Source organism: Mustela nivalis (assembly GCF_964662115.1).
Source record: "Mustela nivalis genome assembly, chromosome: 11".
Lineage (NCBI taxonomy): Eukaryota > Metazoa > Chordata > Mammalia > Carnivora > Mustelidae > Mustela > Mustela nivalis.
Genome location: NC_139030.1, coordinates 40,708,793 through 40,918,137, shown reverse-complemented (window position 1 = coordinate 40,918,137; position 209,345 = coordinate 40,708,793). Strand labels below are relative to the sequence as shown.

Sequence of the window (209,345 nt, the reverse complement as noted above, 5' to 3'; positions counted from 1 at the left end):
ATGATTAAATACCCACTAAGTGTCAGACACTATTCTAGATGCTAGGCACATGATAATACACAAAGGCCATTCACTGATGGAGTTTTCGTTCTGGTGGAGGGGACAAAACCAAGCAGGAAACAAAAAGTACACATATAATTATGTCAGAATATAGTAAGTGTTATGAAAAAAAATAAGGCAAGGTAAGAAGAGAACAGGGGAAGAGGAATACTATTTTACAGTGGCAATTATTTTGCAGGCAACACATTGTACACCTTAAGCTTATACAATGTCTCATGTCAATTATACCTCAGTAAGGCTGAAAATAATAAATAATTGAAATACTAATATTTCTAAGTGTAAAGTTTGTGTTACCTCAAAGTATCTTCAAATATCTCCACAAGAATTTAAGTATTTGAAAAACAACTTTTAAAAAAACCTAGCCTCCTCCCTCTTAGGCTCTTGCTCCAGTTAATATTACAACAGAGTTTAATACATGATATACCATGAGCAGAAAGAGGAAGTAATGGATTAGCAATTTCACAGATTAAACCACAGAATGTAGTAGCTTAAAGAAGGTTGGAAATCACTATATTAAAATATAAATTGAAGAAGTGGAAAGGTGAAGGTTAGAGGATTCAGATATTCAGGGAGTCAGTCAATGTTTAAAGATGGTCCTCTATGCCTCTACATTTTATCCCAATGTAGCAGGGTTCCTTCCCTGTCTACATTTCCTATGTCTTTTAACATAATCGGGTGTCCTAAGAGTCACCCTTCAGAACAGTGGATGGTTATATGAGAAGATAAGAGTCTTAGTCAACTTGATTTTGGAAAATTAGATTTCTTTTGTTTTTCCTAACTGTTGCTAAACTCTAGTTCAGGCTGAGAATTTCCAGCCCAGAGTAATCCCCAGGGAAGCCTAAAGAGCAGAAGTCCTTCCAGCTGCTTGGGAAGCCAGCACTGACACTGAGGGTGAGCTGTCACTTCTCTAAGCAGTAAGAATTTTTGCCAAGGAAGGAAAAATAATATAATGTAAAACCCAAGGACATGAAAATCAAATACCCTATACAGGATGGTATTATCCATGGATTCTAAGCAGGAAACATATAAAGAGCTAAAAAGAAAAAAAGTTTCTTTATAAAATATGAGGTTTTAGTAAGAAACATGAAAACATAAAGAAATGAATGTAAATAGTATATATCACACATTAATAACATGTATGTGTGCAGATATGTGCATTATATACAGTAAGACTCTTTCAAGTAGTATTATGATGGGCTTTTCTCAGTTATATGGGGTGATGTTTCGTAATTTACTGACAGTTTGTTGGCATTGGTTAATGACAAAGCCAGGTTTAACAAAATTCTACCGTAGGTTAAAAAAAAATATATATATATATATATATATATATATATATATATAAAACAAACAAACAAAAAAACTTAATGGAGTTTCTAAAAATTTATTGTATGAACTTTAAGATCTGCATCCTTGCTCCAAGTGAGAATGCCTCATACCAGTGTTCACACAGAAGCCCCTCGCTAGGAGAATCTTCATTTTTGTTAATACGTCACTCACCCAATCGAATCCAACATGAAAGGCAATGATTGCTGAGAATGTCCGGAAGGATAAAGAAGTTACCAACACCTGCAGGAAAAAAGATATTCATATACTCCAGCTTTTAGGAAAAACAGGAAACAAGATGAGAGAAACTCACAGAAACCTGGAAATCAAAAATGGAAACAAAAGTAGCAGCTCATTTGTGCCACACCCCACACAACTCATACCACCCTAAGCAAACCAGTTTCCTATCACAAATTCCCACACTCATAAAGGAAGGACTTCAAAAGCAAAGTCAATTTACTTTATGTAGAGTTTAGATTCTGCTTCTGGCTTGTCCCTGCCTTAAGCTCCTGCTTTCAGTGTGAGCTCATGGCCTCACCACAAATGTTTGCTGACCTGCTGCGCATAGGCCCTGATGTCCTTAATTAGCACCATCCTCATCAAATTCCTTTAGATTTGTAAAACGTGTAACCACTGGGCCTGGCTGGCCCCTCAGCAGCCTTGCACTTCTGTCAGAGTTGTTGAAGAACTGAGGCAAAAGAAGTTCAGTGTCTTATTCAAGTCTATGGACCAAGGGAGTCTACAACCTAGCCTCCTCCCTCTTAGGCTCTTGCTCCACCACCACAGAGAGTAAGGTCTTCTATCCTAATGTGAAGTCAAAAATTATTCAGATGTAAATATACACCCTTCACTCAGCTAGTTCAGACAGTTGAACGCTTCCTGGACAGAGCTCTGAGACAGAACCTCACATAAGCATTCTTAAAAGTCAATAACAGACATAAAAACCCCATCTCTGTTTCCAGTTTTCCTCATTAGAAAACTGAAGATAAAATACACATATGAATCACTTTGACAAGAAGGCTTTTATAACATAGAAAATACACCAAGCCTAATATCCTGGAAATGCCAAGAACCCTCTTAAAGAATTTCCCAAATCAGGGTGCCTAGATGGTTTAGTCTGTTACATATCGGACTCTTGATTTTGTCTCAAGTCAGATCTCAGGGTTGTGAGATCAAGTCTAGCGAGCCTGCTTGGGATTCTTTCTCTCCCTCTCACTCTGCCCCTCTCCTTCATCTCTGAAAAAAGAAAAAAATAAGAATTTCCCAAATCAATGTGAGCAATCACAATACGGAATAGTTTTATACATGGATGCAAATTAACAGCATCATAATAAAACTGCTTTAGGTTTGTGTCATAGTTCTTACTTTTTTTTGGTTGTTAAAATGAAATTACATTGTTAAGGAATTTATACATAGAAGAGTGGAAATCAATTCTTCTAGTAATACTATAGGATTGTTTAGTAATTTTATAGGCATTTGTATAAATTATGCATCTGCATAAACTATACATAATTATGCTTAATTTATATATATATATATAAATTATTTTCATTTTTCCTATACTTCAAATATGAAACAAAAACATCTGCTGGGGATGCCTGGGTGGCTCAATCAGTTAACTGTCTGCCTTCAGCTCAGGTCTTGATCCCAAAGTTCTGGGATCAAGGCCTGTATCAGGCTCCTTGCTTGGAGGGGAGCCAGCTTCTTCCTCTGCCTGCCATTCCCCCTGCCTGTGTTATCTTTCTTTGTCAAACAAATAATGCTTTAAAAAAAAAATCTGCTGGGGGCACCTGGGTGGCTCAGTGGGTTAAGCCTCTGCCTTCGGCTCAGGTCATGATCCCAGGGTCCTGGGATTGAGCCCCACATCGGGCTCTCTGCTCTGCAGGGAGCCTGCTTCCTCCTCTCTCTCTGCCTGCCTCTCTGCCTACTTGTGATCTCTGTCAGATAAATAAAGAAAAAATCTTAAAAAAAAAAAAATCTGCTGTACAAATGTCTGCTTAAAATATATTTTATGGACTTTTAACTTCTCAGGTTCCTAATTCTATTTTCCTAATTTCCCCATAATTTACACAGGTATGTTAAATATAAATATTCAAAATAAAATACACAACTTCCTTGGATTTTCATTTTTTTCCATGTACTTCACTGGTACTTAAGAAAAAAAAAATCCATGGAGAAAGGAAATAGCTATAATTAGCATTTGTTTTTAAATTTGCTGCTATGTTAAATATTCAATCTATATTTATCTATCTTGCATTTTATTGGATTTCTATTATTTATATATAATCATATATATTTATAAATATTTATATATAATATATTTATAGATATCTATATATTACATATTTTATATCAATTTCATTTATAATTTATATTTATTTATATTAATTGACATATATTTCAATATACATATATTTAATATAGATAAAATGTAGAGGCATAGAGGACCATGTTTAAACATTGACTGACTCCCTGAATATCTGAATCCACTAACCTTCACCTTTCCACTTTTTCAATTTATATTTTAATATAGTGATTTCCAACCTTCTTTAAGCTACTACATTCTGTGGCTTAATCTGTGAAATTGCTAATCCATTACTTCCCCTTTCTGCTCATGGTATATCATGTACTAAACTGTGTTGTAATATTAATTGGGTTTTTAAAGGTTTTTTTTTAAGTTGTTTTTCAAATACTTAAATTCTTGTGGAGATATTTGAAGATACTTTGAGGTAACACAAACTTTACACTTAGAAATATTAGTATTCCAATTATTTATTATTTTCAGCCTTACTGAGGTATAAGTGACATAAGACATTGTATAAGTTTAAGGTCTAAAATGTGTTGACTGCAAAATAATTACCACTGTAGCATTAGTTAGCACCTCCATCACACATATATAATATACATATATAAATATTAATAAATACATAGATACATTTTAAATATAAAATATATAATCATATATATGTATATATTTATATATACACACACTTTTTTTTTAGAGCAAGAAATTGGAGGTGAGGGACAGAAGGAGAGAGAGAGAGAGAATCCCAAGCAGGCTCCACATCCAGAGTCTGCGGCCAGGCTTGGTTTTACAACCCTGAGATCATGACCTGAGCCAAAAATCAAGAATTGGACGCTTAACCAACTGAACTAAGCAGGCACCCCTGTAGTGAGACTATTTAAGATGTACTCACTTAGCAACTTTCACATATATTATACAATACTGTTAACTATAATTAACCATGTTGTGCATTAAATCCTGAGAACTTACCTTCTAATTGGAAGTTGTACTCCAAATTAGTTTGGAAGTTTGACCAACATCTCCCCATTGCTCTGATCTTCCAGCGCCTGGTAACCACCATTCTATTCTGTTCCTGTGAGTTTGGCTTTTTTTTTTAGATTCCATACGTGAGTTCATACAGTATTTATCTTGCTTTGACTTATTTCACTTAGCATAATGTCCTTGAGGCCCAACCAGGTTCTCACAAGTGACAGGATTTCCTTCTTTTTCATGGATAAATGATATTCCTTTGTATTTATATCACTTCTTTATTCATTCCTTCCTTGACAGACACTTTGGTTTTTTTTCATAGCTTGGCTATTGAGAATACTGCTGTAATAAACATGGGAATGCAGACATCTCTTCAAGATTTTGTTTTCATTTCCTTTGGATATATACCCAGAAGTGGGAATCCTGGATCATATGGTGCCTCTATTTAAAATTTTTAAAGAAACCTCCATCTTCTTTTCCATAGTGGCTTCACCAATTTGCAATCCCACCAAGAGTGCACAGGGATTCTCTTTTCTCAACAACCTTGCCAACTCTTGTTATCTATTGTCTTTTTGACAACAGCCATTCTAATAGGTGTGAGGTGATATCTCATTGTTTTGATTTACTTCTCTCTTACAATAAGTAATGTTGAACATCTTTTCTGTTATCTATCTGTATATCTTCTTTGGAAAAATGTTCAGTTCCTCTGCCTATTTTTTAAATATTTTTTTTGTTTTGTTTTGTTTTGTTTTTTGCTATTGAGTTGTATGATTATGGGTTGGTTTTTTGTTTGTTTGTTTTGGCTATATACTTTGAATATTAACCACTTTTCAGGTAGATATATATTTTCTCCAATCTGTATGCTTTCTTTTCATTTTGTTGATTGTTTTTTGTTGCTGTTGTTGCTTTGTTGTGCAGAAGCTTTCTAAAAGTTTGATGTACTTCCACTTATTGGTTTTTTCTTTTGTTGCTTGTGCTTCTACTGCCATATCCAAAAGTTGTTGCTAAGACCAATGTCAAGGAGCTTTTTCCCCTATGCTTTCTTCTAGGAGTTTTATGGTTTCAAATCTCATGTTTAAGTCTACAGGCAACTGAGTTAATTTTTGTGCGTGGTTTAAGATAAGAGTCCAATTTCAGTTTTCTGCATCCAGTTATCCAGTTTTCCCAACACCATTTATTGAAAAGACTTATTCTTTCCCTGTTGAGTCTTTTCAGCTTCCTTGTTAAGTATTAGCTGATCATGCCGATGGTGTTTTACTTCTGGGTCTCAAATCTGTTCTATTGGTCTAGGTGTCTTATGACAGTTTCATACTATTTTAATTACTATAGCTTTGTAATATAGTTTGAAATCAGGAGGTATAATGCTTTTCTTCCTCAGGATTGTTTTGGCTATTTGAGGTTTGGGGGCGTTACATAAATTTTAATATTTTATGTTTTTGTGGAAAATGCCATTAGAATTTTGATAGGGATTATATTACACCTATAGATGACTTTGGGTAGTACGAACATTTTAACAATATTCTTCCAATTCATGAACATGGGATATCTCTCCACTTGCTTGTGTCTTCTTCATTGTTTTTCATCAAAGTCTTGTAGTTTTGAGAGTACAGATGTTTCACTTCCTTGGTTAAGATTGTTCCTGTTTGGGACGCCTGGGTGGCTCAGTTGGTTGGACGACTGCCTTCGGCTCAGGTCATGATCCTGGAGTCCCGGGATCAAGTCCTGCATTGGGCTCCCAGCTCCATGGGGAGTCTGCTTTTCCCTCTGACCTTCTCCTCGTTCATGCTCTCTCTCACTGTCTCTCTCTCAAGTAAATAAATAAAATCTAAAAAAAAAAAAAAAAAAGATTGTTCCTGTTTTATTGTTTTTGATGCCATTATGAATGGAGTTTTCTTTTTTAAATATTTTCTCACTAATGTTTAGAAACACACTGATTTCTGTATGTTGAGCTTACAGACTGCAACTTTACTGAATTCACTGATTAGTTCTTCTTTTCTGATTTGGATACCCTTTGTTTCTTTAAAAGAATTCTGTAGTACTATGTTGAATAAGAGTGGTGAAAGTGGGAACTTTGTTTTGTTCCTGATCTTAAAAGAAAAATCTTTCGACTCTTCACTGTTGCATATGTGAGTTTGTCCTGTATGGCCTTTATTATATTCAAGTATTTTCCTTCTCTACCCAATTAATTGAGAGTTTTTATCATGAAAGGATGCTGTATTTTTCCAAATGCCTTTTCTGCATCTATTGAGATGATATCATTTTTATCTTTCATTCTATTAATGCATGTATCACATGTATTGATTTGACATGTTAAGCCCTTCTTGATTCCCAAAAGATAAATCTCACTTGGTCACAATACTCAAAATATATGATCCTTCTAATGTGCTATTGAATTCAGTTTGAGAATATTCTGTTAAAAATTTTTGCATCAGTATTCATTAGGAATATTGGTCTATAGTTTTGTAATCTTTCATATCTGTCTGTGGTATTAGAGAGATGCCAGCCTTATAGAATGAGTTTGTAACTCTCTTTCCTCACCCTCAACATTTTGAAAGAGTTTAAGAAGGATTGGTGTAAATGATTCCTTAAAAGTTTGGTAGAATTTACCAGTGAAAGCATTTGCTCCTGGATTTTTCCTTGTTGGAGGTTTTTGATTACTGATTCAATCTGTTTACTTGTTATTGACTGTTCAGATTTTCTATTTCTTCATAATTCAGTCTTGGTACATTCTGTTTCCAGAAATTTATCCATTACTTCTAGATTAACCTATTTTTGTGTATCTAATTACTCAGAGTAGTCTCTATGATCTTTTGTATATCTGTGGTATCAGTAGTAATGTCTCTTCTTTCACTTGATTTTGAGTCTTCTTTTTTGCTTAATCTAGCCAAAGATTTGTCCGTTTTTTAAATCTTTTTTTTTTTTAAGAGCTCTCAGTTTTCTTGATCTTTTCTATTGTTTTCTGGCCTTTATTTCTGTTCTGATCTTTGCTATTTTCTTCTTTCTCTTAACTTTGGGTTTACTTTGTTCTTTTTTTAGTTCCTTAAGGTATAGAGCTTGGTTGTTTGAGATCTTTCCTTTCTCTTAATCTTGGCATTTATCACTATAAATGTCCTCTTAGAACTACTTTTGCAGCATTGTATAGATTTCAACATGTTGTGTTTCTGTTTTCATTCGCTTCAGGATATTTTTTCATTTCCTTTTTGATTTCTTCTTTGACTCATTTGGTGTTCAGAAGATTCTTCTTTGTACTTTTAAAATCACTTTTGTCTACCTTGGTTGATAGGTACATGGACAGAATGAGAGGTGATTTGACCAAATCATCAGTAACCAGTGGATTGTGAGTAGATAGGGCTAAGGATCCAAATAGGCCAGGTCAAATAGGTAGTAGAACAGGTAAACAAATAATACTCTTAAACAGGGAATCTGGGTTACTACTGCAATGTGATACCTCCCTCTCATAGTTGACATCCAGACTAGTTAAGCTTGTGGACATCTGGGTTGTGTAATATTTGGTTAGTTTTCTTAATTTTCTTCTTCATGGCTATCAAGAGGCTTGAGTAAGTAATGTGGCTGAAGCCAAGGTACATTTCCTTCAAAGCCAAGGATACATTAAAATTCATTTCTGAAAGGAAGCTCTTTGGTTTAGAATGTATGTTCCAGGATAAAGAGTAGCATGCATTTTATTTAGAATCTCTCCACAAAATTCTATCTCCTAACTACATTTGGACTTGCAAAATTTGCAGAATAAAACAGAAAGACCAGCTTATGGAGAATTACAAGGTAGAAGTCTGTTTTTGTGCCTTCACACTCTGTTTCCTCCTGGTCTCCTCTGCCAGAGCACACACCACCTGTCACGAGCCCCTTGCCTCAGAGCCAACCACACTTGTCCTTGCCTGGATGTTAACCAGTTCCTACCAGGGAGCTGTCTCTACCTAATATTTTAGTTGGTACTGACTTGAAGTGTGGCATCCTCTAGATGATGCTCCATTTAGGACTCTTAACAAGAAGAGATGTTTTTACATTTGGAGAGTAGACCTACAAAAAGCAAAATTATGGTCTTGTCTACTCTCTTCTCTCCTATCATAATACTTGTAATACTTGACGAAAAGCCCAAAAAGAAACAAATGGGTTAAAAACAGAACAGAAATTTGATGGTGATTAGATTCCATGTAAATATTTTTTTTTCAACAGGTATTATTGAGCATTTCTGATGTTTTGGGTATGGTTTTAGACACAAGGGAAACATCAGGGAATACACACAGGGTCTTTGTCTTCAAGGACCTTGCAGGCTAAGAAGCTCACAGAGGAAAAATGCAATATACAAAACTGATCATGTGCCAGTTACCCTCCTGAAGATTTGATAATCTCATAAAATTACCAGAAAAACACTCTGAGGTATTTACTATTAATTTCATTTGACCTAGATACAGTAGATCACTTATCCAGAATTACAAAGTTAATATGGCTCAACAATACCAACAGAACACCAAAAACAGGACTCTTCATCTCTAGCTCTAGAATGTAGAGCCAAAGCTTGTGTAATTCCAAACTTTTCTCTGCTTTCTATGTCATACTGCTTAAAGCAAATTGAATTATGAACAGATGTAGAATCATAAACAAATTTAGCAAACTGGAAAATTAAACATCTATTAACAATTTTAGGTATGTCTAAGTAGGCTCTACACTTGTGAATTCTCTTGATCATCAATCCAACTATGGAGAGAATTGGTTGTGATTTGCCACTCTGAGGAGCGAGGTTCCTGTCTCAGTCTGTTTCATCTGTCATTAATGTTGATAAATCATTCTGTTATTGTATGTCTTTGTTTATTCCATGACTTGGGCCTTGTGTGCTTGCATTTTATATGTAAATACACTATATACCTTACATATTTGCAGAAATACTATTGTAAAAAGCTCTGTGAATGTAATACTATTCATATCATTATTCTCTTCTAATAAATCGTCTTGTTGTTCCTCCATCCTCCTCTTCCTTTCCATTTTTTATTTATTTTCCTGTTTTGTTCTTTTCTTTTGTACTTTTTATTTTCTGCACTCTGCATAGTCTTGTTCTGTCTCTCCATGTTGGCTACTGTGCCCATTCAAGGAATATGCTCCACAGAAACTGCTTCTTCACCTACCCTTTCCCCTATTTTAACCATCTATAAGCATGTAACCCTTTTTTCTTTACTCCCCTAAAACTGCTGGCATCCATGCTCATCCATGGAGTTTTCTTTATTCACTTATGCTACAAACACACAAAAAAAATTATTTCAGTAGGAAAGAGCTCCTTCTACACAATACTACTATTTTTAAAAAATTTTGACTTCTCTTTATTTTAAAGGCAGTCCTAAAGGTACTGTGGTGGTGGCAAAAGAATAGACACATCAATCAACAGAATAGAATAGCTGGCCCAGAAGCAGACCTAAGAGACTCAAGAACTTAATATATTTTCAAGGAAGTATCAGAAATCAGTGGAGGGACAGATTATTCATTAAGTAATATTGAGAACATTTTGATATTTGAAAAAACTTATCAGATCACCACCTCACATAACACACTAAAAATGTTCCTGGATTAAAAGTTAACAAAAGGAAGAAGGAGCAAGATGGAAGAGGAGTAGGAAACCGAGATATGATCAGGTTCCAGGAATTCAGCTAGATACTTATCAGACCATTCTGAACACCTACTAACTCAACAGGACATAGAAGAGAAGAAGAACAGCAATACTAGGAAAAGAAAATTGACCACTTTCTGGAAGGTAGAATGTGTGGAGAAGTGAACCAAAGTGACAGGAAATTAGACTGTGGTGGGGAGGGGCCAGCTCCCGGCAAGTGAGAGAGCAGTGGAGCACAAAATTGGAACTTTCAGAAGTCTGCTCCACTTGGGACATCACTCCAGAGGCTAAGCGGGAGATGGAGTGCTCACAGGGACAGTGTGGTCTCAGGACCCAGGGGGACATAAAAAAGACCAAACGTGACTGAGTGTGGCAGAGCTCCCATATATCAGAATGGAGAAGCTGGCTACAGAGACAGAGCCAAGCAGTGGGCTCTCAGCTCAGGATTACCCTAAACCATGATCCAAGGCACAGTCAGACCACTGCTCTTTGAGCAGGGACCCAGCAAGTAGCAAATACGGGGAGAATCCCCTTCCTTCTCTGTGAGGAGTGGCATGGGAGCACACAGCAGGAATTTGCTGGGTTTAGAGACTCCAAATGGGCCCTCCACCAGAGATAGAAATGCTCAGTCACAGGCTGGTGAGCTAGGGTGTGGCCAGAGACCAGCGAGATGGGAGGGATTGAAGGCTTTTCTCTGAGGGCACACTGAAGAGTGGGGCCCTGAGCTCTGGGCTTCTACGGGGCCAGAGATAGGGAGGCTGCCATTTTCATTCTCGTCTTCCAAAGCTGTATGGAAAGCATTCACGGGAACAAAAGCTACCGAGAGTGAACCTGAGCAGATTGCCTAGCCTGGACCCTGCCAAAGGGGGTGCAATTGCCTTGGGCAACGACATTTGAGAATCACTGCAACAGGCCCTTCCCCCAGAAGATCAGCAAGAACAGGCAGCCAAGACCAAGTTCACTGATAAATGAGAACTGTGGAACTCCAGAGCTAGGGGAAAACAACACATAGAATTCATGGCTATTTCCCCATGATCCTTTAGTCTTTCAAAGTTAAATATTTTTTATTTTATTTTTTCTTATTCTATTTTTTAATTTTTCCTCTTTCCTATTTTAACATTTTTAAACTATTTTATCCTATCAATACTTCCTTAAAAATCTTTTTAAATTTTCACTGTTAAAGTCATATTTTATCCCTTCATTATATTTAACCTTATTTCTTATATACATATAGGGTTTTTTTCTTTAAAATTTTGGGATACAATTTCTTCTAATAGATCAAAATATACCCTAAATCTAGTGCATAGCTTTGTTCTACTCTCCAGCCAGATCACATTCTTCCCTCTTTTTTAAACTAACTTCTTATTAATTCCTTTTTAAGAATCTTTTTAAATTTTCATCATTACAGTTATACTCTATCCCTTCATCGTGTTTACCCTTATTATATATATATATATATATATATAATATATACATATATATATGTATATATATATATATATTTCTTTCTTTCTTTCTTTAAAATTTTGGGAGGCAGTTTCTTCTAACATACCAAAATACACCAAAACTCAAGTGTATGGTTCTGTTCTGTTTGCCAGTCTAATATATATATATATATGTTTTTTTTTTTTCTTCTCCTTCTTCTTCCTTCCTTCTTCTTCCTTCTTTTTTCTTCTTCTTCTTCTTCCTTCTTCCTTCTTCTTCTCCCCCCAGTTTTGGGTCTTTTCTGATTTCATTAGTGTATACTTTTCTGGGGTCATTGCTACCATTTTAGTATTGTTGTTCTTTCATTCATCTATTCTTACCTGGATAAAATGACAAGGTGGAAAAACTCACATACAAAAAAAGAACAAGAGGCAGTAGTGGTGGCTAGGGACCTAATCAATACAGACATTAGTAATATGTCAGAACTATAGTTCAAAATGACGATTATAAGATGCTGGCTGGGCTCAAAAAAAGTATGGAAGATATTAGAGAATCTTTCTGGAGAAATTAAATCCCTTTCTGGAGAAATAAAAGAACTAAAATCTAATAAAGGTGAAATAAAAAAGCTACTACTCAGGTACAATAAAAAATGGAGGCTCTTACTGCTAGGATAAATGAGGCAGAGAGAGAATTAGTGATATAGAAGACCAAATGATGGAGAATAAAGAAGCTGAGCAAAAGAGAGACAAACAAGTACTAGACCATGAGAGGAGAATTCAAGAGATAAGTGATATCATAAGAAGAAATAATATTAGAAAAAAGGGATTCCAGAAGAAGAACAAAAAAAGAGGGGGACAGAAGGTATATTGGAATAAATTATAGCAGAGAATTTCCCTAATTTGAAGGGAACAAGCATCAAAATCCAGGAGGTACAGAGAACCCTCCTCAAAATCAATAAAAACAGGTCCACACCCCATCATCTAATAGTAAAACTTACAAGACTTAGTGACAAAGAGAAAATCCTGAAAGCAGCTAGGGACAAGAGGTTTGTCACATACGATGATACAAATATTAGCAGCAGACCTATTCAGGGAGACCTGACAGGCCAGAAAGGACTAGCACAATATATTCAGAGCACTAAATGAGAAAAATATGCAGCCAAGAATACTATATCCTGCTAGGCTGCAATTGAGAATAGAAGGAGAGATAAAAAGCTTCTAGGACAGGTATTTTCATGGGGGGGGGTGGGGAACAAGATGGCGGGGAAGTAGGAGGAGGCGCCTTTTAAACCTGTACCCTAAAGTGAGCTGATTACCAACCAAAGAACTCTGATCACCCATGAAATCAGCCTGAGATCAGAATTATACACATCTGGATCTCTACAGGGGCAGAAGACGCCACTGGGCAGGTAAAGCAGAATGGGAACAGTGAACTGATATCAGAAGATAAACAAAAGGGGGAGGGAGCCACCAGAGGCGACCGGTTGGAAAGTAATACCCCAATACGAGCGAGAGTGCCCTGCATCTGGGGACCAGCATTAACTTGGAGACTGGTTGAAAGCACTTCAAAAAAGCAAAAGAACGTGGGAGGAAATTGTGGGAATCAGGGTGGCTAGGGACAGGGGTTTAAGTCCCCAGTCCCAGGACAGCCTCCCCTGGCAATGAGCCAGAGAGAGTGCGGTGGAGAAACCAGGTGTTGGTCCCTAAGCCACCACCGCACACGAGAATGCATGGGGACCGGCTCCTGTGAGGGGCTAGGTGCCTCACCAGAGGACAGAACACCCAAGCCCTGCTATACAGCCTGAGATGTGCGCGCCCCTCATTCTCCCCTGAAAGAGGTACACAAAGGCCGGGCAGGCGCTCTGTGACCCGCGCCATTGTTTCAGAGCCTAAGACGCACGCCCCAAATTCTCCCTTGAAAGAGGTGCTTGAAGTCCCATCCTGGTGCTTTTGGACCTGTCCCCCGTTCTCAGAGCCAGAAAAGCGTGCGCGACCCACAGTCTCCCCTGAAATTGGTGCGTGCAAGCCAGGCACTCTTAGACCCAGAAAGACCAAGCACTCCCAGCCCGGGCCAGCAGGAAAATCTCAGTGTTTGATCGCTGCTTGGAACCTCTCTGGCGGTCTGGAGCTGCCTAGACAGCCACTGCTGCCGCGGTTTTGGGTACAAGCAAAAGATCCTGCATCCCCAGGGACCACGACTTGGAACCTGCTCTGCCAGCGGCCAATTGGGAACTTATTTGGGCTCTGCAGCCAGACTGAGGCTTCTCTCTGAAAGGGAGGCCAGGATGCAGTTTGTTTTCCCCTAAAACTACAAAACCCATCAAAAGCAGTCAAGGTGAGAGAAAAAAAAAAGTGAACAAACATAAAAACTGCCAGAGAACAAAAACCTGAAAAAAACCAGTTTCCTTAGAGCCCACCCCCTTGAGGAGGGCGGGGGGTCTTAACTCAGGGAACCTCATTGACTGAAAACCCACGTGGCAGGCCCCTCCCCCAGAAAACAAACCAAGAAAGGAGAAAAAAAAAAAAAAAAAAAGAAGACTACAAGAGAACAACCACCACTACTTCATAGGACAACTTTTATTTTTAACTCGTTCCCACTATTCTGGTTCTTCTTTTTTTTTTTTAATAGATAAATTTTTAACCTATTTACCATCACAGTGAGATGTCCAGTACATCAAATTCCATAATAACCTTCTAACCTGAACTTTATGTACATACACCTGTGTTTTTCTTTTGCATTTCTATTTTTTGATTTTTTTAAATTTTAGTTTAGTCTAGTTTATTCCTTTTTATTTTTACTTTCTAATAGTCATATAGAGTTAAACTTCAAAGTAAACCCCTTGCCCCAATCAATACTACCCCTATAGGTAAACGAATTTTTAATCCCCCTTTATCTCAGAAAGTTGAGTCATTTAACAAAGATACCAAGATACATCCAGGAGGAATCAAAACAACCTTCCTCACCCACACTGAGAATTTATTACCACTCTCCCATCTTTTTCTTCCACCAGTGTTTCTGTGTTTTTGTGTTTGTCCTGATAGTATATAAATCTTATACTTGGGGTTCTTTTTGACGAGGTTCTTCCTTTATTTGCATATATATATATATATATATTTTTTTTTTTCCTCTTGTCATATATTTTTATCAGTCTTTGTGTTTGTCTGTCTTTGATTGTATACTTCATAAATCTTACCTTGGGGCCCATTGGCTGAACCTTCTCTTTGATCTTCCCTTTCTTTCATGTCTCTCTCTCTCTCTCTTTTTTTTTTCTTTTTTTCTTTTTCTTTTCTTTTGTCTCTCATATGGGTGGGGAATCCTGATTGCTCAGAAGTGTTCCAGGGTGCACCTTGACTGCACCATGGTTGATACATCCAGCTACATGTGTTCAGTCATCTCTCACCAAAATGACTAGGAGGAGAAATGCCCAACAGAAGAAAAATACAGAGGAGGGACCTTCAGCAACAGAGCTAATGGCTAACAACATAGACAATATGTCAGAAAGAGAATTCAGGCTAACAATTATTCAGGCAATAGCTAGGTTGGAAAAAGCCATGGACAACCAAACGGAATTGATTAGGGCCGAACTGAAAGTGACCAGACAGGATGTTCACAATGTTAGGGCTGAGCTGAAAGCTACCAGGGATGAACTTCACAATGCTCTCAATGAGTTCCAATCTAATCTAAACTCTCTCAAAGCTAGGGTAACTGAGACAGAAGATAGAATTAGTGATCTGGAGGACAAACAGATAAAAAGAAAGGATCAGGAGGAAGCCTGGAGCAAACAGCTTAGAAACCACGAAAACAGAATCAGGGAAATAAATGATGCCATGAAACGTTCCAACATCAGAATTATTGAAATCCCTGAAGGGGAGGAGAAAGAAAGAATTCTAGAAGATATAGTGGAACAAGTTCTTCATGAAAATTTTCCCAATCTCATGAATGGAACCAGCATTCATGTACTAGAGGCTGAAAGGACTCCACCCAAGATTATACATTCCAAAAAAACATCACGACACCTGATAGTCAAATTGAGGAATCATAATTGTAGGTATAATCTCTTGAAAGCCGCTAGGACAAAGAGGCTCCTTAGTTACAAAGTAAAACCCATCAGAATAACGTCAGACCTCTTCACAGACCCTGGCAAGCCAGAAAGGGCTAGCAAGATATATTCAGGGCATTAATGAGAAGAACATGCAGCCAAGAATACTTTATCCAGCAAGACTGACATTCAAAATGGATGGAGAGATAAAAAGTTTCCAAGACCGACAAGGCTTAAAAGACTATGCAACCACCAAGCCGACACTGCAGGAAATATTAAGGGGGGGTTCTATAAAAAAGGAAAAATCCTAAGAATAGCATTGAACAGAAATATAGAGACAATCTACAGAAAGAAAGACTTCAAAGGTAACATGATGTCAATAAAAATGTATCTATCAATAATCACTCTCAATGTGAATGGCCTAAATGCGCCCATAAAATGGCACAGGGTTGCAGACTGGATAAAACGACAGGACCCATCCATATGTTGTCTACAAGAGACCAATTTTGAACCTAAAGATACAACCAGACTGAAAGTGAAGGGATGGAGAAGCATCTTTCATGCCAATGGGCCTCAAAAGAAGGCTGGGGTAGTGATTCTCATTTCAGATAAATTAGATTTTAAATTAAAGACCATAGTCAGAGATATAGAAGGACACTACATCATTCTTAAAGGGACTATCTACCAAGATGATCTAACAATTGTAAATATCTATGCCCCCAATATGGGAGCAGCCAATTACATAAGAAAACTGTTAATCAAGATAAAGAATCATATCCATATGAATGCATTAATAGTAGGAGATCTTAACACTCCTCTCTCAGAAATAGACAGATCATCAAAGCAGAAAATTAATTAAGAAACAAGAGCATTGATTGACACATTGGACCAGATGGACCTCATAGATATATATACAGAACATTCCACCCTAAAACAACAGAATACTCATTCTTCTCAAGTGCACATGGAACCTTCTCATAAATAGACCACATACTGGGGCACAAATCAGGACTCAACCGATACCAAAAGACTAAGATTATTCCCTGCATATTCTCAGATCACAATACCTTGAAACTGGAGCTCAATCACAAGGAAAAGTTCCGAAGGAACTCAAACACCTGGAAGCTAAAGACCACCTTGTTTAAGAATGCTTGGATCAACCAGGAGATCAAAGAAGAACTGAAACAATTCATGGAAACCAATGAGAATGAAGACACTTCAGTTCAAAATCTATGGGATACAGCAAAAGCTGTCCTAAGGGGGAAATACATAGCCATCCAAGCCTCTCTCAAAAAAAAATTGAAAAATCCAGAACACAGCAGCTGTCTCTACACCTTAAAGAACTGGAGAATCAACAACAAATCAAACCAACTCCACACATAAGAAGGGAAATAATCAAGATTAGAGCTGAGATTAATGAGGTAGAAACCAGAAATACAGTAGAACATATCAATGAAACTAGAAGCTTGTTTTTTGAAAGAATCAATAAGATTGAAAAACCATTGGCCACACTAATCCAAAAGAAAAGAGAGAAAGCCCAAATTCACAAAATTATGAATGAAAAGGGAGAGATCACAACTAACACCAAGGAAGTAGAAACAATCATCAGAAGTTATTATCAAGTTATATGCCAATAAGCTAAGCAACCTAGATGAAATGGATGTATTCCTGGAAAACTATAAACTCCCAAAATTGAATCATGAAGAAATTGACAACCTGAATAGACCGATATCTAGTAACGAGATTGAAGCAGTGATCAAAAACCTCCCAAAAAACAAGAGCCCAGGACCTGACGGATTCCCTGGGGAATTCTACCAAACTTTCAAAGAAGAAATAACAACTATTCTCCTGAAATGTTTCAAAAAATTGAAGCAGAAGGAAAACTTCCAGACTCTTTCTATGAAGCCAGCATTACCCTGATCCCCAAACCAGGCAAAGACCCTACCAAAAAGGAGAATTTTAGACCAATATCATTGATGAATATGGATGCTAAGATTCTCAACAAGATCCTAGCAAACAGGATCCAACAGCACATTAAGAAGATTATCTACCATGACCAGGTGGGATTCATCCCTAGCCTCCAAGGATGGTTTAACATTCACAAATCAATCAATGTGATAGAACAAATTAATATGAGAAGAGAAAAGAACCACATGGTCCTCTCAATTGATGCAGAAAAAGCATTTGACAAAATCCAGCATCCATTCCTGATTAAAACACTTCAAAGTATAGGGATAGAGGGAACATTCCTGAAATTCATCAAAACTATCTATGAAAGACCCAAAGCAAATATCATCCTCAATGGGAAAAAGCTTGCAGCCTTCCCATTGAGATCAGGAACACGACAAGGATGCCCACTCTCACCACTCTTGTTCAACATAATATTAGAAGTCCTAGCAACAGCAATCAGACAACAAAGAGAAATAAAAGGTATCCAAATTGGCAGTGAAGAAGTCAAACTCTCTCTCTTCGCAGATGACATGATTCTTTATGTGGAAAACCCAAAAGACTCCACCCCCAAACTACTAGAACTCATACAGCAATTCAGCAACGTGGCAGAATACAAAGTGAATGTACAGAAATCAGTGGCCTTTTTATACACTAACAATGAAAATACAGAAAGGGAAATTAGAGAATCGATTCCATTTACTATAGCACCAAGAACCATAAGATACCTGGGAATAAACCTAACCAAAGAGGTAAAGGATCTGTATTCGAGGAACTACAGGACACTCATGAAAGAAATTGAAGAAGACACAAAAAGATGGAAGACCATTCCATGCTCTTGGATCGGAAGAATAAACATTGTTAAAATGTCTATACTGCCTAGAGCAATCTATACTTTTAATGCCATTCCGATAAAAATTCCACTGGTATTTTTCAAATAGCTGGAGCAAATAATCCAAAAATTTGTATGGAATCAGAAGAGACCCCGAATCGCTAAAGAAATATTTAAAAACAAAAATAAAACAGGGGGCATCACGCTGCCTGATTTCAAGCTTTACTACAAAGCTGTGATCACCAAGACAGCATGGTACTGGCATAAAAATAGACACATAGACCAGTGGAACAGAGTAGAGAGCCCAGATATGGACCCTCAACTCTATGGGCTAATAATCTTCGACAAAATGGGAAAAAATATACAGTGGAAAAAGGACAGTCTCTTCAATAAATGGTGCTGGGAAAACTGGACAGCTATATGTAGAAGAATGAAACTCAACCATTCTTTTACACCATACACAAAGATAAACTCAAAATGGATAAAAGACCTCAACGTGAGACAAGAATCCATCAGAATCCTAGAGGAGAACATAGGCAGTAATCTCTTTGATATCAGTCACAGCAACTTCTTTCAAGATATGTCGCCAAAGGCAAAGGAAACAAAAGCAAAAATAAACTTTTGGGACTTCATCAAAATCAAAAGCTTCTGCACAGCAAAGGAAACAGTCAAGAAAACAAAGAGGCAACCCACAGAATGGGAGAAGATATTTGCAAATGACAGTACAGAGAAAAGGTTGATATCCAGGACCTATAAAGAACTCCTCAAACTCAACACACACAAAACAGATAATCATATCAAAAAATGGGCAGAAGATTTGAACAGACACTTCTCCCATGAAGATATACAAATGGCTATCAGACACATGAAAAAATGTTCATCATCACTAGCCCTCAGGCAGATTCAAATTAAAACCACATTGAGATATCACCTTACACCAGTTAGAATGGCCAAAATTAGCAAGACAGGAAACAACATGTGTTGGAGGGGATGTGGAGAAAGGGGAACCCTCTAACACTGTTGGTGGGAATGCAAGTTGGTGCAGCCTCCTTGGAGAACAGTGTGGAGATTCCTCAAGAAATTAAAAATAGAGCTTCCCTATGACCCTGCAATTGCACTACTGGGTATTTACCCCAAGGATACAGATGTCGTGAAAAGAAGGGCCATCTGTACCCCAATGTTTATAGCAGCAATGGCCACGGTCGTTAAACTGTGGAAAGAACCAAGATGCCCTTCAACAGATGAATGGATAAGGAAGATGTGGTCCATATACACTATGGAGTATTATGCCTCCATCAGAAAGGACAAACACCCAACTTTTGTAGCAACATGGACGGGACTGGAAGAGATTATGCTGAGTGAAATAAGTCAAGCAGAGAGAGTCAATTATCATATGGTTTCACTTATTTGTGGAGCATAACAAATAGCATGGAGGACATGGGGAGTTAGGAGAAGGGAGTTGAGGGAAATTGGAAGGGGAGGTGAACCATGAGAGACTATGGACTCTGAAAAACAATCTGAAGGTTTTGAAGTGGTGGGGGGTGGGAGGTTGGGGTACCTGGTGGTGGGTATTACAGAGGGCATGGATTGCATGGAGCACTGGGTGTGGTGCAAAAATAATGAATACTGTTATGCTGGAAACAAAAAAAAAGCTTCTAGGACAAACAAAAACTAAATATTGAAAGCGGTCTTCTAAGCAAAGAGAGAGTCTAAAAGCAACAGACCAGAAAGGAAGAGAGGCAATATTCAGTAACAGGCACCTTACAGGCAATACAATGGCACTAAATTTATATCTTTCAATAGTTATCCTGAATGTAAATGGGCTAAATACCTCAATCAAAAGACACAGGTATCAAAATGGATTAAAAAAACAAGGCCCATCAATATGCTATCTACAAGAAACTCATTGTAGTCCCAAGGACACATCCAGATTTAAAGTGAGGGAGTGGAAAACAATTTACCATGCTAATGGACATCAAAAGAAAGCTGGGGTGGTAATCCTTACATCAGATAAATTAGATTTTAAGCCAACGACTATAATAAGATATGAGGAAGGACATTATATCATACTTAAAGGGTCTGTCTAACAAGAAGATCTAATCATTTTAAATATCTATGCCCGTAACATGTGAGCAGCCAACTATATAAACCAATTAATAACCAAAAAATCAAAGAAACAGATCACCAATAATACAATAATAGTAGGGGATTTTATCACCCCCTCACTGACATGGACAGATCATCTAAGCAAAAGATCAACAAAGAAATAAAGGCATTAATGACACACTGGACCAGATGGACGTCAAGATATATTTAGAACATTGCATCCCAAAACAAAGAATACACATTCTTCTCTAGTGCACATTTACGTTCTCCAGAACAGATCACATCCTGGGTCACAAATCAGGTCTCAACTAGTACCAAAAGATTGGGATCTTTCCCTGCATGTTTTCAGACCACCATGCTCTGAAACTAGAACTCAACCACAGGAGGAAAGTTGGAAAGAACTCAAATACATAGAGACTAAAGAGCATCCTACTAAAGAATGAATGAATCAATCAGGAAATTAAAGAATTAAGAAAATTCATGGAAATAAATGAAAATGAAAACACAACTGTTCAAAATCTTTGGAACACAACAAAGGCAGTCCTGAGAGGAAAGCATATAGCCATACAAGCCTAGCCTCAGCAACCAGACAACAAAAAGAAATAAAAGCATCTGAATTGGCAAAGAAGAAGTCAAACTTTCATTCTTTGCAGATGATCTGATACTTTACATGAAAAACCCCTAAGACTCCACTCCAAAACTGCTAGAACTCATACAGGAATATAAAATGTGTCAGGATATAAAAATCAATGCCCAGAAATCAGTTGTGTTTCTATGCACCAACAGCAAGACAGAAGAAAGAGAACTTATGGAGTCCATCGCACTTACAATTGCACCCCAAACCATAAGATACCTAGGAATAAACCTAACGAAAGAGTTTCTGTACTCAGAAACTATAAATACTCATGAAAGAAATGGACGAAAACACAAAGAAATGGGAAAATGTTCCATGCTTATGGATTGGAAGAAAAAACATTGTGAAAATGTCTATGCTACCTAAAGCAATCTACACATTTAATGCAATCCATATCAAAATACCATCAATTTTTTCAAAGAAATGGAACAAATAATCCTAAAATTTATATGGAACCAGAAAAGACCTCAAATAGCCAGAGGAATGTTGTAAAAGAAAGTCAAAGTTGGTGGCATCACAATTCCAGACTTCAAGCTCTATTACAAAGCTGTCATCATGAAGACAGCATGGCATTGGCATAAAAACAGGTACATAGATCAATGGAACAGAATAGAGAGCCCAGAAATAGAGCCTCAACTCTATGGTCAACTAATCTTCGACAAAGCAGGAAAGAATGTCCAATGGAAAAAAGGCAGTCTCTTCAAAAAATTGTGTTGGGAAAACTGGACATTCACATGCAGAAGAATAAAACTGGACCATTTCCTTACACCACACACAAAAATAAACTCAAAATGGATAAAAGATGTCAACGTGAGACAGGAATCCATCAAAATGCTTGAGGAGAACACAGGCAGCAACCTCTTTGACCTCACCCACAGCAACTTCTTCCTAGAAACATCGCCAAAGGCAAGGGAAGCAAGGGCAAAAATGAACTATTGGGACTTCGTCAAAATCTAAAGCTTTTGCACAGCAAAGGAAACATCAAAAAACCAAAAGACAACTGACAGGAATGGGAGAAGATATTTGCAAATGACCTATCAGATAAATGGCTAGTATCCAAAATCTATAAAGAACTTACCAAACTCAATGCCCAAAGAACAAATAATACAATCAAGAAATGAGCAGAGGACATGAACAGACATTTCTGTAAAGAAGACACCCAGATGGCCAACAGACATAAGTACTCAACATCACTGGCATCAGGGAAATACAAATCAAAGCCACATGAGATACCACTTCACACCAGTCAAAATAGCTAAAATTAACAAGTCAGGAAATGACAGATGTTGGCAAGGATGCAGAGAAAGGAGAGCCCTCCTACACTATTGGTGGGAATGTAAGCTGGTGCAGCCACTCTGGAGAAGAGTATGGAGGTTCCTCAAAAATTTGAAAATAGAGCTACCCTAGACGCAGCAAACACACTCCTGGGTATTTACCCTAAAGACGCAAATGTGGTGATCAAAATGGGCATGTGCACCTGAATGTTTATAGCAGCAATGTCCACAGTAGCCAATGATGTATGGAACGAAACTATATGTCCAACAGATGAATGGATAAAGAAAATGTGGTATACACACACACACACACACACACACACACACTGGAGCACTATGCAGTCATCAGAAAAACAAAATCTTGCCATTTACAATGACATGGATGGAACTAGAGGGTATCATGCTAAGTGAAATAAGTCAATCAGAGAAAGACAATTATCATATGATATGATAATGAGGAGTATAAGAGGCAGAGTGGGGGGTCGTGGAGGTAGAGGGGAAATATACCTAACCTTCTGGAAAGCAATTCAGTTATATCTATCAAAAGCCTTAAAATATGGAAAAATTCCAATCTAATATTTCCTACTTCAGCAATCAATCTTAAGAACAGATGCTTTCACAATTAAGTACAAAGATGTTCATATTAGCATTGCTTATCACAGCATTAGGAAAGACCAAAAAGAAGGAATTGAATGAAATGTTTTGCCTAATAGTTAAATTATGATATCTACATATTGAATATTAACACTAAAGTGGCTTACACTAAAGAAAAAATATTTAATAAAGGGAAAATTTTATGATACAATGACCATAAAAATCGGGAAATAAAGTTGAATATTAAGATAATCTTGTTAGGTAAAATACAAATGAAATGCATCAAATATTAACTATATTTTCTGTGTTGATGAATTATGGACAGTTTTTGCTTTATGTATTTTTCTCTATTTACTAGGGTACTTTTAAAAACAATAGCTGTACTTCTTTCTTAAGTTTAAAAAGAATTTTTTTTTTTTGAAAGAGGGAGAGAGAGAGAGAGGCAGAGGGAGAGGGAGAGAATCTTAAGAAGGCTCCACGTCCAGTATAGAATCTGACATTGGGCTCAGTCTCACAACCCTGGGATCATGAGCTGAGTCAAAATCAAGAATCAGATGTTTAAATGACTGAGCCTCCCAGAAACATAATTTTAAATAATAAAGCAAAAAGGCACAGTGGACCACAATCATCACTCAGTCATGAGATAGTGGAAATTTCAGTTCAGGCTTCACTGAGTTTACTAAACTTTAACCACATATGGAATGTGCTTATATTCCTGAACCTGTTAATTTTATAAATATATTTGGTTTCTGTGGCCCCTGAGGTATGTAACGTATTTCCCAAAATGCCATCACTGCATTATTTTATTTAAATTACAGAAATCAGATAATTTGAAAGATTATCAGACAATGACTTTGAAAGGTTCATATACTAAATTTTTTATAAAAGATATCTTAGAATCTTGCAATCCAAAGTGGTCTATAGACTGGTGTTAGCATCAACATCTGGAAACTTATTGGAAATGCAGAACCTCACTTCCTACCCAACTTACTGAATCAGAATTTGCATTTTAATAACATCTCCAGTTAATTTATGGGCATAGTCAGATTTAATAATTACTGATCTAGAACACATATTTTAGTTCAAACTACATGTCTACAACGTAACTATGTTCCTCCCTTGAAGTTAAATCTATGTTCATGTCCTAAGCACCAAAGAGATATCTCTGTGGTTTACCAGCTCTAAACATTTTTTTAGGACAAAAGCAGTCTCAGGGTGCCTGGGTGGCTCAGTTGGTTAAGTGCTGGACTTTTGATTTAAGCTCAGTTTATGATCTCATGGTCATGAGATTGAGCCCCATGTAAGGCTCTCTGCTTGGTGTGGAGTCTTGTCTCTGCTCTTCCCCTTGCTCTCTCTCTCTCTCTCAAATAAATAAATAAAATCTTAAAAACAAAAATAAAAACAAAAGCAGTTTCCAACTACTGAATGAAATATGTTCTAAAAATCTATTGGTAGGTAAGTCAATTGTTTACAACTTGCAACATACAGTAATATTATTAATACTAACTATATGTCTAGGTCACCCTACAGAGTAGCTTGCTTAACCCACAAGTAGCTAAAGTGGATCAAATTGCATTTTAATCATTGTTTTTGATGGGAAAATTTGTTCCCAGTCCTAGCAGAAGAGTCTAAGAAAGCCTGGTCCTGCCATCAATAACAGCACTTCCGCATAGCTGCAACTATGTAGACAACTGGTAGAGCTAATAGTCTAATTCAGAGAGTGTTGTAGATACAATAAATTGGATAGAAAGACAGAATGCTAGGTGTTGCTATTGACTCATTCACGTTGTCTCCCAGTCTTCATTTTTACTAAGAACAGACATTGGCAAGATTACTTATCTTCAGGGATTTGGAGGAACCCTCATCCTGGGACTGAGGGAATTAACCTTTCCAAACAGGCATGGCTTCATTAGCACCAACTGGTAACAAAGGATTTATAACTGAACTATCCATTAAGAGTATCTTCTTTGCTCGTCCACTCTTTTTTTTTTTTTTTTAAAAGATTTTATTTATTTATTTGACAGACAGAGATCACGAGTAGGCAGAGAGGCAGGCAGAGAGAGAGAGGAGGAAGCAGGATCCCTGCTGAGCAGAGAGCCCGATGCGGGACTCGATCCCAGGACCCTGAGATCATGACCTGAGCTGAAGGCAGAGGCTTAATCCACTGAGCCACCCAGGCGCCCCTGCTCGTCCACTCTTAAAGTGCAGTTTTGTCCTACACAAAATAATGTTTGAAATAGACCTGAAGAGAGGGATATTAGCAAATTTCAGTGCACATTGTTTTCATGAGGTATTTAAACCATGATGTTATAGTCTCCATATTTCAGACACTTATGACTTCAATTGAGATTTACTTTCTATAACAGTTTAAAAATAAAAAAGGTACATTGATTTATACTTTTAAAATTGTATTGCCCCAGATTTTCTTATATATTATTTCACCTTGAGAATTCTTGTTGCAACAGGTATTTCAGGATAAGAATATACTTGGTAGGCATTTTATACTTACAAGTGTTTTTAGAACACTGATTTTAATAGAAAATTTAGAAAATAAAATAAACATAAGAAAATTACAATGATCTATTAATTCTCTATCTCAAAGGTAACTTACTAAAGTTCTGCAAATAGCTATTTTTATCTTTAAAAATGGGTCATACTATTCCTATGGCTTTGAAAATGTTTTTTCACTCAACAATGTATCATGAATATCTTTTTAGTAGACTTCTACAAACTTCAATAAATAAAGTTCTATAACATTTTCAATGGTATAGTATTCTTACAGAATATGTTTTTAAAACATTTGGGTTATTTTCAAATTTTTGTTCTTATAAACATTGAAAACTAAATCTTTTCAAGACTAGACCCTTTTTGTTAAATAATCAAAGTAAAGTGGAAGGTAAACTCCCTATGATGTGTTGGTAGTGCAAGGCTATTTAATAAGGGAGTATGACTTGTTAACCACTACATTTTATTTAATAATGGTCACAAATGAGCTTTTATGCTTATTGTTCACTTCTTTTCCAGTTTTTCCACTTTTTTTTTTTTTGTTGTTGTTGTTAGATACCTTTTGACTCCTATATCAAGGTTAATTCTTTTCCTTCTGGACCTGGCAAAAACTGGGGTATTTCTTGTGCACATATTGATTTTCACATAAGAGTTTATGATTATGGGGGCACCTGGGCGGCTCAACTAGTTAAGCGTAGGGCTTCAGTTTGTGTCATGATCCCAGGTTTTGAGACTGAGCCCGGTATCAGGCTCACTGCATAGTGGAGAGCCTGTTTCTCCCTCTGCTACTCTCCCTGCTTGTTCTCCCGGTGTCAAATATATATATATATTTTCAAAAAAGGGTTTATGATTATCAGAATACTTTTGGGTAGACTTTAAACATTAGATGGAATAGCTTTGTGGATACACTAAGTCTCTAATGGGAAATCTAAAGATGTGGGTGAAAAGTGTAACTAGTAAAATGAAAATATCTATTAAAAATAAAGGTACATTCTTTTTTATATACATATTTTGATCATATGTTGAACTGTCACCCAAATGTACTTAACTTCATTGGACAAGATATAAGGCTCACCAATTTCCAAACTTTGGCAATTTCCAATTCTAAATTCCTGGCAGCCATTCTGGAGCTGATATTATTTATAGCATAGTATGATTAATTTTTTTAAATATAGATAAATTTGTTCCAATATGCTTTCCCCAGTCCAAATACATATTCACCTTTTAAGTCTTAATAATCAGCTTCTTGGCAGGGAAAAGAGGAATTTAACCACTACCTATTGTGGTAAGAACCTAACAATTTCACACAATGTAAGATTTAAAGAAAACCCTGAATTTCTGTGCCAAACCTGTGGGTGAGATGAGGGGCTGTTGACAGAGAATGAAAAGCACAAGGGAAGGGGTATTTAGCCTCTGTCTTCTATGACTCCAGATTTCAGAATAAAGAGGTCACATTTTGCTTTAATCATTTTAGAAAACAATGTTAGAATAAATTTAAAGCTTTAGAGAACATAATTCAAATAGATTCAAAGATACAGAACTCATCAGATTATGTTATAGAAACCAATATGACTGAATTCTCCCTAGATTTTATGAACGATCTTTATTAACAGAAACCAAAATTATTGTCCAAAGTGATAACATATCAAAGAAATACATATCAAAATATACTGCCATTATTAATAGTTTTTAACATCTTTATTGCATTTACATTATAGGGATTTACAATAGAGGCCAAATATCCCAGCCCTTAAAAATTGAATAGGAAAGATTGGATGAACCATACATAAGTATCTTTGAACATAAGCATTAGAAACATACATATGATCATAATTTCACAGGCTTATACAAGTAATTGCTGTATGTAATATAACAGGCAGGAAGGGTAAAACACAGTGAATAAGAAAGTCACTGGGGTGTGAAATAACTATAACTAGGTGGTACTAAACAAAAAGACAACACAGGAAATATGATTTGTAAAGGCTAAAATGTCCTGCAAAAACATAGCTATCCTCTATCACAACTGTGAGGTAGAATTCTTCCCACCCCGTTTTCTGGTTTCTTGACCACTAGTTAGGGGCCTTTCCCATCCAGATTGCGCTCTCTCACTTTGCTGTACTCAGGACAGACTAGTAGCACACATTTTTCACTACCCCTGCTACCTCAATTGAACAGAAGTAATCTTTTGTTTAATTGGTCTTACTTCACCTACTGAAAACGGGTGGCAAGTTAGTAAGATAAACCAGTGCTGTTTCTTCTAGCTAAGATATCACCATGCTTGGGAAATGCTTTAATCCTTCAAGAAGTGAAACTAATGCTAAAATTTCAGGTATAGGAACCTGTTGGGTGCTGTTTAGGGCAGACAGGTATTTCTTTCCTCAAAGAACACCAACTGCCAAGCGTTAATGCCATTTCTATCACAAACCCACTTCTAATATTTCAAATATGAATCATAAAAATAGTTTACACCTTTCTACACATCCAAAATATAGTGAAAATCCAGGACACAGTATAACCACATTGGGAAAAGTATAGCCGTTTCTTTTAAAACTACCCTATGACACAGAAACTCTAATCCTAGGTACTCACCCAAGAGAAACAAAAGCTTATCTTTACATAAGACTTACATTAAGAATAATCATAGCAGCTTTATTTATAACTACTAATGCTGGAAACAGCCCAGGTATTCATAAATAGAAAAATGGATAAATTGCAATATAGTCATACAATGGAATACTACTCGGCAATAAAAAGTAATGAACTACTGAAACAACTAACAATGTGGATATATTTTCAAACCATGGCAAGGGAAGAGGCTTCTAGAAAGAGTACATGCTGTGTGGCCCTATTTACATAAAGATCTAGAAGAGAGAAATTTGATTCGTGGTAGACAAAAGAACAGTGGTTGCCTTTGGGAGGGTGGAGTGGGGTCAAGGATTGACTAGAAAGGATCAGAGGGGAATTTTCTGATTATATATTTTTATAGCACTGTATACATTTTCCAAAACTAAGAGATGCGCACTTAAGATTTATGCACTTCATTGTATGCTAATTTTACATAAAAAAAAAGTGGTTAAGCACATACTGAGCTCTAGAGTTAATGATATGTATGCTGAAGTTATTAGTAGGAAGAGTGAAGATGCCTGCACTTGGATGAACTGTAGGATGGAGATGATAATGCAAGCATAGTTAATGCTAACTAGTGTCCGGGTGGCTGATACACTGTAAAATTTTAATTTTGTATGTTTGCAAGATTTCATAAAATGTTGGAAGAAAAATTCCACGGTGCAACACTTACCAAGTAATGCCACTGAGAATTACATTATCGATCTCATGGCAAGATAATCATCAAATTCTTCCAATCAGTGTTAACATAGAAATTTAAGAGCTTGTTTTAGATATTCCTGAGTGTGAGGGGGACAAGTCAGCTCTCAAATCTATACTGGCTCAAAACTATCAGTTACATTTTGAATATATATATATATATATATATGTCATTTATTCTCAATAAATTTGTTGGCTGTGTAGACTAATGTAAGAGTTAAGGTGAAGAAACATTCTTAAGAGAAAAATCAAGCTCAGAAATTTTTACCTGACTTCTAAACTAAAAAAGAACTATGGCAACTATAATAAAAGATGTGTAGACCCAAAACACAGTGTAAGGTTTGATCATACAGACAGGCCCCTATGTTTTGAGTGGAAGGACATCTGAATTATCCTGTCTCTCAAAGGAGGGACTCATTTGGGGATGCCCTGAAGTGATGGCATGTAACTTCAGGCGACACCTGAAATATTTATTTTCTAAGGCGACACCTTTAGAGTCACTAAGACTGGCTTCAGACTTCATTAGCCTTTTGTCAGAAGTAGTTTTCCACATGCCTGACTTAAAACCCATTAACAATACTGTGCTTATTATTTAGTGGCTGCTAGCTATCTTTAGGTGTTTGCTAAGAATTTCTATAGAACTGTATAAGGAATACACACACACACACACACACACACACACACACACACACACACACACACACAGCCTAAGGGTTCTCTAACAAAAATAACCAAATAATCTTGGTTCTCTAAGTGCTTCATGTTCTAGTACAGGCTCTGCTTTTCTTGAAGCACATGGACTAGTGCTGTCAAGCTTTCAAGTTTGCTTTAAAATACTGCAGTCATGTTATTCAGGATCATATCTACGAATCTTTTTAGTCTTAAAACCTTCCCCTGCATTTATGCTATTTCATGGAGCATCCCTAGTTCTAGCAGTCGATGACAGGACTAGTCTTTTTCATTAACATGGCTCAAATTTATCAAGATTGCTCTTTTCTAACCATAACAGTACTAATGGTGGTCTCAAGTCATGCTTGTTGATTATTAGGATACTTTTAACAGCTTTGTGCTTTTGTTGTTTCCACCGGCTGGTGCTGACTCTCTGAAATCCACTCTGAGTATGATTTTTACTTACTTATTTATTAATGCCACTGTGTCATGTCCTGTCACCCTCAAAGTAGATGATTCTCCTCACTTGTCTTCTATTTCGCTGGTCTATCATCCTGCCATAAAAGAGTTAAATCTGTCAGATTTAAAAGTCTTGTTTCTTACTGATGAGCTCATCGACTCCACCCTTAGTATTTCCAGTACGTAATTCTGAATGCAAGGGAAATGGAACTCAGAGAGGTGAGCATAGTGCCATTTCCCTCATGACCCCATGCTCGTCATCAGAGAAAAGAGCAACATTAAAGACGCTCTATTTTCTATTCTGAGAAGATAATTATATTAATAATTCCTTCCACTTTGGATAATATTGTAGTTTTCAACCTATTTTTTAATATGATTATATTTACAGACCCAGAGAAGTTTAGCCATTTTTACAAGGGTCAGTAACTGGCAAAGCCAGATTTTGAGCCAGATATTCAAACTCCAAACTCATTCCATATATATTCACTACAGTTCTTACTTTGGCTTTTTTATGATCTTTAATATGTTTGCCATTACTTATGCTTCTTAGCTAAACATAGATGTTTCCATAGCACATACGAAAGCTGTGTAATGTCAGATGTTAAATCAATACTTAATTTTGCCTTATCAAGGTATTTGTTGCCCTCCACAGCAGAAGTATAGTTCCACCTCTAACTGAAGATTTTTATTTTCAGAACCGAAAGTTAACAGTGCTAAGTCTACTAATTGGGTTAATTGGCTAGGTATGTTCCAGCCTATCTCCTTAATTGGGAATTCTTCCTTTGGGGGTTTAACCAAAGATACCTCAACCATATAACTCTTGTCACTGATGATACTTATGTTAGTTTCCCATGCCATTTTCAGTAAACTCAAGATGTGGAGGACTTTCACAACCAGAGCATGTTTAGTTCTTAGGAACCACAGGATAGGAAGAGTACACAGCAATATCCAATCTCTCTGGCAAAGAACATTACAATGCAGTAGAGAATTCTGAGTTCTCTGACTGTAGACTATACAGTGAGTTCCATTCAGCTAATCTCACAGTCGTGCTGTTGGTTACAACAGGTTTACAACAACAGAGAGTATGGTTAGCTCACCACTATCAGAATGTAATCGTCATGTTCACCTTAAGTGTATGCCACCAACAGTAACAACAAACTAAATAGCACACCCCATATTTCAACTGACAGGGTAATGAAACAACACATTAATACTAGTTAACACTCGGGAGCACTGGCCAATTTAAATGCCTACAAAGTGATAGTAGTATTCAATCTTCCACACAGTAATGAAGCCTAGACCTGCCATCAACATCCTGGCTGGGCAGGCTGAGCAGTTTCATCACCATCATCAATGAGTCACCTTAGCAGAATAAGTTCACCAATAAGGACTGGTAATGAAGTTAATTTTATCTGAAATAAAGTTACCATCTTTGCATCTTAGCTCTGCTGGGTGAGACGTGTGAAGAACAGATGTCAAAACTGTTATGTACTGAGCTTATAGAGGAGCAAATATATAGTAAGTAGGCAAGAGAAAAAAAAAAATCCCCCAAACCAGAACAAACAAAAAACAAAACAAAACTAGCCCAATTAACACTTCAAGAATTCCCTGAGATGAGCCAAAGTAATGTGGAAAGTTGCGGCATATACCAACAATGGCATATACAAATGATGGTTCTTTCTCCATTTGTGGGCCAACATTAATTCACGATGAACAAAGAACTCATGCTTTCAAACAGACTTCTGTCACTTCCTTCACATGTACTCTAAGTAACGCTATGAAAAAAAAAAACCACATTAGGACACTGTTGGGTTTTTAATCATCATTGTATGTATACATACAGATATACATATAGAAAGTAGCAGCAAATTTACAAATGAAGAGCAACAGTATTATGTCAAAAGCATATTCGGTTTCATCTGAAATCCTCAAATTACAAATAACATTTCCAGATGATGCCTCATTTTACTCTTGCTGTAGGCTGGATTGCTTAAGGCATATTAAAAATTAACTTACTGGACAGTAAGTAGTCGAGTTGATGATAAAACCAAGAGTCCCATTACTTATAGTGCAGTTCCTTTCTAGCAAAGTCTTAATAAAAACATTCTTACTACTCTGAAATTCAGTAGGATATTGAGTGTAACTAAATATCTATATTACTTAATACATAAGTATCTAAAATACCAAATGACTTCCTGATGAGTTGTTTAATTCATAAGTCAGTCATAATTTTAGGAAGTATATTTAAAACACACTTCAGACTGCAATATAGAGGGGATTATTACTAATGCCTACAACAGATCATTCACATACAGAGGAAGTGAGCAATTATTACATATGAGCAAAAGCCTGGGAAGAGGAGAATCCCACAAAATCCCTTCCCTCAACAGAGACTATGTCGTAGGAGGCAAAGGCATCAATAAACAATTATAGCATGTGGTTAGCACCATTATGAAGACTGAAATGAAGAATCACAAAAGTTTGTACTCAGAAGTTAAGTCCTAAAAGACTGAGAGGATATCAAATATAGAAGGAATTTCTAGAATGTTCTCAGAAGCAGTGGGAGCATAAGAAAAAAGGGAGCAATTAGGCATCGCTCCCAGATTTTCTGGCATGGCTGATTAGAAAAATTAACCAAATTGCTCAGAGAGAACAAAAGTGAAAAAACCGGATGACTTCTCTAGGCTGAAATGACAAGTAGGTAGTTGAAAGTATGGGTCTGAAATTTTGGACCAGATATGGAACACAAAACATGGATAACACAGAAATCTAAGGATGAGATCGTTCCAGAAGCCTTCTGAAGACAGAATCTGAGAGTGTATTTTAGTAGATACACTTTAAGTAGAAGTTATGTGACTGCACTCAAAGTTATGGCAGAGGATGACATCTTCAAGGGACACCATTTAGGAAAGGCTGCTCAATGGTGTAAATATTAGAGACAGAGAAGGATAAGTAATCCAGACTGAAAGAAACCACCATTCAATTCTGTAACTGAGAGTTACATGTCCACTGAGAACAGTTTCACTGAAGTGTATAAAATCAGACTGCAAGGTGTTGAACAGTGAGTGAGAAGGATGCAGAGGGAATGATATGGATTTCTCCAAGAGGTCTGGCAGTGAAGAAGGCTGGAGAAACCAACAGGCTGAGAGGGAGTTTTTTGCTTTGGAGGATACATGAACATTTTTATGGACATGAAAAAGGAACCAGCATACAATTCTTTGCATAATTCTGTATTAATCACAGCTAAAAAATTATTTTTAATCTTTTTCAAAAACATTTTCTGAAAAAAAAAATGAACACAAAAATATGTATTTTACCATTTAAACTTAATATAAACTTAAAAGCACTAACATTTTATAAATTTTATCTCTCTAAAAGATTTGTACAATTTTTATTATTAGACTGCTTCAGAATTTTGCTTCATCTATCATGAGAAATTAAACTTTATTAACAATTGCCATATTCAATCCAGAAAGATTCCTCTGATATACAGGATTATACTTAAGTAATTATGTATGCCTTCTTCCCCAGCCCTCCTCCCCAAAGACAAAAGTATCTTTAGGGTTGTTAATAATTTGGATATTTTCAACTTGAAGAGAAGAACAATTAGAAATAGTATTCCATTATTTTTAAGTTAAGATCTAAATTGCTCTTCACAATTATTTTTCAGTATTAAACATGCTTATTTATTATATACACATGCTTACATATGAATTTCCTGGCTAAAACACATGCAACCAACATGAAAGAACAAATATTAAACCATCCTCACAATCCTAAGAATGCCCTTTTAAATAAGGCACTCATGTTTGGAAACAGGATATAACCACCAAATTAAATAAGATGTTTAAAAGAAGCCTTTTATTAAGCACAAACAACTTTTAATACATTATCAATACAAATAGGAAAATGTCCTTTAATGAATATGATATATCAAAGATCTGAAAGTTTTCTTTATACTGACACAATAAAAATAATCAATTTTGAAGAAGAATTACAAAGTAAAATCTTTGAGTACACCACTGTCTACTAATAACAATTTAACTATAGTCTAAATTTACTACATCACCTGGGGAGGAAGGTCAACCATTTTTTATAGAGAGAATTCTTAAACTCTTATTAGCACCATTCAACGCTTATTATCAGTTGTTCACCTACAAATTGACAGGTCAGGTAAAGCTTTAAAGCAAGTGTTTTCAGTGCAATGTTTACAGTTCCTTCTTTTAAGATACTTGGAGTCTATGGTCTCAAAGCAAGTTAAGTAATGATGCCTTGTAGTTGCAAGGTGTTAACGTGTATAAAGAAATGTAAAATGGAAAAAAATGAGGCTTATCCTGGCTGTGAAATGTATCTTAATGTATTGCGGCTAATGCTGTAGTATGCCAACAACATGCGGGATTATGAACTGTAGATTTGTGGGAAGCTGGTAGCTATTAGCTCTCTGTGGTCATCATTTCGGGATGTCTCAGCTGCTGCCTTTTGAGACTAACCAGTTTCATCCTGTCTCTGATGTGTTCTGCAGTGGAAGCCATGTCACTTGGACTCCCAAAATATTGTTCAGTTCTAAAAAATCAAAACAAACAGAAAAACCGCAATCAGATTAATACAAATCCACGGACTACAGCAAATGCAAAAGGGAGCAAAGATTACCATAAATATTATACACGTGATAAGACAGTTCACTTGCAGACCATACTGTTTACCTTTGAATAGTAATTCAGTGGGAAAAACATTTTTAAATGGCATTAAATATATTAAGACATGTTGAGAGAAAAAGCCTAGTGGCATTAAATGTTGTAGCATATGTACTTATAATAATCTCAATAAATCAAACAATGCAACCAAACAATGAAACAATAAAGGAAACAATGCAACATTGGAGATATTCTACTTTTCAGTTTTGGGTGCATATGCATATACAAATATAAAATCTGTATGTGTTCTTCAAGGATAAGGGCTATGTATACCAAATGTGTGTCTAATATATGTCTAATATAGCTGGCAAGCGAAATACCTGTTTAATGTTAAGGGATCATTTGAGACTTTAAAAGATAAAAATCACTTAATTTTATCCTACTTGAAAAGGTACTGTATTCAGAGTCACAGAATCTTTTAGAGCTAGAAGAGTTCTTAGAAATTATTTGGTTAAGGTTTGTATTTTTTAAGATCAGAAAACTAAGGCCTAGAAAATTAAATGATTTAACTAGGATCACACAGTGGGAAAACCAACATTTGAACTGGAGTCTTCAAGCAGTGAATCCAGACAGATCATCTAATTTCTTTTATTTTTTCCAGGACACTGTTACAAAAAAATACATCTGAATATGCTTGCTGTCAAACAAACTATACAGTATCAACAAGTTATCAATTTTTATGACAAAATAACAATTTGAAATATTAAAGGTGGTGGTTGTGAAATGTGAATACAAAGTATTAACTTATTCCTCAATCTTAAAAACATGAGGAAATGCTATGGACTATTTGTAGAACACAGTAGTAGACCAAGCAAAAATCCTAGTTATAAAGGCTCCCAGGCTGACCTCAGTAGAAGAGAGATAGTGTTAACAACTGGTTGTGAAGCACAGAAATGGGGATGGGGACTCCCTGGAATGGAATAACCAGAAGGCATCCCTCCAGTACTGTTGCAAGCTAAATTTATAAATTTTTAGATTTTATTCTTTTACACTGCATTGCAGATACCTAATACGAATTTAGGCTACTTCTGATGGTTTAATTTTGCCTATGACCAAAGATTATCTAAATATAGACTATGAATTATATGCTTTCAAGGGAATAAAATTGTATCTTCCCAAAATCAATTTCAAATAATCACTTGAAGTTCATGACACAGTAGTAGTGGCACTTACTATGTGTCAGATTTGGGGTTTTTTTTTCTTTTTTCTTTCTTTTTTTTTTTTTTTTTTTTTAAGATTTTACTTATTATAGAGAGAGCACGCAAGCAGGGGAAGGGAGAGTTGGGGAGAGAATATCTCAAGCTGTATGCCCAGCACAGACTCTGGGCTGGATCCCACAATCCCTGAAATCATGACCTGGCTGAAATGAAGAGTAAGACACTCAGTTGAATAAGCCATCCAGGAGCCCCTGTGCCAGATTCATTGTAAGTAATTTATATACATTTAGCTCATGTAATTCCCTTGCCCCTATAACCTGAAAAGGTATGAATAATATATCCCTAATTTTTAGATGATGGAATTGAGACACAGAAAGGCTGAGTGGCTTCCCCAAGGTGTTACAGCTAGTAAGTGGTGGAGCTGAAATTTAAACCCACAAAATCTGATTCCAGAGTTTACAATCCTATCAATTACACTATACTACAGAGTAAAGATAAATACATTCAATGATGTGGTTGCTCTGTCATTTGAAGTAAATATCCTCTGGATTACCTCTAAATTATTTTCACTGAGGTCGAGAACCTGAGGGATGAAGCTCCTTCAGATTCATTTAATGGCCCATTTATTTGCATGAGATCACTTCTTTCTTTTATTAACTTTCAAAATGCAAATCAATGTGGGAAGCAGGACCCCATCATTTTACAAGTGAAGAAATTCAGATTCCATATAGCATAGAGAAAAAAGAATGTGTTCAGAGTTGGACCAACATGAGACTGTATTCCAATTCTACTTAGAAGCTGTGAAATCCTGAGCACCTCACTTAATTTTTCTAAGCTTCAGATTTCTACATCTGTAAATCAGGATTAACCATATTGGTCTAGTACTGTTTGGTCAAAAATAACGAAGTGAAGTGTTTAACTTGATGTTTAATATATTATCAGCTAACTGAACATTATGGCCCTGCACTCCCCTTCCCTGCGCCAGACGAAGCCCAGAGGCATCCTACTCCCTCTCATCAGGGCCATGGCTAGAACCCAGGTTATCAGCCTTCTGCAATAAGCTGTCAAGAAGCACCACATTTGATAGTGTCAAGTACCAACTGCTACTGTTTCTAAGAGCTAAGTTTATATTTCTTTTCATTACAAACCAATTTATTGTGAAATAGAAGGCGTGAACCAAAGCTAATTTTTACTTGGCTTTTTAAAAAACAGATATTCCTCTCTTGATGATTTCACTTTAAGAATTCACCAATAAAAAGACAAAATTATAAGAACATGTATCATACCCATCAGGATAAACTACAGGAACAGTTAATCTATCCAAAAGTGATTTCCCAACTGCTTCAATCTCATCAAATTGCTCCTCATCATTAATAGCTTCAGGCTCTTCTGGACAGTCTTGCAAAATCTGTAACAAGTAAAATGGCAACCTCGATCAAGAGATAGAGAAAGGCAATCAAGCTCATGTGAATTCAGTAGATTGAAGCTGTTTTTGTTTCGTTCTTAGCATCCCCATGTACACCACCATTGCGCAAGACTGATTACTAGTGAAGTTGGCTCAAAAAATTCAAATAAAAGGAAACACATAATCCTTAATCATAATAAATAATTGGAGTAAAAAAAGTCTACAGTGATTTCTAAGAAAAAAATAATACCAGACTATTATTCGGAAAGTAAGTTTAAACTGTGCTTGAGAAATAGCCTTCATTCATTCATTCCTTATTGTACTAAATGTTTATTTAGCAGCTTTGGATGTGACTGAAATATAGATTGTGACCTCAAATAGCTTACAGACTTCGAAAATGAGAGGAAAATAAAAATCCAAAACAACATATGCTTACATTATAAATAACTGATAGGATGACCTACATAGGCACAGTTATTTTAAAAACTGATCTGCTGACTTACCTGATATAAACTGGAAAGGTTATGATTCAAATACAGGAAGTTCTACAGTCCTTGATAAAATACTATTTTCCTTAACTATTAACATTTAAATTTAACAAGGGGAGGAGAAGAAGGAAGAAATTGCTATAATTTATAATAGCTAAGTCTATAGGTACTGATCCACACTAGTCAATCCATTAGCAAACAGCCTAGTGAACACTTGAACGGTGGCTAGTCCAAACTGAGATGTGTTGTAAGTCCAAGATACACACTATGTTATAAGAAAAAACTGCAAAATGTGGGGAAGAGAAAAGAAAAAGAAGTATTTATTTTTGCAACTGCTTTTGCATTATACTTAATCTAATCTGTTTATTTCAGCACTACTCAAATAACTTTATATAAAATCCTAGATTCACCTTAAAATATCTTTGCAGTCATTATACTATACAAGTTGTTTATAGTTATGGTTATATTTATGCTTACCAGTATAAAATAAAACACAGGAAGAAAATTATACCTGATAACAAAAAGCTTTACAAAGGATTGAGCAGTAAAGAACCTTAAATTGTGCTTGCTTTAAGTATGATAAAGGCAATATAAGAGAATATTCTATGCAAAACAATCTCTCAACCATTTACATTTTTATATGGCCTCATAAAGAAGTCTAGATCTTAATGTCCTTGCAGATAATTTTAAGTTTTATTGAAATTCCATTCAGTTAACATAGAATGAAATTAGTTTCAAGTGTACAATACAGTGGTTCATCACTTACATACAACACCTGGTGCTCACCACAAGTGCCCTCCCTAATCCAATTACCTATTAACCCATCGCCCACTCACCTCCCCTGTGATAACATGTCTGTTCTCTATAGTTGAGTCTGTTTCTTGGTTTGCCTCTCTTTTTTTTCCCCTTTCCTCATTTGTTTGGTTTCTTAAATTCCACATGAGTGAAATCATATGGTGTGTGTCTTTCTCTAACTTATTTCACTTAGCATAATCGTCTCTAGTTCCATCCATGTAGTGACAAAGGGCAAGATTTCGTTCTCGGCTGAGTGATACTCCATTGTGTGTACACTCCACATCCTCTTAACCTATTCATCTATGAATGAATACTTGGGCTGCTACTATAACTTGGGTTATTGCATATAATGCTGTTATTAACATCAGGGTGCATGTATACTTTAAATTAGTATTTTTGTATATTGCATTCTTTGGGTAAACCCTAACAGTGGGATTGCTGGATTGAAGGGCAGTTCTATTTTTAACTTTCTGAGGAACCTTGTACTGTTTTCCAGAGTGGCCTTGCAGATAACTTTTTAAGATACTGCTTTCAAAATGTATCAGGGTTGTTAGATATTGGGCCAGTAGTCACCCTTGCACAGGAGGCAGGGGCAGCAGGAACAATGTGACTAAAAGAGATTCTGAGGTGCTGGTAATGTCTGTTGTTTGAATAGTGCAGTGATTTCACAGGCATGCTCACTTTGTGAAAATTCATTGAACAGACTGAATTCAACAAACATTTACGATCTGTACACTTTTCTGTGTTAATATACTTAAATAAAAACTTTTCATTAAAACAATCAGTAGGGGAACCTGGGTGGCTCAGGTTGTTAAGCGTGTGCCTTCGGCTCAAGCCCTGAATCAGGCTCCCTGCTCAGCGGGGAGTCTGCTTCTCCCTCTCCCTTTGCCCCTCCCCCAGCTTGTGTGCATTCTCTCTCTCTAATAAATAAATAAAATCTTTTTAAAAAAAATAAAACAATCAGTAGGTAAATAGGTGAAGCCGCTTATATACTTTCACCTTCATTATTGTTAGGCCTATTTTAAACCAAAACACTGACCTGTGGAGTTCTGTGACCAGCTCAGCAAGAGTTAACTATAAACACTTCCCAACAGAGATACAGTAGAACACTGCGCAATTCCTGAATTCCTAGTCACATCTCTTCTGTTCTACAGACTAGGCTATATCACATTTACGCCTTCAGTTTCTCACGTTTCATATGGTACTGAACATCCCCTACACATAAACTTCCATTGTGAGAGATCAAAACAAAGTTAACTATATAACAAAGCTCCTCTTCAGAGTGGAGATGTAATGGTTGAGTGCTATAAAGTTTCTCTGCGCAGAGTTACAAGAAGGGCTCTAATGAAAATCTGCCCAAATAACACTACATATTGCATTTCTGGTTTCCAGGACTGATGAATTCATTAAATAAAAAATTCTAGAATGAATCTTTAAAGATAGCAAATGAAAAAATATTTTATTTTTATCTTTATTTTCATTATTTTTAGCTGGGAGTCTATACTTTAAACCTTATAAAATTACAAAGTGCCCTTTTAAAGAATTTATGACAATTAGTTGTAGTTGCTGAGGCAAAATGTCCTTTCCTTGCATAATGAAAGCAATGGGAGTTGTCACACCCTAAAGATAGTTCATTTTGGGGGTCAGATTTGGTAAGAAGAGAAGCACTGTTGAGAGAAGACTCTTAGATGGTTTTGGATTTCTCAAACCACAGTAAGCCAGCACTGGTATACATTATATTACAAGAATTTGATTTGAACTCTCTAAGACAATATATTATATCTAAACAAACTTTAAACAATTGGATTAAAATAAGGTGGAAAAAACACAAAGGTTAATCACATAATTATAATATTAAAATTAATGCATTTTAAACATACAAAGTAAGTATTACTGAGACTACAATTTTTAAAAAAGCGAACCTTTTCAGCATTTGAGTGAAATGCAATAGCCATTTCCAGCCTATGCACTCTCTCTTCAGATGCTATTGTAAATTGTTTCCATACTCTGTTCAGTCGAGGAAGTGTGTCTCCAGATGACCGAGATGTGCAGCGCAGAGACTGACACAACACCACCGTGGCCTGTAGCAACTGTCTGCCGTAGTCATAAGTGCTCTAAAAAAGAAAAAGTAAACGTGAAATTATAGTATAAGAATTCTGAAAAGAGAGACAGGAAAAGTGTGCGGGAAGGGTTGTGGTTGCAAATAATAACACTACTGGGAATCAGTACTGAATGACTTACTTACTTACTGACACTTAATACTAAAAATTAACTGCAGGCATAAAAAAGGATGGGAAGACAACACTTTGAATTTTTAGTAAGTTTCTTTCTTGTTAGGTTTTGCTCTCGTCTTGTGTTTTCCCCATCTCATTCTTATCAACTCCACAATCCAAAAATAATGGCTGATCTCATTAACCAAAACAAATGGGTAAAGATGGGCTCTTCAAAGGGCACTTTATATCCCATGCAGAAAACTCAATTATTAGGGAAAATAAATAAAGATACTTTTAACACACACAAACACACACACAAAATCTGCATTGTTATACTAACACTGGTGAAATAGAGAAACTGGGGTTTTTACTATACCGCTATTAACTCCTCTATTTCTTATTCACTTTCATGAGTGAACAGATGGATTGCCTAAAAAATGGCATAATCTAAAACAAATCAGAGGGAGCATACAGAACCTGTATTCAGGAAAACATAAACCCTCTCAAGTTTATGCAGCCTGCTTTTGATGCACCAGCTGACATTTTCTAAGTTCTGTGATATTTCTGGAATAATATAACTAACCTTCTTGGGCTTGGAGGGTTAAGTTACATTATAATCATGCAGAAAGCTATTCAAACACTGAGCTTGTAGAAAAGGAAGATAACCAGTTCTGCACCTGTGCAACATCAACAAATTTTCTATGCTTTTCTAGTAAAACTTTCGTTTCCTGAGCATCATCACCCAATCTGATGTGGGTCTTAAGCAGGGCATCCAGAAGTTCACTTAGCCATTCTACTGCCTAAATAAAAAAATAAAGAAGAGTGACGCTGGATCCATAACTCTTATTATATCAAATCAACATGTTTATCAAAGGAAAAATTACTACCATATGATTAATTAATCTATTAGTTATAAGTCAAGTCCTTAATAGCTTATTTCATTTAAGAATGCTACATTAATTAATGATCTTTCCATCCCCTCAAAACTTTTAAAATCTAAGAACAAGATATATTAAAGAGAAGCACTTTTTAAAAATTAATAGCACATGATTCATATTAATAGATCGTGTGTTTTCCTTAATGTCCAAGCACTGGTATTACAGAAGACTGATGAATCACTGAACTCTACCTCTGAAATTAATAATATGCTATATATTAGTTAATTGAATTTAAATTAAAAAAAAAAAGATTGTGTGGAATCTCATTACAGATTTATGTTCTTATTTAAAATCATAAAGTTCCTCTAGGTCAAGCTGCACTGATGTTCTCTGATGAAAATTACACAAAGACAGCATATAGTTTTTCTAGTTGAAAAACCCTCTTGCAAGTTAAAAAAGCATTGTGCTTAAACCAGCCTTAATCTTAGCATGTAACTAACAAGTCAATAACAATAAATAATAAATAATCCCAATTTCTCACTTAATAGAGGATTTCATTAAGAAGATGAGTCATATGAGACCAGTAAAATAACTGGAAATTTAAAAACACTTTGTTATTTTAATAAGATAAACTAGAATTTGACTTAACACATTTACTTTCTTAGGACCATGAAAAGTAAACTTTTTTAACAGTTAGGTGAAATCAGTCTTTTAAGAGAAGACAACTACATCATGTGCCTGACTGATCTTTTACCTGGGCAGCATCTTCTTCACATTTAAACAACTGCACCATTTGAAGCATCTTTAACCTTCGCACATCCACCATGTCTTCACATCTAATAAACAAAAACATAAGGCAGAACATCATTTCAGTTTCATTAATAATTATTTTAACATCATCATCTGGCATGCATGTTTTATAGTATACTAAAATACTTAATCTTATACACCATGGAGACTTCCAACTACTTTGTATTGATTTGTAAGAATTTTAAGGATATCTATATTACATCAAAATACTTCAAAACTTCAAAATACCTGAAAGATCCCTAATTACAAACCCCTGAGGACAGAATGGATTCTGTGAAATACTGAAGCAAAGCATCAACAAAGTAGTACACTAAAACCCAAAGAAATCTCCATTGCCAGTTAGCATTAAACAAGCCTCAAAGATAAACATACGAAGTTTCTTAAATAATAATTTTGACAATGATGCGCCAAGGAAATAAAACAAAATAAAAACGTTGAGGAAAGATACTATATCATAATTAAAGGATCTATCCAACAAGAATATCTAACAATTGTACAAATACTTATGCTACTAACTTGAGAGCAGCTAATTACATAAACCAGTAACAAAATTAAAGAAACACACTGATAATAATACAATAATATTAGAGGACTTCAACAGCCCACTCATTGCAATGGACAGATTATTTAAGCAGAAGATCAACAAGGAAATATAGGCTTTGAATGACAAACCGGAACAGGTGGATTCACAGATATATTCACAACATTCCATCCTAAAGCAACAACTTACACATTCTTCTCGAGTGCACATGGAACATTCCCCAGAATAGATCACATCCTGGGTCACAAATCAGGTCTCAACAGGTACCAAAAGACTGGGATTATTCTCTGCATATTTTCAGACCATAATGCTTTGAAACTTGAACTCAATTACAAGAGGAAATTTAGAAAGAATTCAAATACACAGAGGTTAAAGAGCATTCTACCAAAGAATGAATGGGTCAACAGGAAATTGAAGAATTCAAAAAATTCATGGAAATAAATGAAAATGAAAACATTACTGTTTAAAACCTTCGGGATGCAACAACGGCTGTCCTAAGAGAAATATATAGCAATACAAGCCCTTCTCAAGAAACAAGAAAGGTCTCAAAACACAACCTAACCTTACAATTAAAGAGCTGGAGAAATAACAGCAAAGAAAGCCAAAACCCAACAGGAGAAGAGAATTAATAAAGATCAGAGCAGAAATCAATGAAATAGGAACCAAAAGAATAGTAGAACAGAGCAACAAAACTAGGAGCTAGTACTTTGAAAGAATTAGTAGGATCAATAAGCCCCTGGCCAGATTTATTCAAAAGAAAAAAGACCCAAACTAATAAAATCATGAATGAAAGAGGAGAGATCACAACCAACACCAAAGAAATACAAACAATTATAAGAACATATTATGAACAACTATATGACAACAAATTGGGCATTCCAGAAGAAACAGATGTATTCCTAAATGTATAAACTACCAAAACTGAAACAGTAAGAAATAGAAAACCTGAACAGACCCATAACCAGCAAGGAAATTGAAGCAATAATCAAAAATCTCCCAAGAAACAGGAGTCCAGGGCTGGATGGTTTCCCTGGGGAATTCTACCAAACTTTTAAAGAAAAATACTTACACTTCTGAAGTTGTTTCAAAAAACAGCAATGGAAGGAAAACTTCCAAACTCTTTCTATGAGGGCGGCAACCTTGATCCTAAAACCAGACAAAGAGTCCACCAAAAAGGAGAATTATAGACCAATATCCCTGATGAACATGGATGCCAAAATTCTCACCAAGATACTAGCCAATAGGATCCAACAATACATTTTTAAAAAGATCATTCTGGGGTATTTGGGTGGCTCAGCAGTTTAAGTGTCTGCCTTCAGCTCAGGTAATGATCCCAGGAACCTGGGATTGAGCCCCACTTTGGGTTCCCTGCCCAACGGGGAGTCTGCCTCTTCCCTAGCTCATGCTCTCTCTCTCTTGAAAAAATAAATAAGCAAAATCTTTAAAAAAAAAAAAAAAAAGAAAAGAATCATTCCCCACAACGAAGTGGGATTTATTCCTGGGCTGCAAACTGGTTCAACATCCACAAATCAATCAACGTGATACACTACATTAATAAAAGAAAGGACAGGAGCCATACGAGCCTCTCAATAGAGGCAGAAAAAGCATTTGAATAAATATAGCATCCTTTCTTGATTAAAACTCTTCACAGTGTAGAGATAGTGGCAACATACTAAATATCATAAAAGCCATCTATGAAAAGCCCACAGTGAATATCATCCTAAATGGGGAAAAAACTGAGAGCCTTTCCCTTAAGGTCAGGAACACAATTGGGATGTCCACCCTCACCACTGCTGTTCAATGTAGTACTACAAGTCCTAGCCTCAGCAATCTGACAACAAAAAGACATAAAAGGCTTCTGACACGGCAAAGAAGTCAAATTCTGATTCTGCAGATGACATGATACTCTATGTGGAAAACCCTAGACTCCATCCCCAAAATTGCTAGAACTCATATAGGAATTCAGCAAAGTGGCAGGATATAAAACCAACACAGAGAAATCAGTTGCATTTCTATACACTAACAATGAGACAGAAGAAAGAGAATTAAGGAGTCAATCCCATTTAAAATTGCACCAAAAACCGTAAGATACGTAGGAATAAACCAAAGAGGCAAATGAAAGAAATCGAGGAAGACTCAAAGAAATGGAAAAACATACCATGTTCATGGGTTGGAAGAAAAAATATTGTTAAAATGTCCAAAGCAATCCCTATCAAAATACCATCACAGAGCTGGAACAAATAATCCTAAAATTTGTATGGAACCAGAAAAGACCCCAAATGGCCAAAGGAACACTGAAAAAGAAAACCAAAGGTGGCGGCATCACAATTCCACTTCAACCTCTATTACAAAATTATAGTCATCAAGATAGTATGATATTGGCACAAAAGCAGACACATAGATCAATGGAAAGAATAGATAACCCAGAAATGTCCCCTCAACTCTATGGTCAGCTCATCTTCAACAAAGCAGGAAAGAATGTCCAATGGAAAAAAGACAGTCTCTTCAACAAATGGTGCTGGGAAAATTGGAAAGCCACATGCAGAAGAATGAAACTGGACCATTTCTTTAAACCATACACAAAAATAGATTCAAAATGGATGAAAGACCTAAATGTAGACAGGAATCCATTAAAAATGCTAGAGAAGAACACAGTTAGCAACCTCTTCGACCTTGGCTACAGCAAATTCTTGCTAGTTACCTCTCCAAAGGCAAGGGAAACAAAAGCAAAAATGAACTTTTGGGACTTTATCAAGATAAGAAGCTTCTGTACAGCAAAGAAAACAGTTGACAAAACCAAAAGGCAACCTACAGAATGGGAGAAGATAAATGCAAAAGACATATCAGATAAAGATTTATCCAAAATCTATAAAGAACTTATCAAACTCAACACCCAAAGAACAAAAAATCCAGTTAAGAAATGGGCAGAAGACATTAATAGGCATTTCTCCAAAGAAGACATCCAGATGGCCAACAGACACGTGAAAAGATGCTCAACATCACTCATCATCAGTGAAATACAATGCAAAACCACAATGAGATACCACCCTCACACTGGTAGAATGGCTAAAATTAACAAGGCAGGAAATGACAGATGTTGTCCAGGATGCGGAGAAAGGGGAGCCCTCTTACACTGCTGGTAGGGATGCAAGCTGGTATAGCCACTCTGGAGAATAGTATGGAGGTTCCTCAAAAATTTGAAAATAGACCTACCCTATGACCTAGTAACTACACTACTAGATACTTATCCCAAAGATAAAAATGTAATGATATGAAGGGGCACCTGCACTTCAATATTTATTGAAGCAATATTTATTGAAGCAGCAATGTGCACAACAGCCAAACTATGGAAAGAGCCCAAATGTCTATCGACAGATGAATGGATAAATAAGATATGGTATCTATCTATAGATATCTATCTATCTATCTGTATCTATAGAATGGACAAAGAATCTTGGAACACTGTGTCAAAAACTAATGATGTACTTTATGGTGACTAACATAACACAATTAAAAAAAAGAATAAAAAAAAAAAAGAATGGGCTACTATTCAGCTATCAAAAAATGAAATCTTGCCATTTATAATTATGTGAATGGAACTAAAGGGCATCATGCTAAGCAAAATAAGTCAGTCAGAGAAAGACAAGTATCATACGATCTCACTCATATGTGGAATTTAAGAAACAAAATAGAGGATCATAAGAGAGGGGAGGGAAAAATTAAACAAGATGAAATCAGGGAGGGAGATAAACTAGAAGAGAGTTTTTTTTTTTTTTTTAAGATTGTATTTATTTATTTGACAGAGTGAGATCACAAGTAGGCAGAGAGACAGGCAGAGAGAGAGGAGGAAGCAGGCTCCCCGCCAAGCAGAGAGCCCGATACGGGACTCAATCCCAGGACACCGAGATCATGACTTGAGCTGAAGGCAGAGGCTCAACCCACTGAGCCACCCAGGTACCCCTAGAAGAGAGTCTTAATCATAGGAAACAAAATGAGAGTCGCTGAAGGAGGGGAGGTGATGGGATGGCGTAACTGGGTGTTAAGGAAGGCACATGATGTAATAAGCACTTGGTATTATATATGTTGGATGAGTCACTGACCTCTACCTCTAAAACTAATAATACACCATGTTAATTAACTGAATTTAAATTTTAAAAAGACAGCAAACAATGTAAGTGTACAACAGAAAAATAAAAAATTATGGAATATTCATAGAAAACATAACTTTTATAGCAGTGTAAAGACTGACCTGCAATACATGAATTATTGGTATTGAATCTCTCAAACATAATCTGAGTTTTTTTTGAAAGGGCATTTTAATAAATCTTGAAAATAAGCAAAAAAAAGTTAACACTTTTCATTATATTTCATCACCCAAAGTAATATCTAATTTTGAATTTTTTTAAAAAAAGAACAAACAAAAAAACCCACTCCATCTATGTTCCAAAAGAGAAAAAAAAAAAAAAAAAAAAAAACAACTCTTGATCTCTGGGTGTAGAGAGAAACAATTCAGAGTACTTCAAAATTTTAGTGTGGTCTGTCCTATATAATAGACGACTGAACTTTCAAGGTGACTTTAGCTACCTCAGCTCTGATCTATTCGCTTTGTCCTCATGCAATTTCATGTATTTTAGAGGAAAAGTGAACTCACTACAATCTCAAACACTAATGACCAGTTACCCAGAAGGCACTGAGCTCCATGACAGTCAGTGTTCTTAAAGAAGGTGAATAATAATACAGAAATCATTGTCACAAGGCTATTTTTTATAAAGAGCGCCCTTTATAAAAGCCTATTAACATAGTACTAAAATGAATCTGGTTACAGTTATCCTACAAGGGACTAAAAGGAAGTGATGATTAGAAGTATTTTTAAAATCTGAAGCTAAACAATGTAAGACATTTTAATGATGAAGATGATATCATAGATATATTTAATGCATACTGTCAGGTGTCAAATAATGTGCTTCATGGTCTCAACTATTATGTTGGTTCCATTTTTGGCAGCAGAGTTCTAAACAAACAATGTGGTGAGGGCTACTATGGAGCTATGTAAAGAGTTCTATGGGAGCAGGGAGGAACAAGTAATTAATATGTCCTACAAATCTAAAAAGCCTTCCAAAAATAAGTATCCCCAAGTCTTTAAGAATCCAGCAAGAAGAAAATGAAGAAAGTAGTAGTCTAAGTCATAGATTCATGAAACAGCACGATGCATTCAAGAAAGTGAACAACTGTGTCTGTAAAAATTGCAGGACATAAGATTATATGGGATTGAATTATGAAGAATCTCCTACACTATTTCAAGGAGACTGAACTTCATCGGAGAAAACAGGAAATCATGAAGTGGGGTCTTATGATTAGATATGCACTTTACAATGATTATTCTCATGTACAACAGACTAGAGAGGATCAAGGCCAGAGGCAGATAAAAGAGAAGATTTTAAATAGAAAATTTCAGGACTCAGAGACAGCAGAACTTAAAATATTTGATCGGGCTATATGGGGTGAGGAGGAGTATGGATTTTAGGATAAATCCCAAATTTGGTACCTGATACTAACTTTAACCTAGATAAGATATTAAAAGAGAAGATCAAGGGGCACCTGGGTGGCTCAGTGGGTTAAAGCCTCTACCTTCGGCTCAGGTCGTGATCCCAGGGTCCTGGAATCGAGCCCCGTATCAGGCTCTCTGCTTAGCGGGGAGCCTGCTTCCCAGTCTCTCTGCCTGCCTCTCTGCCTACTTGTTATCTCGTCTGACTTGTGATCTCTGTCTGTGAAATAAATGAATAAAAGAAGATCAAGTATCTGGACATACTAGGTTTGAGGAATGTGTGCGGCACCCACCTAGAGATACTAAGTAGGCCAAGTATAGTTATGGGTCCAAAGCATAGGACAGGAGTCTGGGTCAGAACCATAAATACTCAATCACAACCAAATAAAATAAAATCATTCAAGTAGTGAAACCATCCAGAGAGAACACATAGACTAAAACGACTGGGCCTCAAACCCTGAAAGCAGAGAAATTAGCTAGAGGACAAAAAAATAACAGTGAAGAAGACTAAGAAGAAACAGATTATTGGGATCATGAGGGTGTTTTCAGAAGACAAGGTTGTCAGAAAGTTTCACGAAGAAACTTTCCAATGCTATTCAGCGTGATCAAGCAATGTGAAGACCAAAAATACTCCCTGGATTTTGAGGGAGATCAAGCATTTATTACATGATAATTACAAAGTCACGGATGATATCAGTAAGAGCAAATCCAGTGAAATAGGGTAGAAGTCAGACTGAGGAGGGTTGAAAAGTTAATGGGAGGCAGTTAGGAAATAGTATGAGTATAGATTAGACCTTCAAATGACTTATTGTCAGGAAGGAGAATTCTAGGGCTAGAAGAGACAAAGAAAGAGTTGAGGAGGAAAGTATATGCATGTGTGGGTTTTTTTTTTTTTTTTTTTTTTAATGAGAGATTTAAGCATTTAAATGAGAGGCAGAGATCAGAGTAGAGAATGAGAGTAGACAGGGAAGACAGGAGGGTACGTGACTTATTAAATACAGAGCTACAGCATCCTTTGTGATTAGAATAAAATAATGAAATGGGTAAGTTTGCATGTGAGGTTAGAAGGAATTCCTCACTAATGAGTATTTTCTCTGTAATGTAGAAATAGTTTCTGTGAGGTTTTGTTGATATCCTAAAATTTTTAAGTGTCCAAAAATTTCATAAACCATGCTATACTGTATATACTTTCATATATTAATTTCATACTTTACTTTGTAATGTTCTCTCAGGTGCTACTGCAAATTGAATTTTCAAAGAATCTTTTAAATTCCTGACTCTATATGAAATAAAACTAAATAGCCCCTTGCCCAGAGTCCACTATCTAATCCTTTCAGAGCACATATGAGTACAATGATAGTGTGACAATTTGTGAGAACTGTAGATGAAGAAACTGATGAAAGAAGATGACATATTTAATAGCAACTCTAAACCAAATGAAAACAGAAAATCAAAATTCTCCAAAAAGGGTTTTCTTAAAACATGAAAGGGTCATAGGCTATAGTAGAAATATGGAATACAAAGTACTTGGGTGTAACTAAAATTTTATCACTAAATTAAAAAGGGGAAAAGTACCATTAGTTGAACAAATTGTCACAATTTGTTAGTACAATTATATACAACAATTACATTCACCAAAACTTACTACAAGCCTTCTATTTTGTACGGAAAACATAAATTATATCACTTCTCATTTTATTATGTCATTTTAGCAAAAATTAACATTAACAGTCAAACTTTGCCTTTGTTTCCTAAGCTGCATATCTTCCATCACTCCTTGTATGTGGTCCACATTTTCTTTATTTTCAATGGTTACATCCTTTCCATAGGCCCAGGATGCCTGATTGGAGATCTGATCCAGAAGTCCTTGACCTTTTTCACGCAAACCTTGTAATCCTACATCTAAAACAAAAGTTCCTAGATTTAATCTCTTAAACAAAGGAGGTGCTTTCCCTCCCTCAAGGAAATCCCCCCAGCAGATACTGTACTACGCACTGATAGCTTTGTATGTTAAACTACCTTGGGAGGAGGTTCTCTGAACACTTCAAGGAATAAACCCATTTAAACGTGGTTCAAACTGAGCTCCCTCTCACGCCAAATTCTGCCTAAAGATAATTTCCAAAAGGTAAATTTCCACTGATGATACTTATTTTTGAAAACTGAAAGCAGGAAGAAAATGTGAGAAGTTCTATTTTGATTAGTAATATTTTTCAGTTTGTTTCCTTTGTGCTTCTATGTAGTCCAATTTTTAAGAGAACACGCCAAACATTTTGTTCAAGATAATGTTTAAGAGTTACAAGACTTCAAAGCATTCAAGCAATGCAATATCATTGAAAAAGGATGCTGAATATGTTGAGTTCAGGCATCTTCCAGTTTACACCTAATGAGAGGGAACATTTAGGATAGATTTACAGTACCCCAAACCAACAAGCACACAGGAATTCCTTTCTTTTTAAATGAGAAGTATGGTTCTAGAAAGCTTCTGATCCTTTGAAATAAACTGCATTTGGCAAATTAAATACAAAATACGTATTATGCCTATCATGTGTTAAAATAACAAAGGCTGCAAACAAATGCCCATACAAACATGATTTTTCAAACACATTCCCTCAAATCCTTTTCAATAATTGATTAATTTGGTTCAATCATGTGTCACCATTTTCTACTAAGTCTGTCTTAGGTTTCTGCTTCTTTACCTCCATTCCCCTTTGCCCTCCTATCCTACCCAGAACAACCCTTTCTTCCCTTTTGTACATCCACTATCTCCTCTACAGTCATGACCTAGGGAAATTCACTGTACTTCCTTCCTACTGTAGTAAAATGTGAAGTGTCAAGTGAACTGGGATCATCCTCCCCTTGGGAGAGTAGGTAACCTTGGCAATATTCCCAATTTGGAGAAACAAATGCACAGAACCAAACCAACTATTTATTCACAAGGTTAGGATATAGCAACAACCAAAATCACTGCATAAAACACAGTTTTGGGGCATACAGGATTTACCACAGAACACTTCACAGCTAATTACAGCTTATGCATGCACTACAAATAACTGTTCGTAGTATATGCAAGACATAGCACCTATAGATATACCTGGGTAAAGAAGAAAGGCTAAAGGCCCAATGAAGGAAGGGTGACAGACCATCAATGAAAAATAGTAATTTTACCATGTGTTACACCCTTCAAGGGAATAAAACCTATTTTATACTAATTTTTCCTGTGTTTCCTATAAATAATTATAATTAGCTCAGTGTAAGTTGACTTCTCTAACCATAGTAATGATATTTCTAAAAAAAGAACCTTATGTTTCAGCATTGTTAAAATCTGCTTACCAACACTTTTCAGCTTCTCTTCAAGCAGTTTTAAAGTCTGCTGAATCGATGCTCCATCAGCTGGTGCTACATCTACGCACAACATCCCTAATAAGCCATCCAACTGCTGAGACAACTAAAGCAGAGGGACACCAAAGAGATAACCCTGATGTGATCAGCATCTAAAGTGTTTAATGATTAATGAGGTTTATATCTAATGAGGTTATCACAATTACACTTGAAAAAGTCTTTGCTGTTAAAAGACAAGGGCGAATAATTAGAATACATGTTATCTGAAAAGACAGAACACATAGAGGCATGTACCAGGAAGACAAAGATTTATATCCAGGTAAGCAGAATGTAGTAAAGTACTCAAACGTCCATTGCAATCTAGGTTATAAAGCATAAATAGAGAAATGATCAAAATGAAATATATCTAAGTTCAAACACTATTTAGACAAAAAATGTTTAGTTGCATGCAAAATGACTTAAAAATGAAAAGAAAATTTTTAAGAAAATCGAAGACTTTTATCATCTCCCCATGACTAAATTATTTTATTTTTCCAGAAAAATAATTAGGAGACATGCAAACCTGCAAAATTTATGTGCAGATAAGTGTTCAGATCATTTGAAGAACAGAAAAGCAATCAGAGTAGAAACTTACATCTTGGGCAACACCATGAAATTCAAGAGCTGCTTGTAAGAGATTCTGCCTAAATTCCAGTTGACTGGCCTGTCGATAGCAAACATCACTAAGTTGTTGCTGCAGTGACTTCAGTTCCACAAGATCTTCCTCGTCCCCAGCATTTAAGAGTGCTGCAATTTGCTGATTAAGTTCCACATACACTGCAAACCATTCCTGTAACACACATGTTGTACATTAAGGATCAAATTGGCTCCTGAAGAACCGCACCACATTTTATAATTCTTCCAGATAAACTAAGTAACATATATGATAATTCTGTAAGGCAGAATTACTTAAAGTGAGGATGAGAAGTCCCCAACCCCCAAATCCTTCCACATGACTCCCGGAACTCACTCTTATCAACGTCAGTATCTATCCCATATCTTCATCTTTGTATCTAAATGGTTCCTTTCCTTTCCAGTTCTACGTGAAACCTGTCCATCCTCAGAGAAAATTATTACCAGATCATTTCTTCTCTCTTTCTCTTAAAACCTACATCTCCTTTAAAGTGCATGCTGTTGGATAACATCCTTCCAAACCTTTCCCATTAAGCACCTTCTTCCAGGGAGTTTGGCAATGGTCACGGCCCTCCGCTCTGGGTCAGCGTTTCCACTGACTCCCACCATGTACACATCCTTGCAGTACTCTTATTAATTCTGTCTCCTGATTCCCTCCCTCACTTGCAACCATCCTGTCCCTACCCCAAATCAGCTACCTACTCCAACACATGTAAATTCTTGTCGTAATCATGTATTACCATACAGCTCCCAAAGCTTCAAGAATCTCATTCTCTAACCACCAGCTACTGACTCTCTTGGTCACACTCTTAAGGACAACTCACTCCTACAGCTCCATGAGACTACCCAATCCACTGACCTGCTTGTTTCATGGCCCAGCACGAAAGAGTCCCACATCCTCACTTCTGTCTTTGATCAGAGGCTATAATCACCTCCCAGAGCATAACCCATACTCATGCCCTGCATCTTCCTTTTCCAATCCACCTGTCAAGACCTCAGACCTGGTATCTCTGCCTACTGTATACCTACACCAGAGCAGCAATATGGCTGGATAATAACAATGATGTGAACAGGTGTCTTTTTAAAGTTATAGTGTATGTAAATATATAGATTCTCTCCACATAAAAGTATATAAAGTATATAAATAACCTCAAATAGACCTTCAGCAATCCTATTTCTCTAGTCAATGAATTTTCCCACTCTCATGATTATTTGTTTTTTTCACTCCTTAAATCTCCAACTCCCTTTCCCTCTCTTCATTCCCAGCCAAAACTCTAACTTCATTTTCTCTCCGACAAACCTATGACCCTCCCTCTTTTCTGCAGCCTTGTGCTTCGCCCTCCCCACTAAAATAGCAGATGAACTGTCCCTGGTTCTAAAGTAGCCACTTAACTTGCACTCTTTGTCCTCTATTACCTACACAAGGCTTTGCCCTTGCACTTATCTTTTCTCTCCCATCATCAATTCATTCTTCTTAATTGGATTATTTCTACCAGCATACAAATAAGGTGCAGTATCTTATATTAAAAAACAGAACTGCACTCAAGACCAAGGCTGTCCCTTAAAGGAATACTCTATACTCATTCTATCTCCTATTTCCCATTCCCTTGTTAACCCATTCTCATCAGGATTTTGTCCTTCCCGCTCTTAGCAAATTCTCAGTCTTTACCTAATTTGGGTCTCTCAGTTGCATTTTACAAAGGCAACCACTTCCTTCTTGAAATGCCTTTTTCTATTCTTTCCTCAGACACAACAGTTCTGCTGCCCTCCTTCTGCTTCTTGCCTTCCAAAATTAGGAGTGACCTGGGGTTCAGTTTTCCAAAGGTTCTTTTCTTCTAAATTGTACTCTTTGGGCTTGGATGAGTTCATCTGGTCCCATGCCTTTAAATAACACTTATATGCTGATAATTCCCACATTAATATCCTCACCTTGTCCCCTTCCCTGAACCCGACAGTGATCCTCAAGTGTCCACCAACTATCTCCATTTGGATGAGTATTAGACATCTAAAATTTAACCTGCCCCTGAAGCTACAAATTCTGTAGAATCCCAACCTGCTTCTCTCACAGTCTTTCCCAACTTAAGAGTGGCTAAGGCCAAACACCTGATTCTTACAAGAGCAAGACTTGCTGGCTCAACCTCAGCAATGTGACAACTGCTTACTACATCTACTGCCTCCATACTATTAGTCTCCAGTCTTCCTGTTTTGTTGTTTGTTCCTAGTCCTTATTTTCCACATGGTAGCCAGATATCTTTTTATTTTATTTATTTATTTTTAAATATTTTATTTATTTATCTGACAGACAGAGATCAAAAGCAGGCAGAGAGGTAGGCGGGGGTGAGGGTGGGGGAAGGGGAAGCAAGCTCCCTGTTGAGCAGAAAACCCGATGCGGGGCTTGATCCCAAGATCCTGGGATCATGACCTGAGCCAAAGGTAGAGGCTTTAACCTACTGAGCCACCCAGGTGCCCCCAGAGATTTTTTTTTTTAAGAGTTTTATTTATTTATTTGACAGACAGAGGCAGAGAGGCAGGCAGAAAGAGAAGAAGAGAAGCAGGCTCCCTGCTGAGCAGAGAGCCTGTGCAGGGCTCCATCCCAGGACCCTAGGATCATGACCTGAGCTGAAGGCAGAGACTTTAAACCACTGAGCCACCCAGGCGCCCCTCCCAGAGATCTTTTTAAAAACATGTATCACACAGACCTGTACCCCTGGGTCTAATAATACATTATATGTTAATAAAAAAGAAAAGAAAAAAAAATGTATCATTTCTCTGCTCAAAAATCCCTTCAATGGGGGCGCCTGGGTGGCTCAGTGGGTTAAGCCGCTGCCTTTGGCTTAGGTCATGATCTCAGTGTCCTGGGATCGAGTTCCACATCAGGCTCTCTGCTCGGCAGGGAGCCTGCTTCCCTTCCTCTCTCTCTGCCTGTCTCTCTGCTTACTTGTGATCTCTCTGTCAAATAAATAAATAAAATCTTTAAGAAAAAAAAAAAATCCCTCCAATGATTTCATGTAACATGTAAAATAAATGTCAAGCGGCGCCTGGGTGGCTCAGTGGGTCCTGGGATCGAGCCCTGCATCAGGCTCTCTGCTCAGCAGGGACCCTGCTTCCCTACCTCTCTCTGCCAGCCTCTCTGCCTACTTGTGATCTCTGTCAAATAAATAAAATCTTAAAAAATATAATAAATGACAAGGGACGCATGAGTGGCTTAGTCGTTTCAGCATCTGCCTTCAGCTCAGGTCATGATACTAGGGTCATGGGATCAAGCTCCATGTCTGGCTCTCCGCTCAGTGGGGAGGCTGCTTCTCCCTCTCTGCCTACTGCTCCCCCTGCTTGTGTTCTCTCCCTCTCCCCCCAAATAAATAAATAAAATCCTTAAAAAAAAATAAAATAAATGTCAAGTTCCCTTTTGGGGGTGAAATGGACATGATTTGGCTCCGGACTCCCTTAGAAACATTGTTTTGTGTGACCTTGCTCACTGCACTACAACACCACCAACATAACTTGCTGTTCCATTACAATGGCAAGTAAGCACCTACCTACAGTGTTTTTACTTCTGTGTCCTCAATCTGAACTGCCTTTTGCTTGAATTGCTCCTTCACATCATTTCAAGGTTTCTGATTAAATGTGATCTCAGAGAGGCCTTTCCTAAAAGCCTTGCCTTACCTTCTCTCCATTCCCTTTTTTCCAATATGAACTTAAATTCCATATTATAAGACAGTGCTATATAGCCAAGAGTCTAGAACCTGTGACATTTATTATGTGTTCAGTTAATATGTAGCAAATGAACATATAAAGCACTTCATATCAGATACTGTAGATTAGCTGATATTAAATTAAGTAGGTAATAGGTACTGCTCTAAATGTGGTATACTCTTGTGCCCTGTACCTAAAACTTGGGCTTCTCTATTTTTTCATGTTGTTTTATTGCTTGAACTACTATGAAATTTCTGAATATTATTATATAGACAATGTAGTCAGATGTAGAGAAAAGAACAATGGATGTGAAAGACGAACTCAAGGTCTTTTTTCCTTATAAAGGGGTGTCATCTTCATTAACTCACTTATCTCTCAGAACCTGTTTTTTTGTTTATTTGTTTTTCCTTTCGAGCAGTGATTTTCAACTGGGGGCTATTTTGCTTCAGAGGGAATATTTTGCAATATCCAGAGACATTTTTGGCCACAATGGAGAGGGCGCAATACTAATGCATCCAGTGGGTAGAGGCCAGTGATGCGGCCAAATGACCCTATAATGTACAGGATAGCCACTACAACAAAGATCCATCTGCCCAAAGTGTCATAGGGCCAAGACTGAGAAACCCTGTTCTGTATAACAGTGATGATATCATCGGTCTTACCTACCTTATTGGTTATTGTATAAATTAATTACATAATACTATGTGTAAAATACTTTTGAAACCACAGAGTGATTATATATTTTTAAAATTTTTTATAAAGATTTTATTTATTTATTGGACAGAGAGATCACAAGTAGGCAGAGAGGCAGGCAGAGAGAGAGGAGGAAGCAGGCTCCCTGCTGAGCAGAGAGCCCAAATCGGGGCTTGATCCCAGCACCCTGGGATCATGACCGGAGCCGAAGGCAGAGGCTTAACCCACTGAGCCACCCAGGCGCCCCCAGAGAGTGATTATAAAGTTTAACGGAGGTGGATTTAAAGCAGAAAATACAACTTGAGAAAAATATCACAGTAGTGTTCTAAAATAAAAAGGGATTTCACAGTATTCTCTATAGTACTTGTAAATTTAGTTAATATTCTAAACAAATAATTAATCCAATTCTTTGAAGAAGTAAGAGTCATGATTCAAAGAAAAATAGTAGGCTAAAGGATTAGCATCCTGGGTCACCATGTCTTACAGTGAGAACTATCTATACCATATTACCAAGGTGCTTACTAAAAATACCAAAGCTCCACCCCTGACCTACTAAGTCAGAGTCTGTAGGCAGTTTAACAGTCGCTTCAGGTGACTCTTAGAACCACTAAGGTTTAAGAACAACCATACTGGGGTTTATTTTTTTTCCTAGTCTGAACCTATAAAATAAAGGCCCTAATAACTAGAACAAGGAGGTAAACAATTTAAGAACTAGTATTTTTCTTGAAATTAAAGAAACTCACATTAGGAACTGAGGTTTTCCTAAAGAAATAATCAGTCTCTCTGGGATGTAAGGGAATAAAATCTGGAATGCACAGGCACACACACACTCTCTCTCTTCAGATTAATCAAAATGTTTTTTTCCTAGGAAATAGGAAAATATAAAATTTATAGAACCTTAGCTGAACAGGCTGCATTCAGTTCAGTTTTGGCCATCCTCGGGCCTACCTTTTATGAACATTTAACTGCGCAGGAAAAAAATCAATTCTAAGACATGCAGTTTGTATTTAGATGGTAGGTAAGAAATGAGCTTGAATGCTCACATGGTAGGACAGAGGTAGTCATCTCGATTGACAATGGAATAGTGCAGGAACTGGTGGTGATGCACAGCTGCTGAAATAATGGGTATTTATGCTCAAACCAAGACACAGGAATTCTAATCTAGAAGGAAAGAAACAGTGCCAGATCACTTGATTAAGGTCAGTATGTTCGTGAGAGATGGGTTTTGACCCTTCATGCACACCTGTTTTGCTGCTTACTATTAGGCAAGACACAACAATGTTCTCTTTGAAGACCAAAAGTCAGCATTGTGAGATGGGAGATATGAATGGAATCCTAAAGCTTCAGAGATTTATACTTCTGCACAGTCCTATGACATGTTTTCCCTAACAACCACCTACCTCAGCCCAAAAGAAAAAATCTGATTACTGAACTAAAACACATTAAAATGTACTTTAAGTTACTATTACCGTTTTTCTTATATCTTGTTATTTTTTGTTGTGCTTACCTCCTTCATATTAAAAAAGCAAACTTCCTTTTGACAAAGAACTACATATTTGTAATATTTTCATTTTCTGTATATTAAAACTAAATATTCTAATAAATTTGGGTTTATTTTTAGCTTTAAGATTATGCTTTTATAAGAATCTAAAATTTAATACTCGACAGAGTGATTTAACACAAAATGGTATGTTAATTTCTATCCCTATTAACCAATCAATATATCAGAAATTTGTCATAATTTCATTAAGACCTGAACAACTCCAACATATGCTTTAAAGCGTTCCTCTTTTTACAAAGAGAAAAGCTTTTAATAAAATATTGGAACATCATAAGCTAATATACTCATCCTGAATCAACCTATTCTCAAGGTAACAATGTAGTGCCACCTATTGGTTACAGTGCAATTCTCATTTGTAAACCTTGTAAAATGAAAAATTTCAAACTATTCAAAAGTGGAAAGAACAGTATAATGAATCTCATGTGCCATCCATCAACTAACTATCAACTCCTGACCAATTCTGTTTCTTCTACACTCCCATTCAATTTGTCCCCACCTCCCAATTTTGAAACTGACATACATCATTTAAAGAAATGAAATCCATAAACCATCAGTGTTTCTCTTTTCTCTGAAGCACCAGGTCCATGAATGCAAACAATATATGTGCATATGTCCTCAAATATTAAGAGTATAGGAAGGAAAAAAAAGTTTTATTATCTTAAGTATATCCATGAGTAGCTTTCGTTGCGAGCTAGCCAGTAAGCAGGTGAGACAGACTGACAGAGACAGAAAAATATAAAAAGGGAGAAAGAGAGAGAGAAATACTGAGAAACAGAGAGAGGAAAAAGAACTCCAAGAGTATGAAGAGACTGGTGTTTCAACCGAGTCTAGCTACCCAGTGACCGAAAAATGTTCTCTCCCAGTTTATTCATATAAAAATAAGGTGATGACATTAGAAGAATCTGTAAGATCCTCTCCAATTCAAAAGTTCTGAAATTTTATTCACATTATAAGTAAACCTGAACACACAGAGCTATCCATAAATAATTTTTTCATTTAAATTAATTTTAGGGGCACCTGGGTGGCCCAGTTGGTTAAGTGTCAGCCTTCGGCTGCAGGCATGATTTTGGGGTACGGGGATGGAGCTCCACATCGAGCAAGGAGTCTACTTCTCCCTCTCCCTCTGTCCCAACCCCAGTTCATGCTGTATTTATCTCTTACAGAGGTCTCTCTCAAATAAATAAAATATTTTTAAAAAATAAGTAAAATAAATTGATTTTTAAACTTTATAAATAAAAATACAAAAATAAAAATCTAAACACAAGAATCTCTATGTATACTATTTATAATTTCATCCATACTGTATGCAACATAAAAGATGTTTTTCAATTCCTTTTGTGAATTTCTTTATAATAGGTACATAATCTAACTTCAAAGTATAATTATTCCTCTTGACATCTTTAAAAAATAATATAATGTAGATAAATCCTGTCTTTAGGGCCCTCAAGTGTCATGTATCTTTACATAAAGGACTCTGGGGATACCTTCATAACCAAATCCTCTAGATGGAAGTCTACAATATTTTACAGCAAATACTGTTTTCAAGAACCAAAAATAGTGGGATGCCTGGGTAGCTCAGTTGGCTAAGTGTGGGCTTCAGCTCAGGTCATGATCTCAGGGTCCTGGGATCGAGTTCTGCATCAGTGTCCTTGCTCAGCATGGAGCCTGCTTCTCCCTCTGCCTGCCACTCCCCTTCTTGTGCACACATGCTCATGCTCTCTCTTTCTCTCTCTGATAAATAATTAAATACATACAATCTTTTAAGAAAGGGGGGGTGCAGACTATAGGATATGGTTACCCTATAGTAACATGCTCCAGAACAATCCACAGGGTTCAAATAAGTCACAACAGTATCAAAAATATCAAAAGAATTACGTTATTTATAAAGTACCAAGAGAGGTGCCTGGGTTAAGCTCCAGCTCTCAGTTTAGGCTCAGGTCATGATCTCAGGATCCTGAGATCCAAGCCCTGTGGCAGGTTGAGTGTAGAGTCTGCTTGAGATCCTTTCCCTCTGCTCCTCTCTACTCACGCTGTGCGCAAGTGTGTGCACTCTCTCTCAAATAAATAAATACAATCCTTAAAGATTTTTTTAAAATTTATTTGACACAGGTGGGGAGGCAAGCAGAAGGAGAAGCAGGCTCCCCACTGAGCAGAGCCTGACATGGGGCTCAATCCCAAGACCCTGGGATCATGACCTGAGCCAATGGCAGACGTTTAACCGAATAAGCCACCCAGGCATCCCTTAAATAAAATCTTAAAAATACATAAATAAAATTTTAAAAAATAATAAAAATAAAAAGTACCAAGAACAATAAAAGATTATAACCTCAGGAACAGGAGTTAGAAGCTAAATACAAATTACTCAGTATATTTTATTAGCATAAAAGGAAAAAGCATTATGTTGGACCCTGTGAAATGAATAAAATATACAGATTTTTTTCAATTATAGGATTTCATAAGATTTCATTTCAATCTTTTATAAGTACTGGGATGCTCGGGTGGCTCAGTCAGTTAAACACCCGACTCTTAATTTTTGGCTCAGGTTAGGGTTGTGAGATCAAGCACGGCATAGGGCTCTGCAGTGGGCATGGAGCCTGCTTAAGATTCTCTCTCCCTTTCCCTTTGTCCTTCCCTCTTCCCCTTCCCTCTTTATCCATCAATCAATCTCTTAAGAATACTAATTAGGAAAACTGCAGACAATATACAATCTTTAGATGATTTCAAATCCAAATCTTGTGATATCTCTTCCATATTATTCTCTCAGCTAGATTACAGATACTACAGAGTACAGTATATATTTTATCTGCCAATACAACATATTATTAAAGCTGATCTGGGGAATATTACAAAGAAAACAATATAAGGAGCTGAACAGAATGGTATATATAAAAGAGGAAAATAACGTCAAATATTGTTTAAAATATCTTTAGTAAACAGTAGTTAAAATATACATTTATTAATACTACTCAACTTTTAACTACCACTTCAATTGGGGAAGTTAAAGGGAAAAGAAAAACTTAGATGTTCACATAATACATAAATCTTATCTGAGCCCAGAGTTTAAAACTGTTATTGAACAATGTTTTTTTAGTTCTCTATTATTGTGCATTTAGAGCCTAGTGATTGGGATTCATCTGAACACATGACTTTTTTTCTCAATTAACACATAAATCCAATCAGAGTGTCTTCTGAGCATCTGGATTTGTTTTTGCTTTTGTTTGAGGGGAAGGCTAACTTCTTTTATTACCTATTTATGGGAAAGATGTTTTATTCTTCATATTAAATGCAAGGTTGAATGGTGTGTGTGTGTGTGTGTGTGTGTGTGTGTGTGTAAACTGATCGCTTTTTTTAAGCCAGATAATCTAAGGAGATAGAAATTAATGAATCTGTTTATTTTTCTACTTTTCTAGTCAACCTATTTAAATTGCTATCAGAAATAATATGACTGGGGGGAAAAAATGATGAACTAATTGATCCACAAAGCAGATGATCACTTTCTCTCTCATTTTTTTTTAATAAATTAATTTATTTATTTTCAGAAATACAGTATTCATTATTTTTTCACCACACCCAGTGCTCCATGCAATCCGTGCCCTCCATAATACCCACCACCATGTACCCCAACCTCCCACCCCCAGATGATCACTTTCTCAATAATGAAGAGTTAACTTTAACAGAGCAAGAGCTTAACATATATCAACTTCCTCCATACACAAGTTGTTAAATTTTAAGCCCTCCTGAATGATTATCTATAATCTGCCCACAGATCATTTTCTAATTTTATAACTGATTTGTTTGATCATCTTCTTCAGAATTACAAGTGGGAGCTCCTAAATGCACAAAGAATGGAAAGATATCCTGCACCCTCTGCACTCACTCTCAATTAGTTGTGATTAATGCAACAGTTCTGCAATTATTCTCAGGCATTAACTGTACTGTACTCTCTCTAATAAAGCAGGAACATCCCAAGCCTCCCTCTGAGGATTTAAGGATTATAATTTCTGTCTCAGGACTGCAGACGAAGGTTTTATTTTTGCACTATCACTCTTTATTCTGTCATGGTAATTTTTTTAAATTTCACATGGATTTGTTTCTATAGAAATATATAAACTATACTGGAGGCAAAGCAAAACCAAACTTCCAATAAATACATACTAAATGGTCAAAATGTTCTTTATGGCCTCTAAATATTAAACATACTCTATTTTATGTCCTATACCAAAGTTTATAGCAACTTATCCCTTAGCACCACACAGGCTCCTAATTATGCCCAGTAACAACAGCCTGTAACCTGCAGAGGAGAGGGACTCACACTGTGCTGGCTCTCAATCTCTTCATGCTTCTGCTGTAGGGCCTGGGAGGCTCGGATGGAGTCTCCAATCCCCCACTGGGCTCGTAGTTGTTCTGATCCAGGGCCTTCAAGCCAGTTTACAACCTATAAATGAAAGTTGAGACCAAAATCTTAAAATAATGAAAAGCTTTTCAAACATTCAATGTTTTCTCCTCCCAAAGCTCCTCAAAAATTTTTTTTTAATTTTTGATTTTTACGTTTATTTCTTTGGCAGAAAGAAAGCACAAGTGGGAGAGCAGCAGGCAGAAGGAGAAAGAGAAGCAGGCTGCATGCTGAGCAAGAAGCCCAATGATACAGGGCCCGACAATGTGGGGCTTGATTTCAGGACCCCAGATCATGACCTGAGTCAAAGGCAGATGCTTAACCGACTGAGCCATCCAGGCACCCCAGTTCCTCAAGTATTTTTAAATTCTTTAAATTCTACTGTAAAGGCAGTAAATGTTTCTTTTCTAATTACGTGGCTATAATGTGACAACTCTTCCAAAAGCAAAATTTGAAAGAATGCACACTGTAGCACCTTAGGCTTTCAGCTTTCTGATCATCTGCCAGGCTAAAAGAAATCTGGAATGCTCTCCATAAAAGAAAATTAAAAATTAACTTACAATGAAAGAAAATAAAAGAAGTATTGGATTTTGCATTGGAAGAGACACCAGAAAGGATACTGGTCAAATTTCTTATCTAACACTTAAGAAAATTTAATTTCAAAGATTAACTGACCTGCCCAAGGTAATATAATACATTATTAAAAACCTAGGACTAAAATCCCTGTCTCTAGACTCGTAGTCAAATGTTCTTCTCAAAGTACTGATAAAACTAAAGGAACTAAGTAATTAACTAATATGAAGTTAAAATGCTACTTTTGTCACTTTGAAAATTACAAACTAACTGTAGAATTATACTACAGCAATACCTTCTAGGGGTCTTAGGATGAACTAAAATCTGCAGACCCACATACCATCTGAGGTCCCACTGGCACCACTCAGCAGGATGTGAGGTTAGCAAAGCAGCATGAGGCATTCTTCTTCTGCCAAGTCAGTTCAGGCATGAGGTGATGAGACCCATATGGGACAGATTTAGGGAAGACTCTGGTATCAAAACTCCAGAATCCACAGTGCTCATGCACGCTACAGAAGTTCTGAATTCAAGGATGCTCAAAGTTATGCCTTCCATCAAGTACTAACAGTTCTCCTAGTCCAGACCCAGAATAATTTTTACTATAAAAGCAGTAGTTGACATTCCAAGTTTTATAGGTTTTCAAGGAAACAGAGCTAGACAGTTAAGCAAAGATCAAAGCCTCATGCAGAAAGAGTTTTTCTAACTCTCTACCCACCCACCCCCCCACACACTACAAAACTACATCGACACAGTGAAGTAATTTTAACAGAAAAAATATTATCAAATTTTACTTGTTACTGAATTAAAATAAGGAATTCAACAACAGATGTATGGTTAGGCCCTAAAATGTAAACTTAGGATTGCTGGTAAGAAGCAAATGAGGGTATGTCCGTAGCATAATGTTATAACCCAGTGGATACACAGGCTTAACTCAGAACTTTATAACAGACCCATGCTGCATTTTTATTATTATCAGGTTAAAATATATTCCTTTAAAAATCTAATAGTTCATGGTATTTTTAGTAGTTATATAAAAGTACCACATCATAGGGAAAAATCATGTCTATTTCTTTCCATTATTTTTTGACACGCATTGCATTTTCACATTACTCCAGATTTAAGCACTACAGCCAATTCTTACAGTACAGTTATTTCTATCCTGTGTTTTTCACTTAACATTACACTATAAAACTATAATGATTTTCTATGTGGCTACAGTTATAATTTACAATAGTTACACACCTCTTTTTTAAGAAGGCAAAACTTGACTGCCTTCTTCCCTCTCTGTCATCTGTCTAAACAACTAATCAACCAACCTATATACATATATATTTGTATATCTACAACAGCTACTTTATATATATGTAATATATATACATATATACAAATATACCCACACACACACCCTAAATATAAACTTAGGATATATAGAGAGACAGAAGTTCATATGTAGTTATTTTTTTTTTCTCTAATTCTGTATTGTTTCCCTAGGAAAGATTTTCAGTAGAGATCTGAATTCAATGACAATACAATGTTAGTACACATTAAAAAATTGCTCTCTAAAACACCTTTTTCAGGGCGCCTGGGTGGCTCAGTGGGTTAAAGCCTCTGCCTTCAGCCCAGGTCATGATCCCAGGGTCCTGGGATGGAGCCCCACATTGGACTCTCTGCTCAGCAGGGAGCCTACTTCTCTCCACCTCCCTGCCTGCCTCTCTGCCTACTTGTGTCCTCTGTCTGTCAAATAAATAAAATCTTAAAAAAAAAAAAACAAAAGATTATTTAAAAAAAACCACCTTTTTCTATATGAACATCTAAGCAATGAAAGTTTTAACTGAGAAACCTCTGCAAAGTATACAAACTGCCTAATGCTTTTAAAAAACTTCTGCCAAAGGGATGGAGTAAGATAAATAAAGCTAATATGGAATGTAATGTGATATTTTGTTTGGAGTCATGGAAAAGAAAAATAGCATTAAGTAAAAACTAAGGAATTCTGAATAAAGTATAAAGACTGTTAAAACAACAACAACAACAACAAAACACCTTCTGCCAAATTGAAAAATTGAAAAACAGAAACCTCTTCAGGTGTACTTTTCAATATTAGTATACCGAATGCATTGCAAATGTTTGGTTACTGAAAGTTTAAGATCTTTAGTAAATTATCCCTTCAAGTTAGTTCCCCACTTATCTTCTACGTTCTTAACTATTAATATATTCTCAGCTTCCACTTTCTCTTTACAAGGCTTTAATAATATAGTACAAAAATTTAAAAACAAAAAAAGCCAAAGTATTATTTTGGATTCACTGGAATAGACTTAAGTGCTTTAATTTTCTTGGCTGTTTTCGCAGTCCTAAATTAATCTGCAACCCCTTATTGTCAAGTGTTCTTTGGAATACAAAGGTTGGCTCCTCAGCATCTCTAGTCTTCCCCTTTAAACTTTGTATTAGCTATCTTTGGAAGGGCAGAGTACTAGGATTCTGTTTCTGTTAGCCTGTGGAAAGAATCACTCTTTCACAGTCATAAGAAAACACTGGGCATGAGTCCCAATTCTAAATTCTGGTTCTGCTCCTACCAGTTGAAAGACTAGTCTGTCCATCTTTAAAATGGTGTTAATGCTACCTACCATACAAAGGTGCTGGGAGGATTATTCCAGTCATTATATGTAAGACACTTAGCACAATAGATAAATACTAGTATTTGTTATTCTCTTTGCTTTTTCCACTTTCTTGAAGAGAAAAGCATAGCTCCTTCTATCTATTCACTCAGTATTAAGCTTTTTATTTTCATTCCAGTATAGTTAACACGCAGTGTCATATTAGTTACAAGTGAACAATAGAGTGATTAAACATTTCTAGACATTACTCACTGCTCATCATAAGCATGCCGCTTAATTCCCATCAACTGTTTTACTCACCCACCTCCCATCTCCCTTCCGGTAACCATCAATTTGTTGTCTATAGTTAAGAGTCTGTTTCTTGACTTGTCTTTTTTCTCCTACGTTCATTTGTTTTATTTCTTAAATTTCACATGTAAGTGAAATCATATCATATTTGTCTTTCTCTGACTTATTTCACTTAGCATTACACTCTCTAGCTCTATCCATGTTGTTGCAAATGTCAAAAGTTCATTTTTTTGATGGATGAGTAATAGTCTATTGTATATATATACACACCACACCTTCTTTATACATTCATCAGTTGATGTACATTTGGTTCTTTCCATAATTTGGCTATTGTAAATAAAGCTGCAATAAACACAGGGATGTATGTATTGCTCTGAATTAGCATTTTCATATTCTTTGGATAAATACCCAATAGTCTGATTGTTGGACCATTGGGGTTTCTGATCTTAGGGGAAAAGCACTCATACTTAACTATGATGTTTATTGTTGAGTTTTTGATATGCAGCCTTTATTATGTTGAGGTACGTTTCCTCTAGACGTACTTTGTTGAGGATGTTTATCGTGAATGGATGCTGTATTTTGTCAAATGCTTTATCTGCATCTACTTAAATGACTTAAATGACCATTTGGTTTTTGTCCTTTTTCTTACTGATGTGTGTCCATTCATTCTTTATAAAGTTTGTCTCACACCTGCATTTTACAGTAAGATCCTGAGCTTCTTAAGGAAGTCCCTGAAATGTTTTATTCAACATTTTTTCAAATGGAAAAATAAAGTGGGGGCTCCCGTGTGGCTCAGGTTGGGATCTCTGCTCAGGTTGTGATCTGGGGTCCTGGAATTGAGCCCCTTGTCAAGCTCAGTGGGGAATGTGCTTCTCCCTCTCCCTCTGCCCCTGGCCACTCTGGCTTATGCTCTCTTTCTTTCTCTTTCAAATAAATAAAATCTTTAAGGGGAAAAATGGAAATAAAAAGTCTAAGTTTTAAGGAAGCTTATGTAAACATTTTGAAACCATTTTCCATTTCCTTTATGCAATTCAAGCCTCATCTATTGCTATTTATTATGACTAAAGATATAAAGACAAATATACAATGGCTTTCAAGTGTTCTATTTCTTTTAAAGATTTACTGATTTACAAATTTAAGAGAGAGAGCCCTAGAGTGTGCGGGGAGGAGCAGGGGACAAGGGAGATAATGTCTTTTTTTTTTTTTTTAAGATTTTATTTATTTATTTATTTATTTGACAGAGAGAAATCACAAGTAGAAGGAGAGGCAGGCAGAGAGAGAGAGAGAGGGAAGCAGACTCCCTGCTGAGCAGAGTGCCCGATGCGAGACTCGATCCCAGGACCCTGGGATCATAACCTGAGCCGAAGGCAGCGGCTTAACCCACTGAGCCACCCAGGCGCCCCGGGAGATAAAGTCTTGAGCAGACACTGGCTCAGCATGGTACCTGACATTTCACAAACCAAAGATGAGGACCTGAGCTGAAAGCAAGAGTCAGAAACTTAACAGACTGCGCCACCCAGGAGCTCTGGCTTATAAGTATTTAAATAACATAATTATTTCACTAGAAATATATAAATTCTAAAACTAAGGATGAAATAAGAGCATCTCAAAAGTTTTTAATTAATTAATAATGTGTTATATGGAGAGGAGTCAAGATGGCGGAGAAGTAGCAGGCTGAGACTAATTCAGCTAGCAGGAGATCAGCTAGATAGCTTATCTAAGGATTGCAAACACCTGCAAATCCATTGGCAGATCCAAGAGAAGAAGAACAGCAATTCTATAAACAGAAAAAACAACCACTTTCTGAAAGGTAGGACTGGCGGAGAAGTGAATCCAAAGGGACGGGAAGATAGACCCCAGGGGGAGGGGCCAGCTCCTGGCAAGCGGTGGAGCAACGGAACACAAAATCAGGACTTTTAAAAGTCTGTTCCTCTGAGGGACATCGCTCCAGAGGCTAAACCAGGGAAAAGCCCACGCGGGGTCAGCGTGGCCTCAGGTCCCGCAGGGTCACAGAAGGACTGGGGGTGTCTGAGTGTCACAGAGTTTGCAGGTATTGGAGCGGGAGGGCCGGCTACGGAGACAGAGCCGACAGTAACCTCAGAGCTAGCTCCGTGTTACCTTGGACCGGTCACAGGCTCGGTGAGCTCAGAGCGCGGCTGGAGGTCAGACAGACGGGAGTTACTAGATGCTGTTCTCTGAGGGCACACTGAGGAGAGGGGCCCCGGGCTCTCGGCTCCTCCGGGCTGGAGACCAGGAGGTCGCCATTTGTATTCCCGTCCTCTGGAACTCTACGGAAAGTGCTCAGGGAAGAAAAGCTCCTGAAAGCAAACCCCAGCGGATTACTCAGCCCGGCCCCTGGTAAGGGCGGAGCAATTCCGCCTGGGGCAAAGACACTTGAGAATCACTACACCAGGCCCCTCCCCCAGAAAATCAACAAGAAATCCAGCCAAGACCAAGTTCTCCTACCAAGGAGTGTGGTTTCAATACCAAGGAGAGCCGCAGAATTCCAGGGGAGGAGAAAGCAAAGCACGGAACTCATGGCTTTTTCCCTGTGATTTTTTTTAGTCTTGCAGTTAATTTTTTTCCTTTTCATTTTTTTTTCTCTTCTTCTGCTAAATTTTTTTTTAACTTCTACCCTTTTCTTTTTTAACGTTTTTAAACTAGTTTATCTAATATATATATTTTTTCTTTTTTATATTTTTCTTTATTTGTTTTCTTTTTAAAATTCTTTTCTTTTTTTTTCTTTTCTTTTCTTTCTTTCTTTCTTTTTGAACCTCTTTTTATCCCTTTTCACCCCCCTCACAATTTGGGATCTCTTCTGATTTGGTCAAAGCATATTTTCCTGGGGTTCTTGCCACCCTTTTAGTATTTTACTTGCTCCTTCATATACTCTTATCTGGACAAAATGACAAGGCAGAAAAATTCACCACAAAAAAAAGAACAAGAGGCAGTACCAAAGGCTAGGGACCTAATCAATACAGACATCGGTAATATGTCAGATCTAGAGTTCAGAATGACAATTCTCAAGGTTCTAGCCGGGCTCGAAAAAGGCATGGAAGATATTAGAGAAACCCTCTTGGGAGTTATAAAAGCCCTTTCTGGAGAAATAAAAGAACTAAAATCTAACCAAGTTGAAATCAAAAAAGCTATTAATGAGGTGCAATCAAAAATGGAGGCTCTCACTGCTAGGAAAAATGAGGCAGAAGAAAGAATTAGTGATATAGAAGACCAAATGACAGAGAATAAAGAAGCTGAGCAAAAGAGGGACAAACAGCTACTGGACCACGAGGGGAGAATTCGAGAGATAAGTGACACCATAAGACGAAACAACAGTAGAATAATTGGGATTCCAGAAAAGAAGAAAGATAGAGGGGAGCAGAAGGTATACTGGAGAGAATTATTGGGGAGAATTTCACCAATATGGCAAAGGGAACGAGCATCAAAATTCAGGAGGTTCAGAGAACGCCCCTCAAAATCAATAAGAATAGGCCCACACCCCGTCACCTAATAGTAAAATTTACAAGTCTCAGTGACAAAGAGAAAATCCTGAAAGCAGCCCAGGAAAAGAAGTCGGTAACATACAATGGTAAAAATATTAAATTGGAGGCAGACTTAGCCACAGAGACCTGGCAGGCCAGAAAGAGCTGGCATATTTTCAGAGCACTAAACGAGAAAAACATGCAGCCAAGAATACTATATCCAGCTAGGCTATCATTGAAAATAGAAGGAGAGATTAAAAGCTTCCAGGACAAACAAAATCTGAAAGAATTTGCAAACACCAAACCAGCTCTACAGGAAATATTGAAAGGGGTCCTCTAAGCAAAGAGAGAGACTACAAGTGGTAGATCAGTAAGGAACAGAGACAATATATGGTAACAATCACCTTACAGGCAATACAATGGCACTAAATTCATATCTCTCAATAGTTACCCTGAATGTTAATGGGCTAAATGCCCCAATCAAAAGACACAGGGTATCAGAATGGATAAAAAAACAAAACCCATCTATATGTTGCCGCCAAGAATCTCATTTTAAGCCCAAAGACACCTCCAGATTTAAAGTGAGGGGGTGGAAAAGAATTTACCATGCTAATGGACATCAGAAGAAAGCAGGAGTGGCAATCCTTATATCAGATCAATTAGATTTTAAGCCAAAGACTATAATAAGAGATGAGGAAGGACACAAGAAGATTTAACAATTTTAAATATCTATGCCCCCAACGTGGGAGCAGCCAACTATATAAACCAATGAATAACAAAATCAAAGAAACACATAAGCAATAATACAATAATAGTAGGGGACTTTAACACTCCCCTCACTGAACTGGACAGATCATCCAAGCAAAAGATCAGCAAGGAAATAAAGGCCGTAAACGACACACTGGACCAGATGGACATCACAGATATATTCAGAACATTTCATCCCAAAGCAACAGAATACACATTCTTCTCTAGTGCACATGGAACATTCTACAGAATAGATCACATCCTCGATCCTAAATCAGGACTCAGCCGGTATCAAAAGATTGGGATCATTCCCTGCATATTTTCGGACCACAATGCTCTGAAGCTAGAACTCAACCACAAGAGGAAGTTTGGAAAGAACCCAAATACATGGAGACTAAACAGCATCCTTCTAAAGAATGAATGGGTCAACCGGGAAATTAAAGAAGAATTGAAAAAAATCATGGAACAAATGATAATGAAAATACAACGGTTCAAAATCTGTGGGACACAACAAAGGCAGTCCTGAGAGGAAAATATATAGCGGTACAAGCCTTTCTCAAGAAACAAGAAAGGTCTCAGGTACACAACCTAACCCTACACCTAAAGGAGCTGGAGAAAGAACAAGAAAGAAACCCTAAGCCCAGCAGGAGAAGAGAAATCATAAAGATCAGAGCAGAAATCAATGAAATAGAAACCAAAAAAAACAATAGAGCAAATCAACAAAACTAGGAGCTGGTTCTTTGAAAGAATTAATAAAATTGATAAGACCCTGGCCAGACTTATCAAAAAGAAAAGAGAAAGGACCCAAATAAATAAAATCATGAATGAAAGAGGAGAGATCACAACACCAAAAAAATACAAACTATTATAAAGAACATACTATGAGCAACTCTACGCCAACAAATTTGACAATCTGGAAGAAATGGATGCATTCCTAGAAACATATAAACTACCACAACTGAACCAGGAAGAAATAGAAAGCCTGAACAGACCCATAACCAGTAAGAAGATTGAAACAGTCATTAAAAATCTCCAAACAAACAAAAGCCCAGGGCCAGACGGCTTCCCGGGGAAATTCTACCAAACATTTAAAGAAGAACTAACTCCTATTCTCCTGAAACTGTTCCAAAAAATAGAAATGGAAGGAAAACTTCCAAACTCATTTTATGAGGCCAGCATCACCTTGATCCCAAAACCAGACAAGGTTTTGGAGAGAGCTATAGACCAATATCCTTGATGAACACAGATGCGAAAATTCTCACCAAAATACTAGCCAATAGGATTCAACAGTGCATTAAAAGGATTATTCACGACGACCAAGTGGGATTTATTCCAGGGCTGCAAGGTTGGTTCAACATCCGCAAATCAGTCAATGTGATACAAAACATCAATAAAAGAAAGAACAAGAACCATATGATACTCTCAATAGATGCTGAAAAAGCATTTGACAAAGTAAAGCATCCCTTCCTGATCAAAACTCTTCAAAGTGTAGGGATAGAGGGCACATACCTCAATATCATCAAAGCCATCTATGAAAAACCCACCGCAAATATCATTCTCAATGGAGAAAAACTAAAAGTCTTTCCGCTAAGGTCAGGAACACGGCAGTGATGTCCATTATCACCACTGCTATTCAACATAGTACTAGAAGTCCTAGCCTCAGCAATCAGACAACAAAAGGAAATTAAAGGCATCCAAATCGGCAAAGAAGTCAAACTATCACTCCTCGCAGATGATATGATACTATATGTGGAAAACCCAAAAGACTCCACTCCAAAACTGCTAGAACTTATACAGGAATTCAGTAAAGTGTCAGGATATAAAATCAATGCACAGAAATCAGTTGCATTTCTCTACACCAACAACAAGACAGAAGAAAGAGAAATTAAGGAGTCCATCCCATTTACAATTGCACCCCAAACCATAAGATACCTAGGAATAAACCTAACCAAAGAGGCTAAGAATCTATACTCAGAAAACTATAAAGTACTTATGAAAGAAATTGAGGAAGACACAAAGAAATAGAAAAATGTTCCATGCTCCTGGATTGGAAGAATAAATATTGTGAAAATGTCTATGCTACCTAAAGCAATCTACACATTTAATGCAATTTTTATCAAAGTACCATCCATCTTTTTCAAAGAAATGGAACAAATAATGCTAAAATTTATATGGACCAGAACAGACCTTGAATAGCCAAAGGGATATTGAAAAAGAAAGCCAACGTTGGTGGCATCACAATTCCGGACTTCAAGCTCTATTACAAAGCTGTCATCATCAAGACAGCATGGTACTGGCACAAAAACAGACACATAGATCAATGGAACAGAATAGAGAGCCTGGAAATAGACCCTCAACTCTATGATCAACTAATCTTCGACAAAGCAGGAAAGAATGTCCAATGGAAAAAAGACAGCCTCTTCAATAAATGGTGCTGGGAAAATTGGACAGCCACATGCATAAAAATGAAATTGGACCATTTCCTTACACCACACACGAAAATAGACTCAAAATGGATGAAGGACCTCAATGTGCGAAAGGAATCCATCAAATCCTTGAGAGAACACAGGCAGCAACCTCTTTGACCTCAACCGCAGCAACATCTTCCTAGGAACATCGCCAAAGGCAAGGGAAGCAAGGGCAAAAATGAACTATTGGGATTTCATCAAGATCAAAAGCTTTTGCACAGCAAAGGAAACAGTTAACAAAATCAAAAGACAACTGACAGAATGGGAGAAGATATTTGCAAACAACATATCAGATAAAGGACTAGTGTCCAAAATCTATAAAGAACTTAGCAAACTCAACACCCAAAGAACAAATAATCCAATCAAGAAATGGGCAGAGGACATGAACAGACATTTCTGCAAAGAAGACATCCAGATGGCCAACAGACACATGAAAAAGTGCTCCATGTCACTCGGCATCAGGGAAATTCAAATCAAAACCACAATGAGATATCACCTCATACCAGTCAGAATGGCTAAAATCAACAAGTCAGGAAATGACAGATGCTGGCGAGGATGCGGAGAAAGGGGAACCCTCCCACACTGTTGGTGGGAATACAAGCTGGTGCAACCACTCTGGAAAACAGCATGGAGGTTCCTCAAAATGTTGAAAATAGAACTACCCTATGACCCAGCAATTGCACTATTGGGTATTTATCCTAAAGATACAAATGTAGTGATCCAAAGGGGCACGTGCACCTGAATGTTTATAGCAGCAATGTCCACAATAGCCAAACTATGGAACGAACCTAGATGTCCATCAACAGATGAATGGATAAAGAAGATGTGGTATATATACACAATGGAATACTATGCAGCTATCAAAAGAAATGAAATCTTGCCATTTGCGACAACATGGATGGAACTAGAGCGTATCATGCTTAGTGAAATAAGTCAAGCAGAGAAAGACAACTATCATATGATCTCCCTGATATGAGGAAGTGGTGATACAACATGGGGGCTTAAGCGGGTAGGAGAAGAATCAATGAAACAAGATGGAACTGGGAGGGAGACAAACCATAAGGGACTCTTAATCTCACAAAACAAACTGAGGGATGCTGGGGGGAGGGGGGTTGGGAGAAGGGGGGTGTGGTTATGGACATTGGGGAGGGTATGTGCTTTGGTGAGTGCTGTGAAGTGTGTAAACCTGGCGATTCACAGACCTGTACCCCTGAGCATAAAAATATATGTTTATAAAAAATTTAAAGATCTTAATAAATAAATAATTTTTAAAAAATTAAAATTAAAAAAAAAATGTGTTATATGTTATTTTTTAAAACCTAAAATGCTATTTAAACATTTAAGCTTTGACTTCAGAATATTCTATAAGCAAAAGAAGCAGGCTAATATAAATCATGATACCTGAGGAAAAACAACTCATTAGCATGGAACTTTCAAAGAGCCGTAAATTTAAAAATAAACTTTCAATAAAGCAAAGACATACTCTTGGTGCAAAAAACCACTCTCATAGTCAAGTACACATATAGTTTTAATGTATGCTGAAAGTAATTTTTCCTTACTGTGCAACATCAGTAATGTAGACAGAGTAAATGTATGACTCTTTCTAATAAAAATGATGCAAATTGAGGTTGATGCCCAGTAAACAAGTCTATTTAAATGCATTAATGATGGTAGTTTGCCAAACTAGGCTATAAAACTTAATTTTAATCAGGACATCTTGCTCAGTCAATCTGAATATTAACTTACAGCAAGAGCAGTTTCATGCCCAATCCATATCAATGTGACCCCTCAAATGCCTACATTTATATGCAAAGTATAACCTTGGAGATATGCTATTAAAATCTACCATGACAAATATTTGCAGAGGCCAAAAATGCATGTGACTACACAACATTCTTTCCTAGCAGGGCTAATTTCTAAAGACTTCATGAGAGAGTATCTGGAAGAATGTGGGGTCAAACAAGGCAGAAGGGCATGTTAAACAAATGTCAAGCATGTGACCTGAAGAAAGAATTGGGGGAACTAGAAGCATAGCCTCCAGCTATATTCTTATGCAACTCTTAATGTATCCTATTTTGCATCTATGATTCCTTTCTACATAGGAAGAAAAGCACATGGATGATTCTAGAAATAACATTTGTAATGCTGGCTATAATTACTGCCTCAGTAAATAATGAGAATAACAACAGCATATTTCATTGAAGTAGCATCGTCTCCCACTTAAAAGTTGATGAAAATCTAATTTTTAAATATAGCAACAGCAGCGCGGAGAACCTCTGCATACCACATAAACTCTAATGCCATTGATTTAAACTGGGAAATAAATGATAATTTTAATGGTTATTACTTATCATAGAGCTTATCTATTAGAGCTATTGATTTATTCTTTTCCTAACATTTATTTCTTTTAGAGAAAAAGAGAGAAAATGCAAGCAGAGAGCAGGAGCAGATGGAGAGAGAGAATCCTCAAGCAGACTCCCCACTGAGCACGGAGCCCAACTCGGGGCTCTATCCCAGGACCCTGAGATCATGACCTAGCTGAAATCAAGAGTCTGATGCCTAACTGAATGAGCCACCCAGAGACCTCTGATTTCTTTCATTATGCTTTCAGTGATAAGACAGTGAAGAAGAAATATGGAAAAATTCAGTTTTCACTAATTTAACATAAGTCGTGATAATCAACTTTATGATTATCTTTATATAAACAATTTTTTTTATTTTCCCCAAATTTGTAAGACGAAAGACGAAAGTGCATTTTATGCTCTGTGGATGCTGACATGATCAATACACATTTAATATATAGCTAAGTTTAAGTAATTATTCTGGCAAGGGAAAGAGATCTTTGCCTAAAAAGTGACCTGTGAAAAAGAAAGAGGAGGAACCATTACATGATGCAGATTAATGTTCTAACCAACAAATGTGTAACACTCAGACAATAACCTTATAATAAAGGTTATTTGTTTTTAACAATAATCTCGTTACCATCATCACCATCATAAATATCATCATCATCACCTTCCTTCTCTAGTTTCTTTATTCAGTTGAGCTGGTCTATCATTTCAAAAATGCATTTGCCCATACATTAACTCCTCTGCCATTTTTTTTCTTTTTAATCATACCCACTGATCCCATGTAGCAAGGCACAAATGCTGAATGAATCCCATCACCCACATTCTCTGTACCTTCACTTCAACATTTAGCCATGAATTGATAAGGTCACACAATAAACCAGAAAGGTTCCACCATAAATCCAAAATCAATACGACCTAAAAATACAACTACATGTCTGTGGTATTTTACATGTCCAATTCCCACAGAGAAAACATTGAAACCTCTTATTCATTGTAACATCATACTCTTCAACCACCACCACCCACCTCACCTTCAAATCTGTACCACTAAGCAGATGACCTTTTCTCTTACGTTATTGAAAAAAAGAACACATTGCATTGGAACCCCTTCATCTTCACATCTGACTCACACAGGGAGACATCTCTGGATACATCCTACCCATCATTCCTCCTGTTAACAATGGAGTTCTATCTATTCCATGCGAACACTAATCCTTTCAACACCGTCTTTTGGAAATGATTCACTTCTACCTTGTGAGGAACTTGATAGTACTAAATATCTTTTCTCTCCTGTATATTCAACCCCTCTTTCCACATAGATACTCCCCACTGGCCTTTAAAGCTTTGAGAGTTTTCCATATTACTTTAAAAAGAAAAACAGAACAAAATTATATCTCACCCTGCTGTGGACTGAGTTTTGTTGTCCTCCCCCAAATCCATATTTTAAAATGCTAATAAGCCTCAGTACTTCAGAATGTACCCCTATTTATCTGAAGATAGGGTCTTCTAAGAGGCAATTAAATTGAAGTCGAAAATACATACATTCTTACATACATACATAAAATGAGGCTGTTAAGCTGGTGCAGCCACTCTGGAAAACAGTATAAAGGTTCCTCAAAAAGATGAAAATAGAGCTACCCTATGAACCAATAATTGCACTACTGGGTATTTACCCTAAAGATAACACACGTAGTGATCCAAAGAGGCTCGTGCACCCCAATGCTTACAGCAGCAATGTCCACAACAGCCAAAGTATGGAAAGAGCCTAGATGTCCATCAACAGATGAATGGATAAAGAAGATGTAATATATATATATATACATATATATATATGTATATATATATATAATGGAATAATATGGAGCCATCAAAAAAAGGAAATCTAACCATTTGCATGACATGTATGGAACTAGAGGGTATTATTCTAAGCAAACTAAGTCAATCAGAAAAAGATAATTATCATATGATCTCTCTGCTATAAGGAATTTGAGAGGCAGGGCAGGGGTTAGTCGAGGGCTGGGCAGGGCAGGGGTTGGGGGCAGGGTGGCAATGAAACAAGATGGGACCGGGGAAGGAGATAAATCATAAGAGACTCAATCTCAGGAAACAAACAGGATTGTTAGAGGGGAAGTGGGTAGAAGGGATGGGGTGGCTGAGGGATGGACAATGGGGAGGGTATGTGCTATGGTGAGTGCTGTGTATTATGTAAGACTGATGATGCACAGACCGTACCCCTAAAATAAATAATACACTATATGTTAATTTAAAAAAAGAGGTTGTTACAGTGGACCCTAATCTGGTGGACCTAATCTGGTCCTTAAAAGGAGAGGAAATTTGGACACAGAAAGGTAGAGAGTTAAGATAATGTAAAGATACAGAAATAAGATGGAGCATCAACAAGCCAAGAATCTGGAACAGATTTTTTCCTCAATGCCTTTAGAAGGAATCAACCTTCCTAACACCCTGATCTTAAGACTTTTACCCTTTAGAGCCATGGGGAAATAAGTTTCTGTTGTTTAAGCCACCCAGGTTGTGGTACTTGGGTTACAGCAGACTTAGCAACTAATGCCACCCTTTTTCTACCGCTTTTAGGCATCACTATTTCTCATCTTTCCTTCAGAGACAAATTCTCAATGAGTTGCCCATACTCAGTGTCTCCCTCATTACACTTCACTGTCATTCCAAATTTACTCCCGTGTGCTTTACTCCATGCTCAAGGGTCACCAGTGGCCTCAATCTTATACATTATAATGGACATGTTAAGTTGTCCTTTTATTTGATCTTTCAGCAGCATTCTACAAGGATCCCAATTCCATCCTGAAATACTTCCGCTGGCTTCCGAGACACAGAACTCTTCACACTTTTCTCCTCCATCTCTGGCCAATCCTTCCGTTCTGTTCAGGAGTATGCTCCTCTATCTTGTCATCAAATGCTGGAGTTTCTCAAAGCTCAGTCAGAAAGCCCTCTTTTCACATACTCTTAGGACTTTCCTTGGTCAACTCTTACCCAAATCAAAGCTTTTAATTGCCATTCATACATGATGACAAACAACTAAGTCACCAGCCCAGACCTGTGTGGGGCTACCCTTCCATATTTTCTCTTGGTGTCTCAAAGTCACCTCAAATTCAACAAGTCTAAGCAACATCAGAAGAATGAAACTAGACCACTTTCTTATACCATACACAAAAATAAATTCAAAACGGATGAAAAACCTTAATGTGACACAGGAAACCATCAAAATCCTAGAGAACATAGGCAGAAACCTTTTTGACCTTGGACATAGAAATTTCTCACCAGACTTACCACAGGCAAGGCAAACAAAAGCAAAAATGAACGACTGAGACTTCATCAAGATAAAAGGCTTCTATAGCAAAGGAAAAAATCAATAAATCTAAAAGGTGGTCTACAGAATGGGAGAAGATATTCAAAAATGATATATCTGATAAAGAGTTAGTATCCAAAATCTACAAAGAACTTATCAAACTCAACACCCAAAGAACAAATAATCCGATCAAGAAATGGGCAGAAGACATGAATAGACACTTTTCCAAAAAAGGTAATAGACACATGTAAAGCCGCTCAACACCACTCATCATCAGGGAAATACAAAAAAAACCCCGATGAGATACCATCTCACACCCCTCAGGATGGTTATAATTAACGTAAGAAATAACAGGTGTTGGCAACAATGCAGAGAAAGGGGAACCCTCTTGCACTGTTGGTGGGAATGAAAACTGGTGCAGCCACTCTGGAGAACAGTATGGAGGTTCCTCAAAAAGTTAAAAATAGACCTACCCTATGACCAAGCAACTGCCCTACTAGGTATTTACCCAAAGGATACAGTGATCTGAAGGGGTACACACACACCAATGTTTATAGAAGCATTATCAACAATAGCCAAACTATGAAAAGAGCCCGAATGCCCATCCACAGATGAACAGATAAAGAAGACACGGTATAGGGGTGTCTGGGTGGCTCAGTTCAATTAAGTGTCTGCCTTTGGCTCAGGTCATGATCCCAGGGTCCTCAGCAGGGAGTCTGCTTCTTCCTCTCCCTCCAACCCTCCCCTGCCCCCACGCCCCCTGCTGCTCATGCTCCCACGTGCTCTCTCTCTCTCTGCTCTCTCAAATAAATAAAATCTTAAAAAAAAAAAAGATGTGGTATATATATAATATATGTGGAGTATTATTCAGTCATCAAAAAGAATGAAATCTTGAAATCTTGCCATTTGCAACAACATGGATGAAACTAGAGTGTATTGTGCTAAGTGAAAGAAGTCAGAGAAAGACAAATACTCATATGTGGAATTTAAGAAACAAAACAGATGAACACATTGGAAGGCAGAGGGGAAAGGAGAGGGGGATATAAGCCATAAGAGACTCACCATAGAGAACAAACTAGATGAAAGGAAGCAGGGTGTGGGATGGACTAGATGGGTAATGGTTATTAAGGCAGGTACTCATTATAATGAGCAATGGGTGTTGTATGTAAGAGATGAAACACTGAATTCTACTCCAGAAACCAAAATGGCACAAAAACAAAAACAAAAAACCAACATGTCTAAAACCAAACTTATGATTCTCTATACCCTTTTTCACCCATACCTAAACCCAAATCCTGTCCAGTGTTTACTAACTGAACAACAAAACCACCCATCAAGTCTTACAAATCAGAAAAATGATTCATCTCTGATATTTTCTTCTTACCGTTACTCCCACCACTTTCCTTATTGGGACTTGGCACAATTGCAATTTTACAACTATTTGTGTAATATGTAATCATGTACCATAAAAGTGGGAATGCAATCTATTCTTACTCACCATTATATTCTACCTAGCACGAAGTCACCCTATTGTAGACATTCATTTTTTGAACGAGTGAGCAAACGTCAGGTATTATTTATAGAAAATTCATTATATGCCAAGTACTAAATATTTTATAAATATTATTTTCTTTAATCTTTGTAGCAGCCCTATTAAATTGGTATTATTATTGTTGTTGTTGTTGCTGTCATCCTCAGTTTACTGAGGAGGAAGCTAGGGCACTGAGAAGTTATATTTACTTCCTGAGAAAGTAAGTAACTTGGAAGTAGTAGAAAAAGGTGGACCCAGATCATGTCAGTGACTTGTATGCCACTACGTTATTCTGTATTTATGGTTTTCAAAGATACTCTCAAGCTACTTGGCTGAAGTTTACCTACCTGTACTATCTATACTATCTGTAAGCTATAAATCCTATCTATAAGTTATAAATATATTACAAAGAAAAAGCTATCTACAATTAATGTATGCTTGGAAATCTTCAGTGTACACATGGCTATCACAAGAAAGATTAAATCTCTTTGCCTGGAATTCAAAATCTTCCATGATCGTCTTCTTCCTTTCAAGCCTCTTCTACTCTAACACCTTGATTTTCTAGTCAAGGGTCAGCAAACTACTGCCTACAGGCCAATTCTAACTACCCATTATGTTTGCAAATAAAATTTTATTTTAGCACAGCCACACACATTTGTTTATATGATGTCTACACACTACAATAGCAGGGCTTCACAGCCATAGCTTTAAGAATTGTACAGTCCACACAGCGTAAACATTTACTATTTGGCCCTATTTTATAGGAAAAGTTTGCCAACAATGGGACCAGACTTACAGACTAGAGCCTCGTACAATGGAAATAAATGTAATAGATACCATTAATCCAGCACTGGATTCTTTCAACAAACCTTTCAAAAGAGATCTTGTTACCCTTGTTTCAGTTAACGGAAGAAGGAAGGAAGGGTAAGAAGAGAGGGGTGTTAAGAAGGAAGTCCGTTTGAGTTTGAGGCACAAGTTGGTGAATAATGTGACCATGATCACAGTAAGTACGTGGAGGAACTGGGATTTAAATCATACTTGCTGACCATGCTTTGTGATTCAAAGGCCAAAAACTTGCTGCGGTGCCTGACTGCTTGCTTTTTCCTCCACAGAACTTGGGATTTCATGCACAGGTGTTTATTTATGCTATCCTTTCTCTTGCATAAAATGCCAATTCTTCTTTAAAACTTAAAGGAGGTGCCTAGTGAAATCTTTACACATTCTTGGAAAAAACGCTCAACTACTACCTCCTCTGCTAAATCTTCCTAGATCCCCTGCAATCAGAGGAATAGTTCCTCTTAGAGATGCCCACAACACTTCTGTCTTCAGCTTTAACACTTAAGATTTTATCCCCTTAGCTTAATTTTAGCAAAAACCAAAACTATCTCTTTATTCTATAGAAAACCCAGCACAATGTCTTCTACACTTCATTGCTGGATTTTTTAGGTAAAACATTTAACATTTATTTCTTAATTCAACAGAGGAAAATCAGAATGTGATCTAAGTTACAGAAATGTCTTAGTATTGAGCTTCAGTATTTTTAACCTACTGTTTTTATAAAAATCAACTCTCAAAAGAACTAATACAAATTCCTAAGTATTAAATACATTAGAGGTTTCTAGCAGCATCAAAAAATAATGAAATCTAATATTAAAATTCCTTACATTTTATGTCATCATTTTGCTAGGAAAGAAAACCTCTTCATAATGCCTAAATTTAAAAAAATAACACTAACAAGTCATTAGAAATTAAGGATAACTTGATCATCATTAATAAAGTGTTACTTATTGCAAGAATGTAGAGATCATAGGTGATATTTTCCAACAACTAGTCACTTTTAAAGTTCATAATGATAGAGTAAAAGGAACGTTCAAAGTCATTATTGTAGAAATAATATAGTTTTAATGGAAATATTATTTGTAAAAATGTACATAAAATAGTTTTAGTCTGTTTTGATAGGATTCAGGTTCTCTACACAGTATAATAAGGCTTAATATAAAATCAGTCACACAGTAGAAATTGTTTTTTTAAAAACCTTAACATTTAGATTTTTAAAAAATTAAACATATTCAAATCAGACACTTACCTGCATCACCTTCTGCTGAATCTCCTCTAACTGTGTACGCTTACTACGTTGTCTACAAACTTCCTGGTATCGAGTATATTGTTCTCTCAGAGAATCTAATAATTTCATAACCTGTGGCTGGGCCAGCAGTTCATCATCCATAGGAGACCATGAGACCCCTCCATCTGAGCCATTAAATCGACGCTGCTGTAATTCGGACAACAATTCATGCCCTTTACAAATGAAAGATACTTATAATTAATATCCTAAAAAAATACAATTCTTACTTCTCAGTCTCCTCAATTTTAGGCCCTTTTTTTTAGAATCTATCTGCCTATACGTCTGCCTAAATAATAGGTCATAATTACTGAATGCAATTTTTAAATTTATATAGAGATGGGAAATAGCATATTTTAGTATATAACTACATAGTATATTTATATGCTATATATCATATATATCATGAAGTATATACTATGTATGCTACACTATTTAGTAAATATATGGCATTTTTTTTTTTCTATATCTATCTGTCATCACATTCTTGTTATTGGTGGATTCATAATTCAGGAAACTGTGTCAACCAATTCTCTTTCCCTGTAGAGCACAATTGCATTCTGGGATTTGTGTCTAGTATGGTACTAACCAGTATGTTCTATTTGATAGTACTATCAATACTAAGCAATATGTTGTAGAATTTCAGTATCAATCCATACCTTTAGTCCTACTATCTAAAATAAAAGTTGACAGTGTAACAAATAAATGTATGGTTAAAGGGAGAAAGCTTTATTACTGGTACAAAATAAAATTTAAATAGTTTCTATTTAAGGAATCTCTACAACATATTAACTGTGAATCATGAGGGACTACACTAGTATAAAAAATTCATTCAATGTTATCCAATTATATCATATTCATGTAAAAATCCATTCATGCATGAGAAATTAAAATTGCAGAATATCCAACATCAAAATTGGAATTTTAAAAGTGAATAAATCTCAAACTGTTTTTTCAGGATAATACTATTCCAATTATTACTTAAGGACCAAAAATAAATGCAAATACTTAAATTCTCTTCATCTTTATTCAGAAAAATATCCTATATTTAAATGGCTTTCAATACTTAGAAACAGAATTTTTATCATGATTTGAAGGTATTACCAATTTCTAAAAAATACCCCAAATTGTTCTAAAACTCTCCATTTGTATATTCTCTTTTTATCCCTACTCTAAGAGTCAAAAGCATCTAAAAAAAGATCTTAGTGGCATATAAAGCTAATTTCAAAATACAAATTGAAAAAGCTTCTTAATTCAAGGGCTTCAGTAGCTTTCAAAACATTAAATATAACAGTGGAATTAAAATTTAAACCTAAACCAAGCCATATTTTTACTGACAGTCTACTGTACCTGCTCAACATGTAGGAATTCATAGATTACAATTATTTCCTTATTCTCTAAGGAAGATCAGTATCATACTGAAAACACTTGCCTCAATGGTATCAACACAATGAAGATATTCAGAATTACTTTCTTTACTCTTCCTTACATGTTATAATTAGAAAAACAACTGTTTTAAAGACTTTTAAACAAAGTCTCTATATATATTCACATACATTTTTCATATATATACACACACACACACACACATATAAAGCCATTAAGATCAGAAGTCATTTATTTTTTTCCTTTACAATTGTTATTACTCTTAATGTTTTCCATATAGAAACATTTCCATCGAGAAGCAGCACCATATAATGATTTCAGAGACCATACTTTGAAACCAAACTGCCTTGGTTCAAGTCCCAACTCTAGCATTACCAGTTGTGTAACTTGCATAAGTTACTGAGCTTTTTTTTTGCCTCAGTTTCCCCATCTTAAACTTAGGATGATAATAGTACCTGTTTTTAGTAGTATGGTGACAGTTTTAATAATTACTCCATCATGAGCAAGTTTTTTCATTATCTCTAATATACCTGAGCTTATATCTACTATCTGAGCTTCCTCAAGTACAAAATAGGGAAAGTGATACTAACTACATCAAGAGGTCATTAAGGGGGCGCCTGGGTGGCTCAGTGGGTTAAAGTCTCTGCCTTTGGCTCAGGTTATGATCCCAGGGAGCCTCCTTCCCCCTCTCTCTCTCTGCCTGCCTCCCTGCCTACTTGTGATGTCTCTCTCTCTGTCAAATAAATAAATAAAATCTTTAAAAAAAAAAAAAAAGAGAGGTTATTAAGGAGAATGGAATATAAAAATACAATCTTAGAACCCAAGGAGTATTCAATAATCCTCATAGCAATCCAATGAAATTGAAACTTATCTCCATGTCATAGACAAGGAAACGTACACATATTTCAAGGGAGAAATCATTTAACAATTTGTCATTATTAATACTTTCTAAAAATATTGCAAAGTATATTAACACACCGTTAGGTTAAACCAAAGGCCAGTTTTTAAATTCCCCTTGAGTTTTTTCACATAATATATGCTTAATCAATGTTTATTTCATGAACCAATCAATATATGATTGGTTTATTGGATTTGACTATCACCAATAAACACATTTTTTATCTTACCTGTCTGGAGAACTGTTTCAGGATCAACTGATGGAAGAAAGTTTAAATCCACAGACCTGGCAAACACCACAAGAATAACTTTTAAAAACTTTATCTATATGACCAAAGAAAATCATTTATGTATGCATATCAAACAGGAGCATATGGTGTGGAAATCTGAAGTATACTATTCTACCAGGCTAATGCTCTTAAGCATTAAGAAACCAATTAGAGATAATTAAATATTAGTAGCCAAAAAAAAAAACCCCCAAAAACTGTGATAAATCATAGAATATACTACTTGAAAAAAAGTTTATTATTATTATGGTATTATTTCAAATACATCACAGGAATGCATTTTAGTATTTTCCCACTGCATCTTTATTCCAAAATGAAATGTGTAACTATATAACAACCCAGAAATGTGAACATTAAAAATGCATGAAGCCATCTTCCAATTAAGCATTTACTTATCTACAGCAACCTTTGAGAGCTAAAAGGAGTCTCTGATATTCATGTGCATGTGTATCCCCACACAGTTGTACTCTCTTCTCTGTATTAATTGTGCTTAATTTGCAGTTGGACCATGCTCTGTATTTTTTTAAACACATATAGGAAGTAGAAGATGAAGGAAAGATAGGGTACACAGTAAATCAAACCCTAGGACCTTGATGCTGTAAATGACAGGTCCTGCTCTAAATCTTTCACTTTTGTCAATTAATCTGGGCCCTTGCCTCTTGTGTAGCCTGGACATTTCTGGAGTAATAACATTAAAAAGGTGATGAAAATTTCAAGTGGAGGGACTGCATTACCTGGGATTTAGTGGAGGGACTTTATTATCGAGATTCAAAAAAGACTAAGTTAAACACTTGAGTTCCCTAGGGAGGAACTGGAAATACAAGATTTTATTTGATATTTCATGTAGTCATGCAAACTAGCAATTCCCAAAGTGTTTCCCAAAACACTGAACAAGATATTATTAGATGGAGAAAAGGGGGTCCCACTGGCATGTAAGTACATGAAACAGGTTTCTTTACTGCAATGCTTTCTCAGGACCTGTAATCTATAAATGTTCACAGTCATTCTCAGAGAGGGAATATGGTAAACAGCATTAAGCTATGACCATGAACTTGTTTTCTACAGGGACCCTCTTAGGACATCTTTCCTAAGGAAAATGACTTTAAGAAGCATCAAACTTACTCTGCTGGGCTACTCAGAAAGCAAGAAGTTTGGCTCATTTTTGTCAACCAACTTATGCAATGTTTTCAATTCCTAAGCCATAGCATGGAGTGTATGGGTTATCTATATACACACATTTATGTGTATGTCAAAATTTTGCATTTTATATTTTTATATGATATCTACAGGACAATAATGTTCCTAAATGCTTCCTGTAACTTTAACTAGATTTCCATTCAAACCATTTGTTCTCACATTTTCACTTTGTTTTAATCAAGACTGGGTGTTAAACTCTGACCTTCTCACATCCCACTTCCCTTATTATCTCAGTTAACTGGTATGTTGACTAAATTTGTATTCAAGGAATAATAATAATATTATCAAGGTTTCATTACATTTTTAAGATCAGATTCAAAAGATATAGACAAGGATGAATGTTGATCCTTTCCAATTTCCTAATGAAAAATTATTTCTGGTAAGAGAGACCAGAAAGAATTAATTTGCTTCTAAAAAGCTTTTAACCTCAGAAGAAGGATTTGGCTTATCAACAGAAAAATGAAAATTGTTAAGCCTGGAAATCTGTTAAAATGATAAATCTAGATAGTTATATTTAGATAATGCAGCTGAACAATTACTTCATCCAGAGTCAAAACCACTAAATTCTCCAAACTGAATTCATAAATATCACATATTTTATAAGGACCTAGGAGTTCTAGAGGTAGGCATTTAAGAGGTATTTAAATAAGGTTATAATAATTTTACTTCAAGCCACAACCTTTTCCTTTATAAGCAAAGTAGAACTCTAAAAAGAAAATGGTTTCACTTTGAGAACATGTTCTTGCAGATGAATTTTTAAGGTAAATACATTTTTATACATCAAAAAGCCTTTATAGAGAAACTCTGATTCAAAGCAAGAAATTTTACATATAAAGCAAATTCTCATGAATTAATAAATTTAATACAACTTTTGTCTGTCAATTTTGACTGGAGAATTGCTACATCTTACCTCTTTTAGCTTGCATTAATAGAGAGATTCTTCTTCAGGTTAATCACAGCCTTGCAAAGGTATAATTGCAAGATACCAGCCACCTACCTTTCTTTCTCTTGCTGATTTCCTTTATCACTTCCATTGTTAATCAAAGCAAGTTCATCTAATAATGATGTAGATTCTTTTGTAAACTTCTCAAAAACCTACAGTAAGATTTTGTTAACATATTAAAAATAATCTTGAAAGTTATTTACATAAGGATTTTCAGTTAAGAGGAATAGAATTAGGCAGGCAGAATTCCCTTTTCCTCTCCTGATGCCACTTTGTACAATTCAACAACCACTGCACAACTTAAAAAAGAGAAAACAAAATCCCCCTTCTAGAACAATGAATAGTTTCAATGTAAGAAATTTTTAAAATTTAAAAAAGAAATATTTATAAAGATTTTATTTACTTATTTGACAGAGATCACAAGTAGGCAGAGAGAAAGAGAGAGAAAAACCATGGTTCATGAGAAAGCAGAGGCTTTAACCCACTGAGCTGCCCAAGCGCCCCTAAAGAAATTATTTTTATTCCTCAGACAAGGAGGAATAAAATTCCTGTGTTTTGTGAAGAAACATCTGCACTAGTAACAGTTTTAACTACATGAACATGCTTTGGGCCATTATTAATATTCTAATTCCAGATACAGAACTTTTCTTTATGTTTTCCTATCACCAATCCATACTGGTTGTATATACTGAAGACTTTTATATATAAGCATGTAGCATAAAAATAAATTAGCTATAACTTTTAACATGGTTTCTTAAAATATTTCTAAAAACGGATTTGGGCAAGTCTGTTTATAATAAAGGGGACACTCATTTGTTTTATGTAACTGTCCAAATATGATCAAAATCAAGTTATCCATTCTGAAATATCCCAGTTTATTATTCTTCAATAAAATTAACCTTATACAGTTGACCCTTGACCATGTTTTTGGGAAGTCAAAAGTTATACGCAGATTTTCAACTCTGGAGAGGGTTAGGACCCCCAATTCCCATGTCATTCAAAGAATAACTGTAATCTAAACTGAGTTAACATTTTTTCTTTTAGTCCCCAGTAGTTTGTTAAACAATGCCATAGCAAGCAAAGGAATTGACTTCAGAATGGCCAAAGATACATTTTCAGAAATGAAAACCTTAACCTGTCAAACTGCTTTTCCAGTCAAACTGATGTTTAAATATCCTCTCTGAAAATGGTACACCAATTAGATTACCTCTCAAGAAATTGTGCTACTCTGTCATTCAACTAAAATATTCAAAATTTTGATAGAAATACTGCTACAAATGACAACAACAAAAGCAAGCACTTACAAGACTGACTGTAGACGATTTGCCTTCAAGCATTATGCTATCAAATGGTATGCACTATATATTTTATTTTTATAACAAAGAACAATCTACATGCTACTTAATTAAAATGATAAAGTCACCAAAATATGTCTATTTGTATGTAATAACAATCTCACTATAATATACCAACCAGTCTCTTATTTAACCAGTCCATGTGATCATAGGTGAGACTCCCGCCAAAATCTTCTGTTAACTGGCACGGTTCTATGTAACGAGTCAATTTATTGGCAGACACTAAAATAACCTATAGAAGTAAAAAGAAAAGAACGATTTAGCAAGCCAGTTTTAATGGCAATGAAAGCAATACGGAGGTAAAATCAGGTTAAAATATGCAATACTGTTTCCAAAATGATGATATTATCATGTATTTGATTAATACAATATTTAATACATTAGTAGAAGCATTTAAAATCAATTCAAAAATTGTGGGTATCTGCTAAGAATAAGTTATTATAAACCATATATAATTCCACATTTTAAAAAATGAGATGCAGCTGAGATAAAATATTTTCAAAATTTTATCAATATTAATAACTTCTTGATAATAAAAATCAGTTCCTTTGATACACTGCATTCAGCAAAAAAGCTTGCATATGGCCTTAAAATTAGCTAATTACAATAAGAAGATAAACACAAATCATGATAAATCTGGCAATCAAAAAATTATACCCATTAAAGTTTCTATAACAATTTTTTATTATGTATTAACAAAACATGTCCTGTAATAGTAAAGTAAAACTCAGGATAATATATATTAATATTTAATTTGAAAATCAGAACTAAAAAGCAAGGAGAAGTTCAGAGAATTCATAAATTTGAAATTTACATACTAACTTGATAACCTTTAATGCTAAACTTTAAAATACCAAAATATTTTAAGTACAAATTATAGAATGACCTAAGAGATCATTGTGTGCTAAATAAAATTTCAATGAGGATATACAAGAATACATAAGAAAATATATGTGTGAGAAAAGGAAATTCAAATGGTAGTGTCAATGCAAAATGATACATGGAAAGTTTAATACCCACCCCCAAAATGTGCAAGTGAAACAACGTGTTTAATAATAAATAGTATCTTTAAATGGCAACTCTACAGATATAAATGTAAAATAATAAAAGATAAACACTCCCTATTTTCTTCTGAAGATTTTGTCCTTCCCGTTTAAGTTTTTAATATGTACACACACAAACACACAGAATGAGAAAATGAACAAAACATGGATAAATACAAATCAATACCTTTATTTCAAGACACTGGTAGCTAGGTTCTTAGGCTGGATCGTGGGTATCCAAGTGTTTTAGTTTTGTTTTCTATATATACATACATTTTTAAAGAATATATACCAAGGGATGCCTGGGTGGCTCAGTGGGTTAAGCCACTGCCTTTGGCTCAGATCATGATCCCAGGGTCCTGGAATCCAGCCCTGCATCAGGCTCCTTGCTCAGCAGGGAGCCTGCCTCTCTCTCTGCCTCTGCCTGCCTCTCTGCCTACTTGTGTGCTTTCTCTCTCTCTTTCTGACAAATAAATAAATAAATAAATAAAATCTTTTAAAAAAAGAATATATACCAAATACTGGGTTAAAAACCTGAAAACAGGGCAGCTGGGTGGCTCAGTTGGTTAAGCCAGTGCCTTCAGCCCAGGTCATGATCCCAGAGCACTGGGTCTGAGTCCCATATCTGGCTTCCCCTGCTCTGCAAGGAACCTACTTCTCCCTCCCCTCTGCCTACCATCCTCACTGCTTGTGCGCTCGCTCTCTTTCTCTCTCTCTCTCTCTGTCAAATAAATAAATAAAAACTTAAAAAAAAAACCTGAAAACAGAAAGACTCAAGAAAAAACCAAGAGAAGGGACCGACTAACAGCAGGAGCACAATGAAATCTCGTGCACCAACTGAAGAAAGTAAATTCTCAGAGCACTGGGGTGGCTCAGTCATTAAGTAATTGCCTTTGGCTCAAGTCATGATCCCAGGACCCTGGGGTAGAGCCCCACAATGGGCATTCTGTTCAGCGGGAAGACTACTTCTCCCTTTCCCACTCCCCTAGCTTGTGTTTACTCTCTCGCTGTGTCCCTCTCTGTCAAATAAATAAATAAAATCTTAAAAAAAAAAAAGTGTAACTTCTCTGAGGCAGCTTTCAGGGAGGTTACAGTGAGAACAAAGAAAAATCTAGAGATGGTGGTAAGAGAAAAACTGAGGGAGTTTATATGCCTTTTTTCCCCATTTAAAAAGTGAAAGAAAAGATAAAGAACTTCAAATTACATTTTTGACTAGTTTAGAAACAGCAAACTATATTATGCCTAAATGGCAATTAATGTAATCTCTCTTTTATGAGTTTAGCATATCTCAATTTCATTGTTTTCCTATTTAGGTAACAATAAGAGCTAATTTAAAATAAATATCTTAACTTTTTAAATAAAATAAACATCTTAGAATAAAAAGAACACAGAAAAATATTACTCTTTTATTGAAAAAATTGTCATAGACAGCTTTATCCTTTTGTTCCAAAAAGCCTTATTTAGACTAGCTCTTAGAGACCGGCATGATGTTAAACTGTCACTGGAAGTGGAATAAGGCCGCAGGAACAATCTCATCGGCCAGCAAGCCATTCTCGGATCTAGGCAGATACTTCCACACAGTCACCTCCTACGAAGGGGGCTTTTCCTTTCTAGGAAGTGCCTAGTAATCAATTAACTATATATATACCAACAATGAAACAGAAACATGTATTTAGGAGGAAATAAACTACTTTGCTAAATTGAGCACCAATTCACATCTGAAAGATACCCCCCCACAATGCTCTCTCCTGAAAAGACAACTGAATAGAAAATGTAACAAATATAAAATATAATGAATGATCTCTCTGCTCTTCTAGTGTGCCCTATTTGGCACAGTGGTTTATTTAAACACTGAAATAATATCTCCTGAAAAATCTATCATGTCCCTTATAATTTAATTTTTAGTCATGTGTCATTCGTTTGTTCAACATTTTTTACTTAATATGAGTTAAATTTATTTATTTGAAGTATTATTTAGTAGAAGTTACATGTTCTACTGCTGAGAATAGGATAAACTAAGATATGTTTCTACAAAAGAAATGAGCTTTTATTTCTGCAGTATTCCAAAGAGAGTTGTGCAATGCTTTCACAAAAAGAAATAGATTAAAGTTTTCTGGTTTATTTCTACAGCCTTAGTAAAAAATACTCTAAATCTAAATGTTGTTGTCCCTTTGATATAATAGAACAGAGGGACAAAGTTTTTACTAGAATATGCCAAATGATTTCCAAATTCCTGTCTTAGGTTAAGCACCAATATAACTGAAAGGATACTAGGCACTAGGAGGCAATCACTCCAGGTTTGTACCCTAGCTCTGCCACAAATTCACTGGCCTTATAAGAAGTCAACCTAAAGGAACTCACTCCAGGCTTATTTCCCCAAACTGCCAAAGAAGGCACCCACATTAAACTATCTGTGATGTGAGCTCTACAAGCTCTTTAAGCTCCGTAGAGGATTCTAATAAGGTATCATCCTATACATTTAATTTGGGCCATTCTCTTTTATATATGACCTATTTTGTGCAATGAAGAGCATTTGTCACTTTCTATACACACTGGCCTCAAAAAACAAAAACAAAAACAATAAAACAAAAAATAAAAAACAAAAACCAGAATCAGAGGCAGTATTAAGAAGAGAGAAGAAAACAATTTAGAATGGTGGCTGATTATCACTGCCAATAAATTACACTTTCACTCTCATGAATGACAATACAGAATAAGGTAGAGATCCTTTTGATTATTAGTCTCCCAATTTGAGGATAAGATTAATACCAGTACTACTTCAATTTTATCTTGTCATTTGATAGACTACAGATACTATCATCTAAGCAACAAAAGCTTTCAGAGTCACTAGGTATAATGCTGCTTAAGATAAAAGTACATGAATCTCTGAATTACTAAAAGGGAAAGTGGACAGGTAGATAACTATTTCAGAGATAAGACACAAGGAAATATTTAGGTGAGCAACAAGAGAAGAATATCCAATCGCTAATGAAAAACAACAGAGAAGTGAGGAGGAAGAAAGTCATCTAGAAGAAAAATAAGAAAAGATGACGAGGAAGGAAATGTGAAATCATGTGGGAAGAACAAGGTGTCATTAAAACAACTACTATGTGTTTATTTGATCAATGCTGTCAACACCTGGTAATAAATCCTTCTTATGGATAATTCTATGAAGTAAAACATACTCTTGCTTCTAGGAACAGCAGTATTTATACCAAAGTTATACTTTAAAAATACTTAGAATACAGGCGTGCCCAGGTGGCTCAGTCAATTAAGTGTCTGCCTTCAGCTCAGGTCATGATTCCGGGGTCCTGAGATGGAGCCCTGTGTTAGGCTTCCTACTCAGTCTGCTGCTCCCTCTCCCTTTGCCCCTTCTCCCCAATTTGTGCTCTCTCTCACCTCTCCCTCTGTCAAATGAATAAATAAAATAAAATAAAAAATAAAAATATTTAGAATATAAACAAAAACACAAGCTTAATTACAACAGCCCAAATGATCCAAATAACACCAAGGAAAATAATTTTTAATTAAACAAACATCTACACTGAATTTAATTATATATAGCTCTAAGTATCAAAAATGGCTGTGTTGAACTGTACCATAAAGTCAAATATGTTTGTCAGTGCATTAGCCAGCATTTGAAATGACTTACTCTCATCTCATTAGGGATATTACAGGCTTTTTAATAAGTGCCTAGTGCTTATTTACTTGGGAAGATACTCTAGCTGAATCTTCAGAGTCTAAAAGAAAACAATATGGAGATAACGAGAAACTTCATAGTTGAGTTTTAAACAGCAATCTATGACATTAGATCCAAGCAGACAGGAAATGTGTCTTCTATTTTACCCTCTAAGATGCAAGGTGTTTAGCCACTGTGAATTCTTATATATCATGAGACCAACAAAGCAAAGCATTTCTGAGCAGATGCCTATGCTTAAGCAGGATGTGATGGGCTCTTCATAAAAGGGATCTTTTCTCCTACTGAGTGTTCGCAGCTTTAGTTTCTACACCACTTGCTTCTGCTCACTTTGTATCATCCCAGAGCAACATTTCCTGTGTGCCCTTGGCATGAACAGCACACCTCCCACCAGTCAAAAGTACTCACTCACCATGGCAACATTCAAACTTTACTTAACTCTCTTCCCTCACTATACTTTTGTTTCTCCTCTTTGGGATGCAGTTTCCCATTCAACTATCAGGGTAACACCTTTCCTAATGGAACCCAGCAGCCCAGACTGCTTTCCCCTACAATGCTAGCACACCTTTCCACTAAGTCTATACGCCAGTCAAGTTAACCAATGATTAAAGCGTATAAGATAAAAGCAGGGGGGAAATGCAACTCATTTCTGCTTAGGATGTAGAAGGCTGGAAAGAACAATGCTCCAACCTTTACACCACTATCTCCACTATCAAAATGATGCAAGTTAATGTGAAAAACGAAAACTTTTCTTGAACCCATGAGGGTCAACAGGACAACCAACTAACTTGAAATCTAAGGATAGACCAGTGCCTTTGAGAAAAGATGGGGCTGGAGCACTTGTTTACCTGGGAAAAAAAATACCTGACATGATACAAGCCAGGAAAGAATCCAGCTAACATTTAATGAATTGTTAAAAAGCCAAATGTGAACTAATGTGAAAATAGAGAACCCCTGGGAAGCATGGACACGAAGAACTCCACCACTTGAGGGCTCTTCTCACAGACCTCCTGGGAATCATGAGAAAGACTGGGATAATAAAGATCAGAAACTTCAACAAAACAGCCTCTCTCAGAGTACAATCCTGGGGGATGCAAATAGTAGCCACCGCTGGAAAGGCATGAAGCTGAAGAATGGCAGAGATTCAACTCTATCTCTTCTAGAAAATAAAAACCTTCATGACCTGAGGGAAAAGCAGCAAACCCAGATGACCTTAGAGCACAAAAACAGTCCCACTGTAGCTAGAGGGAAGGAAAAGAAAAGCCCTCTATCCTACTAGAGACAAGAATATATGATGAGCCCAGGGTATCATAGGCCTTCTAAACCTGAGTTGAGGGCCCTATTCCCTAGACTCAGTGTCACAAAGCCAGCCTAAGACTGAGGCTGAACCAGAACAACAGAAAATGCCCCTCTGACAAATACTGAATAACAAGGAACAGCAGTCTTCTGCTAATGGAGTGTCAAAATTGCAAAGAGACCTTTTCTGAGGCAAGGTGCAAAGGAAAGACCTATAGTTAAGGGTGGTATAAAAACAACCTAGGGGACGCCTGGGTGGCTCAGTGGGTTGAGACTCTGCCTTCAGCTCAAGTCATGATCTCAGGGTCCTGGGATCAAGCCCCGCATCGGGCTCTCCACTCAGTGTGGAGCCTCTTTCCCCCTCTCTCTCTGCCTGCCTCTCTGCCTAATTATGATCTCTCCCTCTCTGTCAAATAAATAAATAAAATCTTAAAAAAAAAAAAAAAAAAAAGGGAGGGGGCGCCTGGGTGGCTCAGTGGGTTAAGCCGCTGCCTTCAACTCGGGTCATGATCTCAGGGTCCTGGGATCGAGCCCTGCATCAGCTCTCTACTCGGCAGGGAGCCTGCTTCCTCCACTCTCTGTGCCTGCCTCTCTGCCTGCTTATCATCTCTCTCTGTCAAATAAATGAATGAAATCTTTAAAAAATAAAAAAATAATAATAAATAAACACAACCTAAGCCTGTGGTACACTGAAGAAAATAATAGCACCAACCAAAGTCAAAGTCAATTCAACTCCTGGCTAGGCTAATTCTCCTGCCCCCCCAAAACCCTAGCAAAAGCCAAGATGGACCCATGTTTAGGTACAATACTGTTTACCTCAGTCCTAAACAAGATGTCCAACATGCAACAAAAGACAAGGAATGCAACAAGCACGAAAAAAAAAAAAACAACCCACTGTCAGGAAACAAAGCAAAAGATATAACTAGAGGAAGACCCAGCATAGTAGAAGTATCAAGTAGGGAATTTAAGATAATATAATACATGCTGAAGGTTCTTGTGGAAAAAGTGCAAGACAACATGCAAGAAGAAATGGGGAATTTCAACAGAGATAGAAATTTAAAAAACAGAAATGTTACAAACAGGGAATGCAAGCTGGTGCAGCCACTCTGGAAACAGTATGGAGATTCCTCAAAAAAGTTGAAAATAGGGCTACCCTATGACCCCCTATGACCCAGTTATTGCACTACTGAGTATTTACGCCAAAGATACAAATGTAGTGATCCAAAGAGGCACCTGTGCCCCAATGTTTATAGCTGCAATGTCTACAACACCCAAACTATGGAAAGAGCCCAGATATCCACTGACAGATGAATGGATAAAGATGTGGTGTATATATTAAATGGAATATTAAGCAGCCATCAAAAAAAGCAATCTTGCCATTTGCAACAACATGGATGGAACTAGAAGGGATAATGCAAAGTGAAATAAGTCAATCAGAGAAAGACAATTATATGAACTCACTGATAGGTGGAATTTAAGTAACAAGGCAGGGGATCATAGGGGAAGAGAGGAAAAAATGGAAACAAGACAAAACCAGAGAGGGAGAAAAACCGTAAGAGACTCTTAATTTTAGGAAACAAACTAAGGGTTGCTGGAGGGGAGGAGGGTGAAGGGAATGAGGCAGTTGGGTGATGGACACTGGAAGAGCATGTGTGGTGGTGAGCACTGGGTGTTATGTTAAGACTAATGAATCAACACCTGTAACCCTGAAACAAATACTACATTATAAGCTAATTTTAAAAAATTGGGGTACCTGGGCGGCTCAGTTGTTAAGCATCTGCCTTCAGCTCAGGTGATGATCCCAGGGTCCTGGGATTGAGCCCCCACATAAGGCTCCCTGCTCAGCAGAAAGCCTGCTTCTCCCTCTCCCACTCTACCTGCTTGTGTTCCCTCTCTCACTGTCCCTCCCTTCCTTCCTCCCTCCCTCCCTCTCTCTCTGTCAAATAAATAAATAAAATCTTTAAAAAAAAAGGGGGGGGGGATAAAAAAAGAAATGTCACAAACTGAAAACATGGTAACGTAGATAAAGTAATCTTACAATGAATGGGTTTCAACAAACTCAATAAAGACAAACAAACAGTAACTTGAAAATGGATCAACAGAAAATACCCAAACCGAAACACAAAGAGATAAAACAGAAAAAATAAATAAGAACAACAACCCAGAATGGTGAGAAATTTTCAAATAGTCTAAGTTACATATAATTGGACTTCTAGAAGAAATAGAAAACGAAAATGGGGCGAAGAAAATATTTTTAAAAAATTTTTAAGAATTTTCCAAAATTAATGGCTGACATCAAACCAGAGATCCAACAAATGCAGAGAACACCAAAGAGAACAAATACCAAATAAAATACACCTAGGCATTATATAATAAAAATGCTGAAAACCCAAAAATAAAGTGAAAATCTTTTTTTTTTAAGATTTTATTCATTTATTTGACAGAGAGAGAGGGATCACAAGTAGGCAGAGCAGCAGGCAGAGAGAAAGGGGGAAGCAGGCTCCCCACCGAGCAGAGAGCCTGATGCAGGGCCACCCAGGAGCTCCTAAAGTGAAAATCTTATAGGTGGCCAACAGGGGAAAAAAGATATATGGCACACAGCAGGCTAACGATACAAATAATAGAACTCTCCTCAGAAGCTATGAGAATGAGGGGAGCCTGCGTGGCTCAGTGGGTGAAGTCTCTGCCTTCATCTCAGGTCACAATCTCAGGGTCCTGGGATCAAGCCCCGCATCAGGCTTTCTGCTTGACAGGGAGCCTGCTTCCCCCTCTCTCTCAGCTGCCTGCTTTTGATCTTTCTCTGTCAAATAAACAAATAAAATCTTAAAAAAAAAAAAAAAAAAGAAGAAGATATGGGAATGAGAAGTCAATGGTGTTATATAGTTAATGTGCTAACAGAAAAAAATAATGCAACAAAATTCCATACCCACTGAAAATATCTTTCAAAACCATAACAGAAACAATAGGTTTTTTTAAGGAAAACAAAAGCTAAAAAAATTCAAAGCCAACAGACCTGTTCTGCAAGATATGTTAAAGGAAGTCCTTTAGGCAGAAGGAACATATCAAACAAAAAGATGAATCTCCAAAAAGAAATGAAGAACACCGTAAGTGGCATAAAGAAAGATAAAGTTCATTTTTTTATTATTTTAATTGCTGTAAATAAACTATCAGTGGCAAAAATAGTAACCATCTATTGTGTGTTTATAGAACAGGAGAAGTAAAATGTATGACTACAATGGAAGTGCTGGATATATACTGTTTTAAATAATTTCTACTACATATTAAGTGCTATATTATTTAGGTAATTAAAGATATACATTGTGAACTTAGGGCATGGACATAAAAAATTTTTCTTAATAAGGGATGTAAACTACAATGGAGATAAAATGTAATAATAAAAAATAATCCAAAAGAAGGCAAAAAAAAGAACCAAAAAGTACATAAAATCTAGCAAGATGATAGATTTTAATCCACCTGTATCAATAATTACACTGAATATAAATGGTTTTATGAAACACTGCAAAGGACATATTGTCAGAATGGATATGAAAGCAAGACCCAAGGATACTATAAGAAGCCCACTTTAAATATAAAGAAATAGGTAAATAGATGATAAGTAAAAAGGTATTATGGAAAAAGATACAATATGCCAACACTAGTCAAAAGTAAGCTGAATAGCTATATTAATGTCAAACAAGGTACAGTTCAGAACCAGATATAGTATCACAGATAAAAAAACTTTTAACAGGTTGTGGCAGGAAAAATATGACAGAATTGTTTAAATTTGTATTCCATCTGGAACTTCTTTTCTGATCTACAATAAGATGTACTTTTTACACAAGACAGATGAAGACAGAGAGTGTCCATAGGAAAGGACAAATAACTTTTTTTCATGGATGAAAACCAAACCAGATACTAAAAATAATTATGACATATCACACAAAATGGACTCCAATTTCAAAATGTCCAGGGTTTCCTAGTATTAGATAAATGTCCTCTCAATAATACTTTTTTTGTTTAAATAAAAAGTTCTACTTACTCAAAGTTTATAAAGAGTGATACAAATGAAAACAAGAAAAAATTTATAGTCTTTGACAAAGAATCATAATATATTCCACAAGTATCTGAATGTCAATTATATACTCATCATTGCTTAGGCACTGACTCATCACTGCACAAGCTCAGCTTAGTTTCCAATGATGAGCAAATAAAATAGCAGCAATATGCTATTTTTAAAGATACAACACATTTCTGCTTTTTAACAGAGTTTATTTACCTCAAAGCCAAGTCTATCCTTCTCTTTCCAAAAACAAAAATGTGTTACTTTCTTATCCCAGAATTCATCAGGCTTCACTACACAAACAAGGGACACCTCAGCTGGAACAACATTCTAAAAAATAAAAAAATAAAAAAATAAATTATAAATTATACATGTAAAATGAATAATTTATTAAAGTTATAAATTACTAGGTTTTCATGGTTTGGCTGAGTAATTAAAAGACCCTTGGAAAAGAATTAAAATAATAAGAAATACTCCAAACTTCAAAACATACATGGCAATAAAGAAATAGTTGGAAAGACAAGTCGATTCAGAAAAGATTTCAATGTAATATACACAGTACATGTGAATTATTTTTGTGTTGTACCGAATCTAATAGGTATATATTCAGATTAAGCTGTAAGACAATTTTTAATTGGCAAACTACTACATTTGGTTTTTCTACATATGAAAAGAAATTTTTTTAACACAATCACCTTGGGAGAATTTCTTCAAAAGTGTAAAATCAATTTTCTCATAAAATAAATTTCTTACTGGCCATTATACAAAAAAGCCCAGATTCTGCTTGATTATTAACTTGAAGAACAGGACTAGCTAATCTCTGACAAATATTTCACATTTAATAGATATGGTTATTCATATTACCTAAAGAAGAATGGAAGTTAACATTTACTGAGTTAATAAAATATTCCATGTATATTTTATCAGCAAACCCCATACAGTCTATCTTTAAATAAGATCTTAAACCTATCCATTTCTACCACCCACATTGCTAACATCCCCAAACGAGTCAGCTTTAAAAAAAAAAAAAAAAAAAAAGGCCGCCTTCCTTTCTTCACATTTTTCCATGCTCACAGTAAAATTCAAACTCCTTTCCAAAGCCTAGAACACCCTCCAGGCTCAGGGCCCCACTGACCCTCAGAACTCAGCTCACACCCTCTCCTCTTAGCTCATACCTCCCCCCCCGCCCCCAGTCATACTAAGTTTCCTGCTGTTGCTGGAAAGTAACAAGTCTGTTTCCACCTGAGGCTTATACCCTTGATGTTTCCTCTGTCTGGAGTGTTTTCTGTCCTATACACCTAGGAAGAATGCTCCCTCCATTAAGTTACAGAGAGACCTTCCCTGACCACCCTATCTAAAGTTGCACCATCTGATTCAGTGATCATCTACTATTGTATGTTGCCTCATAGCACTTATCACTGTCTGCTGTTACATTAATTAGTAGTTAGCATAATTACTTACTGACTCCTTAAGTAGAACACTAGCTTCCCAATGGCAATTACCTTATCTACATGTCACCCCTATATCTCCAGCCTATGACAGTGCCTGGCATATAGAAAACACTCCATAAATATCTGTTGAAGAAATGAATTCATATTAACAAGGAAATCTCATTCTCCCAATTTTACAGGAGAGTAAACTGAGTTTCAAAGAAGCTTGTCCAATATAACAGAGTTGTTTACTTGTGGTACTAAAACAGAAACCAGGTCTGACTCTAAAGTTCTACCATACCATTTCAAATGTTCTACACTGGGAGTCAGTAAATTCTTTCCAAAAGTGTAGATAATAAATATTTTAGGCTTTGCAGGCTATGCAAAGTCTCTATTGCAACTACTTCAAGTCTGTCATTGTAGTATGAAAGCAACTATAAAAAATATAAATGAATAGACATAGCTGAGTTTCAGTAAAACTTTATTTACAAACTCTAGGGGTCAAATACCATTTAAGATGATAAATGGCACAACTGAATAATAATAAATTATGGTTACAATTAATTATTATTAATTAGGAGAAAATAGAAATCTTTCAATTTAAACACATTTTTGGGCACATAACAAATCTGGTGCCTGTTGCAATGACTGGATTATGAGTAAGATAAAAAAATTCAACAGTATCAAAAGTTATCAGAGGTTGGGAAATCTAGGCTAGACTGAGGTTTATTTATATATTGACTAGTGGAAGGCTATTACTTCAAAATGATTGAATATTAAAGTAGTGAGAAACAAGAAAAACCAAACCACTCATTTTAGAGAATATTAGTTATAAACAAAGCCAACATTAAGCTCTGGGATCCCAAATAAATGGTACTAGTACCTTCTGAAATAAAAGCAATGAATGATTACGTATGTAAAAACTGTCTGAATAGGAGTAAACAAAAGGCCATTGCAACTTCTGAAAATGTTAACTATTAATAAATCCAAAAGTTGTTAAAATACCTATCAGGAAAGAAATCGCAAGAGGGGATTAAATCATCCACTGATTGTTCTTCAAAACTGCCACTGATCAAAGTCCAGTTCATACAGCAAGTCCCAAACAGGTCATCTGTGACACAGTTGAATGACAGGATGAAAGGAAGAACACAAGGTCATAATTAATGGATTTCTCACCTAATAGTTATTTTAACAACTTTTACAAGAAGAGTTCATCTTTAGGGATGGAATATAAAAGTGCTGGGAATACACCAGACAAAAAAAGTGATGGAATACCAACCTGTGCTCCCTTAAAAAACTGATCCTCTGTGGGCTATAGCCTTTCCAACCCAAAGGAGTGATTCTAATGATAAAGGTTTAGGCCACACATTTAAGAAGAAGATAATGGATAGATCCTTTGGATAGACCTCCAATACCCCCGACATTGGTAAATATCCCCTTTGTAAAGGATAAAGCCAAGACCTGGGGGTTAGGCCATGTTAAATTCCAACTGCAGCTCTTTCCCATGTTCATTATAAGAACCTGGTTATTTAAAATCTTTGAGCATGGGGGTGTGTGGGTGCCTCAGTAGGTTAAGCATCTGCCTTCAGATCAGGTCATAATCTCAGGGTCCTAGGATCAAGCCTGGCATCAGGTTCCCTGCTCAGCAGGAGGTCTGCTTCTCACTCTCCTCTTCTCATGCTTTCTCCCTCTCAAATAAATAAATAAAATCTTTTTAATAAGTGAAATGAAATGAAATAAAATAAAATAAAAACTCTGAGCCTCAGCTGATCTTTGGGATAATAGAACCTGCCTCCCAAGGTTGTGAGGATAAAATTAAATGAGATTAATTTATAGAAAGTTTAGTACACTACCCAAACCATACTGAGCACTGAAATTACTAGTTCCCACCCCCCAAAATCCCTTTTTTCTAATCCCAAATAAAAAATAAAACATTAAGAACCATTCTTCTTAGTTAGCATTTAAAATTCTAAATTATGGAGCACCTCGGTGGCTCAGTCAGTTAAGTATCTGGCTTCAGCTTGGATCATGATCTCAGGGTCCTAGGATGGAGTCAGCAGAGGATTCCCTGCTCAGCGGGAAGCTTCCTTCTCCCTCTTCCTCTGCCACTCCTGCTTGTGCTCTTTCTCTCTCCCTCTCAAATAAATAAATAAAATCTTAAAAAAAAAAATAAATGAAAATGAAATAAAATTTGAAATTATACTTCTTTCCACAGAACCCAAAAGCAGCTACTAATTATTTCTCAATTCATTTAAAATACTGGATCTTTCTTTCAATGTCAGTGATATTTACCTAACTGAATACTCATTTTCCCATATAACTGTCAACTTCTATTTTCTCCAAACTGACCTGCCATCAAATCCCTTCATTATATTTGTTTTATCTCTGAGCTATCACTAAGTCAGTGTCCCTGCTAGGAATGTCCTTCTCACTTTCTTTCATCTAAATTAGATAATCTCTTTTATTTAACTCACTTAATTTCTACATTCACTTGAAGACTTTCTAAGGAAACACAGATACATTAGAGCAATCTGCCGCCTTTAAATCGCTCAAATGGTTTATTTTTCCATTTCGGATCACAACATCTTCAATACCCTAATAATAAAGCAAAGAATGTTTACTAGGTAGGTAGGTACCTAGTACAAGCAAAGATTGTGAAATCTTCCTGTGAGGAACACAACACAAAAACTAGTATCAGACCAAAGACTTTGTAACTGCAGCTGTTTATTAAATGCTGGTTTGTGGGCTGCTCAAGTTCCCAAGGACACAGCTGTCAAGTACATTTCTTCCAGGAAGTACCACAAATCCTGGTACTCTTGAGAGGAAAGTACGAACAGAAGGAAAAGACTGCTCAGAACCACATGAGAAGCTCTTCCAGCCTAGACTTACCCAATCCTGCTGCCACCTACAGTATCAGAACGGAGAAGACAGGGGACGATGTAGATATCACAGCACACAGAAACTCCCAGGTAAGTCTGACAAGATCTTACACTTTTGGATTCACTGGCCTACTTACTAAATTATTTAAACACAACATACTATTTTTTATCATTTACAAAACTTTAGAATAGGTCTCAAATTTATTTTACTATTCAAATCAAACCTCTCAGAAATGAATTTTAAAACTCCAGTAATGTGCATTTCAGAACTCAGTCACTGCTGAGAAGGTTGGGCACAGTGAAATAAATGAAATGCATTTGCCATTATCACTTTATCTGTTGCGATAAAATAAAACCATTTACTAATAGTCAAAAATAAAATTACCTGTAGCATTAAGACTACTGTTTTCACCACATTCCACTGTGATTTTCTGCCATCCACAATCACGGTAAATCCTCTAGCCTTACACTTTTCACTGAAACAAACAAACAAACAAAATTACAAAGTATTAAAACAGGCGTCATACTTTATAATTCCAGATAAAGTCTATAGCTTAATCATATATGGCACAGAATTAATCTCACTTGGTTTGGTTTACACTGTCTTTAATAAAATTCTTCAGAGTATCCTTTCAGTTTTTTTCAAGCAATTTGAGTTTTCTCCTTTTAGGAAACACTGACAATTTACAAACTAATCTGGCAAGAAAATTACCCTAAAAGTACAGGAAAATGTCCTAAAAAGAGAAATAATCAGAACAACATTCCATCTCAAGAGCCATTCAATTTTTTCATTTATAAAATAGGATCCTAGTGAAGTATTTAACTAATGACTGCCAAGTGCATACATACTTCTTGCCTATCCTTCCTGCCAGAAGTAAAAGTAATAGTTTAAAACAGGTAGAAAATAGGGGCACCTGGGTGGCTCAGATGGTTAGGCAGCTGCCTTCGGCTCAGATCGTGATCCCATCAAGCCCCACATCGGGCTCTCTGCACAGCAGTGAGTCGGCTTCTCCCTCTCGCTCCATAATCTCTCTCGCTTTCACTCTCTCTCAAATAAATAAATAAATAATTTTAAGGGGAGGGGGTGGTGCCTGGGTGGTTGAGTGCGTTAAGCCTCTGCCTTTGGCTCAGGTCATAATCCCAGGGTCCTGGGATCAAGCCCCACATCAGGCTCCCTACTCAGCATGGAGCCTGCTTCTCTCTCTCTCTCTCTGCCTGCCTCTCTGCCTACTTGTGATCTCTGTCAAATAAATAAATAAATAAAATCTTTTAAAAGGGGGGGCTGAAAATAGAGTAAGCTATTATTAAACCACTGGAAATGGATTTTTTGGTGTTCTTTTGGGAAAATTTAATGAAATGAGGTAGTATTTGGTCGACATAGTAGCTGAAAACTTGACTACACCATGTCTGAACATATACCCCCTTCACCTTTGCATTCTCAGTTACTTGACCAGCAAAATATTCTCTTGAGTGTTAGAATATGTTACTGCTATATATTACATTCAATTATTCCAGTATTATCTAAAAACTTCTCAGAAGCCTACCCTAGTAAAATACAACTACACTTAAAAAACTCCATGCTGAAGACCAAACTCCATAGCTACTTCATGATTATTTTTTTCCTTATAAAATAAATTCAGTGCGAGGATCTCAACTGCTCTCTCTTCAATACAGTGTAAGAAACTGCAGTTTTGCTTAGCAGAGCAAGGATTTGGTAGTGAAACCTCTCCACACTCAAAGTCCTATCAATCACATACATTATAGAAAAGGTAATTGGCAGACCCTGTCCTAAGATTTAAATCCAGCAATCCAGGGGATTTTACTAATCCTGCCTTACTTCTTCCAAGTTTTCACATTAGACTCAAGAGGTTTCTTGGAAAAGTAATGTCTAAATCTACCAAACAACAGTAAGATTATAAGTATGAGGATGTCACTGCTAAAGATTTATATGAACAGGGGCCTCTGTAGGCAGGGACAGAAGCTGAGCTTCCAAAGAACAAGCAACGGTTCAAAAGACAAGACAAACTGAAATATATGTCCATACAAAAAACGTGCACACAAATGTTCACAGCAGCGTAATTCCTAACAGCCAAAAGTAGAATCAAATGTCTATCAGTGATGAACAGAAAAACAAAACATGGCAATCTATATAACAGAGTATTATCCACTATAAAAATGAATGAAGTACTGGGGCACCTTGGTGGCTCAGTCAGTTAAGTCTTCAGCTCAGGCCATCTCAGGATCCTGGGACTATCCTGAGATGTCCTGTGGTACTTTCTTCTCAATTGGCATGTGCTTCTCAGAGATACAGGTTACATGACCATTTTGTTAAAGAAGTTTTACACAATAACACATTTTTATTTCAGACAGAGTCTACTTCTCCCCCTCTCCCTCCCTCTGTGCTGGTGCTCTCTCTTTCTCACATAAATAAAATCTTTTAAAAAAAAATGCGGGGGGGAGGATAAAACACTAATACATGCTACAACATGGATAAACCTTGAAAACATTAAGCTAAGTGAAAGCAGCCAGAAACCAAAACCCACATATTGTACGATTCCATTTATATGAAATGTTCAGAATAAACAAATATGCAGAGACAGAAAGCAGATCAGTAGCTGCCAAGGGCTAGGAGGAGGAGAGAATAGGGAGTGACTGTTAATGGGTGCAGCATTTCTTTTCGGGCCAATAAATGAATGTGTGTAATGGTCACACAACCTTGTCAATACAATGAAAAACACTAAATTGCATACTTTAAAAGGCCAATGTTTAAGGTATATGAATTACAACTCAATAAAAAAAAATGGTGAAGTATTCCTTTTTTGGATTTTGTATTTTAAAGTATTGAGTATTCTGAGTATTCTTTGGCAGGGGGAATGTGAGGCAATACAGTGTTCACTTTGGATTAGCAAAAACATATAAAAAACTTGGTTGGGGAAGCAAATCTGACATCTAATTGCTAGCTGTAGGATCAAGTAAGGAGGAAATTCTTAGAGTTCCACCAATAAGCCATCTGGGAAAACCACTATAACTCAAATAGGATACAAGTAACTTAGATAAGGAAACTTCACCAAAAGAGACCGACCTAGGTAAGGCAGCTGGCTATTGAGTGGTCTTCAGAAAAGTAAATGCAACTCAGGGTCTCTACCAATGCCTTACAGAAATCTGAAAGTGGGAGAGATAAGACACAGAGTTGTCCAGTAGGAGGCCTTCCCTTGTTGGTACTACAGCCAAGAGAAGTGTGCCATCCCTATAATGTGGTACTTTCTTCTCAAATGGCATGTGCTTCTGCCGAGATACAGGTTACATAACCATTTTGTTAAAGAAGTTTTACATGAATAACACATTTTTATTTCAAAGCACACTCTAAATTAATCTGTATATTAAGAGAAAAAATATTGACACTTGCAAATACCATCTGCAGTGATCTTAAGGGCATAAAGTACTCTAAATTTAATCTCTTAGGCCACTTAAAAATAGACTTAATCATAATTTTCTCCACATTTTGCTAATATAATGAAAATTCATACAACTGAAAGATATTATTTGAAAACTGCAAAACCAAGTGATCTTTCAAATACATGAAAGGATTGTTTTTCTTTTTCTTTTCTTCATTCCTACAAGTGAAGTGATAGTTTCAAGTGTTTTTTAACATACTTCAGAAGCATGCTCTGTCCTTTATAAAAGGGAATGTCAGAGGAGCTGCAGTACTAGTATTAATAAACTCTTACAGCTTTTAACATGGGTGGCTCAGTGGGTTAAACCTCTGCCTTCGGCTCAGGTCATGACCTCAGGGTCCTGGGATTGAGCCCCACATCCGGCTCTCTGCTCAGCAGGGAGCCTGCTTCCCACCCCCCAGCCTGCCTCTCTGCCTACTTGTGATCTCTCTGTGTTAAATAAATAAAATATTAAAAAAAAAAAGCAATGATAAAGAAATCTCTTAACACTATCTCCTTGTTCTTCTCCCATTAGAGCTTTTTGAGGGTGAGGTGGCTGAGTTAAAACTTCTGTTAAGAGGAGAGGCTCCTTAACAAGCCTACTCACTTTGATTAGAAACAGATGGTCAATTGATTTCTTGGGTCCAGTAGCTCCTCACTAATTTCTGTGATTACAATTAAGGGTTCCTTCTTCTCCACTCATACAGCTCTGCTTACATTTACATTATTTACATCTATTACATTTACAACTAATTTCACTTGTGCTTTTATTGTAATTACTTGTTTACAATTTATCTTCATTAGATAACATGCTTCCAGAAAGCAAGGATATTATCTTACTGATACCCTGGCAGCTTTTAGCACAGTGCTTTAAACACAAACAGCCTTCAAAAATGTAGAGGGTGCACTACACATCACTCCCTAATCAGAAAGCAACAATGGTTTTCCTTCTCCTTCAGAACTGAAGCCTTTACCATGGCCTACAACAACATCCTCTATGATCTGATTCTAGCCTTTCTCACCTGACCACAGTTCTAAAACTCTGAACCTCTCTCAAACTGCTCCCACCATATCACCTCCTTGTTGATCCCACATTGTGCTGATCCTGTTCCTGCCTCAGGGTCTTTGCACTAACTCTCTCTGTCATAAATGTTGTTTCTCAAATGCTCTTCCATTAGATATCTGTACAGCTTGTCCCTCACTCCCATCATCTCTGGTAAAACATTATCCTCTCATTTTAAAAAATATTGCCACACATGCCATCTTCTCTTCTTTTCATGCTTTGTTTTCATAGCATTTATGAACATCCAATATATTGTGAATTTATTTGTAATATTCATTGGATCATTATGTATAAGGCCCATAATAAGGGCGGGACTGGGTCTCCCTTGTTCACCAATTTTCTTAGCATCTAGAACAATGAGAAGCTTATTATAGGGTCTTACATATTTACTGAATGACTTGAAGACTTATGATCTTAATGCCTATGTGATTTTTGGTAAATCATTAACCCTCTGCATTCTGATCTTTATTCTGTAACATAAATGAGTTTTTCTACAATTAGGAAGAACTGACTTAAGATCCAAGTTTGAATTTTTTTAAAAAATCAAAACTTGAAAAAAGTGGAAAGGTAAATTTTATAGATTTTGAATCACTACAGAATCAATAGTAATCTGATAAAGATTAATCTGGGCAAGTACTTGGCAGTATTTCTACAAAAGATTTAAGAATAGAAAAGGTGGTAGTCTAGATGATTGTTAAGGTACTTTCTAACCCTAATGAGGTTCCATGATTCTACAATTGGATGATCAACAAGTTCCCTTTAAAAAATACTGATTTTTAAATACAGGTATTTTATTTTTTTTAACTGTTTTTCCACATTCTTTTTTTTTTTTTTTTTAGGACTTTATTTACTTGAGAGAGATTTAAGATTTTATTTATTTAAGAGAGAGAATGAGAAAGAGAGAGAGAGCATGGAGGGGGGTGGTCAGAGGGAGAAGGAGACTTCTTGCTAAGCAGAGAGCCAGATGTGAGACTCAATCCTGGGAACCCCAGATCACGACCTGAGCTGAAGGCAGTCACTTAACCAACTGAGCCACCCAGTCGCCCCAGGTATTTTACTTTATTTTATTTTTTATTTTATTTTTTAAATATTTTATTTGATAAAGAGAGAGAGAGAGATCACAAGTAGGCAGAGAGGCAGACAGAGGGAGAGGGAAGATGGCATGTATGGCTCTGCTGAGCAGAGAGCCCAATGTGGGGCTTGATCCCAGGACCCTGAGATCATGACTTCAGCTGAAGGCAGAGGCTTAACCCATTGAGCCACCCAAGCGCCCCCCAGGTATTTTATTTTTATTGTACTTTGCTTTACTGCACTTCATAGATACTACATTTTTTACAAATTAAAGGTTTGTGGCAACCCTGCATCTATCAACTCTACAGGTGCCGTTTTTCCAACAGCTTTTGCTCACTTTATGTCTCTGTGTCGTATTTTAGTAATTCCTGTAATATTTCAAACTTTAAATTATTATATTTGTTATGGTGATCTGTGATCTTTGCTGTTCCTACTGTAATTGTTTTGGGGTACCAAAAACCATACCCTTGTAAAATGGAGAATTTAATAAGTGTTGTGTGTTCTGATTCTATCTACTGTTTGTTCCCCTGTCTCTCCCTCTCCTTGGGCCTCCCTAGTCTCTGAGACACAATAATACTGAAATTAGTCTAACTAATTACCCTTCAGTGGCTTCTAAGTGTTGAAATGAAGTGACAAGTCTCATGTCTTTTACTTTGAAACAAAAGCTAAATATGATTAAGCTTAGTGAGGAAGGCATGAGCTATAGGCTAAAAATAACACAGGTTAAATAAAAGCTAGGTCTCCTGCACCAGTCAGCCAGGTTGTAAATACAAAAAATATTTATGGAAGGAAATTAAAAGTGCTACTCCTGTGAACAAATGAATAATAAGAAAGCAAAACATTCTTGTTACTGACATGGAGATAGTTTGAGTGGTCTGGTTAGAAAACCAAACCAGCCACAACATTCCCTTAAGTCAAAGCCTAATCCAGGTCAAGCCCCTAATTTTCTTCAATTCTAGGAAGGCTGAAAGAGGTGAGGAAGCTACAGGAGAAAGTCTGAAGCTAGCAGAGGTTGGTTCATGAGGTTTAACCAAAGAAGCCATCTCTGTAATGTAAAAGTACAAGGTAAAGTTGCAAGTGCTAATAAAGAAGCTGCAGGAAGTTCTCCACCAAAACATCTAGCTAGGATCATTAATGGAAGTGGCTACACTCTACAACAGATTTTCAATGTAGACAAACAGCCTTCTACTGGAAAAAGATGCCATCTAGCACTTGTAGAGCTAGAAAGGAGAAGTCAATGTGGCTTCAAAGGACAGGGGCACCTGGGTAGCATAGTCAGGTAGTGTCTGACTCTTGGCTTTGGTTCAGTTTGTGAACTCAGGGTCCTGAGACTGAGTCTCATGTCTGGCTCCATACTCAGCACAGAATCTGCTGAAGACTCTTTCCCTCTCCCTCTGCCCCCAACCACCCCAGGGCATGCTCTCTCATGTGCACTCTCTCTCTCTAAAATAATTAAATAAATCTTTAAAAAAAAAAAAAAAGTCAAAGGATAGACTGACTCTTTCAGAGGCTAATGCAGCTGGTGACTAAAGCCAATGCTCATTTACCATTCTGACAATCCTAGGGCACCTGAGTGGCTCAGTTAGTCAATTTCAGCTAACGTCTTGATCTCAGGGTCGTGAGTTCAAGCCCCACTGGGCATAGAGACTACTTAAAAAAAAAATTAAAAAATAAAAAGGAATTATGCCAGGGTGCCTGGGTGGCTCAATGTGTTAAGCCTCTGCCTTCAGCTCAGGTCATGATCTCAGGATCCTGGGATCGAGCCCCACATTGGTCTCCGCTCAGCAGGGGGTCTGCTCTGACTACTTGTGCTGTCTGTTAAAAAATTATAAATAGAATCTTAAAAAAAAAAAAAAAAGAAGGGAGTTATGCTAAATCTACAATGCCTGTGCTCTATAAATAAAACAAACTCTGGATGAAAATACATCTGTTTATAACATGGTTTACTGAATGGGTTTAAGCTCACTGTAGAAACATACTGCTCAGGAAAATACCTTTTAAAGTATTACTGTTCGTTGAGAATCCTTCTGATCACCGAAGAGCTCTGATGGAGATGTACAATGAGATTAATGCTATTTTCAGGCTTGCTAACATGACATCCATTCTCCAGCCCATGGACCAAGAAGTAACTCTGACTTTCAAGTCTTATTATTTGAGAAAATTTCATTAATCCATAGCTGCCAGAGATAGTGATTCCTCTAATGGATCTGGGCAAAGTAAACTGAAAGCCTTCTGGAAAAGATTTACTGTTCTAGGTCCTATTAAAGAACATTCATTGATTGATGGAAGAGGTTAAAATATCAACATTAACAAAAGTTTGGAAGAAGCTGATTCCGACCCTCATGAATGACTTAGGAATTCAAGACTTCAGTGGAGGAAGTAAATGCAAATAAGGCTTTTCTGTCATATTCATTCACTGCAGTGGTCTAGACTTGAACCTGCAATTATCTCCAAGATTTGCCTGTATACACTGAATACACTGTTGAAAGAAAATGTTAAGACAAAAAAGTTTTCAATATTTCTTTTGTAATACTGTATTATTTCATTTGTTAATTATCAACTGTGAGAGATCTACATTAAATGTGACTAAATACGGACACTTATCAATAGGTACTGCACTGTGATTACAGCAGAGGTGGCTGTAGGGCAGTAATTAGGAATACAGGCTAACAGCCAAACTGCCAGGTTCAAATACCCCTTCTCCCCTGATTTGCCACATGCTCTCGGTCAAGATACCTAAAATTGCCCACTCTTTCTATGTCTCAGATCCCTCATACACAAGACAGGGATAATGATGACTATATTCATCATGTTTGTTATGAGAATTAAACGACTTAATGTTATCTGTTATTTCCTTAAATATAAGATATTCTTTTCATATATGCCTCCCAATCATCCATAAGTAAATCCTCAGGTCCATTTGAATTTAAAGTCCTAAAAAGGAAAGCAAGACCATCCTAGAAAATCTTCTTATCCATCAAAATAGTTTCTACTGAGCCAGCAACTTCAGTATGCTTATTTGATTTTCCAACAAAATGTAAGATGTGCTGAGAATGGTCAATTACTAGGTCCAGTCAGCCCACACTTGAGAAACCAAACTAGTAAAATAAAATAAAAAGTACCCATAAGCCATACTGACCACTGATTAAGAATGAGGTACTACACTGACTTGTGAAAAATACAAATTATAAGAGTTTCTCCCCTCAAGGAGCTCAGAATCCTTTAGTGTCTACTCTATATTCATTGACATTATTTATTTAATGTTACTAGGGAAACAATATATGCTTTTGAAATTAAAAAAAAAAAAAGACAAATAATATATGTAAAAATAAAATAAAAATTTGGGCACCTGGGTGGCTCAATCAGTTAAGCATCTGCCTTTGGCTCAGGTCATGATCCCAGGGTCCTGGGACTGTACCCCACATTGGGCTCCCTGGTCAGCAGAGAGCCTGCTTCTCCCTCTCCCTCTGCCCCTGCTCATGTTCTCTCTCTTGCTACCTCAAATTAATAAAATCTTTACATGTAAATAAATAAATACTTAAGAATCATCATTAAACATATCTTGGCTTAACTCCTAAAGAATCAGAAGCAGCAAGGACTGTAAGTGTGGATAACAGCAGAATCTGGAAGAGATCTACATAAAAAAGATAATAAAATCTAATGTGAAAGGAGGATGTGTTAAAGAGCATAAAGAATATAGAACATAAAGAATATGATCAAAGGCACCAAATACTAATTTGATGAAGTTTCTTAATTTCTCTGCCCTTTTTCATCTATGAAACAGAAATAATAATACTACCTTATTATTTTGAAAACTGAGTTAATACAATACTTAAAACTAAGTGCTTTGCATAGTAAGTGTTTAAGAAATATTAACTGAAAAGATGAGTCGAATCATATAAGGTCTTGGCACAGCATTTAAGAAGGCTGAAAGACTGCTTTTGAGAGCAAAGACCTACTCTTTCCTGCCTTCACAATGCAAGACATACAAAATAAGTGGCTACTGAACTGAATTCACTGTGCAGTAAGAAAAAGAGGAGGTCAGAGAAAACTGGGAAGGATGAAACCATCACATCAGTGAAATTAATCCTGTTCTTGTGCGCAAAGTGGAAAGAGAATAGGGATAGAGAAGTTAGCTTGGCTATTGTACTAGTCCAGCTTGACAACTCAGCCATCCCTTGATGTGAACTGAAGCATATCTGAAAAGGAAAGAGAAAGTAAAGAAAAATAAAAACTACATGACAAAGAAAGCAAATACTGGCTTAGTAGTCTAGTATTGGACTGGCTTTGAAATTGCACATTATAAATTTTCAATACATATGTGTTGTATGAAGTGAGATGATTATTGAAAACAACAACACTCATCAAGAGCATAAAGAATGCTCAGGAGAGCCAGGGTGGCTCAGTCAGTTAAATGTCCTACTCTTGATTTCAGTCCAGGTCAAGATCTCAGGGTCATGAGATTGAGACCTGTGTCAGATTCTATACTGCATGTGGAGTCTTCGCAAAATTCTCTCTTCCTCGACCCCTCCCCATCCCACGCTTGCTTGATCTCCCTCTATAAAAAAACTAAAAAAATCTAAAAATTAAAACAAAACAAAAAGCATGTTCAAAGCACTTAACCACAGTGTTTTGAAGTAACTCTAAGGTCAAGGCAATTATAACCCCATTTGCTAAAAGTACATTTCTTAAGGAGGAAAAAGGAAGGTGCTGTGGCTCAAACGGCCTTGGTCCTACAAGTCTCATTAAAAAAAAAAAAAAAGAGGAAAGCCATCCCAGTCATACTTATAGACTATACTGAAACTTCCAAAGTCTAAGAAGACAAATCAATGATCAATTAAGGGTGTTAGATTCATATTCAAACTATCTTCTAATTGCTCTGCAGAGTCCTAAACACTCCAAGAAGGCTCCTTAAAGTTGGGAGAGGGGGGCATAGCAGTGGAAGTGGAGTTTGAGAAGGGAAGATGATAATGAGCAGAAATGGCTATGGCCCTCCAATTCTATATGTTTTATAAATTTGGCTTCCGTGTCAGATTTTCACTGAAGAAAAATGTCCATAGATAGATTTTTTTAAAAATTCTGAATATACAGAATATATACCTTTCAGAATACTAGTAGCTACACAGTCCAGAAGGGAATGGCATGATATATTTCAAGTGCTCAAAGAAAACAAAACAAAACAAACAAACAAAAACCTTCAACCAAGAATACCCTACTTAGCAAGATCATCACTTAGAATTGAAAGATAAAGAGGTTCCCGGAACAGGAGTTGAAGGAGTTCATCACTACCAAAACAGTCCTATGAGAAATGTGAAAGGGCATTCTTTAGTGGAAAACAAGAGAACATAACTAGAAGAAAATTATGAGAGAAGTTCACAGGTAAAAGTAAACATAGATTAATTACTTTTAAGCCAATATCAAGGTTAAAGCACAAAAAAAGTAAAGTCAATTATATCCAAAAAATTCCAAGGGATACACAAAATAAAAAGATAAAAAATATGACAACATATACATAAAACGGAGGGATAGTAAAAATTTAGTGATTTTTTAAAAATATTTTATTTATTTGATAGAGAGAGACACAGCAAGAAAGGGAACACAAGCAGGGGAAGCAAGAGAGGGAGAAGCAGGCTTCCCACTGAGCAGGGAGCCCGATGCAGGGCTTGATCCCAGGACCCTAGGATCATGACCTGAGGCAAGGCAGACGCTTAACAACTGAGCCATCCAGGTGCCCCAAATGTAGTGCTTTTAGAATGTGTTCCAACTTAAGCAACTATTGACATAGACTGCTATACATATGGGATATTACATATAAATGTAACAGTAACCACAAATCAAAAACCTATAATAGATACACAAAAAAATAAAGGGAAAGGATTCCACGCAAAACACTAAAAAAAGCTATCAAGTCATAAGAGAGCAGGAGAAGAGAAGAACATACAAGAACCAGAAAACAATTAACAAAATGGCAGTAAGTACATACATATCAAAAATTACTTTAAATATAAATTAACTACTCCAATCAAAAGACATGGGGTGACTGAATGGATTAAAAAAAAAAAAAAAAAAGAGCTGCCTACAAAAGACTCATTTCTAACCAAGACACACACAGATGGAAAGTGAAGGGATGGAAAAAGATACTCTAGGCAGAAGGAAGCAAAAAAGAAAAAATGTTGGGCTAGCAATACTTATATCAAACAAAACAGACTTTAAAAGGAAGACTGCAGCAAAAGACAAACACTGGGCATTACATAGTGATAAAAGGATCACCCAACAAGAGAATGTAACAATTGTAAATATCTAGGCACACAACATAAAAGCACCTAAGTACATAAAACAAATTTTAATAGACATAAAGGGAAAAACTGACAGTGATACAATAGTAGAGGACTTTAACACCCCACTTACATCAGTGGATAAATCAGCTGAACAGAATTATTAACAAGGAAACAATGGCTTTGAATGACACACTAGGCCAGATGGACCTAAAAAATATAAAAAGTAAATACAGAACAACCCAACCAAAAAGAGCAGAATAAATATACCGTCAAAATCACATGGAACATTCCATGATAGATAACATGTTAGGTCACAACATAAGTCTCAGTAAATTTAAGTGTCGCCTGGGTGGCTCAGTTAGTTAAGCAGCTGCCTTCAGCTCAGGTCATGATTCCAGCGTCCTGGGATCGAGTCCCACATCAGGCTCCTTGTTCCGCAGGGAGCTTGCTTCTCCCTCTGCCACTCTGTCTGACTGTGTGCACTCTCTCTGACAAATAAATAAATAAAATCTTTAAAAAAAAAAAGTCTCAGTAAATTTAAGAAGACTGACATCATATAAAGCATCTTTTCCTATCATAACACTATGAAACTAGAAATCAATTACAAGAAAAAGAACTAGAAAAAACACAAACAAGATGGAAGACAAACGTGCCACTAAACAACCAACAGGTCATTGAAGAAATCAGAAAAAATAAAAAAAATACATGTATACAAAACCAAAAACAAAAGAGTATAAAATCTTTGGGATGCAGCAAAAGCAGTTCTACAACAGAAGTTTTTAATGACACAAACCTACCTCAAGAAACATGAAAAATCTCAAATAAACAATCTAATCTTACACCCAAAGGAACTAAAAAAAGAACAAAAACCAAAACCCAATATCAGAAGGAAGGAAATGATAAAGATGAGGGTGGAGATAAATAAAATAGAGACTATAAAAAAAATTAGAAAAGTTCAAAGAAATGAAGAGTTGATTCTTTAAAAAGATAAAACTGATAAACCGCTAGCTGAACTAATCAACAAAAAACAGAATTCAAGTAAAGTCAGAAAGATTGAAGGACACTGACACCACAGAAATATGAAGAATTAGGAGATAATGCTATAAAAAATATGCCAACAAATTAAACAACCTGGATGAAATGAATCAACTCCTAGAAACACAATCTTCTAAAAGTGCATCAGGAAGAAATGGAAAATTTGGACCGACTGATTTCTAGTAACAAAACTGAATTGGTAATCAAAAATCTCCCAAACAAAAGTCCAGGACAAGATGGCTTTGCAGGTAAATTCTACCAAATATTTAAAGAACTAATACCTATTCTTATTCTAGAATAGAATAGGAATAAGAACAATTACTTATTCTAAAAAGTAGAAGAAGAAGGAGAACTTCCAAATTCATTCTATAAGGCCAACATTATCCTGATACCAAAACCAGACAAAGATAATACAGAAAAAGAAAAATACAGGCCATATGCCTAAAGAACATGGATGCAAAAATCCTCAACAAAATGTAAGCAAAGCACATTTTTTAAAGGGACCATTCACCATGACCAAGTAAGATTTATTCCAAGGTTGAAAGGATGGTTTGATATTTGCAAATCCAATCAATATGATGCCATGACATTAACAAGAGAAAAGATAAAAACTGCATGATTACGTCAATGGATGCAGAAAACCATCTAACAAAACACAACATCTGTTCATGATAAACATTATCAACAAAGTGAGTTTAGAGGGAACATACCTCAACACAATAAAGGCCATGTAAGAAAAACCCACAGCTAACATCATACCCAATGGTGAAAATGGAAAGCATTTCCTTTAAGATCAGGAACAAGACTAAGGATGTCCACTCTCACCACTTTTATTGAACATAGAACTGAAAGTCCTAGCCACAGCAATCAAACAACAGAAAGAAACAAAAGACATCCAAATTGTCAAGAAAGAAGTAAACCTGTCATTATCTGAAGACATACACAGAAAACTCTAGAGATGCCATCAAAAAACTATTTAAAGTAATAAATGAAATCTGTAAAGTTGTAAGATACAAAATTAAAGAAATCTGTTGCTTTTCTATACACTAGTAACAACACAGCAGAAAGAGAAATTTTAAAAATCTCGGAGCACCTGGGTGGTTCAGTCAGTTGGGCATCTGCCTTGGGCTCAAGTCATGGTCCCAGAGTCCCAGGATCAAGCCCCAAGTTGGGCTCCCTGCTCAGTGGGGAGTCTGCTTCTGCCCCTACCCATACTCCTTCTCCTTCGCTCTTTCTCCATCTGTACCTCAAATAAACAAATAAATCTTAAAAAAGAAAGAAAGAAAACAATCTCATTTACAATTGCACCAAAAAGATTAAAACACCTAGGAATAAATTTAACCAAGGAGATAAAATCCTGTTCTCTGAAAACTATGACTGATGAAAGAAACTGAAGACAACACAAACAAATGGAAAGATATAACATATATTCACAGGCTGGAAGAATTAATGTTGTTAAAATGTCCACACTACTCAAAGCAATACTGATTCAATTCAATCCCTAACAAAATTTTTCACAGAACTAGAACAAATAATCCTAAAGTTTATATGAAACCACAAATGCCCTTGAATAGCCAAATCAATTTTAAGAAAGAACAACAAAGGGCACCTGGGTGGCTCAGTGCGTTGGGCCTCTGCCTTTGGCTCAGGTCCTGGGATCGAGTCCTATAACAGGCTCTCTGCTCAGCAAGGAGCCTGCTTACCCCCCCCCCCCCGCCTCTCTGACTACTTGTAATCTCTCTCCCTCTTTCTGTCAAATAAATAAGTAAAATATTTTTTAAAAAAAGAACAACAAAGCTGGAGGTATCACAATCCCAGATCTCAAGATATACTCAAGTATCAAAACAGTATGGCCTTGCACAAAGACAGACACAAGATTAGCAGAACAGAACAGAGAGACCAGAACTAAACCCACACTTGTATGGTCAATTAATCTCTTACAAAAGAGGCAAGAATATACATACAATGTGAAAACGAGTCTTTTCAAAAAATGGTTTTGGGAAAACTGGAGAGCTACATGCAAAAGAATGAAACTGGACCACTCTTACACCATACACAAAAATAAAGTCAAAATGGATTAAAGACCTAAATGTGAGAAATGAAACCATAAAAATCCAAACAAAACACAGACAGTAATCTCTTGGACATTGGCTTTAACAACGTATTTATGGATATGTCTTCTCAGGCCAGGGAAACAAGAGCAAAAATAAACTACCGGGACTACACAAAAATAAAATGCTTTTGCACAGCAAAGGAATCATCAACAAAACAAAAAGGCAACCTAGGAGAAGCTGTTTGCAAGTGACATATACAATAAGGGGCTACTATCCAAAATATATAAAGAACTTCTACAACTCAACACCAAAAAACAATAATAGGATTTTAAAAATGGGCAGAGGACCTGAAAAGACATTTTTCCAAAGAAGAGATACAGATGACTAATACATAAAAAGTCACTCAATATCACTAATAGGGAAATGCAAATCAAAATCACAAGGAGAAGACACCCCACACCAGTAAGAATGGTTAGTATCAAAAAGAGAAGAAATAACAAGTACTGACAAAGATGTAGAGAAAAGAGAACCCTCATGGTCTATTGGTAAGAACATAAAATGGTACCATGACTATGGAAAACAGTATGGAGGTTCCTCAAAAAATTAAAAATAGAAATACCATACAGTCCTGTAATTCCACTAAGGAGTATTTACTCAAAGAAAACAAAAATACTAATTCAAAAAGATATATACACTCCTATGTTTATTGCAGTATTATACACAAGAGCCAAGATATGGAGGCACCTGGGTGGCTCACTGGGTTAAAGCCTCTGCCTTCAGCTCAGGTCATGATCCCGAGGTCCTGGGATCAAGCCCCGTATCGGGCTTTCTGCTCAGCAGGGAGCCTGCTTCCCTCTCTCTCTCTCTGCCTGCCTCTCTGCCTACTTGTGATCTCTTTGTCAAATAAATAAATAAAATATTTTTTAAAAATAAAATAGATATGTATCAAATAAAATATGCATGAAGTATAGATAAGAAGCTGAATAGTTTCTTTTCATTTTTACAAAATTTTAAAAATCTAATGTTACCTTCAAAATATTAACATGTTCATTGCAAAAAGAGACCACTTTGGGGCATGTGCTGTAAGGAAGGGACCAGACAAGCATCACTGCTGGACCTGTCCTGAGACAGTCACAGCTTGGGAGGGGTCAAACTTTAACAGCCAAAGACTGGGAGACACAGCAGGTCCCACAAAAAAAATGAAAACATACTACTAAAATGGACAACTTTCCAGGCTGAGCACAGTCTAACAGGGTAAACTTAGAAACAGTTCTGGGGTAGAAAGAGAGATGGATAAATGAATACATATGTGATCAAGTCTAATTTTGGTTGGAAATTTCTAAGTGAGGGGCATAAAGGTGTTTACTATACAATCCATTAACCTTTTCAGTGCATTTGAAATTTTTCACAATAAAATCCTGGGGCAATTATAATTGAAAAGCAGTTTGGTGGGCACCTGGGTGGCTCAGTCAGTTAAGTGTCCAACTCTTGATTTCAGCTGATGTCATGATCTGAGTCATGAGTCGGGCTCTGCATTGTGCATGGGGCCTGTTTGAGATTCTTTCTCTCCCTCTCCCTCTCCCCCTCCCTACTCTAAAAAAATAAATTAAAAAAATAATAATAAAGTAAATGCACTTTTGAGTGGTAGACATTTTGAAGGAGAAAAATCAGTTTTTAAGATTGCACCTAATTAAAGAAAAAAAACGACTGCACCTAATAAACTGATCTCCAGAGTTGCAAAGAAGAGCTCAAAAATACTCCAGCGCTTTAGCAAGTACTGATATAGAGAGCTGCCAAAGTTATAGGAGGCTACTGCAAGAAAACAGAAGGTTAACAATTCAGTTTTCACAAATATTTGAGGGCCAAAACCTTGCAAAACAATTTTCAAAAATAAAGTATCCAGGTATCTATTCTGCCTTGCTAAAATAAGTTCTTTCATCTTGCTTCAATTCATATCTTCTCTATTAGATAGCAGGTATGTGTAAATATGCAGAAACTGATTCATAATTTACACTGGAATAGCATTATATGTATATTTATCTAAGAAAAAGAGAAATTCCAATAGCATACGCTATTTTGCCCTCCATTGTACTTGCTGCTCATACACCTGGAATGAACAGACAAAAGAGGTGAGTGAAACTATTGGTCCCTTAGCCTGCCTCAGTCACCCAGTGCCCCTTATAATAGGAGCAACCTGCTGGGCTGAGTGTGAGTCTAGAATATACAAGCATGCATTTTCTTTTTTTTTTTTTTTTTAAGATTTTATTCATTTATTTGAGAGAGAGAGAGAGAGCTTGAGTGAGGGGAGAGGTAGAGGGAAAAGTAGATTCCCTGCTGAGCAGAGCCCAGGACCCTGGGATCATGACCTGAGCCAAAGGGAGACACTTAACCAACTGAGCCACCCAGGCACCCCGTAAGCATGCACTTTTTTATTACAAACTAAATCACAAGCTGAATGTGTCTTCTGGAACGTAGCCTCAGTGACACATTTCTCCAGTGTCCATGCTAGGAAAACTAGCATGTTCATGAAAAAACAGTTTGTAAGTCTCTAATCTCTAATCCTTACTTAGGCATTTTTCATGGATAATTTTGACCGTCAGTAATTTGCATAGTACATTCCAACTTCAGAACCTAACCTCACCTCACCTAAGATTCAACTATACTAAACTCTAGTCATTTGAAATATTAAGAGCTCTGGATTGGTATCAGCAATGACAGATTCTAGTCCCAGCTCTCCTACTAATTAGCTGTGTAATCCTGGGCAAGTAACTATAACCTGAGTCTCAATTCCTTCGTCTACATAATAAGGCAGTTGGTTCAGATGGCCTCTAATTCATAGATGGTTACCACATGTAACCATCTATGAATCACGCAAACTTTTTTAGAATTTGTTAGCTGTACTCCAGCTGGTATCATTTACCTAGAAATAGTTATTTAATGGTGAATAATACAAATCAGCATTCAGCTCGTAGTAGATTAGGAAGGTTAATAAATACTAACACACTGTCAGTTCTGCTAACTTTCCTTTCCAGAAAGTAAAAAAAGAAAATTGAAAATTCTCACTTGAAGACATCTATTTCCCCAACATAGAAAAACCAATCAGCAAGAGAATCATTAAATTACAGGCCAATACTGGAAGCAGGTATGATTAAAGTCAGTGGTTCTAAAATATAGTTTTAACCCTGTTCTCGGCAAAGTGGCTTAAGATGAAATAATCTATTGTACCAATAATGCAAATATGGGAAGAATACAAAGAACTGTTCTGACTAAAATGTTTAAAATTCATTATCTGGAGCTTAAGAGCATTATATAGGAGAGTTTTGTTCCTTTTACCACCTCTATATTTTACAAACAAAAAAGTCTGTCCTCATTCTCATTCTTTATTGCAGTGGCTTGCAAATCTGATTGTAAATAAGAATTATCTGGGAAGCTTAAAGGTTTGTAAAGGATTTTTTTAAAGATTTTACTCAAAATGAACAGAGGGATGAGGGAGTGCCGAGGGAGAAAGAGAATCCCAACCAGACTCCACACTTAGCATGGAGCCCGACACAGGGCATGATCCCAGGACCCTGAGATTATGATCCAAGCCAAAATCAAGAGTCAGATACTTAATCAACTGAGGGTCCCAGGAGCCCCAAGGATTTTTTTTTTAAAGATCTTAAGTAATATCTACACCCAATGTCAGGCTTGAACTCACAACCCCAAGATGCAGAGTTGTATGTTCCACCAACTGAGCCAGCCAGGCACCCCACTAAAGAATTTTTTTTTAAAACATCTGATGAGCAGACTTCCCAGGAACAATACAATCAGATTCTCTCAAGAGCATTAGAATTTTGAAGAAAAAAAAAAAAATCTCCAGATGATTCTAACACACAGTCAGATTTCAGCCTCCAAATATCACATATAAAAGAGGAGGTTGGGGAAGGAGCTTATTTTTGTTTTTGAAGTGATTGGGGAAGCTCAAGCAAAAAGAAAAGTCTGTCTGTCTTCACCCAAGAAATACAAACTCCAAGGATCTTCGATTAAAACATAAACGTTTTTTGCATTTTTTTTAAATGAAAATGCTTTGAACTCCTAATAGCCTTTACTCAGTGTATAAACTTACAGATTTATATCTATATAGTGAAATAGCTATTTAAATAAAAGATGCTTTCTACCAAATTCACTTCTCTGTGTTTTCTCAAGTTGCATGGTACATAGATGCTCAGTCTTTGTGTTCCTTAAAAGTTGACAATGCATACATTTTGGAAATCTGTATCACATTATCCAGTGACTTAAAAGCATACAATAATTCTTTTATTTGGTGTTGTATCAGAAAAGACTGATTCTAGTGTTTTTAATTATAATTTCACTAATAAAAGCAGGTGACATAGCAACATACACCTTAATAACAGAAAACATTAATAAGTGAACAATAACATATCAAGTTTTTTAAAAAACACCTGCAGAGTCACCTTGGAATGCTGAGTAGGTAGTCTAAGGTAACACTCAGCTCGTCCATATTTGTCTGTTCCAGGCATAATGGAATTGTCAGAATGAGGCCACTCCGTCTGTCCTTTCCTCCTATTAGAAAAAAAAAGACATAAATACAACATGTAATAGATATTAAAGCACTAAATAAATATGTTTGGGTCCAATGCTACTAAAACAAATAGTATTTAAGATATAAGTAAATAGAACTATCTAATAGCTGCTTATTTTATACATTGTAAATGTTTATAGTAGTATAGAAAAATTATACCAAATTTAGAAAGAATAAGAGAAAAAAATTCATCCATGAAAACTTCACTTAAGCACAGCTATTATCATTCTGTTTAATTTTATTCATTCAGGCTGCTTCTTAATGTAATCAATTCATCGAGCTCCTACTGTACACCTAGCACTATAAGCATTTACAAGTAAAGTAAATTTCCAATCAACCCAGGAAGAAAGGCTTTACATCATAAGAAATAACAGTATGAAATATAAGTTTATCTGCTAGGCTGTGTTGTATAATACATATAAAGTATTATAAAAAAGGATTTAGAAAATGAGAAAATGATAAGAGCTGTGATAAAGGTGAAAAGCTTCGTAGAAAAGTTAAGACAAGAAAAATGGGTAGAATTTATAAACCAAGTTAAGAGTATTAGAATATTCTGTGATGAGGAATGATCTGAGTGAACTCATAGAGGTCAGACAGGACTTCTGCATTCAGGAGGCAAGAAAGAAAGTTCTGCCCAGCTGTGAAGAGCACATGGGACCTTGCTGTGGAAGCCTGAAAGCCAGGCAGTGGAACATACTCGCATTTTGTGGATGCTCAAGCCCTCTTCAATCTTCCACAGGCATTAAAATCTAACTAATACTTTTATACACACATATCTTCTGTGAAAATTCCCCATGTGACTAGCTTTGACACTGATGTCCATTCTCTGACCCAACTGACATTTCTGGCAATTTCAGAAGCTTAAGAAACAGTAAATACTAAAGGTAAAAAATTTATATGATCTCTAGAAATCTATCACTAAAAACTGAAAGCCGTGAAGTGAAAAAAACAAATCCTTTGAGTGACAAGAGGGCAATTCATGATGGACCAACCATAGACAATCTTCTTTTTATTAGACTAAACTTATAAATGAATGACATTCAACCAGTCTGTGTAATATGAATAAATGTAATTTCAAATGGTTCAACTTAATAGATAATCAATAGTGACTTCAACTACTTACGGTTTTTGTTCAAGTTTTTTGTTTTTTGTTTTTTGTTTTTTTAAATGGATTGCACCCATGGTTTTCAAGCTGAATCCCTGAAATGATTTTGGTTTGAAAAGTTTTTCTCTATTATTAAAAAAGGTGAAAATTATGGGTTGATAAAATTAATAGTCAATAGAGAAAGTCAAGAAGTATGGCTAAGGAAAATTTCATTTGTTAGTCAAAAACTGCTAAGTTTTACGCCTACATTAAACTAAATGTGCAAAAAAAGTTCATATCTGTACTGCAGCATCCTGACCCACTGTGCATTTGTCTTCAGAGGACAGTTCTAACATACAGAACTACATTTAACCTCCTGTCCTCAGCCTTCACTAAGGAACAATAAAATAATTACTAGAGTAAAAGAAAAAGCCAAGAGAAAAAAGATCTTCAAGGTAGATATGGCTAGGGTGCTTTGGTGGCTCAGTCAGTTAAGCAACTGACTTTTGGTTTTAGTTCAGGTCATGATCTCAGGGTCTTGAGATCAAGCCTGGAGACTGGCTCCATCCTCAGCAGGGAGTCTGCTCAAGGACTCTCTCCCCCTACCTTTGCACATGTGCACACACACCCACACCCTCTAAATAAATATAATGTGTTTTTTTAAAAGTAGATATGGGGGTGCCTGGGGGCTCAGTGGGTTGAGTCTCTGCCTTCGGCTACCATGGTCTCAAGATCCTGGGATCAAGTCCCACACTGGGTTCTCTGCTCAGCAGGGAGCCTGCTTCCCCCTCTCTTTCTGCCGGCCTCACTGCCTACTTGTGATCTCTGTCTGTCCAATAAATAAATAAAATCTTAAAAAAAAAAAAAAAGTAGATATAGCAATGGAATACCATGCAGCCGTCAAAAGAAATGAAATCTTGCCATTTGCAACAACGTGGATGGAACTAGAGAGTATTATGCTTAGCGAAATCAGTCAATCAGAGAAAGACAATTATCATATGATCTTCCTGATATGAGGAAGTTGAGAGGCAACGTCGGGGATTTGGGGGTAGGAAAAGAATACATGAAACAAGATGGGATCACGAGGGACATAAACCATAAGAGACTCTTAATCTCACAAAACAAACTGAGGGGTGCTGGGGGGAAGGAGGTAGGGAGAGGGTAGTGCGGTTATGGACACTGAGGAAGGTAATGTGCTATGGTGAGTGCTGTGAAGTGTGTAAATCTGGCGATTCACAGAACTGTACCCCTGGGGCTAATAATACATTACATGTTAATAAAAATTTTTTTTAAAAAAAGTGGATATGTCCAACAGAATGAAATGCTGCACATAGATAAGTATCATAAAGATGAAAATATGTCAATGATAAAAATTACAGAATAATATCCACACAGCAACAGTGTGGGCAAAAAGGCATTTTCTTACACTGGTGGGAGAAACAGAAATTGAAATACTCTTAGAGGGTAATCTGACAAAACCTTACTAAATTTAAATGTAAATTCTCTTTAACAGCTCCACTTACATGGGAATCTATACTGCTGAACTTGTACAAAGTGCATGAACGATGAATAAGAATGTTTCCTGTAACACCATTAATATCAGAAAAGAATGGAAAAAACATCAGCATCAACTGGTAAGGAAAGAAGTTGTTCTTTAAAAAAGGAAATACAGGGATGCCTGGGTGGCTCTGTCAGTAAGCATCTGCCTTCAGCTCAGGTCAAGATCCCAGGGTACTTGGATTCAGCCCTGCATCTGGCTCCCTGCTAAGCAAGCTCCCTTATCCCTCTCTCACTCCCCCTGCTTTTGTTCCCTCTCTCACTGTGACTCTGTCAAATAATAAATAAAATCTTACCAAAAAAAAAAAAAGAAAGAAAGAAAAAAGAAAATAATTAAATAAGGAAACAAGAATTCTAATGGAATTCAATATCTTATTTTGTCCTTTATAATCTGCACTAGAAAAACATAGCAATTCAGAGATACAATATAATTTTTAAAAAAGATTGTTGGTAGCATAATGATCAAGACAATTATGATAGGATCCAAAGTAAAAAAGAAATAAAAAGCAAGATAAAAAAAAGTCCAAGTAACTCTAAACAGGCAGGCCATATTACCTATTCTAAAGCATATGCAAATGATATCATTTACTCAATGATCCTTAATTCCAGATAATCACTATACCTGAAGTACCCTGCAACTAATAAATTATCTTTCAGCTTCTCTCCGATTCTTAGCTAATACACACTTTAGGTTAATAGCCAGAGAAAAATTCAAGCCTGTATAAACCAATTCGAAGAGTAAAAAGTGAAAACCATGTAACTGGTATTTCCTAACTACTCCTACTGCACTGAAACTATCTCACAGGAAGATGGAAGACAAAAGCTATGATGCAGGATATCATAAAAACTAATTCTATATTTCAAAAACAATTACTTAGGTGATGGTTAGTCAATTATTCTTGGCCCGTATTATTTCATTTTTATATAAAAAGATATGACATCTACCTTGCAGAGGTCATTTTAATCAATTACAGAGTAAATATTGTACTGCCAAGTACCAACAGTGACAGAGGTGGCTTGCACACAGCTATCCACTCTGATTAACAGAGGTCTCAGAAATATCTCTGAAATGAAACCTTCACAGAAAAATGCATTTCTGTTGAACTTACCAAAGGAAAAAGTTTAAACAAATTTATATATCAAACACTTCCAGTTTTAAGAAGAAAGCATACCTGAAAGGAATGCAAGTTTTTTCTTCAGAATGGGTAGTATTACTGAGGCCTCCATTTTATTCCAGTAAATGTCCTCACTTCTGAAAACAAAGAAAGGTAAATGTTAACTACAAGAAAGTAACTATTCTGTGAAATACATACTTATGATGGCTTATCCCAGGGAGTCTCAATTTCAGCATTACTAACATTTTGAGTCAGATTTTTTTTTTTGATAAGAATTGTTCTGGGCATTGTGTTTAGCAGCATCCCTGGCCTCTACCCATTAGAATACAAACAACACTCCCTCTTCCAGGCTGTGACAACCAAAATGTCTCTATAGACATTGCCAAATACTCTGGTAGGCAAAAATCACAGCCAGTTGAGAATCACTGGCTTAACTCTTTTTGTTATTGTTTTTTGTTTTTTTATTTTTTAAGCAGGCTCCATACCCAACATGGGGCTCTAACTCAGGACCCTGGGATCAAAAGGCACATGCTCTACCGACCAGCAAGGTGCCCCACTGACTTAACTCTTCTCCGGAGCAGTACTCTTGGGGTAGAACAATAGTAATTCAATAATTCTTGCTGAATAAAGGAATGAATCAATTACTCAAAGAGGCAATCTTTTCTCTATTGCTCTCCTCCTTAATTATACAGCTTAATTCCAAATATCTGACTCTTTCCATTGCACTATTAAATAGCTATTCCTAATTTCTCATATTTTTGCTTCTCCATATCACTTCTTATCCTCATGTTTACCTCAAGATATTTCCTAATATACTGTTTCAACTTTTGTCGCCACTGTTAATTATCTCCGTCTCTCCACAACATGAATTTTTTTTAAATCTCCAGGGAAAGATCTGATTAACCCAGCTGATCTCCTATCAAGCTATAATTCACTGTTCTTGGTTTCGTTTTCTAATATTCACTTGGCCACAGAGAGGGGTTATGCCTAAATACAAAATGGGACTATCCACACAGCAAGGCCTAAGGACAAGACAGTTTCCCTTGAAAGGGAGCTTTAACAGCATAGGCATCTGGAGACTTGGCCAGCCCCATATACTATTAAAATAGGATTTTGAGGAGAGCAGGCCATTTAAAACAAAGCAAAAAAAAAAAAAAAAAATCAAAATTTCAATTATTATTATCCACCTATACTTAACTGCACATCTGAGATGTATTCTCCAGCACATTTTATTCTTCCTTCCCCATCCCACCTCACACCCACCCACCATCATAATATAGTGACAGCTCCCTGCAATACTCCATGAATTTGCTTTGTATTTAGCGAATTTTAATGGCCTCCTTTTTTAAAATTGAGATATAACTGACATATAACACTATATTAGTTTCAAGTGGACATAATGATTCACTATTTACATATATTGCAAAGTTACCACAATAAGTCTAGTTAACATCAGTCACCATACATAGTTTCAAAATTTTTTTTCTTATGACAACTTTTAAGACCTATTCTCTTAGCAATTTCAAATATGCAGTATAGTATTATAAACCATAGTCACCACAAAGCATACTTTCTTGAAAATAATTTTCGAGCAGAATAGAAAATGTGACTCCAAATGAAAATATATTACTTATTCAGCAAAAATTTGCTATGAACTTATCCCATTACAGATACTGTGTTATTAGCTGGAGCTAAAAACTCAAGTCATAGCCCTACCCTAGAAAAAAAAAAGTCTTTTAAGGAAAAAAAACCTCAGATATTAACAAAAAAAGATGTGATCCTAATATTTGTCAAATAATCACTAATTAAACAAGATTACTTAAAGAAATATATTATTTTACAGCTTCTATATATACAACTAAAAAAAAAAAATCACCATTATTTGTACCTGTCTACAAAGAAAAAAATCGCTATCAAACTAAATAGGATAGATTTTTCTCAAGTTTTATTCTTGAATATTTGTTTGCAATTTGTTCATTTTTGTTCTACATTGGCCGCTGCTGACATACAACTAGTAGGAAATGTGATGGAAAAGCTCACATTATACATTTTAAATCTAAAACAAGTAGCAGGAGCACCTGGGTGATTCAGTTGGTTGAGCATCTGCCTTTCACTCAAGTCATGATCCCATGGTCCTGGGATCAAGCCCCACATCAGGGTCCCTGCTCAATGGAGAGCCTGCTTTTCCCTCTCCCTTTACCCCTCTCCCAACTTGTGCTCTCTCACTCTTTCTCTCTCACTCTATCTCAAATAAAAATTAAATTAAATAAAATCAGTAGTTCATACTTGCAGGTCAATACCCTAACCTGAGGAATCAGTTACCCAGCTCTACAAAAACCAGAGAGCTCAGATTCATATCTACGGTCCCCTCTCTTGTGACCACCTTATCAGAGACCAGATTTGAAAATGAGATAATGTGGGGGTTCAGAGTGAGTTATTTGCCCCCAGACAAGTCCCTGGGACATTCAGATATTTTTGAGTTAAAAACAAAAATAATCAAGGCCCAAAAGACATAATTAGAAACTCTGACCTTCCCCCTAACTGCCTAAGTGAACTCAAATAAAGGACTTGCTCCAGGGAGAGCTATCAATCACTGTAGATAAACCGCATTAAAATATGAACTCAGGGCAGTAGACCTTGAGGAACTTAAGCAATTTTGATCTTTGATTAAGTTCTCTCTATAGCTTATTGTTCCTACAGTTGCTATAGGGCCTAACATTTGTTTACCAAACATTTACTCTTTTTCATCTTCCTGTGAATTGTTTTCCTACCCCTTTCTCCTAAGTTCAGGATGACATATATATCTCATTTTGCCTGGCTGTCTTTAGAATCTCATAATTATGTGGATTCCCTATAGGTAATTAATTTGATTTTCTTCTCTCAATCTGTCTCATGTGAATTTAATTCTCAGACCAGTTCCAGGGCGCCTGTGTGGCTCAGTCAGTTAAACATCTGACTTTGGTTCAAATCATGATACCAGGGTCTGGGATCAAGACCCACCTGCAGCAGGGAGCCTGCTCCTCCCTCTTTCTCTGCCACTCCCCCTGCTTGTGCTCTCTTTCTCTCAAATAAATAAATACATTCTTAAAAAAAAAAAACTTAGAGCAAAAGAACCTTCAGAGACAGAGAAAAATTCTTCTTCCCCAACAATAATCAAAATGATAATGAAAATTAATATTCACCTAATATTTACATAAACCATGCATTGTTCTAAATAATTTATTTGTATTAACTTATTTAATCCTCACAATTTTTCTATGTGGTAAGTATCATCATCCCCATTTTACAGAAGAAGTAACTGGGGCTTAGACAACTTAAACATTGCCCAGCATCTCACAGCTAGTTAAGTGGGGAAGTTAGGATTCACACCCAGGCAATATATTCCATAATGATATTCTCACATTACATTATCAACTTACTGGTAAAATAGCTCTGAAAATATCCAGTGACATTTGGCCAAATGAGAAAGATGGAGCTCTAGACTATATACAAAATTAATACACACACACATATGTGTATCCTATATATACAGGATATATACATATGTGCTGTCTTAATTCATGCTAGGTGCTGTAACTTTTGCCTACCACTGCTTCCACAAACAACAGTGCAAATGCCAAGTGATACAAGAATTGTTACAAAAAGTTTTGACCCAAGAGAATAAGCTGGAAACAAGAGAACTACTGCTCTAGGTAGTCAGTGGGATGCAGCCACGAAGTAATTTCAACCTTGAAGAGGTAATACAGATGCAGGAACAACTTAGTCATAGAAACAGAAGGGGCTTTCTAATCAAACTTTCCCTTTGGCATAAGCACAAACCAATTCTCAACTGTCTTTGGTTCCTTCCTATTTTCTGAGTCTATTTCTCCATGATTCTTATCAATTCTGTGTGTTATATAACATCCTTCCAATAAATCCCCTTTCTGCTTAAGTTAGCTAGAATACCCTTCTCATTTAGTCAATAGAGAAACTTGCTTGGTATAGGAAGCAAAACTGTAATTCAAAGTTTAGTAGTATCTGCCATCATTTAATGCTTTTTTAAAAATCTTTTGCCATTTATTCTGACTGAAAATGTCCATCAACACTAAGGTTTAAACCATTGCCACAATAAAACCTAATTAACCAGTACCCAAGAGAAAAGAATATATGGAATTCCTAGGATTCCAAGAGTCATAAGAAATGATAACTGCAGCTGACCTTTAAAGTAGTATCCGTGTTATCCAAGCTTTGCAAGTCAGGTTATTGATTGTATGCAGACAAGACCAAATTTTTCACCATTGTATTATTCTCCATATACTTAAAGTGAAAAAGACAGTCTCCAGTCTAGATTTACCTTGACACACTATGATATCCAGAAGCAATCTTATTTTTTGTCACTGTCTCCTGAGAGATGGATGTTTTATCCAAACTTTCCATTACTTTGTAGAACCATCCCATTTTGAGAAAATACAAAGAATTTTTTTTTCCTAAGAACATGTTGATAGTGATGAAAAAGTAGCTTAATGAGAAATAAAGGCTTTTGGGTGTGTAGGCCACTTCAAATGACCTCATGGATAAAATGTAAAGCAGCCAAGAAATGAAAGCCGATGAAGCACCTACCCAGGTGGCTCAGCTGGTTAAGTGTCTGACTCTTGATTTCGGGTCAGGCCATGATCTCAGGTTCTTGAGATCAAGCCCCACCCTGGGCTCCACACTGGGTGTGGAGCCTGCGCTTAAGATTCTCTCTTACGGCTAATAGGCACATGAAATAATGTCCCACATCACTCATCATCAGAAAAATACAAATCAAAACCACAATGAGATAGCGCCTCACTCCAGTCAGAATGGCTAAAACTAATAAGTCAGGAAACAACAAATGTTGGCAAGTATGGGGAATAAAGGGAACCCTTTTACAGACCTGGTGAGAATGCCAACTGGTACAGCCACTCTGGAAAACAGTATGGAGGTTCTTCTAAAAGTTAAAAATAGAACTACCCTATGACCTTGCAATTCAGCTACTAGGTATTTATCCAAAGGGTACAAACATAGTGATTCTAAGGGGCATGTGCACCCCAATGTTTATAGCAGTAATGTCTACAACAGCCAAACTATAGAAAGAGCCCAGATGTCCTTCAACACCTGAATGGATAAAGATGTGTTATCTATCTACCTAGATATGCAATGGAATATTACTCAGCCATCAAAAAGAATAAAATCTTGCCATATGCAATGACGTGGATAGAACTAGAGGGTATTATATTAAGTGAAATAAGTCAGTCAGAAAATGACAAATACCATATGATTTCACTCATATGTGGAACTTACAACAAAACAGATCAACGTAGGGGAAGGGGAGGAAAAATAAAATAAAAACGGAGAGGGAGGAAAACCACAAGAGACTCTTAACTGCAGTTAACAAACTGAGGGTTGCTGGAGGGAAGGTGGATGGAGGGGATGGGGTAATTAGATGATGCGCATTAATGAAGGACTTGATATGGTGAGCACTGGGTGTTGTATGCAACTGATGAATCACTAATACCCCTGAAACAAATAATACAGTATACCTTACCTAAATTGAATTTAAATAAAACAATTTTTAAAAAGATTCTCTCACTTCCTCTCCCTCTAACCCTCCTACCACTTCCACTCACTCTCTCTCTCAAAAAAAAAAAAACCACAAAACTTTAAAAAATAGAAAAATTAAGAAAAAAGAAAGCTGTGATGTTAATCCTTCTAGAATCTGCTTCCCACCAATTTTTCATTGTCCTCATCACAAAGGAGATGGGTAATGAAAATAATTACTGTACTACTAGTTCCAATTAAATAGTTTTTGAAAAGTTATTTGTTTTAGATTTTTCAACTCATTAGCACAGCCATGTAAAAAAAAATTGCCTATCTCTGATTATCTTCTATCTCACAAAATAGTTAAAGTACAAAACACAAAAAACAAAGGAAAATCTTGCAAAATATAATCACCCAATACCATCACCACAATAAAATGTTATATAACACAGAGGTATCTGTTCATGCTCTTCTCCAATAAGATAGATACAGACCATTATTTTTCACAACTTTAATATATTAATTAATATTAATATATTATATATAATATATATAGTTAATATATTAACTCAGATATATATACCTGAGTGGATCATATTCTCAAACAAGAAAAGAAGCAACCATTCTCTTCTCTGTCTCTATGAGTTTCACTACTCTAAGCACATCATATGAGTGGGAAAATAAATAAATAAAGTAAGCAAATTAAACAGAGCCCTTTACAATTAGAGATGATGAATTCTGAGAATTAGATATGTAAAGAAGGCTAAGTTTCAACTATTATTTGTATCCATCTTCTACTTTGAACATCTCTCCCAAGATCTTGGAGCATTAAAAGAGGAAAATTGGAACAGCCAAATAGGTAAATTGGTATGTGTCTCCCCAAGGCCAGAGATCTTCTCTGATTTATCTTTGTATTTACTCACTCATTCATTCCTCATTTAACAAAACTATAATGAGCACCTAATAGATCTAGGCAACACTAGGTGATAGACCTAGCATTCAAAAAATATCTAATAAATGAATGTATAAATAAATGAACAAATAAAGAAATATATAAAACAAACACCCTACAAATATTAACATCACCCCAAGTGTGGAGCAATCATCGGATCATATATGCATGCTTTTCCTTCAAAGAAGCTCTTCCCAGTTTCTCTCTACTGGGACAGTCTCTCACAGATCCAGGAGGCATATAAACTAAACTGCTAGATGCTGGAGAAATGCAGGTCCATGATGGCAGTTAGAGGGACAACAATGATGCTACCAATGGGCAGCCATTAGAGGGCAGCAGAGGATGTGCTGAGTGTCAGGGAAAGAGACTTGCAAGCCTTTTAATCAAGACTGGGCAAATTACACTTCATAACAGATTGTAATTGATGATATGAGTGGGTGTACTGGAACTCCTCTCTCAATAAATATAAATCAACCAGTTTATTTGGAAAATTTAGTTAGATTCTTCAAAGAGCTTTAACAACCAGTGAAAACCCATTAGGATAGCCTAAGGCTAACTAAATCATCTCTAATAAGTCTACATCATGTAGACACATAATGGCGATGAACAAAATCAGAATGCTGGCTCCTTAGCCTACATTTCCAGAAGAAATACTACAGCTGTCCTTAAATTCAGATTAGAAATACCTTCAACTGTTGTTATGACATAAAAGCAATCTTGGGGATGAAAATAAGCAAGCACACATATAGATACTAGATATATCACTCTACATATCCATATATGAAATTATACAGAAATAAACTTATCCAGATTTACAATAATACAACAGTGAAGCAGATCAAGAGTTAAAAATTTATGTAATTTTTCATTATGCCAGGATGATTATTAATCTAGTTTTGCAATAGTATTGACAATTCTAAATGAAATAATAACACTTTTTAAGATTTTAAATAAAAGTGATTAAATAATAATTATCATTAATTTTACTATACATATGATATGTAATGTATATTATATTAATTACCATAATTAATATAATTATTATATTAATAACAATAAACTTGCACCATAATATACATCTAGCCAAAACTATAATTTCTATAATAAAACTGCATCAGGACCTAGTTTATTCAGTAAGGGAAGAAAAAAGGAAGAAAGGTTAGAAGAGAAATATTTTGAGTTTGCTATGAAAATATCAGAAGGTCAAGAAACAAAGGGAAGTCAGTTCCTTAAAGATTTCTCCACAACTTCAGGTATTCTATCAAACCCATAGCAGCTGCAAACCTCCATTTTTTGAAAGTCCAACTTTAAAAATTCCTCAACTGCATAAATTTTTCAAATCTTTGGTTCCTCTTATCTGTGTAGTGATACACTCAGGAGTCTGGCTGCTTCTTCACCAAAAGTGAGGTGAAGGAAAAGGGAATATTGTTTTAGTAAAATGAATCGGGACTGAAGAATCCCAGGAAGGTAGATATTTCTGGCCTCCCCAGCTATAGAGAAAGAAGCCCGTGGCTAAAGCCTCTTTATATGTTTCCAAAGATCTTAGATAAGCTCTTTACCAGCACAGTTTCTGCATCTCAGTCTTCCTGAACTCCAAGAAACCTGGACCACTTCCTTCACCAGGGCAATGAATATGTCCATCGAGTTCACCTGCTGGGTAGGTCTTCCTCCATCACCAAAGCAAAAAGCACATCCAGCCATAATAACTTCACAAACTCTCATTTCTAGATTTCAAACCCTCTTTACCTGCTACAGGTATCTCTTGCCTTTCTCTTCATCTCAGAATTTCTTTGGGTAATCACCAAACTTCTTCTCTCTTAACCTTAACCCTAAAAAAAAGTGGTTTTCCTCTATCCTTGGCAAAGACATACATGCCTTTCATGGAGATGATCTCAGACAAAATCCAATATCCCAGATATTAACAGTCTAATGAATCTGAACAAAGGTTCACATGTATCATCAGATTTCTAATTCCAAAAAATTGGCATAAAAACTAATTTTAGTATCCCATCATTTATCTGTTGGATACCATACATTCACAAGAGAACTTTTGTTCAACTGAAATATACATAAAACATGAACTGAGATTTTGGCACTCCCACATTCTGTTGTTTATATGATGTCAATTTAAGACACATACCAAACACCACACTGGGAAAAAAGTAAAAAAAATACTAAAAAAATGTTTAAAAGTATTTAAGTTAACTAATACAATGGAAAACTACTCAAAAATGGAATTACAGTATTACCTGGCAGAAAGAAGCCAGTGAACATGTAAAAGAGTTGTTTTCCATCATACTAAACATCTCGTTTAAAAAAATAATGTGTAATGTAACGTTTTTTTTTTTTAAGTAAAACTACAAATGCAATACTGAACATACTGCAAACCCTTTAACTTGTCCACTAACTGAAATATCACTTCACCATCAATGGAACAAAGTAATATAAGACATATGAAAAACTATTTATAAAATGATCACCTCTTTTATACCTCATTAGGACTATTAATACTAGCTACCTTTTCCCAAGCAAAGACTTCCCCCACTGAAAACTTCTCTGCCATGGGATTCTGTTCCAAAGAGCTATTCTTTCCAAAAGGCAGTTTAGTGCAATGGTAAAGATCATGGTCTTGGGGACAAGGTGTGACTTCAAAGCAGCCATTTACAAAGTAGGGGACTTAGGCGATTACTTCAGTTTCTCTTATGAGCATAATCAATGAACTAACTCACAGGACTGAGGATTAGGTGAGCTAAAAAAAAATAGCATTTAATATACTCCAGGATGGTAGGTAATAAATCTATCAGCAGGTAAATTTTCTTTCCTCCACTAATTACTGACTTACTACCACTGATTCATCACAGGCCATAGCCAAAGCATTCCCTCCCAAGGCTAAAACGGCCACATCTTTAAGTAACTCAATACATCCTGTTACTTTTTTTTTTATGTTCAAGATTATTATTTCATCCTCACAACAACATACTACTTTGTTAGCATGTCTATTTTTTTGATAAGTGAGGTACAGGGAATTTCCCCAAGATCATACAAAAATTAACAGATTTATAAATCACAGAATCACAGACAGCATCCACTCCAACTTTTCCATTTTATTGATAAGGAAACTGTCTTAGTCTGCCTGAGATGCTAGAACAAAAATACCAGACTGCGTGGCTTATAAACAACAGAAATTTATTTCTCACAGTTCTGGTTAAGCTGCTATAACAAAATACCATAGAGTGGGTATCTTACAAATGACAGATATTTATTTCTTACATTTCTGGAAGCTGAGAAGCCCAAGATCAATACACAGGTGTCTAGTGAAGACCCACTTCTTGACCCACAAGAGGACCATCCTCTATGTGTGTCCTCACACAGTAAGAAGGGCAAGGGAGCATTCTGGGGGTCTTGCTTATAAGAGCACTAGTCACCTCCCAAGGCGCACCTCCAAATATCATCACATCGGGGATTAGTTTTCAACATATAAATTTTGGGGGGACACAAACATCCAATCTAGAGAATCATCACAGTTTAAAACAAATCAAGACTGCTTTTGAGAAAAGTATAAAATGTGCCTTTGAATTAAAACAATACTAAGACTGTTCTGAGGCCCAAATATCAAGGGCTTAAAATTGAATGCAAGTCACTTTAAAATAACACCTATCCTAAAAGGTAGAATCTTCAATTACTTAACCTGTGTATTTCCTTATACCTCCAAATAAAAAGTAACAATGAATAACATTACTAGAATGTTTTACAAAACAGTATCCTAATCACTTTGCAACACTGCTTCATTTATTTCTAACATTTCTAACAATCCTGTTAGAAGTAGTGTTGTCAGTATTTAACAGCTGAGGAAACTAGGCTTAGTGAAATAAAGAAAAGATCCCCTGCCCAACGTCATGTAGCTCACAAACAGCAAAACTGGCATTTAAACCTAAGGTTGGGTCCAAGGCCTAAGAACTTTATTTCTCATGCTCTTGTTTAATATAGTAACCTTTATTATAATGTGAATAAAGGTCTTTAATAGCTCTTGAACAGAACTGCTCATGTTTAAAGTATAATGACATGAAGGTTTTATTTGTTAAGAGCCTCTTATCTTCTAATAACATACTTTGATATCTGCAAATGGAATATGTCTGGGATTTATGTCAATAATTGGAGAGGCATACGTGGAATAAAACTGGCCATGTGTTGATAACTGCCAAAAGCAGAAGATATGTAAACAGTGGTTCATTTTACTATTCTCTCTGTTTTTATATGTTTGAAAATGCCTATGATAAAATTAAAAAGACTCACCCTTAAACACACCAATACTGTAAAAAAGGAAGCTACAATTCTTAAAATTTTTTTTGCATTTAGCAATATTTTATTTTAAAATCAAGAAAACACAGGAAGTAGACTACACATAATTTTAAAATATTCACATATTCACCATCATATTCTAAACCCCATATGGAGAAAGATCTGAATATTTGATCCTCATGTAAAACTGCTGAGGAGGAGGAGACCAATTCTGTCAGAGGCAGAAACCAGAAGATAAAGAGAAGCAGGCAGGCAGGCAGGCTGGATCCTTGTCCCTGCTGTTCTGTTGGCACTAGAGAACTTGATTTCCAGTCTCCTCAGGTCGTTCTTTGTGACTGGGGTCACTTCCTCAGCAGTCTCTCCCTCCCTCTACCACCATGACCATACCATACTCTTTTTTAAGTGAATAAATTACTAAGAAAAGCATATGTCCACAACAGGCATTCACTGTAATGTGGGAAGAGCAGTGGCTGGTCCAAGACAGGCAGATCTCTTAGGTGAAGAATGAGTATCATATTGTTTAATCCTAAAACAGTCCAAAGGTTTTGCATGCAACACAATTCAACAGGTGAGAGCACAGTTCCAAATTTAGTATCAATTTATTTTAGCTACATAGTCAACAGAACCAAAAAGATTATTTCTGAAATCTAAAGTAGGTGATGGAGTTCAATTTGTTTGAATATGTGTATTTGCCTAGGACAACACTCGGCACATGACCAGTGCACAATACTTGCTGAATTAACTCCCTTCTCATGATCCCACCGTGGCTTTCTCATTTAGGAGTCACTGGGCAGAATAATTAGGAAACAGAAGAAAGAGTAAAAGAAAACAAGCTTAGGTAATTTTAAACTTGACAAAGCACTATGAATAGATCATGCATTTACTTTGAGCAGAATATTAAATTACATAGTTCAGGAACCTTTACTGAAACATCTTGGGACCTGGCGCATCAGGATCATGAATGGAGAGAGGCACTTTATAAAAGCCTTCTTTATGCTGTAACCCATTCTAACTTCTGGCTTTTAGAACTGGCTTATTTAACTTTTTACTACCTTTAGAGCCTAAGTGAGTTTTCATTATCTATATTTCAATGCTTGGGGAAAAAAATCACTAAATATAACATGAATATTTTTCCATTTTCTGAATTATATCTTCAATTTTACTGTAATATTCACCATCATCCCCTCCTCCAACTAACTCATTTTCTCACTTTAGTAACTATAAATACTTCCCAGCTTCTATTTCTTTCTTGCAATATTTAGATGGCTCCCGATTCTAGCACCCACATCTCACTGGGCAGATTACCTGATCTGTAAAATTCACAAAAGAAACATAGAGGAAACTCTGGGATTCCTCTAGACAGTCAAAAAGAAGTTTTTTGCTAGCAAAAAAAAAAAAAAAAAATTCCTTCCTTCCTTCCTTTGTTTCTTTTTAAGATTTCATTTATTTAGAAAGAGAGAATGCATAAGCAGGCGCGAAGAGCAGAGGGCAAAGAATCTCAGTCTCCACAATGAGTGCAGAGCCCTATGTGGGGCTCAATCCCACAGACTGAGCTGAAACCGAAAGTCGGACACTTTTTAACCAACTAAGTCACCCAGGCGCCCCTTCACTAGCAAATATTTCTAATAATCGAGGCAATGTAATTTCTGCCATCACCCAATATTATACTCTAGATGTGAGATTGTGACAACGGCAATTAAACAAATCAAAATATTTTTAAAAGAGAAGAAATGGCGACTGCTTAAAAAAATTATTGAAGTTTAAAAGGGTCTTCTTGATGTGACCAGTGCTTCTAGTACAAAGCATACCACTTAGGTAGGAGGCACAAAGCAGCACTTCTCACATTTAATGACTTCAATACTGTTTATGGAATTCCTGAAAACAAGCAGAGGCAACAGGGGTTCATGATTAAGAGGAAAGTCAGACTGACAAGGGGTCAAATCCTGACTCTGTCCCTTATTAGCTGTGACAAATTGCTTTACATCTCACTCTGGTCTTCAGTACCTCAAGAAGGCCCAGCTGCAGTTCTGTGTCTGTCGGATGGGTGATATGCCAAAATTGTCTTTTTAAATCCCCCTTTTAACTTAAGCTCATTATACCAGCTTAAACGCTTAAAATTAAACAGACCACACCTATCACCCATCCAGAGCCCTTTCCTAGGACTGATTCTTACACCTCCCAGCAATCTATTATGAATCTACCACTGAGGCCAACTGAGAGACTCAATCCTTTCCCCTACAAGAAGAAATAAAGATGTCTAACAAACTATATTTTGCTACAGTGACAGAGAGGGTACTCTTGATTTAGTATTCTAAGACACCCCACCCCCGCCAAACACATCAGCCTTGCTCACAGAAATGCAGAGGAATAACCAATCTTAATCTATATAATACTACTATAAAAAATGAAATCAGAGGGGCGCCTGGGTGGCTCAGTGGGTTAAGCCGCTGCCTTCGGCTCAGGTCATGATCTCAGGGTGCTGGGATCGAGTCCCGCGTCAGGCTCTCTGCTCAGCAGGGAGCCTGCTTCCCTCTCTCTCTCTCTCTACCTGCCTCTCCATCTACTTGTGATCTCTGTCAAATAAATAAATAAAATCTTTTAAAAAAATTTAAAAAAATGAAATCAGAAAATTTGTAAATCAAATCAAAAATTTGAATCAAAAATTTGTAAAATCCTAAAAATGACAAAAGCAAAAAGATATGAAAAAAAAGAGATGATTAATCTCAGTTAAGAAATAAAAGAAAAAGGGGTGCCTGGGTGGCTTAATCAATTAAGCATCTACCTTCAGGTCAGGCATGATCCCAGTGTCCTGAGATGGAGCCCCACATCAGGCTCCCTATTCAGCAGGGAGTCTGCTTCTCCCTCTACCACTCTCCCTGCTCAGGTGCACACGCTTTATTTCTCTCTCTCTTTCTCTCTCCCCCCTTCTCAAACAAATAAAACCTTAAAAAAATAAAGAGAAAATCACATCAGGATTGAAGACAAAATTATATGCTGCTTCACAATAAATTCAAGTAAGAATTTAATAAAACACACTGAAGAAAAGAGTAAAAGAAAGAAGAGAATGAAAATGAGATAATAAAGTAAAAATAGAAAGTTTTTGATATGGAAGGAGACAAAGAAGATATAATTATGTGAAAGTAAAGCCCCTAAAGAAAAACAAAACACTGGAATGGAACTAATATTTAAAACTATAATCCAGAGGTGCCTGGGTGGCTCAGTGGGTTAGGCTGCTGCCTTCGGCTCAGGTCATGATCTTAGGGTCCTGGGATCGAGTCCCGCATCGGGCTCTCTGCTCAGCGGGGAGCCTGCTTTCCTCTCTCTCTCTCTCTCTCTGCCGGCCTCTCCATCTACTTGTGATTTCTCTCTGTCAAATAAATAAATAAAATCTCTAAAAAATAAATAAATAAATAAATAAATAAATAAATAAGACTATAATCCAGGGGCGCCTGGGTGGCTCAGTGGGTTAAGCCTCTGCCTTTGGCTCAGGTCATGACCTCCGGGTCCTGGGATCAAGCCCCATGTGGGGCTCTCTGCTCAGCAGGAAACCTGCTTCCCCCTCTCTCTCTGACTTCCTCTCTGCCTACTTCGGATTTCTGTCTACCAAATAAATAAATAAAATCTTAAAAAAAAAACTATAATCCAAAAAACTTCAGAAACAGAAGACCCACACTAGATGGCAGGAAAAACTGAACTGCTACAATAAACTCTAAGACAAATTCCAGTAAGACTATTAGACTTTAAAATTAAAAAAGAAAGGAAGGGGCACATGAGTGGCTCAGTCAGTTTAGCATCCAAAAGTCTTGATTTTGGCTGAGGTCATAATCTCAAGGTCCTGAAACAGAGCCCCATATTGGACTCTGCACTAAGCATGGAGCCTGCTTGAGATTCTCTCTACTTCTCTCCCTCTGCCCCTACCCCTATTCTTGTTCTCATAAGCGTGCATGCTCTAAATAAATAAATCTTAAAAAAAAAAAAAAAAAAGAAAGGAAAAATAAGTAAGACAAGGTATTCCAAGCAAAGAGATGAAATAACTTAAAAGAACAAGAAAATTAAGACTGGAAGACTGGTAGGGGCCCAGGTGTGGTTCAGTTGATTAAGCATCTGACTCTTGATCTGAGCCCCAGTCTTATCTCAGGGTCCTGAGTTCAAGCCCCACACTGGACTCCACACTGAGCACTGGATCCACCACATTGAGTGTTAAGTCTACATTAAAAAAAAAAAAAAAAAGGAAAAGGAAAAGGAAAATTAAGGCTGACAAAAGGGTTCTCATAAACAATACACACTTCAGGGGCATCTGGATGGCTCAGTGGGTTAAGCCTCTGCCTTTGGCTTGGGTCATGGTCTCGGGGTCCTGGGATTGAGCCCCGCATCGGGCTCTCTGCTCGGCAGGGAGCCTGCTTCCCCCTCCCCATCTGTCTGCCTCTCTGCCAAATAAATAAATAAAATCTTTAATATATATATATATATATATATATATATATATACACACACACACACACACACACACACACACACTTCAAGACCACATTGTAAAAACCAAGAATTTTATTTCTGACCAAGCTGTCTTTCAAGTAGCAAGGCTACCAAAATACATTAAATATCCAAGAACTAGGGAAAACTGTGCCCTGAGTTCTTCTTCAGAAATCTACTAGAAATTGAGCTGTATCTAACCAGTGGGTGACTAGGAAACTTAAGCAAAGAACTAATGGTGAGGGTTTAATATATTTATTTGTAAACCTAAAAGCAAAACAAAGTTTTGAAGGCAAAGTAGATAAAATGCAACTAAAAATGCAGAGAAAAAAATGTAAAATAAACTCACTGTTGAAATAAGAATAAGAATCAAAACATACCATTAAAAACTAACAAAGAATAGCAGAAAAAAAAAAAACAAGAAAATAAGCAAAATACTTAAGTAGCTTCTGTACCAACAAAAAAAATCCATTATATCCAAAGAATTTCTTTAAATGAAAGCACATCATAAACAAAGAAAAGCATAATATAATGTAAAAGTTTTTATAAAATAAAATCATTTGACAATTGAGATCATATTCAAGTCATTAAAAGAAAATGATTTTTAATATGACTCATTAAAAAAGATCTCACTAATTGCTATATAAAGAGATAACTGATAACCTAAAACAAAGCAAATCAGAAAGACTATAAAAAATAAAAGGATAGGAAAAGCATATCAAGCAAATAGAAACAATAAGAAACCAAGAACAGTGATCTTGATACTAAGGAATTCAAGCCAAAAAGCAATAAATAAGACAGAGAAACTCTGTTAAAAGCTACAATATCCAATGAAGATGCATAACAAGTAAGAATATGTATGCATCAAAAAACAACTTCCTTTACAAAGCAGAAACTACAGGCACACAAAAATACAGAAAACAACTTTAATAATACATAAAACCAACACACAGGAAGTTAACTTAGAATATAAGAATTACTGAGAATATAAACTTATATAACATAAATAAGGTACCTCTTATAGGTATATATCAAATTTTACAGCCTGATAATAAAAAGTCTACCTCCTTCCAAGGAGGACATGAATACTGACTTTAAAGAAAAAAAAAAAAGGTGGTCATATTGTAGGTCTTAGAGAAAGCAACAGTGTATTTCATGATATAAACACTGATTACAATTCTAAAAAAACTGGACATTACTAACAAAATCAAAAACAATCACAGTATTCTACTTCAAAAATTTAGAATTTTCTACTACCAAGCAAATCTTGAATAAAACGAAAATTAGATTTTTAAAAACTAATATCAAAACGATAAATCTAATGTACTGAAAAGAGGAAAATCTGGAACTGTGAACATTTATATCAATAGTAAAAATAGTAAGTTCCTCGTTCAAAATGAACACAGTAAATCAGAGGAAAACACAAGGATGGTAATGATAGAGGAATTAATGAGGTAGAGAATTAGAAAAAAAAAGTGTATCTAATTCATAAATTGAAATCCTAGGGAATTTTTAAATTAAGAAAATACACAAGGTTAATTCAGGGGAAAAAAGGGAAAGCACAAATATGCAAAATAAGAAATATATAAGGGGGAAGATATGCTTTCGAAAATATAACAATACAAAAAAAAAATACATGTTACACAAGATTATTCACTACAGTACAGAGTTGGAAAATACAACTGCAAATAACCTGCATGTCCAGAAGTAATAGAGTATTTTAATAAAGAATGGGTATAGCCACACAATGAAGTACTATGCAGCTCTAAAAAAGAATGAAGAGCTCTATGAACTAACAAGTGTATCTAGTAGACTGTTAAGTGAAAAAAGTAACAAAAGTTTTTGCAATGTGTTACTTTTTAGGTAATAAAGAGAAGAAAGAATATATACATTTATCTGTTCATTGTGCAGAGAAACAAAGGATAAATGAGAAACTAGAATAGTTGCCTATAGAAAACAGGGGAGATTGTGTGCCAAACTTAGGAGGCTGGAAAAAGAGAAGAGCTGATTCATGTAGTTCTGACTTTTGAAACCATGCTAATGTTTCACATACTAAGAAAAAAATATAACAAGATCAACAAAAATGAGAGAAAAAATAATACCCAAAATGAAATCAAAAAGAAAAAAAATGTCTCTAGTAGCATTTCAAATGACAAACATTCTACACTAAATGTGGAAAAGAGGGGAAAAACTAACCCAAGTAACTTCTGAATACCGTATTTTTACTACATACCCTCAGGCTGTAAACAAAACAAAACTGTAAATTCTGAACACCAGTAAATGGGTTTGTTTGGTTTTTACAACATTACGAAGTAGCAATTCTGAGTTACTTTCTGTGTTTTCTAGGATTGAGCAAATAAATAAGTAATGAGGGTCAGATTTCTCACTGTCAAATGGAGTTACAAATATGGAAGCAGGGAGGGAGCCTAAATGCACCCCATAATAATGGCTGGAAAACAAAACCTTAATATGTAATCACAGCTTTAAAAACATTTAGATACAGAGCTGTGTGTGTGAGTTTGTGTACATGTTCCTTAGCTCTGTCCACTGAGAGGGTTCTGATGATTAATTTTATGTGTCATTTGACTAGACCACAGAGTGCCCAGATATTTGATTAAATATTATTCTGAATGTTTCTGCAAGGGTGTTTTTGATGATAGTAACACTTCAGTCATAAAGCAGATTGCCCTGTGTTGTGTGTGAACTTCATCCAATCCGTTGAAGGTCTAAAAATAAAACAAATAGACTGACCCTTCCCTAACAGGAGAGAATTCTCTAATAGACTGCCTTCAGACTTAATCTGCAACATCAACTCTTCCTGCCTGTTGGCTTTTGAACTGGATCATCCCTTGGTCTCCAGAGCCTGCCATCCTACCAGCAAACTACACCTGAAGCCTCCATAATCACAGGAGCCAATTTCTAATGATAAATCTCTTTATGCATATGTCCTACTGGTTCTGTTTCTCTGGAGAACCCTAATACAAGGGTCTAAAATCAATAACATCTCAGTAGCAATGAGCATAGGTGCCTGGATCATGATTTCTAGCTACTATTACCATTAAAAAAAAAAAAAATCAGGACTCCTTGAAAAAATGGCATATTCTAAGGCCAGTGGAGAATATGTAAATTGACTCTGGAAAATCTTGTTGCTAGAATATAAAGTTACTCAAAGATTTATAGGTACATGTCAGAAGAACACAGAATAATTCAGGTAAGAATTATTGTATGGTAAAACACATAGGTAAAAAAAGTTATGAAAAATCAAATATTTTGAGATTCTCAAGGCATCTCCTCTAAAGATACTTATTAGTTACAAAGGAAAAAAAAAAAAAGTAAGTTTACAGTGGAGAAACATGGAGGACACCACCATATCCACGTGATAAGAATTTACATCACCAGTACTGGAAAAACAAAAGCATGGGCCTCCAGATAAGATATACAGATACACTTCTGTAGTATTCCAGCCAAAACCATATAACCTAAACCTAATCAAGAGGAAATGTCAGACAAATCCAAATGGTGCAATATTTCTACAAAACAACTGACATATATTCTTCAAAAATGTCCTATCATGAAACACAAAGAAATACCAACGAAGTATTCTAAATGAAAGATTTTAAAGGTATGACATGAGAAAATAATACACACTCCTAGTCTGGAATCTATGCCAGGAAAAAAAAAAGTTTCTTGTTTACTCAAAGGTTGTTATAAAATTCAGCAAAATCTGAATAAAACCAGTACACTGTTTTATCAAAGTTAATTTTCTGACTTTTGTTATAGTACTGTGGTTATATAAGAAAATATCTTTAAAAAAAAAAAAAGAAAGAAAATATCCTTGGTTTTTAGGAATGCATCCTGAAGTATTTAGGGGCGAAAGGACATAATGTCCGCAACTGCTCTCAAATGGTTCAGAAAAAAATATATATATATATATTTACTGCTTTATGAAAATCACATGTGATAAAAAGTCAACATTTAGTGAACTGGGGCTAAAGAATATATAGAATTCTTTGAATTATTGTTGCAATCTTTCTGTGTGTCTGAAGTTACTTCAAAATTTTAAAACTGGGTAAAATTAAGCATTTGATAATAGGGCTTTCTACATCATTCCCCCACATGTGTGCACCCACACACACATTATTACAAAAACTGAAACCAAAAACCAAAGAGAGACCTTCAAGTTATTCTTTTCCTAAAACCTCTATATAAATGGCCACATAAACTGCCAGCTCTACCTTCTTCTCTTCAACAGCACTATAGCTTCAATTACTGTATAACCTCTAAAAGATTCCCTACTTCAGAATCTCGTCTTTTGCATGCTTGCAAAATGAATCACCTGACTACTCTACTAGAAAATCCTGAACAGTCCTCCATGGTCAACTCTGGAGTCAGCCTTCAGTCTTTCCAGAACATGCCCCTGACTCTCTCTACCTAATGTTCTCATCAGCAAGAAACCAAGTCCAGTTCTCTGAACTTGCAATGCTATTTTTAACTGTTTGTGTTCTAGCATGTGCAGTTCTCTCTGTTGAAATACCCTTCTCTATCTTGTCAAAGAAATTCTCATTTATTCTTTAAAACTTATCTTAGCTTCACCTTGTCTGTGAAAGCTTCCCTGACACAATACTCAATGTCAGGATAAGTAACTGTTCTCTCCCTTCCCAGTATTACTATTTTATCTTCTGCCATCTCTTTTATCTTGTCACACAGCATAACTATCTCCCATTCTAAGATGAATGGGGACTCCATGACAGACAGGATTAAGTTATGCTCATTCACTGAATTAACTTAGAATACAATAGGTCCTCAAGTAGTGTTTATTAACATGAGTAATTACATTTACAAATACACAAATTATGAGAATACAGGTTTAAAAAAAAGTTAAGAAAGCCTCAAACTATATGTTGAAAAGTAAAAGTTGAGAAAATAAAAAATAATCATAAAATTAATAAATATTTCACAGGGGAGATGACATGTGCTTTGCTTGTTATTTAATATAAATTAGAACAAGCCCTAAATGTAAGGGTTTTTTGCTTTTATCTCTGAAAAATAATCTGATGTCATTTTTTAATTTTTATTTTCTACGATTTGATGATTAAGAACACTTTGTTTTTCATAGGCCTTTAATTTTTTTTTAAGATTTTATTTATTTATTTGACAGACAGTGATCACAAGTAGGCAGAGAGGCAGGCAGAGAGAGAGAGGAAGGGAAGCAGCCTCCCCGCTGAGCAGAGAGCCCGATGTGGGGCTCGATCCCAAAACCCTGGGATCATGACCAAAGCTGAAGGCAGAGGCTTTAACCCACTGAGCCACTCAGAAGCCCCTTTCATAGGCCTTTAAATCATGAAATGAAACTGAAGTAAATTTATGTAAATGAAATAATAGGAAACCAAAAGGAATTTTATTTCCTAATAATTAGTACAAGAATCACTGTTTTGGCTAAAGTACTTTAAAAGCAGTTAACTCCTGATTTAAATTCAACCCTATAAAAATCTAAAAACCTCTTAATCTTGTTTTCTCTATCTAAAACTAAACTGATTATATAACCTATCACAAAGAAGTTTAAAGAAAAACACTACAATCATTACACTTGCACTACTTCATGATATACACATTATAGGGATAAATGAAACTGCTTTCTAATTTTCAGAGAGAGATGCTCAATTATCAGTGCTCAAATTATCAATAATCCATGTTAAAGCTTCCATGAAAAAAGTGCTGTCACATACCAATATGCAAAATCATAACTATAAAAATTAGCACTGTTGTTGACATCTTTGATATCTCCTTCTGGTCTTGATAAAAACCCTCCTGGTTTTTCCAATGGTCACTCTGTCTTAGCATTTTGAGGACCAGGCATGATCTGACCTTTGCTTACCTGGTCCTTCCTAAGTGTTTCTATCACAGCCTATATTTCCAAGTACAAACTTTAGCATCTGTTATTAACAGTATATGTTCCAGAAGTTCAAAGACTGGGCCAATTTTACTTTACTTTGACATCTCTCCTTTCCCTACAAATGACAAGCGCAGCGTGTGGAGCATAAAAAGAATTCAACAAATAATTTTTTTTAAAAGGGGGTGGAGGGGCGCCTGGGTAGCTCAGTGATTTAAGCCTCTGCCTTCAGCTGAGGTCATGATCTCAGAGTCCTGGGAAAGAGCCACCAATCGGGGGCGGGGGGTGGGGGGAGTCTCTACTCAGCAGGGAGCCAGCTTCCCCTCCTCTCTCTGCCTGCCTCTCTGTCTACTTGTGATCTCTCTCTCTCTCTGTCAAATAAAGAAATTAAATCTTTTTTAAAAAAGAGAGAGAAATGGCTGAATTAGTTGGAAGACATTTTAAGTGGTAATTTTCATATAAATACAGTTTATTTTCTTTAGGAATAAGGAAGGCGATTATTTTCCAGAATAAGCACTAATAATCAGACATGTGTGCCAAAGTAGGCCTTTAGACGTACCTTTAGTAGGTCTAAAGGCCTACTTTCAGTAGCAATAAAGGGTACTTCAAAATCTCCCCCTCAATGTTTGTAGAACGTCTTCTGCAACTGTTAACCAAAGACAGAGTCCACGGGCATTGGTACCTTTATCGCTTATTAGAAGGACAGAGATACAACTCTGGCAACAAATTTTGAAATGATTCTGTAAGTATAATGACACTGATACACCCACAGGAAACTGCTGGCATACTGAAAACAAATGCCTTCTCTTGAGCTTCCCTCAAGAGTCCTTATGATCATGCAGTGCCTAGGTGGCTCAATGGGTTGAGCATCCAACTCTTGATTTCAACTCAGATCATGACCTCAAAGTAATGGGATCAAGTCCCACATCAGGGTCCACATTGAGCATGCACTATGCTTATACCTCTCTCTCTGCTTCTACTCCTGCTCATGTGCACATGTTTTCTCTCTCTAATAAGTAAATAACACCTTAAAAAAAAAAGTCTGATGATCATGAATTAAATTCCTTCAAAACTTTTATATTCCATAATATACATTAAATAAAACATTATATCTATAGCATACACTATATTTAGAAAAACAAAAAATCTAACAATTGACAGTAATCTAATAACACTTCACAATGCATTAAAATTTTCTTAATATAAACTACAACTCTTTTGAAATAGTCCCCTCACAGTGATGCCAGTTTCCATATAAAATCAGAAATTAGCAAATTACTAACTATAGAACAAAGTCAGTGTCATCTTATAATTCTTTGTGTATCTTGCTTATAAAGGTCATATATAACAAAGCAAACCGAGTAAGTGTCCCAAAAATAAAGAACAAAGTAGAGCACCTAATTTCTTCTTCCTCAGAGGAAAGGCTTTGTTGTCATAAAAGTTAATTGAGTTCTTGTCTTTGATCCTATTTTTTTCTCTAGTGTTCTCTACTAACTGACCTCTTTTCTTTCTTCCTCCTCTAACTTGTGTTTTTTTTCCTTAGCCCTAACTGCTTTTATTATTGAAACTTAAAGTCCTGTCTACCTCTAAAGTTAAATACACTACTTAGATGATACATGTCTACCAATTTTATCATAAGACATTTAAGAGTGCCACACTTACTAATCACTGCCAATGTCTGATTGCTCTGGTAGCACATTCCTTTTTTTACAATTAGTTAAGTTATTATATTTTTTCTGTGTATCTCAGTGCTTGACAAAAAATAAATACTCAAAGTTAGATTATATAAAAGAATGCTACATTATCTGCAGTGTCCCTACAACTATCTTGCAAAAAAAAAAAACCAACAATTTTTAGTAATTTAAGGTATCTAAAGAAATACTTTTTTCATTAAATGCCTTCTGTTTGCAAATCAGATCATATTTCATGCAATGCTTCATACTACAATCACACAGGTGTCATTTGTAGGATGGACAATAGGGTTTTTAAAAGCCTGCTATGGTAAAAACAATGAAAGACAAAGTTCAAAACTGCACAGCTAGAAGCATTTCAGAATAGAACCTTAAAAGTAACTGAAACCACTAATACTCACTTGTATTTTTTGATAGTATCATTCTATGATACATTCTATGATACTGTGGTTCTCAATCTGGCTATACATGAGAATCACGTGGGGAACTTTTAAGAAATATCCACTCCAGGTCAACTGAATCAGAATCTCTAGGGTTTGAACCTGGACATGAGAACCGTTTCAAACCTCCCCAGGTGACTATAATGTACAATTAGAATTCAAAACCATTAGGAGTCCATAATTATTAACTTAATAAAATATTAAGCTATCATTTAGCACAAACAACATTTTATTCTTAAAGAACTGCCATTCAACTAATTTAAGTCTTTAAATTAATCTAGCAGTATGACAACACTTAAGACCATTCCTCAACAAAAATGAGGTCCTCCACTATCATTTGCTGGTGATGCAGAAATTTCAACAATTAAAACTATGATTATTATTTTAAAAGGAATATGGGGCTACTATAATACAAATATGTTATTTCAGTATTTTACAGTAATTCAAGGTTCAAATTCTCCAGAACAGTTGATGAGATGCAATGAAATACCTAACAACCTGCAAGTTACAGGATGATAGGAAATGCCTTGAGATGAAGAACTGAGGCTTCTCAGGCAGAAGAATCAATTGATCAAGGCCATGTTATAAAGACAGTACAAGTGTAGAATCTGTACAGAACAGAGGCGGAAGTTCAGCGTGATGGAGTCAAACAGGAATACTCAGATATGGGAAGAAAAGCTAAGACTGTGTACAGACTGAAAAGTCTCAGAATGACAGACTCATTAGTCTGTCCTACTTGCACTAACTAAAAATGAATGACAGGGTGTTCCACTTCTGACAAGATGGAATACTTTTCTCATTCCTCTCACTAGGTAAAACTGAACACCCTCACACATAAAACAAACCTAAGAAGTCTGTGAAAGGTGGAAAGAGGAAGGCAGACTGGCTAGGGACCTCAGGACCCAAGGAACAAGTCTGTGGTAAATTCCCTGGGTTTTCTTTTGTCTTCATGTATCTCACAGCTAGAGTTAAAATGCTGACCACCTGCAAACACCAACAGATCAAAATTAGAAAGACCCCAACAAAAGCTTGCTCTCCTTAGCCAAAAGACCAGGAAAGGGCAGTCTAGCAAGATACAAAACTTTTAGATAATGACTGTGATATTCTAGCTAAACAATACACGAAAAAGTGACCCCACTCTTATCCATGTCAGCAAAACCTGAGTGAGGAGATCAGACTTCCACCCTCAGGAGTATGTAATGAGGTGCACTTAGAACCCCAAGCAGGATGGTGTCACAGATAGCCAAGAAATGAGCCCTCACCCTCCAGTACCTGCCATCCCTGTATGTAAGTGAAAACCACATAGAAAGCTGTTAGAATTATTAATTAGATAAAGGTTGTAAAGCAGCCATAATAAAAATATTTCAATGAGCAATTGTAAACATACTTGAAACAAAAGAAAAACTAGCCTCAACAAACAAAATCTCAGCAAAGAAATAAATAGAAGATAAAAGTTCCCAGATGGGAACTTGAACTAAAAGGTAAAGTAACTGAATAAAAAATTTAAAAATACACTGAGCTAACAACAACAACAACAATAATAATAATAATAAATATACTGAACTGAACAGAATATAAAAGAAAAATACAGTACAGCTGGCCCCTGAACACGGCAGTAGAAAATCCACACATAACTTTTGACTCTCCAAAACTTTATTAACAGACTACTGTTGACCAAAAACTTCACAGACAACACAAAGTCAATGAACACAGGTTTTATATCTTGTATGTATCATATGCTTTATTCTTACCATAATGTAAGCTAGAGAAAAGGTTAAGAAAATCCTAAGGAGGGGCCTCTGGGTGGCTCAGTCGTTAAGCGCCTGTCTTGGGCTCAGGTCATGATCCCAGGATCCTAGGATGGAGCCCCACATCGGGCTCCCTGCTTAGCAAGGAGCCTGCTTCTCCCTCTCCCACTCACCCTGCTTATGTTCCCTCTCTCACTATATCGCTCTCTGTCAAATAAGTAAAATCTAAAAAAGAAAGAAAGAAAGAAAATCCTAAGGAAAATACATTTACAGTACTGAACTGCATTTATTGATACTGTAAGATTACATTGTTTTTACAAGATGAATTGTTTATACTGACAAATCTACATCAATACAGTCCTACAGGATACAAAACCATAGATACTATGAATATTAATAACACTAGGCATCAGAAATTAAGATAATGTGAAATAAAAAGTGGCTTCAAAATTATTACAGTAGGACAGTATATACTACAGTTAACTTAATGCAGAAGGGAAGGGAAAAGGGAAAGGGAAAAGGAGGAAAGGGAAGAGAAGGAAAGGAAGAGAAAAGAAAAAGAAAGAAAAGGCATACAGATCAATGAATAAGAAATGAAATTCGCCCTTCTTCCAGATGACTCATTTGTCTATATAGGAAATCCTAAGGAATCTATCAAAAAACTTTAAAAATAGGGGCGCCTGGGTGGCTCAGTGGTTAAAGCCTCTGCCTTCGGTTTGGGTCGTGATCCCAGGGTCCTGGGATCGAGCCTCATATCGGGCTCTCTGCTCAGCGGGGAGCCTGCCTCCTCCTACTCTCTCTCTCTGTCTGCCGCTCTGCCTACTTGTGATCTGTCAAATAAATAAAAATCTTAAAAAAAAAAAACTTTAAAAATAAATGAGTTCACCAACGTTGCAGGATAAAAAATATCATACAAAAATCAACTGTATTTCTATATACTAATAATAAGCCTGTGAACACAAAATACAACACGATTTATAATCACTCTAAATAACAGAATGCTTAGATATTAACCTAATAAAACATACAATACTTCCACACTGAAAACTACAAAATGCTGATGAGAGTAATCTAAAAAGACCTATAAAACATGGGGAGAGATACCATGTTCATAGATTGGAAGACACAATATAATAAAGATGTCAAATCTCCTCAAATTGATACATGGGTTTCACGCAACTCCTGGCAAAATCCCTCTCCATCAAGATCCTTTGTAGATAGATTATTCTAAAATTTATATAAAAAGACAAAGGAACAGGATGTCTGGGTGGCTCAAGTGGGTTGAGCAGCTGCCTTCAGCTCGGGTCATGATCCCAGAGTCCTGGGATCAAGCCCTGGGATCGAGCCCTGCATCAGGTTCCCTGCTCAGCGGGAAGCCTGCTTCTTCCTCTGTCTGCTGCTCCCCCTGCTTGTTCTCACTCTCTCTGACAAATAAAATCTTTAAAAAAATAATAAAAAAATAAAATAAAATAAAAAAGACAAAGGAACTAGACTAAAATAAATTTGGAAAAGAATAAGGTAGGAGGAATCAGTCTACCAGATCTCAAGACATGCTATATACCTATGGTAATCAAGACTGTGGTATTGGCAGAAGAATAAACATATAGGTCAATGGAACAGAACAAAGAACCCAGAAATAGAATTATAAATGTGCCCGTTTTTTGACAAAGGTACAAAATCAATTCAAGGCAGAAAGACTACTTTTCCCACAAGTGGTACTAGAACAACTAGATATACATGGGAGGAAAAAAAAGAAAATTAACAAAATTAACATAAATTAACTCAAAATGGATCATAGTCTTAAATGTAAAAAACTCTAAAACTTTCACAAAAAGTTTTCCAAAATCTCAGAAGTCAATTTTCAGGATCTATAGCTAAGCAAGATTTCACACCAAATGCACAATCCATTAAAAAAATTAAAAACTGGACTTCAAAAACTATTGCTCTGTGAAAGAGCATGTTAAGAGAATGAAAAAACACAAGCTACAGAGTGGAAAAAAATATTTTCAAACTACCTATCTGACAAAGAATTAATATCTAGATAATATAAAACAATACCTGAAATTTCCAACAGTTTAAAAAAAAGTCCAAATAGAAAATGGGCAAAAAACATGGAGTTCCACCAAAGAAGATGTACAGATGACAAATAAGCACATGAAAAGATGTTCAATATCATCCAGCCACCAACACAATACAAATTACACCAACAGTGAGACCTCACAATGCACTTATCAGAATGGCTAAAATTAAAAGTCAAAAACCAAATGTTACAAGAATGCAGGAAAAAAAAAAAAGGATCACTCACTATATTAGTCTGCCAGGGATGCTATAACAAAATACCACAGACTAAGTGGCTTAAACAACAGAAATTTATTTTCTCACAGTTCCAGAGGCTAGAAATCCAAGATCAAGGTGTCGGCAGGTTTGATTTCTTCTAAGGCCTCTTTTTTTTGGCTTGCAGATAACTACCATCTCATCTCACTGCACCCTGACATGATTTTTCCTCTGTGAATCGATATCTCTCAAGGATGTGTATCCACATTTCTTCTTCTTATAAGGACATCACTCAGATTGGATTAGGTCCACTGTAAAGGCTTCATTTTAACATATATTGCATCTTTAAAAGCACTACCTCCAAAACAATCATGTTGTGAGATACTGAAAGTTAGGACTTCTACATATCAATTCTGGAGGGATCAAAATCCAGTCCATAAGGGAGACAAACCATAAGCGACTCTTAATCTCACAAAACAAACTGAGGGATGGGGGGGGCGGGTATGGACATTAGGGAAGGTATGTGCTACGGTGAGTGCTGTGAAGTGAAGTGTGTAAACTTGGTGATTCACAGACCTGTACCCCTGGGGCTAATAATACATTATATGTTAATAAAAAATTTAAAATTTTCTAAAAATTAGTAATTCATTATACCTTAAAATAGTTATATATTAGTGGTGTATAATTAAGCATATGCTTTGGATAGTGTCCTTTGTTTCCAAAAGTTATTAAAAATAATAATAAAATTCTGTTTCATCAGAAAAAAAAAATCAGTACATAATATTCATATACTGCTACTGGGAATTAAATGGTACAGCCAATGTGGAAAAGAGTTTGACAATTTCTTAAAAAAAAAAAAAAAAAACATGAAAACCATATAACCCAGCAAATGCACTCCTGATCACTTATCACAGAAAAAGGAAGACTCATTTTCCCACAAAAACCTACATGGCGCATCTGCGTGGCTCAGTCCTGAAGTGTCTGCCTTCAGCTCAGGTCATGATACCAGGATCCTGGGCTCAAGACCCACCTCAGGCTCCCTGCTCGGCCAGAAGCCTCTTTCTCTCTCCCACTCCCCCTGCTTGTGTTCCTGCTCTTCGCTGTCTCTTTGTCCCTGCCAAACAAATAAATAAAATCTTAAAAAAAAAAAAACTACACAAAAATGTATGTAGCAGCTTTAGTCATAATAACCAGTAACTTAAAACAATCTAGTTCTCCTCAATGGGTGAATGTTTAAATAAACTGTGGTACATCCATAGTGTGAAAAAGTACTCAGCAATTAAAAAGAAACAAACCATTAAAATACAAAGTAACTTAAATGAATATCCAGAGGATTATAAGAATGAAAAAAAGCCAATCCCAAAGGTTTACATAATGCAGATTTCATTTACATAGCATTCTTGAAATGACAAAATTATAAAAAGAGAGAACAGATGAGTAGTTGACAGGTAATAAAGAAAAAGGGGGTAAGTAAGAAGGAAGTTATGTATGACTGAAAAAACAAAAAACTTTTTGTATCTTACTACAAACGGGTGGGAAGTTTCACTGAAACCTTTGCACTTTCTGATATTTAAATGATGTGCTATAAAAGTAAATTATAAGAATAATAATGATCAAATAGCAGTGGATGGGGAGATATTAGTTACCATATGTGGATGATTAAGGAGGGCCAGGCTCTGTGCTAAGCCAGACTTATCCTGGCTCCAACACCTATTCTTCCTTCACCAGGCTACGCTCAATTCTCCAATGTCATGGAAAATTAAAAACCAATGTCCAGCATGATCCTGAACAAAAGATATGTTATAAAATTACCTCTCCTCTTCTATCAACATTCTTATTTCCTTAATACCTTATCTTAGACAAGTATTAACGAGAAAAGCAGTAATTATATGCTTAAATGATTCACACTAAGATAGTAACTGATAGGCTTAAATAGTCTCACAATTTACAAAAGCAAGTTAATTCAAATGGCTTTTTTTTATTTTTTTAAAGATTTTTATTTATTCATGGACAGAGAGAGATCACAAGTAGGGAGAGAAGCAGGCAGAGAGTGGGGGCGGGGGAGCAGGCTCCCTGCTGAGCAGAGAGGCCAGTGTGGAACTTGATCCCAGGACCCTGAGATCATGACCTGAGCTGAAGGCAGAGGCTTAACCCACTGAGCCACCCAGGTGTCCCAACTCAAATGGCATTTAAACAGAAATTGTATGGGGGCACCTGGGTGGCTCAGTCATTAAGTACCTGTGTTCAGCTAGCCTCATGATCCCAGGGTCCTGGGACTGAGTCCCACATCAGGCTCCCTGCTCAGCAGGAGGCCTGATTCTCCCTCTCCCTCTGCTGCTCCCCCTGCTCCTGTTATCCTCTTTCATGCGTACACTCTTTCCCTGTCAAATAAATAAATAAATCTTTAAAAAAAAATAAACAGAAACTGTATGTTTAAGAAAGAATTAACTGGGGATGCCCGGGTGGCTCTGTCAGTTAAGTGTCTGCCTTCAGCTCAGGTCATGATCCCAGGGTCCTGGGATTCAGTCCCACATCCAGCTCCCTGCTCTGTAGGGAGTCTGTTTCTCCCACTGCCTGCTGCTCCCCCTGCTTGTGCTCTCTCTCTCTCTCTCTGACAAATAAATAAATAAAATCTTAAATTAAAAAAAAAAAATAGAATTAACTGTATTCCAAGTGTTGTCATCTGTTCAATTCAGGTGCCCCAAAGCATGATTCTAAATTTCTGATCTTGGAGTTGTGGCTTTTTTTAAAGTAAACTGGATACAAAGGCCAAATTACAAAGCAGCAGTAATAGTTTCCATCATATGACAAGACGTCTTTCTGGTTAGCTGCCTGTCCTGCAGAGAGGAAATATTTGGAACAGAGCTTTTATTTGTCTGAGTAAAGATAACCCAGAATCTGGTGAAAATTGCAAAAATCCACATTTGTCCTCTCAGCTGCCTATGAGCTTCCCTTTCCCCTGCCTTCTGGGTTTTCTACCACCCTCAGGATATCCTTCATGCTTCTGGCCCCCAGGAGGGAGCTTTCTTCCAGCTTACTCTATCAAAACAGAAAAGGACTTATAAAGAACTGAACTCCATCTTTTAACAGACTTGTTTCAGACTTGTTTCGTAGTTTAAGGCATCTAGGAGATATGTTTTCCTTTTGGTTTGATTTGATTTGAGGGAGTAGGAGATGTTTGTTTTTATTTTGCTGAGTCCTCTAGAAATGCTTTCATACCGCTTTCTGCCTGGGGAAACCAGGTCAAAAGAGTTCACAGGTTACAAGAGCTCTACTTTGCCCTCTCCACTCTTTTAATCCTATTCGGAAGCCAAGAATCTCAAATTCTAAGGACCCAGATTCCAATTTCATGGTGTCTACTTCCTTCTCCTCGTTTGGTATCTCTTTATCTTTCTTTCTTTCTCTCAGAATGGTGGTCATTTTTTACCTCTTCTCCCCTCCAAACCCCCCTAATCTGTTCTCATATTTCAGAGTTCTTAGAGCCTCCAGTGTGTAGCGGGGACTGTCTGGTGGAAAGGGTCTGTGTCCTTCAAGATGGGCTAGGTTAAGCTCATGAACTCCAAATATGAAACTCAACAAAGGAAAAGAGCAAAGGGCCATCAAGCCCACTACCCTGCCCATCCAGGTTACATAAAGTAAGATTCAACACTTTTGGTTTTTATACTGTAGTTAGTGGTGGGGTTGGGGGATTAGAGGGGGGCAGTTAACCATAACCACTTAACAGTACACAATATATGATATCAGAGGGGCCGCTGGGTGGCTGTCAGTTAAGCAGCTACCTTCAGCTCAGGTCATGTTCGTATGATCTTGGGATAGAGTCCCGAGTCAGGCTCCCTTCTCAGTGGGAAGTCCACTTGCCTTCTCCCTTTGCCTATCACTCTGCCTACTTGTACTCCCTCTCTCTGTGTGTGTCAAATAAATAAAAACCTTTAAAAAAAAAAATACATGATATCAGAAAAAGAACTACAAACTGACCATGATTATACATACCAGAGAATGCAATAATAAAGAAAAACTCATAAAACTGGATGTTAAAATTAATTACAAGGGCGCCTGGATGGCCCAGTTGTTAAGCGTCTGCCTTTGGCTCAGGTCTTGATTCCAGGGCCCTGGGATCGATCCCCGCATCCGGCTCCTTGCTTGGCAGGAAGCCTGCCTCTCCCTCTCCCACTCCCCCTGCTTGTGTTCCCTCTCTCACTGTGTATCCTTCTGTCAAATAAACAAATAAAATCTAAAAAAAAATTTAATTATAAATATACAACTAATAACAAAATATTTTAATTTCTGCCTAATTATTATGCAACATAAAAATAAGTATCATAAAAAAAATGTGTCAGGTTGATTAACTTTCAGTCTTACTTTAATGCAACTGCAGCCTTTCCTTCCAACCTGCACCCCTACAGCTTCCTTCATTTCTAGCTGCAAATGTAGGATGGTGGCAACCCTTCTTAAAACTTTTTAAAAAACAGGGGCCTGGGTGCCACAGTTGGTTAAGCCTCTGCCTTCTGCTCAGGTCATGATCCCAGGGTCCTGGGATCAAGCCCCGTGAAGGGCTCTCTGCTCAGCTGGGAGTCTGCTTCTCTCTTTATGCTCTCCCCAACCCTCAAATAAATAAATAAAATCTTTAAAAAAAAAAAAAAAAAGCTTTTTAAATAACAGTTACAAAGACACCCCACTATCACACCAGAAGAGAGGCCGGCAACTTAATGACCCACTAATGACCCACTTCTTGCAACCACAGTCTTTCCCAGGTACAAACTATTCCTTACCTAGTAATTATAATTATTTCCGCCATCAACATTTTTTATCATTTCCCAGCTGATGAAGTCCAGGTTACAATACAAGGAGCATCAAAATCTAAACTCTTAAATGGCTCAATAAAAAGATGCTCAGGGCGCCTGGGTGGCTCAGTGGGTTAAAGCCTCTGCCTCAGCTCAGGTCAGGATCCTGGGATCAAGCCCTGCATCGGGCTCTCTGCTCATCAGGGAGCCTATTTCTGTCTCTCTCTCTGCCTGCCTCTCTGCCTACTTGTGATCTCTGTCAAATAAATAAATAGTCTTAAAAAAAAAAGATGCTCAAATTATTTCATAATAAAAGTAGGCACCAATCAATTGGCAAAGATCAAATAATTTGATAACATGGATACAGAAACACAGATGCTCTCATATCTTTTTTCGTTGTTATTAGAACAATTCAGCATTCTCATGTATCTGATGAATATGCAAAATACTATAACCTCTATGGGAGGCAAATTTGGCAAGATCTATCAAAATTACAAAGGCAAGTAAGCATTTCTAGAAATTTATCATATGGTATACTCACCTGCCCCACCACCGTGTACGAAATAACATATACAAACTTACTTATTGCAGTATTATTGTAAGGACAAAAAAGTGAATAATAGCAAACACTTATCTAGCACTTAATATAGCAGCAGACACTATTTTAAGCACTTTGCATATTTTCTCATTAAATTCTCTCAACAGTACTATAAGGTATGTGCTATTAACAACCCCATTTTAAAGATGAAGAAACTGAGAGGCCAAGTAAAAGTAGCCCAAGATCACGTAACTAACATGTAGCCAAGATTTGATCATTGGTAGTGTTAGCTCTGGAGCCCGTTTTCTTAACTGTTATGTTAAATCATTTAAATATAGATCAACAGGAAAATAACTGAATAAAATATATAGTACATCCATTTAAGGAGTATTACTTTTTTTTTTTTTAAGATTTTATTATTTCTTTTTCAGAGAAAGAGAGGGGAAAATCGCAAGCAAGGAGAGCAGCAGGCAGAGGGAAAAGGAGGCTCTCTGTTGAGCAAGGAGACGAATGCAAGACTTGATCCCATGACCCTGGGATCATGACCTGAACTGAAGGCAGATGCTTCACTGACTGAGCCACCCAGGCACCCCAGGAGTATTACATTTTAATCTCTACACACAACTTGGAGCTCGAACTCCCCACCCAGAGTCAACCAGGCACCCCCAAGGGTATTACATTTTTTAAAAGAAAGTCCTTTAGTTCTCCCTCCTACTTTGAAGGCAGACTGAATTCAGTGACTCACTTTTAAAAATGAAGTACAAAAAGGGAAAAAAAGATAGTAACATTACATTGAAGAAAACTGGCAAACACTACCTTAACCAAGTGATCCAGGTTAACATCACCAGTAATGTCACAGAAATGTCAAGTATTCCCTCACATGACATGATGAGAAGAGCAACTCAACTTTGTGTATTATTTTCAGAAAGCCATAGCCCTATTCTAATCATGAGGAAAACATCAGACAAACCCAAGTTGAGAGAGACTCTGTAGGCTATCTGACCAGCACTCCTCAAGACAGTTAAAAAAAAAAAAAAAGGACTGAGAAACTGTCAGATGAAACTAGGGAGACAAGATAAATAAATGCAATGTGGTATTCTGGATGAAATCCTGTAACAGAAAGAGGACATTAATGGAAAAACTGGTGATATCCATATAAAGTCTACAGTGTAGTTAACAATAAGGTGCTGATGTTCAGTTTCCCAGTTTTGATAAATGGACCACAGTAAGATAATAACATTTGAGGAAATGAAGTGGGTGAGTTATATATAGGAACTTTTTGTACTGTTTTGCACAACTTTCCTGTAAATCTGAAATTATTCCAAAGCAAAAGGTTTTTGGTTTTAAGATTTATTTATTTTAGAAAAAGAGAGCTGGGATGGGGGGTAGAGACGGGCAGAGAGAGAGAGTCCTAAGCAGACTCTGATCTGAGCATGGAGCCTGACTGATGACTCAACCCCACAACCTGAGATCACAACCTGAGCTGAAACTAAGGGTTGGAGGCTTAATCAACTGTGCCACCCAGGCGCCCCAAAAGGTTTATTTTTTTACAAAGAAGAAAATTCCTTGTGTACTGTTATGAAAAAAATCTCTAAGAAATGATAAATGTAAGATACAGAATATTGTATATAGTATGGAAGAAACAGTTCCATATATAGGTACAGAAATATTTATTTGTGTAAAATGGACAGGAAAACACAAATGTATACAGAAAATATTTCTGGAAAGATACTTACAAATCTGATAATACTGGTTGACCCTATGGAGGAGAAAACTCAATAGTTGAGAAACAGGAGTAAAAGGAAGACTTTTTAATGTGTCCTTTCGTACCTTTTTAATTTTGAAATATATGAATGCATTAGCTACTCAAAAAATAATTTAACTTTTAAAATTAAAAGGATGACAAAGACCTGAACTAAAGCAAAACCACTGGAAATAATATAAGGAATTAATTAGAATTTTAAGAGATAAAAAAGTCTAATCACCTCCATCTACCTGTTAAGGCTATCACATTCCATTCCTCAATTTTTCCACCGACCTAATTTTTCCTTAATGCACTAGAGACACTGTATTCTAGATGAACCAATCTGACTGCCAGTTTCAAAAATTCACCAACTTGTTCCTCAAATCTACATCTTTTCCAGCCAAACCTAGCTCTAAACATAAAAATCCACCTACTTATTGTACTATTCAGTATGCTGTATGTTTTTTCTATAAAAGGGATGGCAAATAGAGGCACCCGTGCTATCACTACTCCCACACCCAAAACAACAAAACTGCTCAGTGATCAGAGTGGTCTTTCCCACTAAATCTGCATGCTGCCTCCAACTACTCCGTAATGCAATGTTCCACAAAGCCACCATCAATCAAAGCTAGCCCATGAATAAAACCTATTTGCCACATCTGGTCTCTACTATATTAATCTGTTTGCCTTGATATGTTCTTCCATGGATTTCATGTATATTTATTTACATATACACCACTATTTTGTTCTGAAAATGATTGAGACAAGAATATGTGAACTATAAAAAGTTAATAAATTTTTAAAGTAAAAGCAAAAGAATAAAGAATACACTAAAATGGTGCCAAGAAAAAGAAAAAAAAAGTAGAGCACAGGGGCGCCTGGGTGGCTCAGTGGTTAAAGCCTCTGCCTTCGGCTCAGGTCATGATCCCAGGGTCCTGGATCGAGCCCTGCATCGGGCTCTCTGCTCAGCAGGGAGCCTACTTCCCCCTCCTTCTCTCTGCCTGCCTCTCTGCCTACCTGTGATCTCTGTCTGTCAAATAAATAAACTAAACCTTTAAAAAAAAAAAAAAAAAAAGTAGAGCACAAAATCACTATGCCTGCTCTGGAGTGTGCCACAAATCTGGCTTTGGCTTTCTAGTAGCCATCACAAAAAGGAAAACCCAGTCCACAGTCCTGGAGATAAAACAGAAAGGTACTCCAATGAGGAACTTCTATCTACTTAGACCAAAGAGGAATTTTTATAAAACAAAAAGAACAGGACTCCTGGGTGGCTCAGTCGGTTGGGCAGCTGCCTTCAGCTCAGGTCATGATCCCAGCATCCTGGGATCCAGTCCCTCATTGGGCTCCTTGCTCAGCGGGGAGCCCTCTCCCTCTACCTCTGCCTGCCACTCTGCCTGTGCTCACTCGCTCCCTCTCTTTCTTTCTGAGACAAATAAATAAAGTCTTTTAAAAAGAACGAGGGGGGGGGGCACCTGGGTGGCTCAGTGGGTTAAAGCTTCTGCCTTCGGCTCAGGTCATGATCCCAGCTGGGGTCCTGGGATCAAGCCCCGCATCAGGCTCTCTGCTCATCAAGGAACCTGCTTCTTGAATGAATGATGAATAAATAAGGATTAGTTTTTATTGTAGCATGAATAAATAGAATCTTTAAAAAAAATTAAAATTAAAAAAAATTTTAAAAAAGAGAGAGAACACTATAAAATGCATAAGATATAGAAGATAAACAACTACCAGTTTTCAAAGAACTGGGATGTTTGTGATAGTGCCCATCAGGCGATACATATGGTACCTTACAAAAACCCAATGCAGCAAAATTGATTTTCCAAAAAGCAGGCACAAGCTTTAAGAACTCACTCTGTCCTTTTACTTTGTTTCTTCCTTCAGTGCCTCCCTAAGAGTATAAACTCTTTGAAGAAGAGAACCATATTTTCCAACACATATAGCTCATGACACTTTGTACTGTATTCTGCCAAAAAGAAAAATTCAGTATCAATGAGAATTTACATAGCACAACTCAAACCTAATTCTGATAAAAATTCTCTAAACTAAACATAGGAATTCCCACTCCTACCAAATAGAATAAAAATGATAAATGAAGCTTCAGTAGACAGAATTTCGTGACCTTCTATACTATTATTCAATCACAATTTAATTTGTAATGTCCTAACAGCATTTTATTTTTCGTATCCCTAACACAAAGCTAGCAAAAAAGCCAAATCAATATCATTGCCTCTGATCAAATAAAATGAAACTCAGAGCAAAAGCTTTGGCAAACCCTATCAAAGGAAATACAATACAACTGACTACCTTTCAAGAACATAATCAATAGCTCTTTATACACCAGCTGACAAAGGTAGGTTCATTTTTTAAATGACTCTGCAAGTCTGCAAGTAGACAATGAATTATAATGCATTTCTCTACTCCTTTCCAAGAATTTGTAATCTCTGTAAATGAACAACACAAGTACTTAAAAACTTAAATTATGGGCGCCTGGGTGGCTCAGTGGGTTAAGGCCTCTGCCTTCAGCTCAGGTCATGATCCCAGAGTCCTGGATCGAGCCCCATATTGGGCTCTCTGCTCAGCGGGGAGCCTGCTTCCCCCTTTCTCTCTGCCTGCCTCTCCGCCTACTTGTGATCTCTGTCTGTCAAATAAATTTAAAAAAATAATAATAATAAAAACTTAAATTATTACTCTCAAGTATATGCATTAGGATACATTAACCATCCTGTATTTGTATTTTATTAATGGGAATCATTAATAAATAAGTAGTCTCATCCTATACTGGTTCAGTTTGGGGTTGTTGTTTTTTTTAATAAATTTGGTATTTCAGTTTGCAGTATGCTCATCTGGAATTCCCTGTACGCAGGGGCACACCCTCTCATCCCCAAGAGAGGATAGCTGTACCGAGTAGACTGAACAAACATGGACAGGCGTAGAGGGTGGGCAGTACCTTTAAATGGATGTCAGAAAATCCAATTCCTGAACCTTTGTTTTGACTGTTAAGATGGGAAATAAACGTCATCTCTATTTGATAGAGTTATTGAAAGGATTAAATGAGGTTAAGATTTGTAAACTGTCTAAATGCATATAGAATAGGTGCTCAACAAGTGTTAGTTTTCCTACGGTTTTTTTTATAGGTAAGGAAACAGAAGCTGAACAGACTTGTCCAAAGCCAATGGCTAATAACCGTGAGACACAGGCTAAAACTCCAAGGTCTTAATGCTCTTTCCAGTACACCAAGCAGCATGCTAACAGCAGAACCCAATACCTCATGTTTGTCACTGATGACCATACAAAGAAAAAAATAAAAAGTCTGAACACCTATTAGATGCTGAACATATGCTAATCTCTTTCCTAATACCTACCCTATAAAGTGAGTATATTTATCCCATTTTACTGAGAGAAATTATTAACCTGTCCAAAGTCACAAAGCTAGTAAATCATAAAGCAGATTAAATCAAGTGTTTACACCACTACTTTTCCCTACTAAGCTGCCTCAAAACCATACAAGTATTTACAAATCATGGTCTACTAAACTCGAACTCTAAATGGCCTAGAAATTTTTAAAGGATTCTTTCACCAAAATTTTAACAGAAAATAAGAACCAAAACTTAACAGACCAAATAAAAACAAGAAAAATTTGAAAGGGGGCGCCTGGGTGGCTCAGTGGGTTAAGCCGCTGCCTTCGGCTCAGGTCATGATCTCAGGGTCCTGGGATCGAGTCCCGCATCGGGCTCTCTGCTCAGCAGGGAGCCTGCTTCCCTTCCTCTCTCTCTACCTGCCTCTCCGTCTACTTGTGATTTCTCTCTGTCAAATAAATAAATAAAATAAAATCTTTATAAAAAAAAAAAAAAAGAAAAATTTGAAAGGTTGCCTCAGAGGTCTTCCCTCTCCCAAGGTTATCCAGGAATTTCTAATAAATGCTTAGAGGGCAGATATTTTTACACTATTCTAAAGCACAGGGGAATAAAGGAATATTTCTCAATTCATTCTTACAGGTAAGCTTAATCCTGATACCAAATCCAGGCAATAGTAATAAATATTACATTTATCATTTGTGACTATAAATGCTTAATATATTTCATTTAAAAGTGTAGTATGATCCTATTTGTAAAGGAAAAGCCATTGTGAATGTATGTATATAATATGGCCAGATTTGTAAATGCATATTTATACATATGCACACAAAAACCAAAGACACAAGTGGAAATATAAATCCTAAACTGTTAACAATTGTTACCTGGGACAGGAATGATCTTGGGGGTGAAGGAAGGGAAGGGGACCAGAAGTAAAGAAGATTTTCAGCTTTTATTGAATATACCCACATATTATTTGAATTTTTATAATGAACATGTATCATGTTTGCTATTAAAATATACAAATGAAAAGCACAGCCTAAATACTCATTTGCTGTTATCTCTTCTACATGCTACAATAAAAACTAATCCTTTTATTCACTCATTGGACACTCACTTATTTAACCAACATTCAGGGTGTAGTTCCTATGTATGGGCACTGAGCTAATAAACACTTGTGCCAGCCACCAGGTACTTAGAGCCTTTTTTTTTTTTTTTTTAAGTAAACTCTATGCCCAACATGGGGCTTGAATTCAGGACCCGGAGATCAAGAGTCACATACTCTACCAACAGGGCCAGCCAGCCAGGCATCCCTAGAGTCTATTTTTTTTTTTTTCAAAGATTTATTTATTTATTTGAGAGAGAGAGAGACAGAAAGAGTATGTGTCCACAGGGCGAGGAGCAGGTGCAGAAGGAGAGCTAGAATCTTTCTTTTTTAAAAAAAAAATTTTTTTAATTTTATTTATTTATTTGACACAGAGAGAGAGAGATGGACACAGCTAGAGAGGGAACACAAGCACCGGGAGTGGGAGAGGGAGAAGCAGGCTTCTCATAGAGCAGGGAGCCCAAGGTGGGGCTTAATCCCAAGACCCTGGGATCATGACCTGAGCCAAAGACAGGCAGTTAGCCACTGAGCTACCCAGGGGCTCAGAGAGGGAGAGTCTTAAGCAGATGAGCACAGAGCCCAAAACAGGGCTAGATCGCTACCTGAGCCAAAACCAAGAGTTGGATTCTTAACCAACTGCACCACACAGGTGCCCCGTCTAGAGCCTATCTTTTAAAACACAGGATGGAACAACAGTTACTTCCTTCCATAAGTGCTGAATTTTAAATCAAGTTCTAATTTTTATCATTTATTATATTTTTAGGTCATGTGTCAGGGGTAAGAAATACATTCTTTTTCTGGAATTTGTACTGCCTTTCTTCTAAAAAAGAGTACTAGATAATTTTTGCTGGGTTTTTTTGGGGGGCAGGTTAAAAAAATTCATTTGTATTCAGAGTACTGGGCACTATGTCAGATAATGGACTTGCAAAGATAAATAATTAACATATGCCTCTACCTACCCTCTAAAGAGCTGATAATTTCGTATACCTATGTCTGATACAGAGTTCCACATAAAAACTGAAATTCGTATCTTAGTTATCCTGCACTTCGAAATGAAACTGGCAAACTGCCCTGCTCAAAAATAAAAGTTAATTTCAGTTTCACTCAGAATTTTAGTGTTTATGAAAAATGTTATATTATTCAATTATTTTAAGATACAGTGAATAAATCAGTGGAAAAATAGAGAACACGGAAGCTGCAGGATAATATAAAACACGATGTCTCAGTGAAGAGTGGGTTCTAGGATTAGCTATGCACCAATAAGGTGGGTTACTAGGTTTAATTGTTCTGACTGCTTCCCTAGAGGAAATGTGAAAATCCTACCTAATTTATTAGGATAGGAGAACCCAAAGAATTTATTTAAAAATAGTAAAATCTGGGATGCCTGGGTGGCTCAGTAGGTTAAGCCTCTGCCTTTGGCTCAGGTCATGATCTCAGGATCCTAGGATTGAGCCCTGCATCGGGCCCTCTGCTCAGCAGGGAGCCTGCTTCCCCCCTGCCTCTCTGCCTACTTGTGATCTCTCTGTCAAATAAATAAATAAAATCTTAAAAAAAAAAAAAAAACTAAAATATTTTTTTAAAAAAATAGTAAAATCTGATGAGTATCAGGCAATATGACCACCTGCTTTTTGTTGTTTGGTTTGCTTTTATTTATTTCCCCCCACTTTGCCAATGATTAGCCAAGCAAATTTGCAAACACAATTTAACTTCTGTATGCCTCTTGGGGTAAAAAGAATGCAGGAAGTAGAGTTAGAAGACCTGAATTTATATTCAAACCCTCCTACTAACTCTGTAAGGTTAAAAAACAAGCAAATTATTTAACCTCTTTGCACCTTAGCTTCCCAGCAGTAGAATAGGGATAAACTTAACTTACAGAATTATTTCGAAGACGAAATAGAAAATACACGTGAAAACACAAAGTTAGAAGCTATTATAAATTAGACATTTTTCTAAAGAAGATAAACCAATGATCCATAAGAACATGAAAAGATACTCAACATCATTAGCCATTAGGGAAATGCAAATGAAAACCACAATGAGATACCACTTCACACCCACTAGGATGGCTATTATCAAAAAGACAACATTAACAAGTACTGGAGAAAATGGAACCCTCATACTTTGCTAGTGGACATGTAAAATGCTACAGCAGCTATGGAAAATAGTTTGGCAATTCCTCAAGTTAAACAGTTATCATATGACCCAGCAATACCACATCGAAGTATATGCCCAAGAGAACTGAAAACATGTGCACACACAAAAACTTGTAAATGAATGTTCATAGCAGCATTACTCATAATAGCCAGAAAGTGGAAACAACCCAAACGTCCATCAATGGATGAAATAATCATCAAAATGTGGCATATCCATACAAGAAAGATTATTCAGCCATAAAAAGGAATGAAGTAGTGATACATGCATAATGTGAATAAACCCTAAAACTAAGATGCTAAGTAAAAGACACAAAGGGCCACATATTTGTATGATTCTGTTTATATGAAATGTCCAGGCAAATCTCTAGACAGAAACTAGATCAATGGTTGCCAAGTGCTGGGGAGGAGGAATGAGAGTGATAGCTAATGGGTATCAGGGTTTCTTTTCAGCAATTGAAAATGTTCTTGAACTGGTGATGTTTTGCACTACCTTATAAGTATACTAAAACCGCAGAATTGTATGCGTTAAAAGAGTAAATTCTACAGTATATGAATTATATCTCTATAAAAGAAAACTATTATAGAAATGTAAGTTTCTGTTCCTTTTCATTATTCAAAGTGCTACTTTTCTCAAGAGGCTGTTCCTGTATCCTGGAACAGCTATGAAAGCTCTTTGAAGTTCGATGTTACAAAGATGAATGGTATTTTGGGCAAAGTAAAACTACTAATCATGTTAGAAAAACTTTCCATGGATCAGATTAATTTGGCATAATTTTATTTCTTTAAAAGTAAAGTCCCTATTAATAGCAAGTTTGTTTTTAGGGAGTAGAAAGAGCTTCAAGGAGTTTTTACAGAGTACACCAGAGGGTGGGGGAGGGGGGTGGGATAAGCCAAAATGTTACACCCTTTTCTGCTTTTTTAATTACTGGACATTTACTTTTCAGATATGTCCTTGCCACTGATCAACTAAAACCCAAGTAGATGGAACTTTGCAACCTCTACCACATTCCGTGTTCCAATCTGCTGTCACTCTGCTAAATCCATCACCAGCTTCTAATCTCCATTACTCTTTCTTATTATTATTCTCAGGGCTCAAAATGCTTAGCAAACTATTTAAATATAATCAACTCATTCCCTAATGCTGGGGAATTTACAGAGTAAGGCCCAAATTTTAAGACGAAATTTAGTCTAGATTGCCTGAATAAAAACACAGCAAAATGACTTCCTGGAGTTTGGGATAGAAAAACAATCTATAGAGTTGTGTAATGCTAAGTCATTTGGGAATTTTTTCACGTATTGGGTCATGGGGTAAAGAGAGTCACCAACTTTTGTCCACAGAAAGTATTATGTATAAAAGCTTCCTGGTTCTAGAACAAAGAAGCATTTTATTGCTCAAAGCAAAAGTAAGATATTTTCCTTCCATTTAGTATTGTTATACTAAAATAGCATACCAATGAAACCAGCTAGGTAACACCATGACCAAGGTATGTGAACAAAAATAAATTGTGCTTTGTTATGTACTCTTCCTTGGGGCTTGGGGGGGGGGGGAAGGAGTGTTCACACCTAACAAAATACGCCAAAATCAAGCCAAAGAAAACCATATGGATTAACATTTTCCAAAATGGGGGTATTTTCAGTGGCAATTTTAATTTAACCTATGCCAGGATGTGTAACGGGTGTATTTGTCGCAGAAATAGGTGCATTAAGAGGTGCAGAAAGAGGTGACCTGTCAAACGGCTGCTACAGAGTTACTCCCTCAACAGCACTTCCAACTTCTGGGGCGATACGCTGTGTATGAGAGAAAGATGTCAAAGCACCAAGAAAACCACTTGCTGTCAGAGCAGCAGCGAGTCCAAACCGTGCATCCCACGGTGAAATCCCACCCGCACCCTCACGAGCCGGCCAGACTGCGGCTCCTTTCTGCTATCAGTCTACCTAACATATAAAAAATAAATACATAACCACAAATCCTTGCCAACCCTCTTCCTTCCCTTTGTGACTCCTCCAAAGGCTGGAGAGATGTTAACATCCGGCAGGCCCGGGGGAAGCCAAGACCCACGCCGCGAGGGAGGCATCCAGGAGGCATCCCGAGCCCCGGGGGCCTCGGGACGGGAGTCCCCCACCCACCGGGCAAGGCTGGTCACCGGCCACACAAAGAAGCCGGCCGCCGGAGCTGGTCGCTGGGCTCGCCCCGGGGCCGGGCGCCGCCGCTTGTGGTGCCCGCACGCCGGGAAGACGAGACCCGCCGGAAAATAAGGATTAACGCCCAAACCTGTTGCATGATGCGGGTCCCTTTCACCCATTAATGAACGAGGGCGCTTGGGGGGGAGGAGGCCAGAGCGACCGGGCTCTGAGGGCCGCGGCCGCACCCGGCAGCCAGCGCGGAGGCAGAGGCCGCCCGCGGGGCTCCCACCTCAGGCGCTTTGTCTGCGGTGGAGGCGGCGGCGGGGACGCGGGCGCCCCTCCCTCAGCCGCGCGGCTCCACCGCCCCGCGGCCCGAGCCCAGGAAGAAAGCCGGGCCCGCCGCCGCCACCGCTACCGCCTCCACCCGCCCGCGCCCGCTACCCGGCCGCGGGGCCTGCGCGCTCCTCCCGCCCGGGCCGCCTGGGCCGCGTGGCGGCCACACTCACCTGGCTGGCGCTGGCGCTGGCGCGAGCGCGGGCGACCGACACCTCCGGGGTTGGTGGGGAGGACGCGGGGACGCGAGCGAGGCGCGGACGGAGGCGGAGGGCGAGGCGGGAGGAAGGCGGGCTGGGGGGCGGAGCGGCCCTGGACGGCGGCGGCGGCGGCGACTCCAGCCACTCGCGGCAAATCGCGTCCCGGCCCCTCCGTGCGTCAGGCAAGGGGCGGCGGCGCGGGCGGCCCGGCGACCTCCCCGCACCCGCGGCCCGACCCGCGTCCGCGCGACCCCGCGAGCGCGCGAGAAGCGGCGGCGCAGCGACCCCGCCCGGCGCGGGAAGGGGGCGGGACAGGGAATCCCACAGGAGCGGGGGCGGGGCGAGGAAGGGGCCTTCAACGTGCCCCTGGTGGACCCTGCGAACCTCGCGGGGCCGGGGACTCCGCGCTGCCCAGCCCGCAGTGGTGTAGATAATGAAAGGAGCACTGGAACTAGAGTCTGGAAGCCCGGGCTCAAGGAAAGACCCCTCTACTGGACGGCTTGCAAGTCGTTGCTTTTCTCTGTCCTCATCCTGAAATACGTAGGTTTGAGTACATGGTCTTCAAGATTTTCAAAATTCTGATCCCCACAACCTGAAGAATGAAGGCACCTGGGGGGGAATGGGTCATAGTGAGGAAGAGCTGGATTCAGGGCATTTGGTTTTCTTCGGGGATCTTTCCATTCAGCCCAAATTTATTCACAAATGACCCTCTGGTAATGGCTACTTCCCCCACCTTCACCAACTCTAGTTATTTTTCTACAAATGTACAGACTTCAGAGTCTTCGTTCTCCTGATTTTATTGCGCAAATCATTTTTGTGTCATTTCCTGAATTCAGTTCAAAAGAGTCATCAGCTGATACACACAAGCTCGGGAGGGCCATATGGTCCCAATCCCAGACCTTCCCTATTTCTCACTTCAGTATCACCTAATTCCATTGATAAAATCTTGCCCTTTCAACAACTAGGCAATCAAATTTCTCCCCACTGAAGTTCTCTGATTTGAAATCCCATGGATGAATTCTTCCTCTTAATTCTGTGACTAATAATCTGTCTCCACTATTTCAACCTCTTTGCCACTCTCTAGGTCCAGCCTTCCCAATTTCACTTCTGCTTCTGTTCCACATGACTGTCAGAATATGCTGCGAAACCAAAGAGCCTCCTTCTTTAGAATTCTTCAGAGGCTGTCCACTTGGACAATCAGGTTCAAGCTAATTACCATGGTACACAAAGCCGTGTATAACCCGATCCCTTCAGCTCCAGCTCTGACTCCCACATTTACACACAGATACAACAGGCTCTGTCAGTATCTCCATACATTTTCCCCCACCTGAAATCCATTCCTCATTTAACCAGGTGAACTCCTACTATCCTCCAAGATAATAAATGCTTCACTTGCTCTTTAGAATCTTCCCTGACATCCACTCTTTTTTCCACACCCACATGCTCTCCCTATGCACTTACGCTGAATTAGATACTCTCCTTTATGCCTTCCTGCAGCAATCTCTTATCTCTTCTCTATGATTGTCCTTAGTACTTTTTCCTTTTTTCCTATTGCTTTGCTTGGTGGTCTTTTGTTACTAGACTGAGTTCCTTAAAAGGATAGATATTTTTGTCTAGTTCATTTTTGGTTCCCAGACATCGCAAAGTGCTCAGCACTCAGAAGTTTCCCTTTAAACATTTGTTGAGGGCTGACGTCATTCCTTCCAGCAAGTAGATGTTGAGCATCTACTCATCAGGAGGGAAATAACAGTACAACCCACAGCCCTTGCCTTGCTTAACCTTCCACAGTATTCTATTCTTCCTTTACTAGGTGGCATTCTCTGCTTATCATTTAAAACCCTCTCTTACTACCACTCACATTCTTTGCTTGTTTTAATAAAGCAAGAGCATGCCAAACAATCCATTACAATAATTCCCAAACATCTCTGCCCTTCCTCTTTCCATATCCTCTAGTTCCACACTGTATTACCCAGTTAGTAGATAAGGGATAACTGCTGCAATAGGAAAAAAAATTAGTTTGTAAAACCAGAGAATGAAGTTTGAATGCCATATTTTCCAATAATTACTGAACTAATGAATGTAGCTCAATCACTTAAATTCACTAGGCCTCGCTTATAACGATCCTTTGGCTCCATGACTAGCCTTCATTTTTAATATTTTGTTATTGAGGTAAGCATGTCCTTCTTTATACAGTGTATGTATAAATTGAGGGACTACCAGATCCTTGGAAAGTAGCTGTGCAGCATAGACTTGAACTCCAAGTGATGGGGAAATACTCACTACTTCACAGCAGTACTCATTTTTGAACAGTCCTTCTAGTCCTTACATTGAACTGAAATGTGTCTCCTTATAAATTTGTAGGTAGTCATGATATTGTCTTGGTAGGAAATACCACTGGGTTTAAGTTCCAAAGCAGTGTAGTCAGATCCCAGTTATAGAACTGACTCTTAGCTGTTAAACTTGGACTAGCACAGAACAACTCCAAGGATGAGTATGTTCAACTCTAAAAGGGAAACCATTATTACAAATATGAATACAACATATATTAAAGTGCTCAGTGAATCTGAATCTAGTAATGTGTATTGAGTATAGAACAGTCCTATTCCCCTCCATGTATAATCTTCTAAATATTTGAAGCCAGCAACCACAGAACACACCTTTCAACAAGATGCTTCCCTCTCATGCCCCCTTCATCTCCACACCCTCTCATCTAAACATAACTTACTGACTCTTAAACTGTGGCATTTGGAGGTAAGTCCAATAATCCAGGTATGAAGAGAGGAATAGTAAAATACGATTTTCTACAACTTTATGATTTTTCAATCAGTTGGTATCACAATAGCATTTTCTATTACCACACCACTGTTCATAAATGTCATGTGTTGCTGATTAAAAACAAAAATACTCCCAAATCTTTTAGAAGTTTTTAATATAGCTATAGCTATAAAACCATATCTCCTTCAGCCTGTATTTGTACAATTTGTTTTTGAAGACCGAGTGCAGATCTTTGCATTTATTCCTCTTAAATATCACTTTGGAGGTTATGTACCAGGAGCCCCTGCCATAATAGAAATCAGTGAAAGGAGAATAACATTGAAAACAACTTTGAGTGATGGGGGCAAAAGAATCCCAAAGGTCCTTTAAGCAACAAATTCCTCCATTCCTAATTTCTCCCTCACAATTTCCCTCTGGCTTTTTATTAAAAGCCACATTTAAACTTTCCCTAAAATCAAATAACTTTTCACACTCCTCTTGTTTTATTTTTATAATAAATGAATGTTGAAAACACCTTTTATGTGCATGTGTTTCCCACACATTATTCACTGCAACTTCGGAAGAATTCAGCAAAGTAAGTCAGACCAAGAGGCCATTTTACTGAAGCTCAACAGGCTTAGGTAATTTGCTGAACAGTCACTCTGCACCAAAATTGGCTTCTTGGCGAAACAGCCCCACCCACAGCCCATGCTGAAGGGGAGGCCCCAGGCAGTACCACGGCACTCCTGTAATCCCTGAATCACTGTTGATTACCCCGGCATACAAACACACCCGGTCACACCCATTCAAAAATGACCTGGGGTGTATGGAAAAAACACTCAATCCCAAAAAAGCTGGTCCAATCAGACCAAATCAGACCAGCTGAATCCAAAAGAAGACACAGATGGTGTCCATGGCTGAGCAGGGCTCTGACAGAATAATGTCAGCCAGTGTCTAAACAGAAAACATGTATTCATTATACATTCAACTCATGTATTCAGCAAATATTTATTAAGTATGTCTGGTTTAGGTGGAAGGGATACAGTATGGACAAACGACACAGAAATTCTGCCTCTTCGATCTTGCGTTCTGGTGGATGGGACAGGCAACAAACATAATAAATAAGTAAATCAAAAAGTATATTAAAAAGTGGTAAGGGTTGAATAAAAATTAGGCAGGAAAGGGGACTAGAAAGTGTAAGGCGTAGGGGTACAGTTTTTAATCATAGGAATAGGAAAGGCTTCACTGAGAAGGTATTATTTGAGCTAAGGCTTGGAGAAGATGAAGCGCTGATCCTGTGAAAAGGTCTGGGTGGCTCAGTTGTTAAGCATCTGCCTTCAGCTTAGGTCATCATCTTAGGGTCCTGGAATGGAGCCCTACATCAGGCTCCTTGCTCATCAGGAAGCCTGCTTCTCTGTCTCCCACTCCTCCTGCTTGTGTTCCCTCTCTCCCTATCCCTCTGTCAAGTAGATAAATAAAATCTTTAATAAATAAATAAATAAATCTTTAATAAATAAATAATAAATAAATTTAAAAAAAGTAAAAAGACACATATAGCTGAAGCTGAGGGAAGCAACTGTAGTGGGCTGATCAGGAAGCAGACAATAAAACAATAGCAAAATTAGGCAATGCAGAGAGCAGGGCATTCAAAACCCATGTGGAAGATTTTTAACAACCAAATGATCAGGGCACCAACGCACATGGACTAGACCAGAGCCTTTGCTGACGGGGTCTTCCTATCTACCTTATCTATCTATCCATCTATGTCTCTATCTATCTATCTTTCTATCTACATATACTTTTTAAAGATTTTATTTACTTATTTGACACAGAGAGAGCAAAAGGAGGGAGCAGCAGGCAGAGGGAGAGGGAGAAGCAGGCTCCCCGCTGAGCCAGGAGTCTGATGCAGGGCTTGATCCCAAGACCCAAGGATCATGACCTGAGCCAAAGGCAGATTTAACTACTGAGCCGAGCAGGCACCCCTCTCTTTATATTTTTTAAATAAACTCTGCACTACACGTGGGGCTTGAACTCACACTCCAAGATCAAGAGTCACTTGTTCTATGGACTAAGCCATCCAGGTACCCCCCCTCCCCACAATACAAAAAGGTATTTTTGTTTTGTTTTAGGGTTTTTTGTATTGTTTTGTTTTGTGTTTTTGTTTTTGTTTAGTTTTCACAAATCTATTTTTTTTTGTTAGTTTCACAGGTAAAATTTAGTGATTCATCAGCTGCATGTAACACCCAGTGCTCTGTACATCAAGAGCCTCCTTAATGCTCATCACCAAATTATCCCTTTCCCCCACCTCCAGCAACCCTCAGTTTTTTATTTTTTTTTTTAAGGATTTTATTTATTTATTTGACAGATAGAGATCACAAGTAGGCAGAGAGGCAGGCAGAGAGAGAGAGAGAAGAGGAAGCAGGCTCCCTGCAGAGCAGACAGCCCGATGTGGGGCTCGATCCCAGGACCCTGGGATCATGACCTGAGCCAAAGGCCTTGGCTAAACCCACTGAGCCGCCCAGGTGCCCCAACCCTCAGTTTTTTAAAACGTCCCGCAGGTGATTGGGATGTTCAGCAGAATGGGAACCCCTGCTCTACCAACTGTTGCCTTGGATTCCGAACACTCTTTAAATTCTGTGTTCCAGTTGGCCCAACCCAGTGTGTATCCCGCTTTCCCATTGTTCAACTTTTCTGTTATTCCTGGGTAGCCTGATACCCACAGCTGAGTTTCAGTTTTTCTAATTTGCACATGTATTCTTTATGAAGGAACAAGAACCAAATCCCAACCCTATTCCCTGAGGTCACATGTTTGCATTTTCAGAATTTTGTAATCCCGAATTGCCTAACATACCACACCCACAAAGCCAAGAAATGGTGGTGCTGAAACCGTAGCCCTGGGTTACTATTCTCCGTGCTGCAATGCTCACCTTTAGGGGCAGAACAAAAATGGAAGTTTGGGGATATTTCTTTAACATTTCCATATCAATATTTGAAAAATTGCCAAAATGTTATATTTTAAAATCTTAAGGTGTATAACATTTGTTTTAGGAATGTACCTGTAATATATTACTGAATTTTTAAGAAAAATATTTAATAATTTTATTTAAAAAATAGTTTGAGGACTCAATTTATCAGTTTTTACAATTGACATTGTAATTCAAAGCTCAAGTTTTCTCTCACTAAGGAAGTTAAGACCTGTTTTTGTTTTTGTTTTTAATATACTTTCATGGTCCAGAAGTTATTTAAATAACATTTTGTTAGTTAACAAAACATCAAAGACTAGAATTTGTTAATATAAACTGAAAGCATTTGAATATTTGTAGGATCATCTGTGTGTAAGTAGATGTGGTACATAGTTTAGGCATAACACAGATTTGTCTCTTAAACATCAGTAGTGCTTTAAAACTATTAGATCTAATAGAAAATGAAATAAAATTTCAGACCAAAGGAAGGTTCTAATTTCAGCAACTTACTGTCACTCTTAATTAACATAAGCTTTGTAATAGAGATTAGCAAAGGAGGCCAAGTTAAAAACAAATTGCTTAGGTAAATTGCTTTAAATGCTCCTGGCAACATACAAAACATTACATAATAAAATACAGTAAACTGACTATGCCAATTTTTATTGTTCTCTCCAATAAATTTTCTTCCAATAAGTACCGTTGTCACTCTCTTATATTCTCAAATAGGTGTCCCTGAGTCAGAATTCTTCAGTTGCTAGTACCAGAGCCAATTTCAACTGGATTGAGATGAAGGGGTGGTGAATTTTCTGGAACAGTCCTGTGGATTTTCTGGAATAAGAGTGAGGTAGCTCAAACACACTAAAGGAAGAACTGCGTTTCTGGGTGTTCGAGTAGGCAGTTAGGTCCTAACAGGATACGCGGAGGCCAGCAACAAGGAAACCATGGCCAACTATCAGGAAGGTCAGAGGCCTGTCCTGGCAGCACTTCACAAGAGCCAGATCAAAGCAGACAGGCCTAAGATGGTGGGTACCGTGACAGGAAACCCCTGCCCAAATAAGGAAGAAAAAGTATGGAAATCTTGCTTCCAAGAAATCCCAGCCCCAAGTAATGAATATTCCACCCTCTAATTAACAACCTTCAGTAAAAGATAGAATCCCAGCCCTGAGGGTGTGCAGCTTTCTCTCTCACGGACTCTCGCTCTCTAGAGTTTGCCAGCTCTCCCATCTCCAAAGTGTACTTCAGCTTTAATAAACTTTCACATTTGTGTCCCTCATTTGCTACACTGTGTGTCTGTCCTTGAATTCTTTCTCATGACAAGACCAAGAACCTTCTGCAATATCTTTGGGACGGCCTGGATTGAGACCTCAGAACCCAGGGCAAGGGTCAGGGTTCTCCCCAGTTCTCCTGTCAACATGGGGACCTCTGAAACCAGAGCAGAGAGCCAAGAAAGGCAGCATCTTTCTCAGCCCCTTCTGTGAGACCTGTTTCTCTGTGACTTGCCTTCCTTCTGTCCAGCTGCAAACCAGTCTGTTTTAGACCATGTGGAGAAGAGCCCCAGTTGCACGGGGTGTATAACCTCAGCTTGCGGACACTTCATGTAGAAAACTGTCAAGAGTTGCTGATGTTTTGGGTCACACAAATATTCAAACACTCAACAGTAAAACAGGTCTGGCCTAAAGGGCAGCTCCCTCTAGGGGAGGAAATCTCCTAAGAAGTTAGTGGCATTACCAGAACAAGGGAGAAAGGAATACCAGGCCAGTCAAATTATAGGTATTCACTGCAAAACAAAATGTCTGCTAAGCTCACACTAATAAGATGATTTTTTTTTAAAGATTTTATTTATTCATTTGACAGACAGAGATCACAAGTAGGCAGAGAGGCAGGCAGAGAGAGAGGAGGAAGCAGGCTCCCCATTGAGCAGAGAGCCCGATTCGAGCCCGATGCGTGGCTCAATCCCAGCCCCCTGGGATCATGACCTGAGTTGAAGGCAGAGGCTTTAACCCACTAAGCCACCCAGGTGCCCCCAAAAAGATGATTTTTATGAAATTTTCTTACCTACTCAAATCTTAAAATTGTATGTAAATTACATCGAGTCTCACTATTTAATATTTTTAAAAATATATTATTTATTTATTTGACATACACACACACACACACACACACACACACACACAGAAGGAACACAAGCAGGGGGAGTGGGAGAGGGAGAAGCAGACTCCCCACTTAGCAGGGAGCCCAATGCAGGGCTTGATCCCAGGACCCTGGGACCATGAGCTGAACCAAAGGCAGCCACTTAATAACTGAGCCACCCAGGCACCCCTCAACATGTAATATTAAAAACTATACTCAAGTACCCTTTTTCTGGTTTGTTGATGTTACTTTAAAACCCTAGGCTAGAAAAATCCTTCAGTCTATTCATGATTATGGTAGGAAATTACAATTTCACTTGATCAGAGCATTTTTAGTTATTACATTTTAAGTCGAAAAAATTTAGATCTAAAAATATTTTATTCAAAGCTGAAGAGGTAAAAGCACTTGATTATCAAATTCAATCAGCACAGTGAAATAGGTCTCATTTAAAGAGTATTAGTTAAGTTACAGAGAGAGTTCTTTAGTTTCTGTAACATGGTGTTTCAATATGGGGCTAGGTCCTAGTTATTAGTAAGACAGAAAAGAATGTTAAAAACAAGCTTGGTCCAAGTTATAAGGTCTACTTTGTTTTTCTAATGTGCTCTAGTCATCAGCCTGAATACAAAGGTCAAGAACATTTACCTCAGCCATCAAGCAACGTATTCTGCTCTAGACTCTAAAATCAGAAGCCAGAGACCAAAGTCTTCCTTCCTAGCTTCAATTCTCCTGTGGTCAGAAACGGCTCTCTTGTTTATCTACACTTACGAAAAAAATCCTATGTTCATGAGCAAAACAGGGACAAACCACATTTAAAAATAATCTCCACCCATCGTCAGGCTCCCTCCACTCTGTCAACGTCTCCAGCTGCTCTGGAGAGGTGTGTGACATGGGTCTGCGAGCCCAGCAGCTGAATGAAGCTCAGGAGAAGTCCCGTTGCCTAAAGTCGGAGGAGGCTCTGCCAACACAAAAGCAAAGAATTGATTTGGTTGTGGGATAAAGTGGAAAATGGAAAGAATTGCCCTTTGTATCAGTCCAACTTTTCCTCCCCTTCTGAACAAAACATTATTATGTAACAAAGAGCCTTTAAACAATTTCTTTCTTTTTTGAATTGGCAACTTGACAAACACAGATTGTGTCATCCTGGGTTACAGCCACTTCTTAGGGTGTGGAGTTACTTGATTCCGGCACTGTGGATCAGTGTGCCCAAAACATGTGACACAAGCTAGGTCCGTGGCTCGCTGGATAGTATCTGAAATTTAGGGGAAAAAAGGAAAGCTTCTTTCCCTTCCAAAACTTGAAGAAAGGGAACCACAGAGCGAGCCCTGGTTGATCCTTTTATTTCAAGACCTTAACTTCCATATACTAATTATACAAATAAACCAAGAAGAATGTTCTATCATCATTCTGAAAGAGGGGGAAAACTATAGTCCAGAGTTCTCCATTGAGATGATGGCAGATTTGGGGCAAGAGCTGCTGCACTTGCTGAACTTAGCCTCCTGAAAGATGATCCTACATGTCACAACTGTACAGAAATCTTGCTTAGAACCTTCTGAGGGAGAGTGTCCTACTCCGGAACAGCATCTGGAGATGGTGCTCCTGGTTGTATCCCAGTGTGACATTTTAATATCATATGACCAACTTTTAAGCATTTTACTTGGAAAAAAGTTGTGCATGAACAGAAACAGGAGAGATGTTGAAGGATTAATTTGTTCATGAAATAAGAATTCAGTGCCAATGTCGCTTTAGGGACCTGGAGACAATGATGAGGACACTGGGAGTTTGCTCTTGGTCTGACTGGGGGACAGGAAACCAACCAAACATTCAAAGCAACATGCTACATAGTTGTCATTAAATTCTACGTAAAATGCTACCAAGAGACACAGGAGTCACTGCCAATGTGTCTAGCGAAGATTTCATGGGGGCCTTGATGCTTAAACTGAGGTTAGTAGAGTCAGCGCTGTCTAGGCTGGGAGAAGGGAGAAGAAACAGAAGAGTGTATACAGTGGCTGCAAGGCTCTGAAAAAACATGCCATTTGGTGGGGTATTTCGAGTATTCTTGCTGTGGCTGCATGAGCAGAGGGTCATTTAAGGCAGGGAAATGTGGGTGGGGGTGGAAAATTCAATAGCCTGCCAGCCGGGTAGGTAATGTAAATGATTGAAGAAGGCTGGCAGGTCTGGGTACAAAAGTATTTGCTGTGAGTGCCTGAGCAGATGGCTCACTAGAGGACACAAAACCTCTAAAAAATATTGCACGGAATTATACTTACCTCTCCAAATGTGAGAGATTGCCTGTTCCCATAGCCTTGCCAAGATGAGTACTTTTCATTCATTAAACCAATATTTACTAAATGCCTTCTATTGTGAGCTATTCGTATTAAGAATTGAGGATACAGCAGCAAATAAAACAAAAATTCCTATTCTCTTGGAACTTACATTCTATGAGGGGCACACAGACAAAATAAAGAAGTAAAAGTTGTGGCTGTTGGATAAATGCTATGGAGAAAAATAAAAGAGGGACAACCTATATATTATACCTGGATTTTAGGTATAATAATCAGGAAAAACCTCACCAAGAGGACAGACATTAAACAGAGACTAGAGGATGTGAAATAGGGAGCTATGCAGACATCTATAGGAAGAGCATTTCAAGCAGAGGAAACCATCAATCAAAGGCCCTGAGGAGAGATCACACCTGCCTGGGAAGGGAGGTTAAGGGGAATGGGAAGAGAGGGAGAGATTGCGTAGGATCTTTTAGAGAATTGTAATGATCAAGGCTTTTGTTCTGAGCAAATTAAAAAAGCTTTCAGTGATTTTGAGCAGAGAAGTGATAGGTGAGCTTTGTATTTTTTAAAAGACTCGTTGAGGCTGCAGTGTGCAGAGCTGAATGCCTTGAGGGAAGGGTAGAAACAGAGAGCCCCTGGAGGGTGAGAGCTACTGCTCAGGACAGACAGAGGGTGGCTTGGCCCAGGAGAGGGCAGCAGAAGTGTTAGGAAGTGGCTGGATTCTAGTTATATGTTAAAGATAGAACCCCAGGACTTCCTGATAGATTGTCTGTGGGGTGTCAGAGAAAAAGAGGGATCCAGGGATAACCGTGGTGTTTTTGGTTTAAGTGATTAGAACAATAATATTCCACATACTTTGGGGAAAACTGTGGGGTTAAGCAGTTTGGGCTGGAAGATTGGGAAGGGAGGCTTAATAATTTGGTTTTGGAAATGTTACTTTAAGATACTTATCAGACAATGAGACTAGATTTGAAATAAGCAGCTGGATATGAGTCTGGAGTTAAAGGAAGAGGCCTGAACTAGAAATATGCATTTGGAATTTTTTGGAGTAACCTCTCCAGCAAATGAGGTTGGAGAAAAACCAGGAGAACATGTTATACTGGGAATTAAGTAAAAGTATCTCAAAAAGGAGGGAGTGATTGGGGTACCTGGCTGGTGCAGTCAATTAAGTGTCCAACTTTTGGTTTCGGCTCAGGTCCTGACCTCAGGGTCACAAGATAAAGCCCAGCGTCAGGCTCCACACTGAGCAAAGAGTCTACTTGACTTTCTCTCTCCCTCTCCTCTGCCCCTTCCCCCATCTCTTTCATAAATAAGTAAATCTTTAAAAAAAAAAAAAAAAAAGAGGGAGTGATCAATTTTGTCAAATGCTACTAACAGGGCAAGTTAATCAGTCAGGGTTCCCTGTGAAACAGAACCAATAGGAAGGATAGATAGATAGATACATAGATAGATAGATATTGTATCACATCTAATGCTGGGGGAAATGTCAGTCCTTTGTTCTACTCAGGCCTTTAACTAAATAGATGAGGCCCATCCACATTTACGGAAGGCAGTATGTTTTAATCAAAGTCCACCAACTGGGATGCTTGGGTGGCTCAGTGGTTAAGTACCTGCCTTTTGCTTAGGACATGATCCCAGGGTACTGGGATTGAGCGCTGCATTGGGGTCCCTGCTTAGTGGGGAGCCTGCTTCTCCCTCTCCCACCACCCCTGATTGTGTTCCTTTTCTCACTGTATCACTCTCTGTCAAATAAATAAATAAAATATTTTTTTAAAAAGTCCACCAGTTAGGGGCACCTGGTGGCTCAGTGGGTTAAGCCTCTGCCTTTGGCTCAGGTCATGATCCCAGGTTCCTGGAATCAAGTCCCGCATTGGGCTCTCTGCTCAGCAGGGAGCCTGTTTCCTCCTCTCTCTCTGCCTGCTTCTCTGCTTGTGATCTGTCTGTCAAATAAATAAATAAAAATCTAAAAAAAAAAAAAAGTCCACCAGTTTATTTATTTATGTATCTACCTATTTATTTTGTTTATTTAAGGAGGCTCCATGCTTAGTGGTGGGGGTCAAACTCATAAAACTAAGATCAAGAGTCGCACACTCAATGACTAAGCCAGACAGGCACCCCCAAAGTCTACCAATTTAAATGTAAATTTCACCCAAAAACATTTTCACCAAACGTTCAGAAAAATGTTTGACCAAATAGCTGGTCATTCTACCCCAGCAAAGACAAAACATAAAAATAATTGTTTCACAGCAAGTGAAACAAATCTGAGCAGTAGCTATTTTATTTAGCAACATGGAGGTTATTCGCAACCTTAGGGAGCACTTTGATGGAATAGTGGGAGAAGAAAACTTGACTGAAAGGAGTTCACAAGAAAATGAGAGGAGGTCCCCTTCTAGGGCAAACCATAAATGCCATGTATTTCTGGGGGCCCAGGACCTGGGGGAAGGAAAACACAGCGAGCTATCAGCCCCTGGGGCTGTCCTGGTTGGGGAGCACCCAGAGAAAGAGCCTTTGGGCAAGATGGACAACTAATGGAAAGCAGTCCTCGCATGAAGCTAGAGATCTAGAATGGGTAACAGTCGTCCCAGGTCACTACTGAGGTATTTGGCTTCTCCAAAGAGAAGAAGAGTTTTGGAAAAACATATCTTCGATGTATTAATATCAACTAGATGAGAGGTACTTCTCATTGGGTATGAAAAATATACAAGCAAGCAAATTTTGAGCATATCAGAAAAAACAAACAGCAAATCTACCCCCAGGGATTTCAGATATACCGGACTTAGCAGACAAAAAAATAGGAAAAAAAATTATGAAATGTTTAAAGAAATAAAAGAAGAGCAAGTAATAAGAGGCCCTCCTGTAAGATAAGACATATTTGAAAACAAACCAATAAGGCTTTTAGAAATTAAAAAATAAAATTGTTAAACAATCTTAATTGGTTAAAACACTTATTAGGCATAGCTGAATAAAAATATTGGTAAATTAGATGCCAGATCTGAAGAAATGATACAGAATGCAGTACAGAAGATAAGCAGTTGACAAATATGAAAGATTAATAGCTATGGAAATAGTCATATGAGGTTACTAGGGAAAGAGAAAGAGAAAGCCCATTCGCTCCCTATACCTAGCACCAGGCAGGGAAGCAGAAGATAAAACACATGTAGTTCATACACAGCAGCACTGAGCCACCAAATTTTAGATTTTTTTTTTTTTTTTTATTTGACAGAGAGAGATCACAAGTAGACAGAGAGGCAGGCAGAGAGAGAGGGAGGGAAGCAGGCTCCCTGCTGAGCAGAGAGCCCGATGCGGGACTCGATCCCAGGACCCTGAGATCATGACCTGAGCCGAAGGCAGGGGCTTAACCCACTGAGCCACCCAGGCGCCCCAAATTTTAGATTTTTGATTGATCTGATTTCTATTTCCTTTTGGGGAGGAAGTTGGCAGGGAGTTGAGAAAATGGCGGAGCCAACAGGAGTTTCTCCTCCCAGCTACCAGTCATAAATGTGATGTGTAAACAGCAGAGCACTTTAAGTGCACCCGTTTTACGGAAGGACTACAATCTTCCTGTACAACTAATCTTGCCATGTGACATCAGAATTGTCTTGTGGGTAGTTTCTTCTTCTGTGCCTACAAGCATACTTAAGTTTCTATCTATTTATAAAAACCAAAATTCAAAGAATTCTTTCAAGCTATTATCTTTGCTTTCCCTTCCCATTCAGTGACAAATTTCTTGGGGAAAAAATCAACTAGACTTAAAATGATTATTTGATCACCATTCATTACTTCTGCTCCCTACTTAACCTCCTGAAACAGCTCTCTTAAAGTTAACATTGACTACTTATCATGTCCAATGAATTTTCTTCCTCCCTTCCATGTTATAGTACTTGATACTGTTGAGCACTCATTTCCTTCTTTTAATCAGCAAACCTTTACCTAATTTTTACTAATCTATACGTAGGCCCTGGAGACAAAAAGATCAAATGGTTCTCTGATGTCAAGTGGTTTCCTGTCTACTTATCAAAGAAGACAAGTGCACAATGAAGTGAAATAAAACACTAAAGGAAAAAGTGCGACCATGAATGAGGGCGTGTTCATTTCCACCTGAAGGAGTCGGGACAGGTTTGCCACCTGGATCTTCTTGAAAGAATGTGTGTTGCCAGGTGGATAGGTGAAGACTATGGCATCATTTGAGGCAGAGGAGCACATGAGCAAAGGTATAGAGGCATAAAGCATCCACGTATGTTGCTGGGACCACAAATAACTCAATATACTTGGGACAAAACAACCAAAATTGGCACTAAGTTAAAATGACAGGGGATGAAAAATCATGGAAGGCTTTGATCCCATTCGAAGGAGCATGGACTTTATCTTATGGGCACTAATGGGGATGCTAAAGGCATTCTTTTTTTTTTTTTTTTCATCCTCTTACTGTATTTGCAATTTAGAAATAACCCTCTGACAGAAGATAGAGGCTGGATTGGAAGTTAGGAAGTTAGGAAACTTTTCAGTTCTGAGTGAGAAAGGGTAAGGGTCTGAACTAAGATGGGTCAGGCAAGTGTGAGAGATGGTGAACTGAGTGAATGACAGTCCCATCAGGAGAGAGAGGAGCAGGTTTTAAGAAGATGCTCTCAGAGATGAGGCGTGTGGGCTGGTTGGCATCCCAAAAGATGTCTACTCCAACTGATGACCATGTATTACTTTTTGGCTCTCTTGATTTTGTTGTTTTTATAATACTGATTATTTTCCTCATTATAAAATATATAACTTTCATTGCAGATGATTTGAAATATCTTGCAAAGTAAGAAAAGCCACCAGATCTTATATAATATCTACATCTGATAATCTAGATATTACAAAACATTCTAAAAGTATGAACTATGCATATTGTACATTCTTCAAAATCTGTTTAATATCCTATATAGAATGTTATACCCTGCTTTTAAAACTTAATTATATACTAAAAGCACTATTCTGCCTGAGATAATCTTTAAATATATCACTTTAATAACTGCACGGTGTTTTATCCTATGAATGAACTATATTTCCCTATGATGAACATTAAGATTGACTTCTGTTTTGCTATCAGATATAATGTCGTGATAAACATACTTGCATATAACATTAGATTACTCTGATTATTTCCTTGGTAGAAATTCCTGGCTCAGTCAGTTAAGCATCTACTTTCGGCTCAGGTCATGATTCCAGGGTCCTGGGATCAAGCCCCGCATTGGGCTCTATGCTCAGCAGGGAGCCTGCTTCCCCCACCCCTGCCTTCAGCTCCCCGGATTGTGCTCTCTCTCTCTCTGTCACATAAATAAGTAAAATTTTTTAAAAATTCCTGGAAGTGAAATAAGAGTGTTAAATTTATGTACAATAATAAAATCTCCTGATACATATTGACAAACTGTTTTTCAAATGCACTGTCCCAATTGATGTTCCCATTAGCCTTGAGAATTGCACTGATTTTTTTTCTTTTCTAGGTGTAGAGACAAAGATTTCTTCTTTTAATTTGCATTTCCAGAATTACAAGTTAATATACTTATTATAAATTCGTATTTTCTTGTTTTGTGAATTGTTCCTTTATGTTTTTGGATTATTTTTCTATTAGAAATTTTTTTCTTGAGTTGTATTAGTTTTTTTTTTTTTTTTTTAAGATTTCATTTGTTTATTTATTTGGGGGGATGAGGAGCAGAGGGAAAAGGACAAGCAGACTCCATGCTGAGCTCAGAGCCCCATGTGGGGCTCAATCCCCCAACCTGAGATTATGACTTGAGGTGAAATCAAGAGTCGGATGCTTAAGCAACGGAACCACCCAGGAATCTCTAATTCTTTATATATTAAGTATATTGATCCTTTTTGTCTGACATTTTTTTTTTACAAATATCGATATATGTAGTTTTAGAATTATTTTATAGCTATATTTATTTACTTTTTCATTTGGAACCTTTGCTTTCCTCTCAAACACTTTTCTTTCGGTGTCTGTGATGCTGTTTGCCCTGTTTCCTATTTCTCAGTCTAATTCTCTATGGTGTCTAGATGGCACTTCTTCCTTCTTCAAATAGAGACATTTTTCATAGCCTTTGGCCTTTTTACTCACTGTCCTTATGCTCGAAAAGCTAATCTATTCCAAATGTTTCAGTCTTTATAAATGTCAACTCTCTTAAAACAGTTTTTCTGAATATGTACATAGTATCAAATTCAAAAGTACAAAATAGTATACAGGTGAAAAATAAGTCTCTTTTTCTCCATGATCCCCAGTCTTTTTCTCTCCTGAGAGGCAACCATTATCACACTCTCTTGTGGAGCCATCTAAAAATATTCTATGCATTTACAAATATTCATACAAATACTAGCAAACAAGCTATATATGCTGTTCTACATATTACTATTTTCACTTCACAATAGATTTTGGAGATCTTTTCCTACCAGTACACATGAGACAGCATTGTATTTCATTATGTGAATATACCATAACATTTTAAACCAGGCTTCTAATGCTAAATAAACTTTAGTTTATTCAAAATGGATCGCTTCAAATCTATTGCGATCACTTATAAACACTTTTTTGTATTTATAGAATAACTACCTAGGACTAGAATTGCTAAATAAAAAAAGTATGTACATTTGTTATTTTAACTAATTGTAAAATTTCCTTTTATTAAGGTTGTACTAATGCACAGCCCCTTTATCAATGCTTGGTAATTGTGTTATAAAATTTGGGAGGTTTTGCCAGTCTGATAGGTGAGAGTATCTCATTGTAGTGTATAATTAAGGCGAGGACTGCTGTCTTTTTTACACATCTAAGAGAGATCTGTATTTCCTTTTCAGTAAACTATTTTTAATAGCCTTTCCCACTTTTACTCCTATTTTGTATTGAGTAGTTGTTCTTTTTCTTAGTAATTTATAGAAATTTGCTTCTAGTATATGTTATATACATTATGCCTTAATTTTTACATAGAATGATTTTGCTGTGTTTTATTTTCTATAGAACTTCTGTAGTTATTATAATAACCAATTGGTAATTGGTAAACCAATAAACCATTTCTTTTTTTTTTTAAAGATTTTATTTATTTATTTGACAGAGAGAGAGAGAGAGAGAGATCACAAGTAGGCAGAGAAGCAGGCAGAGAGGAAGGGAAGCAGGCTCCCTGCTGAGCAGAGAGCACCATACGGGGCTCGATCCCAGGACCTTGAGATCATGATCTGAGCTAAAGGCAGAGGCTTTAACCCACTGAGCCACCCAGGTGCCCCCAATAAACCATTTCTTATGGTTTCTGAGTTTGTGCTATACTTGGAAAGGTCTTCACATATTGTTATTACTTAAGACAAAATTTTCCAATGTTTTATTCTTATACTTATATGCAGCTATTTTTATATCTAGATCTTTGATCTATCTGGGATTTATTTACATGCGAAATGTAAGGTAGGAATCAAAAAAAAATTTTTTTTTACTAAGTGCTATCTACTCTCTGCAACACCATTTTTTTGTTGTTGTTGTTTAAAGATTTTATTTATTTATTTGACAGAGAGAGATCACAAGTAGGCAGAGAGAGAAAGAGGAGGAAGCAGGCTCCCCGCTGAGCAGAGAGCCCGATGCGGGACTGGATCCCAGGACCCTGAGATCACGACCCGAGCGAAGGCAGCGGCCCAACCCACTGAGCCACCCAGGCACCCTGCAACACCATTTTTTGAATAATTATACCTTCCTTCCCAAGTTGAAATGCTGTCTTTATCACCTACTTACGTTTTGCAGTCCATTTCTGGATATTTTATCAAGTTATATTAATGAATGTGCTCCAACATATTTTAATTACTATATATAGGTTTATATTATAGAGTAGGGAAGTCCCTTTTCATTCCTCTGTTCTTAGCTTTTCATGACTGTCCTTGTTTATGTATTTTTACATATGAACTTTAGAATCAGCTTGTCTAGCTCTAATTTTTTTTTAAAGAATGCTTACTGTTGGGGCGCCTGGGTGGCTCAGTGGGTTAAGGGCTCTGCCTTCGGCTCAGATTATGATCTCAGGGTTATGATGCAGGATCCAGCCCTGCATCGGGGCTCTCTGCTCAGCAGGGAGCCTGCTTCCCCTCCCCCTCTCTCTGCCTGCCTCTCTGCCTACTTGTGATCTCTGTCTGTCAAAAAATAAATAAACATCTTTAAAAAAAAAAAAAAAGAATGCTTACTGTTATGCTGATTGCAGTCAGCTTAAATTTACAGATTAATTTGGGAAGAATCAACATCTGAATGATGTGGAGTCTTCCAATCCAAAAACATGTATGTTTTTGATTTGTTCAGGTCTTCTTTTGTGTCCTTCAGTAGTGTTTTTCTTATATAAATGATGAACATTTATTTTAAAGTTTATTCTCATATTTCATCTTTTTGTTCCTTTACAACATCTGTGATGTCTGTGCAAATCACTTTTATTTTATTTTTTAAAATTTTTTTAGATTTAAAAAAAATTTATTTATTTATTTGACAGACAGAAATCACAAGTGGGCAGAGAAGCAGGCAGAGAGAGGGGGAGGGAAAGCAGGCTCCCTGTTGAGCAGAGAGGCCCATGCAGGGCTAGATTCCAGGACCCTGGGATCATGACCTGAGCCGAAGGCAGAGGCTTTAACCCACTGATCCAGCTAGGTGTCCCTGTGCAAATCACTTTTAAATCGATATCTCTACCTTAGAGTCTTTTAGAAGCACCACACATATGGCCAGTTATATTCTAGATATTTCCACTTGAAAGTTCTGCTGTTATTTTATTTTGCTTTATTATTTTTTAAGTAGACTCCATAGCCCCATGGGGAACCCAATGTAGGATTTGAACTCACGACCCTGAGATCAAAACCTGAGCTGAAATCAAGAGTCAGATGCTTGCTTGTGAAATCAAAAAAAGAAAAAAAAAAAAGTCTGTAAGTTAGTTAGTAATATTATACCAATGTTAATTTAATTTCTCAGTTTTGACAATATGGCACAGTTCTATAAGGTGTCAACATCAGGAGAAACTGAATAAAGATATGGAAATTCAGTACCACTTATGTACCTTTTCTGTAAATCAAAAATTATTCCAAAATAAAAAATTTATTTATTTATTTTTAGATTTAATTTATTTATTTGACAGACAGAGATCACAAGTACGCAGAGAGGCAGGCAGAGAGAGGAGGAAGCAGGCTCCCTGCTGAGCAGAGAGCATAATGTGGGGCTCAATCCCAGGACCCTGGGATCATGATGACCTGAGCCGAAGGCAGAGGCTTTAACACACTGAGACACCCAGGTGTCCCTAAAAATTTTATTTTAAAAAGAAAAAAAAAAAAGTCAGATGCCTAACGAACTGAGCCACCCAGGCACCCCTGCTGTTATTTTTAACTCAACAAGTTCCAAATTTTAATTATCGTTCTCCACTAGCCAAAGTGTAATCTGTCTTCTTCAGTTTTGTATCGTACCAGTGCCTGGTATAGGGCCATGTGCCTGGCATATAGTAGGCTTATATATGTCTTCTGAATTGAAATATATGGATATGTGCCTTCTCTCTCTCTTTACCTCTCTCTCCTACATACACACACACTCTAAGGATCAGAGATATCACTCGTGCAGCCTAGTGCAAAGAAAGAGGAGGAGAAGAAGGAGATGGGGGAAGGAGGAGGGGGAGAAGAGGAGGGGGAGCCCTGGTTGGAAAAGCAAGAAAAAGTGTTATTAAAGGTACTAAAATATAAAGCTTCTTCCTTGTGGGTTGTACTTCCAGATCTGGTAAATATCCTCTTCCTTGACAACTTCTTATCTGATGATTTTAGTGCCTAATTAATTATCACTTCCTGAATCGCTATTACATTTGCAGTAATAAAATGGTATTCTTTCACCTTTAGACAACAAAAATAACAAAAAATAACAAAACTTTTAGAAGCTCCAATAACAAAAATGCATTGTCCTTTCTGAAGAGAATGGGAAGCTGGCACTTGGGTTTAAGCACAGAACTGAGATTTCAGTAGAAAAGCAAAGAAAAGGCTATGAAGTAAGAAATATACCAACAAGGGGTCTCTTTCCTATAAGAGCTGTCTATGCATGCCAGCAAGAATAGTAGCCATTGGGCACCTGGGTGGCTCAGTGGGTTAAAGCCTCTGCCTTTGGCTCAGGTAATGATCCCAGCGTCCTGGGATCGAGCCTCCCATTGGGCTCTCTGCTCAGCAGGGAGCCTGCTTCCCCCCACCCCCAACTTTCTCTGCTTCCCTCTCTGCCTCCCGACTTGTGATCTCTGTCTGTCAAATAAATAAAAAATTAAAAAAAAAAAAAGAATAGTAGCCATTTTCTGCTAAACTAAAGCTATACTCTTAAACAGCTGGAAGTCCTTGGGCAAATCAAACAGAGTCAGGATTTAGGATAGGAGTCAGCAAACTATGACCTACGGGCTAAGTCTGGCCCACAGCTTGCTTTTTTTTTTTTTTTTTTAAAGATTTTATTTATTTATTTGACAGAGAGAAATCACAAGTAGATGGAGAGGCAGGCAGAGAGAGAGAGGAAAGCAGGTTCCCTGCTGAGCAGGGAGCCCGATGCGGGACTCGATCCCAGGACCCTGAGATCATGACCTGAGCCAAAGGCAGCAGCTTAACCCACTGAGCCACCCAGGCGCCACCACAGCTTGCTTTTATAAATAAAGTTATATTGAAATAAAGTCATGTTCATTCGCTTATGTTGCTTATGCTGCTTTCTCACCGTAACACCACATTTGAGTAGTTCTAACAGAGAGTGAATATCCCAAGAAGCCTAAAATATTTACTATCTGGTCCTTTATAGAAAAAGTTTGCAGACGACTGGTAAAGACTCTTTGCAAGTGTGTATTTGCTAAGATATGATATTTTTCCAGGCTTCTAGGTAGAAGCCCCAAACAAGTGAAGGATCGCACACTCAATTGAGAAGATCAAACAGAAGCAAGAGAATTGATCACTTAGCCAGTGGGCTCTGGAACCAGTTGGCCTGGGTTCAAATCACGATTCTATCTCTTATTAGCTGTGTGACCTTAGGCAAGATTCTGTGCCTTTGTTTGTTGTATAATAATCACTCCTACCTCCTAGGGTTGTTGTGAAGGTTAATTTAACACATATAAGACCTCCTAGGGACGCCTGTGTGGCTCAGTTGGTTAAGCAGCTGCCTTCAGCTCAGGTCATGATCCCAGGATCCTGGGATCGAGTCCCACATAGGTATCCTTGCTTGGCAGGGAGCCTGCTTCTCCCTCTGCCTCTGCCTGCCTCTCTGTCTGCCTGTGTTCACTTGCTCTCTCTCCCTCTGTCTCTGACAAATAAATAAATAAAATCTTTAAAAAAAAAAAAAAAAGACCTCCTAAACTAGTTTCTCGTACTAGTAAGGGTCATTAACAGCTCTAACTATGTTAAGCAATGCTGACATAACTTTGTATTTCCTAAAGCATTTAAGACAATAAAATAGAGAAATGTTATTTTAATTAGTGCTCTGATAATCAAAATAGAGTGGAATATGTCTGATGATGGACCGGTGTAGGGAGAAATTGTGATGTATTTGGAAGACCATAGACAGAGATCTGTCTGGTTCTGGATAGGTAAAAGAACAACCATCAAAGTCACCAATCTCTAAAGGAGAAGGAAAACTACAAATTCTGTAATTGAGTGTTTATTTGTATTGCTAAGGTAACATGGGACTGTAACACTTACTCATTCTTTTAATACTTTTCAAAGAATTACCATTTGTTAATTTAAATAGTACCTAATATTTGCTTGAAATCACTGGATGACTCCAGGTTTCTGTTTATAAGTCTAAATCTATGAAACTTAAATATAACTGTAAAAATTAAAATTCATTATTTTTTGTGGGTATTACTGGCTTTAAAACATTAGAAAAATATTTCCCATGATTTAATATGATAGATGTGCTAATCCTCTGCTGCTTTTCAGCCCTATTCATTAACCTAAAATGTGCTACACTCTGTACATTACAGGATTCTGCTAACTGATTTATTTGTGTGCGTGTGTAATTGCATTTGACCTTTTATGAACATAAAATGTTTTTTAAAGAGCTAAAATAACTTTACATACATACTGCATCAGTTAACTTCCAGACTGCATTCTAATGTAGGGAGAGAATTTGCGGCTGTCATTTCCATTTAAAAATTTTAAAAATGAAAACTAAACCTTGTTCTTCTTTTTAGTTTCCAAATCATGCTCACAGCTTTTAACACATGCCATCCATTCTGAGCTAGAGTAGGTACCAATCCTATCTAATTGATAAGGAAGCCAAGGCTCTGAAGGTTTAAGGGATTTACTGGAGGTTGTGAAACTGTTTAGTGAGTCCCGGAATCCAGAACTGGGTCCCAGTGTCCACTGTCCACTGTCTACTTGTTAAGTCAAATTTGGGTAGGATTCTCTCTTTGAATCTCATCGTCGTAGAGGATCTTTCCTTTCAAGGTCTGCCACTCCAGTCCACATGTGAATTGGTTTTGGAGCCAGGAGTAAGTTCAGATCTGCTTACTCTCAAACCACTGTACTTGCCACAACTTATACATATGTTATCAAGCAAAAAGATCATTTTTTTCCATTTTCAAATCTGAACAGTTATGGCTGTACACACAAACCATATACACAGTTAACTATATTATTCTGTAGGAATTTTTAATTTTATAGAAAATTCATGTATATGCAGAAAAAAAACCCTTATGTCAGAGGGATTTTTACACGGGAAAAGTTTGTGCAAAACACAACTGTGAACTGAGAGATAAAGGGCCTCTTCATGAGTATAATAAATAATAGATCTTCCACCTACTTCATATTTTCCTGTTGATCCTTTCCTAAGTAATATGAATTTGAAGTCCACTGCTTGCCTAGAAATTCTTCAGTGAAGCCTGAAGGATGAAAATGCAGGACATTTTAAATGCAGCTAAAATACATCCATGGTGGCTGGATATTTAAGTTGGTGTGTGTGACTGGAAAGGAAATAGTGGTTTTCCCACTTGACATTGCTTCATCCCCCTGACCGCTACCTACCAATGCTGGTTCCACAGGAAATTAAGGTCCTAAGGTATGTGTAGTAAGCCATTTATTATTGAACATTTTCAATAAAATGGCTCATGGAAGAAAGAGTAGAATAAAATCCTTGAGGGCAAGGATTTCCTTTGCTCTTGTTGCACTTTGATGTACCAACTTTATTTACTTGTTTTATGTAAAACAACTGGAGCCCCCAAAACAATGGAATTCAATATGGGATGTGATCCATCTGGGAACAGCCTCAGCTGAAGAGCTGGTCTACCCACAGAGCACATTGGAAGACATAGGGGGAAATTCTAACTATTCAGCAAACTTACAGTTTCCAGTTGGGTTAGAGCCCAGTTCTCCCATCCTATGCAATCATTGCAATGAAGTTCAGAAGAATAATCTGAACCAAACAACTGAGAAAGTTCTATATTTTCCTAAACCTAAGAGAGAGAGAGAGAGAGAAGGAGAGAAACTATTTCAGGGTTCCGTTTCTTTCAAAATGCTTCAAAGTCTTCACATCCCTCTCAAAATCATCTTCAAGGCCTCTCTTTGGGCTCCCACAGATATTAGGTGGAGAGTTGCATCTGGAAAGTTTATTGGGGAGTTATCTCAGGAAATATACCTGTAAAGAAGAAAGGCAGAGTAAAAAGCTGAACTGCAGCTGGTTACATTGAGGTCTCGGCAAGTTTGAAGGGGAGGTCTAAGCTGGGTGGACCAAGCTGACAGAAGGGGCCTCAGCCTAGTCATTGTATTCTCACATTAGCCAGTCATTAGTCATGGGCTGTTCCCTAAAAGGGATGCGGTTCTATGAAGCCAAGGGCACGGACCATGGAAAGACACACCATGAGCCCACTAGCAGCAGCTAGCGTTGGGTGCATCAACCCTGAAAAGCAGGGTTGGGTAGAGGGCCATTGCATCTACTGTGAGGCCATACATGATGTGACCTCTTCATATCACCAAGCTCATGCCCTCTCTAACTGCACTGGCTTCTTTCCTAGATCCTGAAACTACCATACATGCACCCCTCTCGGGACCTTTGTTCTTCTTCCTGTTCCCTCTGCCTGGAACACTTGTAAGGTGATCAGTTGTTTGGTTTGCTGGGGGTTTTGTCCAGGAAGGCCTACAACCTGGGAACCCTCTTAGTCCCTGACAGGCTGGAATGGTTGGTTACCTAAACTTCTTCCAGATATCCACAAGCTTTACTCCTTCACCTCCTTCCATCTTTGCTTCCATTGCATCTTATTTGACCATCCTATTTAAAAAATTATACCCTCTTACCCTCACACACACACTCTCAATTCTCTTTCCCTGCATTCGTTTCTTTCCTGTGGCACTTAATATCTTCTAAAATGCTATATCACTTATTTGTCTTATTTAGTTTAGGAATACAAATCCCACCATGATGGTTTCTGGCACATAGTAGGCACTTGATGAAATAAATAAATAAATATTTCTAATATTTTATAGAAAGCTCCTGGTTCCTATGCAATGTATGCTGCCCTTTAATGATTAGTTAAAAATATTTCAGATTGTAATCATTTATCATTGTTAATTATTTGGCAATTATGCTGGTAAAAGGTCAAATTGATCATGGAACCATTGCTTTGGTAAATGAATGGAGAAAGGATTTTAAATGAAATCATTCTGCTTCGTGCTTGATGGTAATAACATACTATTTTTAAATTTTGTGAAATAGCAGATTACTTATTTAGAATCTGCAACTTGAAAAAATAAGCTAGGAAAAAAAAATGTGGCAATCTGACTGACTGACAGTGTTAGCCACCCTGAAACAAATACATGGTAGGAGCCATTTTCTGCATACACCTGTATGAGCAAATGTTTACACTGGACACAGGACAGCTTGAGACTAAAATTTCTGCAGCTGCAAAGTCAAAGCATTAGATTTTTGCTTTCTCATCAGTGATTCATATTTTCTTTGAAAAGAAGGGCAGAAGAAGAAAAAAGGGTATTGTTCGGAGAGATAAATATTTATTTGCACCTAAAAGAAATTTTTTTTAGAAAATATAATACTCAAACACACATTTTCATTTCCATAAAATGTAATAGATGCCTTTCACTCCCATTTTTGGGAACTTCACCCAAATATAGTTCCCTCTGCTCCACAAAGAGTGAACTATGATAAGAAATACGAAGTGGTCTCTCATAATATTTTAAGTGAAATTTTTTTTTGTTTTAGGAGAGAATTAATATCCCTCCAAACTCCTCTATCAGCTGACTTTTAATTTGGGCAAATAACTATTATTCTCAAGTTCATGGAGAATTTTTAAAATCAAAATATTTTATCCTAAGAAAATATAATGAATGAAACCCAACTGAACATATTGTCTCATGATAGGAATTATGCATTTAGCTTTCCATTATTTATACAAGTAGTCATACGCAATATCGTTGACTTAAAAACAGATCCTGTATCTTTGTTCTGTTTATAAAACAATAGAGAATTAATTAACATAGGTTCTTAACCTGAAAAAGCCTATGGTTGTAACACATAGCCAGAAGGCTCACTGTGCTAATCAAACTTTTGTCTCCCTATATTGAAAAAGCAATAAATTTAAATAATATTTATTGTGTTTTTAATTACAATTCTAAAAATTGCAATTCTTTGTTGTAGTTCTACTAAAGAGCCTGGGTGGCTCAGACCACTGGGCATCTGTTTTTTGGCTCAGGTCATGATCCCAGGGTCTTGGGATCAAGTCCCACATTGAGCTCCTTACTCAGTAGGAAGTCTACTTCTCCCTCTGCCTGCCACTCCCCCTGCTTGTTCTCCCTCTCTCTCTCTGATAATTAATTAATTAATTAATTAAAATACTAAAAAAAAATAACTGTACATTCTCTAAAGCTATAACTTAAACTCCAACATGGACTCAAGGAATATATGACTTTTTTTTTTTTAATTAAATGAAATTGGTTAGGTACTGTTATGCACTTGGTTGTTCCTCCACCCACACCTAAACTCCAAATTCATATTTTGAAGTAACTTCCAGTACCTCAGAATGTGACTATATTTGGAGATGGGGCCTTTAAAGAGGTGTTTAAGTTAAAACAAAGCCTTTAGAATAAGCCCTAATCAACCTGACAGATATCCTTATAAGAAAAGGAGATATGGGGGCAACTGGGTGGCTCAGCTGTTAAGCATCTGCCTTCAACTCAGGTCATGATCCCAGGGGCCTGGGATCTAGTCCTGCTTGGGGCTCCCTGCTCAGGGGGAAGCCTGCTTCTCCTTCTCCCACTTCCCCTGCTTCTGTTCCCTCTCCTGTTGTGTCCTTCTCTGTCAAAAAAATAAATAAAATCTTTAAAAAAAAAAAAAAAAGGAAAGCAGATATGGACAAGGAGATAGATACCAAGGATATACCAGGGATATACCAGAACAGAAGAAACACCATGTGAGGACACAGTAAAGCTGGCCATTTGCAGCCAACATCCTGATCTTGGACTTCCAGCCTCCCAAACTGTCAGAAAATAAATTTCTGTTGTTAAAGTCCCCGGTCCTATGGCATTTTGTTAATTGACTAATACAGTGCTCTTTTAAAGTGTCGCAATTGTAACCATTAAGTCACTTTCCACTTACTTATTTTTATTTATTTATTTTGGAGCCTAGTGTGGGGCTCGAACTCAAGATCCTGAGATCAAGACCTGAGTTAAGATCAAGAGTCAGAAGGTTAACCGACTGAGCTACCCAGGTGCCCCTCGTATCCTTTTAGCCCTTGGTTAAATGCAATTTAAAGTTCTATTTGTTTGTTTGCTTTGTAGACCTTGGCATGGGGACTGGAAAAATTTTGTTTGCCTCTTACCCTCAGGAAACATCCTGTGTTCTTTCCTTTTACCCATTCTTCCCTCTAGTGTGTTGCCCTTTGTTCCCCTTCAGCTTTTCCCCTTCCAGTGCTTTTGAAAGGACCCACATGCTGCATCCAGATGTCTTTATATGGCAAAGGAAAAAATGTCGTTTTATTTTGAATGGAACAAATAGAGAAGCTGAAAGTTAAGGGGCAATAGATGGTACCAGAGCTCTTGAAAATCATTGGGATGGCATTCTTCCTTGTCAAATTCTAGGGTTTTTCCATAGACTTCTAGTTAAATTATCGTTTTTTTCCTAGCCATTTAATGATTGTACATTTCACCACCTTCATAAACCTTTCTCCTATTTTCCTCTTTTCGAAGAAAAAAAGTTCTCCTAGTTTCTCTTTTTTCTATAATCTTCCTTTTTTACTTTGAATCTTTCTATTCACATTCTTGACCGAGTGTTTTTCCATTAGCAATCATGACTTTACAAATAACAAGTACATAAGAAATGCTTCCTTGATGAATATATAAATATCAAAATGCAACCTGCCATTCTGCACCTCTCACCATCCCACCGGCTGTGGCTCTCACGTGAGCCTTCACCTTCTCCTGGGTCCTGGGCAACGCTCTTTATTGGTCCCTATCCTCCACTGGTTTCTGAAGGTCTATTCTCAACACAGCAGCCAGTGACTTTTATTTCATTTATTCATTCATTTATTTATTTATTTATTTATTTTTCAAGTGGGCTCCACTCTGGGCTTGAACTCACCACCCTGAGAGCAAGACCTGAGCTGAGATCAAGAGTCAGATGCTCAACTGAGTAAGCCACCCAGGTGCCCCTCAGCCAGTGACTTTTTTTTTTTTTAAAGATTTTATCTATTTATTCGACAGACAGAGATCACAAGTAGGCAGAGAGGCAGGCAGAGAGAGAGAGAGGAGGAAGCAGGCTCCCCACTGAGCAGAGAGCCCGATGTGGGACTCGATCCCAGGACCCTGAGATCATGACCCGAGCCGAAGGCAGCGGCTTAACCCACTGAGCCACCCAGGCGCCCCAGCCAGTGACTTTTAAAAGATAAGGCAAATATGTCTCTGTTCTACTGAAAGCTTGGACATCATTTTACTCAGAATAATACACCAAGACCTTATGATGATCTACAAGGCCCCATGTGACCTGCCCTCCCCTTGCCATCTCATCCATCTCACCCATCCCTTCCATGCTGGCACCTGCTCTTCCTCAAATTCCTGTAGAAAAGTCTTATTTTAGGACCCCTCCCTGTTTCCAACCAACTCCACAGAGTTGCACTTTTCCCCTTATTTTTCTTCCATCTCCATTTTCTTCTTCTCCTGTTCCTTACTCACCCTCTTTGCTCCCAGTTGATAAATCCCACAGACATGTCGACACTCATATTCCTTTACTCCCACTCTTGGACCATTCTTGGGTCTTCTTGGTTGGCTCCTCTCCTTTTCCTGACCTCAATATTCTCTGTCTTGAGCTTTCTCCTTTCTTCTGTGCATGTTCTCCAGAGAGAAATTCTCATCCATTTCATGATTGTATATACAACATCTGTGTTATGTGCTGAGGATTTCCAGATAAACATCTCTAGTCCAAACCTCTCCTCTGTCCTCAATGCTTGGATATCCAGTTATGAACCTGTCATTCTCTGAATATCCCCCTTATCATGTGCAGAACATGTTTTCTTCCAATCCTGCTTTGTTTCCTAGCTCTGCAGCTCAGAACAAGGCACCATCATCTACCTACATGTTTATGTCAACAACTTGGAAATCATCCTCCGTTCCATCCTCTCCCTGTGTATACCCATCCCATCCAGTTGAACAGCAAGCCCTGTAATATTACCTCCTTAATAAACCCTGAACCAATCCACTCTCCACTCTTGCTTTCTTCTCTTACTTCTAGGCGATGTCTGTCTTTTTTCAGATGAGAGGTCCCTATTTCTATTCTTCCTCCCATGTCATGTTCCCAGCCTCATCACTTGCCCTTGGACCACTGCCATCACCTCTTGCTTTCTGGCACAATCTAATTCCTTTCCCACATTGCTGCCAGTTGGGTCTTTTTTAACACATGAGATCCAGAATCTTTAGTATTGCATATGAGGCCTTTTGTAACCTGGTGTTTCTCTGTGTCTCCAAATTTATCTCCATGTCACCTGTCACATGCACTGTACCGTCCCTGCTTCTATGCTTTTGCTATGTTGCTCATGACAACCCCCATTATTTGTCTGCCTTACTTTTCTTTGCCCTTTGGAAGCTCCATTTAGATTCTATCCCTTCTAGAAAACCTCCCTTGATTTCTCACAATTCAAGATATGTGGCTCTTGAGTTCCCTATCTAACTTCTGCCATGGCACTCATCGCAGAATATTCTCTCTCCCACAAGATTGAGAGATCTGACAACAGGAACTCAAACTGTGTATAACGGGCACAGAGTCAATGCTCAGTTAATATTTGTTGAATAAATTAACAGCTGCATAACACATCTTGAATACAGTTAGAGAAGTATAGATATCTGGGCACAAAATAAAAAGGCAGCAAAACTGTTGACTCTGGAGGGAATTGTGAGATGGAAGGTCAACTAAGGAATTTTCATTTTCCTCCTTATACACTTGATTTAAAAAAAATAATTACTGGGGTGCCTGGGTGGCTTAGTGGGTTAAGCAACTCCTTCAGCTTGGGTCATGATCCCAGAGTCCCGGGATTGAGTCCCGCATCAGGCTCCCAGCTCCACAGGGAGCCTGCTTCTCCCTCTGACCTTCTCCCCTCTCATGCTCTCTCTCTCTCAAATAAATAAATAAAATCTTAAAATAAAATAATAACTGGCCGGCTGTATAGAAGTTATAAGACCAAGAGAGCCTGACATGAAAGACATGAGAGTTGTTCGAACTGGGGCCTTGCTCTTTTAAAAAAAATTTTTTTTTTTTAAGATTTTACTTATTTATTTTTGTAAGAGAGAGAGAACAGGATGGGGGCGGGGGTGGGCAGCAGAGGGAGAAACAGAATCCCTGCTGAGCAGGGAGCCCCGATATGGGGCTCTATCACAGGACCTGGAGATCATGACCTGAGCTGAAGGAAGATGCTCAACCAACTGAGCCACCCAGGCAGCCCCAACTTGCCCTTCTCTAGACTCCCAACAAAGTGAGTAACCCCAGCCAAACCTCTTAACTATTTGGGGCCTCAATGTCTCCATGTAAAATCAGGATTGGCTAAACTAGCTGTTCTTCTAGAATATTTCCTAACTCTAAAATTTTACTATTTTACAAATGGAACGAATTAACAACTTCATAGTAGAACTTGGAGCCCCCTTCTTCTGTTCTCAGGCAATATTTATATGCTGCTTGGATGTTTAAAAAAGGAAAAAAAAGCTATTCCACATTCTCTAGGACCCATTTAATACCTCAGGGTAGCAGGTATCAAAGAAAGTGTTCATTTGCTCTCTTGGCATGCCTGACTTTTTGTGGGGGGGGGGGGGATAAAAAAAGTCTGCACAACAACATGTTTCTTCTGAGCTGTATTCTCCAAACCAGTATTCCAAGAGATGGAAATAGGTCACCTCAGCGGAGGTCAAGTAAATCTGGGAACTTGCTGCATTTTAAAGTCCTTTTTGAAAGTGTGCAACCTATTTTGGTTTATTGAAGGCTCAGAGAAGTCTAGCAGTGGAGAAATGTGCTATCCAGCACTTCCCTAACCAATGTGAATGTGGAACACTTTTATCATGGGGCATGTATTCATATTCTGTGGCAATTTGTTATGATGGCACCAACTTGGGAAACTCTGAGAGCAACCTTTACTCCTGTTCCCTTTAGTTTTTGGTCATTCATAAACTTCCTTGTATAAGCAGCTTGACTTAAGCTAGGACTATTTCATGGCATGATAAGTGCCCTGGGTGATTCTTTTCCAATCAGATCATTATCTCCACTGAATCCATTTTTCTGTTTCAGACTGCCCCAATATAAAAATTTATTTCTACAGCATTTCTTTTTCTTTCTTTCTTCCTTTCTTCTTCTTCTTTCTTCCTTTCTTCTTCTTCTTCTTCTTTTTCTTTTAAATTATTAGACAGAGAGAAACAGAGAGGGAACACAAGCAGGGGGAGTGAGAGAGGGAGAAGCAGGCTTCCCATTGAGCAGGGAGCCCAATGCTGAGCTCTGAGCTGAAGACAGACGCTTAAGGACTGAGCCACCCAAGGGCCCCTCTATAGCATTTCTTAAAGTTATATACACACCACCTTATAAGACTTCCATTTTATTTTCCTGCTACTGATTATAGTGGCTATAGCTTTTTCTTTGTAACATTTTAAGACATTTGTATAGCTACATACTTATACAAATTTTCCAGCTGATCTTGTTGACACTTAAATTTTCTATAAAATACATTATCTTAGAAATTGCTTCAATTTCTTGTCCTATCCCGCCTGAACCATACGTTATTGGTAGTTAGAAACAGAAAGTGCAGAAGACCATATTCTTTCCATATCCCTTTGCACATTATCCAGAGAGGTCAGTTGATCTCTGAGGTAGTATATCATCCTGTTGTCAGCAGTACATGCTGAAAATCTGTAAAATGTCTCTCTCGTGTTTTATTATTTGGACAGCAGTTTCTCACCCTTCTTCTAAGCAGATCTACTAATGCTTCATCAACTTAAGATCAGAGTTGAGGCCTCAAGCTGAAAAATTAAAAAGCTTCGATTTCTTGTCCTACTTTATAGGAGTTTATTTTTAAAGCAGGCAGAGAACAGGGTTTGGATGGTCTGTGCTGCTGGACCTCACATGCTCAGCGTGACTGTGGACAGCTGCAACCAAAGTTAGCAAGAGGCTAACGGGCTCTGACCTGACTGTGGAACACCATCACTAATCTGCAGGGAACGCCGGCGGCTGAAGCCAAGGTCGTTGACAGCTGTCTCCTTAGAAGCATTTCAGAACAACTTCAGTGAGCCTGACTGTAACTCTTTTTAAAATCTTTTGCTTTCAAATTTTGGAGACCAAGTAGTTGAATGAAGCTAATCTGAATAATGTCATAATAGTTCCATTTAGAACTCAAACAAAACAATACATTTAAAGGAGTTGTGGGGACACCTCGGTGGCTTAGTTCTTGGGCTTCTGCTTTCAGCTCGGATTGGTCCCCGTTTCTAGGGATTGAGCCCCGTGTTGGGCTCCCTGCTCAGCAGAGAGTCTGCTTCTCCCTCTCCCCCTGCTTGTGTTTCCTCTCTCACTGTCTCTCTCTCTGTCAAATAAATGGATAAATTCTTAAAAAAAAAAAAAGAGAGAGAGAGAGAGAGAGAGAGAGGTCTGTGAAATGAATGCTGTTTAGAAAGAAAATAAAGTATCATTATTATTGGCATTGTTTTTAAATAACAGACCCAGTTCTGAAAAGGAAATCGTGGTTATATGACATATGGATAAAATTGACCCAAGAAAAAAGAAAAAAAAAGTTGTAAGTATTTTAACATATCATTTGTAGTTAAGCCATTTTATAGGTCTGATAATTTAAGAAGATTGAGTATTGGCTTAAGAACAGATCAATTAATGGGAGAGAATAAATAATCCAGAAATTAATGGTATAAGAATTCAATATCAGATAACAGCAGTAAAACAAATCAAAAGGGGATGAGAATATTATTACCTAGTGTCATGATAACCAGATAGCCACAAAAATAATTACCCCCATCTTGTGCTCTATACTAGTGTTTCTAAGAAGGATTGCATATTAAAACTAGGGTGCTGGGGCGCCTGGGTGGCTCAGTAGGTTAAGCCGCTGCCTTTGGCTCAGGTCATGATCGCAGGGTCCTGGGACAGAGTCCTGCATCAGGCTCTCTGCTCAGCAGGGAGCCTGCTTCCCTCTCTCTCTCTCTGCCTGCCTCTCCATCTACTTGTGATTTCTCTCTGTCAAATAAATAAATAAAATCTTAAAAAAAATAAATAAAACTAGGGTGCTTTTAGAGCTAAATAAACAAATAAATAAATGCCAACTTAAACATTCAATAATAGGGAATTGCTTATGTAAATTATGGCACATTTATGAGACAAAATTGTAAACAGTTATTAAAAATTATGATTACTGTTCAGGCTGCTATAGCAGAATATGATACTTTGGTTTATAAACAACAGAAATTTACTTCTCACAATTCTAGATGCTGCCAAGGTTAAGACACTTGTTCGTGGCTCTGTGTCTGTTAAGTGCCCAGTTCTGATTTATAAATGGCTGTCTTCTCACAGGGTTCTCATGTAGTGGAAGGGGTTTGGGTACTCTCTGGGGTCTCTTTTGTAAAGGCACTAGTTCCATTCATGAGGGCTCTTTATGACATAATCCCTTCCCAAAGCCTTCCTCTCAATATCATCACGTTAGTGGATAGGATTTCAACATATGAATCTTGGGGAATGCAAACAATCAGCATATAGGAATTATAAAGAGTATTTGGCAGTAAAAAAAGAAATACAGTAAAAAGGGTGGAATATAGCACAATTCATACTCCTACATCACTTAAGAAAATCCTTGAAGAAAATCTTAAATAACAGTGATTTAAAGTAGAGAAACTTATTTCTCTGCTAAATTAACATCCACTTGGCTGTCCAATGCTCTCATGGTAACAGCCCACAGATACAAATCTTGTTCCACTGTGCATGGGCTCAACCTCAAAGTTGAATATGAAAACATCTGTGTTTCAGGCAGAAAGAGGAAGGGAAATGAAGGAAAAAAGGCCAAGGGTACTTTTGCTCTCTTTAAAAGATGATTCCCAGACATTGCCACAGGACCATTCTCCTTAATTCCCTGTGGCCTGCACTCAGTCAAGTGGCCACTCCTAATTGCAGAGAAAGCTGGGAAATGTTCTCCAAACTGGATGGTCTTCCGTGCTGTCAACTGTCAGAGGCTCTGTCATCACAGGAAGGGAGAAGGGATTTTGGAAGATGACCAAAAGTCTCTGTTTTAACACCATTTTATAACCACATAAAAAAGCAAAGAGGGAAAAGAATAGAAGGAAATAAACCTCTGAAAGAGACTATGTCATGTAATGAAAGATACCCAATTCCTATTTTTGCTTCTTTGTTGATTTTAAAGTCCCTCCCTGGGTTGTACCACCAAGAAGTTTTCCTTTTTTTCCTAGCCTCTCCTCTCTTTTTTTTTTTTCCTGTCCTCCCTTTCTCTGGCTCCTGTCTTCTGGTTTGCCTTCTGCAAATACTCCCTGCTTGGCAGGGAGTCTGCTTCTCCCTCTGACCCGCCCCCTTCTCATGCTCTCTCTCTCTCTCAAATAAATAAATCAAATCTTAAAAAAAAAAGAATGATAATTTTAAATAGTAAATATTCGTGGCATTCTATTTTAATTTTTAAAGTTATTTTTATTTGAGATTTATTTTGTGTTGTTCTTACCTTCTTTTAGTGTTTATGATCAGGTAGAGATTATTTTTTCATGTTTTTATGTATTTACATATTAATATATACTATTTAGATGCTATATATATTTACATGTTAATATATCAAGGCCATAATAATAATAATAACCTTAGGGGCACCTGGCTGGTTCAGTCTGTAGCACATGCTCCATGGGCATGGAGCCTACTTAAATAAATAAAATAAATAAAATAAATAAAATAAATAAATAAAATAAAACAAAGTAAGTAATAATCTTAATTTATGATTATATCATTTAATTATATCATTTAATAGAAAAACCTCTGAAAATTTTTGTATATCACAGAAAAATGATTCATTGCTAATTAGTGAACAACACATAAATAAAGCATTATGGTCAATACAGAAAACATTTGATTTTGGAATTTCAAGGAAACCTGATTTCTTGTTTCTGAATTCTAAAGATGAATAATTGTTGGGGATTTAGCAGGTCACGGCAAAAGTCACAGAAATGACAAAAGGCAATAAGCTTTCTTAAAGATGGGAAGTGGAGAAAGTCCTGCTGCCCCACACCTGGAGTTGTTGTGGGCATTCTGGTCAACCATGTGGTATTCATGCATTCCTGAAGCCCACACTACGTTTAATGAACTTCCTGTTCCTTTTGTAAAAACCCTCTTATCTCTATTGTGACATATCGCCTTACTGTAATTTATTGAAGGTAATTTGAGGGTGTTAGAAGACCCTCACACACACACAAATTTAGAATTAAAGGATCAATCAGGGCATGATTGAAGATCGTTAACATTGGTTTTCAAGGAGGTACAATCGATGAGCAAGAAATGATCTTATTTCCCCCTCCTGATCGGATAGCTTTACCTAAATGAAAATGGGGTATAATCCTAGGCTCAGCTAGGTCAGAACACCACGCTGCCTTGTAAGTTCATTTCTGGCTCTGCCTGATGTCAGCATTGTTTAACAGGCTGCACGAGAATGCCAAAACTTCTAAAACAGAACTAAATATTGAAAAAGCATGTGATGTCTAGAACTCAGGAAGGGTTTGACAACATTACCGAGCCCCTTTCTTCTATTACAACTCACATGCTGTCTCACCATTTGTGTTATCCTGTTTCTCTCCATAGTCTGAATAAGTTATTTCTTTTCTCATTGTTTTTCCTATCCCTTGCTCTTTTGAGTCACGGCCAAAAGAAATGTTGTATCATAGATCAAAGTGCCCCCAAATGGAAATTATATTAATTTCCACATCTATTTATAATTATTATTTTTCTTTTATTTAAAGGGCAATGAACTTTATTTTAAAATTACCTATGTCTCAGCATGACTATTTTCTCTTTAGAGTATTAGACCTACATGCCCACAACATTTGTATGTATATCAATCTCAGACAACTTCATTATATTTTAGTATTTTAATAAATAGGAATACCATTCTTCAATTTTAGGTTATTTGCTATTGGGGTGCAAAACTACCCTGTACATTAAAAAGTAAGGTTTCATCAAACTTTTTCTGTAAAGGACTGGCTAGTAAATATTTTAGGTTTTGCCCCAAAACATATAGTTTCTGTCAGAATTATTAAACTCTGCCTTAGTAGCAGGAAAGCAGCCACAGATAATATGTAAATGAAAGAGTGTGGCTGTATTCTAATAAAACCTTGCTCATGGACACTGAAATTTAGACTTGATGTCATTTTCATTCACCACAAAATGTTCTGTTGAATTTTTTTCAAGCATTTAAAAATGTACAAACCACATATGTGGGCCATACAAAAACAAATCATGGGCTGGATCTGACCCATGGGCCATAGTTTGACACCTTATGTATTATGCCACAACCATACATACTAGAAATACTTTCAAAATGATGGTTCCTATCCACTTTTAATGGTAAAGAATGAATATTGTAAAGACCTATTTAGAAACTGTCCCTGCTCCCCTTCCCCCAGGGGATTTACTTGGAGACAAGTCCCGGAAACCAGCTTCAGGTAACAAAGCCTAGACACAAGGGTGGGTCAGGGAAGGTGGAAAATTCAATCAGTGGAGGGCATGCATACTGTCTCCCTGGTTACCAAGGAGTATGGGCCCCGCCCCTTGGGAGCCTTTTGGGTGCCAATCCTAACCAAGGTGTGATAGGCTAAATCAAATGTCTACTAGGATAAATTGTAACTCAATTGGTCACCTAGCATCACTGTGGAGTTTCCTGTGTGTGTTACAATCTCATTGGCCACCTGTGCATGGCCAGGCCCGACCACATGGCCTTTGCCCTTAAAAGCTAGGCTGTGAAACAGAGAAGGGTTGCCTTCTCTTCTAAGAGGTGCCGCCCCAAACGTTCTGTTAGATTCTTAATGCTTGGTGCGAAATAAAGCCTTGCTTGACCTTCGCTTTTGTATCAGTCTCGCTCCTTTAATCACAGACCCGTTTTGGGGGCATAACAAATATTACAGTGTTAGTTAGGAACCAGAAATCCAGTTTCATAGGTAGATCTCTAACAGTTTTGAATTCACTGATTTATATACTCCACTACTTTGTATCAGGATGATAGGGAGATAATAACTAGCTTTCATTTGAGTCAAAGTGGCTTAGTTAATCAGATGCAGAAATAAAATTGGATTAATAATGCTACCCTCTCATTCTCAAAGGAGAATTGAAAGAAGTAATTAGTGATATTACATCATACAAGAAGTAAAATTGCTATATAAATATGGAATTTAATAAGGCATGTGGACCTGGCTTTAATCAAACCCAATTATGAATGTCTAGATTCACACAAAGGAGATTGCGGGCTGATTGCTTACTTTACCAAGAGGACATGCTTGTATCCCTTTATTCCACAGTCTCAATGAGTACATTTAAAATATAATTTGGTTTGCACACAGCTTTCCTATAATTTATCACATAAAATGAAGAACTTTAAAATGATACAAAAATATCTATAAAATTTTCACCCACCCACTCTCTACCATGCTCATGTAAAAGCACAAATTAAAGTCTGAAAAAAAAAAAATCTATCATCTGGTTCCTACTTCAAAATGATCAGTGAAGCCCTGGAAGGGCTCTAGATGTTGCCCTGCAAAGATGTTTTTCCATGCATCAAAGAAGACATTTGGTATCTAGGGAGCTGAGGTTATTTGCATATTGAATGTTTACATTTGGAAAATTTCAAAATGCCAGAAAACAATCCTTTTAGCCTCATTTCTACTTAAGTCTACCTTCTGGGTCAGCCTTTCCCTCTTCTGCTCTCCACTTCAGTCATCATTGAACTCAAAAAACTTTTCCAGCCTGGCTTCAACCACGAACCAGTACTGAACTTCTAGCCATGCATGATTTGCTTCCTTTGCCTTTGGAAACATTGGGTTTGTGGCAGCCTCTAGATACCAAATGCTGGTGCTTGCTGTGAAGTGGATGGTTTCTCAGTAGGGGCAAACCTTTGCTTCTTTTGCATGTTTTCCACATGAATTGTAAAATGGAAATTCTTACACATATCAGGTGAGAATAAAGTGACTAGGCTGGGTTCCACTTGCTCTGACGTGGCAGTGGAACCATTAGAGGTAACTGGGGGTTTTGCCACATATCTTAAGGGTGCAATTCTCGTAGGAAAATCTCAATCTTCATAAATCTCCTTCCATTCTTCCAATTAGATATTTGGTGTTTGCTCTGTTGAGTCTGACCCTCTCAATTCTCTTCATTTTTGGCTTAGCTATAACTAGATCATGCCAACACAAAACTCACCCAGTCTCAAGTAGGATATAGATTTACTTTCTAAAGGAAAGTTAGACTTTAAAATTCCAGATTTCCATAGTTTTACACAGAGTACTTTATCTGACATTAAAGCTTACCGTTATTAAAGTCCTTACTGGCAAATAATTTTACAGATGTGGAAAGTACCACAGATAAGTAATTTTCCTAAAAGTTGTCAGAGAATCTGGATGCCTTGGATTTGAGTATCTAGCTTATCCTTTGAGTTGCTCCTCATCTTAATTTAAAAAAGAAAACCATAAAGTTAAATAGATTTTCCTTAAGGCTGACAAATCTCTTTGGATATTCCAGAACATTCCAAAAAACACCATTAGAAATAGCACAGGTTTTCCCCACTCCTTGAAATTTCTATGCCGAGTTTTCAATTTTTACCTTAAAACATTAAAATAGCCTCCTAAGTATAATTACTCTAACTAGAATTTGACTTTTTCTTCTTATCTTCTATTTAAAGTGATATTTCAGATGGTTTCTCAAAGGTTCACTTTTATATCAAGTATTTAATAAGACTCACTTATCACTTTCCTGATGAAGCCACTTTTATAGAGTGAGCTTCAGAAACAGACATAATAGATCTTATATTCAAGGCTTAGACTATCAAACCATATGATCTCTGAAAATTTATAGAAGATGATGTGTATAATAATATTTCCTTTAAATAATACCTTGGTGTGTTTCTATGTATATGTCAAAGAAATTTTTAATTCATAGTATTAATACTATATATATATATATATATATCTGGATTCATAAAATGATTAGATGTTGAGATTCTTACTAGACCAAGAACCAGAGAGGATAATAAATAGACACATAGCTTTACAAATTCTTTTTTTTTTTTTAAGATTCTATTTATTTATTTATTTATTTTAAAGATTTTATTTATTTATTTGACAGAGAGAAATTACAAGTAGGCAGAGAGGCAGGCAGAGAGAGAGAGAGAGGAGGAAGCAGGCTCCCTGCTGAGCAGAGAGCCCGATGCAGGACTCAATCCCAGGACCCTGAGATCATGACCTGAGCTGAAGGCAGCGGCTTAACCACTGAGCCACCCAGGCGCCCAGATTTTATTTATTTTGACAGACAGAAATCACAGGTAGGCAGAGAGGCAGGCAGAGAGAGAGGAAAGGAAGCAGGCTCCCTGCTGAGCAGAGAGCCCGATGCAGGGCTTGATCCCAGGACCCCGGGATCATGACCTGAGCGAAAGGCAGAGGCTTTAACCCACTGAGCCACCCAGGTGCCCCAGCTTTACAAATTCTTAATGAAACTGTTATGTAGAACTGACCAGAATAAAGAAGATGAACAATATAGCCTAGAATATTAAAGTAATAATTTTTCATCGGAGGTCTAAACTATCACTGAGCTCTATTTCTAAAACTAATAACACACTATTTGTTCATTGAGTTGAAATAAAATAAAAATAAAAAATAAGTTAAAAAAAGGAAGACTAAACTAAAGAAAGGCAGGCAAGAACCAGAATTGTG

General features: G+C 37.1%; 1 protein-coding gene across 4 annotated transcripts; it reads right to left on the bottom strand.

Moving 5' to 3' along the window:
- Positions 1-33,918: 33,918 nt before the first annotated feature.
- SESTD1 (SEC14 and spectrin domain containing 1) lies at positions 33,919-170,091 on the bottom strand. Of its 4 annotated transcripts, none has more exons than XM_082689364.1 (18): positions 169,805-170,091; positions 126,250-126,329; positions 122,309-122,417; positions 103,305-103,395; positions 98,827-98,940; positions 88,633-88,746; positions 87,214-87,311; positions 84,963-85,018; positions 82,414-82,625; positions 62,876-62,998; positions 52,579-52,773; positions 51,936-52,050; positions 50,348-50,507; positions 42,464-42,545; positions 41,509-41,631; positions 40,541-40,732; positions 37,217-37,338; positions 33,919-34,642 (listed from the first exon to the last, which is right to left on the bottom strand). In XM_082689364.1, the coding sequence occupies exons 2-18, from the start codon at positions 126,302-126,304 to the stop codon at positions 34,513-34,515; spliced, it is 2,091 nt and encodes a 696-aa protein (XP_082545490.1). In that variant the 5' UTR covers positions 126,305-126,329; positions 169,805-170,091; the 3' UTR covers positions 33,919-34,512. The 4 variants fall into 4 exon arrangements, with proteins under 4 accessions (XP_082545490.1, XP_082545487.1, XP_082545488.1 ...); XM_082689361.1 differs by having other exon boundaries at positions 126,250-126,326; positions 169,805-169,903; XM_082689362.1 differs by lacking the exon at positions 98,827-98,940 and having other exon boundaries at positions 169,805-170,063.
- Between the last annotated feature and the right edge of the window lie 39,254 nt (positions 170,092-209,345).

Coding starts and splice junctions, on each gene's coding strand:
- SESTD1 (XM_082689364.1), bottom strand. CDS start 126,304: ATGGAGGCCTCAGTAATACTACCCATTCTGAAGAAAAAACTTGCATTC. Junction 85,019..87,213: donor AATCAGCAAGAGAAAGAAAG/GTAGGTGGCTGG, acceptor GGTGTTTGCCAG/GTCTGTGGATTTAAACTTTC. Junction 62,999..82,413: donor TTCAGCAGAAGGTGATGCAG/GTAAGTGTCTGA, acceptor TTTCATTTATAG/GTTGTAAACTGGCTTGAAGG.